This window comes from Vicugna pacos, chromosome 32 (assembly GCF_048564905.1).
Source record: "Vicugna pacos chromosome 32, VicPac4, whole genome shotgun sequence".
In the NCBI taxonomy this organism is placed as follows: Eukaryota; Metazoa; Chordata; class Mammalia; order Artiodactyla; family Camelidae; genus Vicugna; species Vicugna pacos.
Genome location: NC_133018.1, coordinates 2,031,156 through 2,276,119, shown reverse-complemented (window position 1 = coordinate 2,276,119; position 244,964 = coordinate 2,031,156). Strand labels below are relative to the sequence as shown.

The 244,964-nt window shown below is 56.0% G+C and overlaps 15 protein-coding genes and 2 long non-coding RNA genes across 26 annotated transcripts; 10 read left to right on the top strand and 7 right to left on the bottom strand.

Annotated features, from left to right (window-relative positions):
• Positions 1–6,750: 6,750 nt before the first annotated feature.
• Positions 6,751–34,975, top strand: CRKL (CRK like proto-oncogene, adaptor protein). The gene is made up of 3 exons (XM_006219083.4): positions 6,751–7,511; positions 16,136–16,601; positions 31,574–34,975. Exons 1-3 carry the CDS (start codon positions 7,201–7,203, stop codon positions 31,706–31,708), a joined length of 912 nt encoding a protein of 303 aa, XP_006219145.1. The 5' UTR covers positions 6,751–7,200; the 3' UTR covers positions 31,709–34,975.
• A 3,843-nt stretch (positions 34,976–38,818) lies between these two features.
• AIFM3 (AIF family member 3) lies at positions 38,819–52,605 on the top strand. Its single transcript, XM_072952817.1, has 21 exons — positions 38,819–38,952; positions 40,680–40,819; positions 41,148–41,324; positions 44,629–44,842; positions 45,029–45,138; positions 45,325–45,434; positions 45,531–45,575; positions 45,831–45,927; positions 46,003–46,115; positions 46,397–46,483; positions 46,850–46,941; positions 47,030–47,160; positions 47,250–47,365; positions 47,464–47,535; positions 47,616–47,679; positions 48,156–48,232; positions 48,337–48,454; positions 49,614–49,712; positions 49,966–50,041; positions 50,714–50,818; positions 51,660–52,605. Exons 1-21 carry the CDS (start codon positions 38,819–38,821, stop codon positions 51,697–51,699), a joined length of 2,217 nt encoding a protein of 738 aa, XP_072808918.1. The 3' UTR covers positions 51,700–52,605.
• Positions 52,606–52,833: 228 nt separating this feature from the next.
• On the top strand, positions 52,834–65,825 carry LZTR1 (leucine zipper like post translational regulator 1). The gene is made up of 21 exons (XM_006219077.4): positions 52,834–53,149; positions 53,713–53,775; positions 55,762–55,818; positions 57,269–57,348; positions 57,751–57,859; positions 58,338–58,421; positions 59,180–59,237; positions 59,605–59,744; positions 60,225–60,426; positions 60,867–61,022; positions 61,380–61,490; positions 61,903–61,995; positions 62,109–62,204; positions 62,294–62,474; positions 62,675–62,844; positions 62,950–63,106; positions 63,731–63,857; positions 63,937–64,086; positions 64,609–64,714; positions 64,801–64,881; positions 65,079–65,825. Exons 1-21 carry the CDS (start codon positions 52,950–52,952, stop codon positions 65,193–65,195), a joined length of 2,538 nt encoding a protein of 845 aa, XP_006219139.1. The 5' UTR covers positions 52,834–52,949; the 3' UTR covers positions 65,196–65,825.
• Positions 65,826–67,195: 1,370 nt separating this feature from the next.
• On the bottom strand, positions 67,196–69,519 carry THAP7 (THAP domain containing 7). Its single transcript, XM_015251910.3, has 5 exons — positions 69,444–69,519; positions 69,193–69,272; positions 68,664–68,819; positions 68,076–68,216; positions 67,196–67,877 (listed from the first exon to the last, which is right to left on the bottom strand). Exons 2-5 carry the CDS (start codon positions 69,270–69,272, stop codon positions 67,313–67,315), a joined length of 942 nt encoding a protein of 313 aa, XP_015107396.1. The 5' UTR covers positions 69,444–69,519; the 3' UTR covers positions 67,196–67,312.
• A 521-nt stretch (positions 69,520–70,040) lies between these two features.
• Positions 70,041–75,845, bottom strand: LOC140690961 (tubulin alpha-3 chain). Its single transcript, XM_072953287.1, has 5 exons — positions 75,550–75,845; positions 73,453–73,675; positions 72,967–73,115; positions 71,998–72,678; positions 70,041–70,419 (listed from the first exon to the last, which is right to left on the bottom strand). Exons 1-5 carry the CDS (start codon positions 75,550–75,552, stop codon positions 70,123–70,125), a joined length of 1,353 nt encoding a protein of 450 aa, XP_072809388.1. The 5' UTR covers positions 75,553–75,845; the 3' UTR covers positions 70,041–70,122.
• An 862-nt stretch (positions 75,846–76,707) lies between these two features.
• Positions 76,708–88,216, bottom strand: LRRC74B (leucine rich repeat containing 74B). The gene is made up of 9 exons (XM_072953288.1): positions 88,081–88,216; positions 87,359–87,501; positions 86,803–86,935; positions 85,815–86,021; positions 83,317–83,426; positions 82,294–82,409; positions 81,431–81,509; positions 79,747–79,842; positions 76,708–78,080 (listed from the first exon to the last, which is right to left on the bottom strand). The coding sequence occupies exons 1-9, from the start codon at positions 88,214–88,216 to the stop codon at positions 77,943–77,945; spliced, it is 1,158 nt and encodes a 385-aa protein (XP_072809389.1). The 3' UTR covers positions 76,708–77,942.
• Positions 88,217–89,089: 873 nt separating this feature from the next.
• On the top strand, positions 89,090–98,184 carry P2RX6 (purinergic receptor P2X 6). Of its 2 annotated transcripts, XM_072953290.1 has the most exons (12): positions 89,090–89,232; positions 89,747–89,897; positions 91,135–91,206; positions 93,409–93,484; positions 93,621–93,714; positions 93,807–93,887; positions 93,965–94,106; positions 94,197–94,306; positions 96,165–96,258; positions 96,336–96,401; positions 96,549–96,626; positions 96,715–98,184. In XM_072953290.1, exons 1-12 carry the CDS (start codon positions 89,099–89,101, stop codon positions 96,796–96,798), a joined length of 1,182 nt encoding a protein of 393 aa, XP_072809391.1. In that variant the 5' UTR covers positions 89,090–89,098; the 3' UTR covers positions 96,799–98,184. The 2 variants fall into 2 exon arrangements, with proteins under 2 accessions (XP_072809391.1, XP_072809390.1); XM_072953289.1 differs by lacking the exons at positions 89,090–89,232; positions 89,747–89,897; positions 91,135–91,206 and adding an exon at positions 92,710–92,821 and having other exon boundaries at positions 93,409–93,714.
• A 1,111-nt stretch (positions 98,185–99,295) lies between these two features.
• SLC7A4 (solute carrier family 7 member 4) lies at positions 99,296–110,921 on the bottom strand. Of its 2 annotated transcripts, none has more exons than XM_072953168.1 (5): positions 110,705–110,921; positions 100,946–101,976; positions 99,913–100,553; positions 99,573–99,681; positions 99,296–99,486 (listed from the first exon to the last, which is right to left on the bottom strand). In XM_072953168.1, exons 2-5 carry the CDS (start codon positions 101,925–101,927, stop codon positions 99,296–99,298), a joined length of 1,923 nt encoding a protein of 640 aa, XP_072809269.1. In that variant the 5' UTR covers positions 101,928–101,976; positions 110,705–110,921. The 2 variants fall into 2 exon arrangements, with proteins under 2 accessions (XP_072809269.1, XP_006219137.1); XM_006219075.4 differs by lacking the exon at positions 110,705–110,921 and adding an exon at positions 102,512–102,603.
• LOC140690932 (uncharacterized) lies at positions 102,537–108,023 on the top strand. 2 transcript variants are annotated; one of them, XR_012066316.1, is made up of 4 exons: positions 102,537–102,710; positions 106,532–106,613; positions 107,305–107,382; positions 107,497–108,023. It is a non-coding gene; the product is annotated as an uncharacterized lncRNA (long non-coding RNA). The 2 variants fall into 2 exon arrangements; XR_012066315.1 differs by having other exon boundaries at positions 107,305–108,023.
• Positions 110,922–111,118: 197 nt separating the features above from the next.
• LOC102535993 (tubulin alpha-3 chain) lies at positions 111,119–121,924 on the top strand. Its single transcript, XM_072952887.1, has 5 exons — positions 111,119–111,205; positions 118,293–118,515; positions 118,851–118,999; positions 119,287–119,967; positions 121,546–121,924. The coding sequence occupies exons 1-5, from the start codon at positions 111,203–111,205 to the stop codon at positions 121,840–121,842; spliced, it is 1,353 nt and encodes a 450-aa protein (XP_072808988.1). The 5' UTR covers positions 111,119–111,202; the 3' UTR covers positions 121,843–121,924.
• Positions 121,925–122,652: 728 nt separating this feature from the next.
• On the bottom strand, positions 122,653–128,339 carry MZT2B (mitotic spindle organizing protein 2B). Of its 3 annotated transcripts, none has more exons than XM_015251916.3 (4): positions 128,089–128,339; positions 127,855–128,003; positions 126,874–127,053; positions 122,653–122,903 (listed from the first exon to the last, which is right to left on the bottom strand). In XM_015251916.3, the coding sequence occupies exons 1-4, from the start codon at positions 128,250–128,252 to the stop codon at positions 122,746–122,748; spliced, it is 651 nt and encodes a 216-aa protein (XP_015107402.2). In that variant the 5' UTR covers positions 128,253–128,339; the 3' UTR covers positions 122,653–122,745. The 3 variants fall into 3 exon arrangements, with proteins under 3 accessions (XP_015107402.2, XP_031526133.1, XP_072809737.1); XM_072953636.1 differs by lacking the exon at positions 122,653–122,903 and adding an exon at positions 125,370–125,545; XM_031670273.2 differs by lacking the exon at positions 126,874–127,053.
• A 246-nt stretch (positions 128,340–128,585) lies between these two features.
• Positions 128,586–148,013, top strand: SMPD4 (sphingomyelin phosphodiesterase 4). Of its 2 annotated transcripts, XM_072953634.1 has the most exons (20): positions 128,586–128,829; positions 131,874–131,957; positions 133,184–133,270; positions 134,018–134,160; positions 134,297–134,372; positions 134,865–134,973; positions 135,080–135,132; positions 135,639–135,790; positions 137,477–137,609; positions 139,460–139,531; positions 141,896–141,982; positions 143,806–143,951; positions 144,365–144,455; positions 144,733–144,833; positions 145,197–145,365; positions 145,523–145,723; positions 145,928–146,161; positions 146,256–146,387; positions 146,471–146,599; positions 146,683–148,013. In XM_072953634.1, exons 1-20 carry the CDS (start codon positions 128,755–128,757, stop codon positions 147,010–147,012), a joined length of 2,604 nt encoding a protein of 867 aa, XP_072809735.1. In that variant the 5' UTR covers positions 128,586–128,754; the 3' UTR covers positions 147,013–148,013. The 2 variants fall into 2 exon arrangements, with proteins under 2 accessions (XP_072809735.1, XP_072809736.1); XM_072953635.1 differs by lacking the exon at positions 141,896–141,982.
• A 10,540-nt stretch (positions 148,014–158,553) lies between these two features.
• Positions 158,554–163,673, top strand: LOC102534739 (coiled-coil domain-containing protein 74B). 2 transcript variants are annotated; one of them, XM_072952909.1, is made up of 8 exons: positions 158,554–158,902; positions 159,992–160,036; positions 160,923–160,982; positions 161,763–161,925; positions 162,672–162,876; positions 162,951–163,030; positions 163,108–163,179; positions 163,269–163,673. In XM_072952909.1, the coding sequence occupies exons 1-8, from the start codon at positions 158,644–158,646 to the stop codon at positions 163,405–163,407; spliced, it is 1,023 nt and encodes a 340-aa protein (XP_072809010.1). In that variant the 5' UTR covers positions 158,554–158,643; the 3' UTR covers positions 163,408–163,673. The 2 variants fall into 2 exon arrangements, with proteins under 2 accessions (XP_072809010.1, XP_006219149.2); XM_006219087.4 differs by having other exon boundaries at positions 158,558–158,902; positions 162,687–162,876.
• A 551-nt stretch (positions 163,674–164,224) lies between these two features.
• Positions 164,225–200,207, bottom strand: MED15 (mediator complex subunit 15). Its single transcript, XM_072953697.1, has 17 exons — positions 200,044–200,207; positions 189,322–189,409; positions 182,882–182,933; positions 181,723–181,752; positions 180,474–180,686; positions 176,414–176,652; positions 175,166–175,495; positions 174,026–174,154; positions 168,322–168,458; positions 168,087–168,214; positions 167,872–168,006; positions 167,739–167,802; positions 166,907–166,973; positions 166,379–166,539; positions 166,115–166,281; positions 165,696–165,794; positions 164,225–165,141 (listed from the first exon to the last, which is right to left on the bottom strand). The coding sequence occupies exons 1-17, from the start codon at positions 200,109–200,111 to the stop codon at positions 165,005–165,007; spliced, it is 2,244 nt and encodes a 747-aa protein (XP_072809798.1). The 5' UTR covers positions 200,112–200,207; the 3' UTR covers positions 164,225–165,004.
• Positions 178,555–180,461, bottom strand: LOC140691031 (uncharacterized). Its single transcript, XR_012066485.1, has 2 exons — positions 179,182–180,461; positions 178,555–178,804 (listed from the first exon to the last, which is right to left on the bottom strand). It is a non-coding gene; the product is annotated as an uncharacterized lncRNA (long non-coding RNA).
• Positions 200,208–206,460: 6,253 nt separating the features above from the next.
• Positions 206,461–229,258, top strand: KLHL22 (kelch like family member 22). Of its 2 annotated transcripts, none has more exons than XM_072952839.1 (7): positions 206,461–206,519; positions 209,025–209,290; positions 216,086–216,251; positions 218,085–218,803; positions 221,133–221,325; positions 226,709–226,942; positions 228,364–229,258. In XM_072952839.1, the coding sequence occupies exons 2-7, from the start codon at positions 209,064–209,066 to the stop codon at positions 228,727–228,729; spliced, it is 1,905 nt and encodes a 634-aa protein (XP_072808940.1). In that variant the 5' UTR covers positions 206,461–206,519; positions 209,025–209,063; the 3' UTR covers positions 228,730–229,258. The 2 variants fall into 2 exon arrangements, with proteins under 2 accessions (XP_072808940.1, XP_006219132.2); XM_006219070.4 differs by lacking the exon at positions 206,461–206,519 and adding an exon at positions 206,878–208,345.
• A 2,728-nt stretch (positions 229,259–231,986) lies between these two features.
• Positions 231,987–243,329, top strand: SCARF2 (scavenger receptor class F member 2). 2 transcript variants are annotated; one of them, XM_072952947.1, is made up of 11 exons: positions 231,987–232,305; positions 236,722–236,780; positions 236,884–236,985; positions 237,218–237,737; positions 237,837–238,055; positions 238,193–238,321; positions 238,924–239,027; positions 239,105–239,222; positions 239,506–239,621; positions 240,733–240,885; positions 241,648–243,329. In XM_072952947.1, exons 1-11 carry the CDS (start codon positions 232,136–232,138, stop codon positions 242,532–242,534), a joined length of 2,577 nt encoding a protein of 858 aa, XP_072809048.1. In that variant the 5' UTR covers positions 231,987–232,135; the 3' UTR covers positions 242,535–243,329. The 2 variants fall into 2 exon arrangements, with proteins under 2 accessions (XP_072809048.1, XP_072809047.1); XM_072952946.1 differs by having other exon boundaries at positions 239,491–239,621.
• Positions 243,330–244,964: the final 1,635 nt, after the last annotated feature.

Below are 244,964 nucleotides of genomic sequence, written 5' to 3'. Positions count from 1 at the left end.
CCCCCACCGCCGAGCACATTGTGATTCTCTAAGCCCTTGGGAAAGGACAGCGTTAGGTTCAGAATGGAGTGTGCTGGCATTCTTGGCTATTTCATGGACAGAGGTCACCTCTTCTGCTCCCGGCCTCTGTCCTTGGCACATGCTTTATTTTAGCAGGAGGGGTGCAGACCTGCACTGGTCACTGTGATGTCTGGAAAGGTGGAGGGAGCTGGGTAAACTCTGCGGCCCCTACGCTCTCACCCAGGACTCTGTCCACGGTCCGGAACGGGCTTTCCCCTGGCCTGAGGCTGCCTGGCTGCCGACCAGGGACCAAGGACTGGGGACTGAGGACCAGGGCCTGCAGTGCATGGGGCTGGAGCATCACATGGACATGGTCCACCAAGCTCTCCACTCTCAGGTCACCGTGACCAGGCCCCCTGGTCTGGCAGCGTTTATTCAGTGCCTGGGGTTGGCCCCGTCCCGGACTCCCAACCACTCTCTCTCACACTTCTAGCAACAAGCTTTGACTCCCCACTCGGTTCTCTGGTACCCAGTTCTAGGGCTGGGACTCCACAAAAGATGCTGACTTTGCATAGGAGGATTTGGCTTTTTTTTTTTTTTTTCCAAAAAGCCCAGACCTTATCATTTCCACTGGCCCAGCTTGTTCTTTCCTCCCAATTTACAAAAAGAGAATCATTTAAAAGCACTAATTAAAATTGATTTCTGTACTTAAATGAATTTCTTTGCATTGGTACCACCAACTGTGTAGTTGAAGCCACAAGGCCCTAGTCTTTTTTAAAAGCAAATTAATATATTTTGCAGATGGTGAAAGCAAGACTGATTTTAATAAGACAGGTTAGGTTAGAAACTAAAGCCATGATGCCTTTCACCTTGAAACCTGGCACTGGCACTGTGGCCTTCACTGCTCTGGTTCAGTAGCATATAAACAAAGTCCCTTAACAGTGAAGCAAATACTTGAAAGGGCTGCAGGAATGCATCAGTGTGTATGTAGCAGCTCAGGTATAAAGTTCCATCCCACAGTGCATGAATGGCCTTCCTGTAAACACTGACGGCCTCCCCAGGCAGACACAGCTCTGTCAAGTTCTGGCCACTTCGGGGTCTGAGCCACATCCCTGAGACACGATGGAAGGTCACTGGAGCCCACATCCGCTAATCATGACCTTGTCCTGATAATTCCCTTAGTAACTAGAAGAAGGAAAACTTCCAGACACACGCCCAGCCCACACTAGAGTCCATGGGGCTTTCAGCAGAAAGGCTGCTCAGAAGGGTGAGGCCACACAGCCTGAGTTCTGTCTGACCTCCCTCCAGCATCAGCAGGTGTGGAGATTAGTCCATAGACCTCAGACCTGAGCTTATTTTCAGGTAAATACACAAAGTCCCCTTCCTCTTGCATGATGGGAGATGGGATCGGTGATTTAACTGACTTCAAGCAAAGTAACGCTGTATTTTCTGTACCTGCCCGTCCTTTGTTGGATTGATGGAGCCAGTCACTGCTCATTTTTTCCCCACGTGACCCTCACTTTTCTAGACACATCTCGGGCCTGTGACAGGGCCCCATATGCTTTGTTCTGTTCCTGCTCACGTCCCTTATCCTAAGGCCTGGGCAGGGGGCCTGTGTGAGCCTTGCACTGGGTCCTTGCCCTGCTCCCTCTCCCAGGGAGGGCCCCTTACAGATGCTTTTTCATGGAGAAGTTGCTCGCATCCTCAGAGAACAAAGGAACACCTGAGGACCCTCCAGAATCTGCCTGTGATGATCGTAGTCAGAGAAAACACTCTGCCCTCCAGATGCATGTCTCGGGGAGACCCCAAGGTGCCGGGGCTGGGTTTGGCTGTGGGACGGGCTCCCAGACAAGACAACACCAACAAACTTGGCCTTGCTATGTGGGGTCCTTAAGACATCAGTATTTCCACAGTCGAGCTGCAGACAAACCGTGCCTTCCAAAAAGTGACTTTTCTAACTCAAGGTTGTTTACATGTTATGCATGTTACTAACTTAAGTGCATTCTCCTTCGGAGGAAACATTCTGACATCGAGTAGTTTAACAGCAGTGGGTGGCCTCATGGGTGTCTTCTCTGCATTCTATGGGAAAGGATGCCTGAACTGAACTCAGGTGGCCAAAAAAGATGTACATAAGTGCATTTTAATTTCTCTTTCTCTAACTTCTTTTTGTGAATATGTGATTTTTAAGCTTACACTACACCAATTCAGTAAAATTCTTATACTTTGTCTAGATAGGGCTTTTCAGCAGAATTTTTCAAGTTACCAATGTCGTTAAGCATCTTCAGAGGGATAAGATGTCTTATGTACAAACTGACAAACTAGACGTTAAACATGGGCACAGGAGGGCTTTCTGTTCAGAGCCTGTGTCAGAACAATTCTTAGACTTCACGCCTTCAACTCCACAAGTGACCATATTCCATAAAATAAAATGTGAAGTTGTTTTTTAATCAAACTCTGCCCCTTGTGTGGTCATTTAAAAGGGGGGGAGGGTAAAGCGTAGTGGTAGAGGGCATGCCTAGCATATACGAGGTCGAGGTCCTGGGTTCAATCCCAGAACCTCCATTTAAAAAAAAAATAAACCTAATTACCTTCCCCCTGCCAAAAACAAAACAAAACAGAATCTGCAATGTAACAACAGCTAAAAGGCAAACATCAGAAGAATCTAACAGAATTCTACCTGCCATCCCACGATGGGTATACTCAAATTAAAATCTTGTTCGTGAAAGAGAACCTTCCTATTCTGTCAGTGGGACTGTAGTTTGGTGCGCCATTATGGAAAACAGTATGGCGATTCCTCAAAAAACTAAACATAGACTTACCCTATGACCCAGCAAACCCACTCCTGGGCGTGTATCTGGAAGGAACTCTAATTTGAAAAGATACACGCATCCCAGTGTTCACAGCAGCGCTATTTTGAAAAAAATGCAGGAAAAACATTTCCTCTTGTTAGATAAGTACTTACATGTTTCTTGATTTTTCACTTGTCCTATAAAGCCTAAAATATTTACTATCTGAACCTTTACAGAAAAATTTTGTGACCCCCCGTCTAGAGGGTTGCATAGTACTGACTTATCTGAGATAAGTGTAAGAGGGAACCAGTGTCCCCCGAGTGAAGGATCATCATACTCAGAATTTTACTAAAGGCATTCCAGAATGCTCTGAAATCCAGGGGAAACAAGGAAATTTGCTTTGCAGCCCAAGTGACAAGAAAGCAGCCATTTTACAAGAGAGGTGGCCAAGGAATGAAAACTACATTAGAAAATGTCACGAGGAAAGTGACCACACTTTAAAACACTGAGACACAGTGAGACAGAGTCGGCCAGCATTCTCCGCAGCCGTCACTAGAGCTTCTGGATACCAAAGTGGAGCCTGGTTCAGAGAGGTCACCCGATGACAGAAGTGAGTAGTTAAGTTGATATTTTAAAGAGTTTGGTATAGAAAATTATAATGGAGATGTGAACATTATTTTATTAGTATTGTAGTAGCAAACTAATAGGAGGGAAACAAAATCTTCAGTGAGCACCTTCTTTGTTTTAGGGAGATAAGTTGGAAATAGATGTAAAACATGGGGCGAGAGTGAGAAGTGTGGAGTGAGAGTGAAGTTAACTGCAGCAGAGGGAAAGGTCTCCGAGGATGGGGCTCGTAAATGTAGTAGAAACTGAACAGGTCAACCAGTCCCTGCGGAGGCAGCATCTGAGAACCTCTGACCCGATCAAGTCAGCAGGTAAGCTCACTTCCTGCTTCTCTACCTACACGGTCACCATGGCCACGCCTCTTCTCACCTCAGCATCCCTGCTGGAAGAGAAGCTGGCACAGGGGGAAGGGACAGACACTTGTGAGGCAGCATTCCAGGAAGACTGCCTGGCCTTCACCGTCACCTGCAGGGTTGGACCTGCCCAGGCAGAGGAGAATAAAAAGTCCATGATGGGTCCCCAGGTGGTGTCCTCAGGATCAGGGATAGCAAGTCGGGAGTCCTGGCAAGTTGCTCAGGAAGCCTTGTCGGCCCTTTGCATCCAGACTGCAAATCTCTTTCAAGGCGAATGTAGGGACAATGCCACCTGGAAGCCCCGGGAACGAGTGAGGAGCTAAGGCAGAACCCTAATCTTTTATGTTTTCCCCCCTTTTTTATGTTTCCTTGTTGCTTCTCCGTTCATTTCCATTTTGTTACCTCTTAGCATCTAGAACATTTTTTAGAAAAAGAATTTAAGCTTGTCTCAGCTGTGCTAAGGAAGAACAAAGGAAAACAGTTACAATTTTTATTGTGAAAAATTTGAACATCTACAAAAGTACAAAAATATAATTAACAGCCCCCACCCACAAGCACACATGTCACCTGGCTTCAACAATTATCAACACAAGGCCATTCTTGTTCCGCCTGTATCCAACCCACAACCTGTACCCCACTGAACAAATGTGAAGCAAAAAGAAAGATATTTTGATCCATCTTTAAGAGGAATTTTTAAAGAGGGAAGCATGACACATTGGCAGCAGAATGGTGGTGGCATCTCAAATCCAAGTGATAAGAATTTGGGCTGTGACCACAGAGTGTGCAGAGTAGTCAGAGGGTGCAGTCAGGGTTCATCTGCTTTTATTTTATTTATTTTGAGGGTAATCAGGTTTATTTATTTTAATGAGGTACCGGGGATTGAACCCAGAACCTTGTGCATGCTAAGCATGGCACTCTACCACTGAGCTATATCCCCCCAACCCATCTGCTTTTAGAATATATGTTTCCAACTCATCCATAGAGAGGTGACCCTCAAAGTCTTCATAGAGATTAGCCTACAAAAGGAGAAGGTGTGGAGAGGCTGTGACTAAGCTTCTACACTTCGAGGCTGGAGACAAAAGTGCTGTAGAACATACTGGGGAAAGTGCATTTGGAGAGATGGACGACATTATGTGAGTGTTTCAGGAGCTCAAAAAAAAAAAAAGTCTTTCCAGAAAGAGCATTTCAAACACCTTAGAGCCACATAGATCAAGGAACATGATGGGTTCAAGGAAGATAACTGATCTCCAAAGGCCAGTTCCAGGCGAGGGAAGGGTAGAGCCAAAGAGAAGCAGGCTGTGCAAGGAGTGGGTGATAAGGAAGTAAAGTTTGGCCATGAAAAGTAGTCAGAGTATAAAATGGAAGATTTTCCTCCCACCCTCACGCACCTACTGAGAGATCTGTATACTTTCACGCTTGGGGAGGTAGAAGCCCAGGGCCAGGCTGAATTATAACAAAAACTTCTCGTAAGATGCTTAATATGTACCAGGGACTATTTCAAGCACTTTACCCTTATTAACTCATTTAGTAATACAGAAGGCATGATGGTAAGACTTACCATGGTGAGCATTTTGAAATGCACAGAAATATCAAACCTCTCTGTTGTGTACCAGGAACTAACATAGTGTTGTAGGTTGATTATACATCAGAAACAACAAAGTCATAGAAAAAGAGATTAGATTTGTGGTTATTGGGGAGGGCAGTCAGGGAAGGGGAAATTGGATGGTACAAACTTTCAGTTATAAGATAACTATTGGTGATGTAATGTACAACATGGTAAATGTAGTGAACACTGCTGTAGGTTCTCTTTGAAAGAGAATAAATCCTAAGGGGCTCTCATCACAAAGGAAAAATACCTTTTTTCTATTTAATTTTGTATCTATGAGATATTCACTAAATATTTTTTCTATTTCTTTAGTTTTGTATCTATGTATATTCACTAAACTTGAGAAAATCATTTCACAATGTAAGTCAAATCATTATCCTGTCCACCTTAAACTTACACAGTACTGTATGTCTATTATATCTCAATAAAACTGGAAGAAAAGTAAATAAAACACATTCGAAAATGAAAAAACACATGGTGTGGGGAGGGTATAGCTCAATAGTAGAGCGTATGCTTAGCATGCACAAGGTCCTGGGGTTCAAGCCCCAGTACCTCCATTAAGGAAAAAAAAAAACTATATGAAAAAACACATAAGGCATGGAACGAATTCAGTCAGCTAGTCATTTGAGCTAGCAAGCCTTCAATTTCTGAGCTGCTCGAACACCAACATGAAAGTATGCGGGGGAGCTGAAAACCTGCTTATGCTGAGTCACAGAAGGCACTAGACCTTGACAGTTCCTCTCGAGTTTGCCCCAACAGACCTGCCCATCACCCTGCCCTTGCAGGGCAGGTTTACCCTAGAAGAGCGGGTGCAAACGGCCCCAAGGGGACTGCGCCGGCAGAGGGCTCCAGGCGTGGGTTCGTGCTGCCGCGTCCCCCTCGTCGGACGCGCTTCCCCCGGTCCAGCTCAGGGGCCGGAGGTTTATCTCCACAGCCGCCATCCGACGGACGCGGAACATCACTCGGGGCGGGACGCGCGCGGGGCCCAGAGGAGAACCGGGCAGAGCCGACCCCGCCCCTGAAGGGGCATTCCGCAGTGCAGGGCGAAAGGGCTCCGTCCACTCGCCGACCACTCTACCCCGGCCGTCCACTCGGGGCCCCGCCGCCCCGCCGCCCCGGGCCCGCACGTCCCGCTTTGTTCCCAGGGCGGGTTGTGGAAGGGCCGCTCGCGACCCGCCCTGCCGTTTCCCGGCAGCGCCCCCGGCGGCCCAAGGCACGAGCGCCTGCCGCGCCGCGCTCGGAGCGCGGAGTCGCGCACGATGTGGGGCGCGCACGAGAAGCGCCCGCCTGCGCTCCTGATTGGCCGCGCCGCGTGACGTCACGGGGAGCGCCCCGGCGGCCGCTGGGAGCCGGCGCCCGCGCGTGCGCAGACGCAGAGCGTTGAGCGGAGGGGGAGGTGGCCGGCCACTTCTCCCGCGTCCGCCATTTTGTTGCTGTGGCTTTCGGGAGCGGGCTGGGCGAAGCGGCCCCGGCGGCGCGGCGCTCCCGGAGGTCCGGTGCTCGGAATTGCCGCGGGGCTCGGTGCGGAGCGGCGGGAGCGCGGGACCGGCGCGCGGCGCGCCAGGAGTGACTGGAGCCTCCCCGGGCGGCCTCCGCCGCGCTCGGCTTCGCCGCCGCGACCCGGACAGGGCCCGCTCTGCCGAGCCGGCTCCGTTGGTGAGGCTGCCCCGGAGCAGGCGGGCGGCGTGGAGGATGCTGCGGGCCCGCCGCCGGGAGGAAGGCGCGGGCTCGGCCCTGTAGACGCGCGGTGACCCGGAGGCCCGGCCCGGCCCGCAGCCGACGTCGGGCGGAGCGTCCAGCGCAAGCAGAGCAGCCGCCCGGCCGCACCATGTCCTCCGCCAGGTTCGACTCCTCGGACCGCTCCGCCTGGTACATGGGGCCGGTGTCTCGCCAGGAAGCGCAGACCCGGCTCCAGGGCCAGCGCCATGGCATGTTTCTGGTCCGCGACTCGTCCACCTGCCCCGGCGACTACGTGCTGTCCGTGTCCGAGAACTCGCGGGTGTCCCATTACATCATCAACTCGCTGCCCAACCGTCGCTTCAAGATCGGGGATCAGGAGTTCGACCACCTGCCGGCCCTGCTGGAGTTCTACAAGATCCACTACCTGGACACCACTACCCTCATCGAGCCGGCGCCCAGGTACGCGTGCAGTGCGGGTGCGGGGCGGGCGTGGGACCGGTTCCCCCCGTCCTGAACCACATGATTTTCCAGAAGGCCTTCGGAACGTAAGGTCGTGTCGGGATCTGGGTCATGGAGTCGAGGGGTGCGTTTCAGACACATCGGGCTGCGGGTGCCTAGTGAAATTCCACGCCTTTTGCCTTTTGTCTTGCTCTCTGTTTAATTATGCGAGAGCAGGGTTTTGTTTTTGTTTTTTAAACCTTTTTGGGACCACAGACTTAGAGAACCTGCAGACAGCCGTGGCACCCACCCCCGTAAACGCACGCACACACAAGTTTGCACACCATTGAAGGTCTTGGACTCCCTGCAGGTCTCTGAACAACTGGAGTGCAGCCTTTGCAACACTCGATAGATGAAAATGCTTTAGCGTTTAGAAACAGATACCTGTAACTGTGACACATCATAAATACTGCCTGATGCCAAGTTTGAAATGTCAGGCACTTATTTTATAATACATTAACTACAAACATTTTTTAAAAAGGTGCTTTCGCTTCAACAAAGACTTTTTTTTTTTAACAGTTTTCCCTCAAGCCGCACCATTAATAGGCTGGAAATCCATTTGGTTAAATTCCAAGGAGGATTAGGCTAGAATGTTGCTAAAGGAAATTTCTGAATGACATTCAGTCTTAATTCCATCCTAGTTCAATTTCATTTGTGCTTTTTGTATTAAGTATTAATAATTTATTGCCTGTTTTAAAGTTAAGAACCCAGAGTGACGCTAAGCAGCAGGTATCTTCTTTTCGTTTGATTATTTGCCTTAATGTTTTTGTTAGAGGTTTCTTTTATTTAAATGATGCCAAACTTGAGCTGAAGAAATTGCCTAGAATTAAAAATAAAAAATATTTCACTGCCTAGTTTATTTCTTATACATTTATTTAACAAGGGCAGGGTGCTAATATAGATTCTTTGGGATAAGATGCTTCTGATTTTATAGATTGGCTGACAAGAGATTACTCTGAGTTTTACATGTTAAAAGCTATTATAATTAATTAAGGAGCCCACTGGATGCTTAAGTGTTGCTTCTGTGGGATAGAAGTAGAGAAGAAACAAAGGCATGACAGTGTAATGACTGTAAGATTAACTACCGAACTAAATGGACTTTTAAAATGGAGAGAAGGTGATTATAAATCAAATACTGTATAACAAAGACCTAGACATCAAGAATCTGATTGGTGAAGCGTCCAGGTCCTCAAAGATGCTGGTAACTGGATTTAGCTGGAGCACAATAGAACTCCAGCGTAAGGGGTTGGACGGGGTCTTAGAACCCACTGTAATGAGATTGGAAATATGTTTAAGTAAATGTTTCCTAGCTTGTGAAGGTGAAGTCGGTCGTTGATTTCAAGCATTTATGAAGCCACGCTCTGCACAATGCATCGTGTTTGCTTCGAGGTGGCAGGTACTATAATTCAGCTGTTTCAGAAAGTGTGGGTGAAGGACTCAGTCCCCTTCTAGAGGGAGAAAAAGGAACGTGCCTCAGTGGCTTCCTCTTCCCGCAGAACCGACTCCAGACTTTCCATGCATATGTGTCTTTAATGCGTGTCCTCACCCCCCACACTCCCCTTAGTGCAGCACCGCTGAGAGCCATCCCTGCACACCTGCTCACACCTTCCATACCTTTGCTCAGGTTGTGGGCAGCCCTGCCCCACCTGCTTCTCACCTGCTAAGATCTTCCTGGTTGTTCCAGGGCCTTCACCTGACCCTCCCCCTCCAGTTCAGCTTTAATTATTTCTCCTCCCCTGTGCCCTCTGCCCCAGGCATTTTGCTGTTACGTGGTTTCTCTTTTTCCCTGGTATCTTGGAGAACTGTCACAGTGCTGGCTGAATTCGGTTCTGACTGGGTTTACTTCGTTATATTGGGTCTGAATTGTCTCTCCTGTCCCCGAAATTGATGGATTTGGTTTGATACGTGACTGGCCTGCTGAGGGCAAGCCTTGATCAAATGCAGGAATCACTGTGATGCTTTTTCTTGCCCCAAACAGGATAAATTAAGTAGCTTAGTGTTTTAAGCATCAAAACAGCTCTTGCAGCCAGTTTCATGTCCCCTGGCTAATAGTTCTTTTTTGGGGGGTGGAGGGCAGTCTATTTTGCTTAGCAAAAGGCCACAACTGTATGATGCAGAATTTAAGGACTGGTGTTCTAGTTTGACCTTTTTTAATTGGAACATTCCTTAGCTTTTAATTAACTTTTAATTTTATATTTTCATTCAAATAATACTAGAGAATTCTTCCCCAAGGATAGGTAAAGATGGGTGGCAGTCGTGCTTTCTCCATCAAGGAACTTAGATTTCAGTGGAGGAGACAGATTCAAGTGGAAAAGTAAATGCAATCCTTAGAAGGTGTGTAAACACTCTGAAGGAAATAAACCTGGGCGGAGCAAGTAATAGAAGGTGGTGTGGTCAGAGGGTGTGCACCTGTGGGAGGGCAGAGAGGCCATTCCACAGAGCCCTGAGGTGAGAAAGACAGCAGTGTGCTGGGGGTGTGGTTCTTGAAGACTGGGGTTTAGGGATAGGATGGGCAAAGTAAGGAAACTGGATTTTACTTAAAGCACTGGGGATGCCAGGAAGAAGTTTGCAGCAGGGAGTGGCCTGGGGCTGTTACTGCAATCCAGGTCAGAGTGGTGGTGACTGATGGATTGGTGGAGGCCATGGGTCATAGTTCATGTAAGCATCACAGGGACTGGCTGACAGCTGTGGTTTCTGGGAGGTAGGTTGCTGGTGCGGAGGGGTGGTGAGGAAGAGAGAGGCAGAGACTCGGATGACCTGGTGTTTTTGTAGCTGTCTGTCCTCCTGATTTACCTTATTAATTGCCTTTTGAGTTTGTGATATTCATTCTTGTCTTAGATTTTAAATTTAACCCCATAAAGTATGTCAGTGGCTTTTGATTTTTGAATGACCCTAAGTGACTTGCTTTCTGCGTTTGGGTATAATTTCAATATTAAACATCATTTGATAAATTTGTTTTTGTCTCCATCTTATTTGAGTATAAACATTTTTAAGATTCTGTTTATTAAGTTGTAGTTAGCATTCAGGTGAGTGTTACTGTTTTTTTGCTTCTGCCTTAATAGAGGCTGTTTCCAGTTTAACAACAGAATGTTTCAGGTTTCTGAGTGAATTTAGTTTAGGTATGAAATACATTTTCCCATAGTTTAGAAACTTGAAAGTGTGTTTTGCGTAGTTTGCTTTGCTTATAAAATTTCCCAGCTCTCAGTTATGTGGCTGTATGGTGGCTAGTAGAGCAATCATGAGAAGTAAAAATTGAAAACTGAGGCAGGTTATCCTGTAGAGAAAATCTTGTGTTTTACTCGGCAGACATCACATGCTACGTGGACTGGTAACATGGACGTTGACTCAGCCGTGCCCTCTGTGCATCTGAGGGTCTTCCTGGTTATTGACACTTACTGCACCTGCTACAGTCTCGTAGCTGCGGGGGGATGCGCAGCCCTGAGGAGGGGCCAGCCCTGCGGAGACCAGAGGTGCCACAGGCAGCACGGTCACACCCCCCTGTCACAGCCCCTGCCTGGATGTTAAAGGAACTTAAGTCTGGACTGGTAGAGTGAGGAATCAGGGAGAAGGATTAACAGTAATTTTAGTTAGCGTAGAATTGGGCACCGTGGGTCAACCTGTGGGTTTCTTCTTAGCAGTAGCTTAAATCACCTAAATTCAGTGGAGGTGAGATACATAAACACTGGCATTATGCTGGAGGCTGTTCCCGGGGCACAGAAGGTACTGGAGCCATTTGATTTGTGGCTTTTCCTTTGTTTAAGACTCAAATTCAGAGAAGTTTTTATCTAAGAAAGAATTTTCCTTTTGATCTGAACAGTTGGACTGGATTATTTCTGTGGTTCCTTCAGGCTAAAATATCTTAGTTCTTTCTGATGAATAAAAGAGGCAGTGGTTTTTAGTGGGAATTCAGGTTACCCTGGAGTCTGGGCTGAGATCATAACAAGTGAGATGGGGCCACCAGGCATGTGGCAGCTAGTCTGGAACGACGGTGAGCGGTGGTGAGGTGGAGAGGCAGCCAGCGGACCCAGAGGCACACAGGGTCTCCCATCTGTAGAACAGATTTCTGCAGGGTCAGGGAATTGGAGTGGCAAGGCTTCTCTGTGTTTTCAGAAGGAACAAAAGGATGGAAACAAGAATGGCAACTGCTTCCCTGTGTCTTTGGCATTATAATTTTATTAGCTGGAATCTCAGTATATTTTGAGTTCTACCCTGTTTCAACACCTACTACTAGGCTCCTGGAAGAGGAGGTGCTCTGAACTGATTCTGGAGGGATGAGAACAGGTATACGAAGGAGAAGAGATGGGACAGTGCCAGCAGGAGGGCCCAGGTCTGATCACAGGGGACAGTCCGCGAGCTGGGCAGGGAGGAGGGTGCCCAGTTGTAAAGGGGCTGTCGAAACGTTTTCAGAAGAGAATTGTCATGAATGGTTTTCCTTCTCAGAAGCTGTGGAACTGGTGGGGAGAGTCTGGGCTGTGGAACTGCTGAAGGGCTGTCCCAGGAGGGCTGTGAGAAATTGAACTCAGGTCAGATGCACCTGGAATGTAAAGTGGAAGCTGACACCCTGCTGGGCAGTCCTATTTGGGGAAGGGTGAGGTGTGGCTCCAGGGATGATGGAATGGTGCCTCTGATAGAATGGAGGAGAAAGGAGAGGGGGATTGTCCTCAGCAGGAAGCCAGGTGGTGGTCAGCAGTGTGCTGAGTTTGTTGTCCAGAAGAGAGCTGGGTCTGAGCAGAGGCTGGGAGCTGGCGCAGAGGAAAGTCCTCGGGACAGAGTGGAGCCTGCGTGGGAGCGAGGGTCCTCGGTGTCCCATACCATTGAGTGGTAGAGAAGGATCAGCTACTTGAAGCACTATCAGTAGACGGGTGCTCAGCCATTCTTCTTGGAATTGATTCTTTTACCGTGTATTTTCCTCTCCAACTTTTTATTATGAAATCTTTCGTGCATACACGAGAGTACATGTGTATGTGTCTGTAATGAGGAAAACCTCTACGTCCATGTCCACATTACCCCCTTTAAAAAACTAGAACGTTACCAGCACCTTTGAAACTCTCCCACCAGAAGTTGGTTGTGTTGCTTTCTTAGCATGAACAGGAGATTGTGAGCTTAGAAGGTGTTAACACTGAAGTTTAAAGGAAATGTTTTGTCTGTGGTTTATACGTGAAGGTGAGAATGCTTTTAATCAGAAGACACCAAGAGCCAGTCACCAGTTAGTCATCCCAGGCTTGCTGTTCCAGAGTGCCTGGACGGAGGCAGAGATAGGGAGAGGCATAGGTCTGGGGGGGGTGTGTGTTCGCATGTGCGTCTGTGTGCTGGTGCTATTTACAATCTCAATCATGGAACAGATTGCGAAATGATTGAGAAACAATGAATTGTTCCAGCTTTATGTTTCCTATTTCTTTGGGCAGTGGGGTCAAACGAAAACGTTAAGTATATCTGACTTGCCATTATCATAGTTTCATCTCTGCAGTGGAACTGAGGTGTAATTTGCAGTGGATTTTGACGAATATAGGAGTGACAGAATGGGAGTGGAGGGCTTTAAAGTTATGTCAGGGATGTGGCCCGGAGATTTAGGGTATATTTGTGCATGTGCAGAGGCAGGAAAGGAGCCCCAAGGTCACTGGCAGTACAGAGTGGACAAACCGTAGGCTACCTTCCATCATTGTCAGGTTTGTGCACAGCCCTCACCAGTGAAGTGTTGAAATTGGAAGCGCGCCCTCTGCCTCCTCTGACTCAGTGATCTCAACCAGGAAGCAGCCAGCTTGCAGTGAAGAACTGGGCAGTAAACCCTTTAAGCTCTGTGGGCCATACAGTTGCTGTCACAACTGCTCAGCTCTGCCCTTGTAGTGCAGAAGCAGTCGCAGACGGTACTGTGATCTGATCAGATTTCATTCACAAAACCAGGTGGCAGGCCGAGTGGCCTACAGGCCGGAGTTTGTGGATCCCTGGGCCAGACTCACAGGTAGTTTTTGTACAGTGTACTGGAGCTGAGAATGGTTATTACCTCTTTTTAAGGGTTATATAAAAAGAAGACTGTCTGGCAAAGACCACATGTAGCCCCCCAGCCTACAGCATGTGGCAGCCCTTGACAGCAATCTGCTGCCGTCTGGAGGGCCCCACCAGCCTGGTCCTGCTCTGTGCCTACAGGAACCAGCCCCAAGCCCAGAGCTCTGGGGTGGCTTGTCAGGAGTGATGGAGCCCATGGCCTCTGGTCTTTTTCTGATGTGGAACCAGACTACGTACAGAAACCTGTCTTCCAGAGTCTTCCAGCCTCACAGAGGCTAGTCTTTGGCTTTTGTGCATCACCCCCGTGTCTGTTCTCCTGACCCTTCCACAGCTCACACCTTCCTCTGGACCCTGTTAGACTCTGTCAGGCTAACATGAATTACCCTCTGTGCTGACAGTTGCCTTCTAGTCTCTTGCAACTGCTAAGTCTGCAGTCTGGTGAACAGGAGCTTGGTGTGGATTCATGGTGTGTCCCAAGTTCTCAGTACACAGAGAGGCCAGTGGACACCTGGGTAAATGGATCTCACTAGTGTTTACCCTGTTGAAGCTGTCCTGGTGTCTTCACATCTGCGTAGAACTGACTGCTTTTCACTTCTCACTGCACACACAGTGAAATGACCGGCAGAGGAGGTCTGGGATGGAACCAACTGCACTGTTAGTAAAACACCTGAGATTTGTGTAGTATCACCCAAACTTTTTACAGAATCTCTCTGTGGCCTTTGAAATTGGAACAGGGGTATACTTTGGGGAAGTGAGGGTGCTGAGTCCCGGTGAGGACCTCTTGTGAACTTTCACACACATGGCATTAATTCTCCCACCCCAGAGAGACACAGGGGTGGCCCTGAGGCTGCCTAGTTCAGAGGTTGTCACCGAGGACTCCAGAGCCAGATTGCTGGTACAGACCCAACCCTGCTTGGGCTTCCACGTCTGTCAGGTGGGGAGTATGTTACCTCCAGGATTGCTGTGAGGATTCGATGCTTTACCATCTGCCAGGAGTGCAGCCAGAGCCTGACGTCCATGTGCGTGTCAGCTCTTCCCTCCTGTTGAGGCTTGTGGTCTCTCTCCTTAAAATACTGATGCTCAGCAGTTTGCCCCTTGGTTTGTCAGGTTGTTAATAAGTAACAAGACCTTTGAGGTTGTAAATCAGGGTCCTGTTCAGCAAGGTATCCTGACTGTGAAGCTGGTCATTTACATTAAAAAGACGTAAGTCTTGCCAAATTACAAAAACTGGCTTTTGGAGAGTAGCGTGGCACTATGTACCAAGGACCATGAAAATGTTCCTGGTCTACCTGGGAATGTAGGCGTTACAAAAATGTAACAGGGACCATCTGCTCAAAAGAGTGTGTGACACTGATGATGATATAGAGAGAAAACCTGGCTAGAAACAGGGCTGGTTGCAGCAGGCTTTCGGAGCAGCAGAGTGGGCAGACGCTGGACTGCCCCAGCAGAGCAAGACTAGGGCTGGGGGGGGAGGTGGGACTGTAGTTCAGTTAGGGCAGGTCTATGGGATTTTTTTTTCTCTTTTGTTTTCCTTTTTCTTGCTGAATGTTGTAACATGGTGACACTTCGAAAAGGAAACTTTTTTTTAAATTAAAATCCTTAAACGTAAGAGATTGCTTTGTTATCTGAAATAACTTTCTAGATCATTAACAGGGAGAAAGAAACTGGCCATGGTCTAATTGAAGATAAAACAACAGTGGTCAGTGGTTAAACAGGCATATATCCTGTGCTGGCACACCCCCTTGGGGGCTGTTCTAGACCCAGGCTCTGGTAACGGTCCCACAGGCCAAGTCACCCTGAAAGAGGTGAGGACTCTGGATGAAGCCCAGATGACTCTGATGTAGATTCTGTGCTTTCGAGAGGTAGGGAGGAATGCTAATAATGGTAATAGTTTTTCTCAAAACTTAATGTATTTGCAACTTTTCAGGACATTTCTTAGATGAAGAGAGACCTTCTTTTGCAGGAGTGTTAGAGATGGGGTGTTGGGAAGAGCAGGGACCCCAGAGAACGTTCACCAGCATGCTGGCTGGGTCACGCTGGACCTGTGAGCACAGCAGAGGGGGTGATGTGAGGCTTGGATGGTGATTCCTGTACCAGATGCAATATGGGTTTATTTTTAATTTGGCAAGCATGTAATTCCTTTCCCGGTTTTTGTATTTTGAGGGACATGGAGGCCGTTGTCTTGTCTCTGGGTGCTTGGGAAGGCGAGCAGGACATGTGTGGTAGATTGGGACCAGGAGGAAGAGTGTGTGGTCGTGACAGGGCCCAAAGGAAGGCAGCAGCTGATCTTGCTGGAGATTTAAAATAAATTCAGGTGTCTGTATGTGTAAACAAAAGTTTCATGTAAAATAGAGATGGGGGTGGTGTGCTGTCCCTTGGGTGATTTTTAAAAGTCTCATTCAGGATGTTAACTTCTCTGCATTACAAACTGCAGAGAGTAACAGTGTGACCCAGCCTCCTTGGTTACTGAGAACAGGAGAGGGGAGTAATCCATTCCAGAATTAAATGGCTTATTACAAGTTTGACCAGCACCCATGTAGAGGAAGATTTCTCTCTTAGAATAATTCTCTTTCTCTCTGAAGGTATCCGAGCCCGCCGATGGGGTCTGTCTCTGCACCTAACCTGCCTACAGCAGAAGAAAATCTGGAGTATGTGCGGACTCTCTATGATTTTCCCGGGAATGATGCCGAAGACCTGCCCTTTAAAAAGGGTGAGATCCTAGTGATCATAGAGAAGCCGGAAGAGCAGTGGTGGAGTGCCCGGAACAAGGACGGCCGGGTCGGGATGATCCCCGTCCCCTATGTTGAGAAGCTCGTGAGGCCCTCTCCGCACGGGAAGCAAGGAAACAGGAATTCCAGCAGCTATGGCATCCCGGAGCCTGCTCACGCGTACGCCCAGCCGCAGACCACGGCTCCTCTGCCTGCAGCTTCCAGCAGTCCTGGGGCCACCGTCAACCCTTTGCCATCCACACAGAATGGACCTGTCTTTGCAAAAGCAATCCAGAAACGAGTGCCCTGTGCTTATGACAAGACCGCCTTGGCCTTGGAGGTAAAGTCTGTGGAGGCTGGTTGTCGTCCTTTGACACTTAGCTTTCCCTCTTAGTTTTAATCTTGTTTTGCAAAGTAATAACTGCTCATTTAAGGTGAATTCATGGGATGAGCACTGGGTGATTTTGGAAGATGCACTGTGAGGTTTCCACGTAATTCATTATCCTTTCCTAGTCCTTGTTTCTCTCAAGTTAGCCTTCTTGCTGTTTTCTGCTCCCAAAGCCTTGGGCTTACTCTTAGAGTTGGTTTTCTTTCCAACAAGGAAAGGTGATGGTTGAGAAAGACCCATGACCTAAAGATGAAATCGAGCCACAGATGGACACACAGCCACTGTCGAGGTCCGTATTTCTAACCCTGTGGTCAGTGAGGAGAAATATGAATAGACGTCATAGAATTTCTCTTTAGCTGGATAGGGGTTGATTTCTAAATGTCTCAGACCTTACTTATGTGAGATTTTGTAAATTATAATAGCTTGAAATAGAACTTGAACAAGAAAGTCCTGAAGAGCAGTGTTGAGGAACCAGAGTGGGGTGTAAATCACAGAAGGTAGAAGTTTGATGAGACGTTCTTTAAGCCCAGAGTTACTGTGTATGAGCACAGACCTCATGCTGGGTCTTGGGACAGAAGGATCTTCCGAAAAATAAGTAGATTCTGAAAATTCAAATTTTTAGAAGCATAGTCCCATAGATTTTTTTGTGCTGTTATTTTTTACTGATGTATTAAGTACATGAAGTGAGGTGAGCCCTAAACATTATTGTATTAGAATACAGGATTTAGTGCCACAGTTCCCCAGCTCCTTCATTTATTAATAACTTCTGAAAATGCTCTGTGAACCACATGCTGCAGTGTAACCGTCTCTGTGACATGATTCCAGTTTCATGCTCTCCCTCAGTGCATGCTTGTTAGAGAGGCTGTTCCCTGCTCCCCCTGAGGTCAGCGTAGGGCCCCTGAGTTTGGGAGGCGCCAGGGGCCGTGCTAGAGCCCCTGGCTTCGGAGCAGCCCTCCCACAGACATACAGCTATAGTTTCCATGTGTTTCACTGGTTATCCTCAGTTTTCTTTGGCCCAGGAGAAATATCCAAGTGACTACACCTGAAGGTTTGTTTTAGCGACCGAGGTGACTTTACCCTCTCGTGTTGGCCCTGAGGAGGGAGTGAGGAACAGCTGAAGCCTATGGCGAGGGCCAGGGGCTGTTACACTTCCCAGGGGATGACCAGGATGAAACAGAGGAAGCTGCCTCCACAGATCTGATCCAGGCCTGGCTGAGTAGGTCTTCTGGCTTTTGGGTCCACGCCTCAGCACCCTAAAGTAACTTGGGGTGTTCTGGGCATTAAATACCTTCCAGTTTGCATAGTGGCTTCAGCCCTTGGGGGCGTTTCCACGTCTGTGGTCTCCCCCTGGAGTAGGTTGCTGGGATTCAGAGTTGGTGTGACTTGGCGTGTGTTAGGCAGCTGACCACTGGCACCACCAGGCTGAGGTCCTCAGGGGTTGAGGCTCCCAGTCCGAATTCCAAGCCCTGTAAAGGAAATCAGGAAGTGGGTTCTTACCCAAGCCAGGGTTTAAAGCCTCCCTCTGTTGATGACACCTGCCTGTTGACCTCTGGCTCTGACATGTGCGTTTAGAACCCCCCACCTCCCGCATCAGAGTGAGCACAGAAGGGTAGTGGGGGGCCTCTGAGAGCTTGGTGTGGTGAATGGTCCAGAGGTCAGGGTGTTAGACCCGGACGAGGAGAAAGAGCCCTGTGAGAGGAGTACATTTTAAGATAACCGGTGTGCTCTGCCATCACACAGCTCTTTAAGTCTCAGCTCTGAAGTTTGCCGTCTCTGGGTGAGGTCTCCACCCTGCACCTCCTCGCAACACCAGCCCCCCTGTAAGCTGGTGAAAGATTTCAGGGATTCACCGAGAGTGGAAGGGGACCCAAGAAATAGACCTTTGCCAAGTTCCACTTCACGCTGTTTCTTATTTTGTGTGTCTAACTGAGGCTTTGGGCTCTGCTGGAAGTATTTTTGTGAATTATGTTATCTTCTAAGGCTGTTGCCTGTCTGATCTTGTTAAAAACAACTCTCTTGGGCCTGTTGCAATTAGGTTACCAGGAGAAGTGTTGAAATGAGAAAGGAGACAAATGGGGCAGAATGTGCCAGTAACCAAAGCTTCGTTCTCCCCCTTGAGATCGTGTTCCGGAGAGCGAGGGTGGCTTAGCTGAACTTCAGTTCCTGAATCATTTCACAAGTGTTTTATTTGTAAAACTTGATTTTCGAAAGAACAATTCTGCAAGTAAAGAGAGACTCTCCTCTCTTGCTCACCTCTTTTCAGGAAGGAGCTGACCTTGGGGTTTGGGCTGCAGGGGAAGCTTTGGTGCCTGAAGCCTCAGCCGGCAGGGCTCCCCGGGCCCTGGGAAGCAGGTCACATCCTGCCGGGATGTTCTCAGGTGGAGGGCGCAACATGGCCTCTCCCGAGGCAGATCGGCAGGTGGGGGTGTTTGGAGCGAGGGCGCTGCTGTCGTGTGTTCTCTGACGCAGCAGGTGGGCAAGATGCAGATACGCAGTCCCATCCCCCTGGACAGCTGTCCTACATTCTCTGAGCCGAAAAGGCACCCTGGCTCTGAACTTTGATGTCTGTCTGTTCACTCATCATCCATTCATGCAACCAGCCTGTGAGGGTGCCTTGTAGGGTCCTGCTGTCAGGCTTTCCGTCCAACGACAGATGAGACACAGACACCGGCAGTGTGATTGGTAACACAGAAAAGGAGGGAGTGAGGGTGGTCTGGGAAGGGTTCCTGGAGGTGTTGACCCTTGAGCTGAATTTTGAAGGATGATTAGAAGTTAGCAAGGCGAAGCGAGGAAGGCATTCCTGGCAGAGGGAGGAGCTTGTATGGACAAGACTGATGCCACTGTCGCTGCAGGTTGGTGAGGGCCAAGCATGTTGGGCACAGAGTAGCAGTGACAAGAGACAGAAGCGTGGGCAGTGAGCTTTGAGGTATCACCAAAGGGCTCAGCTGAGGAGATTCGCAATTCTCTTGTGCATCCTTCACTGAGGCGTGAAATTGCCAGTTTCTCACAACTGGATGGAGGTTCTGAAGTTTGCGGGTGGGCGGTTTGTTGATTGGTTTTAGGTAATTTAGAGCAAGTGCTTGAGTCTCCCTGCAGTAATGTGGCTCTCAAGCACTTGTGTTCAGCACACTTTCCTGGCTAGACAAGGGGGGAGGAAACTTAGTGCCCTCAGAGCTGTTCTGGCACTAGGGTGTCTGCTGTGTCCAGGTTCTTAGTGGAGCGGTCCCCATGGTACGGTCCTGGGGCAGTTGGTGATACAAGGGAGGGTCTGTGGAGCAGATGCTGAGGAGGAGCAGTGTCCGTTTCTCAGGTGCAGGTGAGGCTTGGAGTGACCTGGGCAGGGCTGGTGGAAATCAGGGATGCCCTGCTCCTTTAGTCGTCTTTCTGGAGCTCAACTTGGTACCTCCAGAAACAGTCTCTCCTTCAGCAAATGTTTATTGAGTGCCTGTTGTCAGGCAGGCATTGTTGCAGGAGTCTGGGGTGCAGACAGGGACGGCCCCTAATCTGTCCTTATGGGTCTGGCACACGGCTCCTCCAGTGGGTGACTCTGGTAGCAAAGGCGTCGTTCCCTGCTGGCGGCCGGCCACCTCCATCCCCTCCTGTGTCTGCTGCACCGGTGTCTGGACCTCAGCGTGGCCCTGGTGGTGTCTCTCTCGAGCTTTCTTGTTTGCTTTTGTTTTGTTTTGTTTGGGGGGTTTTCCTGGTCTTATCCCATGTGTACACTCCTGGTCTTTTACAGTCCTGGTTGTGTCACATAGCATGCAGATCACCCTTCAGTCTCATGTGACTGCAGACTTCATAAAGGCGCCATCCTCACCCCACCGCAGCCTCTCCTGCCCCACGTCTCTACCTGAAACAAGACAATGAGGTTGATCTGGGTGACTCGACTTGGTTGAGCCCACGCTGCCTCCAGATAGCCACTTCCCATTCCAAATCCTCATAAGCCATCCTTCTGCTAATTGCATGCAGAATTTTGAAGTTTGATTTCAGGCTAACCTTTTACATTTTACAGAAATTGCTGTCATCCCTGTTAGAACAAAAACCATGAGACTTGACCCTTGGGTCTGCCAGTGTGCTGTGATGTAATGCTTTGTGGCAGGTGACCAGCACTGACTCTTACTCCTGCCGCCAGTGTGTTTGGTCAGTCCTTGGACACCTGTCCCCATCAGCATGAGGACATCCTTCATCTCTGCTCAGGGTCCTGCTCTAGAGACTTGCTGGTCCACCCCCACTGTGGGCGTCTGCAGTTGCATCATTGAGATTTCTCCTTGGGTTGTCCACTCCCCAGTCGTGCTGAGACCCCAGTCATTGGGTTGCATCTGATCTCAGAATCTTTTGAATTGGCTTCCCTAAGGCCCACAGAATTCCTTTACTGACTGGCCTAGAATTCCCAGATTTCTGCTTCCACCGGAAACTAACTTTGCTTCGTTGGTTAGAATTGAATTCACATCAGCAGTTTCTTCATCATTACTTCCACTTACTGAGAGGAAGCTGTCTGCCAAGCAGCCCGAGGTTTCCCTAGTGCTGCCTGTGTTTTTAAGCTCTCCAGGATCGTCTGCGAGTTCCTCTGACTGGAACTTTATGCTCCCAGTGACGTGGGGTCTGCACAGAGGTCTGTCCAGGGCCATAGAGCCTCCCAGCATAGGGGCCTACTCTGTCTCCCGCCCCTACTCCCCTTCTCACCAAGGCCTGTCAGAGAGACCCACAAGCTAACACTTACCTTCTTAAATGAAGGACTTTTCGTCAGGGCCGCTGGCTTCTTCCCCCTTCTGTCATGACAGGTCACTTGTCCCAAACAGCATCCAGTTTTAGGAATTTGATTTACCTACATCTTCTGTGCCAGAAGTAACGTTTTTTTTCCTTCTAGCATTCTTACTGGGTTTTCATTAGAGAAGATCATTCTTGAAAGAATTTTGTTCCTCTTTCTTAATATGTAAATTGGGTGGGAATACCATGAAATTGAGGACCTAGTGTGGTTCAGGCAAGGCTTGTCCCAATCTGGTCCTTACCCTGAACTCAGTCTTCTGTATGTGGTAATAGCTGGGGGTAAGAAGAGCTGGCAGCCGGGGGCTTCACAGAGTTTTATTTTATTTCTTCTTTTTTTTTTTTCAATTGAAGTACAGTTGATTTACAGTGTTGTGTTAGTTTCTGGTGTGCAGCAAAAAGTTATGCCTATATTTTTCGTATTTTTATTTTTCATATTTTTATTATAGGTTATTACAAGATATTGAATATAGTTCCTTGTGCTATGCAGTAGGAGCTTGTTTTTATCTATTCTGTCTATAGTAAGTAGTTTGTATCTGCTAATCCCAAACTCCTAGTTTATCCTTCCCCCCTTTCCCCCCCGTAACCATAAACTTATTTTCTATGTCTGAGTCTGTTTCTGTTTTGTAAATAAATTCATTTGTGTCGTATTTTAGATTTCACATGTAAGTAATATCATCCAGTGTTTGTCTTTCTGTCTGACTTAGTCCACTTAGTAGGATAATTTCCAGGTCTATCCATCTTGCTGCAAATGGCATTATTTCATCTTTTTTTTTCTACATAGCTAAGTAGTACTCCGCTGTATATATGTGTGTGTATGTATGTGTGTATATATATATATATATATATACCACATCTTCTCTATCCAGTCATCTGTTGATGGACACTTGGGTTGCTTACAGGTCTTGGCTATTGTAAATAGTGCTGCTGTGAACGCTGGGGTGCATGTATCTTTTCAAATTAGAATTTTCCCTGGCTCTAGGGAGTGGGATTGCTGGTTCATAGGGTAATCTGTTTTCAGTTTTTTAAGGAATCTCCATGCTGTTTTCCATAGTGACTGCACCAAACTACGTTCCCACCGAACAGTGTAGGGGGAGGTCCCTTTTCTCCACAGCCTCTCCAGCATTTATTGTTTGTGGACTTCATAATGATGGCCGTTTTGATGGATGTGAGGTGGTACTGTAGTTTTGATTTGCATTTCCACAGAGAGTACTTAGTTAATCCTCGCAACTGCATCATTTAATGCCCATAGAACTTGAGGTTTGTGTCACTTGCTGACAGTCTCACCGTCAGTGTGTGGCAGGACTAGGGCTCAGCCCACGGTCTTTCTTTAAGCAGCTTTATGAGATACAATTAACATACACAGTTTACACACTTAAGTGAACAACTCAGTGGTCTTTGGTGCGTTACATTATTCACTTTTTTAAAATTGTGATGAAATATGCACAACGGAATTTGCCGTTGTTAAGTGCGCAGTTCAGTGGCATTAATTGCATTCACAGTGTGGTGCAACCATTACCACTATGTGTTTCCAGAATTTTTTCATCACCGCAAACAGAAACTAAGCATGAAGCAGGGACACCTCAGTCCCTTCTCCTGGGGCCCCAGTGACTCTAGTTTACCTTCCCCTTGTGTGGCTCTCCCTGCCCTCGATGCCCCTGTAGATGGCATCATCCCACATCTGTCCTTTGGGTCTGGCTTGTTTCACTTCGCATAGCGTTTTAAGGTTCTTGCATGTTGGAGTGTGTATCTTCATTCTTTTCCCATCATATGTATATACCACATTTTGTTACCTGTTCATTTGGTAACAGTCACTAACCTCAATAAGCACCTTTTGGTTATTGAGGACTGTTACGAACATTTGTATACAGGTTTTTGTTTGAATACCTGTTTTAATTCTTTTCAGTATGTGGTAGCTGTCTGTTTAACTTGAGGTCAGCCAAACCGCTTTCCACCGTGGCTGCACCGTTTTACTGTCCCACACGCAGTGCACAGGGTTCCGGTTCTCCATACTGTCACCATCACCTGTTATTTGCCCTTTTTTTAAATTATAATCATCCTGCTGGCTATGAAGTGGAAGCTTGTGCGTTTAATTTGCATTTTCATAATTTCCTCTTGACCGTTTTATATTGTCTTTGGGAAAATGACTGGTGGCTGTCGTACATGGGATTTTGCTTTGTTTTATGTCTTTTTTGGGTTACGGACCTCTTTGAGAATCTGGAGAATGCCATAGTCTTTCTCTAGGAAAACAGCATACAGTAATGTAGTTACACCAGTTCTGCATGTGCTTTCAGGATGTTCTCCAGGATCTGAGACCCATTTGTGTCACCCAAGTTAGGACTTCTGGTTCCAGGGTTTCCCAGTGTGCTCCTGGCCTTGTTTGAGTGCATCTGAGAGTGTCAGTACGGGCACTGAAGATGGTTGGGGAGCAGGAAGCTGCGTGGCTCCCAGGACGTGGGCTGCTCCTTGACCCGGGTGCCAGAGGGTGGGCAATAGGTTATTTCCAGAGCCCCTGCCCACACGCTGGACGAGCAGAGCTGTAGGACACATTGCCAGCGCCAGGGAATGTCCCTCCTGCCCTTTACTCTTGTGTGCTCCTCACCAGACATGAAGAGTGGGACTGAGCAGTGCCTGCCAGTGTGTGCCTGATGGCAGTTACAGCATGCACACCTCAGCCTGTTGGCAGGCCTTACCGCGATGAGGACTGTCACGGGATGACAGTAAAGACAGGGCGTGAAGAATGTCCCTGACCGGTTGATAAGGTCAGCCACATCTTCCAGGCCTAGGGTGATCCTTGAACCCAGTTTATATGCAACCATTTCAAGATCAATCTGCCGTCCCAAGTGAGGGCTGCTCTGGGCACAGTCCTTCTCCCAGGAAGCCAGAGAAGGGGCCTAGGACCAGGATTGAGAGCCACATGGCTGCGAAGCTCCTGGCCTTTTAGGGTCTGAGTCCGGGTACTCTTCAGGAGAGCCATGGAATGAGCTGGGCCACAGCCAGGCCCAAAAGTGTGGGTGGCAGGAGGCATTACAGGGCTGGGGCATGCCCGTAGACATAGAAAACAGCATGAGGAGGGGTGGGCTGTGCTCTGACACTTGGGACTCCTGAAAGGCCAGGGAGGCCTTCCTGGTTAAGTAGCCACCTGGAGTCTCCCAGCCCTCCTCCCTCCAGGTTCTGCTGGTCAGTGTTCCCACAGGCGGAGCAGGAGTTCTCGCACTGTTTTTGTCCACTACAAAAACAGCCATTTGTGGAGTATCTGCCTTGTCTGGACGGTGGATTATTGACCGACTGTCTCACAGTGGAGACAGGCTTCGTTGAGGTTAGGACTGCAGTGGGTATGCAGCAAATCTTCCTGAACTGATCCAGGAGGATCATGCAGAGAGTGTGCCAGAAAAGACCGTCGGCGGGGGGGTTGATGTTTGGGCAGTTTCCAGCGTCAGCCCCCGTTCTCTGTGTCTTCCCACTTTCATCCCCATCTGCTCAGGACCGTCACAGTAAGTTAGGACCCCCGTTTCCAGGCTGCCCTCATCCTCTCTCCTGCAAGGCATCCTTCCCATCTCCTCGTCCTTGCTGAGAGGACCCTTACTCCTGACTCCTGCAAACCCCCGTTAGTACAGAGCTTCTCCCTGCTGATTCCACTACTTCCCCGAGGCCAGGGGCCAGCCTGGCGGGGGCAGGAGCGTGGGGCCGGGGTCTGGGTTCTGTCTGGGAACCTCAGCTCCAGTAACAGCTACCATTTACTTTGCTGGGTGTTCTCGTTAACAGTTCCACGTAGTACTTCCTTTAATTATTGCAAGAACCTTTCGGAGTCAGAAGGAAACTGAGACTTGGACAACCCCAGCAGTTTGTCACAGACACTGAAGGTGGCAGAAGCAGGCATCCATCCAGCCCTGCCCCGCTCCGAGGTCCCCAGCGTGCATCAGAACACCCCTCTTCTAAGCAGACAAATGAGATTGCTTACATCCTGCTGTGGTAGCTCTTAGCTCTTAGCTGTAGATCAGTCTGGTGTTCGAGTTGTGGCCAGTGCACAGCAGAGAACCTAGCTGTCTGCATGGCCACCACCTGGAGACCGTCCTGCTCATCGTCTGCACGTGCAGCTTTATGAGGGGCTTGTATGGGGTCTTGGGTTGTCCTTAAAGCTTGTTTGACCATGGTCAGGATTGCTTATGTTTCTTCAACTGAGAAACGAGCAGAGGTCGGGTTTCTTAGGACCAACTTGGCGATTCTGGGCAGTAGCCTGGAATGTGATTTCATTTTAAGATGTGCAGTGGTATAATTGGGTTTCCAGAACATCACGTCCTTGGATCTGTCATGTAGTCGGTAGCTGGGAGAAGGAAGCCATGTGATTGCAGGGGGGGCAGAGAAGCATGAAATGAGGTGGGAGCCCCGTGAGGCGGTGTTGGAGATAGAGTTTGGTTGCTGTTCCCATGCGGAGAGGAGGTGTTGGGCTGAAGAGCAGAGCGTGACCCAGTTCTGTGTGTGTTTTGAGGAGGTCTGTCTCTGCTGTCCTTGGGCCCTGGTGCTTGTCGCTTCTGTCCCCAGAACCTTGCTGCTCTGCTCTGCTCTGCCATCTGTCTCCAGGGACATCAGCCTGTAGCTTTTTCTCCTTTCCCTGATTCTGCAGACTTCTCTGAAAAGTCATTTACAAGAGACGTGTCACGAGGAGTGCAGAAAGAGCAAAGCACGCTCCCTCCCTCAGAGATGCTGTCAGGGTGTGGAGGGGGCTCCTGGCCTCCTGACCTCACAGAGCTTTGCTCTCCAAAGATGCCAGATGGGAAGTACCCATCTGGAAGTACCCATCCAGCAGGTGGTTTGCAGAATGTCACCCAAAAGAGGAGCAGGGAGCGAGAAGGAGGTGACATCTCGCATTGCGGATGCTGCTGAGCATCCAAGGTAGAGGACCGGACGGGCCATTGACATGGACCTCCAGAGTCTTTGGTGAAATGGTGGAGCAGGTGTCAGGACGGCAGTCAGGATCTGGCTGGGGGAGAGGAGGGCTTGGAGATTGGGCTGAAGGTCTGGGCTGGCAGAGCCAGGCAGTGAGAGGCTGCAGGGACCCAGAGGTGGGGGCCTTTGCAGGAGGTCAGGGCTTGTTCCTGGACCCCAGACAGGAGAGACTTACTCACCTAAGATGTGGGAAAGGCTGCCCATGACCATGTTCTCAAGAAGATTGTCACATGTCAGCCAAGGCTAAACATGTGAGGCAAAATTCATGCTCTCTGGGCCTCTGGTGTCCAGTTGAAAATAGAGAGGTCGCAGGGTAAAAGACAGTTCCCAAAGTATTTCCTGTAGGACATTAAATGAATGGGGTAAATAAGGACATTGATCTTGAGGAGAAGCCGTTGATCCTGACACTGTTGGCCCAAACTGCATCGCTTCTTTTAGTCTGTTATTCTTGCCTTAGTCTGGGGGAGGAGGGTAGTTTTTGTTCTGTTTTGTTTTTAAACATTGGTCAGAGTCGGATCTGGCTCTGACTGCAGGCCTGCCTAGGGCTGCCCAGGTACCCTCAGGCCGTTGCCCCCATGTAGATCCCACCTGGGTGTTAGCTCACCTGGTCCCTCCCGTCCTCAGCAGTCTCTATAGGAACACACCTACACACCCTCTTCCTGTCCTGGCCTTTTTGGGTGTTTATTTTAATACACTGATCATATTGTATTTTCTGTAAGTTAATTTGGAATGATGCCAGTAGTTTTATATCTGAGTTTTCATTTCTTTCCTACTTCATTGTTTTAAAAGTAAAGACGGATAGGGGAGGGTGTAGCTCAAGTGGTAGAGCGCGTGCTTAGCATCCACAAGGTCCTGGGTTCAATCCCCAGTACCTCCTCTACAAAAAATAATAAAAATAAATAAACCTAATTCTCATCCAAAAACAAAAAATTAATTTTTTAAAAATAAAATAAAGACAAGTAGTCATTGTCTTAGGTGAAAAGGAAATGAGGAAAGAATATGATCATATATTGGAAAGAGAGGCTGGTCAGTGACACAGCGCACATCAGTGGCCTCGTTGTGCTCCAAAACCAGACAGCAGGATCCAGTTTAGAGAGGCCGCGGGTCTCGGAGAGTTGTGGGGGTGGGGGTTGAGGGGTCCAGCTGCAGAGCCTGGGTTTGTAGCATCCCAGGAGCTCCTGCTTGCAGAGGATTCTCTCTGCTCCCTTAAGCCTGATCTTAATTTTGTGTTAAATGTTTCATTATCATGTCCTAAGTTTGGGCTTAAATTTTTTTTAACGGAATAAGACAATCAGATTAGGCACAAATCATGATTCCAGATTTCCATTGATTTCAGCTTCCAGCTTTGTGATTTCTGCAAAGTCTCCTGTAACTCAAGATTCTCATTTGCAGTAGAGCTTTCCTTATATCATACCTGAAAAATGTCTTCACTAGAAACAAATATGATTATAATTTGAGTTTTCCTGTTTTGTGACTTTTGTGTGGTAGATAAAGGAAATCCAAATTATAAAGTTAAATCCTTGGTGCACTAAAAGAATATGATTTTTTTCTTAATTATCAAACATTTGTGTGAATATCCTAGTTTTGAATAAGAGAGACATTTCTCTTTTTGCCATCTGTGAATAAAAACATTGTTACTCGGAGAAGGGAGTAGTGCTTGAACTCCAAGCACTAATTGTAAAACAGTGTGTATTTTAGAAGACTACTAATGACATTTTAAAACTTCATTCTTGTATTAAATCAATTTATTCTCTCCCCTAAACTTTTATTTCCTTTTAAGGCAAAACTAGAGAAAACTTGTCTTTTCAGTGGTAATTTTTTCCCCTGAAGTATTTTGTAACTTATTTTTTAATATAAGTCTTGAAGTAGAATTCTTAGTTGTTAACTTGCAGATTTTAATTGTTCAACCAACTTAGCTGTTTCAGTTGAGCAGTGACATAAGTTTGAAAATAATTATAATACTTTATAAATACACGCATTTGGCTTTTTACATCTTGTATTTCTCATATATCTGGTACATGCAAACAAAAATCTGAATACTCCAGTATGTTTATTTTTATCATAACTTTTCATTGTATAAAAATCTAATTTTTTGAAATTGAAATGTAGTTGATTTACAATGTTGTGTTTCTGGTGTACAGCATAGTGATTCAGTTATGTTTATGTATATATTCTTTTTCATTATAGGTCATTGGAAGATACTGAATGGGGAGGGAATAGCTCAGTGGTAGAGTGCGTGCTTAGCATGCACGAGGTCTCAGGTTCAATCCCCAGTACCTTCATTAAATAAATAAACCTAATTGCCTCCCCAAAAAATAGAAATAAAATACTGAATGTGGTTCCTTGTGCTATACAATAGGACCTTGTTTATTTATTTTATATATAGTAGTTGTATCTGCTAATCACACACTCCTAATTTGTCCCCTCCTTTCCCCTTCGGTGACCGTAGTTTGTTTTCTATGTCTGTGAGTCTGTTTCTGTTTTGTAAATAAGTTAATTTGTGTCATTTTTTTAGATTCCACATAGAAGTGATGTCAGATGATATTTGCCTTTGTCTGACTGACTTCACTCAGTATGATAATCTCTGGGTCCATCCATGTGGCAAATGGCATAAAATCTTAATTCTTAATTACCAGATTAGCTCTATAAGCCATCTTACAGTTAAATTGAATTGGTTAGTTTTCCTAAGTAAGAATAGTTTGATTCAGAAATCAGACTGGGAACTTAGTGCATGCGTGCTTGCTTGCTTCCTTCCTTCCTTCTTTCTCTCCCTTTCCTTCCTTTCTTTATTTCCTTCCTCTCTTTCCTTCCTTCCTTCCTTCCTTCCTTCCTTCCTTTCTTCCTTTCTTTCTTTCCTTAATTTATTCTGTGTTCTAACCAGAGAGCCTCAGGGGATAAAGTTCCTTTTCCCATTGTCATTTTGGCAAGGACTCCCAATAAGCCAGTTGCCACGAGGCAGTTCACATTGGGTAACAGCACTGTTTTCCATGTAAATATAGTGACTGCAGCCTGCTTTCTCAGTAGGTTTGGGGAATTACAAGTTTGATGAAGGGGAGGGTGTAGCTAGGTGGTAGAGTGTGAGCATGTATGAGGTCCTAGGTTTAATCCCCAGTCCCTCCATTAAAAATAAATCTAATTACCCCGATAAAAAAGAAATTATTTTAAAAAAAAGTTTGGTGGGCTGGGTCTGTACATCCCAGCAAGCCAGTAGAGTGATGAAATCAGGAGGAGGAGGGTGGGAGTCCACAGACAGGGCTTTCACAGACAGGACATCAGGGGCAGAGGGGGCAGGAGAGTGGCCCTTGACGTGGGTGGGCCGTGCTGCCCTGGCACTGTATGAGGGGCAGGGATGGGTGCAGGCTGGCTCTGGACCCCCGCTCCACGGTGACCAATCTGTGTCCTCGGGGAGGGTGCCAGCCTACCTTCAGGGGGTTGGTGTGTGGAGGACCCAGGGTGAAAGTGTGTCTGAAAGAGTCCTGCATGTGGGACCCTCTGAAAACACGGCCACACGGGCCGGTTCCTGCCTCTTGGTGTCCACCGAGTTAGAGACCTAGGGCCCACTGCTCCTCCACCCCGCTGGAGCCTGTCCCCCAGCTCTCCACAGCCTGAGCCCTCTCCACGAGGCACGTCAGGACCAACTCACCAGGTGTGCAGACTTGGTGGGCGGTGACACAACGTGAAGTTGTCTGCATCCCACCCACACGTCCATAGTGGTGCTCAGGGTCACGTCGGCCACATGTCTTCAAACCCCTATAAAGGGGATTATTCTGGTTTTCTTACAAATGGCTCATCTCGTGTTTGAGGTGTGTTAGAGTCTGGAGTTGGGTTCTCCATTTGTGGAGCTTTTCCTCATTTTAGACACCTTCAGTTTATTTAAACAAGATTACTGGGTTTGTGCGTTTCTGCTGAGCCCTAGACATCTTATGAAGTAATTCAAATGAGTGTTTCAGCGACAGCGTCCCTCGCCTGGGTCCGCTTCAGAAAACACTCCTCCTTTTCCTCAGAGTGCAGTGGTCCACCTGGTGACCAGGAGGGGCAAGTGTGACTGCCCCAGGCCCAGGAGCTCCGGGGAGTTGGAGGGTGGGGTGAGGGTGCTGTCTTCACAACAGTGGTATGTCCCTTGGGCTCAGTGCTGTGTGCCCTGGGCTCCTCAAGCCGCCCTGGTGGCTCTGGGATCCTGGGTCACTCAGGTCAGCTGTCACCTTGCTAGCCCAAGCTGTAGCAGGAAGTGCTTTTTCCAAATGAAATATTGCGTGGAACCCCAATGTATTTCAGATTAAAAGGTTTTCAATATAAAAGATATTTTTAAAGTTGAGATTTACAAGAATTACTTTAAAAGGCATGGGGGAGCAGTCAGCTGTTGTCATGGGAAGAAAATGTTGGAAATAACATAAGTGATAGATACAGTCTTGTGTTAACCCCCAGCATCCAGCTCATTTCTGAATGTACTTCGTTACAGGTGGTGAGAGGGGTCTCTTACCCTTTCCCTTGCCGTCAGGGAGCCTTCAGTCAGACGGGCTGGGCAGAAGGGTTATTCTGAGGAGAGTGGCCACAGAGGCTGCTCGCAGGGCAGCACGCTTGACTGTGCTTTCAATTAGAACTGTTGTACAAGTTTAATAAATTGGGGTCCCTGTCTGACATTTGTTGGACCCTTAAAACACCTCTTTAGAGTTCTGTTGGTCTCCAGGCAATTTGAAAACCACGCCCAAGTTAGAATCCCTGCCCCTCCTCGGTGAGTGGAGGCAGCCTTAACCAGTACCTGTCCTCTGGCAGCGGGTGAATTCCTACTACCTTGTGGTTCAGAGTCAGCCCAAAAAGATGCTCAGAACTGGGCTTCCTTCCCCCACGGACTGCCCTGCAGAGGGAACACCAGGCCAGGGAGGCGGCTGAATGTGTATGGCCATGCTGGCACTTTTCTGATGCACCTTTCTGTGTGAGTGAACTACTCCCGTGAGCCAGGTGTTCATTCTGTCCCATACAAGTCAGTAGCCAGTTCGGAAAAAGGAAGAGCTGCGCTCTGCTCAGAAGCTGAGCAGTACCTGGGCGTGTGGGTGGTGCTGTGTGTCTTTGGCATGGCCAGAGTCTAGGTTTGAGCACTGAGAAAAGTGAGTGAGTCCTAAGAACAAAAGGTGTCGGTTCCTCTGCGTGGGACAGTTTGTGTGATTTAGTTTTCGGAGAAATTGGTGACTTTGCCTTCTTCCTCCCCCTTCCAGGTTGGTGACATCGTCAAGGTCACGCGGATGAACATCAACGGCCAGTGGGAGGGCGAGGTGAATGGGCGCAAGGGGCTCTTCCCCTTCACGCACGTCAAGATCATCGACCCTCAGAACCCAGACGAGAACGAGTGATGGCTGCTGCCCTGTGCTTGCTGCTCGGTCGTCCTGCGCGGAGTGTCTCCTTCGACGTGGGAGAGCGTCCTCTGGGCAGGTCACACGCGCTGCCGACGTCCAGCTCCTGCAGTGGGCAGTCTCACACACATTGGAATGCTCTCAGTGGCTGCCCGGCATTTGTATCATAGTCGTGTTGTCAAAGAGTAGCCGACCTTAGAGTTCTTTGGATCATAAACTGGAAACCCTGGTGGAGGCACACACGTGGGGGACTTGGTGGGGCTGGGGCTTCCTTCTGGTCAGTGCCCTGCCTGTCCCAAGGCCTGACTGCGGGTCCCAGGGAGCTTGAGCCCACACAAGACGTTGCTGGCTGTGAGCGCAGAGCCAGGCCAGCCGCCAGTGTGGTTTTCCTGGAAGAGCAGAGGAAGTGAACCTTAAAGAAGAGGGAATTCTGCCCTAGACTCCCCAAATCTGGCTTTTCTTTTTTTCTTTCTTTCCTTTTTTCTTTGTTGCTTGGTTTGGTTTTGGAAGACTTAATTAATGAGACCTGTGTGTTCTGAGCAGGTTTTTAAGTAGCAGATTAGGTTTTTGTGATGTTATAAGGGGTGGCCTGTGCCTCTGAGCCTCTCACCTGGAGTCGCCACGACTAGAGCACGAGAGAAGCAGCCCTGAAGAGGGCCTGTACCGCCCAGATCACAGACGACAGCAACAGAGACCGGCTGTGTGCGCAGCTCTTGGATTGCGTTGTCCCCAGAGGCTCCAGGGCCAGGATGACTTGCCTTGTTGGCCAGTGACATGCGGAGCACGGGGCCGGCGCTCTGTCCAGCCTTTCAGTGAATGCAGCCCTTTGCAGTATAGGACCTCGGGTTCTTTGCATTGGAGGTAAAGTGAATCTTCCAGTTCCGCTTACTGAGGCCCAGTCCTCAGGCTCACCAGGTTCCCTTGGAGACACTGCTGCCACTGCTTCTGGTCCCTGAGCCCGCAGCTCTTGCAGGAAAAGGAAACTGGTTGACGCATTTGGTGTCTGTTGTTTTCCACGTCACGTGCATCATTAACCATTTACCAACATGGTGTTAACAGTTTCCCTGTTGGCTGAACGAGGCCTAATCACACCAGCCGGCTGGTGCAAGTGTGTGATCGGGCCTGCGTCCGCAGCACAGAGCAGACTAGAGTTCTGGAACTCCTCCCTCCTGGACACTGGTGAAGACAGGCCTCAGCTCAGAATGAGTGTAGCAGACCTAGACGTGTAGCAGCAACCTAATAATTAGTAACTGTCACTCAGCATTGGCTGTAACCGCGTTCTGGCTCCCAGGGGTCTTAGGGTTTAGGATTAGAGCAATTATTCTGGTGATAGAACCAGCAGGACAACCAGTTTTCAATTTCTCCCTTTATTTTAATTGAACTGTAATTGATTCCCAACGTTGTTTCAACGTTGAGTTTCTCTTTAATCAGATGTTCCATCACATAGGTCACCACATTAAAGAGCCTTGAGAGTGTTCTGTGACAAAGTCAGTGGTCAGTTGGAAAAAATATCCCTGTCCGTCTGCAGTTTTCCTGAAAGAGGCTCCTCCACAGGCTCTTCCTGACTAGTGAGAACCGTACCACCTCCTGTTGCAAGAGTGCCCCGCAACGAGGGGCACGTGTGTTGTGGGGCCACACCGTGCCTGGAAGCACCGCTCGCCCTGGTGCCTGTGGCCCACTACCCTAGGGCCCCTTGCGGCTGCGGAGCACGTCCCTGCCCAGAGTACCGACCCAGGCCTGAGAGCCACATCCAGCTGAGTGACTTGGGCCTTTCAAGGACAGCAGTCAGCTTTGAGTACGAGGGGTTTCTGGCTGTTTTGGAAAGCAGGGCTTCCTTTCAGCCACGTCTGCTCGACGGTCAGTAGCAGGACCTGGCCCACATGGGTCACTTCAGAATCAGACCTCCGCACATCCAGGCTGGCTCCGTGCAGCTCTGCACAGTGCCTCAGTCATGCACCCCTCGAGGACGCCCAGGAGATGAGATCGGAGCCTGGAGGAGGGGAGCCTCAACTCCCGAGTTCTCCAGACGTGTGCCAAAACTGGCACCTTTCTGACTCAGAACCTTACTAGTTTCTAATGAGGCGGGGAAGTTCTTCTTTTCACACTAAATATACAAAAAGCAGTACCCCGCCCCGGCTTGGGCCCGGACTCCCTGGCCGTCTGGGAAGCCTGCTTCAGGGAGTGCTTTGAAGCCCCAGGGGCACCACCTACCTGCCTGGGGGGCTGCCTCTCTGGGGCTGTTCATTACTACTTGCTCTGCTCACTGTGTCACTCAAGAGCATACATGGGTGTTAAATTAACTCGGGAAGAGAGCGGATCATGTACTGAAGGGCATTGATAGTCTAACGGGAAACTTACCTATGCTGGGAAGGATCTCTGACCCAGGAGTCTTCCTTGTCACCTCTGCCCGGGCAGGGCCACCTGACGAAAGTTACTCAAGAGGAGGATTCGTGGGCTGGCTGCCACCTGATGACTGTCACCCAGACAGATGCCTCCTGTGCTTGTGGTCGGGAGCCCGCAGGGAGGGCGGGGCAGCTGCCCACTGGGAGCCCGAGTGCCCAGCCCCACACTGGCTTCTCCTGCAGCTGTTTACAGGCAAGGCGGGCCAGGACCCACGGCCACTGCTCTTGTGGTGTTTGCTCAGAGGAACATGAACATTTTATTTTTGAAAAGGGATGATGTGTTTTTGTGCCAGGTGTTTATAATTTAATCTTTTAATAATATTATGTTCATTAACCTCTTAAACTGAGTGGAATCTCAATTGTTTTAACGCCGTACCTAAGACTGATGCTTTCTGTGGCCACCACTGAGCTCCCTCAGCCCCCACCCTCTGGGACTGGCGGCCCTTGGTCCCGTCACTGCTGTGGGTGTGCCCTACGGAGTAAGAGGACAGTCCTCTGAGGCGGGGTCCTTGTCTGCGGGGGAATGGTGGCCTTGCCTCTCAACGGTCTTCACTGTGTGTTTTAAGATGATAACAACACAACACAAAACTCCTTTGACCTGTAACTTAAAAATCATAAATTTCAGGCAATATTTTCTGTGTAAGCTTTTAAAATTATTTTTGGGGATCATAGCTTGTTTTATTTTGTGCTATAAAATTAACAGTATTAAATGACTTATATTCTTAGAATACATGGAGTGTCTTTTCTTGCCAGATCAGTGCCTTTTTATTTTTGTATTCCATTTTACGTTTCTGGTCCCGGCGTCAGACCCTTGTTCCCATGGCCTGTTTGTACGTTGTCTCAATAAAACTTGCATCAGCTGGTGGTGGCGCGGCTTGTGTTTCGGTGTCTCCTCAGTGCTGCCTGGAGGCGCCCAGCCCCACCAGCCCGCTGGCAGTTCAGCACCTGGTGGGGACACCTTTGAGATGGTGGGCCTTGGCACAGCCACCCCCTCCTCCAGGCCCAGGGAGAGCTTGCATGTCCCCACTGTGGGCTCCCTGTCTGGTGCTCGAGCCTGGGTGATGGGCAGCCTTATCCCAGGTCAGGGCGTGAGGCCTGTCTGGCTTTCTCAAGCCCTCCTCTGTTCCTACATGTCTGTGGCCCTCCTGACTACTCTGGGGACCTGGACAGCTGGAGGTGTAGGGGGACCCACTAGTTTCCCTGCCACCCCTTGGCCAGAGCCATCCCCATACCTGCTGGTGTGTCCAGAGTTCTGTGGTTAAGCCCAGGAAGTGGGACCAGCCTGCAGCATGCTTGCTCCTCCTCTCAGGACTCTGCACAACTCAAGAGACGCTCCTCCTGGAAGAAACAGGCCTCAGAGACACCTTTGAAGAGTATTTTCAGCCTGAAAAGGTAAACTTTGTCAGCCACTCTGGGCTGGATTCCTCCGTGGGAAGAGCTTCTGGGAAATGGGGCTGGGCAGGGGCTGCCTCCCGGCTGGGTGGGCATCAGAGTCCAGTCCTGACACCCCCACAGTGACTTTGCATAACTGGCCCCTCTCTTGGCTTCCCAGCAGGAGTTCAAGGCCTGTGTCTGAAGTTGGGGCTGCAGAGTGGGGGCAGAGCCCACGCATCCCCCACCCATGCCTACTGCCCCAGGAGCACCATTGGACTTGCCCCTTGAGGTAGCCTGTAACCCTGCAGCCCAGCACTGAAGTGGAGTAAGGGGATGCAGTGAACCCTCCTCCAGGCCAATATACTGAAGGCAGCCCCGGGGAGCCTACTGCACAGGCTCAGGGGTCCGAGGGCGGCCAGGAACTGGAGCCCTCAGGGTGGGTGCTCGAAACTGCCCAGCGGCCAAGTCCGGCACACGGGTGGGTCTGCCCAGTAGCTGTGTGGAGGGCAAGGCCAAGAGGAGGGGGACCAAGCCCCCTGCCTGCCCTCTGAGGGGCCCACCGACATAGTCCAAGGAGTTGGGGAATTAGGCTTTGACATCAGAGTTGAAGGAAAAACACCAATGTCCAGCGGAAGGTCTCCCCTACCCTGTCCACTCCATTCCCCAGCCTCCCTGTTGATTATGTGGCTTACTCTCCAAACTACAAGCAAATACTCTTCTTCAATGTGTTCTCTACAGAAAACTATTCACATATCAGAGCCTGGGGACAGACCAGAACTCAACACACCAGCCACTTGGGGAGGGTGGAGGCTGGGCTGAACAGCTTTGCGGGAGCTGGCTGTGCAGTGTTGGAGGACCCCAGAGAACCAGAGGTCGGGCTGTGTAGACTAGCCTGGGAGGCCAGGAGGCTGGGATGAGGTAACAAAAGCAGCCAGGGAGTCCTGCAACCTGAGGGCCCCCACTCTCTGCTTCCAGAAGAACAAACTGGTGTGGCTGAGGGAACCATCCCCGCCCATCTGGCCTCAGCTCAGACGTTGGCTGTGCCGTATCAGCGTCCCAACATTTCCTGGGGACCAGTTAGTCACACCGAGGGCTCCCCCTCTGAAAATCCACTTAAGTCTTCTGCCCCCAGAACCCAAAGCTCAGGGCGGGCCCTGCTGACCCTCAGACTGGCCTCCAAGGGGCGCCAATGTTGACCCCATGTTAGAGGTTGCTGCTCTCCCTTTCCCACCCAACCTGCCCGGCAGGCTTGGAGACCCCAGGCTAAGAAGAGAGGGAACGGGTAGATGACAGAAGAAAGGGACAGGCTTGCATGGTTGGGGGGCCCAGGGATCACCCCTGCTTCTCACCTCAGCCTTTGGGGTGTCTGTTGGGTCTGGGGGGGCCCTCAGCCACCCTTGCCAACTCACTGCATCTCAACCTGGGGCTCAATTTCCCCCTTTGCTTTTGCCCCACAGGGTCTGTCAGGGCCACTCTGTTGGGTGCCACTGCGTGGCCAGAATCAGGACCTCAGGCAGCCCAAGGCTCAGAGGCGTCCTAAATCTGTTTCCCTGGACCCCCGCATCCATGCGCACCACCCTGAGCCTGGCACCTCGTGAGGCCGCACACCCGGCTACCTTCATTTTAGCTTTTGCTCCACAAGGATTTTGTCACTTCTGTCCCCACCGTGGGGCAGCCAGAGCCTTGGGTCCACACCCAGGGTCCAGGCATCTCCCCCGGTCGTTGGCCTCCTCCCAGCCCCGACACTGACCTGTCCCCCCCAGAATCATCTCTAGCATCCCCCACCCCACACCCTGAGCACCCTGTGTCCTGTGCTGGCTCCACACCTATCAGGGTGCCCTGGGGGCAGCCCTGGCTGGAGGGCCCTGTAGTTACTCCCACGACTCCCGCAAAATTGGGCAGAAGCGGGTCACTGACCCAAAAAGATCACAGACCAGGACTGGAACTTTGCACTGGAGACCCTGCATCCTTGGCCAAGCCTGGCAGGCCTCTCCCCTCCCACTCCCCGCCCTCTGCTTCATAAGCACAGCATAGCCCAGCCGGCCAGGAGCCAAGTCTCCACTCTGCCACTCACCAGCAGTGTGGCCCTGGGGAGCTCCCCGCCTTGCTGAGCCCTCGTTTCCCCATCTGTAGAGGGAGGTGATGCAGGCTTTCGTGAAGAGTAAGGAAACAGATGCGTGCGAAGCGTGAGAAGCGTGTGAAGCCACAGCTGTGGCCATTGCTGAGGCACACCGTCTTCCTGGCTGGGGGGCCGGGGAGAGGGGTGGCTGCAAGGTCAGCACCTCTGTGGAGCAGGGGCGGCTTGTTGAAGGCCCGGGGCACCAGGCCTGAGCAACAGCATCTGCCCAGTGACAGGGCCTCTGCTGTAGAAGGGGCAGCAGCTGCACGGTGGAAACCAAGTGTGGCCACAGAGGGATGGACTGAGCAGAGCCGCCCATCCTCCAGGCCTGGGCCCCACACCTGCCTGCACGAGGGTGCCCCTGCAGGCCCTGCTCCTGTCCAGCCCTGGGTGCAGCCAGACTCCGTGAGCTCCCCCATCTGTAAAATCAAGGGAGTTGTGCCACCCCCAGGGATGCCACTGTCTTTGTCATCCTTACCGGAGGGGAGGGGAGCAAGGCCCAGAAAGGGAAGACAGCAAAAAAGAGGGCCCCGCCCCAGCCACCAAGGGAGAGATGGGACAGCAGTCAGGGGACCTGTGTGTTTAGTGACAGATGAGATACCGCTTCCCTGGACCGTGTCCTTCATTCATTTCCCACATAGTCACCGGGTTCCAGATTGCTGGAAGGACAAGTCCTCCCTGACCACAATGCAAAGATCTGGACGGTCAGCACAGCGAAACCCTGAGGGGCCAGGATCCAGAAACAGGCAGGGCCTGATCCAGTCCAGGCAGGCTGCTCAGGGAGGTTCCCTGGAGGAGGGCACGCAACAGGGGGATGCACCCTGATTTATGGAGACACAGGAAGCTCTCCTGATACAATGACAGGCAGAAAAAAGGAAACGCAATAAATGTAATTTAAGGTAGACCGTTCTGTGCATGGGGAGAGGAGGGGGGGGGGCTGAACGCCAAACTGGTCAAAGTGTCATGGGCAGTCTTTTGGGTTTTCTGTCTTGGGGATGTTTCTGCAGGTGATTCAACTTCCCCTACTTGCCGCACGGATGGTTCCAAGACTTAGGAAAGAAAAGATAAAAGGACCCAGAGCTGTTGGGCAGCTCAGGTTGGCGCCTGCGGGATGGCGAGGATGCCAGGACTGGACCCGCCTGGGACATCCACAGCCAGAGGGTCTCCCTGCCTCCCCGTGCACCACCCCACTTCCAGATTCTGGGTCTCCACGACATGCGCCGGCCGGCGGGCGGTGCTGGGAGCCTCGGGCTCCGGCCGCAGTGTCTCCGCAGCGCCAGCCCCGCCCCGCCCCGCCCGCCCCGCCGCGGCCCCCAGCGGCTCCAGAACGGAGGCCGCACAGAGCCCAGGTGAGCCCACGGATACAGCCCACCCCCCCGGCCCCGCCCTGGGCCAGCACATCGGGGACTGGGGGTCCACAGTGGGGAGGGGGCCAGGCCAGGGCTGGAACGCCCCTCCTCGTTGTGCCAGCCACTCTGCCAGGGACCCTACTGTGTGCCTGTCCCCTTCCCTGGCCGCGGGCTGGTGGGGGACCTGGACCAGGAAGGCGACTGGAAAGGGCTTCTCGGAGAGAGGGAACTGCTTATGCAAAGGCAGGAGGTTTTCTCCTGAGCTCTGCGGTGATGAGGCATGGGCCAGAGCCCCCAACACTTGCATGCAGGGCTGCAGGGCTCAGATGCTATCCCAGGAAGCTGGGGGCCGCTGAGAGCCCAAGCTGGGCAGGAACCTTGTGGAGGGTGGCCTACGGGAGCCCGGGGAAGAGTGGAACCAGCCGGTGTCCTGGGGCTGGTCTGTGGGACAGGCCCAGGCTCCTGGTAGGTAGTCAGCGCTCAGGCACTCTTACAACTTTTGGCATTGGGCAGCTTGTGGACAAGGGACAGCACTCTGCAAACACTTGAGGTGCCCTCTTGCCATAACCCTGGCAAGGACCTTTGCCCTCAGTGGGGTGTCTGGGCCTGCAGGAGGCACTTAAGCCAGCCTAGAGAAGGTTCCGTCCCCAACAAATCTCTCCAGGCCCAGTGCCCTGGAGGGTCTAGACACCTGGGCACCTGGGAAGGGAGGCAACAGCTTAGACAGGCTCCTGGTAGCAGAGTGAGGTCCCACGTTTTCTGGGCTCTGTGTCCCAGCAGGCGAGTCCTGAGGCCAGGCAGGAAAGAGATGGGCAGAGCTGAGCCAGAGGTAAAGCCAGGATCTGGGGAGGGGCACCCTTGTGCCCAGGTTGGGGGCAGGCGGGGCAGGCAGTGGCCCAGTTTTACAGACCTGCCTTGGCAATGAGAGGGTGGGAAGAGCATGGGTGCACCCAGGTGGCCTTCAGGTGCTACTGCCTCCTCACCTGTGATAGCCCTCTAAGGCAGGTGACACCAGGTGCCAGGTAAGTGGACAGTCCTTTCCCAAACTTTTCCTCTGATTCCTACTTCTGGCTTTCAGGCAGCCACCCAGGGCCCTCGCTGGGTTCTGGGCAAAACCAAGTGGAACTCAGCCCACTTAGAGGTAAACTCCAGGATAAGCTTCCAGGAGAAGCAGCAGGGATAACAATGGGGTGGACTGCGGGGAGGCCACTGTAAACAAGGCAGCTATGCTTTCGTCCTGGGCCTTCCAAAGTCCAGTCTGTAAGCCCCATCTTCCGGAAGGCGCACCCTGTGGCCTTGAGGGTCCCTGGGCTGCTGGGATCTTTTCATTGACAGAGCAACTCCTCCCCCAGCGCATGGCTTGCAGGGTGATCCAGGGGCTTCCTGGATCCCTGCCTCTCTTGGGACTAAGGTGGGAGGCCCTACGAGCTGCTTGAACTTGGCAAGCCCTTGGCCCTCAGTTTCTCCATCTGCTGTCCAGTGCAACCTCAGCACAGGGGCGTTTGTGAAGAGCGAGCCAGGGCTGTGTGCTCCGCCTTCCTTTCCCCCGAAGCCCATCAGGCCTGGGCTGGCCGCCCACTTCTGTTCACCATGGAGCTGGGTTTCCCTGGGGACCAGCAGACTGGCCCCGCCCCACCCCCAGCCCCTCCTGGCCACAGCTCACCCTGGGAGGAGGGGTGGAGGCTGGGCCACCTCCTGGACCCCTGCCCCCTTGCCCTGCCTTCCAGGGCCAGGCAGCCTCACTCCACTGCTGGGCTGGGAGCAAGAAGCAGTGGCCGCCCCTGGAGGAGGTGGGTAGCCAGGGCTGCCAGCCAGGGTGGGGGCCAGGGCCAGGGAGAACTAAGTGTCACCACTGTGGAGGAAGCAGGTACCCTGAGGACCAGGAAGGTTCTGATCTGCCAAGGTGACCCCGTTTGGCCCCAGACATGGTGGCCTCCCTGGAGAAGGGGGTGGTCCCAGGGCTCCGGGGCTGCAGGATTTCGAGGGGGCAGCAGAAATCAGGGAGGATTTCCTGGGCCTAAAGGGTGGCAGAGGGGTCCAGGCAAAGGGGGAGGGGGTGACGGTGATGATCCCAGGGGCCTGGGCAGGGAGGTGCCCTCCAGGGTGCGGTTCCTCTCTCAGAAGCGCCCACGGAATCTCTACCCACAGCCTTCATCAAAGCCCTGGTACCCACAGACGCCCCTGTCTCCCCCCAGGTCCTGGAGGCAGCTCCCGGTGGGATGGCAGGCCCAGCGTCTCTAAGGGCCACAGGGGGTCCAGCCCCACCAGGGGCTCCCTAGGCCTCCCACAGCCCGCCACCTGTGGGCCTGCTCTCCACCCGGCCGGCCGCGGGCCACTCACCATGGGCGGCTGCTTCTCCAAGCCCAAGCCAGGTACCTCCTCTCTCCTGGCCTCGTCCCTCCCCCCTCCCTCCCGCCTCCTGCCACCTTCCTCCACCCCCTCCCCCTCTGCCTCCGAAGTAGGTCAGCCTGGGCTGCAGCCGGCTCCCTCCGAATGTTAACGCCGCGGGCAGGAATGGGGGGGCTGGAGGCCTCTTTACTGGGGGCTTAGGATGCTGATGGGGGAGATAACAGCAGAAGGGGAGGGGAAGTTTCCTCCTGCTTCAGGGTTGGGAAGAGGAGCTGTGTCCCTCAGGGCTGGGGAAGGGGGCTCTGGGGACACTCTCATCCACTGTGTGACTTCTCTGAGCCTCAGCTTTCCCCCTACAAAAGAAGCCTGACCCCTGGAAGTTGCTGTGAGGTGGCGTGACAGGCCCTGGCCCTTTTCACCCTTTCCTTCTGACCCTCTGTGTGACCCTCAGCTACCTCGTTGGCCTCTCTGGGCGCACTTCCCTATTTGTAGAGGAAACTTCCACCCCGCCTGGCCCAAGTAGTTCCAGCAGGGAGGGAGCAGTGGTGCCCGGGGTGCTGGGAAATGCCCATGTCTGCTCTCCTTCCCCCCTCACTTCCCTCTTCTCTCCTCACAACACCCAGGAAAGCATGGGTGTGCTGGCACGGCACAGATGAAGAAACCAAGGCTCAGAGAGGCCTCTCTAGTGCCCAGTCAGTGCCCTGCCACCTGCCCAGGTCACCGGCCAGCTTGCCCCAGCTCCCCTTACCTGATACACATCGGCTCCATTACCTTGGAACCCATGAGCCTTTTCTCCTTTTCCTGGGTCTGAGGGAGAACTTGGGGGCCAGGGGAGACCTGTGACACCCTGCCAGGCAAAGGGACCCACCTGAGCCTGCGCCTCCCTCCCCTCATCCCCATGCCCTCAGGCAGATGATGTCCACTGTTTTGACCACAACTCTCTCCCATCAGAAGTGGGCAGGAGGATGCCAGCCAGCCTCCTCCTGGGCTCCTGTAGAAGTGCTAAGCTGGCAGGGCCCCTGGGCAGACTCTGCCACCTGAAGCTTTCTTTAAAGGACCTCAAAAGGCTGGCCTACCGGGACCCCTGGTCCCAGGACTCCCAGTAGAGAGGCTGGTCGCTCTTGCCACACCTAGGGCAGTCCTGGGATTCTTGAGCCCAAAGCCAGCCCTGCCTGTTCTGTTGTGTGGCCTTGAGCAGGTGACTTCCTTTCTCTGAGCCTCTGTGTTCTCATGTATGACATAGGACTCATAATTGTGCCCCTGTGCGGGCTGTTGTGCTCAGCACAGGGCAGGAATGTGATAAGCCCCTCTCTGGGGGGCTGGGCTCACTGTGGACTGTGACAGCGGGGCAGGAGCTCAGGCCCCAGGTGCCCACACTGGGCAGGTCACAGGGAATTTCAGGGTGTGGAAGTGAGAGTGTTCAGGCCAGGAGGGGCCACAAGGAGACCAGAAGAAGCAGAAGATCCTTGTGCAAATTCTTCACTTTCTGCTTGCTCACCCCTGTGGCTTGGAGCATGTTAGAACAGTCTTCCTAAGCTCCCTCCCTACTCACTGTGTTCCTAACAAGAAGTGTTCCAGGCTAGGCCTTTGCTAAGCTCAGAACTAGCCGGAAGCAGGTATCTTGGCCACAAGCGCTACCTAAAGGCTTTCCCTCTTTGCCATGGCCACCAGGAGGCTCAGAGTGAATCAATAAAACACTACTGCCCAACTTCATCTGTTGAGCTTCTACTCTGGGTTACATGTATTGTTTGCTTAGTGTTCACTATCATCAAAGAGATAGGCTCATGCTCTCTGTTTTATAATGAAGACATCTGCCCAAAGGGGCCCTTTCCACCGCTGCTCCTGACTTAGTGTCTTCCCTTTAGACCACATCAGTGAACACCCCAGGGCCTTCTGGAAGGAGGTAGAGGATGAAAACAGCCTGGCTGGGCTGTCATCTGGGCCCCTGCCAGGCTGTTCCTGTGAACTCCCACTCCACAGCTCACATAGCTGGTGTCAGCTGAGTCTAAAGTATTTTTCTTTTTAATTCTTCTGAAAACATTCTAACACCATTACATAAAGTGTGGAAAATGAAGGGAAAAAACTCACCCCACCAACAACCCCTCCACCTGTCCCAACCTCAGCGTGGTGGCCCTGCTGGAACCACGGAGCCCAGATTCACCCCTGCCCCATGCAGTGCCTGGTGGGGGAAGGTGCGGTGGGGAGGGCTAGGCCAGGGGGGTGAATGAGAGGCCAGGCCCGGGTGGGGGATTAACACAGCACGAGATGAGGGACAGGCAGGGGCTGTGTCTTGGTGGCCAGGCCGAGGGGAGCCAGGTAGGGCAGAGCAGGGCAGCAGCCCAGGCCCAGGAACTGCACGGCAAGGGCCCTGAGGTGTGACTCGGTTCTTTGTCCCTGTAGTGTCAGGTCTGGGGGACATGCCCTCAAAGGTGACTCCTGCCCAGACACCGGTCTCCATCACTCAGCCCCGCTCCTCACAGCTGCAGCCCAGGAGGCCGGATTATCACTGCTCAAAGTTCTGTTTATTGTTCCCTTCTAATTAGAAAAATACCCCAGGCAAGTTGTAGGGAATTCGGAAAATGCAGAGAAGCATAAAGAAGAAAATGACAATCTTAGTTAACTCCCCTCTTCCCTTGAGAGTACGCCCCACTGGAGGGTGGGGGATGGGGGCGCTGGGCCCTTCACCTGGGTGGGGTTCACCTCCAAGTCTCCTGAACACAAAGATGCTGAAACCCAACACCTGGTAAAAGATGAAGAATTCTCTAACTGGTGAGAATTTTAAAATTAATAAAAATTATTTTTTAATTTTTAAGAAGTTGAAATTATGTTGCCTACACTTTTTTTTAATTTTGCAAAAACTTCACGCCTATGGAATCCTCAATTTCCCGTCATTCAGATTCACAGAATGCATCTCGTTTTGGACACCCAGTTGTCACTGGAGTCGGACCTAACACATTGCCCCCGAGTCTTCAGGGATGTCGGTCATAGTCCTCCACGGAGGCCAGGCCTTCGGAGTCAGCAAGGCTCTGGGGCACCAGGTTCTCACCTCCACCTAAATTCCTAACAGAAGCACAGTTTCAGGGTTGAATGAGCCTCATGTGTGCCCCCTGACTAATTTTGTTAGTGAAGAAGGAAACACGCAGAAATTAATTCAAGTTGACCCAGGGCCACCCCTGCTCAGCCTCCAGTCTGTGGCTCACATGGTTTTCTGGAAAGGTCGAGGAGTGGGGAAAACCCGCGCTCAGAGCTGGTTGGGAGGGCGAGGGCTGGGTGGGCTGGGGACTCATCACCATCCCCCACCTACCCCGCACGTCTGTCTGTCCACAGTGGAGCTCAAGATCGAAGTGGTGCTGCCAGAGAAGGAGCGGGGCAAGGAGGAGCTGTCCGCCAGTGGGAAGGGCAGCCCCCGGGCCTACCAGGGTAACGGCACGGCCCGCCACTTCCATGCAGAGGAGCGCCTGGCTGCCCCCCACCCCTACCCCAGCACTCAGGACTGCGTGGAGGCCGCTGTCTGCCACATCAAGGACCTGGAGAATGGCCAGTGGGTGCTGGGCCTGGGAGGGGGTGAGAGGCTGTGGTGGGAGACAAGCAATGAGGCGTGGAAGGGGCACACGGCTACAACCGCTTTGGTGGCTCCTGCTGTTTGGGGGCTGCTCCCTGGAAGGCTGGGCATGGGGAGGAAGTGGTGCCTGGAGTGACCTGACTTCTCAGGGAAGACCCTCCCCAGGATGCGGGAAGTGGAGTTGGGCTGGGGAAAGGTTTTGCTGGTGAAGGACAACGGGGAGCTCCATGCACTGGGCCACAAGTGTCCCCACTATGGTGCGCCTCTGGTGAAAGGTGAGCTGTTCAGTGCATACGGGGGGGTAGGTGAAAGGGATGCTCCGCCCCTGCTCCACCGGGCCCCAGACCCCACCTGTCAGCGGGGCCCCTGGGCTGTGAGGAAAAGCCAGGGGTGCTGGGACACAGGGGTCCTTGGAGAGGGGCTCTTGCTGGTGGCCTCAGTCTAGCTCTGCCCCCTCCTAGGAGTGCTGTCCCGTGGCCATGTGCGCTGCCCCTGGCACGGGGCCTGTTTCAACATCAGCACCGGAGACCTGGAGGACTTCCCTGGGCTGGACAGTCTGCACAAGTTCCAGGTGGGGCCGGGTGTGCAGCAGGGTAGGAGCCTAGGGGTGCAGGGTTGGGGACTGGAGCACCCCAAAGCCTGGTCCTGAACAACACAGCCCTTGCAGGTGAAGATTGAGAAGGAGAAGGTGTATGTCCGGGCCAGCAAGCAGGTGAGGAGGTAGCTCTCATCTCAGGCCAATGAGAGAGGCCAGGAGGGCCTCTGGGCCCAGGGAATAGCATGCGCAAAGGCCCTGTGGTGGGCGGGACTCTAGCGAGTGTGGCTGGGGCGCAGAGGGAAGAGCTGCATGGTGAAGGTGAGACTGCACTGGAGCAGCAGGATCTGGCCTGTGGAGTTGAGGGGGTGATGGCATTGGGAGGACGGTGTCCCCAGCTCCCAGCTGCCCCCACTCTCTGGCCACCCCCAGGCCTTGCAGCTACAGCGGAGGACCAAGGTGATGGCCACATGCATCTCTCCAAGCGCTGGCCACAGTGGCAGCACCAATGTGCTCATTGTGGGTGCAGGTTGGTGGTGGTGTCACCAAGGGCAGGGTGGGGTCGGGGAGAGGTGGCTCCTGATCCCCAGTCCCCTCCCCTCAGGGGCAGCAGGCTTGGTGTGTGCAGAGACATTGCGGCAGGAGGGCTTCTCAGACAGGATTGTCCTGTGCACGCTGGACCGGCACCTTCCCTACGACCGGCCCAAGCTCAGCAAGGTGTGTAGTGGGTGAGGAATGAAGCCAGAGAGGGCCAGACCCATGTCCCCCAGGCAGTTAGGTCCACTGGGACCCTTGCTTGTTGCCCTTTGGGGGTCTCGCCAGCTGCCCTCTCTGCTCGTGCCAGGCCCCTCTATGCTGTCCCAGAGAGATCTGGTTTGTTGAGTTCTACCCTGCGGCCCCTGTGTGACCCAAGGCTGCCCCACCCTCCCTTGGTTCCTGTCCCTTGGCTGTAAAATGGGACAATGGTTGGCCCCATCTGAAGCTGGAGTCTCCTGCAGTCACTGGATGCACAGCCAGAGCAGCTGGCCCTGAGACCCAAGGAGTTCTTCCGAGCGCATGGCATCGAGGTGCTCACCGAAGCCCAGGTACAGGCAAGGCTGAGGAGCAGGTCCGGGGAAAGTTTAGTGGGAACTGTCAAGGGCATGAGGCCCCTGGAAGTGTGGGCACGCTCTGCCCTCCAGGCACCCATGGTGCTCCAGACCTGGCAGTCATGGGTACACGCAGAGCCCCAGTGTGGGGACACGGACTGTTAGCTTGGGGCTGGCACTTGGGAACATCAGGAGGGCTTTGAGTGGAAGGTGGTTACAGGGGACGAGAAGCTGCTAAGTGCAGGAGGGAGGTTCATCCAGGTGGTGGGAGCAGCCCCTGGGAGTGGCTCAGAGGGCCTGGTGGCTCTGGGCATGGTGCAGGCCCCTGAGGGCCCTGGCCACACTCCGACGGCGGGGTTGCAGGTGGTTACAGTGGATGTGAGAAACAAGAAGGCTGTGTTCAAGGACGGCTTCAAGCTGGAGTACAGCAAGCTGCTGCTGGCGCCCGGGAGCAGGTGGGCGGGGCCTCCCCCATGCCTCTGCTAGGCACTGGGGAGGGCTTGGGGTGCTGCAAGCCCCTCACTCACTCTGGTCACGTCCCAGCCCTAAGACCCTGAGCTGCAAAGGCAAAGATGTGGAGAACGTGTTCACGATCCGGACACCTGAGGATGCCAACCGCGTGGTGAGGCTGGCTCGGGGCCGCAACGCTGTGGTCGTGGGAGCTGGCTTCCTGGGTGAGCAGCTGGGGGTGTGGGGGGCGGTCAGGGGGCGTGGCCAGGCCTGGGAGGCACTGGTGCCAGCTGCCGCCCCATCCCGGCCCCAGGGATGGAGGTGGCAGCCTACCTGACGGAGAAGGCCCACTCGGTGTCGGTGGTGGAGCTGGAGGAGACGCCCTTTAGGAGGTTGCTCGGCGAGCGTGTGGGCCGTGCCCTGATGAAGGTGAGCCCAGCGGGCAGGGAGCTGGGCCCTTGGAACCTGATCTGGGCGCCCAGTGGTCAGACTCTCACCCCTGCCCACCTGCCCACCAACCGCGACAGATGTTTGAGAACAACTGGGTCAAGTTCTACATGCAGACGGAGGTGTCGGAGCTGCGGGCCCAGGAGGGAAAGGTGGGCCCTTCTCCCCGCCCCTGCCACTTCCTGTCCCCTCTCCTTGGGCCTGGGATCTGCTCACCACCCACTTTCCGCAGCTGAAGGAGGTCGTGCTGAAGAGCAGCAAGGTCGTGAGGGCTGATGTCTGTGTGGTGGGCATTGGTGAGTGAGGAGCAGGTGGCTGACAGTGAGCAGAGACTCCCGCGCACACACACGAGTGACTTTGGGCCTGGCCTAGAGGACGCTCCCAATGACCCCTGCCCAGTGATACTCGACTCCTTGCCTGCCCCGTGTGGGACACAGACAAGCCTCTAACGGGCCCTTGCTCTAGTTGAGGTGCCAGTTTGGGGAGGGACAAGCTGGGAGGTGGCAGCACAGGGTAGGGAGACACAGCCTGCCAACCCCCACCAGGGGCTTCCTGGAGGGCTTCTCAGAGGAGGTGATACCTGAGGCCTGATAGGAGACCCCAGGGTCTGTGGGGGTCCAGGCAGAAGGGACAGGACGGGAAGGCACAGGGTGGGCAGCCCACTGGGTGATCTGTCTGGGGCTGGATTATGGGAGTGAAGGGTGTTGGTCGTGGAGAGCAGTGAGGCAGGAGGAGGGTTGGGGATGGGACACGGTGGCCCCTGTCCCACCAGGCGCAGTGCCTGCTACAGGCTTCCTGAGGCAGAGTGGCATTGGCCTGGATTCCCGAGGCTTCATCCCTGTCAACAAGGTGGGACTGGGTGGGGTAGGTGGGCAGGGTGCTGGGCCGGGGTTGTTGGGGGGCTGGGTCAGGGCCCCCATCCCGCCCACCAGCCCTGGGCCCTCTCCCCACAGATGATGCAGACAAACATTCCGGGCGTGTTTGCAGCTGGCGATGCCGTCACCTTCCCCCTGGCCTGGAGGAACAACCGGAAAGTGAACATCCCACACTGGCAGATGGCCCACGCCCAGGGTACCGCCAGCCCCGAGGCAGGGTTGGGGTGGAAGGCTGTTCCAGAGTCCTGGCCTTGGGTCCTGGTCACTGGGTCAGCCATTCAAGGCTCTGAAGTGGCCTGTCTGGCCTACCTCATCCAGGTGATGGCACAGGCTCACAAAGACCTCCCAGCTGGAGACCTCCCTCCAGTGCCCTCAGGTCACCCCATTCCGCCAGTCACAGTGCCCCACCCTAGGTGTCCTTCCACCAGCCTCTCCTTTCCTTTTGTCCTCAAAGACATATGTTCTGCAGAATTTCTCACCAACCTGTGCAGTCACCTGGGGAGAGAGAAAGGGGTTTGGTAGGACACAGGCCAGCCCCTGATTCTGTCTCCCTTGGGCCACTTAACTGGCTCTGTGAACCCAGCTGCCGGGTGCAGGCCCCTGGGTGCTGGCCAGCTGGGCCTGGGTACCTGCTATGCTCTCTGGGGAACAGCCTCCCCCTCAAATGGGACAGTTACTGTGCACACCTTGTCTGGACCCCTCAGCTGCAGGTGCCTCCGAGGGCAACCACCTCCCCTTCCTCTGCCTGTGCATTGTCTAAACATCTGTGCATGAAACCCCAGTCCTAGTACCAATTTCTGTTCAGGTCCAAGGTCTAAAGCTGGTGTTAGGGTTTAGGAAAGAAAAAGCTACTCATCAGCTGAATATAATTGAGGTTTGCCTGGAAGGGTCCAGGGGACTCTCAGAGACATCCAGCTATGGGGGTTCCTCCAGCTACCAGGGCCTCATCCAGACTGGCTCTTCCACCTTGAGCCTTGAGTGTGGCTGTCACCTCTGCTTCCCTGGACCCCGTGCTCCATTCTCCTACCTCCCTCCTCAGACCTGCCCTGTCGGATTCGTTGTGTGTGCGCTCCTGAAATGGTGCCTGGCCTCCAACCTTCCAGGCCCAGGGCAGCCACTTCACTCAGATTCTGCTGAGAAGCATCTAAGTGGCCGGTTTGGGGCCCCATGTCCTCCTTTGCACCCCTCATCTGCAACCAGCGGTGGGCAGTGGGTTGAGCAGAGACGTGCCTCTTTACTTCTGGGGAGGCGAGGAGGAGTAACCTCTCATGTCTGGGGTCCCCAGAGAGCCCGGGCAGACAGTGGAGGGGTGGTGAGGGCTCAGATCAGGGCTCTCACCACCCTGGCACCCACAGGGCGCGTGGCGGCCCAGAACATGCTGGCACAGGAGGCAGAGATCAGCACGGTGCCCTACCTGTGGACCTCCATGTTCGGCAAGAGCCTGCGCTATGCAGGTAACCAGGGGCCTTGGACGCGGGCGGAGCCCAGGTGTGGCGGAGTGCGGAGGCGGGGCTTGGAGGTTAGGGCGGGGCTAGGAACATCCGCGGGCGGGGCCGTGACTGCTGCATGTGGAAGCCGGGAACTCGCTGGAGGCCAGGCCAGGACGTCCCCAATGGGCGGGGGGGCGGGGCCTGGGGGTCCAAGGCAGGGTTAGAGGGACACTGGGCACGGACCCGTGAAGCCCCGTCCCCTCCGCCTGGCCCGCAGGGTACGGAGAAGGCTTCGACGACGTCATCATCCAAGGGGACCTGGACGAGCTGAAGTTCGTGGCTTTTTACACCAAGTGAGAGCAACGGGGTGGAGCAGGGGCGCGAAGCAGCGGGCACTCAGTCGGGAAGGGGGCCGGTCCGAAGAAGCTCTGCTCCAGAGGAAGGGGCTTACCTGGTTCTCTGGACGGTGGGCGGTGGGCTGAGGGGCAAAGGGAGGCCGCTAGGCAGGAGCCCGCGGGGACAGGGTATGACAGCCGCCCCGCCCCATGTTGAAGGACACTTTATCTTCAGGACAGCTCTTGGAGGTGGGTGTCAACATCCCACTTTTATTTATTATTATTACTTTGTAATTTTTAGGGGGGGAGGTAATTAGGGTTTTTTTAATTTTTAACGGAGGTACTGGGGATTGAACCAGGACGTCGTGCATGCTAAGCATGCTCTCTACCACTGAGCTGTACTTTCCCCCAACGACAACCCACTTTTACACTGAGGAAAGTGACACAGGTAGAGAGCAGAGATCCCAGGACAGATCCCAGCCCAGACCCCAACTGGGGAGGAAGGCTGAATTCTCCGTGGGGTCCCGCAGAAGCAGAAAGCTGTGCTGGGCCGAGGGGTACAGTGTGCAGCAGGGGGTGCTGTCCGTGGTGAGAGACTCCCTGGGGCCCAGGTGGACGTGAGTGTGTCAGGGTCTCCGAGGATGGGGCCTGCTGCTGGGCAGTCCTCAGGCTTGGCACCTCTCCCTGCAGAGGCGACGAGGTGACCTCGGTGGCCAGCATGAACTATGATCCCATCGTGTCTAAGGTGGCTGAGGTGCTGGCCTCAGGCCGCACCATCCGGAAGCGGGAGGTGGAGTGAGTGTGGGCACTGGAGACCTTGGGGAGGGGGAAGAAGTCCCCCAAGGTCTTGGTAGCCAACTGCCCCCACAGCTCTGAAGGGCCCTCCCCCGCACCCCCCTCTCCTGGGTCTCCATAGGTCTGTGGCTTCCAGGGCTATAGCGGTATGGCATGGAACAGGGAAAGGGTTGTGGTTCGGGGGTGGGCTGGTTATTTGTGCTCCGGGGGGCTAGAAGGGACAGAAGCTGTGTTGCACAGCAGGGCCAGTGCTGTGGGGAAGGGTCCAGGCCCAGTACTTGGGCAATCATTGGGCCTGGACACCACACTGGACGTGATTGAAACAACCATGAGGAAAGGCAGCTAGTGGTGTCCCTGGGGACACCCTGCACAGAATCGTGGGGTGGTTGTTCAGGTCTGAGGGACACTGGACACCAGCCACTACCCTCATCCTGGCATGGAGCCAACGGGAAGCACCCTGTGGACTCGACCTGCCTACATAGAGACCCCAGGGCTGGGAAAGCCTGGAGGCCACAGGACAAGAGTGGGCCTCAGGCTGGGACATGATGAATGACAAGCTCTCTCCCTGGCCTTCTCTGTCTCTCCCTCTTGCCTTCGCAAAGGCTGTTTGTGATGCACAGCAAGTACGTGTCCTCTCCTTCCTGTTGACCGTTCTGAGCCTTTCCCACCTCAGCCCAGAGTCTGCACTGGGTGGTCTTTCCCTCTCTGCCCAAGTACACATCCCTGCTGGGCACCAGGGCCTCCAACAGCTCCCTCCTCGCTTTAAGGGCCAGTTGCTCATGCTGCCAAGCAGGGGAGCCTGCTCCCTCCAGTCCTCACTCCTCCTCCCTCATTCCTGCAGGACCGGAGACATGTCCTGGCTCACAGGAAAAGGATCCTGAGCTCGCATGCAGCAGACTTGGGCAGGCACGCTGGGGCGCCAGGGACAGAGCCCAAGCCCCGGGGGCAGGTGCCAATCTCCAGTTTCCCAGGATCCTCCAGGGCAGAACCTGAGCCCTCCCAGTGCTTGCCTTCGGCTGCCTGGCTCACCTCCAGAGAGGCCTCCGAGGCCTCCAGGAGATGCTCACCACCCAAGGCACCCAGTGCCACTGATGGCTGGCGGTGGAGCCGGGACCAGCCCTGCCTCTTCTCCCTCTATTGGGACTGGTCCCCTGTAGGACCCTGCAACATATTAGACATTATCTTAAAATTAAAACGCACACATTTGCAGTCTGTGTGACTTCCACTGTAACTGGGCAAACTCTCACCAGGGAGAAAGCAGACGATGGGGAGATACAGAACTCAGTGTCACACCTGTGAGTGCCCAGTAGCAACTGACTTTGCCCCCAGGGTTAGGGAAGGCCCTTCAGACCAATGTCTTGGATCTGGATTTTGAAGGAAGGGCACTCCAGGTAGAGGGGACAGCACGTGAGAAGGGCTTGAGACAGGAAGTGTTTCTTCAGAGGTCAGAGGCAGCTGTCGCTTGGCCGTTTGGGGGGGGGCATTGGCCCACTTAGGGCTGAGGAGCTGGGTCCGAGACAGACCCAGCCTGATGGCAGCCTGGGCTTCCTGAAAGCCCACTTCGCCAGTGAAGCAGCTGATGCGCTGCTAGAGTAGAACTGAGAATCCTGAGCCTCAACGCCACGCTGCCTCTGGGCGGAAAAGAAAGCCGAGAGGAAACGAAAGCCGAAGGGAGACCAGGCGCCAGCCCCGACGGGGGCACAGCAGGCAGGGGATGGTGGGGCGGCCGGTGGGGGCCACTGCGAGCCCGGAACCCTCCACCTGGGATCCCGGTGGCGGCGGACGATCGAAGCCGAGCCACATGCACAGAGCATGCCGGGAGCGGCGCCGCGGAAGTGCGAGCCGGGCGAGGCTGCGGACGGGGCGCCGGGCCCACCGAGTGGGGATCGCGCGCCCGCGCTTCGCGGAAAGTGCTCCTCGGAAGGCTACGCACTCGCCGCGCAGAGTGGTTCACGGGGTTTTCACGGCCACTAGGCTTGCCCGGAAGTGTGGGCATCCCAGAGTGCGGCGCCGGCCGGAAGTGCGGCGCCGTCGGCACAGGGATCGCCGGGAAATGTAGTCCCGCGGGGGCGGCCCGGGGCGGTGGCCGCACGTCCCACGGACCCGGTGGCCCATCGGCCGCGGACCCGGCATGGCTGGGCCAGGTGGCGCAGGGGTCCCGATCGGGGCCGGGGCCCTGGCTGGCGGCGCGCGGTCCAAGGTGGCCCCGAGTGTGGACTTTGACCACAGCTGCTCGGACAGTGTTGAGTACCTGACGCTAAACTTCGGGCCCTTTGAGACAGTGCATCGTTGGCGGCGCCTCCCGCCCTGCGACGAGTTCGTGGGGGCCCGGTACGGCGGGGCGCGGGGGTCCTAGGGGCCCTGGGGAGGGGGTGTCGGAGGGAGTCCCAGGAGGGGCTCAGGGAGGAGGCCGGGCCGCGGTGTCCTGGGGCAGGACCTGGTAGTGTGTGTGTGTGTGTGTGTGTGTGTGTGTGTGTAGGGCCTGGTAATGTGTGTGTGTGTGTGTGTGTGTGTGTGTGTAGGACCTGGTAATGTGTGTGTGTGTGTGTGTGTGTTGGCGGCGAGGGCGGGGGAGGGAGGTCCAGGTCGATGTCCAGGGCAGGAGAGGGACTTCCGAGGGAATCCCGGAGTGGGGTGGCCCAGGACAGGGTATGAGAGTTAAGTTCTGTTTGTGGGTCGGGAGCTGGGGTCCCAGGTGCTCTGCAGTGCGATGGGAGTGTCAGGGGTCCCCATATGCAGTCCTTTGGGGATACTGGTGGAATTTAGGGGTCTCCATTGACCTTGGCATTTGAGAGGTGTTATCCGACCTGTGTGGCAGCCCCAGTGCCAGTCTCATTCCTTGGGTGCCCGCAGGAGTGTCCTGGCCTCACTGCCACCCACCCCTCTCTTTCCAGGCGTAGCAAGCACACAGTGGTGGCCTATAAAGATGCCATCTATGTATTTGGTGGAGACAACGGGTGAGTGTGTCTGGATCAGGGAGGGAGAAGCATGGTGGCCTCTGCAGCTCCTCTAGTGTCTTTCCAGATGTTAGCTAAGCGCTCAGCCTCGGTTTCCCAGTCTGAGGTTCCCTGCGCTCGGGGTTCTCAGCACCACATCCAGGAGGTAACACATACTCAGGATGCAGAAATGTCCCTCTCATTCTGAGTGAAAGGACACAGGATTGACAGAAGCACATCCACACCCGCCCTGGCTGCTGCCCCTCCCCTCTAGGCCTCATACACATGTTCATGTTGTAGTTGAGAAAGTATGGGGGATACTGATTTATCTATTTCCCACATTTTTCACTTTCATAAGGGTTTTCCCGTGTTGCTGTAAATTCCTGGCTAATCACTTATCCTGGCAACGACCCAACTTTCGGTGGGTGGGCACATCTCCATTCCATGAATGGTTCCCAGTTAAACTGGCTGGTTTTCTTTGGTGGGAGCCTGCTGGTTGTGGGTCTGAAGCTTGGTCTCCTGGACAGACAAGGCTCAGTTCAGGTTACATCTTTGTGGTTTTGGGCAGGCGGCTTAATGGCACCAACCGCACCCTTGTCTCCTCTGTAGAGAGGGATGGTCCCATGTTCTGCTTTTACAGGGTGTTCCTGAGGGTCAGTGAGTGCAGGCTGAGGGGCTCAGGACAGGAGGGTCCCTGACCCTGAGGATGTGGTGTTTGCACATCACGCATCCTTCCCTTGAGTCCTGCTGGGCCACACCTCTGCCTAGCTGTGTTCAGATGTACCATGCATCCTTCCGGTCAGGCCCTTGTGCTGGCTGTTCCCTATTTCCCACTTTTCCTGGCCCTCTAAATCTGTGAGTGAGGCTTTCCCCCAACACCTGGACCAACTGGACCAGCCAGCAGCCCTCCCCTTCCCTTCTGCACCTCTTAGTGGCTCCATTGGTCCCCAGAGCCCACAGATGTTGTTTATTACCTATCTCCTCAGCCAGGGCTAGACCTGTATCCCAGCACCTAGACAATTCACTAAATGTTCGCCACTCTAAGGGAACAAATGAAATCAAGAAGAGGCATCTGCCCACAGATGTTTACCGCAGCCTTAGCCAGAATCCCCCAAACCAGAAAAGTCCTGGTGTCCAGCACAGGGCAGGAGGTGGGAACATCCCCAGGACTGTTCTGCAGCAGGTGGACTTGATATGGCAGCTGTGTAGCAAGAAGCAGAAACATTGCTTCTACAATGTGACACTAAGAAACAGGATGACAATTTGTCTCATTCTAGTTGCAACTTTGTAAAGACCAACTGGGTACAGAGAGAGATGGCCTCCTGCAGCTTGGCAGGGGTGGGGTGACGTGGGGGTGGGAGATGGGTGCAAATGGGAGAAGGGAGGACTACGGTCATACCTCTGCTTCTCAGGTCCCGGGTGCCTGGCTGTGTGGCCTTGGGTGGGCTCTTTTATCACCCAGGCTATTTCTTGGAGGCGGAGACTGAGTGAGGCCCAGGTGCAGGGGTGCTGGGCTCCTGTTGGGTCCATGCCCTTCTTCTGTCTTACTGACAAGGGCTGGGTGGTAACACGCGGGTCTTGTGCAGTGATGTGATGGCTGGTGCATTTGCTTTCCACTTTATTGTGTCTTTAATGTAGTGAATTCGTTGGCTTTGCCATAAAGAGGTGGCAGGAAGAGAGAGAGAGGGGCAGGGGCCTCCCCTAACACATGGACACAGCCTCAGAGAAGGGGGGTCGGGGCACACCAGCGGGAATGTGGGTGGGGATTCTGGAGCCTGAGGTGAGGTATGAGGTGCCTAGGATCATGCTTGTGTCCTGATCCCAGGCCTGCTGATCCTGCCTACATGGCAGGCCCAGGTTCCCCACCAGCTGGGGAGCTTCCTCTGGGGTCACCTCTGTGGTCCGTTGGGCATCAGCTGGTTGCCTGGTCCTGGCTGAGTCCCCCAAACAGCTGCCCGCACCCCTGGGCTGCAGCGTCCATCTCCCGGGTCCCTGGCTGTTTTTCAGGAAGACAATGCTCAATGACCTTCTTCGGTTCGACGTGAAGGACTGCTCCTGGTGCAGGTGGGTGTCCCTGGCTCCAGCCCCTCCTTCTGCAGGCTCAGGGCACCAGGCTGCGGCCTGACTGCCAGCTGAGTCCTGCTCTGGGAAAGCCAGAGGGGCTTCAAGGAGGAGATGATCACATCCGGGGGCCGCCTCTCCTAGAGCTGCTCAGCAAGTCCTTCTCTTTCTTGGCTTTCTTTTCCAGTCCACAGCTGAGAGTGGTTAGCCTGAGTCCTGTTATATAAGGGGATCTGTTTGATCTGGTTGTGAGTCCTTAGCTTCTGCCTCAGGAGAGCCCATCAGTCACCAGGCCTGCCTCACCAGCCAGGGCAGCCACCAGCTGCTGGGGCCTTCCAGGATGGAGTCTGCTGCTGCAGGGGGCTGTCCAGAGGCTGGCAGTAGTGCCTCCCCTTCCCTCCCTGCCCCGGGGAGCCCACCTTCTGCCAGGAGACCCCACATGGGCAGTGGGCAGCCTGCCAGTCCTGGCCACCCTCCCCAGCTGTGCAGCCTTGAGTGAGACGCCTGCTCTCGCTGAGCGTGGTGGATTTGTGCCCATCTGGTCCAGCCCAGCTCCCATCTGGGAGTGGCTCACAGCTGAGGGGAGATAAGTATCCCAGGATCCAAAGATGTTGGGCTTCCTCCTGAGCTGTTTTGGCTGCCCTTGCACCGGGCTCTGCCGCAGCTCTGGGTGCAGCCCCCTGGGGTGGGGACTCACTGCCCCTCTGTGATGGAGAAGGGTGCCCAGGTCCAGGACCCGCAGCTACCGAGCCTGGCCCGCTGCCCAGCGTCTGCCCCGACACCCGGGGGGTGCTGGGGTTGCTGTGGACGTTTATATGTTTTTCTCACATGTGATTTTACAGTATGGCCAAGAGTTGCAGATTAGTTTAAAAATCACTCACACTCAAGACTTTATAACTCTTTGTTAAAAATTGCTTATGTCTGGTGGGGGTGGGGTATAGGTCAGTATTAGAGTGCATATCACGCATGAGGTCCTGGGTACCTCCAATCCCCAGTACCTCGTTTACAAGAATTGCTTAAGTATAAAAGTCTGAAAGGAGCAGCCCTGGGAAAGCAGTATAAATGGGTTTTTAATTCCATAAATAAAACATGTGGAGCCCTGAGCCGCAGAACATGGAGCAGCTGTGGGGATCGGACGTGGACGATTCCAGAGCAGCAGAGACCCACAGAAAGAGCAGATTCCAAAATACCTACCGCGTGATTCCATTAAAAATTACTGAGAGGGGTAAACATTGCATGGGAGAATGAGGGCCTTCAAGGTGTGGATGGTGGTTTCTGCGAGGGGATTATATATGTTGTGCTGGTTGGTTTTCTCTTTTTTTTCCATATTGGCAATTTTTAAAGGGTTTCTGTGATGAAACAGGTATTACCTTCACAATGCAAAAGTAAAAGGAAGTTTGTGGGTGGTGGGGGCTGCCCTGCTGACAACCACTGCCCCTTGTCCCCCCACCAGGGCGTTCACTACCGGGACACCTCCCGCCCCCCGCTACCACCACTCGGCCGTCGTCCACGGCAGCAGCATGTTCGTCTTTGGTGAGCTGTTCCCTCCCGGCCTGAAGCTGCGCTGCCCCCCCTTCCACCCTTCCAGCCTTGGTCACTTGCTGTGCTTGTGCTGTCTGCACCGTCAGCTTGTTCTGCCTGAGTCCTCTGAGCTCCTGTGCTGGGTCTCCCTGACCAGCCTGATCTCCCTGGGGTGGAGCTGCCTGTCTCTAGCTGTGCTGGGAGGCGGTTCCCCTCCCAACCAGGAGCAAGGAACAGGGTTCTGCCCATCTGTCCCCAGAGCCTCGTGCAGAGGCAAGCAGGCACGAGGTGCTCCCCTAGCTTGGGGGGGCCCCAGAGTACATTGTAACCGAGGCCCGATTCTGCCCCCACCTCCTGGGCTTTGAAGCCTGAATTGCTGCTTTTGGGTGTGACGGCTTCTCACTCTCTTTACAGGGGGCTACACAGGGGACATTTATTCCAATTCTAACTTGAAGAATAAAAATGATCTCTTTGAATACAAGTTTGCAACTGGCCAGTGGACAGAATGGAAAATTGAAGGACGGTGAGAGATTTTGCTGAGACCTCTGGGGTTATGCCAGCAGCCCCTCTGGGTCCTGGGCGGCAGTGGGCCTGACTCAGCCCCTGGAGAATTACAGATGGAGAGCCTGAGGCCCAGAGGAGAGAGTCCTGGGCGCACAGCACAGTGGCCAGAGCTGGGAGCTGGTGGCAACTCCCACCTGCTCCAGTCTGAGCCTTCCCCCAGCTCTCAGATCCCTCCTTTCCCAGAGTAGAAGGGACCAAAGTTCCTGTTGATGGGCGTGTCTCTGGCCTGCTTTGCCAGCACCCCTTGATACTGGGTGGGAGCTGGGAGGGGGCTCTGTGCCCTTCAACGTGGGAATCCTCGTCCAGCTGCCCTGGCCTCTGGTGCTGTCCCTTATTCCCAGCGGGCTGGCCAGGCTGTGGCCCCTGCCCAGGCCTCCTGGGACTGTGAGCTCAGGTGTGTGCTGGGGGCTCACCACTCACCCCTCCTCATGCTCCAGGCTGCCGGTCGCTAGGTCGGCCCATGGTGCCACAGTGTACAGTGACAAGCTGTGGATCTTTGCTGGCTACGATGGCAACGCCAGGTAGGTGGTGGCCTGCGAGTGCACTGAGGCACAGACTGGCCATCCTACCACAGGGAGTGGGGCTTGGGCCAGGGGTTTCTTGGGAGGGTGGCTGTGTGCACAGGGCTGGGGGAACAGGAAGATGGTACGGCCCCTGCCAACTGACCCCTGCAGAGGTCAGAAGTCCTGGCATCCCTGAGGCATCTCCCCAGGGCGAGCCTGGCTCACATCTGTGTAGCTGTCTGAGGACATGCTGGGCCCCATAGCTGGGTGTCATCGGAGCTGGGGACCCAGAGTGGCAGGGTCAGTGGGTGGTGACCCTGAGGGGCTGAGTGGGCGGGATGTGGCAGCAGCAGGGCTCAGAGCTGGCCCCACCCCATGGAGGGTGGCACAGAGTTCCTGCCCTTATAGGCCTTCTCCTTGCTGTGGGAAATTGGCTTTGCTTTTCTGGTTACAAAAATAGTGTGTGCTCATTCCCCGAAGCTCAGAGCATAGGAGGCCCCCATGCTGCAGTGCCAGAGGTGGTTTCTATGAAGTCCTCCCCTGGCCTGGAGTCAGCTGAGCGAGCGGTCCCCACTGCTGCTCCCCACGTCATGGTGAGGCCACTCATCCACGCAGGCGATGTGAGGACCTGGCTCAGGAGGACTCAATGCAGTCCCCCACCGAAGCCCCACCTCCGTGGAGTGTGGTCCTCCTGGAGCCATCCCTCCTGGCTGGGCCCAGGGCCACCCTGACCGCCAGCCTGTCTGTGGGGTCCTGACCTCTCTGTCCTCACACAGGTTGAACGACATGTGGACAATTGGCCTCCAGGACCGGGAGCTCACGTGTTGGGAGGAGGTGAGGGGCGCGGGGCTGTGGAGGCGAGGGGGGCAGTTTTATTCCCTTGTCAAAGCCCAGCCTCAGCCTTGGCCAGGCTCTCCCGCTGACCGCCCGGGATGACACGGGTGACCGATGCAGCTGGGGGACCACCCCTGCCTCTGAACTGAGCAGGGCGGCTTGCTGTTCGTGTCCTGCCTGCTGCCGTCTCCGGGCGAGCTGCCCCACTGCTGCCCCATCTGCCCTGTAGTGAGGACTTCGGCCCCAACTGGTCAAAACTGGGCCCATTCAGGTGGGGCCTTAAGCCACTTAGCAAAAAAGGGCCTGTGAACCCTCACTCACAAAGGTTTCAGGAGTGAGAGCAGCCTCCACACCTTCCCTCCCGCAGGTGGCCCAGAGTGGCGAGATCCCCCCCTCCTGCTGCAACTTCCCGGCCGCTGTGTGCCGGGACCGGATGTTCGTCTTCTCAGGGCAGAGCGGGGCCAAGATAACCAACAACCTCTTCCAGTTTGAGTTCAAGGACAAAACGTGAGTGCCCTGGTGGAGCTCCCTGGTCAGCACCCCGTGCCTATGCCAGGAGCTGGCCAGGCAGCCCCGGCAGAGAGGTCTGGGAGAGGCCCTCATGCAGCCTGGGCGAGAGCCCCGAAGGCCCCTCAGGGGCGGCTGCAGCCCAGCATCTGGGGGCCTGGGCAGCCCCCTTGGCCCCAGTGTGGAGACAGCCAAACACCCCTTCAGGCAATTGCCTCACCGGTCAGATGTCACCCTCCCACCCTGCCACTGATGCCTGCTCTGTGGCTGGGGGGGGCAGGGGCTCAGGCAAGACCCTATGGTGGGCTTTGTGGAGCCCGGCAGAGCTGGTGCCAGAGTGGAATGGGGCGAGGGGCACAGAGCACTTCCAGCCGGGCCCACAGGGCCGCGGAGAGGGCTTAGAGCCCAGGTGGAGGCTGCAGGCAACCAGGAGCCCCTACTCTGGTGCTGGTTCACACGCAGCGTCCACACGCATCACAGGTGGACACGCATCCCCACTGAACACCTGCTCCGGGGCTCCCCACCGCCCCCACAGCGGCGCTATGGGCATACCATGGTGGCCTTCGATCGCCACCTCTACGTGTTTGGTGGTGCGGCTGACAACACGCTCCCCAACGAGCTGCATTGCTACGATGTGGACTTCCAGACCTGGGAGGTCATCCAACCCAGTTCGGACAGTGAGGTGAGTGTATTGGGGCACATGTGGGTGGGTCCAGGGCCAGGGGTCCAGACCTGCCTGCTCCTCCCACCCTCAGGCTCCTTACAGCCTCTGGGGGCTCCCAGGGCTCCTGACAGCCAGCAGGAGCAAGGCCAGAATGCCCGGAACTGTCAGCCCTGGATACCTGCCCTGGCTGGACCCTGGCCCGGGGCCCCTCTGGCATGTTCCCACCTTGCCACCTGCAGGCTCATACTCCACTGCCCATCCCGTGTGCACCGAGCACGGGACATTCTCCCAGGAGGCACACCTTGACCTCGGCCCAGCTCCCATCTCGGCCGTGCTGAGAGCACCCTCGTTGTGTGACTCCTCCCCCCACACTGTCCCCATAGCACCAGTCCCCATCTTGGGCAGGAACAGCCTCCTGCCCTGCCCTTGCTGAGGAAGGCTGCGTGTCTCCCCACCAGGTCAGCGGGGCCGAGGTGCCAGAGCGAGCATCTACTTCTGAGGAGGCGCCTGCTCTGGGCTCCGAGGAGCGAGGCAGCTGCAAAAAGTCCCGGGATGTCTTTGGCCTGGACTTTGGCAGCACCATCACCAGGCAGCCCACCCCACCAGCCTCCGAGGTGAGGGTCGGCTCCCTCCTGAGCGCCCCTCACCCCCTGAAGCCAGTCTTCTGATGGGGAGGTGGAGGCCCAACGGTCACACAGCAAGTGAGGCCAGGCCAGGAGCCTGAGCCCTGCTGGCTGGGCCACACAAGTGTAGCTCGTGACACCCAATACCCACTGTCACCCTGTGGGTCCACAGGCCCCACCTCCCCCACCCCCACTGTTCTGCCTGAGGTCCTGCCTTCTGGCCCCTCCTTCCAGGCCCTTGGGCCACGTCCTTGCTCACAGCCTGGCCAGCGCCAGGCCTCACCAGCCCCATGGCTGGAGACCCTGCCCACCCATCCCAGCCTCCCAACTTGTCCCGGCTCTCCGCAGCTGCCCAGTGGGAGGCTCTTCCACGCGGCGGCTGTGATCTCCGACGCCATGTACATCTTCGGGGGCACCGTGGACAACAACATCCGCAGCGGGGAGATGTACAGGTTCCAGGTGGGCTCGCAGGCCGGCCGGGGTTGGGGCGGAGACAGCCGGGTTGGGGCGGGGCCGGCCTGGGGTGGGGCGGAGACAGTGGGGATGCAGACGGGACACGGGGACGGGACGGCCCGGGGTGGGGGCGGGGCTCGCAGCGGGCAGATGTACAGGTTGCAGGAGGGCTCACAGGCCAGCGTGGACAGCGGGGATGGCCCGGGGTGGGTGGCAGAACAGCCTCTCCCAGGGGGCTGGGCTGGGCTGTGGGCCTCTTGGCCCAGGGCAGTTTGAGGAACCCGAGTGCTGGGCGGGGGAGGGCGGGCTCCCAGCGCTCAGTGGAGGGGGCTGGGCTGGGCGGCCACTGGTGCTTGGAGGGCACCTGCTCGCGGAGGAGAGGGCAGAGCTGGGCCGACAGTGGGGCGTCTGCCTGCAGTTCTCCTGTTACCCTAAGTGCACGCTGCACGAAGACTATGGGAGGCTGTGGGAGAGCCGCCAGTTTTGTGACGTGGAGTTTGTGCTGGGTGAGGTAGGTGCCCTTCCTGTGCCCGGTTGGCTGCCCACCAGTCCCTGGAGTCCCCGGGCCCCTGCACCCAGGATGAGGGTCCTGTACCCTCCACCGAGGTGTCGCCCTCACTGCAGAAGGAGGAGTGCGTGCAGGGCCACGTGGCTATTGTCACTGCACGGAGCCGCTGGCTCCGCAGGAAGATTGTGCAGGCTCGGGAGCGGCTGACTCAGGTGACCGGCCTCCCTCTCCCCACCCTCTCCCCCTACCCAGGCAGTAGCTTCTGTGAAGTGTCCTCAAGCACCCCTTCCTCTCCCCACAGAAGCTGGAGGAAGAGGCAGGCAGGGAGGGTCCCGGTGCTGTGCCCAGGGAGGGCCCCGGTGTGGCCGTGGGTGGGGTCCGGCCGCCCCTGCTGCGCGTGGCCATCCGTGAGGCCGAGGCCCGGCCCTTCGAGGTGCTCATGCAGTTCCTCTACACGGACAAGATCAAGTACCCGCGGAAAGGTCGGCCTCAGGCGGTGGGGGGTGGAGGAGGGGCAGGTGGGACAGGACTGGGCACTGGTAGCCCTACCTGGCAGGGGGCAGCCTGGGTCTCAGGCTACCACCACCCGCATGTGGCCCAGCCACTGCCTTTTTGTGGGGGGAGCTGGGGCCTGTGCCCCACACCGGCTACGGCCCGGAGGCTCAGGGGCTCTTGGACGCAGGCCACGTGGAGGACGTGCTGCTCATCATGGATGTGTACAAGCTGGCGCTAAGCTTCCAGCTGTGCCGCCTGGAGCAGCTGTGCCGCCAGTACATCGAGGCCTCCGTGGACCTGCAGAACGTGCTGGTTGTGTGTGAGAGCGCCGCCCGGCTGCAGCTCGGCCAGCTCAAGGTGCGTGGCAGGGTCATGCCGCAGCCTGCCCCCTGCTGCTGCCTGGTCTGGGTGTCGGGGGTTGGGGCGAGGCCTGACCCCAAGCCTGCCGCCCATCTGTCCCAGGAGCACTGCCTGAACTTCGTGGTGAAGGAGTCGCACTTCAACCAGGTGATCATGATGAAAGAATTCGAGCGCCTGTCGTCCCCTCTGATCGTGGAGATCGTGCGGCGGAAGCAGCAGCCACCTCCCCGCAGCCCCTCGGACCAGCCTGTGGACATCGGTAGGGAGCCCACCGTGTCCCTAGAGCACTGGGCCGGGGGCGGTCAGCTTGAGGGGAGGCTCTTGTCAGGCACAAGGCACAGGGTATGACAGTAGGCAGCTCAGCGCAGACAGGCAGGTCAGAGCTGTGTGCAGCAGGCTAAGCACTGAGGGCTGCATCTCCTGGGTGTGCAGCGAGCGAGCAGCTTCTGTTCCAGGTGGGCCCACGTTGGGGGCTTCATGAGGGGTGAGCGCAGCCCTCATTGCTTGGCACCTCCCTGTCCTGTCTGCCCAGCCCAGGAAGGGACCGCACGGCTTCCTTCAGCCCCTGGCTTCCGGCCAAGCACACAGGGCATACTGGCCTCAAGCTCCAGCACAAGCATGGGGGAGGGCTCAGGGGGCTGACTCCCGGAATGGTCAGACTCTGGGATGAGGGGGTGCAGGACTGAGGCCGTGTTTGGGGCTGAGGGGAGAACGGGGCCTGGCAGTGCTTCAAGGGCCAGAGGGGAGGTTGGTTCAGGGGCAACTCGGGCAGATATACAAGAGGCGGTGGCCTGGGGTCCCAGGTCCTGAGTCAGAAGCCATCCTTTGGCTCAGGGACCTCTGGGGGCGGAGGCATCTGCTCAGAGTCCCTCCACACCCCCAGGCACGTCTCTGATCCAGGATATGAAGGCGTACCTGGAGGGCGCGGGAGCGGACTTCTGTGACATCACGCTACTGCTGGATGGGCACCCGCGGCCAGCCCACAAGGCCATCCTGGCCGCCCGCTCCAGGTGGGTGGCCTGTGGCTGGTGGGCTGGTGGGTGGGTGGGCCGGGCGTGGGTACCTTGCTGAGGGCCAGCCCATCTGCAGCTACTTTGAGGCCATGTTCCGGTCCTTCATGCCCGAGGATGGCCAGGTGAACATCTCCATCGGGGAGATGGTGCCCAGCAGGCAGGCCTTCGAGTCCATGCTGCGCTACATCTACTACGGCGAGGTCAACATGCCGCCTGAGGACTCGCTGCATCCTCACCTCCGGGGCTCCTGGGTCACTCCTGGGGTGGCTTTGGGACCTCCCCAAAGGCATCAATTTCTAGAGGATTCTCTGGTGCCCAGTCTCTCCTGGGTTCCCTGAAGCATTTAGCTGGCTGGTACTGAGGGGTCTGCAGCCAGGAGGGACAGAGGTGTTCAGAGGAAGGGGTCAGTCACTGCTCTGAGCGAATGATTCCTGGACACGTCACTTCTGTGGGGTCTGAAACTCTGGGCTCTGCAAATGTGTGTGAGGGTGCTTTCCTGGGGAGAGGATTCTGTGGTTTTCTTTGGACCTTGAATGGGGCCTTGGACCCCTGCGTGGTTCCAAGCCCGTGTAGAGAGCAGCCAGGGTCCTGCATGGATCCGAGCCCCAGCCGTCCTGGTGGTGATGGGGGGGCAGGACAAGGCAGCTATGGCTCAGGTTTTCTCTGTCCCAGAGGTGTGGTTCTCCTGGGGGATGAGGGCAGGTGTGGGGAGGGCTCCCCTGGTGGCAGCTCCTTAACCAGCCCCCAGCTACCTGTTCGCGGCCCCCTACTATTACGGCTTCTACAACAACCGACTGCAGGCCTACTGCAAGCAGAACCTGGAGATGAATGTCACGGTGCAGAACGTGCTGCAGGTAGCTCGCTTGGCGCCTGGGCTGCCTGCAGCTGTGCTGGCTCAGGGGTAGGGGTGGGGAGCAGCACTCAGGGCCTGCTGTTCCAGATCCTGGAGGCAGCAGACAAGACGCAGGCGCTGGACATGAAGCGGCACTGCCTACACATCATCGTGCACCAGTTCACGAAGGTCAGGCCCCGCCCTGTCCCCTGGCCCGCCCCTCGTCTTAGGGCCCGCCCCCCGTGGCTGTGGCCATGGCAGCAGGGGGCCCTGGGGATACCTAAGCAGAGCTGTCCCCCACTGGCCACGCCCCACCCTGTCCTGGGAGCCAGCCCACCCTGGCATGAACCTGGCTCCATCCTTCTGGCCCCGGTTGCCTCCTGCAGGTCTCCAAGCTGCCCACACTGCGCTCACTGAGCCAGCAGCTGCTGCTGGACATCATTGACTCCCTGGCCTCCCACATCTCCGACAAGCAGTGTGCAGAGCTCGGTGCCGACATATGAGGGCCCACATGATGCTGGCCTCACCCACCCTACCCACGCCACTGCGGAGACTGCTGGCGACATTCAGGCCTGTGGGTGCCCAGGGCCCCCACAGAGAGCTGAGGGGTACATGAGACAGGGAGCTGCAAATGTCCCACCTTACTGCTGAAGACACTGATCCCACAGGAAGCAGAGAGGGAAGGAGGCCCCCAGAATGGCACCCTCTCTGGGGTGGGGGTGGGGAGTCAGGGCTCAGCAAAGAGGACCCAGCAGGACGGATCCTGGCCAGGGCCCGGTGGGGGAGAGATGAGCCCAACAGGGAGCCGGCTTTGTGTCCCCCACCTGGTAGGGACCCAAGGGGATCTCCTGCCACCTGGAACTTGTGCATGGGCAACACTGATGGGCAGATGGAGTCTGACTGAAGATGAATTTTGGGGTGAAGGGCCCTGAGGTCAGCTCCCCACCCACGAAGTGTCACTCAGGACTGGGCTGGGTATCTGCAGGCGCTGCGGGGATCCCACCTGCCTGTGTGTGCATCAGGGCCTCAGGCTACACCAGGAAGACAGAAGAGATGCAACCCCAGTCCCCGCCTGTCCCTAAGTATTTATTGTCACAGGCTTGCCTCTATTAAAGCCACAGCAGTGCTACCTACACAGAGCTCACCGTGCAGTCCCCACTGGTGGGCTGTGGCCCTCTGTCCTCCCAGAGCCGAGGCCTGGCTGGGGGCCTGGGTGCTGGGATCAGCAGTCTTGCCTGGTTCTCTGTGCCTATAGCCCCTCGCCCCCGCCCCTACCCAGGGTGGCCCAGTTATGCAGGAGAAGGGCTGGTGGGAACAAAACAGGCTGGCATGGTGCTGTTTCACTCCCGGGGGGCTCTCCTGGCCCCTCTGTGGTGGCCCTGCTCGCACACTCCACTGTGGTCTCCTGTCTGGGCTAGGACTCTTGAGGACAAGCCGACTCCTTCCCTGAACTGTTCGGGCCTGGCTGCCACAAAGCCACTTTGGGAAAACATGAACTCTCTTCTCGGCCTCCAGTCGTGCCTGCACAACCGTGGCACCTGCCACTTCTCATGCCTTGCTAAGAGCCCTGGGGACCATGAGCAGGTAGACCCTTGGGCAAGGGAAGCACGCCTGCAGGCTGCCAGAAAGCGAGGAAAGGGTGGGGCAAGATGTGCCTCCACGGGCTTGCAGGCTTGGGGACCACCTGGACCCTCTGCTATCCGCATCTGCCTCCTATTGAGTGCCGTTTGACTCTCCCAGGCACAATGTGAATAAAAGTTGCACTCCAAGGGCTAAGCAAATTTCATGACACAGTGGAAACACTTCCAGAACTGGAAAGAAATCAGCTGTGCTCTTGGGGCCGAGGCCCTGTAGCAGGGAACAGGTGTGGCTAAGCTATAGATCACAGGTGCAGGGAGGCTGTCCACGTTCCAGCTGAAGTGAAGGAAAGTGAGGACACAGGTTGAGGCCAGGACTGCTGCCCATGTGCCTATTCCTCTGCTCCCCACACGTTCACCCCAGACCTCCAGGGACCAGGAAGGTCACTGTGGAACCTGCACTACCTGCCCAGCACAGCAGCCCCAGGTCAGTGATCAATGTTCTCAGCCGTTTTTTGGATGAGACAGGCCTGGTTGTGAGTAGGGGGCTGCCCAGCAGCTGGGGCTCTGACTTCCAGGTCTGACTGCTGGGCATACTCGGTCTGGGGACAGAAGCCTGTTATGTCCCTGAAAAGGACCTGAGTCTAGCCTGGGTTTTATGAGTGTTTTCCAAGAGGCCAGCAGGCTGAGGCCAGGCTGTTTTGGAACCCAGGAAAAGGTGTTCGGCCTTGCCCTCGACCTCTATGCACAGCACATGTCTCTCAGAGAACCCTCTGTGGCACAGAAGTGCCTGGGGAGTTGTGGCCAAGAGCTGGGCTTCCTGCTCTTCACAGCCAAACCTGGACTCCAAGGTCTGATTCCTCTAGGGGAAAGGGCTTAGAACCAGTGAGAAGGGTTCTAGTCCCCAATAGAGCCAGAGAGCAGGGTCTCTTTCTAGAATCCACTTTATTATGGCATCTAGCAGGTCCAGTGGACAAGCTCAGATCAGGTCCCTCTCCAGGTGGATTCTGATGCAGAAGGAGGCCAGAGCCCTGGCGGCCAGCTCAAACCATGCTGCTGCTCAGCTGCATGGCGAAGTCCTGCACATGGTCCTTCAGAGTCTGACGGGCATCTGCCTGCGCCCGCTTCTCCCGTGCCCGCTCCTGCTGCAGCTTGGTCAGCCGCAGCCGCAGCCGCTGCTCCCGCCGCTTGCAGGCCTGCAGCTGGCGCTGGGCCTTGTCCAGGGCATCCAGAGCGGCCTCAGCCCGTCGCTTCCAGAGCAAGGCGCTGCCCACCTGGTAGCTGTGCTCACTCTGGATGTAGGCTCCAGCAGGTGGCGGGAGGCGCAGCATGTAGGCCGAGGGGGAGACGGGCCGTGGCTCTAGAGGGGATGGCTGCCGCTCTGGCTCCCGCTCGGGTGAGGGCTGAGTGCTGCAACCTGCTTCGTCTGCCTGGGCGCCCAGGGGTCCTAGTAGGTCTGAGAAGGGGCTGCTGAGGCCAGGCTCCAGCCTCCCAGAGGGGGAGGCAGGCAAAGCCGCAGGGGCCGAGGCCTCTTCCACCGGGAAGCAGGTGACGTCAGCAGGGGGAGGCGGAGAAAATGGAGTTGTGGGCCCTCGGCCCTCCAAGCAGCTGAGGGAAGACAGACAGACTGACATGCTGGGCCAGCTTAGGGAGTACATGACCCCACTCCACCAGCCCAGCTGACCCCCACCTCTGAAGCCATTCTATGTGCTCAGAACCCTGTCCAGCAAGGCTGCTGGCAGACCCCTTAAAGCCCATCCCTCAGACCTGAGGTGGGGTGGGGCAGACCCCAGGCAAAGCACATACCGTTTCCTGCATCGCCGGAGCCGGTTGACATCCGGGGGACCAGAGGAGTAACTGTGCCCCTTGGTCTTGGTCGTTCGACGCAACTTGGAAAAAGACTCGAATATGGTGGGAACTGCTCCCTCCTTCAGCCTGTGATACCCACTGTGGGGGAAAGCAGTCTGTATGAGATGGGAAAAAGTGCTGCTGCCCCAGGTCCACCTGCAGGGGTTTGGAGCCAACAGGGTCCTGAACCCATCCCCATCTAGCTCAGTGGGAGCTGGGGAGGCACAGGGTTAACAGTGAGTCTGGGGAATACCAAGTTAAGAGATACACCAATCTCTTCTCTGCAGGACTCATCAAGAGTGAGTGTATGCAAAGGCTCCACCAGAGCCAAGACACATGATTTCATTTGTGCACCTGCAGGGTTCTGGGGAGCACCCACTAGCACAGTGATCCTGAGGGGTGGAGCCCACTCCCCTCCTCTGTCGTGAGTGGACACTGAAGCTCCGAGCTGGGGAGAACCAGGGCTCCCGCTCCAGGAACCTCTCTATAGCCGGCAGCTGCCCCAGTGCCCGCCCCTCTCCTCACAGCCGGCTGCATGAGGCTCACCTGATTCCCACCAGCTCAAAGCAGTTCTCCTCGAAGTGTTTGGAGCAGAAATAGATGTACTCGGAGGCCGGGTCCCATAAGCCCTGTCCGCTGGGGTCCAGCCTCTGGCAGTTGGCCAACCACAAGCCTCGCCTCGGGTTGTCCTTCTTCGGAAGTCTGCGGGGCCAGAAGCCCGTCAGCTTCGGGGTACCTGAGACCCCGGGCTCGCGCCGCCCAAGGTCCTGGACCGGAAGGGCCGGCAATGCTCATGCCTCCCCTAGAAGACGCGCGTACCCTGCACGCGCATAGATGCGGAAACTGAGGCCTCAAGAGCGAAAGGGACTTGCTTGGCGACATCGGACAGGTAGGAGTCGGGACAGCGGGCCCGGGACCAGCTGACCGCCCCCAGCAAGCACCCGTCAAGCACCGCAACCCTCCCACTCAGTCTCGCTCGGCGTCTAGGCGCCTGCGCAGTCGTAGAGCCTCGCGGCGGTCCGGACAGACGCATGCGCACGTGACCCTGGGAGCGCCGGCGCGCAAGCGCGCTGACCTGTGGAAAGAGATGCCGCGGTTGCGCGTCTCGCGCGTGTCCCGTGTGCAGCACCCGGCGGCGGAGCAGTGACGCGGCATCTGGGGAAGAGGCGGGAGCTCGGTCGCGGGCGGCTGTCCGGGCCCAAAGGGCCCTCGCGCCCCCCGCCAACACCCCGCTCCAGGCGGCCCCGGCCTAGCGGATCTCCTCCGGCCCAGTCTCGCCCGAGCCCCGTCCCAGCACGTTCTCCCGACTCTATAAGCGACACTCACGGCCTCGCCATTGCTGCACGGCCGAAATCTCGCGAGGTGTGACTCGCGCCGGAAGTCGGGACCATAGAGACACGGAAGCGAGCTGAGCTCGCCGAAGGGGCGGGGCGCGCCCCGGAAGGAACGAGTCAGCGCTGCGCGGCGGCTGGACGCTCTCTGGCCGCCCGGAACGTAAGCGCCTGCGTCGGAAACGCGCCTGGCTCTGTGAGGCGGAGGCCCAGCGAAGCCCGCAAGCGTAACTTCAGCAAGGGTAGGTGCGCCGACTGGGGCGGGTGGGGAAGTGCCGGGAGGCCGACTTTGGGGCAGCGGCTCCGGAGCGGGTCGGGGCCGCCCGGCCTCCTTTGCGCTCCCCCAGACAGCGTGCACGCGGTGCCAACCCGGTCCAGACCAATTCGCGACTCCGAGGAGCACCGAGAACGTCAGACCTGACAGCTGCTCCGGTTCCCGGCCGAGCCATGCTCCGGGAGCGAGGCCGCAGCTCAACACGGACAAGCTTCGTTTTCTCTGCCGGCGGAAAAGTTTGTTTTCCCTAGAAACCGGCTCGGAGAAGGCTGGTATCGGGACGGGAGTAAGGGCGAAGTGCAGTACAGGACCAGACGATGCCAAACAAAAACTTTAATAGGTAAATACATTCTGTAACGTTATAGTCGCGGGGTACGGAGCCGCCAGCCACGCCTCACGGTCAGTACTCCTCTCCTTCCTCGGCCTCGGCCTCCACGGAGTCCACGCCGACTTCTTCGTAATCCTTCTCCAGAGCGGCCAGATCCTCCCGGGCCTCCGAGAACTCGCCCTCCTCCATGCCTTCCCCCACGTACCAGTGCACGAAGGCGCGCTTCGCGTACATGAGGTCGAACTTGTGGTCCAGGCGGGCCCAGGCCTCGGCGATGGCAGTGGTGTTGCTCAGCATGCACACGGCCCGCTGCACCTTGGCCAGGTCTCCGCCCGGGACCACCGTGGGGGGCTGGTAGTTGATGCCCACCTGCCAGAGAACGGGAAGAAAGCACCGCGTGAGGCTTTGTCAAAGCCAGAAATGGCGGCTGCGTTCATGGGAACAGACGGCACGAAGGTGCCCGCTGGCGACCTGGGGGAAGGCTGGGTTCGTCCTGCGCTCTCTAAGCCCTGCGCCATGCCAGGCACAGGGCCAGGAAAGCAGGGAAAGAGAAGCCCCAGAGCCTGCCACCTGACTCAGTCCCAAGCTGCCCGAGGGCCTGTGTCCCAGCACCTGTGACATGGGATAGGTGCCCAGGTGACAGAGCTGTCTTCATTCTGAGAAGGGACACTTCTTGGGGTTCTTCATTTGTCATTTCCTCCAGAGGCGTCAACAAGATGGGGATTAAGTTCTGTGGCTGAATCCGTTCCCACCAAGCAGTCAGCACAACTGGTGGATCACCAGGGAGGGTCGGAGCCCTGCTTTCCCACCAAACAGTGTGTGCACAGCAGTGACAGGCACACATCAGAAGTCCTAGGACACTGCCACCACTGCCACAGGACGTGGCCTCCATGAGTGCTACGTAGGAGAGAGGGAAATTCTGGTGCTGGGAGCAGGGGAAGATAGTCCAAACTTCAGACCAGGGATGATGTGACCAGAGGTTTTGGCAGGAGATACAGGGTCAGCAAACGGTCTGTAAAGGTACACGTTCTAGGCTGGTGGGCCGTGGGGTCTCTGTCCCAGCTACTCAACTGTGACTATCGCACAAGAAGAGCCACAACAACATGCCAGTGAACGGGTGTGGCTGTGATCCCATGAAACTTCATTTACTGACTCAGGTGATTGGCCCGCCAGCTGTGCTGACCCCTGGACCGGAGGAAGAGAAACCAGACACCAAATCTTGGTTAAGAACGCACCGCAGCAGGCCCACCAGCAGCAGCGAGGCTCTGAGCCAGGGGAGCGTGCAGAGCAAGGCTCGAGGAAGGATAGCTCCATCCTCAGAGGGAAGACAGGGTCTGGGAATCAAGGGTGGGAGGAAGGTTTCCATCTGGTATCTGGGTGGCGGAGCAAGCTGGGTCCAAGGCAACCCGGGCACCTGTCTGCTCTGCAAGGCGGCCATTTCTCCACAGAAGGATTCATGACAGCTCTTTCAATCAAACGCTCCGTAGGACATTTAAACTGGGTGTGATTTCTACACACCAGTGGAACCAAGTGGGATTCAGAGTTAGCAGTCAGTTTACAGTTAACACCCCAGGTTCAAATAGCCACGTGAATGATCAAGACACCCGCGAAATTGCTACATTTCTATTATAAGAAAAATTCTTACTGTAAGAAAAAAACACAGAAAAAATCTCTCATTTCTAAGTCCAACCTACATTTCCTACACTAATTCAACCACCCAAGAAACGCCTCCAGGTAATTTGTTTAAAAATACGCTCATCACGGATACATCGTGTGATGACTCAGGAAGGAAATTCAAGAGACACCAGGGAGTGACTTGTCCCTGGCTCACTCATCTACAACCCAGCGTGGCTGCCCTGGCACAGGGGACCCTCCGCAGAGGGGCAGCGTCCCATCCCAGGGTCTGCCGCGCACGGAAGGTGAACCCTCGCCACCTCCCGGTCCTACCTTGAATCCGGTCGGGCACCAGTCCACAAACTGGATGGTGCGCTTGGTCTTGATGGTGGCGATGGCCGCGTTGACGTCCTTGGGGACCACGTCCCCCCGGTACAGCATGCAGCAGGCCATGTACTTGCCGTGGCGGGGGTCACACTTGACCATCTGGTTGGCCGGCTCGAAGCAGGCGTTGGTGATCTCGGCCACAGACAGCTGCTCGTGGTAGGCCTTCTCGGCCGAGATGACCGGGGCGTACGTGGCCAGGGGGAAGTGGATGCGGGGGTAGGGCACCAGGTTGGTCTGGAACTCCGTCAGGTCCACGTTGAGGGCCCCGTCGAAGCGCAGGGAGGCCGTGATGGACGACACGATCTGTCCGATCAGGCGGTTGAGGTTGGTGTAGGTGGGCCGCTCGATGTCCAGGTTGCGCCGGCAGATGTCGTAGATGGCCTCGTTGTCCACCATGAAGGCGCAGTCCGAGTGCTCCAGCGTGGTGTGTGTGGTCAGGATGGAGTTGTAGGGCTCCACCACGGCCGTGGAGACCTGGGGGGCCGGGTAGATGGCGAACTCCAGCTTGGACTTCTTGCCGTAGTCCACGGAGAGCCGCTCCATGAGCAGAGAGGCAAACCCCGAGCCGGTGCCGCCCCCAAAGCTGTGGAAGATGAGGAAGCCCTGCAGCCCCGTGCACAGGTCCGCCTGAGGGGAGCAGAGCAGGGACGTGAGCCGCCGCCCACATAGCCGCACAGCCGCCCGCCCCCCCGCCAGCCGCGTCCTGCGCCCTTTTCCTCCACAGGTCTGCACGGACGGGTCCGACCCTTCCACGGTGAACACGCGGTACACCGAGGGGCCGGAGACCCGTGGAGGCCCTGCAGCCACGCTGGAAGGCAAGACCCTGGACTCACGGATCTGCGGGGCTCTGCCCAAGTGACATCCCCGGGGGACGTCCTAGGGCTACCTGGGAAGCCTTCCCAGGGCTGCTCTCACCAGTTTGCGGATCCGGTCCAGGACCAGGTCGACGATCTCCTTGCCGATGGTGTAGTGGCCTCGGGCGTAATTATTGGCCGCATCTTCCTTCCCGGTGATCAGCTGCTCTGGGTGGAACAGCTGCCTGTAGGTCCCCGTGCGCACTTCATCTGCAGAGAGGACATGTGTGAGTGTCGCAGGACACCTGCTAGGTCACAGGGATGGCAGGTGCGGGAACCCTGCTGTGACACAATCCCCCCTGCTCGGGGCTACGGCAGCCCATTTTACTGCTGGCAAAGCAGCTGCTTTCTGTACCAGGTCTTCCTTAATTCAGAGCCTGAGCCCCACTTTTCGAGCCCTAACCTTTCAGCCTCTCACCGAACACGGCCCTGGGCACATACCTATATGTGCGTCCTCTCTGCAGAGGGATTCACAGGAGCACACGGGCTCTCGGGAGGCTCTCCCACCCGCACAGGAGAGCTGCTGCCCCCAGCGCCCAGTACCTACCGACCACAGTGGGCTCCAGGTCCACGAACACCGCCCTGGGCACATGCTTGCCAGCCCCGGTCTCGCTGAAGAACGTGTTGAAGGAGTCGTCCCCACCGCCGATGGTCTTGTCACTTGGCATCTGGCCGTCGGGCTGAATGCCATGTTCAAGGCAGTACAGCTCCCAGCAGGCGTTGCCGATCTGCACGCCCGCCTGCCCCACGTGGATAGAGATGCACTCACGCTGGGAAGCAGAACATGTACATGAGGCCCCCTTCTCCCTGGCAGTTGTCACCATGGGGCGTGACAACATAATCGTTTTGATCTGTGCCTCAGGCTGTCCTTGGTGTTGGCAAACCATATTTCCCAGGAGCCTTAAGTGACTCCTTGTCCCTGTGAAACTCCTTGTTCTAAAGCTCTCTGGCTGATAATGGGGGCCACAGTTAGCTCCAAACCTAAGTGTTCGCTACTGTGCAAAAATTAGGTTATTTTAAAATTTGGAAGCCATGTAATGTCAATGGTAAACTCCACGTCACAGCTAGTTGGAGTAATTCTCTGCAGAATACAGCAGCTTTTGATTGTGAGCTGACTACAGGGTGCGGTAAGAGGTAGGAGAGTCGGGAAAAGGAGAGTGGCCTGGGACGGGGGACCATGGCCCACGCAGGGTGGTCACGGTGTGTGAGCTCCATCTCCAGCTGTAGGTCTGTCCTCTGTTCTCTGTCCAGCTCCGTGCTCTGAGAGACTGATCCAAGTGGACTTGCCTCCTGGCTTCTGGTTGCTTCAGCCTGCACCAGGCAGCAGCAAGAGTCAGGGAGTTTAGAGGAAGGTGTGGTCGGGGCGCTGCTCCCTGTGCCCTCTCTGCCAGACTGCCGTGGCTGCTTGAGTCCATTTACTCGGGCACAGACCTTTCATCAGTCAGGGTCTTGATAAAGCTACTCTTTCAACTTCTTGTAACTGCTCCCTCCCTCCTGCTTTCAAGCCTAGGAGTTAATGTTTCCCAGACACCGTAAGTACTGGGCTACTGAACTGTCCTTTGGTGGTTTTCTTAAACCCCACTGTACCTTCTACTTTTATCAGTAGTATCTTAAAGATTCTCCTCCAAGCATGTGTTTCGAATGTACCATCTTTTTCCTGCCAGGAACGTAACTCCACAGTCACTAGTCACTTGTTTGATTTTAGACACATAATCATTACAAATACATAGAGGAGATAAGTGATATCCCAGGTGTCCCACCCACCCTAAACTCTAACGTACAATCCTGAGAACTTGAAGTCTAGTTTTCTGTTACGCAAGCACCAACTCTCAGGGCATCAGAGCTCAGTCACCACACGTCATCCCAGAAAGAAGCCTCCAGTTCTAGCAGGACCTCCAGTGACAAGCATTTGGTCCTCAGCACTCTGGGAAGTCCTCTGGAATCCCCCCATCTGCACCGTTTTCAGGTCCTACTGCTCGTTTTGCCTCATGTGATCCAGATCTCCTGTTTTTCACCAGACCCCCTGCCTGACATTACTTGCTTAGGCCAGGTAGGATGAGAGCAAGTTCTGTGACCCAAGGAAATACCGCAGTTTCTTCGTTTACAAAATGGGGCTGGGAGTTGGTCTGTCAGGGCCACTTCCACCTGATGTTCTGTGGGATGGAACTGGTTGAAGACCTTGGCAAGGCCACTCACAGGTGTCTTCACGAAGCCAGGAGCCCGCTGCGACCTCGTCCGGGTCCTTGACGTGCACATTCCTTCGCCAGCTCTACCTCTCTCTGCAGGAACTACCTGAACCTTTCTCTGGACCCTACACCTGCCCTCTCGGCGCCCCGACCCCCCGCCTCTCCTACCGGTGCCCGGGGGCCCGGCCTCCCCGCGGTCCACGCATGGGGAGAAAGGGGGGAAAGGACAGCGTCATTCGGCACCAGCCCGCCTCCCGCCTCAAGCCCGGGGCCCACGTGCGGGACCCTCGCACTCCCTGGCGGAGCGGTGTGATGGGCCACCGGCTGACGTTCGTTATACCCGGCTCCTCTCCCCTCTCTGCCGAACCTGCGCGATCAGACGGGCGCCCACGGCAAGAGGGTTCCCTCGCCCGGACCCCAGCCCCCTGGCCCTCTGGTTCCCCGTCCGCCGGCCGTACCATGGTGAGCTCAGTCGCCGCCGCAGCTCCAACCTCAACCGCTGCTAACGCCTAACTGCCGCCGCCGCCGCCGGCTCGCCACGCGCTCCGCCCATCCGCCCACCCGCCCGTCGCCAGCGACCATTGGTCCCGGATGCCGTGGGGTGGGCCGAGGCCCAGAACCTCACTCCCGATTGGCCGACCCGCGACCCGCGGAGAGTGGCGCATTCTGATTGGATGTGGGCTTGGCGGGAAGGCTGCGAGGTCGTGGGTCGCGCAGAGTGGAGTGCAGCCGGGAGCTCCCGCGCAACCCCTGCCCTCAGGTCAGCGCGGCGGCAGGGCACTTACCACCTAGTGCTGCTGGCCCGGGACCCCGCTCCCTATAGGGTCTTCGCCAGCTCGGCCGCCTGGTTTACACCAACCGCTGCAGGGAGCTGGGTAGGGCGGAGCCCCAGCCCCATCCCAGGGCTGGGCCGCGCAGCGCCCACTGTGGAGGGCGGACCATCCCGTGAGGATGGCTGGGCTGGCTTTCCTTGGGTTCTGGGGGCGCGGGGAGGGGGTGCAGCAGCGGAAAGGGCTCTTCGAGGCTGGGACCCTGGTCTCTGAAGGTGACCGTCCCCTTGGAGGGTTGGCCCCTACCGGGTTCACTCGGCTGACCGAGTCTGCGCTTCCGTGAGCGCTAATCCTGTGGGGCCGGGGCCCCACCTTCAGGGCCTCTGCGACCCTGATTACATCCTGGCTTCCCGTGCGGTCACTGCGGCTGGGCCTCGTCGGAGAAGCACGATTCAGTCTGCAGCGCCCCCGTCCCTGCCAGGGCTGCGACCACCCCATGCCACCTGTTCCACCGTGTTCTTAAATACTGTATATCTTTCCGAGTATAAAAGCGACACATACTTAGAATAGGAAGTGTGAAAAATATAAAGGAATGAAAGTAAAAATCCATAAACCCACCTCCTAGAGATGGTCATTGTTAATATGTGTGTGGGGAGGGTGATCTTTTTTATTTTTTCCTAGTGTATACATTCATACATTTTTAAACACATGTTGAGCCAAACAATATGATTTTTTGATAACAGTTTTCTTGAGATATAATTCACGTATACATCACCCATTTAAAGTGGTGTACAATCCAGTGATTTTTTCCCCTATATTCACAGAGTTGTGCAACCACCACAACAGTCCATTTTAGAACATTTTTATCCACCAAAGAAACCCACAGCCTTTAGCTGTCAATCTCCAGCCCCTCCCATCTCCCAGCTGGAGGCAGTCTTTCACGGACACTTTGTCTCTGTATTTGCCAATTCTGAACATCTCGTGAACAGAATCGTACAGTATGTGGTCCTTTATGACTGGCTTCATTCACTGCTCACAGTGTTTCCAAGGTTCATTCCTGTGGTAGCACGTGTCAGAACTTCACCCCTATTTCTGTTAAACAACTTTACCATACAACTGTTTAAAGTATACAATTCAGTTACTCTTAGTATATTTGCAGAGTTGTGCAAGCATTACCATTATTGATTTTAAAACATTTCCATCACCTAATTCATTCCTTTTTATTGTCAAATACTATTCCATGGTTTGGATATACCTCATTCTATTTATCCATTCATCCCTTAGTAGGTATTTGCATTTTGTAGATAATATGAATAACGCTGCTATGGACATATGTGTACAAGTTTTTGTGTGGACACTTGATTTTGTTTCTCTAGGAGTGGACTTGCTGGATCATATGGTCAACTCCATGTTTAACCTTTTGAGGAACTGCCAGACAAATACGTAATTTTTTTATCCTGGTTTTCTCCTTTCACACCATAAATCGTGTGCATTTTTGCTAATTGCTGAATGTCCTTTGAACACTTGATCTTTAATGTTGGCAGAGTTTCAAATCTTAATCAATCCTCTGGGGCATTTGGTTATTTCCAGTTTTAATATTGTAAGCAGCATTTTCTCGTGCATCTTTGGACATCAATTTATTTTTGCATCTCTGCTGTAGAGAAGAATAATCAGAACTTTGCATCAAAGGACAGTCTGTTTTAGGGCTCTCAGTGCAGAATGACAAATTGCCTTCCATAAATAGTTGTATCAGTTTGCATTCTTTTTAGTTGACCTTGGGAGTGACAGTTGCACACCACCTTATATTTTAATTGTGTCCTGAGGTCTCCAGGGCAGGGAATTGACTGGGCATCTTTGACCCCGTGCCCGGCTCAACGTGCAGCATATAATACAAGTTTGTTTTACATGAATGAGTGAGAGCATAGGAAGGCCCGGATTAGCACAGGTGTGGAGTTACTATGCAGGCTGGCTCAGTAGGAATTCCCACCTGGTTGACATGGGTACTTGGTGCAGACTCAAGTGTTAAAAGACATCTTGAAGTTGAAGTGGCCACTGGGAGATGAGGAAACCACATTTCACAGTCATTTAGCGCTTCGGGAGACAGACAGCAGTTCTTTTTCATACTCCACTCTGCAGGCCACAGTCTTTATGCAAAGCCCTGGAAGAATTACCTTCAAGGAGCTGGCGAGGTCCTTAAATTCTCTGTTCACCTGGATATCCTGAGGAGAGATCCCATTACAAGGTGGTACATTATTACTTTCTGAGAACTGGACTATTTCATCAACACACACAAGGTCTCTTTAGGGTGGCTTCTCTCCTGTGCGTGGCAAAGTCACCACAACCTGAACTATTAAAACAGAGAAGGAGGGGGAGGGTATAGCTCAAGTGGTAGAGCACATGCTTAGCATGCACAAGGTCCTGGGTTCAATCCCCAGTACATCCTCCAAATATAAATAAACCTGATTACCTCCCTCCTCCACCAAAATAAAATAATTAATACAATAATAAATATAAAATAGTTTTTAAAAAACAGAAGGGGGAGTGTCAAGGGGGGCTGCTGGGGGCCTGTTCTAGTTCTTGATCTGGGGGCTGGTTACACAGACATATGCTGTTTGTGCAGATCCACCCTAAATCTGTGTGCGGTTTTCGGCATAAATGTTTCACAATTTAAAAAGTGAAAACAGAGTTTTGGGGAGAAGAGTCTTTTTCCCCGAGCACCAGTCTTTCCCTGCACAAGGATCTCCGTCGGATCTGTCACCTCATCCTAACTTCACAATGACCCTGGGCGGTAGATAGTAGCCCCGCTTCATGCAAAGATGCGGCTGCGTCCTGGGAAGGGCTTTCCATGAACTGGAAAGATTCTGAAGCGCCTCCCTTAAAACCAAGATAAAATCTACGCTACTCAGATTGGACTAACAATAGCAGTTAAGGAACAGGAATATAGAGCATTGCTGATAGACCAGTGTTGGGTCTCTAATTCAGAATCCAAGATCCCACATTGGTGGACTCAGGATTTGGCCCCAGGCCTCTCTATTTCCAAACACTATGGCAATTCCATGATACGAAAAGCTTCCGATAATAACCGCACATGATGTTGAATGAGCGTGTATTTTTGCTAGAAGACTTCTTGTATCATTATGTTTTTTTTTTAAAGTGGTAGAATCCAGTGCTGACCGGAATTCTCAGAGCAGAAGGAACATGGTTGAGGCAAGCTAGTCTCTGGCTTTGGAGTTGTAGAGACTAGGCAGGTAGAAGGCAACACTAAGGATGTCCGACATCAGTTGTCCCAAACCTGAAGGACTGGAACTGTGAAAATATTTCTGGAAAGGCTTTGACTCAAGCCTCGGCTGAAATAAATCAGGTAGAATGAGGCGTGATTCGTGATTAGAGTCGTCAAAGTTCGTATCTAGGGATTCTCTCCTTAATGTTTAACTGTTTAATGTTTAAGTGACTTTTTTCCATATCAAAAAGACAAAATTGAATGGAAAAGGGGTCCTAATCTCCCACCAGCCACCCAAGTGAACCTTCCAGCACTGGATATCTGCAGGCAGCACTGGCCAGGCGGGGAGGATGCCGCCTTGCACGGGCCAAACCTGCAAATCCAAACATCCGTGAACAGTGAGCATTGTGCCCTCTCAGCCAGTGAAGAACCCAAGCAGGGGTCCGAGGGGGACCACCGCGGCACCCCGCTTAGGGGTGGGAGTGTGGTTGGAGTGGCATCATGGACTACATTCAGGCCTGAGTTGAACTCGAACAAGGCCACACCAGGTATCCACGCTGGGCACTCTCTTTCTCTAATCCCCACTTTCTTCCTCTGAAATGGAGAAAAGGATACCTCCCAGGGCTGTGGGAGGATCAGAGATGAGGTTTCTGAGAAGCTCTTACAGAGAAATCCAGCAATTCTAGGGCAGAGAGGGGATTAGCCTGGACAGACTTGAGCACACCGAAGCAGCCTTCACTTCGCATGGGATTCCTGGACACCTAGGAAGCACACACAGGTGAGAAAGTCCGAGCCCAGAGAGGCAGGAGCAAATGGGAGAGGGAAGAGGGGGGCTGTTCCTCATCTCTGATGCTGTGCTGTAGAGGTGGTCCCGCGCTCGCAGCCCAGAAGGCCCCTCCCTTGGACGGATGCAGTGCCGTGGGTGAGGTTGCGAGCTGGGGAAGAGAGGAAAGGGGTGGACACTGGCTGAACCCTCACTCTGTGCCGGGAACCAGTGATCTGGACACACAAGACACACCCTATCCTTAGAGAGCTCACCATTGCAGGGAGGAGAGGAAAGGAAGTATAAAAGTGCAATATGAGAAGTGCACCAACTCTCCCTGGGAGGTAAAGGGTGGGCGGGGGCTAAAACACCTGCTCTGTGCTTTACAAGTGACGTGGGTGGAGCTGGGCATTTCAGCAAGGGGAGCTGCAGGAGCCAAGGAGGGCTGAGAAATTGCATGGTGAGGCGGGAGGATGGCGGGCAGCTGGGGCTGAAAGTGATGAGCTTCGAGGCGGCAGGGAGCGCAGGGCTGGCGGGGCCCAGAGCCCACGTGCTGGGAATGACACACTAAGCTTGGATTCATCCAGAGGGGAGCCGCCGATAGGTTTAAAGCAGGGGCACGTTTCTGGTTTAGAAAGATCACCTGTAGCAGGTGGGAAGACAGGATCAGAGAAGGGAAAGCAGCGTGTGGACAGAAAGTGAGGAGGAGCGGGCAGCCTGGGTGCTCTACAGGAGGTGAGATGAAGGAGGGAGAGCGTGGAGGGACAGGGAGGGGCAAACACAGGCCCCAGCTTCTGACTTGATGGGAAGGAGCCCCCATCTAGAGGCAGCCCTTGGAGGAGGAAGGTGTGTTCAGTTTCACCGCCCAGAATCCGAGGGCCTATTTCCATCTGGGGGACTCTTCAGCAGGTTGCTGGGGGACCCAGAGCTCAATAGAGGGGTCTGGGCTCTAGATAGGTGGGCAGGAGAGGAGTGAGCCTCAGGCTAGGGAAGGGGGTCCTGCAGGGGGCCCCTATGCTAGTTGAGGGCCAGGCAGGGCCAGATGCCCCCTGGAGCTGGTGGTACTGTCCGCTGAGCTCATGCTGCTGGCACAGGGCTCCACTCTCCCTTTTCTGTCTTCTGCTCTCAGGCTGCTCAGCTGCTTCCTCCCTACTGGCAGCCCTGGAGGAAGGGAACCCCTGCTGCACACACAGGGCCCCAGGTGGGTGTGAGCCTGGCCATCAGCACACCTGGGCCGTCTCTTCTTCCCAGCAGGGCCAGAGGAAGAGCAGGGGGATGGTGAAGGGAAGCCGAGTGGCCCTGGCCATCTTCAGCAGAGCATGGCTCCAGTGGGCTGAGCAGGAGGGATGGCCCAGAGGGTGGTGATGCCCTGGGAGGGAAGGATGGAGGGGAAGGAGTCTGAAGGAGGTCGTGGGCTAGGTCAGAGATGGGTGAGTGGATGACAAGGGGGAGAAGTAGTCACAAGAGGAAGCCAGGGACCCACTCCCCAATCTGGGCTCCAGAACCCATTCACCTGTAGCCACTGGGGTGAGGAGCCATGGTGTGGAAGGGATCTGTGGATGGGCACAGGTAGGCCTTGCACTCACCACAAGAATTCTCAACGTCTGGTTGACCCGCAGGCCCAGGCCCAGGCTCAGGGCTCCTGCTGCAGAGATGCGGTTGTTGCTGCAACAGACAGGCGTGTGCCTTGAGCCACACTGCGAGCAGCCCCGCAGATTGCTCCCACGTCCCATCACCCAGTTCCCTCCCCACCTCCTCCTCCTGCTTCTGCTTGGCCCAGACTCGTCTCCAGGGCCAGCCCCACTTCCCTCTAACTCCTTAGACCCCAGCTCAGCCCTGACTTGCAGCATCTATTGTGGCCTCCTCTGGCCGTGGCTCCTTACATGGGGAGGAAAAGTGGGCAGGACTGAGCAGATGTTCTCGCCCTGGTGGGCAGGCTCCGCTCACTGAGACAGCCCAGGCGTGGGGCTCAGCCATGGCAGCTTGTGACCTGCTTGGCCTCTACCGTTTTTCTTCCCTCTGGGCTTAGGGTCCCTGTTCCAGTTTCCCGCAGAGGCCTGGGCCTGGAGGGGCAGCTCACACATGGAGACCCCAACAGGTCACACAGGGCGGGCCCCCTTGCAGCCGTGTGCTGAGCAGGCAGACCATTCCCTCTGAAGGGAGGACCACTTGCGTGAAGCATCCATCCACACCAGGCTCCACTGAAGATGCTTTACAAGTTTGTACTTCCCAGCCCCCAGCCCACACGGCAGGAATTATGAGTCTCAATGTACAAACGACGAACTGGAGTGAGAAGGACAGAGCTGGGTATGCCCAGACCATGGCCGCAGCCCACCCTGAGCGCTCGGGGCAGGTCGGGGAGCCATGGCGGGGAGCAGCAGCGAGATGGGCACGGGTCCCTGGGTGGCCATGGGCCCAGAGGCTGGGGCGCGGGCCTCAGTGCTCTCACCTCATGTTGAGCTCCTCCAGCACATTGTTGTTCTTGAGAGCTCCCCCCAGCGCAGAGGCTCCAGCATCTCCGCAGCCATTGTATGAGATGTCCAGGACCCTCAGGAAGATGTTTGCCTGGGACACAAAGGAGCGAAGCTGTGGGACCACAGGTGATGGTGGAGGGAGTCAGGGCCACGGCCTCTGAGCCCAGGATGCTGGACGGGCCTGGGGAACACAGGGCTTGTGGAAATGCATGAGGAGCAAAGAGCGTGGGCTGAGAGCAGGAGAGGACAGAGGTTCCAGGGAAGAGCCCTGGGGCTTGGACGAGGGTAAGCGGTGGAGCTGAAAGGCCGGAAGCACAGCACAGAGGGAGGATGAGGATGTGAATGAGCCTTGGACTGGGTTCTCGGCCACGGGCCTCTTAAGGTCACAGACCTCGAGGCTGTTTGATTAACCTGTCTGGGGGACTGTGATGGGGAGAAGAGCAGAGCTTGTAGGTGCCCTGGGGAGACAGAGCCTGACCTGCCACCTCAGGGGCAAGACCCCAGGTCAGCCCTGTGGGAGAGCAAGGCAGCAGCTGCCATTCCCTGAGGAGGGTCCCACAGAGGCAGCTGTCACCGGAAGCATCTCAGACACCCCTCCCATCCACTCCTGAGGCCCACGAACCACAAGACCCAGGTGAGCAGGTGGGGGTTCGAGGGTGTGTGCTGGGATCCCGGGGTGCAGGGCTGTCATCTCAGGGAAGCAGCTGTGTATGCCCAGTAGCAAGTGTGCATCACCAGCCTGCGTGGTGTACCTCCAGTCGAGTGTCTGGGGAGCTGTGTGACATTAAGTGTGGACCCCTCACTGAGGATGTGAGGACAGGTACAGGATACCAGACGTTGTCATCATTAAATGGACCCAGGAAAATGAAAATCACCCAAGCTCTGCGGAAAAGATCCAAGGCTCATTTCTGAAAAGCTGCAAAGATGGGGGGCTGGCTCCTGGGAGACCTGCCCCCAAAGGACAGGGGGGAGGGGCTGACTGGGCAGGGGCCTCATACCTCCAGTCCCCTGGCGAAGGCTAAGGCTCCTGGACCTCTCAGGTGATTCCAGCTTACGTTAAGCTCAGTGAGTCCTGTGTTTTCTGCCAGGGCTGGTCCAAGCATCTCTCCTTAAGAAACACCAAGATTCAAAAAATGACGCCAATGTTTGCTGTGGGCCAGGGTCTCTGCTGTGCACGAGGGTCAGGGAGTTGAGCCCAACGTGGGCCTGCCCTGCTCACAAGGAAGTCACATTTAATGGAGAAGCAATAAATACAAATTAATGGGATGTGAGCTATTGTAGGCTGCAAACAGGGAGACGTGGGAACAGAGTTGGGGCTAACCCTGCCAGTAGAGGGGGTGGTCAGGAAAGTGTAGAGAACCTTGAAGACTGAGGGACTCACCATGCCCGTGTGCGAGCACCGTGGAGAGTGGGCCCAGGAAAGAGCGGATGGGGAACACAAGGCTTGAGAAAGTGCACAAGACCTGGTGCTGGCGCGGGTGGGGAAGGCTGGTGAAAAGAGGTAGGGTTGATGGGCACTCGAGAGATTCTTTAAGAGACAGAGTGGGTGGAGGGTGTAGCTCAGTGGAAGAGTTCATGCTTAGCATGCACAAGGTCCTGGCTTCAATCCCCAGTACCTCCATTTAAAACAAAACAAGAGAGAAGATTCAGATAGACAGGGCAGAGACAAGAGGCCAGGGGACTAGCTGGAAGGTTTATGCCACAGTCTAGGCAAGAGGTGATAAGGCCAGTGCAGAGGAAGTGGTGGTGAACAGGAAAGAGTGGGCTGTGTGGGTTAGAAACCCTGAGAGATGTTTTACCTTTAAGATAGGCAGAAGCCCCGCTCTCCACTCTCAACATTCAGGCCTGCTCCCGGTTCTCAGCCTCCAGCTGCCCCCCACCCCCACCCCGTGTGGGACAATTGACCCCCTTCACGTGGCTGAGAGCTCCTCACCCCCATCCAGGAAGCTTTGCTTGCCTGGCTGGGCTGGGTGGGACCTCCTTGGACCCCATGTCCACCGTTGCTTCCATCCTTCCAGGTTCTGGACATGAGACCTCCCTAGCTGGGAGTCTCTCTCGGGGATCTGAATCTGACCCCTCTCCGTGGTACCGGCACCGAGCACAGGCCTACCGAGGCTGGTCTGAAGACACGCACAGTGCACGGCAGTGTCAGCACCTTGGAGAGCTCCCCGCGGGGCAGTGAGGACTTGCTGGGACGCGGCTCCAGGCACTGGGTCTAACACCCGCCGGTTCTCAGACACTTTCAGAGCCCAGAGAAGAGGGTGGCAGTCCTCCACTTTGAAGGGAAGCCTCTCTGCTGAACAGCTCAGGGGTGAGAAGGTTCTACCCATGAATCCGGCTCTTGTAGCTTGTTCTTCGTAACTCTTGCGGCCAAACCATGAGGTAGGTGCTACCCTCACCTTGGGTCAGGTGGGGAGACTGAGACCCAAGCTCTTTCACCTCTAAGGGAGTCGGGCCCACCCACAGAGCACCCCTTGGGGAAACAAAATGGTCCTGCTGAGTCTGTCCTTTTCCAGGCCAAACCCCAAACCTACTGTGCAGCCTTCCAGCCCCCTGCATTCTCGCTGCCCCTGGAGCTGGCCCCCTGACCTAGTAATTAGTTGAAAGTCTGAAGTGAGCTTTCTTTTACTTTCATTGACTTCCCATAACGATTTTCTTACAAGGCAGACTGGTTCTCTGGCAGTTAAACTCCAGAGCTAATTCTCACAAGCTAAGGCTGGTGCCACCCCACTGCCCTAAGCAGAGAGAGCAGTGATTCCCAGACTTTCTGGATCAGACAAGTCTCCTGGGGCATCTGTGAAAATCCAGATACACAGGCACCCCCCAAGAGGATTCAGAGGTTCAGTAGGTCCAGGGCCGTGGAATTTGTATTCCTAACCCAGGATCCCAGGTGATTCTTATAATTGATTAGGGTAGTTGAGGACAGGCAGATAGAACTGCATGTTCCTGGTAAAGCAGACATCCCATGCAAAGGCCCTGGGGGCATAAGAGAAAGTGGTGAGATCAAGGAATCCCATTGATGTCCTCTACAGCACTTGGAATAAAATCTTCATGCCTTTTGCCATGATTTGTAGTCCTAAGGCCCCATTGCCTCTCCACCCCACAGCCTGGCCCATCTCTCAGTAGCACAGTCACACTGTCTGGGAAATCATTCCTCTGTTTGAAATGCTTTCCCTCTGGTCTTTTCATGGCTGATTCCTTCCCCTCTGCACATTCAGTTTAAATGTCACCTCCTCCCAGAGTCCTCCCCTGTCACCTCTGAAGCTGAGGGTTCCCATTCTTCTCTAGAATCATGCCCTATTTGTTTCTAGTGTAGCACCAATGATGATGGAGAGTTAGCTTGTTAATGTGTGTTCCTTGAGGTCAGGGAATTTGCTTTGTTCATGGCTGGATCCCTAGGGAGCAGAAGCCAGAGCACCAATGCTCTGAGTGGTCCTGCCAACCTCCACTCACGTAAGTGCCACCATCCTGGCCCTGGTCAGTGGCCAGATGTTACCTGCTTGGTCATTCAGCTGGTTGTAGCTCAGGTCCAGGGATTTCAGGCCTGTGTGGGCCACCAGGAGTTCAGCAAGGTACTGGGCCGCCTGCTCCTCCAGGTCGTTCCCTGCCAGCTGTACCTTCTGCATGGCTGGGTTCACCACCAGGGCGGAGCAGACAGCCTGGGCTCCCACCGCTCCCAGCTGGTTCTCTGACAGGTCCACATCTGGGGGCCGGCACCACTCCTCAGTGAGTGGGATACACAGCCAGGTGCCACCCTCCTCCATCCCCTGAGCCTTCCAGGCCCACAGCAGCAGAGAGAGCTTTGCCGCAGGACAGCTTTGCTGTCCTCAGCAGCATGGTGACTCTGCCTGCCACCCACTGGCTGGGTCCCCTCAGGCCCCAGGCAGCCTCCCAGACCCCCATGCCCACCCCATGTATCCACGAGCTTTGTCAAAGAGCTAAAACCACCTCGTCCTAGTGTCGTGGAGAATGTCTGTGACATACATACATGCAGCCCCCTGCTGATGAGTCTTGCCTGGCAGCAACATAACCCTCCCAGGGAAGCCCCCGCTGCCCCATTTCCAGAGACAGGCAGTGTCCCGGTGTCTGTGCAGGGAGCTTTTATGTGAGCAGACACTGCTGAGATGTGTCCCCCACATCCCCAAGGGCTAAGTGGCATTGATGACTGGGGTTATTTAACAGATTGGAAGCTGAGGCTCAGCGAGGTTGAGCTCCTTGCCCAGCGTCACCCGCGCTTCCATGGCAGAGGCGGCATTTAGGTCCAGCCCTTCCTCCTCTTTCACTGCCCAGCCCTGCCCCTCTGTGCAGGAGCACTCTCCCACCCTGCATTCAGGCACTGGGAGGCCACCGTCTGCGGGAGTCGGGGGTCCAGCACAGGGGGTGGGTCTAACTCCACCCCTCCCTCCCCACCCAGGGAGGAGGCACCCGGGTGAGAAGGCTCAATGTGGGGCAGCCTGCCCTCCTGTCCCAGGCTCAGCACCTACCGCAGATGCTGCTGCTTTTGCTCAGAGCACCTGCCAGGGCCTCTGCACCGGGCCCACAGAGCCCATTGTCCCGAAGGTCCAGCCGCTTGATGTAGGGGTTGGAGGTCAGTGCAGAAGCCAGAGCCCGGGCCCCCTGGGACAGAGAGGGGCCTGAGGAGCCCAGCTCTTCCCAGGGCTGAAGGCCCCAGACACAGCTGCCACTACCCTGGCTCTGTTTCCAGGGCTCGGCCCACTCAGGGCCCTCCAGATGGAAGGCCCTTCCCTTCCCACATGCCCAGTGACACCAGCTTTTTCTAGGCTTCACCCATATCTCACCTCCTGGAACCCTCCCTGACTCCCCAGAAGGTTAGAGTTTCCCTGCAGGCTCTCCAGCCCTTATACTGAACTGTCATGGCCCTGATACCACCTGTCACCCAGATATGGGGGCTGGGACATGCCTGGCACAGAGCAAACCCGGGGAGTGTGTGGGATGGGCTCAAGAAGGGACCATGCCCATGACTGCTGCCTCCTGAGTCCCTGTCCTCCAAGCCTGGCCCCAAGGTCCCTCTAGGGGTACCTGGGGCCCCAGGCCACGGTGCTGCAGGTTGAGCTCTGGGGCGCTCCCTTGGCGCAGAAAGCAGGAGGCAGGCACGACGCCGTGGGCCCGGCAAGACCTCAGATAGAGGGTGTCCTTGACCCGTTCTTGAAGCCCATGGGTGCCTGAAAGGAGAGAGGGGACCACTGTAGACTCCTCCCCAGCACAGCCACCTCCCCTGCCTCTGTCACTGCCCAGCCCGTGCTAGTAGGGACTGTTGCCCCCAAATACAGATGAGGACATCGAGCCTCAGAGAAGGCAGATCTTTCCCCCAATGTCACACAGCTTATAGTCACTAATCCTGGCTCTACCCTTCCTGTCCAACCCCAAAATGCGAACTGTCTTCTGTTGGACTGTAGAACACACATGGTTTGTGAACATTTTATGGGGGAGGAGACTGAAGTAATTCTAAGTTCTGTGCATTGCTTAGCTTAGTTTTTCCTGACGGTTGGGAAAACCCAGCCCTGATTCATTCCATTTTAGTGTGGGACAGCCCATCTTACACTGGCAAGATTTTTGCATCGTAACATTCTGGAATCCTGTTGTAATGGTGGAACTCTTGATGCCGCCAGGAGCATTGAGGGGAGGGCACGGGGCTGGAACGGCCACCGGCTGCCCCGAGGGTATCCAAAAGAGGGATGCGCTCCTGCTGGACCGGGTCTCCTGCCCACTCAGCCCCAGCCAGCCCCCCCGCCCGGAAGCACCTTCCGTCTCCAGGTCGGAGTCCAAATCCGAGTCCGAACCCTTCTGGGCCTCTGGCACCTCTTCAGGACGCCCAGTGTTTGCCACCGCCCCTTCCTCCTGCTCCTCCTCTCCAGGCCCCTCGCAGGGAGTCCTCATGGTTACTCCCACTTAGCAGTCGCGCACACCAAAGCGGGACTGCGCGGCGCTGCATGGAGAGCGTGGCGCCGGGAATGTGGGCGGACCCTCCGGCCCGTTGACCAATCGGAGGTGGCGTGCGGCGAACAGGCGCCCGCTGCGGCCAGTAGGACGCCTCCCACAGCAGTCGCCCTAGCAACTCCGAGTTGTTGGTTGCTGCGGATACCGCCGCCGGCCTGGGCTGACCTAGACCCGTGAGCAGCCAGGACCGACTGACTTGTCTCCTCGCCACCCCAGGAGGCTCCAGCATCGCCCCCTTTCCACTCCAGAGCCTGCAGGTGGAGCAGCTCGTCGAGGGCATAGCACAGAAGGCCTGGGGGCCATGCAGGGCCCCGCCCCCTCCTCTCGCGAGCTAGAGTCACGCTCTTACTCTGTGGGTCCCAGTTTTCTCTCATGCTCTAGCATCGCAAATGTTGCTCCCTCCATCAAGAACATTCCTCCCCAACTCTGCTCGTTGAACTTCAGGATCTGCAAAGTCAGCTCAGAGGTCACTTCTTCCTGAAGCTTTCCTTATCCTCTCCTGCTGGCCCCGTGCTGCCCACACAGTACCTATCCCACCTGTCATCACCCCAAGGAGTGAGGCCAGAGGGCAAGGGACAGAGACTGCTCCTCTCTGCGTGCCCAGGACCGGGTGGAGGGAGGCTGCAGTGGGTGGGAGGCCCAGAGCAGTTGGGGGTTGGGCCTGATCCCAGGGCTGGGAAGAGGAGGCCTGCCCTAGGTGGAAGTGTCCCTTTAATAGTGGCTGGCTTGACCTGGCTTGGCGCCTGCTTTACTGCCTGTTCAGCTGTGGCTGCAGCTGCTGTGCTGACTCATGCACCCCAGGCGCCAGCAGGAGCTGGGAGCATGGGCTTCGCTGGGACCGCAGTGGGCTGGGGGCTTCTGGATTATAAAACGGAGAAGTATGTGATGACCCGGAACTGGCGGGTGGGCGCCCTGCAGAGGCTGCTGCAGCTGGGGGTCGTGGTCTACGTGGTGGGGTAAGAGAACAGCTCCCAGCATGCTGGCCAGAGGGAGCATGCCGGTCCTGCTGGGCTGGGGTGAGGGTTTGATTCTTCAGGGGCTGGGCTGGTGGTAGTGGAGACTTGTTCCCAGCCCCTTGGTGGGCTTGGCACAGAGCAGGAGGCCCCAGATCGGGCAGGAGGTAGTCCCTGACTCTCATGAGAGCTGGAGCACCAAGGCCCGGGTAGAGACCACCAGTTCTAGCTTTAAGGAGGGAGCAGGATCTAGACAGGGAAGGAGGAGGAGGTTGGCTGGTGGAGGAGGTTGGCTGGTGAAAGAGGTGGTGGTGGACATCTCCAAGTCCATGGGCGCCTGACGGGAGACCCCCATGAGGTCTCCCTCCCCACTGGCTCTCCGAGGCATGGAGAGGAGGTGGAGCCCCTGATCACCAGGCTGGGAGCCTATAGGGTGTGGGGAGAGAGTCTGAGCAGGTGGGGACCAGATCTGCTATGTGCTGGGGACACACAGCACTGCCCATCACCTCCTTCCCAGGTGGGCCCTCCTCACGAAAAAAGGCTACCAGGAGCAGGACCTGGACCCCCAGACTTCTGTCATCACCAAGCTCAAAGGGGTTTCCGTGACCCAGATCAGGGAGCTGGGGAATCGGCTGTGGGACGTGGCTGATTTCGTGAAGCCACCACAGGTAAGTGCCTCGGTGAGGCTGCCACGTGCTGACACCTCTAATAGCACCCTTGCAGTGTGGGAGAGAGGTGTGTGAGGCCGGGGGAGGCGTGGTGCTGTCACAGGGCCAGGCTCGGGAAGGGCCTTACAGAGGAGTGGGGTCTGGACCAGGCTTTCAGGCATGTAAAAGGTTTCCAGGTGGATGAGAGGATGGGTCGGGAAGCCAGGCTAGAGGGATGTATTTACTAAGTCTGCTCTGGACATGAGAGAATCATCTCAAGGCTTGAGCTTGAGTAGGGGGTGGGAGGGGCATGGGGGCCGGCACCTAGAGCTTTTGGAGCTGGAACACTTCTGTCAGATGCTCCTTCTCTGGCCCTCCCACGCTGTATTTCCAACCCCTTCTCCCTCCACCCACACTGTCCGCAGCCTCAGTTTCCGCCTCTGTCATGCTGATGCCCAAATTGTAACCCTGGTGACCACTTGCCCTGAGCACAGCCACCTCCTGAGTGCACCCTATCACGTCCAGAGAGAAATCATGTCCCTCTCTCTACGTGGCCTCTTGTTATCCGATGGCATCCACCAGCGCTGAAGCCAGACCCAGCCTGACGCCCTCCTGTCCCTCCCTCCTGATCATTCCATTTCCTGACAATTTGCTCTTCTGCCCTCACTGTACCTGGATGAGGCTGTGGTCTTCTGGAGAGTCCCCAGGTGCCCTCCACAGGGCAGCCAGGCTGAGCCTGCCAGCCCCTGCCTTTGACACTTGGAAGGCTCCCTTTCCACGATGGGGACCACCTAGCCCCTTGAGATCCTTGCCACTGCCACCCCCACTGCCTTTGGCCCAGCCCTTGCCTCCTCTTCCTGGGTGTGCTTCCCTCAAGCTCACTGAGCTCTCATGCACACCACACAGACGCTCGCCATCCTTTGTCCAGACCATGCTCACCTCTGGCTCCCCTGGCCATGCGTACAGTGAGGGGTCCACCTCCCTACTAGCCTGGGTAGGTGCCCAGTCCAACTCGGCTCTGAACTTCAGTGGTGGAGTGAGTAAGAGTGAACGTGAGAAATAAGCTTTTCTCAAAGAGGCAGGCATGGGCTCAGAAATGGCCAGAAGCCCAGCCAGGCTCCTGTTTGTGCCTCCAATCCTCCTGGGGCACAGGGTTGATGACTCGAGGGGACCCTTCCCTCACAAGCCAACCTTCCAGCTTCAGGCCTCTCCCAGTTTGAGAGTGGAGCAGGGACCAACCCTGACACTTGCCTTCCAGGGAGAGAACGTGTTCTTCTTGGTGACTAATTTCCTTGTGACGCCGGAACAGGTTCAGGGCAGATGCCCAGAGGTAAGGCTGCCTGAGGGCTTCCCAGTGGGTCCCTAGTTCCTCTGCCAGCCCTGGGTCACTAGCCATATCCCCTCTTCTCCTTCCCAGGTGACTGAGGGCTTGTCAGTAAGTGCGACTTTATCCCAGGCTCTGGGAGAAAACCTTTCCGCGAATCATCTCACATAGTCATCCCAAGTACCCTGCCCAATAGGATCTACTTAAATGACCCCATTTAAGATGAGAAGACAGAGGCTCAGCAAGGGAGACTCACATGCCCAAAGCCGCCCAGCCTGTGAGTGACAGGACTCCGGATCTCTGAGCAGCCTTCTTCCAGAGTCTTCCACCACTGTCCCCAACAACATGTCTAGGTCCCTCCCCATCTAGGACCCCTCTGGGGTCTCTGCAGATTGTCAAAGTATCACCCAGAACTGGGCACAATGCTCAGGTCGGTTCTAGTAGCAGGAGGCAGGCTGGAAGATCACCTCCCTTCTCTACGCCCGGCCTCCATTCAGGCGTCCCGAGGCAGCTTCCGTTTTTGTGGGCAAAGAGCGCATCCGTGCTTGTGCTGAGTTCAGGGTCACTTACGATGTCTGGGTATTTTTCATGACAGCTGTGGTCAAGCCAGCATCCCCCACTATATCCTTGTCCATTTCTCATCCAGAAATGCAGATCCTCTCCCTGAAATCTCACCTTTCCCCCTTGTCTAGGAAAGTCCCAGGGATTCAGCATGGGTCACATTTTGATTGTGATAAAAAAACAAGTAACATAAAATTTCCCATCTTAACCATTAAGTGTATAGTTCCCTGGCTGTGAATTTTGTTTGAACATTTGGGACCCAGGACATAGTTTTGGAAGCCTTCCTCTCTGGTGGCATCTTTCTTTCATCAAGGCTAAAACATAATCACTTGCTGGGCTGGAGAGTAACAGTGTGGTCACCTACCCCTGATTCCTGGTCGCTGGTCCCACCAGTTACTGGGGGTTTCATGTCCCTCGTCTCCCCATCCTCAAAGGATCTGAGGCACGTGCACTCAGCAAACACACACAATGTCCTTCCCTTTCTAAATGCTCAGAAGACATCTACTTATTGTTCAGTTTCTGGACTGTCCCGCAATTTTGCTGGAGCCATGGTTCTGTACTTTTCTGGAATCTGTGTGGTTCCTCTTTTCCTGGTGTCCCAGCTTCTGGCTCTCCCCTCAAAACTTCAGGGCGGGGAAGTAATTCATCAGATCTGAAAACCCTTCTTCCCAAGACCAGCTCCTCTGGAGTCCTGGTCGTCTCCACCCTCTCGGCACGTGCACTGTGCTCCGTGTAGCATCACAGACTTCAGAGAACACTCGCCAAGCCTCCCCCAGGGCTGCAAAGCCACCCTCCACGCCGACAAGCTCCTGCACAGTCAGCCCGGCCACGGTGGCAGGTTCTGTGTTGGGGGCAGAGGCCACAGCTGGGAGCCCCAGGAATGGGCATCTGAAGGGTTTCCTGCTGGACTCCAGGCTCACTTGGGATCTTGAGGACATCCGGGCAGAGGCGGCTGTCTGGGCAGAGGCTCCGAGCTTATGGGATGAGGCACCTCCAGGGTCATCATTTGCGCCTCAGGAGGGACCATTCAGGCTGCTGGATGGAGGTGGATGAGGCAGAGGTGGGGCCCCATGGTGGTCACTGTGGGGTCTGGTTGAAGGAGATGGTGGCCCAGCCAGGGCAGAGAGGAGGGGCAGACTCAGGACACGGGTAGGGACAGCAAGGGAGAGCAGGTGACCCCACAGTGTCCTCTGCCCACTCACCACTTTTGGCTCAGAGTCCCTGAGCCCTTCTTAGCGCCGGACGCTGTGGTCTCCCTGCTGCCCCTGAGCCAGGGCAGCGGCGTCCATGTCAGCCCGGGACAGGACTATGGAACTGCGTCTGGGAGCCTGTACCTACCTCCTGGGGCATGGGACCCTTGGGAAGCTTAGCACCTTCCCCTTCTGGCTGATCCCAGAACAACGTGGCTGTGTGCAGGCACCAAGGTCCCTGTTTTACTAAAGAACAGGCAGGGAGGGGACGATGCTCGGCTTTGGAATATAGCACCTGCTCCCCCGTCCAGCCAGGGCTGCTCCCCTGCCCTATTTTATTTGTACCCTTCAACTTTCTCATGTGCCTCAAACTCAGCGATCCCTGGGGGGCCAAGGCGAGGAGGGTCGAGTCCCTGTGGACCACAGGGCCCTTGGCAACTCTGCTCTTTCATCGCAGCACCCCTCCATCCCGCTGGCCAGCTGCTGGGCCGACGAGGACTGTCCTGAAGGGGAGGCAGGGACGCACAGCCACGGTAACTGGGGCCCTGGGTGGCTCCCCATGTGGGCCTGTTGGTGCCTCTGTGCCTCTCCTTTTTGTCAACAGTCCCCTCCACCCCCTCCCCAGGCCCGGGGAGGTTTGGGGGCCTGGAGTTTGCCTGTGTTTTCAAGGCATAAAGACGGGCCAGTGCGTGGTGTTCAACGGGACCCACAGGACCTGTGAGATCCGGGGCTGGTGCCCAGTGGAGAGCGGCACTGTGCCCACGTAAGTCTCTCCCCTCCAACCCGCCACCCCCACCCCCAGGACGGGGCCCCAGGACCTCAGAGCCTGCCCCCCACCACCCTCCTTCCCTGCAGGAAGCCCCTACTGGTCCAGGCCGAGAACTTCACGCTGTTCATCAAAAACACCGTCACCTTCCGCAAATTTAACTTCTCCAAGTAAGGTGGGGGCGTCCGGACTGGCCAAAGACCCTCTTTGTCCCCTGCCTGGCCTGACCCCTGCCCACCTCTCTCAGGTCCAATGCCTTGGAGACCCAGGACCCCACTTATTTCAAGCGCTGCCGCTACGACCCAAGCTCCAGCCCCTCCTGCCCGGTGTTCCGCATCGGGGACCTTGTGGCCGCGGCTGGAGGGGTCTTTGAGGACCTGGCACTGCTGGTGGGTCCATGGGTCGGGACAGGGTTCCAGGAGGGCTGGGACAGTGTTCCGGGCCCGCGAGCTGGTGGAGCAATGCTGTGCTGTGTACAGGGTGGTGCCGTGGGCATCCAAGTCCGCTGGGATTGTGACCTGGACGCTTGGGGCTCTGACTGCCGGCCCCACTACTCCTTCCAGCTGCAAGAGAGGAGCTACAACTTCAGGTGCGGCCCCCACTGCCCACCTGCGCCTCAGCTGGTCCTCCTCCACCTGTCCTTCTGTGGCGGTCAGGACAGACCACCCTCCCAGAACTCCGGACGCCTCCTGTGTGTGGGTGGAGGGCCCAGGGGCAGGAGGGGATTTTCTCAGCTCCAGGTCCCCCAGCACAGGCTCCGCCCAGCCTCCCACCAGCGCCCCCCCCCCGACCCCGCACCTCTGGCTGCTCCTAGAACCACCCCCAGCCCCTCCTCCCTCCCCCTTCCACCACACAGAAGGCTTTCTTTTTTTAATTTTCCCTTAAAGCTTTATCAGAAAATTTTTAAAAATCTGTAGACAATGTCAGAGTTCAGTGTTGTGAACACCCGTACAGTGGCACCTGGGTTGAGTAGGGCTTGCTTTTGTTTTTACCACATTGCTGCGTTTGCTCTCTCTCTCCCTCTAGAGCGAGTGGGTGCATTTAGATAGATCTCACACTGAACCATTTGAAAGGAAATGGCAGACATCCGGTGGACACTCGCCCCTCTCAGGGCTGTCCTGAGAGTGGGGACCTTTCCCAAAGGACCGCTGTCCTATTGTCACGCTCAGGAAATGTAACATTGGAAAAATGAATCTAATGTTTAAATTTCCCTCCCCAGCTGTGCCCGTAATAGTCCTAAATCTTTTTATTTTCCAATCCAGGATTCACTCAAGGATCTTTTTTTCTAAGTGTAGTTGGTTTACAACATTGTGTCAGTTTCTGGAGTACAGCATCGTGATTCAGTTATACATATAAATATGTTATTATACACATTCTTTTTCATATTCTTTCCAGTATAGTTTATTATAGGATGTTGAATGTAGTTCCCTGTGCGACCCAGTAGGACTTCGTTGTTTGTCTGTTTTGTATACAGTAGTTTGCGTCTGCTAACCCCAGACTCCCACAGTTTGTTTTCTCTGTCTGTCTCTGTTTTGTAAGTAAGTTATTTGTCATATTTTAGATTCCCCATGTAAGTGAAATCATATGATATTTGTCTTTCTTTACCTGAGTTACTTCACTTAGGATCATCTCCAGGTCTATCCATGTTGCTGCAAATGGCATTATTTCATTCTTTTTAACGGCTGAGTAGTATTCCATTGTATACATGCAACACATCTTCTTTATCGTCATCTGTCACTGGACATGTAGGTTGCTGCTCAGGGATCTTGCATGGTGTTTCTTGTCATGTCTTTGAGTCTCCTAAGCAGACCCCCCCACCCCTGGAATCCTGTCCTTCTACCACCTCATGTCACCTTGTCACGTGTGTGTACACACAGGCACGCACACACCCACATGCACCTGTGCTCACACAGCCGCCAGGTCTGGAGATGATGCCTTTGACTTTTCTCCCTGGACCTGGCCTGGCCTGGCTTCCCTGACCTCCTGCCCTTTGTGATGATTAGGGACTGGCCCCCGACCCAGGGTCTGTTCCCCATACCCCTGTGTCCTTACCGGCTCTACTTTCTCTGTCAAGAGCACCTCCCTGACTGCTGGAAAACCATCCTGAGAGTCTCCCTTGCAGCAAACCTTCCCAGGTCCACGGGGGAGGAGTGAGATCCCTCCCCAGACCCTCACAGCCCTGGGTCTGCCCCCCACCTCCCCCACCCCCACGGCCAGTGTCTGTTTAGGGACCTTTCTGCCCCTGTCCCCTCCACAGGCAGGGAGCTCCTGAGAGGCGGGTCCCAGCTTGCTCCTTTGCTGTATCTGCAGTGACAACACAGGGCTGAGACCCAGGGATGGGGCTGAGGGGTTCATGGAGTCAGTGGATGAGTCAGATGGAGGCTTAGGAGGGCCAGCCTGGCCCCGGAGCAGGCAGAGCAGGCCACCAGGCTCTCTCCTATACCCAGGACAGCCACTCACTGGTGGGAGGCCTCGGGCGTGGAGGCCCGGAGTCTGCTCAAACTCTACGGGATCCGTTTCGACATCCTCGTCACAGGGCGGGTAGGTGGCAGGGGTGGACGGGGGTGGAGGGGAGGTGGTGGTGATGGTCCTGGCTGAGGCTCACCCAGATCTCTCAGGCAGGGAAGTTCGCGCTCATTCCTACGACCATCACTCTGGGCACAGGAGCAGCTTGGCTGGGTGTGGTGAGTCTGCCTAACGTGGGCTCCCTCTGGTTTGGTGAGCATGGGCCCCTGGTGCCTGAGGTCAGCCCTTGGGGTGAGGGCTGGGGATGTGGCAGGAGGGGTGGGCAGGTTGGGGGCCAGGACACAGGTCAGTCCTGCCTCTCCCAGATCACCTTCCTCTGTGACCTACTGCTGCTGTACGTGGATGGAGAAGCTCCTTTCTACTGGAAGACCAAGTATGAGGAGGTGAGCTGCGGGCCGACCTGGCCCCTGGGCTTCGCTACACTTCTGGAGGGTACAGGCTAGAGTTCCGATCTGCTGTTCTCACCTGCAGGCAAAGGCTCCAAAGGTGACCACCAGCCCTGAGCAGACAGAGCAGGCATCCACACCCCCGTGCCCGGCTGCCCAGAGGCCTTAGGGAGGACCCAGCATCTGTCCCGATGGCCACGGCTGCTACTGGGAGCTGGACACCGGGACCGTGGCCCTGCCTCCACTCACTGGCCCCCACTCGCCAGCCCTTCCTGAGGCTAGTAGCTGTTCCCTGCTGTTGGGGGTCTGGGCTGGGAAAGGTGGGGGCCTTGCCTGGGGAACCTCATGGATGGAGCCCCAGCACGGGGGGGCGAGGGGGAGGAGAATTCCATCCTTCAACTCCCAGGCGGACCATCCCTCCCCTGACTCAGGCCTCAGTAGGGTGCTGCCTGGGGAGATACAGAAGCCAGTTTTGCACAGGGACCTGCAGCAGAGCATGTCACAGGGCACTAGTCCCGAGGGGCTCCTGCTGTGTCTGTGTCTGGAGAACTCTCTCCCAGGCTCAGCCCACTCACCAGTGGTCAGAACAGACCCTCCCACTGTCTGTGCAGACCCCAGCCCTCTCCCCTGGCAGTGCCCCCGTCGCAGGTAGAGCCCCCACACTCTCAGCTGCGCTGCTCCAGAGTCCATGCTGCCCGGTCCAAGGCAGGGTAGACAGAGGCCTGATAAGAGGGTGCCTCCGCTGTGCTGGTGCTGGGCTGCCTGCGGCAGGGCCCCACCCAGCCTGGGGCCTCATCCATGGAATGCAAGTGGGGCCAGATGACCCAACCCCCTCGGGCCCCCAGGCAAGGGCACAGGCACCCACTCATTTTCTGTGTACCAGCCCCTTCTGGGGACAGCCCTTGGCCTGTGGAGGGCTGCGATTGGGAGGAGAGGATGGAGGAGCTAAGTTGGCAGTACTGGAGGCTCTAGGACCTTCTCTGGGCCCCCTGGGTGACACCCAGCCCAGCCTTCTGGAACATGTTGGGGTGGGGAGGATTGTGTCTGGAATTCACTGCTGCCCAAGGTCATACCTAAGAACCAGCCTGAGGCAACAGTTTGAAGGAGACCCTGTCCTTCACTTCAGGTGGAGTCCAGCCCTCTGGGCTGGAGGGAAAGTCCCAAACAAATCACAGAGGCCCCCAGAGGCTGGCCTGGTTCTGGCTCTGGAATCCTCATGGGGGTCTGAGTCCTGCCTGCTGGGAGCTCCCCACGCCGCAGGGGGTGCCCACAGTTGAGGGAGGGACAGGCTGTAGGGGTCTTGGCCCCGAGTCAGCAGCAGGGATTTGGGGGAGCCCCCTGGGAGGTGAGGGGCTGCTTTCTCATGGGCCCTGGTGAGCAGGCGTGCTGGCTGCTTGCTGGTGCAGTGACGTGGGCTGAATGGGGAGGGCCAGGCTGGGGCTCAGGCTGGGCTAGCATCTGGAACCATCTGGCACCTGGAGCCTCAGCAAAGCCTTGGGGTTTCTGCCGCCTCTGGATCCCTGCGTCCCTGCGGTGGGGTCACATGGACAGGGGCCCAGAGAAAGCTGATGTGATGGCTACACGATGAAGGAGTAAAGTCTGCCAAAGCCAGCAGCTTCCCGCATGGTCCTTTCGGGCAGGAACGCGAGCTGGAGGTGTCTGTGGTGGTGAAAGCATCACCGGGGGGACCAGCGGGGCGGGCCAGGGTGAGCCTGGGGACCCCCCCGGACCAGGTGGGCTGGAAGGAATTTGGAGCAGGCCCAGGCTCTTACGTACCCATCCCCACGCAGGTACCACTGGAGCCTTTACCCAAAGCCCTTGGGGATGGGGCAAAGACGGAGAGCTGGGAGCACCAGCCATGACCGCTGGAGAGCTGCCACAAATCTGAGTTTGGAAACAGCTGTTGACTCAGTCTACAAGTGGGTGTGCACCCCAGGGTGTGGGCCAGGTGGCCGCATGCCTGTGTGAGTGTCTCTCTGCCTCCCTGGGCAGGACTCGGGCACATAACACGCTTTCTGGGAGCCCCGGGGAAACCAAGGGGGCCCCAAAATTCCTCTGCCCTTTCTAGGCGGCATCCTGGGGGCCCAGGCTCAACTTTCTGGGTCCACCCGTCCTGTGGTGAGGAGCCTGGGGAGGGGAGTCTGACTCTGCCCCAGTCTTGGACCCCTCTGTGCCTGGTGCCTGCTGCTGGGAAGTGTAGCTTCCTCTGAGCTGGGCAGAGGGCACTGGCCTGAATGTCCCCGACTCAGGGCTGTCCCAGGGCTGCACACCCCCTCCACTGCCTTGCAGAGCTCTGTGTCTTTGCTGTGCACTGGGGACAAGTGGTTCCCGGAGGCAGGTGAGGGCTCGGCGCCACAAGGAACAATGGATGCTGGCAGGCTACGTGCAGTTATTACTGTAGATCCCTGAGGCTGGGGACTCTACCCCACCGGCCCACCCCACCTGCCCAGGTAGCTGGAGTTGGTCATAAACTGGAAAGCACTGGGCAAAGAGTCCACCGCACCAGCGCTGGCCACGCCCATTTCCAAAGATGTGAAGCTCAGTCCCTTCAGTCCAGAGGTCCCAAGGACCCCATTGGGTGGCCAGGCCCACAAACTGGAGCCACCCTGGAGAGAAGGCAGGCCTCCCGAGGAGGCGGGCAAGGGTGGGCAGGTCCCCAGCCTTCCTCACGGACTGGAGGGCTGCTCGGCGTGGCCGGGCTCCTGGGCTGGCGCCTCGCTGGGGAGCTGCACGGCTTGCACTGTCCCCTCCAGGCTGCCGCTGGGGAAAACCACGTAGCGTGTGGCGGTCAGCCCTGCCAGCTCCCGCCGGTTCTCCTTGCTGTGCCAGATGCCATAACAGAAATACACGGTGAGCCCTGCAATGGGCGGGGGAGCATGAGCGGCAGGTCCCGGGGCTCGCCCTCCTCCGGGCTGCCCAGCACCCAGCCCAGGCCCCACTCACCGATGAGCAGCCAGATGGAGAAGCGCACCCAGGTCAGGTAGCTCAGCTTCAGCATGAGGCAGACGTTGAGGAGGACGCTCAGCGCTGGAGTCAGTGGCACCAGGGGGATCTGAGGCACAAGGTCAGGGCTGGGCTGGGGCTTCTCCCGAGACCTCAGAGACTTTCTCTGCCTCTGGAGATCCTGGAGACCACGGCCCAGTTGCAGATGGAGGGGGCTGTGCCTGCTGCCTCCCAGAGACGGGAGCCATGGCTCGCTCAGCTGTGGCAGAGGACCAGGTGGGTGGGGGGGTGGGAGGATCTGGTGGGCTGACAGCAAGTGGGGGGTGGGGGTGGGGAGTACCTGGAAAGTGTCCTGCTGGCACTGCTGCTGGTAGGCCCCCAGGACAAGGACACTGAGCAGAAACATGACACTGCAGAGCAGGAGTAGCAGGATGTAGCCCCAGCGAGGGAGGTGCAGGGCTGAGTCCCCGAAGATCAGCAAGCTGCCCAGGGTGATGGCTGAGGCCACCAGGATGCAGATGGCCCAAGTCACGGCAGCTCCAGGGCCACACCTATCCAGGAAGCCCAGGTAGGGCCTCAGGACTGGCCGGAGCTGCCCAGGCTCAGGGGCCAGGGCCTGCTCAGTGCCCACCAGCTCTATACGGTCTGAGAAGGAGTTGTACTCCTTGGGTGCGGGACGAGGGCTGGCTGGGCTTGGGGAACTGGACAGAGAGACCTTCTGGAATCGTAGCACAATAACACTGATGGCCACGAAGGTGTAGGCCAGCAGTGTGCCGATAGACAGGAACTGGACCAACGCCTCAAGGTCCAGCAGCAGCGCCACAGAAGCCGTGAGAACCCCAAACACCAGGATGCCCACCAAGGGCACCTGCGTCCTGGGGTGGACATAGGCAAACGCCTGGAAGAAGAGCCCGTCGACGGCCATGGCGTAGATGATGCGCGGCAGGGAAAAAAGGTTACTGAGCAGGACTGTGTTCATGGCTGTGGCAGAGGGTGGGGGCTGGTTAGCATGGCAGACAGACCCCCGGGGCCACGCCCACCTTGGGAGTAGGGGCACGAGTTTGTCTGGGTTCTCAGAGTGAGCCTGAGTGACTGTGGAGTCGGGATTGTCACTCCCCCAACCCAGGAATGGGACCCCTCAGTTTAGGTCGCAGGCCACTGGGAATCTGGTGAGGGCTCAGTCATGCTGTCCAGGAGAGACCTGGACGCATATGCACAGAACGGACGATGAGGGTGGGGCGGCCAGGTCCCTCCCAACAAGCCTGGGGGGACAGTCTCATAATTAGCACCTTCCTGAACCCATTATACAACTCGTAAAACTAAGGCCCAGATGGAGGTGTGCTCCCTGGGGGCCAGGGCAGGGCTCCACTTACCGCAGATGGAGCCAGTCGCCACAACAAAGCCGGCCCACCGGTAGCCCCGCTGGTAGAAGGCGTCGGCTAGCGCAGAGTCAGGGTCCAGGCTGTGCCAGGGCATCATGAGGGTGAGCACAGTGGACACCAGGATGTAGGCGCTGGCTGCCAGGCCAAGCGAGATGGCGATGGCCAGGGGCACAGCACGCTTTGGGTTCCGGGCCTCCTCGCTGGAGGCAGAGATGACGTCAAAGCCCACGAAGGCATAGAAGCAGGTAGCAGTACCGGCCATGATGCCAGAGAAGCCGAAGGGCGCAAAGCCGCCCTCCTGCTCTCCCCAGTTGTGTGGGCGGGCCAGGATGAAGCCCAGGACGATGACAAAGAGGATGACGAGCATGCTGATGCCAGAGAAGGTGTGGTTGAGCCAGGAGGAGACTTGGGCTCCACAGGAGACGAAGATGGAGGCCAGGAGCAGGATGCTGGCAGCCAGGATGTCTGGGTATGTGGCCAGGAAGGGCACCTGCCAGACGCCTATGTGAGCCTCAGTGAAGTTGCGGATTTGGTGGTTGAACATGGCATCCAGGTAGCCACTCCAGGCACGGGCCACAGCGGCACCACCAATCACATACTCAAGCACCAAGTTCCAGCCGATGAGGAAGGCCCACAGCTCACCCATGGACACATAGGTGAACAGGTAGGCAGAGCCTGTGCGGGGCACGCGGGCCCCGAACTCCGCGTAGCACAGGGCCGCGAGCAGGGAGGCCACGGCTGCCACTCCGAAGGCCACGACTACCGCCGGGCCGGTTATCTCTTTGGCCACGGTGCCTGTGAGCACATAGAGGCCCGAGCCCACTGTGGCCCCCACTCCCAGCAGGGTCAGGTCCAGTGTGGACAGGCAGCGCCTCAGTGATGTCTCCATGGTGGTGTCCTCCAGCCGCTTCAGCCGATTCACCCTCTGGCAGAGGCGGGCCAGGCCAGCAGCGCTGGGCAGCCCCAAGGCCATGGTGAGCAGTTGGGAGGAGCACGGAGCCAGCTGCCAGCACCTACCAGGGCTGGAGGAGAGTGACAGTCTGGGTCACTGACCAGCTTCAGTCCTTCCTTGGACCCCACCCAGGGGACCTGAGCGCCCTTGAACGCTGGCATGCTGGAGGGCTGGGCTGGGACAGGGCTGGGCAGGAGGTCCCAGAGATGCTTTCAGGGCAGGGCAGGGAGCCTGGTGGAGCGAATTTGGGTGTGTTTGGTGGGGTAGCCCTGAAGGTGAGGAGGGGGCAGCCCCAGGGAGCGCGGCTGGGAACCCAGAGCCAGGTGGAAACCGGAGTCTTCCTGGGAGCTGGGCCAGGCCTCCAGGACCCGGAACAGGAGCGGAGCTGCGGCCCTGGGCGTAGCCCAGGCAGCCACCTGGCCTCAGACATCGTGGTCACCTTCCCCTCCCCCGCCCCGCAGGGCTGGAGTAACCGAGCACTGGCCGCAAGCGGGGGTACCCTCGGTCTGGCTCAGAAACCTCAGGCTCAGAGCTGTGCCCGCCCCCCCCCCTGTACGCCCCTGCTACCCCCGGAGCCAGTTTCACCGCGCCCCGTCCCCAGGTACCTGAGCTTTTGCCTCCTCCCGAGTCGTCTGCGCAGAACCCTGCGACCCACCTGCTGTCTAGCTGCTGCTGCTGCTCTGCGCGCTGAGCCCGCCCCGCCTGCCGCCTGCCTCCTGCTGGTGTCGTCTGCACGCAGAGCCCGCCCTACCCCCGGGCGCCAGACCCAGCGCGGGGCCCCACCTCGCTGTCAGGAACAACCAGGTAGCCCACTCACTCCTAACTCGCCAGGTTCTGGGGACGCCCTGTCCCTGTGCCCAGTTCACAGATGAGGAAGCCCAGGCCACTAGGGTGGCCTCCGAAGCTGGTGGAGGTTGAGGTGCAAGTTTGCGGGGATTGGTTTGGATCCCATCCGCATCCCATTGCTACAGACACCCTCGTTTATCCCTCACCAAGCGGGACACCATCCAGGAACCCCCAGCACTGAGGGTGTGGGGGCGCTGGAGTCAGGCAGGCCCTGGTAAGCTGAGAGTACAGATCTGCCTGAGTGGCCCTGGGCAATCCTGACATCCCCCACACAGTAAGACACCTCATAGGTTGGCGGGGGAGTGCACGACTCTCAGGAATGTCCTATGAATTGGCAGAACTCAGGCTGGCTGTTCCTAGCCTCTAGCTATGCACAGTTTCCTAAAAAGAGGAAGCAGTATCCTGGGACCAACCCACAGCCCACCAGCTCTGGGCACCCCTAGGGCCCCTCAGACCGTGGGGGACCTCACAGCAGCCCCCCAGTTCGTGGCTGTCAGTGAGAGGCACAGTGTACTGAGCACCACTCCATGCCAGTCCCGCACCACAGGCCATCCCTGTGGCCCATCACGTGACCAGGCTGATTTCTTCCTGGGACCGGGGCTCTTTGCCCAGCTCTTTCCACTGCTTTGAAAGTGAAAAGGTGTGTGTGATGGGGTGTGCCCTTGTCACGGCAAGATGATGACCATCCATCCAAGCAAAGCAAAATCAAAACAGGTATCCTCTTCCCCCAGAACTTCCCACCTGTTTTCAGGTTTATATGTGGTTTGTGGAATAGGATTTTAAGGGCACCCCCAGCCTGTCTGGTTCAGTGGGCTCATGGCAGGCTGGTGGACCACCCCCTGGCAAGAAGGTGCCGCTGGGAACACTGCCTTATCCAGCCCCCTCGATCCCTTCTGTTATTTGGCTGATACTGTCTCTTTTTTTCCACCCCGCTTTTATTCTCAACATAACATTGGATTAGGCAGGGAACCAGAGTCATCGAGCTTTTTTGATCCAGACATTTCCCAGAGTTTTCCTGGGCGATTTCTTCTATTCCCTTAAGGCAAAGAACATAAACTAGAAAACCATGATAGGCCTGAGAGGAAGCAAAAATCCAGCATTAAAAAGTGTTTTTCTTGTATAGACATGGTGACAGTTTTATCTTAAGTCATGTTATACTGAGAGGATTTTCAGCAGGTCCTGGGTATCCGGGAAGAGTTATAAGAGCGTATTAATCAGCCCCTGTATAGATGAGAAACATGTGACAGGGTACCAAGTAGAGAAGCAAAGCTTTGGAATTTCTTAAAATATTTTTAAAAATTTATTTATTTAAATGGAGGGACTGGGGCTTGAACCCAGGACCTCATGTGTGCTAAGCATGCGCTCTACGCTGAGCTATTCCCTCCCTGCTGGAATTTTAATAGCTGGTAATTATTTGGGACCTAGAACTCCCTAACTTTTATCTCTAATCTTCTACTGTGATTCTTGCTTTACCCTGGCACACAATAATTGAAGACATGGTTAACTTTTAAAGTTCTATTCTTATGTCAGGTTTTGAAGCCGGATTTGAGTTGTACCTGTTGTCTTGAGGAGATGCTCAGATGGGCTCTCACTTCCTGCAGGGAAGGCATCTTCCCCTGCTCTCGTGTGGCCTAAACATAACTAAGCAGATGTTTCCTTGTTCTGAAATGCCTACGCAGAAATCCAGAAAAATGCATTTCAAAGCAAGAGTCTTGGGCAGTTTTGTAACAGAATGTACTTCTCAGGCCTCACCAATGACCCCGTGAGAGCTGGTGTGCAGGGTTTCAGGGCACTGACTGTTTATCTACCCAGAGATGTGCTCTCATCACAGGCAGCAACACCCAAAGGATATTTGAGGCCAAGCATGATGGACATGGTGAACTGTAAGCTTCCAGGGGTAAGGCTGAGCTTCCCCCTCAACCCAAGCAAGGCTGTTCCACACAGCAGCACCACAAAGATGCAGGGAAGAGAAAGCATCAAAAAACAAAAGAAGAGGGGAGGGTATAGCTCAAGTGGTAGAGTGCACGCTTAGCATGCACAGGGTCCTGGGTTCAATCCCCAGTACCTCCATCAAATAAATAAATAAGTCAAAAAGAAGAAGGAGGAGGAGGAGAAGAAGGAGAAGGGGAAGGGGAAGGAGGAGGAGGAGGAGGAAGAGGAGAAGGAACTGTCCTCATCTCAGTAAAGACCATCTACGAAAACCTGTTGGCTGCTACACCAATGGGCATTCCCTTCTGATCGGGAAAGTAAGGATGCCCACTCTCACCACTTGCATTCAGCATTTTCCTGGAGGTTCTAGCCATGGCAAGTAAGTGAGAAAATGAAATAAAAGGAATCCAGACAGGAAGAAGTAAAATGAATTCTAGTAACGTGATCATATGTATAGAAAATCCTAAAGAATCCACACCAAAAAATATTAGAACTAATAAACAAGTTCTGCAATATAAGATTAATATACAAAAATGAATTGCATTTCTATACAATAGCAATGAACTATCTAGAAGTGAAATTAAGAAAACAGTTCTGCTTACATAGAATCAAAAAGAAGAAATTTATTTATAAACATACTTAGAATACATTTAACCAAAGAAATGCAAGACTTGTACACAGAACACTACCAAACATCATTGAAATAAATTCAGGAAAGACATCCCATGTTCATGGACTAGAATTCTTAATATGGTAAAGGTGGCAGTACTCCCTAAATTGCAGTTTCCATTCAGTCCTTATCAAAATCCCAACTGCCTGTTTTGCAGAAATTGTCAGTGGAATGCTAGGGACCCAGAATAGCCAAAAAAATTTTGGAAAAGAACAAAGCTGGAGGACTCACACATCCTGATGTCTAAATGACTACAAAGCTACAGAAATCAAGACAGTGTGTTACTGAAATAAGAACTTACAGATCAGTGAAACAGAGTTGAGAGTCCAAAAACATGGCCAATTAATTTTTAAAAATTTGTACCCAATGTAAATTTGTGACCAATTAAATTTATGGCCAATATTTTGCCAATTAATTTTTTAAAAAATAGATTTTGTTTTTTAGAGCAGTTTTAAGTTCACAGGAAAGTTAAACAAAAGGTGGAGTTCCCATATACCCCCACTCCCTACACAAGCACAGCCTCCTCCATTATCAACATCTGCCCAAGTGGTACATTTGCTATAGTTAATGAACCTGTATTGACACATCGTTATCACCTAAAATCATTTACATTAGGGTTCTCTCTTGGTGATGTACACACTATAGGTTTCGATGAATGTATAATGACAGACACCATTACAGTATCATGCAGAATTGTTTCACTGCCGTAAAAACCCTCTGTGCTTCACCTGTTCGTCCCTCCCTCTCCACTAACCTCTGGCAACCCCTGATCTTTTTACCGTCTCCACAGTATTGCCTTTTCCAGAATGTCATATAGTTGGAATCATACATTAGGTAGCCTTTTCAGATTGGCTTCTTTCACTTATTAATATGCGCTTAAGATTGTCTTATGTCTTCATGGTTTGATAGCTCATTTCTTTTTAGCGCTGAGTAATCTTTCTTGTCTGGACGTACAACAGTTTATTTATCCGTCCTACTGAAGGATGTCTTGGTTGCTTCCAAGTTTTGGCACTTATGAATAAAGCTGCTATAAACATCCATGTGCAGGTTTTTGTGTGGAGATAAATTTTCAATTCATTTGGGTAAATATCAGAGTGTGATTGCTGAATCATATGGTAAGAGAATGTTTAGTTTTGTAAAAAATTACCAAAGTGGCTGTACCATTTTGTGTTTCCATCAGCACTGAATGAGAGTTCCTGTTGCTCCACATCCTTACCAGCATTTGGTGGTGTCAGTGTATTGGATTTTTGCCATTCTAAGAGGTATGTAGTGGTAGCTAACTATTTTTCTAATCTGCATTTCCCTGATGACATATGATGTTGAGGATTTTTTGATATTCTTATTTGCCATCTGTATATCCTCTTTGGCGAGGTGTCTGTTCAAATATTTTGCCCATTTTTAATCAGTTTTTGGTTTTCTTAGTGTTGACTTTTAAGGGTTCTTTGTATATTTTGGATAATAATCCTTTATCAGATGTATCTTTTGCAGATATGCCTCCTAGTCTGTCTGTGGTTTGTCTTCTCATTGTGCTGATAGCAAATCGATTTTTGAGAAGAGTGCCAAAACAATTCAATGAGGGAAAGAATAGTCTTTTCAAGAAATCATGTTGAAACAGATGAATATCCTCATGCAAATAAATGAATGAAGTTGGACCCTTACATCATACCACAGACAAAAATTAGCTCCAAATGAATCAAAGACCTCAATGTAAGAGCTGGAGCTATAGAACCCTGTTGTGAGATGGTTGAATTAACATTTGTTAAGTGGAGCCCTGAGGGTATTGGATGGTGAGCCGCTCTTCAACAAGAGACCATGAAGGAATTGAAGTAGAGAAGTTTGTTATTCACAGATCCCAGAGGAGGTACACAGCACACCTTGAGGGGCCACACCAGGCGGTTAAGGCGTTGTGTGGGCAGAGAACATGACAGGACCTGGGAGACATGCCTTTTTTAGGGTCTGCAGGTGGAGTGCTTTGGGGTTCCCTGGCTGAGTCTGGATTGGTCAATTCAGAACAATGAGAATGGGGTTTTGGTAAGCTTATCTAAGGATCACTCAAGGGGCTGGTCTGGGAGGTCAAGGAGAATGCTTATCATAAGGGCAGTTGAGGGATTCATGTCAAGAACTTAAATTACCTGTGACCTGCAGGCTGTCATCTAGGGCATGCACTCTTGGGAGGAGTGAATTATCAGCTGAAGATCCCTGCAGGCTACTCGGCCACACAAAGTAGGTGCTGATATAGCAACATTATCAAGTAGTTTAAGTAAACTCTCAACAAACTCTTACAAGAAAACATAGGAGTAACTCTTTATGACTGTGCATTGGGCAATGGTTTTGTAGGCAGATAGTGTACAGGGTCCCCAAAGGAAGAGAACCAGACATAACTTTGTCGACATAACCAGACCAACTGGAATCCAAAGAATGCTAATGTGGACCTTTGCTGACTTCTATGACTTCAATCAACTAGAGTCTGGACTCTGTCAAACTATGCCCCAATTCTATGCTGAATTCTCCTCTGCTCTCAAGCTCCTTCACGGATATGCATACACCACCCAAGCTCCTCCATAAATATGCATACATCCTTAGCTTAAATCTTCCCCAATTTTGCTGTTCAGGGAGATATCCCTGGAGTTCTCCTTATTTGCTGTGAGTAATAAATCCTTTCTTCTCCTGCTCTTTGACTTCATTGTGTCTTTTGGTTAGATACCCACCAAGAGGCGAACCCAGTTTTTGGGTAACAGTTTCATAAATATGCTACCAAAATGTTCAAGCAAACTAAGAAATATATAGATGAATGTGAGTTCATTAAAATTAAAAACTTTTATGCTTCAAAGGATACCACCAAAAAAGTGAAAAGATAATCCAGAATGGAAAATTTTGCAAATCATGTACCTGCTAAGGGGATTGTATCCAGAATATATAAAGAGCTCTCACAACTCAATAACAAAAATGCACAAAGGATCTTGACAGTTCTTCAAAGAGGATATACAAATGTCCAGTAACCACATGGAAGGATTCTTAACATCACTAGTCATTAGGGAAATGCAAATCAAAAGCACAGTGCAATGCACCTCTAGGATAGCTATAGGCAAAAAGTCAGGTAACAACACGTGTTAAAGATAATGTGGAGTCATTGGAACTCCCTTACACTGCCGGTGGGTGCGGCTGCTTTGGAAAACCATTTGGCAGTTTCTTAAAATGTGAAACAGGAAGTTACTGTATGATCCAGCCATTCTGTTCCTAAGTATATACCTAAGAAATGAAAACATCTATCAAGACAAAAACTTGTACATGAATTATCACAGCAGCGTTACTCATAATGGCCAAAAAGCAGAAATAATCCAAATATTCACCAACTGAAGATGGGTTAAATATGAAATACCCATACAATGGACTATTATTTATCTATGAGAATAAATAAAGTGGTGAGAAACATAGATAAATCTTGACAATATTATGCTAGGTGAAAGAAACCAGTTACAGAAGATTACATATTGTATGATTTCAGGCACATCTATAGAGACAAAGAGCAGATTAATGGTTTCCAGGGGACTGGGGAGAGGGGAGGGCAATGGGAGGTGACTGCTAATGGGTGCAGGGATTCTTCCTGGGGTGATCAAAATGTTCTGAAGTTAAACAGTGGTGATGGTCGCACAATTCTTGGATATACCAAAAACCATGGAAGCATACATTTTAAGCTGGTGAATATTATGTTATATGAATAAAATTGTTATAAAAATAAAAGATAAAGCACCAAAGTGTTTGCAAGAAAGAACCCCAGGGACAGGAAGAGTTGAGTGGCCAGAGACAGGTGAAGCCTGCTAAATAGAGGAAGGTTAAGAAGTTGAGAGACCACTGTTTCTCCCCAGACAGGCCCCTTCTGCATTGCTGGACTCAAGTTAAGGCATTACTCCTCTGACTCCTCTCAGTCACTCAGACGACATGCCACATGTGATCCAGTTGGCCCTACATCCTTCTGCCTCCCGGAACTGTCATTTCTGTTAGCATCCAAACAACATTGCTCAGATCAGCTTATTTATTTCAGTTAGTCCAGGCCTTCCCCAGTTTCTGGGAGCTTTGTGGTGGGGGGAAGGAAGGCAAAAGAAATCTTACATTTCTCCCAAGTCATTGTGATCTTTCCCTACACTTTTGTCTGTCTCCTGCAGCTTCTGTCCTCTCTTGTCCCCTTGCTGGACACTCCCCTCCCCAATCTGCTCTTCTCCCCAGGGCCAAATTTAGCTCAGACTCCACCCTTCAAAGTCCACCAGCATCTTGCCCCATATTACCTCTCCCAAATTCCCCATCACTTGTCACCGTGGACCAGTTTCCCAGCTCTTCCTTCTCTTGTCCCCCAGCCCTGGCCATGGCAGTCACATCTGTCCCCACCTGCTCCAGCCCTTACCAGAGGTTCCCTCTCTCCCATTTCCCATCACCTTCTCTGCCCAAGGCTGGCCCTAGTTCCTTGCACCCATCGTGGTGGGCCTCCCTGGAAGAGGAGGGTTTCTGGTTTTCCAACATCACTCCCTGGAAACCCTAGTTAGCTGCTCGACCCTTCTAACTTCCTGACCACATTCTCTGAAATCTGCCCGAGCAAGGGAGGAGTGGGGAGCTGAAGAGTTAGCCCCATGGAATCCATGGCGGTGGTAGGGGGTGTTGCTCGAGCCCAGACCTTCTGAACTGCTGCTGTGAACACACCATCCCATGCCTCCGAGACCTAGCAGTGGTAGGCAGGGTAGGAAATCTGGATTTTGCATCTATGTTTTTAATTTTACTTTATAGTAATTCATAATTTATATTTATTTGTATTTTCTTTAATTAACTCCTCTTAGGTCCTGCCTTCTCCATGAAAATTCCAGTGTATTTGGGTTGTGCTTAGAACAGCCAAGAAAGGGCTCGTTTCTTGGGTCGGGTAAACACGACTCTCCCACGTACCAGCAGCAGGGATGGGGGGCATCCTGGGAGGGTGGTGAATTGAGGGTATCAGTCACCCTTCCAGGAACCTTGGAAATTCTATGTCCTTTCGCCAAGGTGTGTGAGCAGGTTGGTAATTCTCTGGCCTCCTGCAGTGACCACCTGTGGGATCTCCTGCCCCATCCTCCCCCTAAATAGCCGAGTCAGCCCACCTTGCTGCCGGTTGGCCCCACCCACCCGGGAAACCCAAGCCCCTGGTCCGGCCGCGGTCAACTGCCCTCCGCGCTGCAACCTCGCTGTACCCGGCCTGCCCTGCCCCATCCAGCCCACCCACCCAGCTTTGCTGCTTGGAAAACTCGCGATATTTTCGGACCCATGCAGAAGCCCCGCCCCCTGGAAGGCGGAACTTTCCCCAGTTTCGCAGCGCCTCCTTCCCGGAACCTACCTCGTGGCCGGTACCTCGTGCTCTGGCAGGAGGCGGGGTAATGACGTCAGCGCAGGTTGCTAACTGAGGAGCCCTTGCACGTGTCTGCTCCAGCCAAGTCTGCAAAGCCCTGTCAGTGATGAGCCCTGTCACTTCCTACACCCCGTGCAGCAACGCAAAGAGATCGCATTTTACAGATAAATTACCCGGCCTCCCTTTGTGGTTACTCAGCAGGCGCCAGCCCGCGGCTTCCTGCCACCGCAGTACGAGACCTTCCTGTCGCCACTTCCCGCCCAAAGTGACGACCAATCAAAAGAGAATTCGCTGGTCAAGGAACAGGCCAATTGCCATTAGGATCCTGGCCTGGGGCCCGCCCTCGAGGCTGTCGGGGCCAATGGCAGTTGCTCGGCCTGCGAACCAATCAGGACACGGCGTGCAGTGCGGCGGGCCGGCAGTTGGGCGCGTGGTGTCGGACAAAGAGGAGTTGGGCGCACAGCGAGCGGCTTAGCGGTGACCACCATGGTACGGGCGGTGGGGCCCAGAGGACCCGGCGGGACGGACACAGGGGACCAGGAGTCAGGCCTGGACGGGCGGTGGGACCCAGTGGACGGGACGGGATGGGATGGCACAGGGGCCTGGGGGTCAGGCCCGGGTGGCGAGTTCATGTCCAGAGCATGTGGGTCGGGGCAGGCGATGGACACACTCCACAGATTCTTCCTTCCGAAGGTAGCACCAAGGGTTGTACTTAAACTCCAGTTTGTCTTTGCTGTGAGCTCATGAGGGCACTTACAAGAATAGGCCTTGAAATAATAACGATATAAGACGGCATATGCCATAAAAACCTCGCTTCATCCATTAGAAGGGTTGTTTGTTTTTGTTTTTGTTTTTTTAAGCAAAACCAAGCACACAAGAGTAGGTATGTGTACGTCTCCCCTTTCTCTTGCCTTGTTTTTTCATTGTGCAAACAGCCCCCGTCCCTCTGCATCAGCGGCAAAGAGCTGATCCTTGTTTACTGCTGTGGAGTATTCCAGGGCGTGGCTGAGTTCGGCTTTCAGTCGCTGAATATGTGGATGTTCTCCAGCCACTCACACCTAGAGTGTCAGTGAGGAGTGTGCATGCACTGTTTCTCACTGGGGTGGGTGTATATGGGATGTCAAATTTCTTTCCATCAGCAACGTGTATATGAGAATTCCTGTTTTCCCACAGCAGGGTAGGCTTCTGGCTTTAATTTATTCATTTTAACGTTCTCAGTTCATAGGTATCTAGGTGATTGTTGAATTAATTATGTTACTGGTTTACATATGGATGAAATCCCACCAACACCTCTGTCATTATGCACGTCTAAAGCCAGTGGTGCCCAAGAATCCGCTTTACGTTGAGAGGCTGGAATAACCCCCGTCAGGACTTTGCATGGTCCAGTTCATGTCTCCCTTGTTCCCTGTTAACTGAGATTGATGTCCCCTCAGCTCCTGTGTCCTCTTCTGATCACCGTGGTAGCTTCCAGACTATGAATAAAGTAGGTGACGAAATAACTCACTAGCTGCTGCATTCTCCCTTTGCAGAAGTTGGTTTTGAGGCTTCTCTTACTGGTCATTGCACAGCATGAAATCAAACTGCTCAAAAGTTTTTTGTTTTTTTGTAAATGTGAATTATTCTAAGTATAAAGGAAAGGTGTCTTCTGTTACCTGACAGATAAAAGAAAACTTCAAGATTAGGAGAAACTTGTGCATTTCATCATTTGTAGGAGCTGTTATTTTTAGCAAAGGCTTTGTCTTAAGTATGAAAAATATCATGATTAATACTTTCAGAAGAGCTGTGCAGCCATTGTTTGCTGGTGTGCCAGGGTCTTCTCAAGTTGAATGCTGAAATTCACAATACTTAGTTTAACCAAATAATTAGGAAACACCTGTTGAGGGGGTGATGAGTTGGTGTGAATATAACCAAAGAGAAATGACTCTGGCCTCTGAGAGACTGTTGGCCATTACAAATGCTTTCCCTTTGTTGGAAGGGTTTGTGTCTCAAGATGAAGTTAATGGGAATCCCAGCAGCAGAAATTTTGTTTAAATCCTGGTTTGTGCATCCTAGAGCCTCATCACAAAGCTAAGCACCTTCTGCAGAATTTGTCCCTGCCTTGCAGGGTAATTTTTTCTGGCTCAGTACTAAAGTTTGGCTGGAATAAGAATTAGAGAATCAGCTATGACTTGGCCCTTGTCTGTCATTTACTAGAAACACAACCAGAAGCTGAATTTCTGGGCTTCTAGACCATCACTAGGAGAATCACAAATCTGGGTTAGGAAATTAGAAACAATTTGAAGCAGTTTGAGCTTTCTGAACTGTAATGTGATGGTAATTTTATGATGGGGAAATAATACCCATGCTTAAAATTATGTGTCTCATGATGTGGCCATTTTGATGGCCTGTTTTGTCTTCATTCTGGTTAACTTTTCTTGAGTGAGCGTCAGCAGTGTGTGTCAGGAATCTGTCCGTTTCATCTGTGTTGTTGAATTTACTGGCATAGTTGTTCATAATATTCCTTTATCCTTTCAATACCTTAGTGTCGGCCGTGATACCCTCTCTTTTCATTCCTGCTGTTGGTCATTTGTGTCTCTTTTTCTGGACTAGTTTGGCCAGGGGCTTATCAATTTGATTGTTCAGCTTAAAGAACTAGTTTTGGCTTCACTGATTTTTGTTTTTCTGTTTAGTTTATTTCTGTTCTTCATTATTTCCTTTTTTCCTGTATAATTTGGATATTTGCTTTTTTTCTAGTTTCTTAAGGTAGAAGCTTAGGTGTCATTGATTTTGAAATTTTTTAACAAATTCTTGTGCCTGTGCCTGTGCCTGTGTTGGTCTGTAGTTTCCTCATGACTGTCTTTGGTTTTGCTATCAGGGTAATGCTGGCCTCATGGATGAGTTAGGAAGTGTTCCTGTCTTTTCTGTTTTCTAGAAGAATTTGTAGGGGAGGAAAAATTTTTCTCTACTCTTCTAGGTTCTTTTTGTTGGTCTAATAATCAAATTGACAGAAGACAGGTTAACATGAGAAAAACAAATTTACTTCTGTACGAACGGAGGCCGTGTAGGTATAGGACCTAAGAAGTGACCAGAGTAGGCTGTTTATAAACCTTTTTCGACAAAGAATCACTTACTTGTGTAGATTTGACAAAAGAAAGAGGTTTTTGCTTGGGTCAGCAAGTTAAAGAAGTAACACAGTTTGTTTATGCAGCTTTCTCAGCCTTGAGCCCCAGTCTCAGGGACCATGGTGCCCCCCTCCCACCCCCCACGTAGGGAGGGTGCTTCCCTGCAGCTTTGTTTCCTGCTTCCAGGGGAGCAAAGGGGGGTCAGAGTGTTCTTGTACCAGCTGTTTCTCATGTAACTTTAATTCAGAGTAATCAATATGTCACCTTGGCATATCTGGGGCGGCTTACCCTGAGCCCTGTCTGGTTTTACAGGTCACTGACTTTAGACCTTTATATACAGATACACATGTATTTTCCTCTGAGGGCTGTTCCAGCTGCATCCCACAGATTTTGCTATGTCATGCTTTCATTTTCCTTCCATTCTTTACTTCCTAATTTGCCTTGTTATTAGTTCCCAAATATTGGGGGGGGGTTCAGATATCTTTGTGTTACTGATGTTTAATGTCATTCCAACATTCAGAAAACATTTTGCATCATTTGAACTTTTTTTATTAAGACCTTTATTAACAGGTGCTTGCTGTCTGTTGAGTTTTTGAAAATATCAAGGTGTAAACTTTTATTACAAATTAAAAATGAGATTCTTAAAAACTAAACCGTCCCAGATATGAAACAGTTAAAAAACCTTTAAATGTATGTTGAGAAAAGCCAGGCTTTTGGAAAAACCCCAGGTTTGTCATTACCGAAAAGAGATGTCTTCAGGTAAAAACAATAAAACCCCAGGCTGCACAGATAGCTCAGGTGCTTCCAGTTTATCCAGTCCCTGAAGGTCTTCAGCATCAATCTGTTGTTCGTTTCTCATTGCTGGGATTTACTTTTGCTGGACTACCACTCCGGAGACGGTAGAGATGGTCAGCCCACCCTGCTCGGCCTCAGGAGCGGACAGGCTGCTTCTGTCTTTGCCGTCTTGTGGGTTGGGGTTTTCAGGGAGTCTCTGTCTGTAATTGAGGTTGTGGCGGTGCTGACGTTGCCGTGGCTTCTTACATTAGGTCATCTTAGTTTTCCTTGTCTTTGTGGCGAGGAGGGCCCCTGCGGAACTGAGGTCTATAACCCAATACAGGTTCTGCCTCATGGGTCTGCCTTGTTATCTGCACCCTGGGCATCGGCCCCTCCATCCTTCCCCTGCCCAGGAACACTGAATACTGTGGTCACCCCGTGTGCTGAGCTGGGCACCGTGGCCTGCGGCAGGGCCCCCAACCCCTCGTTCTTCGCCACTGTCCCATTGCGGTAATTCTGCTGGTCATTGCATGGCAGACCCTGGCGACATGGATAGTGCCGCAGCGGTCACGGTCTGCCACGTACTCCCTGTCCTGCACTGGGGCTCAGCAGGGCCTGTCACACTTGCTGCCTCCGCAGCCTTTTTGCTTCAGCACCAGACTGCAGGCCTCTCCATCTCCTGTGCTGCCAAGTGCTCCTCGGGGCTGTTCCACTCTGTGGCAGTCGGGCACACAGGGACATCTTCCTTGTGTCCTGCCTGTTGGTGAAACCACATCCGTTTCTCACATCAGTGACCTTTGTCTGCCTGCACCCTGGTTGGCAGTGCTGTGGGCGGGGGTGGCGGAGGGTCTTTGCCTTGCTGCTCTGGGGTGTGGTGACAGTGGCTGGGGCTGGTGGCAGCGGCAGGGCTGCTCTGGGCTCTCTGGGGTCCACTCTCCCAGCTTTTATTGGAATTGTTTGAAGTGGCCTGAGACCTGTCATGTGGTAGGTGGGGAGTATGGTCCATTTTGGCAGATGCTCCCTGCGCCCAGGAGGTGTGTTCAGTGAGGGTGGGGTGTCTGATGCCAGTGGTTGATGTGGCTGGTCGTGCTGTTTGTGTCTTCTGGACCCTTACTGGCTTCTGTCTAGCTGTTCAGGCAACTGTCAAGCGTGTTGAAGTCTTTGATTGTGGATTGTCTATTTCTTCTTTCAGTTCTGTGTTTTTTTAAACATATTTTGAAGCTCTGTGTCTAGAAGCTATGACTAATGACACATAATCATCAAAGATTATTATGCCTGAGGAATTGGCCCCTTCATCATTCTGAAATGGCCCTCTTTTCCTGGCAAAATGCTTTGCTTTGAAAGCAACACTGATGATCCTGGCCTGTGGTCTCTGGCTCGATGCGGGCGACGTGCTGAGGCCAGGTGTGGCCAGGACTGCCCCCGGCCAGCAGAGTGACCAAAGCCGAGACCCCGGGCTCCCATTGGTGCAACTGCCAGGTTGCTCCCGCAGAAGCACGAGGTGCGTGGGGAGCGGGTGGGCATGCTCTTTTTTTCTGACAGTCAGCCTTTTAATTAGGTGTTTACAGTTGATTTGTAACGACATTTAATGTGAATATTGCTGTGGTTGGGTTTAAATCTGCCACGTTGCCATTTGTTCCTATTTATCCCATCTGTCTGTTCCCTTTCCCCTTTTTTCCTGCTGTCTTTGGGTTACCTTTATGATTCCGTGTTGTCTCCCATATTAGGTTCTTGGCTACACCACTTTATTTACCTTTGTGTGATGGCTTGGGGACTATAGCAGACATCTTCCGTCTGCCCTGTCCCCCTCAGCTGTGACTCACCTCTTCACGGAGGCACACTTCCATCCCGTCTTGACCTTTGTGCTGTTGTTTGTCACATTTTACTTCCATATGAGGCCTAGACCCCGCAGTAAATCTCTATTTGTGCTTTAACATTCAACTCTATTTTAAAGATACGGTATGAAGACTTTCACGTTTGCGCACACGTGGTGGTGGTTTGTTGCTGTTCATTCCTTTGTGTGGTTCCGGTTTTCCATCTGGTGCTGGTCTCCGTCCTGCTGCAGGGATCCTGCAGCGTTTCCTGTTGTGGAGATGACTGGTCTCAGCTAGCGATGAATTCTCTCAGCTTTTGAATGCCTGAGAAGGTCTTCATTTTGCCTTTATTTTACAGTTTTATTGAAGTATCATTGACTTTTTTGTACTTTCTAGAATTTTATATAAATGGGATCATTGAGTTAATTTTTCGTTGTTACTTGAAATCTTTCACTCACTGTAATTATTTTGAGATTCACCCATGTTGTTGCAACACAGCTCCCTTATGTGCTGAGTATCACCTTTGTGTGTGCGCTGAAATATATGACACAAAGTTTGCCATTTTAACCATTTATAAGCATATAATTCAGTAGCATTAAGTACGTTCAAATGTTGTATAACTGTCACCACTGTGTCCAGAACTTTTTCATCATTTTCAGACCTCTTCTTCTTCCTATATACTCTGCTGTTCATCCCATCCAGTGTATTTCATTGCAGACATTGTCTTTTTTATCATTAGAAATTTGATGTAAGTCTTTTAAATGTCAAACAAGTCTCATAATGCTTATTTTTTCCTACACCTTCCTCAGCATATGGACATATAATAGTTATTTTAATGTCCTTGTCTACTAATTCTCTCAGAGGTCATTTCTGGGTCTGTTTTTATCAATTGCTTTTCCTCTTATGGTCATATTTTCTGTGTTTATTTTTGTTTTTAACTTTTCTGGGGTACTTGGGGAGTTTACATTGGATGCCAGCCATTATGAATTATACATGGTTGGGTGTTAGATTTGGGGATGTTCTTTCAACTCTTGCTAGGGGTTTTCTGGGATGCTATTACTAGCCCTGGGAACAGTTTGATCCTTTGAGGCTTGCCTTTGAGCTTTCTTGGGTGGGTTCAGAACAGCCTGTACAGGGTTGGCCTCGCTGGGCCCCACTGAGAACTCCACCCGGTGTGTTGTGAGTTGGGACGCCTTTCTGCCTCGGCAGATGTGAGCTCAGGATCCCACCATGCATGCTGCGCAGCCCGGCATGGACTGGGGTGGGCTTCCCTGATGACCCCACAGAGCTCGCACAGCTGTCTCTCGGTACCAGCACCAGGCTTTCCGGCTGCCTTGGCCTCTCTGCACACTAGATTTGCTCAACTCAGAGAGGTCCGTGGCCTTAGTGTAGATTTCTCCTCCCTTGACGGCTGCCTGGAAGCCCCAGCAGTCCCTGGGGCACCTGTAGGCCTTGCTCTGCTTCCTGCTCTGAGAACCCATCACGGGCTCGTGCTGCCTGCTGTTCAGTGACTGAAAACTATTGTTTCACATATTTTGTCTGATTGTCTGAGCCATTGCTTACATCAAGGTGGTAAATCCAACCTTGGGTGGAAACAAAATGGCATAATTGCTAATTTTGTATAAAAGTTTAACATTTTCTATTGGTTGTTTGGAAGATGTCTCTAGTGACTGTATTCCGACTCCTAGTTCAAGTGTGCCTCCATCCACACCAGATGGGCAGGTGTTTCGACATTGAATGATCATGGTGCTCACAGGCTGTGATGTCTGAGAAGCGCTAAAAGAAACCACACGGCTTGACAAGTGTTAGATTCTGGTGTCAGGTCTCATCTGTAGGCCCCATGCTGACGACTGTCAGGGAGCCTCACGCGCATGTTCTGCTTCCCAGCGCGAGTGCATCTCTATCCATGTGGGGCAGGCGGGCGTGCAGATCGGCAATGCCTGCTGGGAGCTGTACTGCCTTGAACATGGCATTCAGCCCGACGGCCAGATGCCAAGTGACAAGACCATTGGCGGCGGGGACGACTCCTTCAACACGTTCTTCAGCGAGACCGGGGCTGGCAAGCATGTGCCCAGGGCAGTGTTTGTGGATCTGGAGCCCACTGTGGTCGGTAGGCACTGGGCGCTGGGGGCAGCAGCTCTCCTGTGCGGGTGGGAGAGCCTCCCAAGAGCCCGTGTGCTCCTGTGAATCCCTCTGCAGAGAGGACGCACATATAGGTATGTGCCCAGGGCCGTGTTCGGTGAGAGGCTGAAAGGTTAGGGCTCGAAAAGTGGGGCTCAGGCTCTGAATTAAGGAAGACCTGGTACAGAAAGCAGCTGCTCTGCCAGCAGTAAAATGGGCTGCCGCAGCCCCGAGCAGGAGGTTATGTCATAGCAGGGACCCTGCACCCGCCATCCCTGTGACCTAGCAGGTGTCCTGAGACGCGCACATGTGTTCTCTCTGCAGATGAAGTGCGCACGGGGACCTACAGGCAGCTGTTCCACCCAGAGCAGCTGATCACCGGGAAGGAAGATGCGGCCAATAATTACGCCCGAGGCCACTACACCATCGGCAAGGAGATCGTCGACCTGGTCCTGGACCGGATCCGCAAACTGGTGAGAGCAGCCCTGGGAAGGCTTCTCAGGTAGCCCTAGGACGTCCCCCGGGGATGTCACTTGGGCAGAGCCCCGCAGATCCGTGAGTCCAGGGTCTTGCCTTCCAGCGTGGCTGCAGGGCCTCCACGGGTCTCCGGCCCCTCGGTGTACCGCGTGTTCACCGTGGACGGGTCGGACCCGTCCGTGCAGACCTGTGGAGGAAAAGGGCGCAGGACGCGGCTGGCGGGGGGCGGGCGGCTGTGCGGCTATGTGGGCGGCGGCTCACGTCCCTGCTCTGCTCCCCTCAGGCGGACCTGTGCACGGGGCTGCAGGGCTTCCTCATCTTCCACAGCTTTGGGGGCGGCACCGGCTCGGGGTTTGCCTCTCTGCTCATGGAGCGGCTCTCCGTGGACTACGGCAAGAAGTCCAAGCTGGAGTTCGCCATCTACCCGGCCCCCCAGGTCTCCACGGCCGTGGTGGAGCCCTACAACTCCATCCTGACCACACACACCACGCTGGAGCACTCGGACTGCGCCTTCATGGTGGACAACGAGGCCATCTACGACATCTGCCGGCGCAACCTGGACATCGAGCGGCCCACCTACACCAACCTCAACCGCCTGATCGGGCAGATCGTGTCGTCCATCACGGCCTCCCTGCGCTTCGACGGGGCCCTCAACGTGGACCTGACGGAGTTCCAGACCAACCTGGTGCCCTACCCCCGCATCCACTTCCCCCTGGCCACGTACGCCCCGGTCATCTCGGCCGAGAAGGCCTACCACGAGCAGCTGTCTGTGGCCGAGATCACCAACGCCTGCTTCGAGCCGGCCAACCAGATGGTCAAGTGTGACCCCCGCCACGGCAAGTACATGGCCTGCTGCATGCTGTACCGGGGGGACGTGGTCCCCAAGGACGTCAACGCGGCCATCGCCACCATCAAGACCAAGCGCACCATCCAGTTTGTGGACTGGTGCCCGACTGGATTCAAGGTAGGACCGGGAGGTGGCGAGGGTTCACCTTCCGTGCGCGGCAGACCCTGGGATGGGACGCTGCCCCTCTGCGGAGGGTCCCCTGTGCCAGGGCAGCCATGCTGGGTTGTAGATGAGTGAGCCAGGGACAAGTCACTCCCTGGTGTCTCTTGAATTTCCTTCCTGAGTCATCACACGATGTATCCGTGATGAGCGTATTTTTAAACAAATTACCTGGAGGCGTTTCTTGGGTGGTTGAATTAGTGTAGGAAATGTAGGTTGGACTTAGAAATGAGAGATTTTTTCTGTGTTTTTTTCTTACAGTAAGAATTTTTCTTATAATAGAAATGTAGCAATTTCGCGGGTGTCTTGATCATTCACGTGGCTATTTGAACCTGGGGTGTTAACTGTAAACTGACTGCTAACTCTGAATCCCACTTGGTTCCACTGGTGTGTAGAAATCACACCCAGTTTAAATGTCCTACGGAGCGTTTGATTGAAAGAGCTGTCATGAATCCTTCTGTGGAGAAATGGCCGCCTTGCAGAGCAGACAGGTGCCCGGGTTGCCTTGGACCCAGCTTGCTCCGCCACCCAGATACCAGATGGAAACCTTCCTCCCACCCTTGATTCCCAGACCCTGTCTTCCCTCTGAGGATGGAGCTATCCTTCCTCGAGCCTTGCTCTGCACGCTCCCCTGGCTCAGAGCCTCGCTGCTGCTGGTGGGCCTGCTGCAGTGGGTTCTTAACCAAGATTTGGTGTCTGGTTTCTCTTCCTCCGGTCCAGGGGTCAGCACAGCTGGCGGGCCAATCACCTGAGTCAGTAAATGAAGTTTCATGGGATCACAGCCACACCCGTTCACTGGCATGTTGTTGTGGCTCTTCTTGTGCGATAGTCACAGTTGAGTAGCTGGGACAGAGACCCCACGGCCCACCAGCCTAGAACGTGTACCTTTACAGACCGTTTGCTGACCCTGTATCTCCTGCCAAAACCTCTGGTCACATCATCCCTGGTCTGAAGTTTGGACTATCTTCCCCTGCTCCCAGCACCAGAATTTCCCTCTCTCCTATGTAGCACTCATGGAGGCCACGTCCTGTGGCAGTGGTGGCAGTGTCCTAGGACTTCTGATGTGTGCCTGTCACTGCTGTGCACACACTGTTTGGTGGGAAAGCAGGGCTCCGACCCTCCCTGGTGATCCACCAGTTGTGCTGACTGCTTGGTGGGAACGGATTCAGCCACAGAACTTAATCCCCATCTTGTTGACGCCTCTGGAGGAAATGACAAATGAAGAACCCCAAGAAGTGTCCCTTCTCAGAATGAAGACAGCTCTGTCACCTGGGCATCTATCCCATGTCACAGGTGCTGGGACACAGGGCCTCGGGCAGCTTGGGACTGAGTCAGGTGGCAGGCTCTGGGGCTTCTCTTTCCCTGCTTTCCTGGCCCTGTGCCTGGCATGGCGCAGGGCTTAGAGAGCGCAGGACGAACCCAGCCTTCCCCCAGGTCGCCAGCGGGCACCTTCGTGCCGTCTGTTCCCATGAACGCAGCCGCCATTTCTGGCTTTGACAAAGCCTCACGCGGTGCTTTCTTCCCGTTCTCTGGCAGGTGGGCATCAACTACCAGCCCCCCACGGTGGTCCCGGGCGGAGACCTGGCCAAGGTGCAGCGGGCCGTGTGCATGCTGAGCAACACCACTGCCATCGCCGAGGCCTGGGCCCGCCTGGACCACAAGTTCGACCTCATGTACGCGAAGCGCGCCTTCGTGCACTGGTACGTGGGGGAAGGCATGGAGGAGGGCGAGTTCTCGGAGGCCCGGGAGGATCTGGCCGCTCTGGAGAAGGATTACGAAGAAGTCGGCGTGGACTCCGTGGAGGCCGAGGCCGAGGAAGGAGAGGAGTACTGACCGTGAGGCATGGCTGGCGGCCCTGTACCCCGTGACTGTAACGTTACAGGATATATTTACCTATTAAAGTTTGTGAATTAAACCTGTCTGTTGTGCTCAGCTGGGACTCTCACCCGCCCGCAGGAGCGGGAGGACCACAGCCGCGTGGACATCTGTCCAGCTGTGCTGCTGGAGTAGGTGGCCCATCTGTCTGTGAGGAGCCACTGCTTCCGTGACGTGACCTGGGGGCAAAGAGTCAATATTTCTAATCCAAAGTTTAAAAGCATAAAGATTTACTAAATTGTAGGAAAACTGTTAGGTTTTTGTATTGAATTTGCCATTTTGCAGGCTTCTCTATTGATGGAACATGTGGACTAAAGCATAAAAGCTTAGAGCTGGTGTTTGAAAGTTTGAGGCCCATGGAAGGGGGTCCACATAACCTGTAAACTGGGTCAGATTTGCAGGGTCAGGCCGTTTTGGGGAAGGGGTTTTACTGGACTCTGCGTGGCATGCCGGCTGTATGATGGGCTGAAGCTCTAGGTGGGGCCCCTCTGGGTGCCCAGCCCTGCAGCACCTGAGCGCCCTGGGGGCGGCTCCTTTGCAAACACCCAACCTTTCCTTGAAGCAAGACGTTCTGACGTCTGTAAGGACTTGGTAATACAGACGTTTTCTCTCTGGCCCCAGAATGCGGTCCAGGAAGTTGGGGTCATTGGTCAAAGTCACTTGGTTGGTTTGAAGCGTGACTTGGACCAGCATACAGAACTAAGTCTAAATCTTTGTGCCTTAATATATTCAGAAGGTGACAGAAAACGTCTCAAACAGTCCCTCAGTTTTTCAGTTTATTACCAACTGGAGGAAACAACAGGTAAGTCCATGCAAGAGGCCAGCAGGCCCACGGTGGGGGCGTGAGACATCCCCCTGAGCTCAGGTGCTGCTCCGTGTCGGGCTCTTCCCCGGCCCGCCTGCCTTGGGCAACCTGGTGGCGCTGGGCTGGCGGGGCATCCTCTGGCTGGATCCTTCCCGGGCACTACGTTCTGCCCGCGTGGGGCCTCCGCCGAGTGCTCCGCTGCCCTTGCTCCTCCCTGAGCAGACAGAGCACCGTCATCAGCTACCGGGGCAGAGGACACTGTTGCAGCCTCCAGTGTCTGTGTCGGAGGCTCCAGGTGGCCTGGGCCGGGAGCAGCGTAGGGAAGCTCAGCGTGCCGACCCCGCCAAGGCTGTCCCCCGACACCTCCTCCTCCTGGCCATCCTGTCCCCATCTGACCTGTCACACTAATGACACAAAGCACATCAGGAAGGCTCCTGGATTTGGAGTTTGGGAGCTCCTATTTTCCTCCCTCTTCCCTCAGTTTTCTGCAGATGCTCAGCAAGAGGGCCTCTTGTCCAGGGGCCGGATGCCTGGGCGCCTGCTGAGGCTCAGCTGCTGGGACATGCCCTGCCCAGGGCGTGTCACCTCAGGTACAGAACACAGCCTCCACTGCCAATTTGCCACTTCTGGTCTCCCTGCGTTGTGAAGGCAGCTAGATGCACAGCCACACCAGGGCGGGAGCTCACTGTAAAGCAGTGGCTTCCTGGGCTCAGGGTGTTGACGCATCGCAGTGAGATGGACAGGAACCCCAGGGGACAAATGTGCCTGGGTCATGGTCCATCCACGCCGGGCCTGCCTCAGCCTGGGCTGTCCTCCTCCGTTCCCATGGCTGACCAGGCTGTGTGCCCCCTGCCGGACCCCCCACCGCCCAGTTCTTAGTCAAGAGCTACAACGGAACCACGAGTTCTTGGAGAGAAGACGTGATGGGGCTTCCTAGGGGCCTGTTAAGTCATCTGTTTCACTGTCCATCACCTTGTGGGCCAAGGGAGAGCTCTGCAACAGAGATGCAGGTTCCTCACAGAATCCACCCCCCCGACTCCTGCAGGGCCAGGATGGCCCTTAGGAGACTCTGCAGGCTCTTCCTCGGCAAGCAGGGGGCCTGTGCTGTGGTGGACTGGGGAGCCCTGCCTTGCCTCCCTGGGCTTCCCCTGGAGAGCCCGTGTGTACTGGGTTCTATGCAGATGCAGTAACGATGTGGTAATGGGTTACCCAGAGCCAAGGGGGCGCAGACAGGAGCAGGTGGGGAGAAGCCAGGCCAGCTCTGCCCTTCAGTGACTCCCAAAACAGAGTGGACTGCCACCCCACATGGCCCCTGGTACAACTGCCAGTATTCTGGTCCCCACTGCCTGGTCCTGTGAGTGCCCCGGCCCCACTGCCCCACAGTGAATCCCAACACAGGAGTTCCCTCCTCAGGCGGGCTGGGACAATCAGGTCTGTGGTAGCCCAGCGCCCAACCCTGGGTGCCCGGGTGCCCCAAAGCACAGCTCAGGCCAAGACCCCACATACTGGCAGGGCGGGTCCCAGCCCTGGCCTCACTCTGCAGCCAGCTGTGCCTCAGCCCGCACACCTGTCAGCTCCCCTCCCCTCGCTGTAACGACCAGGACACCTCTGGTCACTCAAAGACGAGAATAATGTTCATCTTTAAATCTGACAAGGGTAATAAACCCTGGAAGTAAGAAACCAACGGACTCTGAGTCATAGAGGGTGCCAAGAAAACCACCTAACCATGGGAGTAGACCATTTGTCCAGCTGATTCCTGGAACCCTTCAGGAATTGTGTGCTTCTGGGGCTGCTGGGGAGACCCACTCAGGCTCCTCGTGTCACCTGTGTGGGGTTACTGGGGTCACATGGACTGGACTGGAGAGGCTGGGCCAAAGGTGACTGCAGGCCGGGGTGGGGGTGTGGGTGGCATGCTCCCAGGCCTGACTCCGGAGGGGCCCTCTTAAGGGTCAAAGACAGACAAGGGTCACTGAACGTTAAAGACAGTCCGGTTTACCCTCCTACCCCTGAAACCAGCCGTGGGCACTGTGTTCTACGACCCCAGTGAAGCCGAATCCCCAAACACCAGCCATCCATGACTCGGGGGGGTCTACTCTGCCATTTACATTTGGAGTGGCCTCAGGGCCCCTGCTCACTCCGCTGTAGGGCTGGGCAGAATGAGCATGATAAAACCCTTTCTCCCACCAGGGCACCTTTCTCCTGTGGTGGGTGCTCCCTCTGGTGCAGTCACAGGCCAGCAGGCTGCCCAGTGACTTGGACACGAGGCATGTTGTGTGGGAGGGCCAGGGGGGCGTGTCAGTGAGGAATGAGCCCCCTCTGGGCACCGCAGTCTGGAAGGCTGACTGGCAGGGTCTGGTGCCAGGGCAGGTAGACAGGCCAGGCTTTGGAAAGCACATAGCAGGGGCTTAATCAGTGTCTCCAGAACATGTACAGAAGACAACAAAGACTGACGCACAAGGCAGACTGCACACGTGCACATTAACCCTTAGCTCAGCTCTCACTTCTGGGGAGGTGATCCCCATGTGGATGTGCCCTGCGACCCCGCCAGGCACACGCCCAGCGACGCGGAAGTGGGGAGCAGCCTGTCCTGAGTGCCCTGCAGTGGTGCTGCACCTAGAGATGGGCTGTGAGGCCTTCGACTTCCTAGGAGCCATGTTAATAAGCAAAGGAAACAGAAAACTAACTTAAATATTTTAATTAACCTCAAACACCCAATATATCACTTTAGCACGTAATCAGAATAAAAATCATTCAAGAGGTGTTCCAGTTCCTTCTGGTGCAACTGTCCTCGGGCTCCGCCCACCAAACTCCACCTTCCACTTTCTGGGGCACCTCTTTTTAAAACACATGGTTTCCCTAAATGTTAAGAGAGAACACTCAGTTGAACCTATCTTTCCTTAGTGACTCTATACCCACCCCAAGACAAGCATTACTCCTCTGTGCTCTAGGGGTCCTCTGTGCCCCCCTTCTCTGCCAGGAAAGGGCAGAAATGAGTGAACTTGATAAAAAAAAAATTAAAAAGAAATGAGTGAGCTTGACAGCCCCCACAGGCCACATGGAGGCCAGGGACAGGGATCCAGAGACCCAAGCCCCTGAATGCGGCTCTGGCCCTTGGTGTGGAGCGACCCTACCCCACTTTTGTAGAGACCTGAAGGCCAATGGCCCCAACATTCCTAAATGTCCACCATCATCCTAGGCCACCAACATCCCCCATTGCTCTCTGACAGCGCTCCATACGTTCTCCACCCCGGGTCCTGCCATTAGCAGGTGACCAGAGCTCTGGGTGGACAGGTGCTGTGACATGCAGCCTCGGGGATCTCGGCCTCATTGGTGGCCTCTGCCTCTCGGCCTCTGCACCCTCATCTGTCCTCTGCCCCCACTGGGCCTCTCCATCCAGGACCCAAGGCCTGAGTGCTCAAGAACGAGCCCGTGGGGCCCAGCACTCCACACCTCTCTTGACCCTGGCCTGGGCTTCCTCCCCACCTCCCAGCCTGGCACCCCAACACACGTGTTGCCCACACCCTCCTCTCTCCCTCTCCCCAGGCTGCAGCTCAGGCCCAGCTCCTGCTGGCGGCCTGGACCACCTGCCCCTTGGCTCCTTCATCCCCTGGCCCAAGCTCCAAGCAAACCTGGAATGGTAAGGTGGGTGACACCTGGGAGGGGGCAGCTGGAGCACTCCTGGGCTCTCACACCTTCACATGCTCCTGGCTCTGGGGCCCCAGTTTCACTGTACCTGGCAGTGCCTAGAAGGCACCCCTGCTCAGGAAGCAGGTAGGAGAGGGGACCCACGGTCTGACCCTCCAGGCTGCCAGTCTAGGGAGGGTGACAGCATCTAAGAGGCCAAAGAGTCTCTCCCCCCTCAGCACACTACGCTGCCTCTTCCCCGCTCCTCTCGTGTCATCATCCTCCCCAGCCAGGGTGGCGGGGCACCTCTGCAGAGCCCAAGTCTCAGCAGCAGCATTAGCCTCTGGGGAGAGGGGCGGTCAGCCCTCCTGGGAGCATGGCAGCTGTCTCTAATAAGCTGAGCTGTGAAATCATGCCCTCGGTCTCCAAGCTGCACAGCAGGGTGGCCCCCCAGGTCCTGCCCCCGCAGCTCCAAGCTGCTCTGGTTCTCTGAGGCCATAGCAGTTTCCATGGAAACTGGAGAGATCACCAACCCCCAGAGATAAACTAATAAACGCAACCTGCAAAAGGAGAGAACAGGCAGCAAGAGAACCGGAGGGAACCGGGGGGCCCCGGAGAGAGAGGTGAGTGCGTGGCAGCTGGGCCGCGGAGCAGGACCGGAGAGGCCGCAGGCTGTGGGGCCGAGGAAAAGGAGGGCCTTGCAGGGGGGGTACAGTTCTTGGCAGAGAGAAAGGAGGCCTCTAGAATTCAGAGAGAGACACAAAGAGAGGAGACAGTGTCCATCAGTGAGGAGGCCTGTGCTCCAGGGCCCACGGCCTTTCAGGACTCCCACCCACAGGGCCAGGCTGCCCTCCGCCCCAGCGTCAAGGCCTTCTCAGAACGCTTCTGGCCAAGGGGCCGGCCTGGAGGTTCTGCTGCATTTCAGACGGTTTCTGAAACTGGGAGCAGAAGCGACACATGGGGAGGATAAGTGCTCCATCACGACACGCTGGTCAGCAGCACCTGCGCATCCCTAGCCATGACCCCCAGACTGAAAAGGCCCCTCAGGCCTCTGCCCCCTGCCAGCCAGAGGCGTCCAGGCTGAGCCCATCCTGCAGACTCCTGGGCAGGACCTGGGCCGCGGAGGGGTATGGACGAGGGGGCAGAAGGAAGGTCTCTGCTACCCTGTTCCCTGAGGACTTCGGCAGAGGCTGTACATGCCGCAAGGACAGAAACCAAAGCTGCCTTGTTCCCACGTTTGCGAGATGAAGACATTAGTGTGGAGGTGCAAAGGGGCTGGGGTCGCCAAAGTCCCAGTCAAGGCCTAGACTGCTTGGGCCACCCTGGGGCACCCACCCTGCACCCTGATCTGGACGTGCACCCTCAGGGATCATAGCGATGTCAGAACTGAGGTACAAGGGGCCAGCCCTTGGATGGGCCCAGCGGGACCTGTCAGAAGACCAACAGAAAAGGCCTGGACACTCAGGGTCAAGCCCGCGCTGTGCAGGGCGCTGCCCACCTCCCGTCTCCATCCCTCCCAGCCGCCCGGGCCTATCTCTGACCTCGGGTCTCAGGCATGCTGGACGCGGACAGGGGCACGGCCGCGGGGTCCTGGGGCTCACTCGTCAGCCTCTGCCCGGCGCACATGGACTTGAGCATCTGGAAGACGGCGAGGGGCGCCACGTTCAGCTTGAGCAGGTCCACCAGGATCCTGGCGAGAACAGACGCAGCCCGGTGAGCCCCCCTCGCCTGGGCCGGCCGCCCCCCGGGGCCTCGGCTCCGCCTGGCGCGCTCACTTGAACACGTCGGGGTCCATGGCACCGCCCGCCGCCTGCGCCAGCTCGAACAACTCCATCTCCTCGGCACTCAGCACCTTCTTCCGCCGCAGCGCCAGCTTCTGCAGAACCGCCTCCAGCCCCGGGGGCGCCCCCGGCCCCGGCCCCGCGCCCGGCGCCGCCATCTGAGCGGCTGCGGAGAGTGCACGCCGCCCGGTCCCCGCGCCCGGTCCGGTCCCCGCCTCGCCGCGCCCTCTACCGGCCCGCCGCGTGCTTGCCTCCCCGCAGCGGCCCCGCCATTCGGCGCTCAGAACCGGGCCCGGGCAGTGGTGGAGACCTGCTCCTCGGCGACAGGGCGCCCCTGCGTGCCCTCTGAGGTGGCGCCCCCAGCGCAGCTCCTGGCATATACTGACGCTTAATAAGTACCGGTCTGGCCCAGCCTGTGACGGTTCCGCGCCGGCTCCCGGTAGGGGGCGCGCCTCGCGGCCGTAACGCACGGCGCCTCTTAGGCGCACGCGAGCTCCCGGACCTGGCTGCCTCCACTGCGCACGCGCGCCCCGAGGTTGTTGGGTAGGTCCATAATTCCGCGGGGCTTCGCTTTGCGCACGCGCCTTTTAAGGTAGCCTCCGGAAGAAGTGGCGGGGCATTTCCCGCCTGGCCAGGGGACGTGACGCCACGCGCAGCTTGATGACGACATTTCGGCGCTGGGTAGCCGAATGGCGGCCTCCACTCCTGAGTCGAGCAGCGCTATGGGTCCCTCAGGTGAGTGGCGGGAGTCGCGCGCGGTCGGGCCCCTCGTTCCGGCGGCCACCCCGGACCTCCGCCGAAGCCTTCCCCGTTACTACGCGAGCCCCGGGCCTTGGGCCAGCCGGCGGAGGAGCCAAGGGCCGGCCTGCGCCTTCCTGCCGCCTTCCCGCGCGCCTCGCCGCCCCGGTGGGCGCTCGGTTAACGTTCGCTGAACGAGGTGGAGGAGAGAGATCTCGGGGCTCAACAAGCGGCGTGGGGGAGATCGGGAGTGGGTCCCCGCCCGACGCTTTCTCCCCGTGCGGGCCGGCTTTGCGGAGGCTAAGTTAACTCGTCTGGGACTTGCGGGCCCGGTGCGCACTTCACGGGGCGGACGGGAGCGCACCCTGCTTCCAGCGCGCGTCCAGAGGAAGGTCTTGCAAAGAATGGCGCCGACGGGGCGGAGGCTCCCGCGGACGAACCGCGACACCCGGTCGGAAGCCGCTCCTGAAGGCGGTGGGTGTTGACATGGCGGGAGGAAGCGAGGGCTTGGTGCACAGCGCAGAGGGGCGCGCGGAGAGCAAGGGCGGAGAGGTGCTGCTCTCTCCCCGAAACCCCCCTGGTTTGGCGTCCTTCAGCCGATGCCTCTGCAAAGCTTCCTTTGAACGGGAACAGTTTTCACCTCATCATCTCTAAAGCTCTGCCCTTACGCCAACAGGTTAGGATTTTATGCTGCTTTGATCGTTTTGGAGTATTCCCTTGACCACTTGGTTCAGGACTGAAGCGGCTTTTTTTTTTAATGTCTTAAAACCGAAACTGATGATTTAATTAAGAGTTGAACAAAGTTAGTTTTACTGAGCTCAGGTTCGCCTGCTCATCACAGAAAGGCCAGTACTCCAGAGGCATGTGTGGGAAGAAAAGAAAAGTTGCTTAATCTGAAGACAGGCAATCTGGGGAGAAGGCCAACTTGTGTTCCAGAACCAGCTTCAAAGATTCTGCTCAGCCCTGAGAGTTTTTAAAGGGAAAAAGAGGAAGGAATCTCAGCAAATCAAGGCAGGGGGTTAGGTTGTGTGTCATTTTCCACCGCGTGCAGACTGGCTGACTCCTGGTGATCCTTCCCCAGATGTTACCTAGCCCGTGTGGTCCGCCTGCAGAACTGCTGAGGGGAAAGCTGCAGGTGGAGAGCCAGTCATCCTTTTAACTACTGAAGTTTTCATTCCTGTCTCTTCTAATCTAGGAAAGTAATCGACAGGTTGGGTGAGGCATTGTGTGCATTCACTAGAGCAGAAGTCAGGAGTGGTCTCGTTTCTATAATTAGGGTTTTAGGGGAACAGAAATAGACAAACAGGAAAGGGGCAAAATAGCCGCTTACAAAGCCCCACTGTCAGACACCATTCTGTTCCTGTGGGGTCAGGAGCGAAAGTCTGTCTCCTGGAACTCCTTCATGCTTCATTCACAGGGCGCTGGGTTCTCAGAGTGGTGGACGTCCACGTGGGTCTGTTGCATCTCTGCCAACAGTGTTAGCTGCCTGCTCGTGTGTCCGGGCAGAGCAAACCGCAGTGGTTCTACTGCATACAGAGATACAGGTTATTATGAGCAATAGTGTCAGCCCCATTCACTTGAGGCCAGTTCTTTGAATTGTGCCAGCCACAGATGGAGCATCTCCTGTCACGGCTGCAGTCTGGTTGTCATGCAGTTATATATGTACTGCACCAACTCTGGTGGCAGTCGTGGTGTCTGTGAAACAACTCGGAAATGTGCATCAGACACTAGAAGATTCTGTGACTCTACTGTCCTGATCACTCAGTGCTTGAGCCTACTTTTCTGTGGCTCAGGGAGGCCTGGGAGACTTCAGCTATTCTACAAACAAGGCAGGGGACGTGGAGGGGCCTTTGTACTAGGCAGGGGGCACAGGGTTCTGCTCAGTCTCATCAGGAGGTGTTCGTGGTGCCAAGTGGCTAACATGCGTGTCTCCTGTTAGCCTCTCAGCTGACTGCACAGCTCCCCTGAACTCTCCATCCCCGTAGCCACCTCAGTTCCCGGGCCTGGGCGGTGGACAGAGATGTGCCCAGAAGGCCGTAGGCAGCCCACTGGTGGGACTTACATGCTTCCTCTCGCTCAGTCCGAGTCTGGGTATTTTCAGTTTCTGACCTGGGGCCGCAGAGGTAGGATTCTGGAGAGGTCCTCTGGCTTTCTGATGGCCCCTTCAGAGGCTCATTGGTGAAGCTTGCTCATCCCCTCCCTTCATTCTCCGAGGGCACAGGTGGTATGGAGATATGTCCACCTGTGTCTGAGAGATCTGTGGGGGCATCGTGCAGCTGAACCTTGGCTCTGCCACTTACCAGCTGGCTGAGGGCAAGTTACTTACCTTCTCTCTGCCCACATTTCCTTACCTGGACTGACTTTCTAGGGTTGTTGTGAGGATGCATTTTCTTTTTTCGCTTAACATATTTTGCCACTTAAAGCTGCATCCATCTGTCATCTTGTGGTTATGTTTCGGAAATGCAGGCTCAGCTGGGTTCTCTGCTTAGGGTCTCACAAAGCTGAAGTCAGGGTGTTGGCGGGCTTTGCTCTTACTTGGAGGCTCTTGAGAAGAATCTGCTTTCAAGCTTATTCAGGTTGCTGGCCAGAGTCAGTTCTTTGGAATTGTAGAACTCAGGTCCTCGTCTCCTTTCTGGCAATCAGCCAGGATGGCTCTGTGTCTTATGGTTCCCTGACTTGAGACTTTAATCGCATCTGCAAATCCCTTTACAGCCGTACCTAGAGGAGTGTTTGAATAACCAGGACAGGAGTCTTTAGAATTCTGCCTACCGCTGTGGATTAAATGACAAACACATTGAGAGCCCTTGGAACCAGGCTGGGCATGTGGCAAGTGCTGTAGAAGTGTCCCCGAGTGTCCCCCAGGGCTCATCCCCGCAGACGTGGCTCTGGAGCTGGCCACTTGTGAACAGCATCTCTGTAAAGCACGGGGCTTGGCAGCACAGTGTGTGTTAGGTTGTGTACATGTTCTCTCCATGTGAAGCGATGCGGTCTCCCGCTCTGTGGCAGATGCTGAGGTTTTGTCTTTGTCTTTCTTTCCACAGTGGTTTTATAAGTCGGACGCTTTCAACGCTCCCCAGGAGGCTGCCATGGCGTTCCCTCACCCGCAGCAACCCAGCTTCCTGCTGGTAAGAATTCACTGAAGAACTCACCAGTGCTTGTTTTTGGGGCATGTGGTGGAAATAGCACTGGACATGGATTAGAGTCATGGGCTTGGCACTGCCTTCTGTGGTGCAGGACCTCGGGTTTACTCAGCCGCTGAGCCCTGGCTTTCTCACCTACAGGCTGAGTCGATTCAAGTGCCCTTTCCTGTTTCCAGGGTGTAGAGTGGGACAAGTGACAGGATGTACAGCTGAGTCTTCATGTAAATCCTCACACGGAAGTGAGGCATCCTGATGACCATAACTGTTGTCAGTGCAAAGTGGAAGGCCCACTGAGCCAGGACGGCCAGAGTTGCGCTGGTGTTAAACTTGCCTTGAGGCACAGTGAGGCACGTCTCAGTGATGAACATTTCCAGTTTCAGTTCCCAGAACATACATTTTGTGGACATTCTTCCTCGGTGCTCCCTCTAGAGCCAACAGATCTGACCCAGGCCTACACAGCCCGGTCTCTGCCTCTCACTGAGGCACTGCAGACCCCACCCTCTTTTGGAGAGGGACAGGGCCGTAGGTATCCTTGGGCAAAGCTCTCTTGGGTAAAAATCTGGCATTTCCTGCTGATATTCATCTGTTTGCACAGAGGCTTCTTTGTGTAGTCACAATACATGTTGTCCCCCATGCCCCTGACCTGGGCTAGATTTCCCTATTTCTTGTCCTGAATGTTTCCTGGCTTCTCCATCACCTTCGTGATCAGCGTCAGCACTTGGCTGAAGCCACCTGTAGTTTTTATCCCACCCTGTCTCTGAAGGTAACGGATACAGGACATCTGGGGTAAGAGGGCCAGTGACAGCAAGCATCCCCTGTCTGGGCTGGACACTACGGCTCACGATCACCATGCTGTAAATCGTGGGCAGTCAGTCCTGGGGGAAATTTCTAATTGATGTGAGCACCCTGGATTGAGAAGGGGGCCAGCCCCTTGCTGGGGGATTGGGTGGAGGTGAGTTCCGCTCTGATGATGTACAGTGTTCTGGGGTAACTGCAGAGGCTGGGCAGGGGTGTTGGGAGCAAGCCAGGACCCGGCCTCCCCTGGCCGCCTCCCTTAGGCACAGCTAACATGGGAGGTGCTGGGTGGTCAGGCAGTGGTGTGTGTCTCACTCCTGCCCATCACTTGGATTTCAGTTTTGAGTCGAGCCAGAATATCAGCAAAAGCTGCAAGACAAGCACACTCACTTTGGGGGGTTTCTCCTGTCTTCCAGGCCAGCCTGAAAGCTGACTCTATCAATAAGCCCTTTGCACAGCGGTGCCAAGACTTGGTTAAAGTCATTGAGGACTTTCCAGCAAAGGTACAGTCCTGCTGCCGTCTCTTTGGGGTGTGTCTCAGCCACTCCCTGAAGACCTTATTACAGTCCCTGATTTCCATTTCTGAGCATTGCCCCACAGAGAGGCCTGACCCCGTATTGTGACTGTCACATTTGTGACACATTCAGCCACATGATCATCTTGACCAGAGTCTCTTAAGCATGGGTGCTTCTGTCCCATGTGGACACTCGGCAGTGTCTGCAGGCATTTTTAGTTGTCACACGGGGGTGGTACTACTGTCATCGAGTTGGTAGAGGCCAGGCATGCCAGTAACCATCCCCCAGTGCACAGCACAGCCCCCACAACAGAGACATGATCAGCCCAAAATGTCGGCAGTGCCATGGTCGAGGAACCCTGATGTAAGTGCAGAAATCGCGTGTTTACGTCACACCCAGAATCGTCAGAGAGTAAGTGCCAGTAAGTCCAGGAGGCCGGCCTGGATGAGGATGGCCAGAAGTCCAGGGCTTGCTCTGAGGAAGAATGGTGCCATCCTTTTCCATAAAGCTCTCTTAAGAGCAGAAGTTTCCGGCATTGAAAAAAAACCCTTTTAATCACTGCTTGGTTTATTGTAAGGAGTGCTGCTTAGTGAGGCGCGTAACTACGGCAGAAGAATCCAGAGCTGGTCCTGTGGGTGCCGTGGGTGGGTCTGCAGACCAGGGCCAGTGAGGGAGGTGGGTGGTGGGCACCGGTGCTTGGGGAACCTGCCCGAGCCTCACTGCCCACTATTTCAGGAGTTGCACGCCGTGTTCCCGTGGCTGGTGGAGAGCATTTTTGGCAGCTTGGACGGTGTTCTGGTCGGGTGGAACCTCCGCTGCCTGCAGGGCCGGGTGAACCCTGTGGAGCACAGCATCGCCATGGAGTTTCTAGACCCCAGGTAGGGAGGCTCAGCCATGTGGGGCCAGATGCTCCCTCAGGAGGACCTCACTTTTATTTGCTGTTTCTCCAAGCTAAGGAACAGTCAAAGCAAGATGGTTTGTGGTTCATTTGCCTGTTTTTGTTTTCACATTCAGTGGCCCAATGATGAAGCTGGTCTATAAACTTCAAGCTGAGGACTATAAGTTTGACTTCCCCGTCTCCTACCTGCCTGTGAGTCAGCCATGCGGTGAGAGCCGGGCTTGGGCGGAGCACCCTCCATGGGGGCAGCTGCAGCAGTGGTGGGTGGGCAGGGGCTCAAAGGGGCCGTGACAGTGGGTCATTCAGACTCGGCCAGCGGGAGGGCCCACTTGGCTTCTGGCTGAGTGGCAGGGCCATGTGACCGATTGCTTTGTTTTTGCAAGTCCCCAGTCCCGTGGGGGCAGATTAAGGGGTGGGAGGCGGGGTGGGTATGAGAACCAAAGGAGATGGGGTCGCCATGTGCATGTTGGGCTAGGGGGTCGGCTGCTGCCCCACCAGGCGGGTCTGTGAGGATGGAAGCAGGGGTTCGGGGTAAAGGCTTCTCCTCTTGAGTGCAATACAGAGGACAGCGCGGCTCCCATGGGCAGGGTCCGCGTGCTGGTTTCCTCGGCAGCCTCCCTTGGGCCGCCCTGCATGTGGGGTGCCATGCGGAGCCCGCCTCCAGCCCCCTCCCTCTCTCTGCAGGGCCCCGTGAAGGCGTCCATCCAGGAACGCGTGCTCCCCGACAGCCCTCTGTACCACAACAAGGTGCAGTTCCCCCCGGCCGGGGGCCTTGGCCTGCACCTGGCCCTCAGTATCCTTTGTCGGCCCTGCGGGTGGGGAGGCCAGGTGGCCAGCACGATAGCGCCAGGTGGGGCGGCCCAACGGCCCTGCCGTTTGCCTCCTGACTCAGCCCTCAGACCCGTTCGAGTATTACATGTTCTTCTTTGCTTTGAGCCTCATCACTCAGAAGGTATGAGAGGGGCGCCTCAGCGTAGTGCGGGCCCCTGGCCCACAGCTCCTGTTTTCACACAGGGCAAGGGAGCAGGGGAGGGGCCCACGCCAGCTGTCAGCCTGCCTCCCTCTTCCGTCTCCTTCCACCGCCTCCTTTATCTGCGTCCCCACTGCCCCTCCAGCCTTTGCCCTTCAGGCATCCTCACTTACTGAGGACAGGCTGGGGGCAGACTTGGCGGGCGATGTGGGGTGTCTGAGCACCCTGAGTGGCGGTCAGGGAGGCTTCCTGCAGGAGGTGCTCTCTGGGCATGGGGCGAGGTGGGGGTCCAGGGGTGGGGGCACAGGCTGGCCAGGACTAGGGGGTCCACTCAGGCCCTTTGTGTTGGAGACTCCCTCCTAATACTGCCCTGGGTGCTTGATCCGGCCTTGGGGACACATTCTGTATCCTCTGTGCATTAGGAGTTGAGCCTTGTAGTTGCTGGGACAGCGCCCAGGGCCGCACACTAACACAAGTTCTTTCCCCAGCCGCTGCCCGGGGCCCTCCATGTCCGCACTTCAGACTGCGCCTATTTCATCCTGGTGGACAGGTACCTGTCATGGTTCCTGCCCACGGAAGGCAGCGTGCTCCCCCCACTCTCCTCCAGCCCGGGGGGGCCCAGACCCTCACCAGCTCCCAGGTAAGGCTCCCCGGCTCCCCTGGCCCTGGGCCAGCACCTGAGATGGCCTGTCCCACAGCTGGTTAAGGCCTGGTCCTTCCACTGGGGCGTGGCTGGGTCGGAGGGCGTTCGTGGGGACAGCGGTGCCACTCTATCCAGAGCTCTCCAGTTTTTCTTCTGCCTGCGGTTCCCCAGCTCCTCCTGCCCTAGCACGGGCATGTTTTGGTTTTCAGCGGTCATCCCAGAAGCGGCAGGTCCTGTGGCCACCTCGAGGGCCTGGCTCTGTGTTCTGCTCATGACAGCCCTGCCCACACCCAGGGCTGACGGTTTGGAGAGAAAGGCCTTGCGAGCAGGCCCCAGAGGGTCAACCTGCTTGGGAATAAGACTAGTAGGAACCCAGGCCCAGGTCTTTGCTGAGCCAGGGGCCCCGGGATCAGGAGCCTTCTGTGCCTCTGAACAGGAGGGGAGCACGGCCTGCCTCGGTCTGAGCATGAGCTCTTGGCCGACTCACCCCAGGAGACCTTTGTGCCCCGGCAGCTGCTGCCTGTGCTCCCCTGACCTCCAGCCTCGCTAGCCCGCCTCCTTCCTGCCTGCGAGGCTATAGGCAGGCTCTTCTGCAAGTGCCGGCCCACCCACACCTGCTGGCACATGGCCTGCCACTGCCCCAAACTCTAGTGGACAGATGCCCCTGAGGGAAGGGGCTTGCAAGGAGGAGAGTGGAGAGGGCACGGAAGGGGAGAGGCTGCGGCCGAGGGCTCAGGCAGGCAGATCACACGCCCTCAGGCAGAATTCAGCTGCCAGAGGTTTTCTGGGCCTGATCTGGTTTGCTTGTTTTAACATGTAATTTCAGATTTTGAAAGTTGCTACGTGTGACAAAGAACATTCACAGGCCCTTCACCCAGTTGGTTTCCGAGTTGTTTTATTCTCTCTTTATCTGTATGTCTTTTTTCTGGGCCTTTTGAGTTACAGACACGGTGCCCATTGCCTCTTAACGTCTGAGTGTTTTCTGAAAGCGCTTGCATTCTCCTGACCTCCTCACTTTTGCCCAAATCAGCGAGGTGGGTTGCTGCCGGGCCACCATCTAGTCCCCAGACCCCACTCAAGTTTCGACTACTTGGGTCTGTTATGCAGCCGGGATCCAGGCAGGGCTGCTCCCTGCATGCGGCTGTCCCTCTGGTCCCCTTTGGTCTGAAAGGGACCTGGGGCTTTTCCTGACTTTGACAGCTGGGTATGTGCAGAATACCCTCAACCTGGGGTCCCGGGTGTTTGCTCGTGGTGAGGCCCAGGTTGTGTGTTGGGCGGGGAGCCTAGCAGTGGCATCCGTGAGCCCCATTACTGCCGTCACTGGGGCCAAGGAGGTAACGGCCAGGTTTTCCTACCGTAAAGTTAGATAAACACTTTGGCTCTCAGTTAATTAGCCAGGGCGATTCAGTGGGAAGACATGAGCCCATGCCACTGTCACAGTGCCGGCGGCCCCCGGTGGTCCTCGGCCAAATCAGCTGTGAGTAGGGGTGGGTTCCTAGTTTCATGACTGCTGCGTGTGGTCACAGGCACTTTGGAAGAAAGGCTCTTCTCTTCTGGCTGTTCATTCACACGTATCCATGGGGGCTTAGGGGTCACCGGAGGGCCCCACGGGGTGTGCTTGTCAGTGCAGCCGGGGCTGAGGTCCAGGTCACCCCGTTACACCCATTCCTCGGTCTCCCTCAGGACGCCAGCCGTGCCTTTTGCCTCCTACGGCCTGCATCACACCAGTCTCCTGAAGCGACACATCTCTCACCAGACGTCCGTGAACGCAGACCCCGCCTCCCACGAGATCTGGAGGTCAGAGACGCTGCTCCAGGTGAGCCACGGCGGCCCTTCTTTGCTTCTGATTCACATAAACTGCTCAGCTGCCGCCCACGTGGGGGCAGCGGCCTGGAGACCCCCCTCAGTCAAGGCGGCTCTCAGTCGTTAGTGTCTCTGCTGTGACATTGGAAGCAGACGAGGAGGAGCTTGCCACCTGTCTCACGCATGTGTCACTTGCAATGTCTTCACCCCGGAGCCTCTCCACAGAGCCCTGTTTTGTTTTCCTCATGATGTGATTGCTGCTCTTTCTGGCCAGTGGCTCCTGTGAACCTCTCCCCAGCGCACCTCGCCTCTCTGAGCACTCCGGTGTGGTTGGGGAGGTTTCCCGTGATCACCGTCTTGTGGGTGCTAAGTTCTGCGGCAGCAGCATCTTTAGGACATGCCTGGGGAGGGCCTCCCCTAGTTGGCAGGCCGCGTCCCCTCCGCTCACGGGCTCCCAGCGGAGGCAGCAGGCCCGTGTCCGCCCTCCTGCGGCTCCAGGCTCTCCTGCGGCGCCAGGAGAGACTCCACTAGTTCTGGCACCAGCTTCTGAGGCTGAGTGTGTAGCCACCAGCATTGTTGAGAGCCTGGGGTGGGGGTAAGATGGGGTCCTAGTTTTCTTTTTTTGAATTATGATAAAATAACATGTTAAATTTAAGCCTTAACTATTTAAAAGCGTGTGGTTGTACTTGGGTTGTCTTGATGGATCTAGGGAACTATGCCTGTCAAGCAGTGGCTCCTCACTCCCCTCCCGCCAGCCCCCAGCAGCCACCATCTATGTCCCTGTGCACCTGGCTCCTCAGGGAACCTGTGTGAGTGGGATCATGCTTTGCTCCTGACGAGTGATCGATGTCACTTAGCCTGGTGTCTCCAAGGTTCCTCCACGGCGTGGCATGTTCAGCTTCCTTCCCTGGTGGAGCTGTGTGTTTGTATAGAGCATTTTGTTTATCTGTGCATGTGGTGGACACTGGGGTTGCTTCCACCTCTTGGCTGTTGTGAATAGTGCTGCTGTGAACACGGGTGTACAGATACCTCTTTAAGACCCTGCTTTCAGTTCTTTTGAGTGTACTTGAGAAGTGGAGTTGCTGGACTGGGTGATAATTCTGCTAAATTTTTTGAGGATCCCCATGCTGTCCCATTTTGGATGTCCCACCAGCCAGTGCTCAGGGGTCCAATTTCCCCACCTCCTCACCACACCCATTATTTTCTGGTTTTTGACAGTAGCCGTCCTGATGGGCGGGAGGTTGGATGTGGTTGTGGTCAGGACTCGCTCTGCCCTAGTGGTGTGCCATGTTGAGCAGCGTTTCCCGTCCTTATGGGCCTCGTGTCCACGTGTGTATCTGCTTGGAGAGATGTCTCTTTGAGCCCTTCGCCCATTTTCGAATTGGATTGGTTTTTTGTTGTTAGAGTTCAGACCTTATCTACATTCTGGATATTAACCTTTTGTCAGATACTTGAGTTGCAAATGTTTTCCCCCAGTGTGTGATCTGCCTTCTTATTACGTATATAGTGTCTTTTGAAGCACAAAGGTTTTAATTTTCATGAAGTCCAACTTGTCAATTTTCTCCTTTGTTGCCTGTGCTTTCAGAGTCATATCTGAGAAATCATTGCCAAATCCAGTGTTGTGAAGCATTGTCCCATGCTTTTGTTTGAAAGTTTTATAGTTTTGGCGCTTTTATTTAGGTGTCTGATCTATTTTGAGTTGTTCCTTGTTTACGATGCGAGGTGAGGGCCCGCCTGCCCTCACTGGAGCGGGGAGGTCCTGCTTTCCCAGCAGCATGTGTTCAGAAGACTGTTCTTTTCCCCCGCGGTGTGGTCTTGACGCCCTGCTCAGAGATCCTTTGACCCACTAATGCTCTTCTGCAGGTTTTTGTTGAGATGTGGCTTCATCATTACTCCTTGGAGATGTACCAGAAGATGCAGTCCCCGCACGCCAAGGTAGGTTCCCCGCCTTTCCCTCTTGCCTCCTGCTCCGGCCCCCGTGGTCCTCACGCTCCCCTTGGATGCTGCGCCGCCAGGGCTGGTGCTGGGCGCTGGGCTTGCACCCTGGCAGCTGGAGGCCTGGCCTCTAGGGGGCCTCCCCGGGCTACTTGCAGAGCCCCTCCCTGGCAGCAGGAACCGGTGAGGTTGTGTTCGTGCTCCGGGATGTGGGAGCCTTAGAGGCCTCTAGGAGTCATGTCCGGGGCTGTCCCCTCTGCCATCACAGTGCCTCTGCTTTCCTGTCGAGGTGGTGCCTGGCGGCCCCCTTGATGGTGGGTTGGGTCTGACACCCTGCTGCACGTGGCCTGGCCTATCTCCTCCTCCTTGCCTTCCCCCGTTCCTTTCTGGGCTGCTTCCCTGTGTGCAGAGGTGTGGAGTCCCTGGCACCCTCCCGAGTTGCTGTCCCCGGGCCCCCAGGCCCCTGGACCCGTCTGGGTGGAGCAGTTCTATCAGTGAGAGGCAGCGGCGCCCAGACCCACACCCCGTGAGACTTCGGTCCACACTTTCTGTGCGTCAGTTGGCTCTTTAGACTGCTTTCTCCACCACCAGATGGAGTTCTCAAGAGCTTCCTCAAGAGTTAAAGGATCTGTGGGTTCAAACTGAGAGCAGTGGCCTGTAACCTTCCCTCTGATTCCGGGGGAGGTGGTGGTTCTCCCGCAGCAGCCAGGCCCGCAGCCCCAGCGCTCTGCCCAGCCACGTGGAGGGTAGGGCACGGCCCCCAGTGCTGCTGTCCCAGTGTGGGGTGCCCCAGTCTCCTTCAGGGGGAGCCTGGACTCCACCCGGGCCTCTCCGGTCACAAAGCGCCTGCCCTGCCTGCTTCCAAAGTGGTCTTGCTGCGTGTTCCTGCAGGGGCGCCGCGGCCGGGGCTGCCTTCCCCGCGGGGTCCAGGGGGCTCACTCGGCCCCCGTGTGTGGCTTGGTCTCATGGAGGCTGAAGCCACTGAGCCCCAGGAAGCTCACCGCTTCAGTCTTCAGCAGTAGACCTGCCAGCCAGAGGCCTTCCGGGCTGCATGTCCTGGGGGATCCGCGTCCACACGTGAGGGTCTGTCCCCTGCTTCCCCTGGTCTCTGAGAGCTGCTCAGAGTGACTGGCGGGGCTGGGGTACCACGACGGCTCTGCCAGGCACCCAGCTGCCCTTTGCCTCCTGTTGAGACAGAAAAACAAAACCTGAGAGAGTGGGGTGTGTGGGAAGCCGGGAGCAGCACCCATGGGGCCTGCTTGGTCCGAGGCCCCTGCTGTCTCTCCAGGCCTGCCCTGGGCCTCGTGGAAATCCAGAAACCCTTGCCAGCTGGGTGTCACCCTGGGGCCACTGCTTCCCTGGTTTTCCAGTTGCAGGGATACAGCTCGTCCTCAGTGCGTCCGTGGCTGGGCTGGGTCCCGGGCATGTGCTATATCCTGAGGGGGGCTCCTGGAGGGGCTGGTGGGCAGGAAGGATGGCCACAGGCCAGGGCTGGGACCCAAGGGGGACCATGGTCTCCCCAGTTCCTTGCTGAGAGTAGGGCTGAGCCCCGGGTCTGGCCCAGAGGAAGGCATGAAGGGCCAGCACCTCCTGGCCATGCCCCTCCCGCCCTGGCCCTGCGTGTCTCTGGCTGTGCCTGTCTCTCCAGCCTCTCCCGGGGAAGCATGGCACCCAGGCGGGGAGGCCTGGCCCTCGCGGGGAGGGCTGTGTGCTGGGGACGGCTCTGGCTGCGCTTGGCTGAGGGGGCTGCTTCCGTAGGCTGTGGTGCTGTGGGGGGGGGTGGAGGGTCCCAGCCTCAGGCCTCTGGATGTGTGTGGCCAGCGTCTCAGGGGCTCCCGCCCTGGGGACTGAGGAGAGGCTCTGCATATGAGGACGAGGCTGGTCTCCCTAGACTCAGGACCAGTGAGTGTTGGCGCCACCTTTAACCATTTCTGGGAAGTGGGGCACTGAGCCTGTGCAGAGAGTCTTTCAGGAGGGGGCACTGTTGGGTCTCAGAATTGATCACGTCACGTGTTGATAAATTTCCTCTCTGGACAACCCAAGAAGTCCAATAATTGACATTTTTCTCTTCTGAACAGAGGCCTCCGTCTAGAACTGGCCTCTCAAAGTCCAAGCCATGGGCCTTGGTGACCGGCAGCATGGCCCAGGGAGGTGCCCTGTGGGCTGCCGTAGGGACCCTGAGGGTCCGGAGGGGAGAGCCTTGGGGGCCTGAGGCTGCAGGGCTGTGCTGGTTTGGATTTTCACTGATGTGCTTTTGTTTTTGTTTTTTGTTTTTTTCTCCCTACCTCTGGGCTCCCTCTCACTTGTTTCTTTCTCTCCCCTCCTCCTTCCCCCTCCCGTCCTCTCCTCTGCTGCGTCTCTCAGCTGGAGGTTCTGCACTACCGACTCAGTGTCTGCAGCGCCCTCCACAGCCCTGCCCAACCCAGCCTCCAGGCCCTCCACGCCCACCAAGTACTGGCCACTCTGGTTTTGTTCCCTTTGACCCCTGCCCTGCGGTATAAGCCCTAGAGCACACGTCCGTGCCGTGGTAATGCGAGGAGCTGGCTGGGGTGCTGCAGAGCCAGGCCCGCATGCGGAGGGGTGATCTGGGTATGGGGTGCGCGGCCAAGTGACAGAGTAAGGCAGGACCCACCTGGCTATATGGGGTCACCGAAGCTGCCTGGCCCAACCCCAAGCCAGCCAAGGTGTCGCAATGCCTCAGTGCCGGACTCCATGCTTGGCCCTGGTTCAAGGGGGCAAAATAGTGTGGCCTTTGCAGCGGCCCGGCTCTCCCCGCAGACAGGCCTGGACATGGAAACTGGCCGAGGACGGGAGGCCCAGGGGTGCATGGGTGGCACAGCCCTAGCCTCTAGTGGACCTGTGCTCGGTGACCTCATGGAGGTTGCAGTCTGTTTAGGCAGAAGTGACAAGTGACAGATTTGAGGTCAGCAAGTTGGAGTTCAGAACTGCAGGGTGTTTAGGGCCAGCGGGATCTGGAAGTTTGCTGCTCCAGGCCGTGACCGCTGGGAAGTCTGGGTGGAAACCTGTCTGGAGCTGTGCGCACGGCCAGGGCTCTGTCTGGTTCCCCCTACTTGAGAACAGATGACAAATCATGCTCCATTCCTGCGCAGAAGCTGCAGCGAGGGGAGGGAACGTTCCAGAAGGGTCCACGTGGGCAGGCCTCTTGCAAAATGGGGTGCCACTCCAGGCTCTGCTGGGGACGTCCTCACCCAGCTAAGAGTGAGTTCCCTGCCTTCACCTCCGCAGCCGGAGGCCGGCCCGTGAGAAGGGCCTGGGAAAGTGCCTGTGGCAGAGGCATGTGCAGCTGTGGCCAGAGGCTCCTGGGGGCACAGGTCTCAGGAGGGTGAGCTAGACGCACAGTGTTTTGACCTGATAGCGTGGAGAGAAAACAGTCCAGCAGGGCTTCATTGTGGTTGCTGGGCCGTGCAGCAGGGAGCCTGGCCCCTGGAAACCTGGAAGAGAGGGGTGCGGGGCCAGGAGTGGAGCTGCATTCTGCCTGGCACCGAAGCCTGGTGGTCTTTTATTACTACTGAAGTGTCTTCCCCAAAACACTGCAGACTCATTGTGTAGACTTAACTTTCAGAAGAAAGTTATCTCCTGCCCTTGGGTTGTGGAGGCATTTCTGTGACAGGGAGGCCACGTGGACGGGGCCCTGGAGCTTGGAGCAAGGCTTCCTGGGCTGGAGGCCAGGCCTGCACCAGTCCCAGCTATGCTTACATGGGGGTGAGGCTGCCAAGAGCTCCTACAAGTCTGTCAAAGCCCCTTGGGGGCAACGAGTGCGGAGAGAGTGTCTGGACGCCGGGAGCCGGCAGCCACGGGTCCTGCCTTCCCACGAGTCCTCCGTTGGGGCCAGGTCTCAAAAGTCCTACTGGACTCATGGATCCAGAGTTCTGCTCACAGGATTGAGGTGGTTGTGTTGACCCCAGGTCCACAAGGGGCGAGGTGGGCAGATGGGAGGGTTCACCTGGAAAGGGGAAGCCGGGGGGCTGGGAGCCCTCTGCACTACACCTGGGCGGTGGGTGGGGACCCTGGGTCCAGGTCCGGGTGAAACGCGGGTGAAACCCTTGCTGCTGGTCCTCGCGGACCTGGGCGGCAGCAGTGGCCCAAGCCGCCCTCGGAAGCACTACGAAGGGGTGTGCAGGGCTCCGAGAGGAACTTGGCAGAGCTTCAGCTCTAGTGGCCGGGTAAGGGGCACCTTGTGGCTCTCAGGTCCTATGGGGGGAGAGGCTGGCCGGGGTGGCGGGCCCGGTGCTAATGCCCCCCTGCCCCCCCAGGAGTCCTTCATGCCTACGGAGGAGCACGTGCTGGTGGTGCGGCTGCTGCTGAAACACCTGCATGCCTTCGCCAACAGCCTGCGGCCTGAGCAGGTCTCCCCCTCCGCCCACTCTCATGCCACTAGCCCTCTGGAGGAGTTTAAACGGTGCGTCCCCTTGCCCTCCCGGCTGCCCCTCAGGCTGCTTTGCCTCCAGGCTGGCCTGGGAGAGGCTCTGTCTCTTCGCCCTCTTTCCCCTTCCTCCCCTGTGGAAAGAAGGCAGGCTCAGCTCTGCACTGCTCCCTCCCCAGGCGGGTGAGGACAGGGGCCTGAATCCCAAGCCACCAGGGTCCAGCAGAGCGGGCAACTGGTGTGGCTGAGCCCGGCTCAGGGGCTCACTGGGTCAGCCACATGCATGTTGTGTGTCCTCGAGACACACTCCAACCTTCTGAACCTCGGATTCTTTCTCTGAGGAATGGGGCTAGAACAGAGGTCCTTGACCCCAGGGTTGCCTGGCACTCCCCTTGCATGGCCGGGCTCCCCTGTGAGGTGACCCTGCCCACCGCTCCCTTCCCCTGCAGGGCCGCCATCCCCAGGTTTGTCCAGCAGAAGCTCTACCTCTTCCTGCAGCACTGCTTCGGCCACTGGCCCCTGGACGCATCCTTCCGAGCTGTGAGTTGTCGGCCCCTTGCCTCTGCCCTCTGTGTGCCCTGGTGAGGGAGGTCCGGTACAGATGAGGGAGGGAGGCCTTGGTGGGTGCACTGTTCTGTCCGTTTGGGGGTCCTGCCAGCCCCGACCTTGAACTCAGCTGTCCATGCAGGGCAGGTTCCCTCCCTCTGGTGGGGGAACCGTGCTGGGTGATCTATTCTGAAGGGCCAGGTGTCCTGAGGGTACACAGGTCCTCCCATATCCACCTGGGCACCACCTACCAGCCCACGCATTTCCCCAGGTCTTGGAGATGTGGCTAAGCTACCTGCAGCCCTGGAGGTACGCGCCTGAGAAGCAGGTTCAGAGCAGCGACAGCCAGGCCCGGAGCGTGTCGGAGCGATGGTGAGCCCAGCACCCATCCCCCGCCCCTGGGGGTACCTGCATCGGGCCTCCTGGGGCTCCTCCCTGAGGTTCTGCCGGTGGGGGCGTCTTGCCTGGGCCCCAGGATGGATCTCCTAGGGGAGCAGCGGGAGTTTCTGTCCTTCTGTCCCTTTGCCACGTCACCTGAGGCAAACTGCCCCTCAGCCCTTCCTTGCCAGCTCTGCGTTGCACCCCCCACCGACTCCCCTGTGCACCCTCAGGGCCCTGGCTAACCTTCAACACTCAGCCTTGGTCCTCAGAAAGGGCCTCATCCTGGGGAGGGTTCTGTCCTCGGGGTCTCTGTCTCTCCTCAGCCCCTATTTGTGATGCCCACCTGGCCCCCAGGGCACCCTTCGTGCAGGACAACCTGCTCCTGTACACCAAGCTCTTCCTGGGCTTCCTGAGCCGTGCGCTGCGCACCGACCTAGTCAGCCCCAAGAACGCGCTCATGGTTTTCCGAGTGGCCAAGGTCTTCGCTCAGCCCAGCCTGGCCGAGATGATCCAGCGAGGTGAGGTGCCACCAGCAGGGGGGGTGGGAGGGGGGCACACCGCACGGTCTCCGCCCCTCAGGACCCTAGTTCTAGTGCGCACTCTGCTCAGAAGCTGCGGGGGGGCCGCGTGCTCTGTGCCCTTGGAGTGGAAGCCAGACTCCATCCCGCCATCCAGGTGAGCAGCTGTTCCTGGAGCCTGAGCTTGGCATCCCCCACCGCCAGCACCGCCTCTTCACGGCACCTGCGCTCACCGGCAGCTTCCTGTCCTCGTGGCCACCGGCCATCAGTGACACCTCCTTGAAGGTGAAGAGCCATGTGTACAGCCTGGAGGGCCAGGACTGCAAGTACACCCCAATGTTCGGGCCCGAGGTCCGGACGCTGGTGAGTGCACTGGGCCCAGCTGGGCTCTGGGACTGTGAGCCCAGGAGGCACAGGCATTTCAGAAAAGAGGGACGATGGGGGCTGGGGTGGGCACTTGAATTGTCTTCTCATAGAGGTAACATCTGTTAGAAAGTGCACCTTAGTCTTTAAATTTCATCCTGTGGTCACTGGGGGCCGGGTGCCTGAATGCCCGCCCGCCTGCAGGTGCTGCGCCTGGCCCAGCTCATCACGCAGGCCAAGCAGACCGCCAAGTCCCTCTCCGACCAGTACGGGGAGAGCACAGCCAGCCGCTCCTTCCTGTCCTGGCTGGGCTTCAGCCCCGCAGACCCCTACGGTGCCTACCCAGCCAACGACCTGGACGAGATGGGGCAGGACAGCGTCCGCAAGACAGATGAGTACCTGGAGAAGGCCCTGGAGTACCTGTGCCAGGTGTTCCGGGTACGCCCTGGGCCCGCCCGTGTTTGAGGCCCAGTGGTGGGCGGGGGCGGTGCACTCCCTCCCGTGGAAACTGAGAGCAGGTTTCTCCCGACAGCTCAGTGAGGCCCAGCTGGCTCAGCTCACGCTCGCCCTGGGGACGGCCCAGGATGAGAGCGGCAAGAAGCAGCTGCCAGACTGCATTGTGGGTGAGGACGGGCTCATCCTGACGCCGCTGGGCCGGTACCAGGTGAGGCCACGTCCTGCGCCCCCCCCGCCCAAGGCAGAGGCTGCAGCACCAGGCAGTCCTGGGCTCACGTCTGCTGCTTTCAGATCATCAACGGCCTGAGGCGCTTCGAGGTCGAGTACCAGGGGGACTCGGAGCTGCAGCCCATCCGCAGCTATGAGGTCGCCGGCCTGGTCCGCCTGCTGTTCCGGCTCTCCTCCGCCATCAACCGCAGGGTGAGTGGGGCCGCCCACACCCCAGCCCACCCGCCAGCCCGCCCACCCGGGGAGCGCCCGCCAGCGTAGCCGTCTCTTTCTAGTTCGCAGGCCAGATGGCAGCCCTATGCTCACGGGCTGACTTCCTCGGCAGCTTCTGTCGCTACCACCTCCTGGAGCCCGGGCTGTCGGACAGGCACCTGCTGAGCCCCGTGGGGCGGGGGCGGGCAGCCAGCCGTGCCCGGGGCCCCCGGCTCAGCCTGCGCTTCCTGGGCAGCTACCGGACGCTGCTGTCCCTGCTGCTGGCCTTCTTCGTGGCCTCTCTGTTCTGCGTCGGGCCCCTGCTCTGCACCCTGCTCCTCACACTCGGCTACGTCCTCTATGCCCTGGCCATGACGCTGCTGACCGAGCGCGGCAAGCTGCACCAGCCCTGACTGCTGCCCAGCTGCTGTCCCCGGGCACCCCTAGGCTGCTGGAGCCCCAGACCTGTCACCTTCACCCCAGGGGCACTTCCTGCAGCCTCAGAACCATCTGGAAGAGCCTGGAAGGCTGGGCAGGGAGGGAGCTGTGTCCACAGGCCGTGAGCCCTGCAGGGCGGGCAGCGTTGGGCAGACAGCCCGCTGGCTGTGGGCCTTCTCTGGAGGCCCCGCCGTGAGCGGCCTTTCTCCTTTCACTCGTGACGCCGAGGAACTCAGGGTGTCCAGGGGGCCTTTGGCCTCAGCCCTCACCGACCTCAAGTGGGCAGTGCGACACCAGGACAGGAGCCCACCTCTGGCTCCAGAGGAGAACCAGCCCTAAAAGAGACGCCTAAGAAAACATAGTGGTTCTCTTCTGATTCTGGGTTTTAAAGCTCATTTTGTCGCATTTGGCAAAGCAAGGGCCACCCTCCACCACGTGCTCCCAGCAGCTCCAAGTCTGGGCCACACATCTGCTTTTCTGGGGAAGAGACCCTCCCGGAGCACAGATGCTCCGTGGGTGAGGGCCTGCCTGCACCTCCCTTCCGGCCCTGAGCCATCAAGCGGGTCATCGCCTTGTCTGTGTGGACCCTGGTCCTGTGGGCAGGCGGAAGGAGCGTGGCAGGGTGCTGGCTTCCGGCCTACAACCAGAGGATCAGAGATAAAGTCAAGTGGTTACAGACACAGCAACCTTTTGGTAGCATGTAAATATTCGAAGTGCACGACAGTTACCTGTTCACTGTGAGTTATCCTCACAGCAAGTCAGCGCACCTTTCACTGTACAGACAACTGGGGGACAACAGTTCAACTGTCATTTTTAAAAGCCTTTGTTTTTGGTGGGTGGTTTTTTAAGTTTTAAAACCGTAAATGTTGGGCTTTGTATTTTGATGTAAACCCTGATGGCATTTGGGGCCTGTGACCAAAAACCAACCAAACTTGTAACCAACCACCGATCTGAATAAACCCATTCTTGGTCCCAAGTCGTGTGGTGCCTGGGCTCCACCCTGGGGTGGCATCCTACACGGGTCCCTGCTCACTCTGGGCAGCAGGGGTGGCCGCTGGGCACCCCCAGTGGGTGTGACCTGGAAGCACTGTGGTGGGAAGGGGCAGCCCCGCAGGGTCCCGGCCCCTGGTGGGGTCTGAGCCGTGAGAAGCTTGCCTTCCACTGGACAGGTCAGATGGGGTCAGCACGAGGAGCTGGGATGCCGGGATGAGCAACACCCTTCCTATGGTTCTGGAGGGTCACGTGGGAGCCGGGACCTGAGCCACGGGGGCATCTGGCCTGAACATTAGAGACCCCTTTTCCCTGGACAGGCCAGTTGCTTTGGTAGAATTTGATGGAGATAGGAAGTAAGGTGGCATTTCTACAAGTTCACACAGACAGTACCAGCTTTTGTTACCAGACTGAGGTGAGGGTCTGGGGTCTGACATCAGGGCACTGTTTGCTGACGGCACCCAACGATGAGGCCTCTGCAGGGCTCTGCTCGTCCCCACAACCCCCTGCCAGTTTCCCTGGTGCTCTTCCTTCACCTGGAAACATTCATGAACACTCTCAAAAGTGCCCCCTTCACCCACACAGCTGACATCTGTGAAACAGCCACCCAGTGTGTGCCACCCTCTGTGCTGGGGGTATGGGGGCTCATGGGCAGAGTCCAAAAGTCACAATGGAGCAGGGCGCAAAGGGCGAGTAGGGGACAGGGTTCTGGTAGTCGTGCCCAGGGATCCGGGGGCAGGGTGGCAGCTGGGACGCCAGTGGCTTCCCAGTGAGGGTGGTGGGGGTGTTGGGGACTCTACCTTCACAACAGTCCCAAGTTCCTCTGCACAGGACTCTGGCTGCAGAGTTGAGACAGACTGGGGATGGCAGACTTGGAAGTGTCACCAGGCCAAACGCTGCAGAGATGCTGAGGTTTGCAGCAGTGAAAGGGTTTATCCATGAGGCCACCAAGCCAGGCGCTGAACCTCGACCTGCGTCCCCGAAGGCATTTATGGGATGAAACAGGGTGGGGGCGTCGTGTGCGTCTCCACGGGAGCAGCCAGGCTCCGGGCCTCATCACCCGTGGGAACCTAAGTCCGTGACTAGTCCAACTAGAACTGCCCAGTTCTGCTCTGCTGCTCCCAGTTCATCCTGGCCCGCACCTGTCTGATCACATCCGCCTCATCAGTAAGGAGGGGTGATGGCCACTGCCTGGAGCTGCAGCTTTCGAGAAACATCGTGTTTCCAGGCTGCTCCATGTTCCCTTCCAACCTAGGATGCCTCGACAGACTCTGTGGTCCAGACCCCTGGGCTGCAGACCCCCTGCACAGACCGCAGACCATTAAGGCGATGAGGTCAGCTCCTCGGTCTTCCCGGTTGAACCCGCTAACCCGAGACCAAGCTGGGGGGGTCTGAGGCCTCCCCCCTTTCTTTGCTGCCAACACCCACTGTCAGAGCCTGGCTTCCTGCCAGGCGGGCACGTGAGCCCTGTGCTGGGTTTCAGCTGGGGGTGGGCGGTTCTCATCACACTTAATCAGATCCAGCGCAAACCGGACACAGCTGATGCCAAGTCCCTGCAGAACCAACCCAGGCAAACCTACTCTTTAGCCCCCGTGCGTGCTGGAGGTCACCCAAGTTTTGTAAAAACAATTACAGCAGCTTGAGGGGTGAAGACAGTACAGGTGTAGCGGGTCACTGATGCTGGCAGGGAGGCTCTCGGGGGACACGAGCCACGGAGACGGCCTCACAGAGGGGCCAGCCAGGCTGGGGCACCTGGAGGGAGACATACAAAGGGGAGGCTCCTGGAGGTGAGGCTGGAGATGGGGGTTCTCCCTCCCGGAGGCTACAGTGGGGGGATCGTGCCAACTGCCCACCCCTCAACTCCTCCACACCCCGACTCACCGTCTGGGTGCCTGTCAGACCCCCAGCCCAGAGCATACGCTGGACCCACTGTCTTTCATGACCTGTTTCCCACGAGGCACTTAGAAACATCCCAGCATCTGTGTCCTCTGGAAAGCCCTGGGTCTGGGCATCTGAAGTCTCCAATAAGCCCCTAGGCAGCCAGCCAAGTGGGAGATGCCCGCTCTCCGAATCCCTGGGCCCCACCACCCGAAAATGCCCTCCCTGCCCGCCTGTCTTCCGGGAGCCCAGGTGTTCCTGCTGAGTCCTCCTCCCCTCAACAGCAGACTGCCCCACTCGGCCCTCACCTCCCTCCGCCTCCCGGGCTCAACCACAGGTAAAAGCAGAGGCACAACTTTGTCACCTGCTTGGCGTTGGACGTTTCAAGATGCTGAATAAGTAAATACTTGTGACTGAATCTCCAATGAGTGTGTCTGTTCCTTAAGGACAAGTATTAGACTTTCTCTCTCCAGCGCTAAGCAAGCACACAGTAGCCGCCTGGTAAATACAGCCGTTTGACAAATAACTTATTGTACTGACTGTACCACATTCAGCTCCTCATCTCAGGAACTAAAGTATGAACTACTTGGACAAATTTGTTCATGAGCAGAAAATGACTAGGGTAGGGGAAGGGGCTCTTCCGTCTCATGTTGAACCAGAAACACGCGGCGTCCGCATTGGGAGGGACCCGTCCAATATCAGACCGCAGACCTGGGTCTCAGAGCGAACGCTAGAACTGTTAGGAGAAAACACACGGGAAAATCTTCAAAACCCAACAAATGACAAGAGCAATCCAGAGAGATGAAAACACGCACAATATGTGTTTTCCCATCAGATTATTTTTTTAAGTCCTTTCCTGCACACGGCTTCCCCTGCCCAGTCAGCTGCAAATGTAAGAACACGTGCCTTGAGGAATTTATTTCAAGGATGAAATGTGATTAACGCACAGGAACTCCAGGCTCTTCTACGAACACAGCGGGTGGAAGACAGGACATGTGCCTCCACGGTGCAGCCTCAGGCGTGGCTGAAAAGATGGTGATCGGCTCCCATTTGACATTCTTTTATGTAAATCAGCTTGGAATTTCAATTAGAAAACATTCTTCTGAGATTCATTTCCACTCTCATGGTGGTTCCTCAGCTACAGGGTGATCTGTCTCTGTGTTTCCAAGGACCCCTGTCTGTCTGTGGATATAGCTTGCTGACAGTGACCATGGGGGAGAAGACAATATTCTAAGGCTATTAGAAAACCTGCGTTGACAGTTGACATACAAGGATTTCGCAGCCACTGGGGAGGGCACTTCCCGACCTATCCGCCCCGAACCCACAGTGTCTGTTTCATCCTGAGGGCAGATGTCTGTTGTCTGTCACTCGGTCCAGGCAGAGGCTGCCCCGCTGCTCTAAGGTCACACTCATGATACATAGCGTTGCCACCAGGAGGCGGTGTTGCCCTTTCTAGACGCAGCGCCCCTGCCCCGGGAACCGCACAGGCCTCCGATTGATTCCGCACTGAACTGTTTCACGAATGGTCTGTAGATGAATCACTCAGTTTGTACCCTTTCAAGGTGGACTTTCTCCCACTCAGCACCATTTCCCAGAAGATCCTCCAGGCCGTCCTACACATTAAGTGTCCACCCTCTTCACTGCCCGGGGTGTCCCGGGGCAGAGCTGTACCACGTGTGCGGGACACACCCGCGACCCTTCACCTGCTCAAGGCCACCAGCGTAGGTTCCAGCTTGGGGTCTTTACAAGGGAAGCTGCTGTGACCATTTCTGTATCTATTTCCTCATGAGTTTCCACTGTATCCTCAGTCTCCAAAAGCCCTTTCTTACTCTTGTGCTGTTTCCTTTCTCCAGTACCTTCTTTTAGTGCGATGGTCCAGGATCATCTCTTTGAAGATACTAATCACCGCTGTAGGACACACATTCTCCTCTGATCCTGGCGTCCTCTCTGTTCCATTTGCATCCCTCTACTGTTTTTCCCTGTGAATGCGTGGTCCCTCATATGGCTTGGTTACACACTCCTGTTTAAAAGGAAGAGACTTTCAATGAGTTGGCTTCACTGAGGAGGAATCTGGTTTACCAGTCAGGATAAATTGGCCTGGGTCGTGGTAACAAACCACCCTAGATCCCAGTGGCTTAGCTCAATAAATGTTTACTCCTTGCCAATGCCACAGTCCAGTGTGGTCTTCGGGGAGGTGGGGGAAGGAGGGTGCAGGTCTGGGTCAGTCTGGGGAAAGGCTCGGAGCCAGGGGACAGGTGGAAGCAGGGCTGCTGGGGGCAGCTGCACCCGTGACATCATCAGGGTAGCAATTGGGATGATGCCCAAATGCAACTGGGCAGGACCCCAGGGGGCCTTCCTGGGACAGACCCCTGTGTCCTCCGCCTGCCTCTTGTCTATAGAAAACCTTTAGCCTCCTAAGCTTCCCCAAGTTTCAAAGAATACAGTCAATCAGAGAAGTAAGAAAAAGCAGAAACAAAGGAAAACAGTCAAGCAAGACAAAATAATCATAGTTTAGCCATGAAACAAAGTCAAGGACCGTTAGTTTAGCCATAAAACAAAGTCAAGTTCCTCCTCAAGGGCTGTAGATGATATTCTGAGCCTTGTCCTCTGAGCTGTTTTGCAGATACTGAACCCTTACCAGGTGGAAGGAGTTAACTGTGTGTTGCCCACAAGCACATGGACCACAAGCTCCCCAGACCAGCTTGAAACAGGTTGATGATGTTGACTTCCGATGACCCCACCACCAGCCAATCAGAAGAAAGTCAGTGAGCGTTCACACACCCACAGCCCCTCTCCCTCACCTTGACTTTAAAAACCTTTCCCTGAAAGCCTTTGAGAGTTCAGCCTTGAGAGCACCAGCTGCCTGGACTCCTTGCTTGGAGCCTGCAGTAAACATAGCACTTTCCTTCACCTCAACCCGGGTCAGGAGGTTGGCTTCACTGTGTGGGCGAGTGGACCCAGAGTTGGTTCCGTGACACATATTTCTGTCTGGGTTTGGACAGTTCTCCTGGCAGGCAGTGGGTTTCCATGCCGGGGCTGTGGCATCTTCAGATCACACTTTGTAGTTTCACATCAGTCAGGCATCGTTTCCAGACGGCTGCGCGTAAGAACAGGGAGTTCTGAGAAGTCTGCCTTTGGCTCCTGGCCACCTACTTGTTAATTTCTTCTTGCCTGTGAACGGACACCCAGGAATGACCAGGCATCTGTGGAATGTCTGCAACATGAAAAAGAGACACTGTGGTAAATAAGACGAGAAAAGGACCCTGGAGGAAATCTGGCTAAAATAGCACACTCTAGTATCACCAGAAAGATCGAAGATTACAGATACTAACAAACCATCAATATGGTCTAAGTAAAACCACAGATGCAAAAAAAAAAAAAACCCAGCTTTTGAAAGTTCGGAAAATATAATTGTAAGTAGGGAAACTGGAAGAAAATATTTGGAGTAAATATCCCAGAAAGAAAAGAAAAAGCACAAAGAAATGGAAATATAAACACAGGTGTGTCACTCAGCCTGGGAGGCACAGCATTTGGCCAGGAGGGATTCCTACTAGGATGGGAGAAATTTTCAAAGAGATGATGGGGGTAATTTTCCAGAGCTGGAACACTTCAATCTCCAGGCTGAGTCATCCCAAGGAGTGCTGGCACCATGAACAAAGAAGAAAGGCAGATAGGAACATCACTGTGAAATCTTAGAACCCAAAGACAAAGAAAGATCAGACCAGCCTCACGGAGAAGGAAACACCAACTTACCCACGAAGCAACCAGCATCTGACAGGCATCAGACCAGAATAGACAAATGATCCTGAATAGACTTCAAATGCTGAGGGAAAAGTATTTTAAATCCAGGCTTTCATACACAAAATTATTAGAGGAGTTTCAGGGCAAAGCAGACTTTTTCAGGCACAAAAAATCTCAGAAGATCAACCTGCTCACACATCCTTTCTTGAGAATTTGATTGAGGATGTGCTCCAGAAACACCAGAGTGTAAGTACAAGAAAGGAACAAGGCAAGGGATCCAGAAAAGAGTAGATTTTTATCCAGAGAGGCGAGGAAGGAAGTCCTCTCATGATGGCTGTGTCTGGAGAGCTGGTGTAGATGGTGGTATAGATGCAGGGTTCTACGAGGGACACGGCCAGGAAACAAGAGACTGGAGAGGCTGACTGTGCCCTGGAGAATCACTTCAGGCAACGAGGAGATGAGATAATTCAAGTCCTGACACGGCAAATGGAAATTCTAAGAAAACAGAAGTATAACATGTTGATTGACTTTAACCTTTTAGAATCAACATATAGAAACAGTACAATATATTTCATTATTGTCATAGAATGGTGTAACATTATCAACCTTGATGATGGAAAAAAGAAAATGAGATAGAAGTTGTGATCTAGGAATGAGAAGGGTTGAAAAGGCAAAAGAGAGGAACTTACATCCTTACTTCACAGATAGTGGAGCCAAGAGACAAGGAAACAGGGATAGATGTGGGAGTTTGAGATTTGCAAATATTAACCATATATATAAAAACAGATAAAAAACACATTTCTTCTGGACAGCATAGGGAGCTGTATTCAATATCTTGTACTAACCTTTAATGTAACAGAATATGAAAACGAGCATATGTATGTGTGTGCATGACTGGGGCATTGTGCTGTGCACCAGAAATTGACACATTGTAACTGACTGTACTTCAGTTAAACAAAAAAAGTCAAGGAAGCAAAAAAATGAAGGAGTGAAGATTACAAATATAAATAATAGGGAAGATAATGATAATATTAAGACTGTATTAGAAGGTAGGGTTGGCGATATTTGTGAGTTCAAGCCTCATCTGTCAGCACAGGAGCCCAGAGAAAGTGGTTCTTTTTCATAAATCAAGACAGAAAAGCAAAAGCCTCTCATTGAAAGCTATGGCGGAAACAAGGAGGAGAAGCCCTGAATACAGAGTGCTCGTGTGAAGAGGGGCAGGGAAGACGGAAGCTTTCCTGGCCTGGTAGATTTTTGAAAATCTTGATTATGTGTTAACTTCATTGGGGAATATCGCGTCAATTTTATTGAGGAATACATACATTTAAAATAAGCAAAGGATAAAACACGTGTCTGTCTGACTTGCCTGTCTCAGGAAAAGCTCTGTTGAAGATGTCGTCCATCATATTCAATAAATCAGTGTTTCATATCCAAACCACCAAACGCAAAATCCCTCCGATTTGGTGCCTGAGAAATCTGTGTGTCTTCCTTTGCCAGCCAATGAAAATTCCATTCCACAACGACTTTTCCTTTTGCCTTAATTGTTGGAAACTAAAATGTTAAAGGAGTGGTTGGCCGTGAGAAATGACTTTTCTCAGGTGCCTGGTAACTCTCCTTTCCTCAGCCTCTCCCCTGCATAATCTCATTCACTTGTTCCTCAGCCATTTCACTCTACGTGGTGTCACTGTACCTGTTACCGTATTGTCTCTTAATGTGTAGGAACTGGCAACGCAATCTAGATACTTCTCTTTTCTCTGTTACGTGTGTTCTAGGTATTTTCTCCAGGCCTGTTATTTATTTGTCTTCTTAATTTGGAAGCACAGGAAATTTTTTATAGAGTCAGAATTATCAGCCTTTTTTTTTTTTTGTCCCGGTTCCAGCGTTCTGTGCCTTATTAAAGAAGCTCTTCCTAACTCAAGGTTAAAAACAACTTTAAAAATATTTTCTCTTAGTACAGGACTAATTTTTATAAATTAGATTTTTACATTTAGCTCTTAATCCACTTGGAATTTATTGCTGTGCATGGTGGGGTATAGAAATATAACTTTACTTGTTTTTAAATGGAAGTATAGTTGATTTACAGTGTTCTGTCGGTTTCAGGTGTATAGCACAGTGGTTCAGTTATACATGTACGTATATTCTTTTTCAGATTATTTTCCATTATAGGTTATTACAAGATACTGAATATATCCCTGTGCTATACAGTGGGTCCTTGTTGTTTATCTATTTTTTATTTAGTAGAAATCTAACTTTACTTTTGACATGTGGGTAACACTGTGAACAACTGAGCCAGCCTTTCACCACCAGTTTATCATACACCACATGCCTGCACACCTGCAAATGTGGGGGTTTTTTTAATGCTTTTTTTTGGAGGTGAAGGAGGTAATTAGGCTTACTTATTATTATTATTATTTTCAATTTAACTGGGGACCAAACCCATGACCTTGTACGTGCTAAACATGAGCCCCACTGCTGAGCTCTACCCTCCCCACTTCGCCAGTGTGTTTCTATCCTCTTCTAATCCATGGAGCCCCCTCTTTCCTTGGCCCAGTAGCATCCTGTTTGAAAGTGTGCTAAAGAGGCATGAAAATTAATGATATGATTCAAATTTGTGGTAACATTAAAATATTCATAACATCCCACTTTGCAAGGGAGTAAAGAGATGGATATCCTCTCTGATGCTTCGTCACAGTGTGAATTTGGAACAGGAACACTATTACTTAGCCCAGGAGAGCAGAAGGAGGAACAGCCGGGAGAATACTATGGAATAAAAAACAAAGACAGGAACTCTTGAACTCGCTGGAATGTTCTCTAGGACGTGCTATTAAGACATAAACCAAGTTGCAAAATGGATGCCAGGGTCCTGTTAAACAGAAACAGTTAAAAACCACAGCAGATGGGGGGAGGGTATAGCTCAGTGGTAGAGCACATGCTTAGCACGCACGAGGTCCTGGGTTCAATCTCAGTACCTCTGTTAAAAATAAACATAACAAATAAATAAATAAACCTAGTTACCACCTGCCCCCCAAAACCCAAAACCACAGCAGACAAACCTGAGTCCTACCCATAAGTGTCTGAGTATAAGTAGGCAAACACAGAGAAAGCTCAGGTACTACCCTTTCCTTTCTCGGGATGGGGGTGTAGGATGGACTTTGGGTTTATCGTCCGTGTTTGAGTCACTTCTACCACGGTGGATGGATTTTTTTGAGTGCCTGTGGCCCACCTGCACCCGCTCTTCCCTGTAGGAAGCTGGTAGGACCACAGGGGCAGGAGAGAGCTTAAGATTGGACTCCCTGGGTTTTTTAACTTGCCCACACTGAGCCAGATCAGCAAGACAGCAATTACAGTTTACATTCTCCGGTCCTGGTACCGGATGCTGTGGAGGTCTCTGCATCCTACGCAGTAAGTTGTGACTCTTTGTACCGAGCTGTCTGTCTCTCCAGTTTGGGGCAGTGGTTTGCCCTGTGATCTCAGTGCTCTGGTGAGTCTCATAAGAGTCACTGATTTTCAGTTTGTTCAGCTCTTTTATTTTTGTGTTGGTGGGAACGATGATGTCCAAGTTCCTTGCATGTCGGACCAGGAAACCAGAAGTTCAGATATGGTTTTAGTTCTAGGATTTCCTTTCTAAAATATGTTTTTACAATTGTTTTAAAAATTCTCCATGGTTTCAATCACCATAGCCATCTTTTTCTGCAGATTCTAACATTTCTTATAACATTTATTTAACATATTTATTATAAATTCAACATATTCAGTACTTTTATGTTACTTCTATTGTCTAGAATTATTTGTGGATCTGTTTCTGTTGACTGAACCTGGACTTTTGTTGAATCGATCACATTTGTTTGTTCCTTTCCATGTCTGGTTCTCATGATTGTGTTTCTGATATCGTGGATAATGTGTCACTGAGACTCTGGGCTCTGTTACCATTCTCTGGAGCGTGTTGAAGTTTGTTGTCTAGGCAGTTGAATTACTGGAAGAGCACCATGAACCTCTACATTTCATTAGGATGCATATATTTTGATTTTGTCCTTATTCTTAACGCAGATCCCTTATTTCTAGAACACAGTCTTTATTCCCAAGCTGTAGCCCTGTGGGGGTTTAAATGGGAAACGGAGGCATTACCAAGCTTCTCTTGTCAGTTTCCATGCTCGATCCCCTTGGGAGCCGGCAGCAGCTACTCTGTTATTTTGGTGTCTCGTTATTTGTCTTGCCCTGGGATCTTTGGAATCTTGCCCACATCTGGCATCTCAGGCCAGCCTCGTATTGAAAGGAGTTTATAGCTCCAAACTTCCCAGCATCCCTCTCGTTTGCAGCTGCAGCGGGGCCCCCCAAGCTCCATCCTCCGCCCTCTCCAGCCAATAAGCCTGTGGCTTCCTGTTCGGGTCTGGATGACGAGAGAGAGCTCTCAAGCAAAATCAGCCCTCTTTCAAGAGCTAACTTCCTCCAGTTTCCGCCTGCTTTTTGTTCTACCCCAGTGCCTGCCGACAGCTGTTTCATGTATTTAGTTCACATTTCATAAAGCGCTAGGGCTCTGCAATTATTAGAAGTGGAATTCCTTTGATTTTTGAGCTTGTAATCGTACCGTCTATTCAAAAAGTAAAATATTAAAACACAACCAGTGAACAAAATTAAATATTAAGACCTACTGTAAAGGCAGACAATTCTCTGGTTTAAGAAGATGCCTGTTAAGTCAGGTGTACTCACTGCGCCCTGCCCCACCCCCTCCACAGCCCCGCCCCGGGCACTCTGGACCCGCCCCATCGCAACCCCGCCCCGCCCCAGGCCCCACCGCATCGCAGCCCCGCCTTAGCACCCAGGCCCCGCCCCATCACAATCTCGTCCCACAGCCCAGGCCGCGGCCCCGCCCCAGCGCTCAGGCCCCGCCCCGTCGCACGCAGGCCTCCATCGGGGGCGCCCGTTTCCATGGCGACGCGGCGCCAAGCCGCGGCAGTCCGGCCGCAGAGTAGGCGTGCAGCAGCGGCGGAGGCAGCTACATGAGCACCTTGTGGGTGGCGGCCGGGCAGCGGCCCCCCAGCTCCGGGGTCCCGGGCTCCCGGGGCGCCTCGCGCCCGCGCGCCCGCCTGCCCGCGGTCCCCCCGCACTCCGGGCAGTACGGCGCGCCGCTCGGGCTCAGCGAGGCGCAGAAGCGGGTGCTGGACCTGGAGAAGAGCCTGCAGTTCCTGCAGCAGCAGCACTCGGAGACGCTGGTCAAGCTCCACGAGGAGATCGAGCACCTGAAGCGGGAGAACAAGGGTGAGTCCGGGCTGCGGGCCGGGGCCTTCGGCACCGAGAAGCGCACGCAGGCCGAGGAAGACGCAGACCCTGAAGCCCCACCCCCCCGCCCCAGGCCCAAACCCTGGTCGTCGTGGGCGATCTGCCCATCTGGCAGGGGCCGGTGTGGCCACAATATTACTGACCCTGGCCCAGATAACCCGGCCCGCCTCTCCTCTCGAGGTAGAGTCAGGCTTGCCTCGTTTTAAAAATGTGTAGAAGTGAAACATACCCCTAAAGTTCGCTTAGTGAATTTTCACAACCTAAGCACACCCAGATCAGGGGCCCCAGAAGGATTCCTGACACCTTGGGCCCTGTGCACACGCGACTTCTCAGGGCAGGGTCTTCCTAACCTCACACCCCTGGGGGCTCCTCACTCCATGGGCCAGGCCCAAAGCAGACGTACAGGCCTTCCTGGATGGGACTCTGCCCCTCCGCCCACATTTCTAGTCCTGCCTTGGTCAACGTTCCCCTGGCTTCTCCTTGGGCCTTTCCCTGGGGTGCCAAGTCCACCACCGAGTATCCATTAAGTCAGGACTCTCCCCTCCCCGCCGTCTTCTTCTTAAGAAAGAAATGGATAATTTTATTCAAGACACATTTGAGGATTATAAGCCGGGAAGAGCACCTCAGAAAGCTCTGAGAACTGTCCTCCCTTGTCTTGTTGACTGTCATCCCAGTTCCTCCCTGATGCCCAGGCTGGATGTGGCCGGCCCCTGTCCAGGGCATCACTTGATGGTTGCACATTTGCTCATCCCGAGCTAGGGGCCCCTGGAGGGCTGGGCCGTCCTGATTCGCTCCTGTTCCCCCAGCGCCTGAGCCCTGCTTGGCAGAGGGTGCCCTGTAGACGTCATGATGGAGGGGTGGGCTTGGGGGCAAGTGCTCACGCAGGATCTCTGGCTCAGGGAATAGCCAGAGGCATTCCTGACCTTGGGGCCCTGGGGCAAAGGCTCAGCCCATGGGGCAGAGTCTCTTAGGGGCTCAACAGGGACAGCGGTCAGGGCAAGCCAAGCCTCTTCTCTCAAAGTGGCCGTGGCTTCGGAGATGACAAGGAGAGCCTGTGCTTGTTTTCAGATCTCCACTATAAGCTAATCATGAATCAGAAGCCGCAGAAGAAAGGTAAGACTGAGGCTCACAGGAGCCTGGGGGAAAGTTACTGCCTTCAAGAGCAGCCCTCCAGACTGCCTGGGCCCACGCGAGCTATCCTGGAGGGGGGTGGGCTAGGCACAGACTCACTGCTGCCAGCTGTGGTCTGGGTGATGTCATGCACCCAGGCATGGCAGGTCCCCCCTTGGGGTGCCCAAAGCCTGAGGTCTGTGTGGCAGGGGCAGAGCGGCTGGGAGTAGGGGGTGCTACCCAGGACCCACCACCTGTCCTGGCCTCACTCTCCTGAGATTGCTGCTGTGGCTGGCCCCAGCCCCGTACCTCTGGTCCGTCATGCCCTGGGCACACTCCTTCCTGGACCCTCCCTGTCACCTCTGCAGTGACATGGGGGCACATCCTCATCTGTGGCCCACCCACCTTGCCTGTCCCCCCGCCCAGCCCAGGGACACCCAGGCCGAATCTTGGGCTCCCTCTCTGCCCTTACCTTTGGAGCCAGGTCTGACACTGGGAGGTGGTCTGAGTGGTCAGTGGTGCCAGCCTGGAATGCCCCAGTCTGGGGTGTGCCCAGGGCTCTTCCTGGGAGACACAGAGGGAATGGGGTGGTGGGGGCCTTTCTCTGGTGGGGCGGCACAGCTAGCAGTCCCAGTCCTGTAGTGTGAGGGTCCCCTATGCACCCATTCAGGGCCCGCTGCTTCTTGCATCCCAAGCCCCATGGGCCTCCACTCCCTCCAGCACTGGCAGGGTTCAGGGCTGCCTCATCGGACTGTGGGGGAGGGCTGGGTCCTGGCCAGGCCAGGAGGTGGGCACAGGTGGGCCTGGCCCTTTGCTCACAGCACTGAGGAAGCTAGGACAGGAGTCTTGCTGCTGCCACCTCGGGCTGACCCCTGTGTGTCCCCCACAGGCAGCATCTCCAGTTCCAGCTTTCAGTGCAACAAGTCCATCTCAAACACGACGGTGTCAGGTGAGCGTGCCAGCACCTTTGCACTCAGAGTCAGGGAAAACCAAGTACCCACCGGCGCCCCCAGGCCTGAAATGGCCAGAGCGGGGCACTGACCAGGAAGCTGAAAGGGCACAGCAGTTCTCTTTGGGGCAGACCGTGGAGGAGCACCTCTGCCAGGCCCTGTGGACTCTGGGGTTAAGGAGTAGCTGAAGGACCAAGGAGGGTCCCCAGGTGCCTTGTGAGTTGAAACCTCCAAGAGGGAGCTGAGGCTGGGGACAGTCAGGCCCACTGACAGGAGACCTGAGTGGTCCTGCTGCTCGCGTGTCCCCCAGAGCCAGCAGGACGCGAGTGGCTTGGCCCTGCCCGCAGAGCCTGGACTTACAGCATCTTTGCACTGAGGGCCGTCGAGGGCCTCCCTTCTACTCTGCCTCTGGGACATGGGGCTTCCTTTCCAGGAAGGGCCTTCCCTTTTGTAAGAGGGACCCACGTGGCGAGGGGCCTTGTCCTTGGAAAGCAGACCTGAAAATGGGGTTCAGAATCAGGGAACAGTGGCTGGCCACCCTGCCCTGGCCTCTACTGAGGTCTGCGAGGAGACCGCCCAGTGAGATGTGTGGGGCTGTCCCCACCCACAGTAGCTGCTTCTGACCAGTGGGCAGGGTCCCCAAGGGCTTGGCCCCCATTCCCTCATCTGTGCCTCTGGGAGGGGTCTGTTACCATCTCTGCTTTACAGAGAGGAAACCAAAGCAGGGGCGGGAACCCTTGGGCGCCCAGTGACTGACCCCATCTGGGTCTGACTCGCAGCCAACTCTCAGAGCAAGGCCAGGCCCCAGCCCAGCTTCTCCAAGAAGCAAGACTCGAAAGCTGACATGCCCCAGAAGTTGGACCTGGAGGAGGAGCTGTCGGTTGCTGCCCTGCTTCACAGCAGCAAGCTGGACAAAGCCCTCGGGGTGCAGGGACTGGCCAAGTAAGGCTCCCAGCACTCCACGGGACACCCTGGAACCAGCCCATTGTATTGCCCTCCCAATGGGCAGGTCTCCAGCGTGAAGCAAGCTGTGAAAGCATACTCTGGGCTCCCCCATCTGGTGGGCACTGAAGTCTCTGCTGCCCAGGGGGTCCTGCAGGGTCCCTGCACTGACCTGAGCCCACCAGAGGGCAGCAGCCCTTAAACCATTTTCTCAAAGAACAGAAACAAAGTATCTTGGCCTCCAAATCAGCTTGCTTTTCACCAAGAGAACCCTGAATCCAGCGCCCTGTCCCATCCCGTGAACTGTGCTGGGTGCGCTACAGGAGGGCACGGGGCCTGCAGACCAGAGCAGGACCAGGCTCCAGTGATGCTCAAGTTCCTGAGACTTGCTGGAAAGAGCAGTGAGCCTGGACTTCACATTCGAGGAGGGGACTCTGTTGTCCCCTGGGTAGGGTGACCAGCAGGCCAGGCTCCTGCTTCTCAGCCTTTTAAATCCCACCCCCCACAACCACCGCCCCTCCAGGTCTGGGGTCCGGATCCAGGGAACCAGGCAGCTTGAACCACACCTGACTCTTCGGTGTACCTAGAGGGGAGGGACGTGCCCGGGTCACAGCTACCCCAGAGCGCCCCACCTGCTACCTGGAGCATCCTGGTCAGCAGGAGGGAGCCAGGCCCCCAGGAGGCTGGGTGCTGCCCTGAGAGGCGGTGTGGCCAGACCCTCCTGGCCAGCCACCTCTGGGCTGCAGTAATGCCTGTTTCAGAGACGAAGAAGTGGAGATTTCTAATCCAGGGGCCACCTTGGCGGCAGGCAGTCAGCACAGGGGCAAGCAGGTACCAGGAGCCCCACCCTCCACGAGCCTGCCCCCACACCTGCGCAAGCCCGCCACGCTGCAGCAGTGCGAAGTGGTCATCCGCCAGCTGTGGAACGCCAACCTGCTGCAGGCCCAAGAGGTGAGGCTTGGCCTGCAAGGTGCCCTGGCCCCTCTGCAGCCCCGCCCACCTGGCCTCTCCTCCCTACCTTTCAGCTGCAGCACCTGAAGGCCCTCCTGGAAGGGAGCCAGGGGCCCAAGGCGGCCCCCGAGGAGGCTGGACTGAGTTCTTCCAAGTAAGTGCCCCATGTGGCCCGTCCTGTCGCCACAGGGCCGACCCGTCTGGGGGTCACTGGGACTCTTCCTTCCCCAGGGACCAGGAGGCCCTGCACCCAGGGACCACGCAGCTCCCCAGGGTCTCCACCAAGGGCATCTCCAAGAAATGGTGAGTTCCACTGGCAGAGGAGGTGGGCAGACCGAGCCCAGTGCCTGTGGGGATGGAGGGGCCTCACCTGACTCACCCTCTGCCCCCAGCCTGCTCCTGAGCCCGGTGCCTGTGGCAGAGTGTGCCATCTTGCCTGCGCTCAAGCAGAGCCTGAGGAGTAACTTTGCTGAGCGGCAGAGGAGGCTGCAGGTGGTGCAGAGCCGGCGCCTGCACCGCTCTGTGCTCTGAGCACCCGGTGCCTGTGCGTTGGGCTGGGGCCAGGCCCGCACCGGCAGCTGCAGATGCTCACCCTCTAGTTAGCACGTTAGCAGGATTCTAGTACGTTCATTCCAGATACACAAACTTGTGGCAGATAAAGCACTTGGTCTCAGAATTGAGGAATGGTTTATTTTCTTGCCCAGTATTTTGCTATTCTGCATTTACACAAACTCATTATTTTAAAGTAAGTGTGACCCTACCTGTTGAAGACGGGAAATAAAGCTCGTTTCTCTCAATCGTGTCTCTCCCCTCACTGGCTATGCAGCCCTGTGTGCCCCCAGCTCCGCTCCCTGCAGTGAGAGGGGCCTGCCAGGCGGCCCCCTTGCTCATCCAGGGCACAGCCCACACAGCATCCTAGACACAGGGGTGACACACCATCCTGCTTCTACGGACAAACACAGCTGGTAAGCGGCCCTACCCAACCTGCCTTCCTCTGTGAAGGGCCAGGGCCATGGCCACGGGGGGATCGGTGGGTCCAGGACGCTAGGGCGCCACCCCGTGATGGGTGCACACCACCCCCCTCAATTGTCAGAACAGCTGCTTCGGTGCTGACCCTTGCCCAGCAGGACAGTCTTCCCGGCCCCACCAGCCACATCCTCGGTGCTGATCTCACATTGTCCCGCTTTGGGGAGCAGGGAGCCTGGGGGTGAACCAAGATGAGGAATGTCTGGGCCTCCATGGCCGTCTCCAAGGTTCAGTGCAGCTGAGCCCTGACAGGGCCCAGCATTGGACAGAAAGGGCCTCTGACTTGCGGGTATGCGGACACAGTGATGAATCCAAGACAAGACACGGGAAGAATAAATTTATTGTAAGAACCACAGACAACACAATAACACACATAGAAAGGGGGAACTCACTGCCAGGAGCCCTCACTCTCTGCAGGCGGAGGACGACATACCGCCCTGAGCACGGGCCCCAGCGCTTCACCAGTGGGCCTGGGGCCAGACACAGGACCCACCCTGCTCCCCGGGCATCCCCACAGAGCTGAATGGCCCCGTGGGGTATGAGGCCCAACCACTGGCTGGGGACTCACAGCCCAGCCCGACCTCCCCTCCAGCAGATTCTGGAGCTGCCCTGTGGTGTGCCCCACATGCCGACGGTGGCACGGACTGAACCCAAAACTCATCAGAGGATCCTGTGTGTGTTTTAAGGATTTCCTATGTTTGGCGTGTTCCCCCACAGAAACGTAGAAGGGTTTTCTGGTGCACACAGAGGCTCCAACAAGACCTCAGTCTCCACTCTGTGCTGCTGAGGGGGGACACGGGCCCTGCAGAGGCCACGGGGACAGCAGGCCGAGGAGCACAGGGCCTGGGCCATGTCCGACTCCTGGGGGCCCCGCCCCACACCTCCACAATCACCCGCCTGTCCTGTTCTGTCCAAGTGTGGGAAATGCCCGGCAGGTCCCCAAGGCAGAAGATAAAAGCAGGAAAGCTAACCTAAGCCCAGGCTCTCTAAGGAAGCCAGTATCTAGAAACGTCCGACACGTGGCCCTGACAAGGCTGCCGGCCGCCCTGATGTCCCTGGTGGGTGGGTGGGTGGGCAGCCCGAGATGCGGCAGTGGTGGTGGCTAGGCAGCTGAGAGGCAGGCCTGGTGGATACTCTGGGCCCAGGTGTTGAGCAGGGCCGTAACCGAGTGCTTGTCAGGGAGCTGCAGCAGCCTGGAGGTCATGCACCGGTGCACCGACTGCAGGAAGGGGTTGGCGTCTGCAACAGAGCAGGGGCTGTGAGCACTGTGCTCCCTGCCAGGACCCTGGCCTGCCCCCAGCCCTGGGGACCAGGGACACCATCTCCCAGATGCCGTGGGGTGGTGGCTGGCTTCCCCACAAGACTGCACACCAACAGAGAATGGAACTATGAATGGTCTGGAGCCCAGGGCTTTCCCTTTGGGACAGCCTAGGGGTCCCTGCCCTGGTTCTCCACATGCCAGCTAAGCCTCAGGGGGACTGCCCCCATCAACAGGGCTCTCTCTGGGCCTTGGGGCTATGTCACACATCTGGGCCCCAACGTCAGCTTTGCAGAGGCCCAGAGGGACCGCTGGGCCTGCTCAACACCCACCCACTGGACACAGCTGCCCCAGAACTGCAGGACAACAGGCAACGGGACACCACAGGGGCAGAGACCCTGCTCTCTCAACTGTAGGGCGACTGCTCCTGTCCATCACGGAGGAGCCAGGATGGGCCTCAGCAGAGCTGGGGCTCAGGGAGGGAAGCCTGGAGCCGCCTGCCCTGGCCCCACCGCTGCCACCTTGGCTCACTCACCATACTGCCACTGTCGGTCAACCCAAAGTGGGCTCTGGGCGGGGTAGTCAGCAGGCACACTGAGCTCCAGCGGCGGCACGCTGGGGAGGTCCTTGTCATCTGCAACACAGGAAGTCACACCTGTGACCCGGCCTGCCTCACCTCACAGTCCTGCTCCCGACCAGCACCCCTAATGCCCTGGTAGATTCTAGGGAGGCTGCAAAGCTGAAGTCCCTGACTCGAGGCTTCCAGGTTACCCCAGAGCCTCTCAGGCCAGCAGAACCACCACTGCACGAGTGGAAGAGGTAAGAATGTGGGGGCTCAGGGCCCAGCCCTCAGTGCAGGTGGGCCAGGTAGGTGGGGACCAAGGAGGACAGTGGGCAGGCTCTGGAGGGCCTGGTGTTGGGGTGTGAGCAAGTGGCCCCCCGCCCAGCACTCACCCAGCTTGCATATCAGGTGGACGGTGCCGTTGTTACTGCAGTGAGAAGGGTCCAAGTTCACCAGGAACCTGGGGTCTAGCCTGGCCACCTCCCCCTGGAGCACATTGGGGATGCTCTGCCGCTCGTCCTCCTCAAACCTCCGCTTCCGGGAGCACGTCGCCGGGGCCCTGGAGGAGGTAGCCCTGGTGACCGCACCGGGCCAGGCTGCGGCCCAGGACTTGCTGCCTGCCACCCACCGTGAGCCAAGCCCCGGGCTGTACGCACGTGATGGGCGGGCCGTGGATGGCCGTCATGGCTGGCACAAACGTGCGGTACAGGGAATGGTTGAAGACGGGCGAGCGGATGTTGGCCAGGACAGCGTCCAGGAGTGGCTGGCACAGGTACTGCTGCTTGGTCGGCGGCACCGGGGGCGGAGGGGGCGTGGGCTAGGACAGGACAGTGGGGTCAGCAGCCTGCTCCGGGGGGGTGCTTTGCAGACCCCAAGGTGCTCATCCTCAGGCATGACCAGACTCCCTGTGCTCCCCCCACCTCCACCACCCCCTGCAAGGACGGCCCATCATGTTCACCCTCCCCTGGTCCCAGCCCCGGGGCTCGCTCTCTCTTGTGCGTGAGAACCTATGCTCTGTAGGGCCATAGCCAGAGGCCAATTTCTCCCCCATTCCTGCCCCACTGGACCTGGTAGAGGACTCTGGGGCAGGGCTCTCTGGCCCTCCTCTGACTGGAGGCTCCTCCAACCTCCTCAGAGACGCCTGTGGCCCTACAAGCACCACCAGGCTGCAGCACCCCACTCACCACTGCCATGTCATTCTTGAGCTTCTCCAGAGCGATCTCACACTTCTGCAGTGTTTTCAGGGGGCACCTATGGGTGAGAGGATGTGGCTGACCCTCTGCATGGGAGGACAGGGGAGCCGGCAGCTCTCACGTTCTCATTCCAATCACTGATCATCTGGCCTCCTCTGGATGGATTGAGCCAGGGGCCTTGGACATAGGAGCCCTCCTCAGGAACCCCAGCCACTCCACCTGCTGTTCCTAAACCCAGAGTCTAAGGCAAGGGGCCCAGGCCCCTGTCCCCCAACCCCATGACCCCAGTGAGGGCCTGGCCAGCTGTCCAGTTCCAACAGGCCCATTCCTCAGTATCCAGCATTCTACCCAGATAAGTAGAACAGGGAAGATGTTCCAGAGAGGGGGCCTGGCCTGAGCCAAGGCCGAGGGAGTAACCCAAAGGCCAGTCCACGTGCAGGCAGTGGCGCTGGCCGAGGGAAGGGACATGTGTGTGCCCACTGTTTTCCAAGTGCTTCTCAAGACCCCATCTCGGTTCACCCACAGCCAGTGTGAGCTGCAGTGTCCTTTTGCAGATGGGGCAACAGAAGCAGCCCAAGACCACCAGCAAGTCCAAGACAGGGCTGATGGTCAGACTGAGGCCCGTCAAGGTCAGCGGCGGCCTGGAGCTAGGCAGAGGTGAGGTGCTGGCAAAGGCAGGGGCTGGGCGCTTAGAGCCCCAGGACCCCCTCTCCAAACTCACTGTCACCCAGCATGTGCCCTAGGCTGGGCCGACCAAGCAACCGGGGACCCTCTGTGAGCGGCAGGTGCCCCATCCTCCCCATGGCCCTGGGGAAGAGCTCACCTCTTGGATGGGTCTGTCAGGATGTCCAGAAGGCTCTTCATCTTACTCAGGTCCTTCTTCCTGTCTGGAACGGAAGGGGGCACTGAGACCTGGCCTGGCGCCCACCAGTCCCCCACCGCCGCACCGGCCTTACCTTCGTTCTTGTCGATCTTGTTGATCATGCGGCGCAGCGGCTCGATGTACTTGGAGAGCTGCCGCAGCTTGTCCAGGTACTGCTGCTCCTCCGCCTGGCTGGGGCCCGCGGGGCTCATGACAGCGCTGGGGTTCACTGCAGGGCACGGCCCGTGAGCGCGGCCCAGACCGCCAGCCCTTGCCTCGAGGGCCGTACCCGGCCCAGGCCTGACTTACCAGGGGTGTTCAAAGGTCCCGGGGAGGGGACGCTGAAGTTCTGCGGGGTGCGCGCCGTCACTGGGCTCTGGGAGGGCTGCGGCGAGGGGCTGGGCAGGAAGCTGCTGGGGGATGGGGCGGGGCCGGAGCTGCGGTGGGCAAAGAAAGGAAGTGCTGTGAGCTGGGGCATCGGGCAGGCACTGCGCACCAGCAGGCGTCCGGGAGCCAGGTGAGGAGGGGCACAAGGCAGGCCTACCTGACATTGGAGTTGGGCTGCGAGCTGGGCGGGCCGGGCTGCGGGGATGGTTGTGGGGGAGGGGGCATCGACTGCGGGGTCTGCACCTGCTGGCCCGGCGATGGCGAGGACAGCATGGTGAGGCTGCTCTGGCTGACCTGCAGGGGGAGGGGCTCAGCCTACTCACCGGCCTCCCTCCGCCCCGCCCACCCTTGCCTTTCTCCGACACCCCACCTCTCAAAGACACAGGCACATGCCCCGACCCATGGGTGCCAGTGGGCACACAGTGAACAAGGTGCTGGCAGAAGGGGACTTTGGGCTGGGAAAGGACATCCCTGGGCCCTCCATCCAGAGTGTGGGAGCCTGTGGAGGGGAGGCTCTGTGACAGGCAGGACTGTTTCCCACAAGCCTGCATGAGACCCCACAGGCCACCGGTGACCCCAGCTCTGATGGCACCAAGGAGAAGCCCAGCTACAGGGCCGTGGGAAGACCATGTCTTACTATGTCCCACCTGGGCCTGCCTAACGGGAGCAGAGCTACCCCGCGGTGCCCTCGCTGGCACACCTGGCCTGGCAGCTGAGCAGATTCTGCAGGGCAGGCAGACCTTGCTGGGGACGTGAGGCTAGACATCACCCTAGAGGCATTTCCTCATCTGTGGAGCCATTCACTCTGCTCCCTGCGGTCCTCGTGGGGGGTGCGGGGAGATGGGGGACCCCACTCCACTGCTGCCACTAGAACAAGGTCTGTGAACACCGGGGGAGGAGACCACACGCCCAGGACTCAGGGACGAGGATGTGTGAAATCACTACTTTCCACCAGAGACACAAGATGCTTGTGGGGATGTCATCTGACTCTCATGCTGGGCCCCGTGCCAGGCACAGAATCCTGCTTGGTCACAGCTGTCTGGGCCTGGGAGGCAGCCCCACCCCAACACAAAGGTACAGCCACAGGACGTCGTAGGAGAAGAGGGACATGGTTGGAGGAGAGGCTGAGACAGACGAGACAGCCACATGTCAACACAGGCTGATTAGGAGGGCCCACTTTCTGTCCTGTCTTCTTGGACCCAATTTATTACAAGGAAGGAGCAATACCAGGCAGGCACAGTGGCTGCTGAGCACGTCCCTGAGGACTGCGTAGGCGGCAACCACAGGACATGCCATGCGGACGCGCCACGGTCCGGGGGAGCCAGCAGCAGGGAGCTCAGGTGGGACACTGTGGGGTGGCTATGTTTTCATGATGCGTCCTGGAATCAGCTCTCTTTTCTAGGGAGGGACTGGATTAGAAACACAGACGCAAGAGCAGCTGCATATGACTCTGGAGCCAGCTCCATGGTCAGCTGAGTAACCAGCATGCCTGGCCTGGAGGGGCTGGGGAAGAAGCAGGCCTGATCCCTGGCAACCAGGCCCCCGCCAACAGGCCGAGGCAGGAAGGCTGCAGCGCGAAGCCCACCTGAGAGTTTACTTTGAGTGTCCTGGTCTGGTGGCGCCCCTGGTGGTGCCTCTGGCCTCAGGGGCTGCTGGGGGACCAGTGGATGCTCACCACCACACAGGGGCCATGAGGAAGGGCACCCCTAAATGCTCCAGCCTGACCCACTGCGCTGAGGACAAACAAGAGTCTGTGCACAAAAAACTGAGCGCAAGGCCTGTATCACATAGGTAGAATGTTGAGGGGTTTATTGTTTTGTAAAAATGAGCCCTATGTGCTGATGCTAAAGTCATTCCCCAACACCCACCAACACAGCTTGATGGTCACCCTAGCCAGATGGACGCGGAGCCAGAGATGGCAAGAAAGGAAATGCAACAGCTGGAGGTGACAGAGCTGAGACCCCAGAGGGACGGGGCAAGGGTACAGCACCGGGGACAGAAGGGGTGGCGGGGCCGGGGCACCTGAGGCCCGAGCCCAATCTCGCGTCATGCTGTAGCCCTGGCAGCACCCTGCCCTCAGCTTCCACTCCTCCAGAGACCTGCCACTTAGCCTTCCTACCAGCAGATTCCCACCACCACCTCTTCCCACAACCTACACCCACTCAAAAGGACGTTGATTCCAAAGAGTCAGCCGCTGTCTGTGATAAACTATGTCAATTCGCATTTGGGGGGAACCCTGGAGTTGGGCGGCAGGGACGGTGAAAACTCAACATGCCCCAATGGCAAGGCCTCACCCGGGGACAGCCATGCTCGGGCAGGTGGTGGTGCCCACATGCATGCTGTCGGGGAGGTAGGGCTACTGCCTCCTGGGATGACAGATGCATTGCCCCACAACAGAAACTGGATTTTAACGTTTTGGCAAATCTGAGGTTTTCACAGAAAACCCATGAAAATGGAAAGCCTATAAGATGAGGGCGCCGTGTTACCATTTCTTTGTCGGAATCTTAGAATGGTGCCTGGCCCGTGAACACACGTGACAGTATTTGTGAAACAACCGAATACGCCATGGAAGAATTCTAGGTTCCATGTGAAAACCAGGAATTTGCATCCCTGAGAAAGCGCAATGTATACAGGAGCCTGCACCTACCTAGAAAGGGAGGCACAGGAAGTAAATTCTACACTCTCCACTGGAAACAGCACAACCCGAAGGAACGTGGCCATGATGGACCAACTTGTTCTACGATCTAAGCCAGCCAGCCTGGCGGACACTAGCTGTGTCGCAGGCCTACTGGGCGCTGGAAATGGAACTGAATGAAACTTGAGAAGCTGAACTTTCAGTGTTGCTTCATTTTAATTACTTAAAAAGCCACATACAGCCAGTGGCTACAGTACTAGACATCACGGCCCTCAAAAGCAAAACTACTCACTTAGCTTTTGTTTGATTTGACCCCAAAGACGACAGCAGCACGACCATCTAAACACTAAAAACTATAAACGACACTCAGCTCCGCCTTCATCAGAACACCAACATGCTGGGACCAGCTGTCCCGCCCGGTAAGATGAAGACAAGCCCAGCCATGCACTCACATCCCCTCGGGCCACAAGCTGGGGGAGACCGCGCACAAGCCCGGCCAGACCCTCTGGGAGCCACTGTGAAGGTGGCTGCTGACCAGTTCCGGGCCTCGTGAAGGCGCTGGGGACCCGAGCTGCCGGGGGCCCTAGACATTGCCCTGGGATTACTTGTGCAGACAGCTGTGTGCCCAGAGGAGTGGCACTCAACTGGATGGCAGACGGTGGGCGGGAACCGGGATCTTACTGGCGATCATCTTGAGAACAGAGGGACAACAGACCAGGCAATCACGATGAAGAAATGCGGCAGGGGTGCCGTGGGCAAGAGGTCTTGACTGGGAGGCACGCCGGCCTCCACGTTCAAGCCCACGGCGTCCAGGCCATTCGAGGTTTCGAAATCTGGAGGAGCTGCCGGGAATGCTGCATCCAGAACTTCCTGCTCCTTCAACAAACTTCCAACCCTGGATGGGCACACAGAGCCGGCAGGGCCAGACCCAAGCGGCTGGGGTGGTGCTTCTGGGAGACCAGGCTCCAGGGTGGGCCGGGGCAGAGTGGCTGGATCGTTGTTATAACCCTCCCCCCAGAGGCGGACACCTCCCCTCTAGGAGCGCGTGCCTGACAAGGACGCCCGGGGCCTGAACTCCAACTCTCCTCCCCTCCTTTGAGCATATACAGGGCCCGGCGTTTCTTTCGAAGTGCAACCCGGGAGAGGGGCTCTGCCTGAGGCCCTGCCCTTGTGAGGAGGTGCACTGCCCACAAGGACATGGGTCAGGGCTGCCCCTGGATGGACAAGATGCCCGCGGGCTCCAGAATCCCAGCATGCGCTAAGACCGCTGTCCTTGGCCACTTACACTCTGTAAGCATTTAGGCTGGCCTGGCGTGCACTGGCGGGAACCCTCACTCTAGGGTGTGAAATGGGGGCTGGTCCTTGAAGAGCAGGGCCTGCATGTGCTCAAACTGTTAGGATGGAACTAAGTGAAAACCACACAGCAGGTTCCGAAAGGAAGCAGGACTGATTGGTGGAAAAACAAAACACCTACCCCAGGAGGCTGAGCTGGTTTGTGAGGCGGGGCAGCCCTCATGCAGGGGCAAGGGAGGCATCCTCCCTGCATCTGTCAGACCCGAGCCCTGCCTGCAGAACCCAGCACCACACACCAGACACAAACTGGGGCATCGGTGGGTGGAGCGCTCACACTGCCCTGGGGCTCCAGGTGGGGGGCCTGTTGCCCACTCCCACACACTTCAATCACGGCAGAATGTTCCACACCTGCTGTAATGCCAACGGGAAAAAGGCCACATGAGAGACCCCGGGAACTGGAAAGAGGCGGTGGAGAGTAGCACATGGCTCTGAAGGGTCTTCCATGTGCCTCTCCGCCTCCCGTCAGAACAGCTGCAGCCTTTTCTCGTCCACTGCACCAACCCAGGCTGCAAAGGAAGGCGAATCCAGAGACCCCCACCCTGGGGTCTCTTGCAGCCCAGGGACCACGCTGCTGCTAGAGCCATGCAGCGAGGCCAGCTTCCCTGAGCTGGAAGCCATGAACAACCAGCAGGACGGCCTGGACCATCAGAAGATGTCAACTCCAGGGCTGCTCGCTTGCCCAACGCCGAGAAATGGGGTGAGAAGAGAGGTTTCGCTTCAGGACGGATGCTGCAAGGTCAAGGGCAAAGAGGGCCAAGACTTCCCCCTCCTACCTCCTGAGACGTGGCAAGGGCCTTGGCTCCTGCAGGGTGGGAGGTCACTCTGTGGCCACCGTCCCCGCTCTTACCACACACCACCCCCTACAGGGGACACCCAGGGCAGCCAACCCCCACCCGCTCCAGCTACAGATGCGACGTCCGTGGCGTGTTTCACACATCCAGGTTAGCTGGTAACCAAGTGCAGTGATCACAGAGTGACCCTCAAACACTGCAGGGCCCTCAGCCAGCACACTTCCCCTCAGGCAGCTTCCCACAGACTCGAGCAATGTGGCCGGGATCAGGAAGGACCATTTCTGAGCCTCCACCCTGAAGCTCATGGAACTCGCGGCATCCAGAGGGTGCTCAACACGCAGCCCTGTGCACCAGCAGGGTAGTTCGGCAGACACCAGTTGTGAGCGGGGCAGGGCAACGCTGGGGCAGACAGGCCAGCTGAAGGCTTCTCACCACGTCAACTGGCACATCTGCTCTGTCTACAGCCTACACTCTGCTGAGCCAGACTACTGGCGTCCCCACCGCTGGGCAGAGACAGGAAGTACAAGGCCTGGGCCTGGACACAGACACGAGCGGGAGGGGGCCGCGGAGAAGGCACGAGGCCCATCCTCCAACTCTAGACACCGAGGAGGATGTCACCTCCACTAGGCCATGAGGTCAGGAGGCCTCCTCCATTCCATTGACACCCAATATGCAGGGGATGGGCCTGGGCCACACATGTCAGCCAAGCCTGAGTGACCACCAGAGCCAGATGCCACTATCTCTGTGCCCTTCCCAGGTTCCTCAAGAGCTACTATCTGCCCACCAAGCCCTGTGTTCAGAGCTGATGCGAGAAAGAGACAGCGACGCTCTCCTCTCCAATGTGTTCTTGGAGAAGACGGGAGAGGAAGACGCAGGGCGGCGGGGGAGAGGTGGGAACCGCAGGAGCACAGTGCAGCTGGGGCCCAGACATAGCCGAGCAGGACCAGGGCGGCCACCCGAGGACTCCAAGGACCAGCCCGATCCAACCAGGACCCTCGCTGTAGAGCGTCTGAGACCCAGCTCTGTGCACAGGGGACATGTACCTGCCGGCGCTTATGGGAGCCTGGGCTCGGGGCTCTCACCTGGACTCCGGACCCCACCATCTGGGAGGCCTGAGCTGTCGGCACTGCTGTCTGCGGCTGCACCTGGGGCTGCACCTGCTGCACCTGGGGCTGCACCTGCGGCTGCTGCACCACCATTGGAGCTCGGACCTGAGGGAGGAAGGGAGCACACGATCTGGGGACACCCAGGGCAGAGGGCAGAGCGCCCCCCACTGCTTTGGGAGCCTCGAGTCTCCAAGCCTTCCCTGACAAGGTGAGTGGGATTGCCACGACTTCACTGGCTGATGTCCTGTGACTGGCCGTCCCTTACCTGGGGCTCCTCTCAGGACTGTACCACACCAGCTGGCTCTGAATCAGCATGGCTGGGCCCACCTCCCCCAACTTTAGCAAGAAGTTAGCCCCAACAGGATGTCACCACACAGCTGTATCCACCAGCTACCTCAGCAAGCAAAGCGATGGCCCCCAAGGCCACATGCACAGCCCAGACTGCTCGGCCAAGCACACTGACAGCTCACTTGGAGCTCCTCACAACCCCTTCCAGCCTGTACCGGGGGCCTCCTATCCACCCGCCATTTGGTTCAGGTGTGACCCTGTCCCCACTCTGCTCAATGAACTGCAAATAGAAAAGGCTAAGAAAACCAAGGAAGTGAGCTGAAAAAAATCTTAAAACGGCCCCTGGATACAGCTACCCCCAATCTGGTGACAATATCTTGTCTTCCATGTAAATATCACTCTACTGGACTTTCTTTTACAGAACTGTAGGAGACTAAAAATTACAGTATTTTATATTAAACCCTTTCAAAGATACACCGATCTCTGCTCAGAGCAGAACCCCAAGCGGTCAGCAGACCTGTGGATGCTCAGTGGAGGCACAGGCCCTCCCCCACAGTGAGAAAGCCGGCGCTGCCACCCAACTAACTGTCCATGGTCTTACACGTCCCAGCCTCTGCCAGGGTCAGCGTGTTGCTTGGGAGACGAGCTGCTGGCCCAGCAGCAGGGGCGCCCCGCACAGGGTGCACGCTCCACTGCCAGGCAGGACGTGGGGGCCGGGGTCAGGGAGAGCACCTGAGTCCCAGGGCGTGAAGAAGATGTGCTGTCTATGGCCAAGGAGCCTGAGACATCGCGGCAGTGCATAAAGGCACGAGGGCCCCGGGCACTCACCAGCTTCAGCTGCGGCTGGGTGTACAGCATCTGCCCAGGGAGCGCCGGCGCCTGTGACACCAGAGGCTGCGTCTGGGACTGTGGTGGGAGCTGCGACGGCTGGTTCTGGGCCACCGGCGGCTGGGGCTGTGGTGGTGGCTGGTGGTGCTGTGGGTGGTGCAGCTGCTGCAGCTGCTGAGGCAGGGCCTGTGAGGGGGCGGGCTGGGGCTGCTGCATGGGTGGCTGCTGCATGGGTGGTGGCGCCTGCAAAGCCTGCTGCTGCTGCTGCTGTTGCTGCAGCTGCAGCTGTGCCATCCGCTGCAGCTGCTGTTGCTGCTGCTGCTGCTGCATCTAGGGCGAAAACAAGCAGCACTGCTCACCCTGCTGGCCCCCGGACCCCATGCCGGCCTTGCCCCTGGGAAGTCTGCCTGGGCTGCTCTCACAGAGGTGGAGGGAGCACCTCCCAGAACGACACTGGGGACGCCCAGGGTGCACCTGCGCCTTGGCTGCCAGATGCCAGCCCACCCCTAGGCCTAAGAAATGAAAGAGGGTCAAGGGAAGTGTCTGGAGGGCTGAGCAAGGGGTCACCTAGAGATGCAGCCCCAGAGAGGCTGGGATCAAGGCTCGACTGACTGCACATCTCTGCAGCCTCTCCAGGGACACGTTTGGTCCCTATGAGGTCATGGTACGAGCCTCAGGACGAGGAGGAAAAGTGGGACTGAAGGTTCACTGTCAGCCCTGAGAGAGGGGCTTCAAGGTCCAGGAGGGAGACTGATGGGAAAAGGAGGCAGCAAACTGAGGCCTGGGGCAGGTGGGAAAGTGGAGGGGGTCTCTCAGCTTCCCTCCCTCGACCAAGAGCAGACTGAAAGAAGACACGTAACACGTCTGGGCACTGACTACAAATCACAGGAGGGAGAAAAGGTTTTCTTGTAAGCAGGGCATCTAATGTGACATTGCCACTCCCCTGTGGGACACTAGATGGGGTTTGATTAGTGCTGCGTCCAGACACCTGAACACTCAGGTGCAAAAACAGGAGGCATGCCGTGCTCCAAGGAAACGCACGCCCACGGGGTGGCCCAGAAACGCCTGAGCGGTGGTGTCTGCCTCCTCTTTGCCTCTGTTACCTCCCACATGAGTCATTCGCACCCAGGGGCCTCGGCTGGCCCAGGTCCCTGGCACACAGCAGGCCCGTGGGAGATGCCCTCCTCGTGGGGTCCCGGGCCCTGGGAGGAGGCGGCGGCCCAGGTGCAGGAGGAGGGGCACCGATACCTGCTGCTGGTTTTGATGGTGCAGCTTAATCAGGTGCTGCTGCTGCTGCTGCTGGAGCTGCTGCTGCTGCTGCACTGCCGCCTGGAACTGCTGCTGCATGGCGCTCTGCTGCGCCTGGAACTGCTGCTGCTGCTGCTGCTGCTGCTGCTGTTGCTGCTGCTGCTGCTGCAGCGCCACCTGCTGCTGCTGGAACTGCTGCTGCTGCTGCTGCAGCGCCACCTGCTGGAGCTGCAGCTGGGCTGGAGAGAGCGCGCGTCAGGGGACAGGGGATTGGGGGGGCAGAGGGGGCGGGGTGACACCTCAATGCCCCTGAGACCAACTGCCCTGAGCCACTTGTAACAGGTCCTGTGGTGGCGAGGAGGCCCGGCCCCCAGCAAACCCTTGTCTGCCCTCTGCCTGCACGGGGGGCCTCCACGGGACCCTGGGTGCCCATGGAGCCCCATGCCTGGGCTCCTTGGACTCAGCACAGTGGTGACAAGGTTCACCGCACCGTCCCTTTCTTTCTACGGCCGAGTGACACCCCACTGAATGGATTTCCCAAGTTCCAAGTAGCCACCCATCAGTTGACAGACATGTGGGTCGCTCCCACTTCTTGGTGGTTAGGGATAACACGGATATAAACAATCATTCACAACATTTTCTGCGGTTTCTTTTCAGAAGATGAAAATGTGTTAGGACTGACTGTGACGGCTGAATGACCGTGAGTGCACTGAAAACCACCGCCCGGTGCAGGTGAACCACACAAATGGAGCTGTCACCTGAGGTCAAAAAGAGGACCACAGAGAGACTGCACACTTCGCTCGGTTCCCGCAATGGGACCATTGTGGAAAATCAGAACATCGTAACACAATCAGCACATGCGCTCACCTGCCTGAGTTCTACACGTTTTCTCACCTGGGTAGATTCAGCAGCTGTCACAATCAAAACACTGAACGGTCCCAACACCACAGGGAGCCCTTGTGGTGCCACCCCCTTCAGCAACTACTCCAGTGACTTCCAGTTCTCACATTTTAAAAATGCCATAGAAGGGGAACCCTACAGCCGGCCCAGCTTTCTCCTTCAGCACACCCTCTGTAGACAGGCCGGGTGAGGAGCCTCTCCCAGCAGCACCTGCCGTAAGCATACGTGTCCCAACCACGGGCTTAGACAAAGCTCTTCTCTACATTTATCACCTTCTGTGCTTAACTACCAGTAACGGAGACAAAACTGCCCACATGCCTTCCATTTCCAGGTATTGCTGCATCGTCTTCTGAACTGTATTTCTGTTGGACTGCTAGGTTGAATTTTGTATGCTGTTTGGTCTTGTGGTTTGTTGTTTCTGTCTATCTCCACGTTTCCTATTGGTTTGGAATTTACAAACTACTTCTATTATTTCAGCAACGACCTCTTCAGTTTTATCACACGTATTTAACTTTATGTGCACACGACGGACCTGAAATCCTTGACATGTCCGCTTCCTGACTTCCATTTAGCAGGGTGCCTGTTTATCTTCTCACGCCCATATGGCAGACTTATGTTAAGAGGCAGGACAGGATGAAGACCAGGGGTACAGCCTCTGACCCCAGTGCCTGGCTTCAAACCCCAACTCCGACACTGCTCTGCACCCCAGTTTCCTTAGCTGGAGAAAAGAGACAATAATAGTACCTCCCACACACACTGGACTAAGAACTAATCTATTACTGACTCAAAATTCCAGTGCTTGCAAAGAGAGGAGGTGAGCTCTGAGGATTATCTTAAGATAATTTTTGTTCATACGAGGATTTACAACCTCCTGACACTTCGTGCCAGACAGCTATTCCCTGTGGGGGGGGCATCCATGCACGGAAGAGCTCAATGGCACCTCTGGCCTCTGCCCGCTGGCTGCCAGCAGCACCCCTGCTGTGATGCCAAAATGTCCCCAAACATTGCCAAATCCCCTACAGGGTGCAGAATCGCTGAGAATCACTGCTTTAGATTTATGCGTGTTTACTCCCTTATGTGGGAAATGTTTCTCCTTCCATTTACACCTGCTATCTTGGGAAGGATGGCCTGAGAGGTCAGAGGAAATGGTGAAGAAAAAAATAAAAAAGAGTATGTCCTTAAAAAACTATCTAGCGAAGGTCCCAGGCTTTATATCTAAGTGGCTATTGATTCATCCACACTTTTCTTCTTTCAATAACTTTATTTCTCATTTCTGCAAGTTCTACTTGGTTACTTTTCAGGTCTGCATGGTCATGCATGATGCGGGCTCACTGACTTGGAATTCCAGGCTTTATTTGGTTAAGCACCCCAAGGCCATGTCTAACAACGGCTATGTCAGGAGGAGGATGGTCCTCAGCCCCTAGTCTATCAAATAGCCAGAAATAGGGCTTATTTTAAAGTTGGTTTTACACACACGATGTTAAAATTCATCTAGAAACAAACACGCATAGAGGTTAAAAGTGTGGCTTCCAACCCTGTACCCCAACCCCAGCCTCTCCAACAGTTGCAGTGTGCCTCCTGTGACTAACCCAGGTCATCTGAGATGCACAGTGGGTTCTGGACTGCCCTTCAAGAGCCCTGGCCACCTCTGACCCAGGACTTGCCCTCTAGGGGCATGACACTAAGGCCTGAAGCAGCCTTCATCACACAGCAGTGTGTGGAGGTGTCAGAAAGGGGTAGCAAGCACCCAATGGGCCACTACATCTGTTTCAGGTAGACCAGGTGGCAAGCGGTCACAGGCAGGGCAGGAGGGTGTCTGGTAGAAGCGGCAGCGGGACATGAAAGCAGAGACCCACTGCAACCCCCACCTCAGAAGCTGAAAACAGGATGTGGTCCAAGGTCAAACCAGGGAGGATGCAGGCAGCTGACCAAAGCTTCGCCCTGAACTGACAAAGTCCTAGGGGAGAGACTGCAAGACAAACCATGGGAGCATCGGAAACTAATACGTTCTAAACTATTTTTATTACAAAAGCTACATCTGTGATGAAAAGAAATTCAACCAGTGCACCAGAGTGTAACGGAAGAAGGAGCCAGAGCGGACACTTCTGAGCATCCCGCCCCATGTGTGCGTGTATGTGTGTGCCCTGACAAGACAAGACGGACACCAGAGCTCAGATACAGAAGCAAGTGATGGGCGAGTGGTCAGATGGCAAGACGTCCACAGGGAGAAGGCATGAGGGGCGGCTGGGGCGCGAGGACAGAGCAAGGCACAAGGCAGCGCCGGCACACCAGGACACCCGGCACAGCACTCGTGCTCAGGCCAGGCGGCGGGCAGCCACTGTCCTTTTCCCTGGGCTCCCGCAAGGGGTGGCCAACAGGAGCGTGGGAGAAAGCACAAGTACATGAGTGGCCACAGAGGCTTTACTTGTCACAGCTGAGCAACCCAAGTGCCCTTCAAGGGAGAGTGGACAGGGAAACGCAAAACAGCCAGTCCAGGGGGCCCACTCAGCAGCGAACAGAAACCAATTCCAACACAACCCGGAGACGTCAAGAGTGGTTACACCAAATGAAAGCAGCCAATCTCAGAAAGTCAAATACTGTATGTTTCCACGGATGTAACATCAGCAAAGTGACAATCACAGAGGCAGAGAGCAGACCAGTGGCAGCCAGGCTTAGGGCTGGAGGGAAGGCACCATGACAGCCCATGGTGGTGGCGGATGGGTGCCTCGTGCCTGCCAACTGTGGGGAGGGCTACCCCATGTGTCGGTGACGTCTAAGATGCCACCTACCACTGGGGAAGAGAAGCACAAGGATGGCCAGGTGCCTCCTGCAGAAAGGGAATCTGGCAGCAAGCCACAGCCATGCAGGCAGGGGCCAGGGGAGCACGGGAAGGGACAGTTCCCAGGTTGGGGCAGGCTGGAGTCCAGGGGTGCTGACAAGACTGTGGTTGCAAACACCCTGAGACAGAACTGTTTCTATTTTGACTACAGAGCACAGCCCCTACAAAGGGGTCCCGGGCCAACCGTCTGAGCACACTGCTGTGCCCAGGGCCAGCGGGCCTCGGTGCCCCAACCCCTTTGGGACTCTTCTCCCCATTCTCCTCACCCACACCTTACTAAGCAAAGGAATATGATGCCTCTCTGAGCAGTGTGGTACTTACTCTGTGGAGCTGCTGTGGACACGACCGCCAGGCCATGGGGCGCCATCCCTGAGGTGCCTGGAGGTGGCTGCCCCGAGAGGGGCATTGGCTGCCCCAGGGCGCTGAGGCCCCCCATCCCGCCCAGCGGCTGTCCTGGGCCCCGAGAAGGCAGGCCGATTCCAGCAGCTCCCGCAGCGGGCCCACCCGTCAGGCTCTGGAGCGCGTTCATTGGGTCTGCAGGAGACAGGGCACAGTGTCCCAGGCTCCGCCGGCCGGCAGCCTCCCCGAGCCACACCACCTCTGCCTCCAGGCTCCACTCCCTCCGCGCCCCAGGCGGGGAGAGGCTGGAGCTCTGGGAGTCCCCCAAACCCTGGCCCAACTGCCTGGCCCAGGGGCCAGGACACTGGAGTCTCTGTCTCTCTCCTGGACCCGGAGCCCTGCCCTCCAGCTGGGTGACACACAGCTGGGAATTTCAAAGAAAACGCGGGACAAGGGTCTTTCTTCACAGGGGCAGGGGCAGATCTTCTCCCAGGGAGGTTACAAGTCCCCTTGTACCTCAGAAGCCCACCTCTGCTAAGTCTGGGCAGGACCCCGCAGAGAAGCAGTTTTCAGGTAAGAACCCCAAGAACCAGAGAAAGTGAGCAGGAGGGGTCTCCCTGGCCACCTTGGGCCAGCTGGCTGACAATCACTGCCCGTGCCCCCAGGCCCCTGGGCACCCGGCCCCTGTGGCTCCGCCGCCTATGGAGAGACAGCAGGCCAGGCAGCTCCCTGCCCGACAGGTTGCAGTTTAGCTGGCTGTTTGGATCTGCTAAACCCCTTCACTGGCTGCTCACTTGGCAAGACCAGGGCTACAGAAACAGGGCTGTCATATGATAAACGCTTGAAATTAAAAACTGAATAATAATTTTTAACTTACAAAGAAACTCTGTAACATGAGAAAGTGAATTCATAGCTATTCTCTGAGAATTATCACCACAGACCATTACACTGAATATACCATAACAGTTCTCCAGAGAGCCCATAATTCTGGACAGTATCTCAGCAATCATGAGACTTCATCCTCTTTGCTGGGTGGAGGGGGAGGGGTGGTGCTGGGAGGAAGGTGGGCGGAGGGCCAGGAGCTCTTGGTTCCCACGAAACCAGGGTCTTTCCAGAAACTTTTTCCTCTACAGACAGCTCAACCCCAGGCACACACAGCATCCACCTTGTCACTCCTGCCACCCCAGATCCAAAGTTGGGAAAAACTTTCATTCAAAAAGGAAAAACTTACCACTGACAGAAGCTTGAGATTTCTTGTTATCTATATTTTAAAAAAAAGAAAGAAACCAAAGTAAACAAAGTTTTAAATAACCACATACTTCCATGCTAAGTCAATTCTGAAGGCATTCGCCCAGACGTCATTTGCTAAAACTAAGCTGACTGTCTAGAAACTAGACAAAACATACCTCAGAGCTTCAGAATGTGTGTGCACATGTGTATGAACACATGTGTGCGTGTGTCCCACCCCCTGCAGCGTGGACACACAAGGAGGCCTGGGGAAGAGGGTCCAGAAGCACCCACAGTCAGCCCAACCCTTGCAGCCTTGCCCCAGGCAGAGGCTCGCTCTGGGCTCCATCCCTCCCAGGTCCCAGCTTCAACCCAGTAAAAAGTCAGTGTGGAAAGAAGCAACAGCCCGCAGGGACGCAAGGACTCTCTCCCTCCATGGGAGATGACTGACACTCAGGCCGCAGCTGCCTCTACAGCCACAGGAGCAGCAGCTCCAAGGACTGGCTGCGTGGGGAGCGGGGCAGAGCTGTCTCCCGTGGCCACACAACTGCAGGCAGGTGGGAGGAGCCAGGGTGGAAACCCCACAGTGCCCAGGAGGCTGGTGTCCTTGAGAGACTGCGGTCACTCAGGAACAGTGTCCACACAGATAGGCCCAACACAAAAGACCACTGAGCCCCCGACCCCGGCTGCAGTGACACAGGAGCTCTGAAGAGCCACAGGGCTGCAGGCTGGCGGACAGGAGCACAGTGGCCCTGGGCATCTCACGGGGCAGGAAGCGAGGGACAGACCTGGAGAAGCTGGCCCCAGAAACTTCCAGCCTGACAGTAACACATGTTTATGTCCAGGCTCCCCCAGTCAAAAAAAACAATTAGGGAAGAAAGTGTCTGTTCAGGGTGGACTCTGCTTACTTAAGGATGGCCTAGGTTTGAAAGCAGCAGTCCATCGAAAAGGGAGAATAAACGGACAGGTGGGAAGAGCAATCCGGTTTAGACCGCTTGGACACCAAAATCAGCATGTCTGAGGCTGATGCTCTGGGAGGATGGCAGACGTGGAATACAATGCAAAGCAATGAAGAGCCTCCCAGAAGCAGGCGCTGCTCACAGATATCCCACCTCGGGCCCAGCGGCCGAACACCACCACCCAGAGACGTGAAGTTTACTTACGAATGTCTCGAAAATGGATAATAAGCCTGGCCACGAGGGAAAGATATTCGTCCTAAAAGTAAAAACAGGAAGCAGTTTAATCCCAGATGGCGAAGACACACTCTGCTCTGCCCCCAGCAGAGGCCCTTCCCCAGGGCGATGCCTGGCCCCCTCCCAGGATGGAGACAGGCCTCCGTGCGAGGCTCCTGCGGGACAACAGAAGGCACAAACAGAAAACCAAGAAGGTACAAGGCCCTAGGAGCTGCTGCTTCCCCGCAAGCTGGGAACCCCAGCCAGGGCCGTGTGGGGCTCAGGACTCCACTCCTCAGAGGGGCCTGAGGGCACACGCATTGCAGCGTCTTTGCTCTAATTGTACCAAAGCACTTTCGCTTTTAAGGCCGGCCTGTTGCTTTTCACTGCTGAGGTCGCGCTCGCATGCAAATCTGGACAAGCGCCAGGCTGCGCTAAAAGCCCTGTGCTGATTCAAATTTACTGCGTAGCTGAGGGGAGGGCACAACGCCATTCAGAGGAGGCAGGTGAAGGCCACCACCGAGGGCCCTCTGGGCTCTGGCAGTCACATCTCTGGAACAGCCTACAAGGCCTGCCTTCCACGAACTGTCTTTGCTGTAACCAAGGACATCTACTTCAGGGAAATCACTACTTTGAGTTTGTCCTGAGGTCAACGAAGGGATGTTTATAAATCAAGTCTTATTTCAGAGACGCAGGGCTGTCCTGGCAAAGTAGGCAGAGGGCAAGGCCTTCAGCCCCGCCTGCTCACACGCCCCTCCTAAGTCACTGCGACCCTGAGTCCAAGGGACAGCTGGCGGGACAACCAGCTGCAGCTCCTGTGCTAGGATACTGGGCAGCCTGCAAGCCCAGGGACAGAGTGAACCATCGTGAGAACACCTTGAGGGGAGCTATAGGAGAGAGGGAAGCACGCTCTCTCATCCTCCAGCCCTGATTCATCTCTGGCAGATACAGGCCTGGGGCGGCCGCAGGGCAGGTACAGAGGAAGGACAGGGAGGCTCTGCTGCAGCAAAGGGACCCAGGGGAGGAAGGCCAACATGCCCAACCCTCTATGGCCCCCACCCATTCCTGGGAGAGGGACCCCCCGGTCAGCTGATGAGGTTGGTCTCTGGAGAGCAGGGTGGCAAGTGGGGCAAGAAAAGCAGGGGATAGCGGGAGCCCAGAAACAAGGGATCAAGGACAAGGTGGCCAAGGACAGGGGGTCGAGGACAAGGGGCTGGCCAGCTCAATGTCTGATGTCTTGTTAAGGCCTTGGGCCATCTTTGAGGTCAGAGAAACCGTAGGAGAATTTGCGGAGCTCTGTCCGCTCTCATAAAAGGTGAAACAGGAGGACGCAGGTTTAAAAAGCAGCCAGACACGGTTACTCCAACACAAGGTACAATGAATGGGGCTCAGGGCCATGTTCCCAAAGCCCCTGGCACAGAACCAGGACTGAGCTCTGAGCCGGGTGCCCAGGAGTGATCAGCTGACAGAAGTGGGCATGGGGAGTCACACTGCCACTGAGGGTGTTCTTGAGGGTTAAATACATCTCCAAAATCCTTGCCAAGGCCGTAGGTCTGCATTGAGGGCGAATCTGACCCCCAGGGCCAGCTGCTTTCCTCCCGGCCTGACTGACCTCCCCTGGCATGGGACTTGTCAGTTTCTACAAAGTTTTAAGTTTTCCCCACATATTGAAAAATATACCAAGTCCCAGGGCAGGCACTCCAGAGTCCATGTTCTCAGCAACACAGGAACTTTGATAAGCACTGTGCTGTGATTCACATATTTTAACATTTTATTTTTATACATTATTTTAGACATACAAAAATGAATAATAAAAAAATGACAATGGGCTCCTTACCCAGTTTCAATTAAAAAATTAGATGGCAAGGAGAAAGCAATCCAGCACCCCGTGCCCCCACAGACTTGCCCTACACCTCACTGGTCAACTGGAGAAAGTCATGAGGACTAGACAGCATGCTGATAAAGGACGCTCAGTATGTGCTCCTAAAAACAGAGCTACTGAAAACCAAAGGGTCAGCATGTACAAGGCAGCTTCCGAGCAAGCACGCTGACCAGAGCTGGGGGGTGCAGGAGGAGTCCCGGAGGTCATCCTTCAGACAGAGCAGGGGCAGGAAAAGGGCCCCTGGACCTGTCAGGAACTGGCTGCATCCAGGCCTTTCCAGCAGATTCCAGCAGCTGTCAAGAAAATGCTAGTCGGGGGGTAGTGTATAGCTCGGTGGTAGAGCGTATGCTTAGCATGCATGAGGTCCTGGTTCAATTCCCAGTACCTCCACTAAAAAATAAATAAATAAATTTAATGACCTCCCCCACCAAAGAAAAGAAAATGTAGCCTTTTCAGGTATTCACATTTTTCAATGGATATAACTGCTTTTCTCTTCCAATATCTGGCTCCAATTAAGTGCGGACAGCAGAAGATGTATTCAGATTCAGTCAAAAGCCTGACCCGGGGCTCACGAAGTCCTTAAGAAAGACTGAAGGGAGGACAGCGTCTTCTGTACCAGACGGGCATAGCCTCCTCCTCCATTCCTAGGCAGTGCTCCTGCCCTTTGACTCCCGCCGGCTGCTGGGCAGCTCAGGTCCTCCTCTTTATTAGCCTCTAGGCAGCTTCCCATTTCTGATGCTCTCAACCTCCCTGGACCAAGTTTCACCTTGGGCCCCCCACCCCGCCCCCCACTGCAGGGACTCAGGTATACGTGTCACATCTACACTGTAAACCAGAGACGTGCACAACTTTCATATGATACCATGTTATGTGCAAAAGAGTTGGCATGTGTACAAGGTAAGTTTCATTTAAAAACAACAAAGCGATGAGCCAACACCGTGAGAAGCCTCTCCCCGCGCTGCTGCCGTGCCCACGCAGGTCCCAGGTCCTCAGATGCTCCCTTCCGGTGGAGGCCAAATCTCCCCGACTCCTCAGGAGGCTGGTGCGAGGGCCTAGCGTGGCTGTTATCGCAACCCCCCCACCGAGAACACTTGATTTTGCTTCCCTCTGTCTCCTTCAGGCAGAGAGGAGTCCCACCTGCAAGAACTAAAGTGGGTGTCTGTCACCTTGCCAGACGGGAGGAAGAGAGGGACGGGGCTGAGAGTGCAGGCGCTGAGCCGAGACTACCCAGGGACCCCAGCTTCACCTGCCCCTGGCTGTGTGACCTCCTGGGCGAGTCACCTGGCATCTGTGTGCCTGAGCCTCCCCCTCTGCAAACTAGGGAGAGTGGTACTGTGCCTGCTTCATGGGACCCTGCAAGGGGACATCACTTTACAGGGGGGCCCAGGCCCTAGGTGTGGAGCCAGCCAGTGACAGGATGGACAGGGCTCTGCCTGCAGTGCCAGCACACCGGGCAGCGGACTCAGCGAGTTCTTCTACACAAGAGCACTCCAGGCCTTCCTCGCCCTGGGGTCTACATCAGGCAGCCTGACATGCCCATTAGAGCCACAGGTTCCCTCAGGGTGGACACCTCTGGATCCACCAGCTCGCCAGGATTCCTCCCAGCCCCTCCCCAGGTCCAGAGACAGAGAAATCACTCTTCCTGACCATTTCCCTTGCTCCAGGTTCCACCTCTGAAGTCCTTTCACAGTCACTCTGAAGGGGTCTCAGGTAGGAGAGGCTGGTGACAAGCATGTCCAGGCTGCCACCTGCCTGCAGAGTCCCTCCAGAGTCTTGCCCTAGAGGAAGGGCCTCCTGCACGGGGCTCGAGCAGGACCAAGGAGCTGGACATCAGACAAGAGTGCCCACGCAGTAGTATGTCTGTCTCTCCAAAAATGACCCAGGACATCCCCACACCTTTCTAGAAATACCTCTCTTCCCAACAGTAAGGGCCTCCTCTTGAAGGGAAGGATTCAGAACCAGCCTGACTCAAGGAAATGAGAATGCAGTTATGAAGGTGAGCTGTAGGGGCTGCAGAAGGTCCCAGGTGAAGGCTCTAGGGGGCTGCTGAGCTGCTAGGTGCCCCCTAGGAGAGGAGTTTACCTCCTACTGCCAAGAGGGTCTCTGTGGTGGCCTGTCTCCAAGACGGCGGCCAATGACCATTTGCCTCCCTGTACACAGGCCGCAGCGCATCAAAGGTGAGACCATTCCCACCCAGTGATGCTCGAGGACACTGGGGACTGACATCTTCCACTCCCCCTACTTGGAAGCCAGCCGCCAGGCCATGCGGAAGTCCTGGTTCTACTGCCAGAGACACTGAGTGGCGGCCACATCGAGAAAGCCAATGTTCAGACACGTGAGTGAGGCCTTTCTGGACCTCCCGCCCAGCGCAGCTCCCAGCTGGATGCAGCTGTCTGAGACTCACTGGTGAGACCAGCAGAGTGGCCAGTGGGACAATTCCCAGCATCTTAACCCTGGCCCACAGGATCTGGAGAAACAGCAACTCATTTCTGTAGCCACTACATCTGGGGTAGTTCCCTATAAAGCCACAGATAACAAACAATACTGAACAACAAGCTGCGCATTTCAAAAGCTGAAATAATTCAATAAACCCTCAAAGTTCTTATCTCATCCCTCCAAATATTTGCAAATCATATATCTAATAAGAGACTTGAATCCAAAATTTATAAAGAGTTCTAACAATGTAACAATAAGACAACCAACAACCCAATTTTAAAATGGGCAAAGGATCTGAATAAATATTTCTCCAGAGAACACATACAAATGACAAATAAACACAATGAGTCATCAGAGAATGCAAATCAATGCCACAATCAGATACCACTTCACAACGATTACAACGGCTCTGATACAAAAGACAGTAACAAGTACCAATGAGGAGTGGAGGGACTACCCCCTCGTCACTCCACGTGCGAATGGGAAATGGTGCCGCTGCTCTGCAAACGGTCTGGCAGTTCCTCTGAAGGTTAAACACAGAGTCACCACATGATCCAGAATTCCTTTTTCCAGGTACAGACCCAAGAGAAATGGATGTGTCACCGGGAAAGCTGGTGCACACATGTTCATGGCAGCATTACTGTAACAGCCAAAAAGTGGGAACACTCAAGATGTCCATCAACTGAGGAATGGATAAATAAAATGTGGTATAATCCATACGATAGAATGCTATTTGCTAATAAAAAGGAATAAATGAAGTACACAGTTCATGATGAACACTGGAAATATTATGTTAAATGAAAGAAGCCAATCACAAAAACATATACTGAACGATTATATTTACGCAAAAAGTTTAGAACAGGCAAATCCATAGCAACAAAAAGCAGATAAGTGGCTGCCCAGGGCTAAGGGCAGATGCGGGGTGAGGGCTATCGGGTCTCGGTTTCTTCTAGACAAGGTTCTAAGATGCTCTAATGCTCTAAGACTGCTTGTGGTGATGGCTGTACTAAGGACCCCTGGACTGCACACTTTAAATGGGTGAATCATACAGTATACGAATTAGATCTCAGTAAAGTCATTACAGAAAGAAGACAATGCTGATCTACATCCCCAGCACAGAGCTGCCCACCTCGGTCCACATGCTCCTGTAGCTCTTCCTGGCACCCACCCGGACTCACGTGAACTCTGACCCCAAGCCCAGACCGCACAGAAGGCTTGTTTTGGACTCTGCTTTCTCTGGCCAGAAATCCCTACCTTTCCATTTCAAAAAATGTTCACCTCATCCACACGCTCAGAGCATGCTCAGATTTCCCCAGCTGACCTCTCTCTGACTTGACAGTTCATTTACCTAAACCAGTAGCCAAGGGCCACAAAGAGAATGTGCTTTTAACTCTGGACACACAGTGAGTCCCAGAGCCCCAACCCTGCACTTGGGCACTAGGTGCACAGTGCTGACCCGATGAGCGGCAGGGTGGGTGCAGAACACAGGCTGGGTCATCTGACAGGCCACATGGCATCTCCAGGCCTGTTCTGCTTCACTTCCACCAGCTCACCCCCGGCGAGCGCACGGATGGAGGGAGTGGCCACGTGAAGCCCGCCCAGTTCACAAGAGAGCTCACATGGGAACCCTCCGCCACCTCTCCACCTGCGACGCTCCCCCGTCTGGGTCCTCACTCAAGCCCTCACCCGCCATGAGGATCACCCTCATCATTTAACAAAAGGGGGCATGAACCCTGTCAGGGCTCCGTGGGGCTTAGGTGAGACCCCCCCCAGGAGGGAGGGTTGAGCCTGAGGCCAGAGCCCACTCTTACTCAGGGCACTCGGCACCCCCAACAGGAGCAGCTGGGGCAGGAGAGCACCCAGCCATGAAGGAGGGTGCCAGCAGGGGTCAGAGGCTGGGCCTGCATCCTAAGTGCCCACCCCATCCCTCCCATACCCACATCCACATGGTGGACCCAAAGGAGGACCCACAGAGGGCCGCAGAGGATGCTGACGGTGTGCGCTCTGACAGTGTGCAGCCCCCAGCCTCACTGCCCGGGTGGAGGCTTCCAGAGCCTACCTCGCACCCTGTCCCCACCAGCAACCCTGCAGGCAGACTGCCCCAGGGCCTTACCCGGGTCTTGGCCTTCAGGAACACGTGGCTCTCCATGTCCTTGCTGGATTTACTGTGGGCCACACCAGCTTTCCTCATGGCGTCCTCACTGGAACACAAAGGAGAAGACAGGTTGACATACACGGACTTCCTGGCCAGTAGGCCTTCACAGCAGCTGCCCCAGGCTGGCTCCCTAGCCTGGCTGAGGTCCAGGAGGGGCATGAGGGAGAGGCCCTCAGGATAGCGATGAAAGGCCACAAAGCAAAGGAGAGCAGGGCCGGGCCATGAAGGTGGGGACCAGGAATGGCGGCCTCCCCAGCTCCAGCGGGCAGGGGGCCAGGCCCAGGGACCGCTCACAACCAGCACAGAGGCAGATGAATGGCCTGCTGGCCTATCTCCTGCCCTGAGTGACCTGGGTCCCCACCCAACTCTGGCATCAAGAGCAGGGGGACCCATGCTCCGACTTTTCCTCTGTAAGATGGAGGGGCCACGCGAGTCATCTCTCAGCCCCTCCCAAGGCAAAGGTCCCAGTGTTGGACACGCAGATTCTCCAAGTCTGACCTCAGCAACTTTCACCTGGGGCAGGAGAAACAGCACACTGATGCCAACACGCTACAGTAAGAGATGGAATCTGAGCACTCTGCAGGGAGAGAGCTGTGCACACAGCTAACTGGGTAGCACATCCCCACACGAAGACAAGGACAGGCGTGCGTTTGTTAGAAAGGGGAGGGGCATCCCAGGCTCGGGTTCCAGGGTCTGGCTGATCTACTTACACCCCCAGGATGGGTCTCCCTGCCTGTCTTCCCAGCGCCTCACCCCAGGAAATTCCAGTCCAGCTGCTGCCAGAAAGCTTTCTGATGGTTCCATACATACGCACACCCCGGGTACTGGAGGAGTGTGAGCACGGGCTGCAGGACCACATCTGTGATCCTGAAAGAAATCCCAAAAAGGAGGCCAAGTGCTAAGAGATGGGCCAATCTGTACTGACATATGAGAAACAAAGCGGTGCTGCCCGCCACAGTGCTACAGAACTCATTCAACACGAGCTTGGAACCCCTGCCTCCTGGCTGGAGGAAGAGACAGCCCAAGACCTACGTCCCGCCCAGAGGAAACCAGCCGTGATTTGGGAAGCACAACACCCATCAACCCACTGAACTCTCATGAGTGAGAGGTTTTGCCAGCTCTGCCCGACCCCAGGGGCCACTTCCTGGTAAGGTGCTGCCAAGTGTGCAGTCTGCTCACCCACCTGGGGCAGGAGCCTGCAGCGGGTGCGGGTGTGGGCTCCCAAGTCACAACAGCACCAGATTACATGTCCAATGCTGGGAGGAGGAAGCTTTCCCAAGCCCGTCACCGAAAGCAGACACCTTGGCCAGATTTTTTACCAGATTTAAAAAAGACTCCTAACTACATGTTTATCAGCCACCAACCAGAGAAATAAGGAAATGGTGTCTGCCCCTTGGTGGCACACCCTCTGCCCCTCTCCCCTAACCCCAGGGCCTGTGCCACGTCCTGGCGAGCTCCCATGGTGGTGGCACAGCCTGGGGTGCTGTCTGTTTGGTAAAGTACAGCTCAGGCCAGCCCAAGAGAGAACTGTTCCCATCTCCCCAGGTGCCAGCTGGACCCAGGCAGCCCATGGATGAGGCCAGCCTAAAGCTTCAGCTTGCCCCAGCATCAAGGAATCCCATGAGCCCGCCTAGGATGGGCCAGGAAGTGAAGGCAGACCAGGAGAGCAAATCGCCACATCGGCCCTGGGAGGGAAACACCACTTTGACTGATTCTTATCATGTCTACGGGTCTCATATCTCCAATTCAGGAAGGACCTAAATTTCACTCTGTAATTTTGGTTTATTATAGTCTCTTAGGAGAGGAGGATGATAAGGGATCAGTTGAAACAAAAAACACACAGGTTCCAACATAAGATGGGTGTCCTCTTTGAGGACACCCACCTGCAGAAGAACAGAAACACAAGACGGGTGAGGTACTCACTTAAGTCACAATCCAAGTAAATACGCTCCCTGTAACAACTTCATTTTAAAAATACAATTAAATGAGATATGAACCTCCAGTTTGGAAGGAGGGACTGAACCTGCATGTCTGATCCCACTTGTCTTCAATCAGTGCCCCCTAACATGGCAGACAAAGACCCCAGAGAAAAGAGTCATCTGGAGCCAAAAGAAACTCTGCAGAAGGAAGAAAACATCAAGAAACTATCTTTATTATCCAAACAGATAAGACACTGCATCCATTTAACAAGAACAAGATGCTATAAAACCAGAAAAGTCAGATTACCCCCCCAAAAAAGTTCTTACAAATAAAAGCATATTAAATGTTAGAAGTGAAAGGTCCGAGGTAAAACTGAAGAACTGTCCCAGAGAGCAGAGCTAGAAGGCAGACACAGGTGACAGGATGTACAAGATGAAGAAAAGGAGACGAGGGCCAGAGGGGGTCAGCTTCCAAGGCGGGGAGGGGGAGCCAGAACAGGGCTGGAGGGGCTGAGACTCCCGTGAAACGACTGAGGAACTTTCCCTGGACCATCATGTGCCTGCGGGAGTGAGGGAAGCCGCCCTGAAACTCCAAGAGGAGAAGCACCAGAGAAGCACCGGCGTCCCCACAGCAGCAGGGGAAGGGGACTGGGGTGGGGTGGTGACAGGCTTCTCATGGAGGGAGCACCTCCCACCTAGAGGTCCACATGTATCCAAGGCCATGCAGCCTCCAGAAACTATAGACTCCCTCGAGCCCCTTTCCTGGAAGCTGGCAGAACGAAGAAATGAACTACAAAGCAAGCTGAGGGTATGGGAAACAAGAGCCCCCACAGCTCAGCAACTCTGGAGACCAGCATGGAGAGGGGCCCCACCAGGCCTGCCAAAGCCCCTGAGGCCCCAGATGGGAGGTCAGCCAGGGGGGCAGCACGGAGTGCGAGATAACCCAAGTCAGGGGAAGACCCAGCCACAGGCACACAGAAAAGTAGGTCCATTTTTAAGAAGGCAGTTTTTTCTTAGGAGTAAAAAGCATCACAGAACGCCCTATGCTCAGCTGTGAACATCGTCCGTGCAGGCTGAAAACACAGGCTTCCTCGTCAATTCACCCAGAAGGTACCCCACTGGCGGAAGGTGGGAGAAGCAGAGAGAACAGCTGTGTCACCAGAAGCCCGAACTCCTCACCGATGACTCGGGAGCTAGGCAGAGGAGAGCCCAGGGCCACTGGGAGGATGCGCCGCCCAGGGAATCACCACAACCCCTGGTCCGTTTCTTTATTTCCTGACTTCTAAAACCTCTGTGCAAATGTTAATCTGACAGAGTAAAAATGAAATGACAAAATGCACCTCCAGACTGTGCACAGACCCCCTGGAAGACCACAGCACGAAGGCCGGACCCTCCGACCCCATCAGCCTGGGGACCAAAGCTGGCGGCCCCCACCGACGTTGACCACAAGGGTCCCACAGCTCCCCAGGCACCCGTCCTCCCCAGCTCGCCTGCCTTCCCATCTCGGTGGTCTGCTCCCCACCCCGCCCCAGCGTCCAGGGGGCTTCACCTCTGAGGCGGGAAGTACTGAGGCCTGGACAGCTCAGCCACCAGCTCAGCTCAGCTGCCTCGGCCTTGCGGCAGCTGGAAACACATTTCCTAACACATATATCCCAGACCCCAAACTCCCTCTGTTCTGCATCAGCACACCTCTGCATCCCATTCCTTGACTTTTTAAAAGCACACAAAAGTGATTTTTTAACAAGATAAAAATACGTATTTCAGTGTTTAACTATCCACCCACACGTAGGAGACGTATTTTAGTCTTGCAGGAAGATACTTCAATCGTACAAACACAAGAGACTTAAAATGGCTGCTCCTCACACTCCTGTTGGTTTAAGTAAGCTCCATGTTCAATATTTCTCAATTCCTAGATCAGTGCAAGAACCACGCCCAGAGAAGACCCTGCTGCCGGTAGAAGGGCATGCCATCAGAAAGGGAAAGAAAAATGCCATGTGATATCACTTATATGTGGAGTATTAAAAAAAAAAGAAGGCACTAATGAACTCATCTATAAAACAGAAATAGACTCGAAGACATAGTAAACAATCTTATGATTACGGAGGGAAAGGGGGTGGGAAGGGATAAATTTTGGAGTTCGAGATTTGCAATCAACCACTACATATAAAAACAGATAAACAAATTTCTTTTGTATAGCACAAGGAACTATATTCAATATCTTGTAATAACCTTTAATGAAAAAGAATATGAAAACAAATATATGTATGTATATGCATGACTGGGGCATTGTGCTGTACACCAGAAATTGACACATTGTCATTGACTGTACGTCAATTAAATAGAGAAAACAAAGTAAGACCATTGTCTTTGTTCTCTGTAAATCATTATGCTTAATTATATCAGAGGACTTTTAAAAACATGATCCTGATGGGTAGCTGTTGGATAATTATTTCCCACATTTTCGTGTATTTGAAATATTTTATAATTAAAAATAAAATATTTGGGAGGTGGGAAGAGACAGACTGGGATTTCAAAATTTGTAGATACTGACAAGCATATGCAGAATAAATAAACAAGATTATACTGTATCGCACAGGGAAACATATACAAGATCTTGTGGTAGCTCACAGTGAAAAAAAATATGACAACGAATATATATATTTTATGTGTAACTGAAAAATTGTGCTGTATCTGGAATTTGACACAACATCATAAAATGACTATAATCAATAAAAATGTTAAAAAATAATAATAATAAATAAATAAAATAAGATATTTAGCAGAAAAAAAAACAAACAAAAAAAAGAAGGGCATGTCATCATTTGACCTACAAAAGACTACACAAGCTTCTTCATTTTCTCTGATCTGCTGGTTTGGCCACAACAAAACCAGGGTGCTAGAGCGACCTCACAACCCCTGTCCAGGCTGGGCTCCAGGCTCCAGGCTCCAGGCATAGGACCGCTGTGGCTGGCCCTGTTCCAATCCTGAGTGTGTCCCAACCCAAGAGCATATTAAAATGCTTACCTCCCATGATTTCATGAAATATCTGAGGGGAGGAAAGCCCTATCTTCCAGAGATCTGCACTCAAGTGCTGACAGTCAAAGTCATTTGGTATCCGGGAAGTGGTTGAAAACAGTCCAGGAGGAGCAGGGAAGGATGGGTGAAACATTGGCCATGTGATGCTAACTTTCCCAGTACCTGGGAAACCACACTTTCCCATTACTTGGACCTCGGTGAATGTCTGGAAAAGGCCACAATGGAACTTTTAACAAGAGGAAATAAAACGCTCACCTCAAGCACGAGATGACTGTGTAGAGGTGCCTGGAGAATGCATCCACAGGTGGTGGACAGCGGCGCGAACATTCTGAGTATTAGAGTAGCTGGGGGCAGAGGGTGGAGCTCACAAAGCAAGAGTGTCGCTTGAAGCTGAGTGGTGAACACACAGGCATGGGATCTCTAAACTGTACTACTTGGTTTCATGATTCAAACTTCCTATTTGGAATTTTTAAAAATCCATCAGAATTCCTTCAAAAAGGTCCCCTCTGGGAATGTAATCAAGATCACTGCCCTGAGGAACACTTTCCAGGGGGCAGGTACCATCAGCTCTTCACAACAGTGGCAAGAGAATCATCACGTGGTTGCAGTCCTTCCCACCCGGAAGGCCCAATAGGGTCCTGGACCAGCCACGGCTGCCTGGTCAGGAATGGCAGTAACAGCTGGAAGACTTCCGGCCAGGAAGGGAGATGCAAGGGTAGCAGCTGTGGGTGGGTGGGTGGAGTCACCTACGAAAGGATGCTGGTGGGGCCATCTGGGGCCTGTGCAAAGGCCAAAGATCAGCAGGGACTTGGCAGCTGGCCAGCCACTCTTTGGGGCCCAGTGACCTGCAAGGAGTTGCTAACATAGCAGCAGGCTCCTCCCACTGGTGCTCTCAGCGCACTTGGCGCAGGTTAACTTCCAGCGGCTGCCTTCTCCCTTCCCCTAAAGAGGTGTGATGGCTCTTTCTGATTAAAAGGCGCTGGCCTCTCTGGCGGGGCTCCGGTCAGCAAGGACTGCTCTGTAACGTGCAGTGTAACTGTCAGTAGCGGGGCCTGTTTCCTCCTCTCATATGGGAGTAACAAATGCACCCACAGGCAGGGTGAGCTCTGAGTCACCTTCCGCAGGAGGGCTCAGCCCAGCCGCCCCCACATGTCAGCTGCCGTGGACAAAGCTGGATGACTGAGGGCTCGCGTCCCCTCAGGTCACGTTAACGTCTGGCCCAGAGGCAGTAGAGCGAAGGGTCTATGTCTAACCCATCACTTCCCAGTTGCTCCACCACGGCTTGGCGGTAACCAACAGGACCCTGAGCCCCCGACACTCGAGGTGGGGGGAAGGCGGGGGGGAGCTATACACAGTAATCAGCCCAGTGTGGACGGACGACAGGTGGCTCAGGAGGGAGTAGCGTGCTCTCAGCAGCTTCCCCACTGGAACCAAGGTCCAGAATCCCACTGGAGGCACAGGGCCTTGGGGGCCTGGGCCCCAGAGAAGGGTGGGCCGAGGCTCACGGCTTCTGCCTGTGGGAGGGCCCACAAACCACCCACAGGATCTAGACATGACGTCCTTCTGAAGACCTCTCCAGACCCCTGAGGCTGCTGTTTGGTTGTTTGTTCCCTGCTGCTTTTCTGCTTTGCTTTATTCTGTTTCTGGCTAAATAGCACTGACTTCTCCTTCAGGTCTAGGCCAAAGTCTCGGCATCTCCTCTGTGCCCAACCTGGAGTTCACACCTCCCCTGGTGGCTTAGCCCAAAGAGGAGGCTGACCTCTGCCCCACTCAGCGCCAGGCTCCCTCGGCCCTCCTGGCCCTGACTAGAACTCTGCTCTGGGGCTGCCCTCTCCCAGGTCTCCTCCCCTGTTCAGTCCAATAGACATTTCTTCACATTGCCTAAACGTGCAATCTGCTCTTTTGAGGGGTGGGAGGTTTAAGAGCCTCAAGAATGAGATGGCAGAAAACCTGTGAAGAACTGGGGAGGAATGACTAGGGGTCCTTTTGCTCGTTCACTGCTCAACTCGTCTCCGTCAGGTGCAAGGCTGGTTCTCCAGGAGCCAACCGACCAGACGTGCCCAACACTGACCCGACCATCCCAGGAGGTGGGCCCAAGGGCCCCAGAGACCAGCTCAGGGGCCCTAAGGGGGGCACTCCTGGGTCCTTCTGGGAGACTGGATGTTCAACAAAGAGCCCATCTGAACCCAACAACAGTTTTACAAGGACCCTCCCCAGAGGCTCCTGTGTCATCAATCCCCCTAACCAGACTCAGTGGTTCCCCCCTCCACTCCCCAAGGCTCCCACTCCTGCAAGGGCCCCGAAGGGGGCAGGAGAGCGTCAGGGGACGCATCACTGAATCCCAAGTCCTCTGCTGGGGATAGGGTGGAGGTCTCTTCCTTTTCCCTCCCACCATCCCTGTGAGACAGACGACCCCTGCCTTTGCATTGATGAGGGAGATGACCCAGAAGGGCTAAGTATCCAAGGTCATCAGCTAACAAGTGGAGAGAGTGGGGGCTCCAGTTGCACAGGGCACATGGGTACAGGCAAAGCAGGCCACTGTCGTGTGAGGGCGGCATCCCCCCCAAGAAAACACCCTTGCACTCCTCAGTACGGGTTTTATACGCCAGGCACCATGCTTCATAGGATGGGGGTCCTACAGGAATCCCAACGGGGCTGGCAGACAAGATACCAGCAAGGGTGACCCCCATTAGGCAGAGGGGCAGAAAAAGCTCTTGAGTATTTGATAAAAGAAGAAAAGGAGCTAGTCGTGAATACAGCGGGGGGACTTCTCACTGCTGAATACCTTAAATACTTGATTGTAAACTGTTTAAGGGGAGAGAACAAAGAAAGAATTTGGAATGCTCAAGAAGCTGAAAGATCTGAGAGGTGGGTAGGAGGAGAGGCTGGCCTTGGTGAGGCGTGGGGGGTGTGGAGTGGGACACCTGGAGTTTTGCTCTCCTGTTAAGGAGAGTTACTGCGGTTTTCAGCCAGGCAGTGGAAGGCCCTCAGACCAGCCCCATTCAAAACTGCTTTTGCTCAGTGGGGGCCGGGAGCCGGTCCGTAGCCCTGCTCTCTCAGTAGGCCAGGTGAAGATGGAGCTGGTGACCAGCGCTGACCCTCCCGCTGAAACCTCCTGATGCTTCACTATGCTCTCCTTCTTCCCTCAGTCAACCGCAAATTCTTGGGTTCAAAACATTTCCCAAGATGGCCAACTTTAAACAACAGCATAAACACTGGAAGAAGTCAGAATTAACAACATGTCAGGTGCCTTAACCCAGATCTGCTTTTCTAACCCTGTGAAAGCAATATATCAAGGCACCGAGAATCACGACTTTGAAAGTGAACCCTGGAGAGAAAACAGATGAATCTGAGAACTGAGAACACCCACACGATGCTAGGCAGACAGCCTTTCAAACTGCTCATCCAGTGGAGGTGGGCAGAAGGGCTCCCCAAAGCACCCGGGCCCTAATCCCAGGAACCTGGGAATATGCCACATGATACAGCAGAAGGGAATTCCCAAATGTCATTAAGGTTACAGACTTCAAAATAGGGACATCATCCAGCTTTTTCAAGTGGGCCCGATCTAATCTGAACCCTTGGTAGAGAATTATTTTTTCTGGCTGAAGTCAGAGATGCTGCAGAAGAAGCCACCTGTGTTGGAGGGGCCGCTTCGGAAGTGCCAGAGGGAAATGGAGGCAGCCTCTGAGAATGAGGAAAGGCTGACCCTGGGCTGACAAAGAGCTGGTAAGGAACAAGAACACCTCAGTCCCACAACTGTACGGAAGTGAATCTGGCCAGTGACCTGAATGAGCTTGAAAGCCAATTCTACGCCAGAGCCTCCGGGAAGAAATGCACTCTTGCCAATATCTTGATTGCAGCCCTCTAAGACCCTAAGCAGACCCTAGACCTCTGATCTAAAGAAACTGTCAAATAAACATGTGCTGTTTTAAGCAACACAATTCATCGGCAGCCATAGAAAACTAATACATGAGCAGCAATCTGAACCCAGTTTCTCTAGACACAGAAGGAGGCTAAACTAACAAGCGCTCACTCAGTTCTCCCAGTCCACTCAGAGACTCTTCAATGATTCTCCCAGCCCTCTGACACCCTTCCCATTTCCTTGGGTGGCAACTCATTCTTCCCATCCTTAAGTTCTGAGCTTCCTCAAAGAGGAATCTTTGCCCTGGGGGCTTTTCTCACAGGAGCCTTGAAGCGAGCCAATCCTCAAGATTTTATTTATCAATACCTGAGTGCATCAAAAAAAACAACATGCACTGATTCTACAGCCTCCGCAGAATTGTTCCTGGACTGTTCCACAGCAGTGCCCAGAGCCACAAGCGCTAAGGCCCCCACTCCCTGCAGTGCACGGAGAGGTTCCCGGCCCTCCGCCCCACTTCCTTCCTTCCACGCTGCCGCACCCCACCCCCGCCATCCAGTTAGTCATCAAGGACTGTCTCTGCTCACTCTCCCCTTTCTCTGGAATCATCTTCCTCTTTCAGTTCCTACCGCCAACTAACAGGTCCTTCTCATCTTTTGGGAGCAACGTGGCAGTGCTCTAGAAGTAGGAATACAGGCAGGAAAAATGACAGGTCCCCAGACCACAAGATCTCAAAATGCTGCTAATGGCCTAACTGGCCTCTCTCCTCTGTTCTTGATCTGTCTCCGGGGACTGGGGGATGTCCCAACTCTCGCTACCTCAAAGCAGGCCCTAGGCCAAATACTCATCGTAGCACTCCCACCACTGACGTGTCAGCACTTGCTCGTTCTCATCCCGTTATCATCTCCTGAGCCTCCTCACTCCTCAAACCCCAGAGCTCTCAGACTTGCACGACGGCCCCCAAGCAGTGGGCACTCACACTTCCCCCGTCCTCAGCTTGCAATTATGGCCCTTCACCCCCCTCCTTGTCTTCCGAGGACTCAGTTTATTCGTCGCCTGCCCCCACCCCCAAGGCTGCTCCTGGCCTGCTCAAGCAAACTGTCAATTCAGGTGGCAGAAAGACCGCATTGTAACTCCGCCTTCGCTGCGGTGCGTTCCCTGAGGGCAGGGGTGTTTCGGGCTAATCCCCGCTCGCACAGCCCGCCAGTCCCATAAGACCAGAAGACTGTAAACTAACGAGCAGCCGGTGCGCAGCAGCGGGAGTTCCGCACGTGAAGCCGAGGGCGCACGGCAGTCGCGGCATCGAGGGCTTCAACAGCTGAGACTGGGCAGAAGGCACTAACCTCGGCTTCTCACTCCCCCTCCCGACCGAAGGTCGCTTCCTGACAGCCTCTTCCTGCCACCCTCCGGCGAAGTCCACATCTGGGGCGGGGTCACCCAAGGTTCTCGTCCCCACCGCCCCTCGCTCCTCGTCCCTCGCCCCTTCCATCCGCCCCCTCCACCCGCCCTCACCCTGGGGCGCTTCTCTGGAGGAGGAATCGCAAAGCACCCAGACCTGTGAAAGCCAGCACGGGCGGCCCGGTCCTCGTCCGTCCGCAGTGGGACGCAGAGCCGCGCCAAGTCTCCCTCCCAAGCACACAAATGACGATGACTCACAAACCAGGGCTCCCCGGCCGGCAGAGTTCGGCCCAGGAACGCTAACAAATGGCCGGGAAGGCCGAGAACCGAGCGGACAGCGGGTAGGGCCGCGCCTGGGTCCCCAACGGTCCGGCGCCCGGTCCCCCGCGGGTCCGGCCGCGCCTCCCCCACCGCGAGGAGGGCTGAGGGAAGGCCGGGGGTCGCGCCGCCTCCCTGGCCCCTACTCACATTTGGCTGACCAACTTCTGCCGGAAGGTGGTGCTCCGCCAGTCGGTTTCCTGCCCCGAAACGTCCATGCCGGTGCCCCGCTCCCACCGCCCGCGCCCCACTCGGACGCCGCCGCCGCCGCCGCCGCCTCAACCGCAGCGCCAGGCCCAAACCCGGAAACCGTCGGCGGCGACTCGGCCGCGCCGGAAGCGGGCAGGGATTGTGGGAAATGAAATCGCGCGCGGGCCTCTGGGAAATGGAGTCCGCGGGCGCCCGGAAATCAAAGCCCCCGCCGCTCTGCTGGACGCCAGGGGGTCGGGAGATGCACCTGGTGCCTGTACGGCCTGCGACCCTGCTTTGTGCCGGCCCCCCAAGTCCAGGGGACCCGTACCCCTCGGGGAGGCCGCGCGCGGCCCCAGCTGTCTAAGCAGATGCCGTGGACAGTGTTTATCAGAGCGTTATCGAACATGCTGTGCGCATCTACTGTGCCCCCTCGATCCGGGCCCTGCCTCCCGGAGGCTGCCTTCCAGCGCCGCATCCCAAAAGGGACCAGAGACACTTCCATCAATGCTTCTCCCCGTTAGACTTTTGTAATCTCGTATCCCACCAATGGCTGTTTTTTGTAGGGGTTAGGGATGTAAGGAACCCAAACCACATTTGTTACCTTTTAGACATGGGCTCCTGTTTGGCCCCACAATCGTGCGGGTTCACCGAGAACACAGCCTAGATGCTCGCGGAGGGCGCACGGGCTTGCTGGGTGGAGGAGGCAAGGGAGCTGAAGGCCAGCAGGATGGCCGTGGCGGCGGGAAAAGCACGGGGCAGGGGGCCTAAGGATACTTTTAGGAGGATAAAAGTTCTGCCAGATTGAACTATGGGGCCTGATCTGTGCCCCGGGGGAGGGAAGGCAGGTGACAAAAATCCTAAGCTCAAATGGCCCGCAAATGCTGAATGGACAATCACCAAGATGGGCCTCACAGAGCGTGAACTGCACCTACTGATGCCAATAAATACCAGGCCCAGGAAGGGCTGTGTCCACCCCTTGTTCCCAAGCCCCAGGCAGGAGTTTGGCGGGAGGGCGAATTGGGAGAGGAGGGAGTAAGCTCATTCCCCAAAGGGGCCCCTCCTGCCCTCAGATTTCCAGTCTTGCATTGACAAGAGAGCTATTCACATCTTGAAACCTTTTTGCTTTCATTCTCCCAAAAATACATTTTGGGGGCTTTTTTTGGGAGGGAGAGGTAATTAGGTTTTTATTCATCTATTTATCTTTTAATGGAGGTGCTGGACCTCATGTATGCTAAGCATGCACTCTACCACTGAGCTATATACTCTCTGCTCCAGAAATAATTAAAAAAAACCTCCGTACCTAGGGTGATCAGCTTGTTCTGGTTTGCCCAGGACTCCCGCATTTTGGGCTCTGAAGGTCTGTGTCTTGGCAACCCCCTTAGTCCACGCCCATCAGAAGGGCCCTGTCTATATCCCTCTCACACATTTAATAAAATTAAGATGTAATGCACATACCATATAACTTACCCTTTTAAAGTGTATAATTCAGTGTTTTTCAGTATATTCATATTATCATAAGGTTGTGCAACCGTCATGAATATTTTTAAGTTGAGCTCTAAATGTTTCTCTGAATCATCGGAAAGGTATGACTGCGATTTATCCTATATCGTATTTGTATATGCAGATTCCGTTCACTGATTTTTGAAAAACATTGGTCTCATAACTTCATTGGCACAGCCAGTCCTCACTGTCAAATCCTCTGGCAAATTAGACCTCTGGGGTTTTTGGACAAAAAGCGGGGACATTGCATCCAACTCAAGTGAGCATGTTAATAGGGGCCCCAGGTCAACTCTCCACCTTCTGCACTGTGGTTCTAGAAAGGCCAACAGAGCATGGCACGTAGATTCACAGACAGACAGGCAGGCAGGCAGAGGCCCTGCTATGATGTGATTTCTTTTAAGAATCTCATGCTCTACCAAGTGAGCTAGCTGGGTGGGTTTGATTTCTGTTATGATTCGTACTTACCTTGTATGAAACTTACAGGATTTACGGTATATTAAGCTGTGTTTAGTAGTTCAAAGAGGAGTCAAGGTAAAATTTCTCATTCTTTTAAAATGTTGCTGTAGGACTGTGAGTGTCTTAGATAAACTAAGATTATAACTTTAGTTTTTTAATAGTTGGGAACTCTTTTTTGTCTCTTTTCGACCTTTTATGGTCAGCCTAGGAACAGTTGTGGCGCCTGTGGGAGTGTCACTTACCATGCTAATCTATCACAATGAGTTTATCATGAAGCTCAAGGCCTACTGGGAGTTGAATCTTCTGCCATCTTGGTGTTAATTGCTGTGTCATTCCTTGGATGGCTGTGCCCTGCCCCCTTCCCTCTTGTCTCACTGGGACCCACTTTCCAGGCATTAGTTATCTCATGCTGCTGCATAACAAGTTACACCACAGCCCAGCAGCTTAAGACAACAACAAAAAACATTTATCATCTTTCCCCACTTCTGTGGGTCTGGAATTCAGGAGAGGATGAGCCAGGTTCTGGCTCAGTCTCTCTTGAAGTTCCAGGCAGATGTTGGATTCCAAGGACTATAGCCATCCCACGGCCTAGGTAGGGGTCTAATTCCAGGGCAGCCCGCTCCTGGCTGGTCAGTTGGTTATGGTTGTGAGAGAGGTCTCAGTTTCATGCAGGCCCCTCCTCAGGGCGGCTTGAGTATCTCCACTATACGGTGGCTCACTTCCTGCAGACTCAGCAAGATGGAAACTGCAATGACTTTTATGACCACACACTTTTATTTTTGCCTCATTTTGTTCCTTAGAAGCCCACATTCAAGGGGAGGAAGATTGGGCTTTACCTTTGTAAGGGAGGAGAGTCAAAGAATTGGCAGGCATGTTTTTAAACCAGCTCCAAATTGGCTGTTCCAGTTTACATTCTCATCAGCAATATTTGTACATTCGCACCCTCAGCAACCAAAGCTGGACCTCACCCTATTTTACATTTTGCCATGTTGACAGTGGCAAGGACTCTCTCGTTTTGTTTTGTTTTTTAATTTTTTATTGAAATGTAGTTGAGGTACAATGTTAGTTGCAGGTGTACAGCAAAGTGATTCAATTATACAGTTACACACACATATATATTTTCTGTTAAGACTCTTTTCCAGCATATGTTACTCCAAGAAACTGAGTATAGTTCCCTGTGCTCTACAGTAGGTCTTTGTTTTTTTAAATCTATTTTAATTTATTTTTATTGGATTATAGTCAGTTTACAATGTTGTGTCACTTTCTGGTGTACAGCATGTTTCAGTCATACATATACATGCATACATTAGTTTTCACATTCTTTCTTTATCTTATGTATAGTCATGTGAAAGACTTTCTCCTTGACCAAACTTTTGTCAGGCTCCTCTGAGCTCTCTTCTCAACTCGACCTTGACTGGGGCACCTGTCCTGTTTCTGGCCTACTTACCCTGGTCTAAGCAAAGAATTCTGCCAGATCAGTTCAGAGAGAATCCTCCACCCTTGCTATCTGATCAACTTCCCCATCTCCAACCTTGGATAATCCTATTAGGCCACTTTAGCAAGATTCCCCCTACCCTCGGTGTCTTATTTTTGTAATTTTACATCCACTGACAGTCTACTTACCTTTAAATCCCCAGCTGTCTTTGCTGTGTTCAGAGTTGAGCCTGGTCTCTCCTCTGCTGACAAACTCATTGCAATAGACTCCTGAACAGTCTTTCTTACTGTTTGAATAAGTGTCAGAACAATTCTTTCTTTAACAGAGTGTGAAAATGTGGGGGCAGTACTGCACTTCTTAATTATTAATGCACTTGAACTCTATTTCCTTTGTTTATACCCACTGGGACTTCCTCTTCTGTGAGTTTCCAATAAAGAACCTTTACCATTCTTCTGGCTGGTTCTTCCTGATTTTTTTTTTAATTGAAGTATTGTTGATTTGCAATATTGTGTTCATTTCTGATGTACAGATTCAGTTATATGTCTATGTAGATATATAATTTTTTGTATTCTGTTATAATAAGATATTGAATATAGTTCCCTGTGCTGTACAGTAGGACCTTGTTGTTTGACTTTTTAATTATTGATTCTTAAAAGTTTCTTATTTCTTCTGCATAATAATTTTTGGTCAGTTATATTGCAAATATATTAAGCGATACATGTTGTCGTTTCTATTTTATTTTTTACTTTAACTGATATTGATGCTTCTCTCTCATCAATTAAGTTACGTGTTCTCTTCTGAGTGTTAACTATGCATCTTCATTTCCATTTAACTATTGGAATCTTAACATCTTTTACTGTGTTGTAGGACTTTTTTTATTTTAATAATGACTACTTGCCATTTTCTGCCAATTTCCTTGCAAGAGTTTCCTAATTGTTTTCTGTTTGTTTAGGACGGCTGTGGTCCAGCTGTTCTGCACACAAGAGCATTGGTCTTTTCCTGTGAGATACTTTCCACTGGGTTGAGACTTCAAGTCTTCCATCATACCAGCCCTTTAACCAGCCTCTCTGTTCTTCCTTTCTCTTCAGTCCAGTTCTCTCAATTTATATTTACTTGGCACCTACTGAATGCCAGCCCTGTTCTAGGTGCTGGGAATACAGCCAGGAAGGAACAGAAAAAGCTTGTACCCTCAGGGAACAGAGGATTTTCGAGGAAGCAAACACATCCCCGGGAGGACCCTGGATTATCCTGCACAGCACAGCTTCTGTGCCTCTCCCTCCAGGGGAATTTCCAATGGGGGAACCACTGACTTGACCTGGAGGTATTTTGAGATGGTGGTCCCTCTAGCTTGGAGAAGACTGGGGCATGTCTTGTCCTCTCAGTCCTGGCCAGTGCCACACACTCCTCTCCTCCCTGAAGATGCTCCTTCAGTCTCTCCCTGCACTCTGTGGTTCCCACTGTCCACATTTCAGAGGCCAGGCCTCTGAGGCCTGTGTTCCTGTCCTCACTTCCTTTCTTTCCTTTTCTTTTTAAAATATAGTCAATTCTCACCTCTTTTTACATCTTAGTCACCACAGACTGGCTTCTGCCACTCCAAAGAAAGGCCTCCCCTCTCCCCCACTCCATTGGGCCTTTGAGATTACTCCCCCCATCCCCCACCCCCAGAACCCATGTGCTCTGCACGTACTGTACCCAGCTCTCTCCCCGCATATCACCTCCATCCGAAGTGCATGATATGCCCAGGACCTCCTCCAGCCTGACCCCCCACCCTGAACGATCCTAAGCTGGACACCTGCAGCCTCCTTACCTCCCTGGGGCCATGGTGGGCCTTGTCTTTCCCCAAACCTTCTCTTGCTCCAGTCTCCTTAAGACTAGGGTAACCCCACTGTGCCCTACAATCTCTTGGGCTCACCCTTCCTCTGCCATCACTCACCCTTACTGCGGAACCTGCCTTCTACCCAGGTTTCCAGCCAGCACTGCCCTTTGTCCTCACCCTCTGCCCACCTGAGGCCACAGCTTCCCTGCTGCCCTCTCCAGTCCAGCCTCTGCAATCCCGGCTGGAATCTGCTGGCCTAGACCAAAGAGTACCCTCAGGGCCACATCCATCTTCAGATGGCCAGGTCTTAACTTTAACTCTCCCTTCAGGCTCAGAGACTCCTGACGGCCTGCTGACTTCTCGCTTGGCTGGATCTGGCTTCCATGCCTTTGCTGACAAGTGTCCTGGAATGCTTTTCCCGCTCCCCAAAAGTCCTCATCAGTTATGCTACTGGCGGGGAGCGGGGGTCACCACTTCCAGAAAGTCTCCTGGAAGGCCTCTCCCATTGGGAACCTCCCCTCCCAGTGGCAGGTCCTATCTCCTAGTCCTGTCTGGAGCCTCACGAAGCTGTCTGAGCTCAGGCAGGACAATGCTTCTTTTGCATTTACTTTCTCCCTCTTTCACGTTCCCCTACCTTTTTTTTTTTTTAAACCAAGAGCTTTCTCCAGTTACATCCTCCCCCCCAGCTCCCCACCCTCCGGACGCGGCCGTCACGTATGAGCCTCGGAGGATGGGGTCCTCTTAGGGTCAGGCGGAGAAAAATGAACGCAAGAGCTTCCTGGACCGCTGGGACCCAGCTGCGGGCTGGCAAGCGGATTTACTCCAAAACCTCGATGAGCAGGAAAACACCTGTTCACACAGGCCATGTTTACGTCCCTGCCAGCAGGGGTCGGGAGACGCCTGAGGCCGCGAGGGAGGGACCGAGGGGAGGAAGGAGGAAAGGGATTTATAGGGCGCGACCCTCGCCAGAAGGCATTCCTTCACGTCTTCACTATTTATCGGTTCAGCTGCGCGGGCTTGGGAGCCAAGAACAGCTGGGAGGCAGAGCCGCGCCGCGCCGCGCCGTCCCGCTCAGACCACGCCTACCGCCCGTCCCGCCCTCCGCCTGGGCCCCGCCCCCGCTCGCGTCCCCGCGCCTGCGCGGCGCTCCCACGTGACGCGCCGAGGGCCCGCCCCGCGCGCCCGCCCCGCCCACGGGAGTGCGGCCTCCGCTTGCCGCGGCGCGAGGTGAGCGACGAGCGCGGGCCGGCGGAGATTCCCGCGCGGGGCGGGGGCAGGGGCCGGGCCGGGCGGGCGCGCGGGGCAGGCGTGGGGGTGGCTTGGGGCGCCGTCCGGCCGCAGGCGGGGCGGGGCGGGGACGGCGGCCTGGGGCTCTCCTGCGGCCTGACGTGGCGGCGGGCGGCGGGCGGGACCCCCGGGCGCGACTGGGCGGGAGCTGCGCGGCCGTGGGAACGCCGGCGTCCTGGCCCTGGACGGACGTGTCGCCTGCAGTCCGCGCGCGTCCTTCGGGGCCGCGACCCCAGCGCCGCGCGGGCGGCCCTGCAACAGGCGGTGGGTCGAGAGGCCGTCCCCCTGGCGCGACCTTGGACCTCGGCCCGCCCGGCTGGGCCCCTGCGCGCCGCCGGGACGGACCTGGACGGACCCCGAGGCCGCGCTGTCAGTGCGACGACTCGTCCCGGAGCGCCCGCTGCCGGTCCGCCTGCTCCCAATCCCGGCCCCGCCGCGGGGCGCCTCCTAGCCCTGCTCCGGCCTGCGAGCCCAGATGCTCCGGGGCGCATCCCAGCCCGCACTGGCGTAGGCCGCCCTCTGGGAAGTGGGACCCCCGTTCCCTTTGTTGCGGACCTGCTTGCTTCGTGCTGCCAAGGATTGGGCTTCGTGGAGGGCAGACAGTGTTTGGGGCTTTGCAGAGGACGGGGATGCCTACTCAGTAGATAGCGTTGAGTTGAACGTTCTGCAGAAATGTGTCCGGCTTTGTCATCCATGAGTTAAGGAAAATTCATTTTATGTCCTTCCCTTTGTACCTACTTGGGACCAGATGCCTTCCTGCTCCCTCTAAGGCTCTGAGCAGCACTGAACACAGACTTGCTTGTGAAGACCAGAATCAGGAATGTCATGGGGCCGGAGGGAGCTTAATCTATGGAAGGGCTTCATGGTAGAGCAACCCGTGGAAAATGAATAGGTGGTCGAGGGTGCCAGGGAGGCATAGGCAGGGATTACAAAGGATCTGCAGCATTTCACTTAACTTTTCATATTTTGAAAATTTGTCAATTACCAAAAGGAAGTTACACTGTGAAAGGCTGTTCTTTGTGTGTGAAGTCAGCAAAGATTGAAAAGGGAGCTATTGGTGTGCTAGACAGTGGTTGGAATCCAGTCTCACACTTTGCTGGTAGGAGAATAAATTGGTACAACCTCTAAGGAGGGTGACTTGGCAATAGCTGTTAAAATGTCAGCTATACATTCAGATTGAAATGATCCAGCAGCCTGTGTCTAGGAAATTTTCCTTAGATAACTGCTGCATATATGGCAAAGCTAAATGACTTTAAGTGCAAAAATGTTGGCAATAGCAAACAATTAGAGGAAACCCAGCTGTCTCTCTGAAAAGAACTGGTTAAATAAAATAGTTATCTATACCTTCGACTGAGGGGAGGATGTGAAATTATCATGTACAAAAGTTAATAAGGAGGGGAATGTAGTTTTAGAGATTTGCCTGCAAAAGCGTAGATGCCACCTGGAACAGCAGTGGGAAAGTAGTTTTTTCTGGGACAGGATCTGGTCGGGGGTCATAAGTGGGAGGCAAAGCTAAGTTTCATAATACAGTTTTTGTTTTACAGTAGAATCTGTTTTTCATATTTTTCCCCGTAATGGTTCAGTAGGAATTGAAGAACACATTGACAGGGGGATAATGGAGGGACATGAGTTGGGGAGGGCAGACGTTCACAGCCTGTGGCAGGTGCCTCGCTGGCAGGTGGTGCTGTGGCCAGGAGAGGGAGCAGCCGGGCCCCGCAGCTTGGTGCCCCCGACCCCGAGCAGCCAGCTGTCCACTGTCATTTCTGGTTGGTTCTAAGATGTGTTTGCAATAGTTGGTTTTACTAACTGGGTTTCTGAGGCCCCTTTTCAAATCTGTTTGCCTTTTTTGAACATACTGACTCAATCATTAGAAAGTATGCTTGAGTTTAAAGCACGATGCAGACAATCTCAAATGTACTTGACTCAGAATCTTGGTCAGAGAAGGCAGGGCTTAAAACCCTCCCCTCCACGGCCCCTTGGACCTGCTGTCAATTTTTGCATCCTTTCCTGTGTAGGGGAACGCAGTGTTCTCTCCCAGTAGCAGAGGGAGCACTAGTCTGTGCTGGTGCTTCTCTCTGGTCCTTTAGGAATTCTAGGATGTCCCAAGGGGCTGGGGGCTTGTATTTCGCTTTTCCCAGCTGAGCCTGATGACATGCGGGTTAGGCATGCAGTGAGTCTCTGCTGGGTAGGGGACCAACCGCAGGCGGTCTGTCTCCAGAACCCTTCTGTTCACGGGATGTGGAAGGAGATAAAATGGAGAGAAGAATCTTGGCAATGAAGGGACACCCATCAGGACGAAGAGGCCCCTGATTTGGACAGTGGTGGGAGGGGAGAGGGACTTAGCAGATTCGGGACCACAGGTGAGCGGAGAGAGGGACAGGAGCGAGCACGGTGACCTGCCGGTGCTGCCTCCCAGGCTCAGTCCCCTGCCATGTGCCCTGCCAGCTGACAGCCGCGGTGCTGAGGTCCGGAGTTGCGGTCAGGATGGCGGAGGAGCAGGAGTTCGCCCAGCTCTGCAAGTTGCCCACGCAGCCCTCCCACCCGCACTGCGTCAGCAACACCTACCGGAGCGCACAGCACTCACAGGCCCTGCTCCGGGGGCTGCTGGCTCTCCGGGACAGCGGCATCCTCTTCGACGTCGTCCTGGTGGTGGAGGGGAGACACATCGAGGCCCATCGCATCCTGCTGGCTGCGTCCTGTGATTACTTCCGGTGAGTCCGCACAATAAGGCCGTGAGTGGTGCCAGCTCTGCTAGGTGGACCTGTCAGCACTGACCTCCACCGGCCGGTGGGCTCACCCTGGGCTCCTCCCGCTGCTCACTGTGACAGGGGTCTCAGGGTATGTTTTTCTATCAGCTGTCCTAGCTCTAGGGCATGTCGTCTTTTCCCCTTTTCTTTCAAAGACAATGTGTTCAGCTTTACTTGTAATACTGCATTTTAGGAAATTAATTTTCTGCTGTAAGTTCAGTATGTCAGTGTGAAACAGATTTTCTTTCTACTTTGTTTCAGTCTGTTTAAGGCAGGATTATCTCTCTGCAACCCTGCAGATAAATCCTGGTGTTTCAGCTATAGGAAAGTTTTAAGAAGTCGAGTACATACGGAAACCAATTTTTAAAAATCCTTTTCTTAGAAGTATTGTAAGGGCTTTTGGAGCATTATGTAAATCCTTAAAATTCTTATCACCCACATCTTAAGAAATAAATCTACACTTTAATAAGACACTCTAAAGATATAAAACAATTTTTTTTGGTGGGGGAGATGTAATTAGGTTTAGTGGAGGGACTGGGGATTGAACCCAGGACCTGTGTATGTTAAGCACGCTCTCTACCAGTGAGCATACCCTCCCACTCCTGGTATAAAACAGCTTTGATAGCAGTTGCATTCTGTGCTAGGCCTACCCCATTGCTTTGCCACAGGAACAGAGTGGACAGACTTCATGAACCTAGTCAGTCTGTGCGCCGGCACAAACACGCAGCTTCATTTTATCAGTGAGGTTTTCCCATCTACTGATGAGAGAGTTACACTAACAGAACTGCCCACATTTAATGGGGAAACTTAAAAACAATACCTTCCCTTTTCTGGAAATGCTTACTTTGGTCCCAGAACAGTGACTTCTCTTGGCTCCTGCCCACTGAGGAGAACAGAGCGGAAGAGAACCAGTGACTGCCCCATCCTGTAGCTTTACTGCTGGGACAGAAGTGGAAAGGAACCTCACTTTTAAATGACGACCTAATAATGACAAATAACCTGACATTTTAACTCTGAGATTTTCTTCTACTGTACTCTGGTTTCCCATCATTTCATTAAAAAGCATTTCAAATCCACGGCAACGTTGAAAGAACAGTATCGTGACCACCTGGACACCACTTGTCACCATTTGGCCACATTTGCTTTCTCTGCCTTTGTAGCACACACCTTTTTTGGAAGACATTGTGACAGTTTATGCCTTAGTCGCCCCCCTACAGCATTTCTGTAATGGGCAGTAAGCCCACACAGCCCAGGGCACCTCTTGGGACCTCTGTGAGCGAGGCGGTGCTCAGTACCAAACATGTGCCGTCTCCGCAGCCTCGCGATGTGCACGGTTGCCCCTGTTTGCTCCCTTTCTTGGCCACCCATGTCCTAGTCACATCGTCTCACCCCTCGGAGTCCCGGCTTCCCACCCTCCTTGAGGGGCCCTTCTCCTGTGTGACTCAGCCCAGCATGGGGCACCTTGGGCAGAGCTGGTGGCACGAGTCCCCCCAGCGGCTGCTGGCAGGGCTGAGCAGAGCTCCGAGCCCGAGACCCTCTGTTTCAGCTCCCGTTCTGTTTGGTTGTTTTGTCTTCAAGTCTTGGTTGTACTTCTCACTTTTTTGTTCTAGGAACTGTTGAGCAAAACATTTCTTTATGGTTTAAGTGCTTCCTGTTCCCCAGGAGTTCATGGGGTGTGTGACCCAGTGGTCAGTGCCACCTTGGGGCAGACGTGTGCAGGGACAGCAGTGTCCCTTCCATGTGTGGGGGTTTCTGCCTGTACAGGCTTTGGGAAACAGGCAGGCCCGTGGGTGGGACAGGGCTGTGGGGAGGACTTGGGGCCAGAAGGTTCAGCACTGGGGTCCTCCCCACTCAGGGCCTCCTGGACGCACCCTTGAAGCCCTCGGGGGTCTCCTCTCCCCGCAGGCCATCCTGACACTGTCACACTGCCATTCCTCAGGGGCAGTGCGGGTGCCGCCTTTCCCTCGCTAATGTGGACAAGGGTGAAGGGGGCTGTGGGGGGTGCGCGGCCAGGCCCTGCAGTGGAGTCCTGAGCGGCCCGGTGCAGGGTCGGGTGGCAGCCCTCGTCTGCTGTGCAGGGTGCGGCCAGCACACAGGAGGCTGCAGCTCGTTGTGGGTGACAGGGTGAGGTGCTCAGGGGGACCCCCGCCTGCTGGGCCTTGTTCTTGGAAGGATGGCTGGTTCCAAGTTAGGAACCCTTTCTCTGATGTGAGGCATCTGTCAGCGCTCGGCAACCTGGCAGGTGGCCATCCAGACACATGGTGGGCGTGTGATAATGTCCAGTGTCATTCCTGCAGCTGAAGCCCTTTCTAAATAAGAAGAAATCTGAAAGCACCTCTGTACCCCTGCCCGCCCCACCTGCTGCGCCCGCGGTAGCTGGTCAGCCCTCTTCATCCGTTCTGTCTCCTGGTTTGGAATTCTCACACCCTCAAAGCTGAGACTCAGGGTGGTTTTGTTTTGTTCCCTGTGTTGCTAAAACCTCCAGAGTGTCCTCCTAGAACTGTTTTGTTTGTGGATGGCTGTCCAGTGTGTCCAGTCGTTTTATCTTTGAGGTGGGGGCTGAGGGGGTAGGAGTTAGGTTCTCCAATGTCGCCAGGTTTTGGGGGTTTTTTTAAATAAGCTTTGTTTACTTACTTACTGTTTGAATGGAGGTGCTGGGGGTTGAACCCAGGACCTTGTGCCTGCTAAGCACACACTCTATCACTGATCTATACCCTCCCAACCCTGGTTTTTTATTTTTTTAAGTTTTGGAGGTACTGGGGATTGAACCCAGGACCTTGTGCATGTTAAGTACACACTCTACTGCTGAGGTATACCCGCTGCCCTCCCCCCGCCCATTTTTTAAAAATATAAGTTTGGCGCAAATTGATCAAGCCATGAAACCCACCCTGAACTGATAATGAGACTGCTTTTCTTTTTTCCACCGTGCTGTGTGGGTCTTTATACATTTGGCTTTGGAAATATCATGGTGTTGGGACTTCGGGTCCTGACCTAGGCCCGGTGTGGGGACAGAACATCACAGAAGGCACAGACACAGTCTTTCTCCAGTTGGATGAGACACCTGGCCTCAGGCTTTGGGCGGGGGTTTGAGGGCTGGAACAAGCTGACACAGGAAATGCTGTCCCCACCTTAAGTCAGAGGCTGCTTGCTTGCTTTTGTGACATGTGGCTGTGACATCCTGGCGGTAGAGGGGGCCTTGTGCTCTGTGGTCAGTGTGCCTTCCCCTCACACGGTTGTTGCCCTGCTGGTGGGCACTTGGTGAACATCCTTTTTTTTTTAATTAATTTTGATTTTAAAAAACATAAAATTTATCCTCAACCATTTTTAAGTGTATGGCTCAGTAGTGTTAATTATGTTCACATTCTTGAGCATCCAATCTTCAGAACTTTCTCATCGTGTAAAACTGAAATGGTACCCACTAAGCATCCCCCACCCCCTCCTCCCCGCCCCTGGCAGCCCCCATTCCCCTCTGTCTCTATGAACTTGACTGCGCCAGGGGCCTCATATAAGTGGGGTCATGCAAAATTTGTCCTTTGGTGACTGCCTTCTTTCGGTTAGCACAGTGTCCCCAAGGTTCATCCGTGTTGTTGCCTCAGAATCCCCGTCCTTTGTAAGGCTCAGTGATACTCCGTTGTTTGTATGCGCTGCATTCTGCTTTTCCTTCATTGGTTGGTGGACTCTGGTTCTTCCCCCTCTTGGCTGTTGTGAATAATGCTGCCATGAATGTGGGTGTACAAATATCTCTTCGAGACCCTGCTTTCAGTTCTTGTGAGTATATACTTAGAAGTGGAATTATTGCATCATATGGCAATTCTGTTTTTAATTTTTTGAGAAATCTCCATACTATTTTCCAGAATAGCTGCAACAAATTCCATTCCCACCAGCAGCGCACAAAGGTTCCGTTTCTCCACATCCCACCAACACTTGCTGTTTTCTGCTTTTCTGATACTGGCCATCTTAATGGGTGTTGAGGTATGAACATTACTAAAAATCTTTTTCCAGCTTATGTTTTTATTTTGGCGTAATTTCAGAATTATCGAAAAGTGGTAAAAATATCATAAAATATTAAACATCCACTTTGGGTTAAGAGCAAAAAAAAAAAGAGGAATGGATATATGTTTTATTTTTCTTCTGGCCTTTTTTTCCTCCCTAACTGACTTTGAAAGATGTCAGTCCTACAGAAGAGATGAAAGACGGGTCCCCCTGTGCCTTGCGCCCAGGTCATCCGCTGTTTCCATTTTGCCATGTGTGTTCACTTCCGAGTAAGTTGTGAAATACGACAGTTTATCTTGAAATACGTCAGTGCACCTCTGAGAATAAGGATCTTCTCCAGAATATCTACGATACCATTATCAGTCTTAAGAAAATTTATAGTCATTCCATAATTTTTTCTGATATTAAGTTCATACTTGGATATTCTTAATTATCCGCAAAATGTCTTACATCTCCTCACTCCCCCCTCACTCAGGATCTGGTTAAGGTCTTCAAGATGTGTGGGTCCTTTCTTAAGATGATTAAACGCAGCTGAGTTGATCTGTCACCCGCTTCCTGCTCGGGGGTGATCAGCATGCCAGCATTGCGGTCCCCCCCTCTGCTGTCGGTGTGGTCGGGTCACACCCTGCAGGCACAGCACCACCAGCAGAGTGCAGGAGAGCCATCTGGACCTGGGAAAGCTCCCCGAGGGGCTGAGTGTGGAGTGACGTGCCTGCCCGAGTAGGTCTGTGGGGAGTTGGCCCTGCAAGACCGCCAGGAGACCCAGAGGCTGGCTTGGCCACAGGAAGGCCCACCACGCCCACGACACAGGTACCAGCTCTCCACCCCAGTCTAGGTGTGCAATGTGGTCCCAGTGAAAATGCCAAGAGGGTTCCCTGCACATAGTGGTTCTGAAGTCTAGACTTTAAAAGGCAAGCAAGGGCGAGGAGCTTGTTGAGCACCAGGTAACAAAAGTGGACTGGCTGCCCACACCATGAAGCTGCGGCGGCTGAAACGGCTGCGGTGCTCAGAGCCCAGAGCATTCTGGGAAAGGACGGGAAGCCTGGAAGCAGACACAGACTGTCCGGAACTTTGGAGTGAAGGTGCGTCCCCGGGCGCCATCTGGAAACAGGCAAAGCTGGACCCCTGCTTCACACCTGCCCCAAGATGAATTTCAGGTGGATTGACAATTTTAGTTGTGAAAGATGAAATGAAAAAACGAGAGGAAATGTTTTTAAGGACATCTCGGAAGGAGAGAGCCTTTCTAGGTTTGACACAAAATTCACAGGCAAAAAAGAAAACGGTAAGTTCTTATTCAAAGTCTGCAAACTTCTGCATGGCTGACAGCATCATAAACTCACAAGATTCAAGCTAAAGAAAGAAATTCAACTCATCCAGGAGGAAACAAGCTTCTTTAAATTGATGAGACAGAGTCCGACAGAAAACGGGCACAGCGTCTGGACTGTTTAGAAAAGAATGTCCAGACGGCTCCTAAGCCTGTGACAACAGACAGGTCCTGTCCAGTTGGTCACGCAGCTTCTCCCTCTCCTCGGGGTGGCTGGGCTGGAGTCTCTGGGTTCTGAGGGTGTGGAGCAGGCACCCGCCCCCAACCCCGGGGGCATCCGTGACTGCGGCGGCAGTGCTGTCCCAGCGTGAGTGTACAGACCCCTTCGTCCAGCACGTTCCATCCTGGAATGAATCCTTCCGTTCATACCAACAGAGTTCACAGGGCAGGACCGTCCATTGGGCAGATGATGGGAGGTGATGGTAACCCAGGTGGACCCCAGCATGAGGGGCTGAATCAGTGCGGTCACCTTGACAGAAGGGGGCGCTGTGTGTCCTGATTACAGCCCCTGCTAGGGTGTACTGTGGAGTCAAAGCCACAAGCAGAACTAGGCATGTGCCTGCCTCCCAGGATGGTGCCTCCCTGGGGAGGGGGACTGGTGGCCAGAGCAGAGGAAGAAGTGAGACTTTCACCCTTTCCTGTGTTTCATGTGTGTGTGTGTGTGACCTAGCCAGAATATAAACAATATAAAAATAGCCACTCTCCCATCATCTCCGTGTTGCTGTCTCATTTCAGCCCCGATGCCTCCCATAGCCGCCAGCCTCTTCCCTGCAGACACCTGACTAAGGTCACCATCTCCGCTGGGTGTCCCCTGGCACCCCGCACTGGCGGTGCCAGGATGGGACGCCTGCTGCCCTCTTGCACCCACTGCTCCCAAGTCTGGTCCGCACAGCTGCTGCACCACCCTCCAGCCGAGGGCCTGGATCCTCCGGTGCCCTCTCAGGTCCTTGCTGTGGGCCCGCCCTACCATCACTCTCCCCCTGCTCCCCTCCCCAGCCGGGCCCCCCTCAACCAGATTGCCCTGCCGCTGTCCTTCCCAGCATTTCCACAGCCTGAAATGCCTGTTTCCGCGTCTGCTGTCCTGTCTGGCATTAAGCTCCATGTACGTAGGAATCTCGTCACCTCCTTAGCTGCGGCTACACCAGCTCTGTGAGCGGTTCTGGCCCTTCAGTCCGTGCTGAGCTCGTGCGTTTCACTGTTTCCCGCTCATTCCCCCTTTCACAGCGTGCCCTGGGCTGCGATGGTCCAGGAGTCATGCTAATGGGTGCAGCGGGGAGCCAGCCTGATGTGGTCCCTGCCCCCAGCAGCTTGTGGGCATCTCCCGAGGGCTGACCCAGAGCACAAACCAGCGTCCGGTCCTCCCGCTCCTGCCCTGTGGGCCGCTGCTCTGTGGCAGGGCTGGTGTCCCCGTGGGTGTAACTCCACCTGTCCTGTCTTTGCAGGGGCATGTTTGCTGGGGGCTTGAAGGAGATGGAGCAGGAAGAGGTTCTGATCCATGGCGTGTCCTACAATGCCATGTGTCAGATCTTGCATTTCATATACACATCCGAGCTGGAGCTCAGCCTGAGCAACGTCCAGGAGACGCTGGTCGCCGCCTGCCAGCTTCAGGTGAGGCTCCCAGACTGAGCTGGCAAACCCAGGCCCAGGCGGGTCTCCCCGGTGCCGCTGGGCAGTGGTGCCAGGGCCTCTTTGTCACTGAACTTTGAGTGCTAGTTTTCCTACAGAATTAGGGAGCTTTCTGAGGCTCTGACAGTGTGACTTAGATTTCAGAAGATAGGGTGACTCTGGGGGGCCCCGCAGCCCCCTATGCCGTCACAGCGGCAAGTGGGCAGGTGGAGCTGAGCCAGGGTGGCCCTCATAGCTCAGAGCCCTGCTGTCTCCCGCGTAGCTCGCGGCAGCAGTGCTCTTAGGACACACGGGAGGGAGGTGAACTCTGTTCACCTCCAGCAGCCCGGCTGTGTTTTGGTTTATTTTGAACACACTGGGCTTCTATGCAATGTTGTTTTTAAAGCAGGTTTCACTTGGCATGTCAGCTCCAAGCCCGCAGGCCTGCCAGGTCATGTTTGTTCATATAGCCAATGCCTGTTGGTGGCCTGCCCCCAATGTGCTGTGCCTTTCATGCTGTCCCCAGGGCGTGGGTCTGAATCTTGGCCCCTGGGTCACCCCAAGTGAATGAGTTCCTTTCTCTGAGCCTCCACCGGAGGCCCTGCTGCTCAGACAACAGGGGCAAGACTCTGGACAGGACAGCCCCAGGGAGCAGGAGCTGCTCCAGGGCCCATTCAGGGCTGCTGGCTCTCACCTGCGGCCAGGGCCGGTGTTCAGGATCCTGGCCCATGAGAGATCGGGGTGGTATTTTAGGCAGAGGAGGCCAAGCAGAAGCACTGCTAAGGGAGGAGTGGATGGTCAGGTGAGACTTCCAGGACCTAAAAGAGCAGCGCGATAGGGACATTCCTGGCGGGGCAGACACACACCTAGCACTTTGAAGGCCTCCATCAGCCCTCATTGTCACCTGGCAAGCACCAAATGTCTTGAATCAGGAAAAATAAAAAGATTTTAAGCATTTATTAATAAGCTTGAAGTTCAGCTGACTTACTCTACACGTGATGATTTGTTTGTTGGTGGTCCTGGGTAGGGGAGGGAGTCCCATTGTGAAAAATTCTAAAATCCTGCAGAACTTAGCAATCCTGGGCAGCCTGCCCGGACCCTTCCCTGGCTTCCCTGTGCCTTGCTTTGGTCACCTAATCCCAGGCTGTGCTGACCCTGCGGCCCAGTCCTCAGCTCTCACCTGTGTGTGGTCCTTGCACCACCCTGCCCAGCCCTTCTGCATGCAGAGAAGGCCAGCTGGGTGCCCCACACTCTGGGGAGTCCAGTGGGCCTCCACCCAGGCAGGATGCCCTCCAGCTGCTCAGGAGGTCTGGGTCAGGTGCAGGGTGGGTGCCGGGTGTGGTCTCGGAGCACGCTGCAGGCAGTTCTGAGCGGGAGGTGGGTCAGGGCCTTCTCCTGGGGTGCCTGGTGGTTCGCTGGGCGTGCAGTTGTGGGGGTCGTGGCAGGAAAAAGGAGCTAGGTGTCTTCTAGAGGCCCCGGGAGAGCTTCGGGAGGGGCGGATGCGGTCCAGGTGCTGCTTCCTGTTGGGTTCCAGTGCTTTGGATCTAAAGGCGGCTGACGCTCGTCGGGGGTCCGCCCTGGGCCAGGTGGTTCCTCTCCACTTTATCCCTGTTTTGTGGATGAGAAAACTAAAGCTTGGAGCTGGGATTTAAGCCTTGTCAGGGTGTGGTGAGCCCCGGGTGTCCCCTGTGTGTCAGGGAGAAGGCAGCCAGCCTCCAGGGCAGAGAAGGGAAGGGTTGGGTGTGAGCTGGGCCAGTGGCAGAGGATGCCAGCCTGTGAGCACCGGGCCCGCCTCCGTGCTCTGCCTCAGGTCTGATGGGTCTTTTCTGTCCACAGATCCCGGAAATCATCCACTTCTGCTGTGACTTCCTCACACCCTGGGTGGATGAGGACAACATCCTGGACGTCTACCGGCTGGCCGAGCTCTTTGACCTGAGCCGCCTGACAGAGCAGCTGGATGCCTACATCCTCAAAAACTTCGTCGCCTTCTCACGGACTGACAAGTACCGCCAGCTGCCCCTGGAGAAGGTGTACTCGCTGCTGAGCAGCAACCGCCTGGAGGTGTCCTGCGAGACAGAGGTGTACGAGGGCGCACTGCTCTACCACTACCCGCCCGAGCAGGTGCAGGCTGACCGGCTCCCGCTGCATGAGCCCCCAAAGCTCCTGGAGACCGTGCGCTTCCCCCTCATGGAGGCCGAAGTCCTGCAGCGCCTGCATGACAGGCTGGACCCCAGCCCGCTGCGGGACACGGTGGCCGCTGCCCTCACCTACCACCGCAACGAGAGCCTACAGCCCAGCCTGCAGGGCCCACAGACTGAGCTGCGGTCAGACTTCCAGTGTGTCGTGGGCTTCGGGGGCATCCATTCCACACCGTCCACTGTCCTCAGTGACCAGGCCAAGTATCTGAACCCGCTGCTGGGCGAGTGGAAGCACTTCACTGCCTCCCTGGCACCCCGCATGTCCAACCAGGGCATCGCTGTGCTCAACAACTTTGTGTACCTGATCGGAGGCGACAACAACGTCCAGGGCTTCCGCGCTGAGTCCCGGTGCTGGAGGTAGGGCCCCTTCAGCCGGGCAGCACGGGCCCAGGTAGCAACCTGGGGAGCAGCTCCGGCCAGACATGGTCCCGTGGGCCGGGCAGTCAGCCTCTTGAATCAGCTGCAGCTGTTGTGTGGACCGAGGCCCTGGAAGGCGCAGCAGTGTGGTGCAGACGGCCCGAGCACCTACCCTGCTCCTGTCCCCTCCCCTCAGACCTGCTCACTGCAGCTCACCCCGGGGCTGGGTGGGGGCTGCTCTAGCCTGGGAAGGAGGGGACGGGCCCAGATCTCTCCACCTCACCCAGCCTCTACCCCCACACCCTCCTCCTGGCTTCCCTTCGCCTGTCTGCCTGACTCTGCTCTCCTGGCTCCAGAGGACCAGGACAGCGGCGGCCTGTGGGCCTGCTCCTCCAGCGCAGAGCAGAAGAGGTCTGCAGGCAGTACTGAGCCTCCTACTGAATTTCCCCCAGGCCCCCTGGGCCTGTCGTCAGCCGTGTGCTGAGCACGAGGTCCTGGGGGGGAGGCCGTGATCCCATAAATCCATTTCTCTGCCTAGAGCAAGGGAGGTAGGGCAGACCCCTCACTGCTTGGGTTTCTTAGGATTTGGCTCCTGTGGGAAGTTTCCAACCCCTATAAGCTGAAAGGTGGCAGCACAGAGAGAGATTGCCACCTGCTTCCGGCAGCTGTGAGCCAGGTGCCCACTGCCTTCACGTCCCTATCACATCTTGGGGCCAGGATTGGGTCCTGCGGTGGGGGTTGGTGAGACTTGGCCAGGTGGACTAGGGTGCAGAGCAACTGACAAGATGGTGGGCAGGCCCCAGGTCTTGTCTCTGTAGAGGGAAAGGTTCATCCATCTCCCAGTGGACTCAACACTGCCAGGTGGACCTTACTTTTATTTAAGAGTCTGGTCCTCTGCCCTTCCCTTTTCACAGGTAGGGTCAGGTTCTGTTTCAAGGCAGGCGGCATCACTCCAGTGCCCAAGGTCCTGTGTTCCTGGCCTGCAGTGGGTGCTGCGTGGGAATTAGCGGTGGTTGAGGGTGTCTCACTTGTGTTTGGGACAAAAGCTAAAGAAATCTTTTTTGGAGTTGATCTCTGTGGAAATAGAGCCCTGACCAGGAGGCTGCCGTTGTGCATGGCTGTTGAGCAGGCATGCCCAGCAGCTGATGCATGGGTGGAAGCTGGGCAGGGCGCCAGACAGATGCAGTTGGGGAGTGGGCTGTGGGCCTTGGGCTCATGAATCCTGGCCCCTTGGGGCTTGTGGTCACCTGTGTCCACTCAGCACCCCTGCCTTGTACCCAGCAGAGTGGCAACCTGGGGCCTGGAGAGTCGGGGAAGGGCAGTGGGAGGCCCCCAGGGAGGGCCCAGCTGAGGCAGGTGCTGGCTGCTGGAAGGTGGGGCTGGCCCTGGGCTTTCAGGAGCCTTGGCTGCGAGGCTCAGGTGTGAGGGTCCTGGTGTGAGCAGGGGCGTGGCTGGTGAGGGTGGGTGGGATGGGCGCTGTCCCGTGTAGTCCCGGGCAGGGTAGGTGAACAGCCATGGTGGGTGGGCAGCACCAGCAGTGTGAAAAGAGCATGCGCGAGGTGGTGGCTGGGCGCCCTGCAGCGGCTGAGGTTACCTGGGTTGAGAAGGTGAAGCCTTGTGAAGGCAGAAGGGGGCAGGGCTGGGGGGCATCTCCATGCCAGGTGCTTGGGCGTGAGGTTTTGTCACGCAGGTTGACAGGGAGAGGAGACTGCAGGGCTCTGATTTGGGACAGCTGTGTCCCCTTGAGAGGGGTGTGGAGGTTGCCCTGCCCCCGCCCCCGCCCCTGCCGCCCCTTAGCCCGGCGGGTTGTTCCTCCAGCCAGCCAGCCCCCTTCCTGGAGGCACCCACAGCCAGGAGGAGCTGCTGGGGAGCTGGGGGATGGGCCAGGACACTTAGGGGATGCCTTTGAAATGCCAGTGTGGGCAGGGCTGTGGCCTGGCCTGGCCTGGACCACACGTGAGGAAGTACCGGCTGGAGACGACTCTGTCCGTCCAGCCAAGAGGCCATAAACAGGGACACCATTGATGGAGGGCGGGGCTTTGGGGTCCTTAAGGTGAGACAGGTGAGACATGGCTGTAGGGACAGCCATGGGGCAGCTTGGAAGATAGACAGTTGGGGGCCTGGAAACTGCCCACGAAGTTACCCCTGGAAGAGCCTGGCGCCCTGGGCAGAACCCAGAAGGCTGCGTGCAGGGGACACACTTGCGCTTGAGCTCCAGCATCAGGAGCAGCTGGGGAGGGAGGGGCCGGGTTCCTGGGCACAGCAGGAGGTACGGGCCCGCTGAGCTAGCGCTTGCGTCCGTGATATGCTGGCCCCCTGTCCCCACCAGGTACGATCCAAGGCACAACCGCTGGTTCCAGATCCAGCCCCTGCAGCAGGAGCACGCCGACCTGTGTGTGTGTGTCGTGGGCAAGCACATCTACGCTGTGGCCGGCCGCGACTACCACAATGACCTGAGTGCCGTGGAGCGCTACGACCCTGCCACCAACTCCTGGGCTTATGTGGCCCCGCTCAAGAGGGAGGTGAGGGAGCCCCTCCCAGAGGCCTTCTCCACCCACATTCCGTTCCTCACCGAGCTGTGCAGGGCAAGCGGGAGGCCGGGAACCGGGCCCAGCGTCAGTCCACAGCCCTCCACATGTTCCATCCTGAGATTGGGGCGGGGGCTCCTGAGGTTAACCCAGCACCTGGGGAGAGACCCCATCCCCCAGGTTCCACCCCTTCTGGCTTTGCCACCTGGGCCCCAGGCAGCTGCTTTAAGCCTGCAGTGTCCCCCGTCTGTCCCTCAGCACGTGAGGTGAGCTGGGACGCGTCCAGAGATGTTAAACCAGAGGGACGCCGAGAGGCCTCCGACCTCCCCCACAGGCCCCTGGAGGGTGGGGCCTTCGAGAAGCCAGAAACACTTCAGAGGTTGTATTTTTCAGGTTTTTAAGAAGGAATTATGTGCCTCGTGCATAATACTTTGGCTTGTTCCAGTTTGAAGATGTTTAAAATGTGCTCACCGCACCCAGTCAGTGCTCTGGGGAGGCGCCCTCTCACCTTCTGGACTCAGGGTGCGGGTCCCTGGCCCCCAGACCAAACCAGACACGAGATCCCAGGGCATGAGGGGGTCTCGCGGGTTCCCATGTGCATCCCAGGCCTCAGCCTCAGCCAGGGGCTGGAGCACTGCTGGGCATCCTGAGCGCCCCAGGCTCTACCACGCTGGCCTGGCCAGGGACCTGGTCAGGAGCTCCTGCCTTGTCTCTCACCTGAACTCCTGTCTCTCTCCCCTCCCCTCCCCCCAACCTTCCCCCCTCCTCTCCCGCCCCTCCCCCAGCCTGGGGGCCTCTGACAGGCCAACTCCTCCCTACACCCACAGGGTTTACCAGGCCAGGGGTTCCCACTGCCAGTCCTCCCAGCCAGGGAAGGCCCACCTGCCCCTTGGTCCTCAGCCTCTGGGGAGGAAGCCCCTCTGGAGGATAATTCCAACCCATTCTTGGGCAAGGGGCAGGTTTTTCTTGGAGAAAACGGGGGTCCTTGAGACCTGGTGGCTGTGGGCTCCATCCAGGCAGGGAGGGGGGCGGGGTGGGGCTCAGGGGCTCTTTGTCCAGGGTTGAGGGCGAGGTGGGGAGGCTGCACTGCTCAGAGTGGCCACAGAGGGGCAGCCTCGGCCTGCAGCTGGCTGCTCCCTGGTGTCCAGGTTCCTTTCTGTCCGTCCTTGGTGCAGCAGCCCTGTGTTAAGCACCTACCATGTACCAAGTCCTAGGGATCCAGTGGTGATAAAAAGTGGCTCAGGTCCCCCCATGCTCTTTACAGCCTAGCAGAGAGACCATTCAGCCACTAAACAGATCAGTGCAGGGGGTGCCGTTGAGGGACTTGCAGGCTGAGCTGAGTGGTGCTTGGGGAGCAGCTAGGGCCAGATGGATTGGACGGACTGACTGGGGACAATTGTCAAGGAGCTGCCAGTGAAACCGTTCCACAGGGCACCGCAGCCGTTGGGAGAGCAAGGACAGACCTTCCAGGCCAGGAGAGGCTTCCAGTTTATCCTGAGGAAGGGGAAATATGGCGGGAGTGGGTGCTCATGAAGAGAAGGGGTTTCAGGAAACAGGCCCCAGGCCCTCGGGTGGTCCAGGCAGAGGTGATGAGGGCCTGTGCTGTGGCGGGGGGCTGTCAGGAGAAGGGCGGGGTCAACCTGCAGCCTGGGGTCAGCCGCCCCAGAGCTCCACTTGCAGGACACACGAAAGTGCTTGGGACTCCAACGATGAGGGGGGCAATGGAGGCTCAATCAGAAGGCAGGTTAAGTGGATGTTTGAGGATCATGGAGGAAAACTTAACATGACACGGCCTGGCTCAGGACCGGCAGCCAGGGACGCCAGGCCAGGGAGAAGTGACAGGCAGCCCCAGGAGGAGAGGCACAGGCCAAGACAGGACGAAATGGAGACAGGCTCTCAGCCACCAAGGTAGGGTGCAGGGAGGGGAGGGATGTGGTGCCACCCGGCCCGAGTCAGAGGCCCCAGGGTGGGCGGGAGGAGCACGGTGAGTTCGAGTCCGACCACGAACCTGGGAGCCACGCCCGAGGGACATGAAGCCCCGGTCAGCCCGCCGAGGGGGTTGGGCCGGGCACAGAGGACACAGGAAGGCACGAGGCAGCGGGGCCACAGCAGGCACAGGCCCACTGGACAGTCCCGACAGCCGGGTCCCCGTGGCCTGCTGAGAACACCAGGCAGTGCCCTGGGCTCCGAGATGCTGACTGGGGACACTCACCACAGCGATCACCGGGATGAGGACGCCCAGGTTCCCCGCGCTGCTGGAGGCCTGGAAGAGAGCAGGACAGGGTCACAGGCGGGCGTGTGCGTCCGCACGAGAAGGCCGCCCGGCGCACAGTTACGAGAACTGGACGCCTTCCTCTGAAAGAAACGACGAGCCGGGCGTGTAGCGGCAGGGACAGAACGCCCAGCAGCGGGTGACGGCACAGACCCGGCACCTCTGCGTGGACGCCGCATGCGTCTCCTGGGAAGGCGCCCACCGCCGGCGGTAAGCGGAAGAAGACGGCCTGAGCGTCCGCTCCCACACAGAACCCACCACGCGAAACAGAGACGTTTACGCTAAACGTCTAGGAGGAAGTCTGCAAAGATGTTAACGATGATCATACCTGAGGGGAGCGATTTGGGTGCTTTTCACTTTATCGTTTATACGTTTCTGTACCTTTCCTACAACATACACAGATGTTTTCCAAGTTTAGGGAAATCTGATGGCTACTTAAAAATCGCTAAGTAAACCGTAGTCCAGACACACAGATGTGGCCACGCAGGGCTGAGATGGGATGGGAGGTACAGAGAGTGGCAGAGGGAGTGGCCCTGGGGCCCAGAGGTGTCCTTGACCCAGCTCCATGTTAATAGGTGGGAAGATTTGAAGATGTACATTTTTCTCAAATGGATATGTTTGACTCAGTTGCTATCCCAGTAAGAGTTTTTGGAGACGGAGGAGGGATTCTAGAATTTATGCAGAAAAGCAGAGGATCTAGAACACCTCAGATACTTCTGGAAAACCATAGAGTAGGAGGGCTCCGTCTACCTGGTTTTAAGACTTGCTGGATACAGTCATTATGACCATGGTCTTGCGGGGGACAGACAGGGAGGTCAGTGGACCAGAGTGGAGAGCCCATAATCAGACCCGTGCAACTCACCCACTGACTTTTGACAGAGACACAAAAGCAATTGAACGGAGGACGGTCTTCCCACAGACAGTACCCGAGCAGCTGGACGTCTGCAGGCAAGAAAGTGAACGTCCACCCAAGTCTGACGCGTTGTACAAAAAAGTAACTCACTGTAGCTTTCAGACTTCATGTAAAGCTAACTAGCGTTTAGGGGAAAAAAGAGGGAATTGCCTGCATCCAGGGCTCGGCAGTGTGTGCTTCAGCTTGACCCCCAGAGCTCAAGCCATAAAGAGAAGAAATGGTAAGTTGGACTTCATCAAAACTGCACACCAAAGAAGCCTCAAAACTCGTCAGTAAACACACACCTAGAAAAGGCAGCAAAAGACTTGCGGAGACATTTCCACGGTGAGGGTGCAGCCACGGCCCGGATACTCAGGGATGTGCGCCGTCACTGGCCAAATGAAAAAGCCACAGTGTGGACACCACCCGTTGGAACGACTGAACTGAGAAACGTGACGGTGTCCACTGCTGGTGGGGACACAGAGGGACCAGACGGCGGACACAGTGCTGGTGTGGGCATGAGTGGTGCAGCCTCGCCGGGAGAGAGCCTGGCAGCAACTCTAAAAAGTTTACTTTCACAGACAGCAAGGACTTTGCACAGTGCAGGGAACTCTACAACAGCTCATAATAACCTAGAATGAAAAAGAATGTGAGAAAGAATATACGTATGTATAACTGGATCGCTGTGCTCCACACCAGAACAAACACGACACTAAATCAGCTCCACTTTGATAAAAATAAGGAAGGAAATAAAAAGCTAACTTTCAGCTACCACGTGACTCAGCCGTCCTGGGCATTTACCCCCAAGAGACAAAACTCTCTGTGCACAAACACAGCGGATTTACTGGGAACAGCCAGAAACCAGGAACTCCTCAGCTGTCCTCCCACAGTGAGGGGCTGACCAGGCTGGCAGGGACACAGGTGGGGACCACCGGTCACAGTAAGGAACCCAGGATGCACATGTCCACGTGGACGAGCCTGGGTGGTGCAGACACCTGTCTCCAAAGGTCACGCAGCACGTGAGTCTGTCTGTGTAACACTCGAGGACGACATGGAAGACGGCTGGCGGTGGCCAGGGACGAGGGCAGGGGTGATGGCAAATGGCAACATGGAGGCTTCTCATGGAGACAGGTGTCCTGTGCCCTGACTGGGTCGAGGTCAGCTGAGGTGACACTGTGCTGAATTACACACGCTCTTACCGCTGGGCTGGGGAGTCGAGGTGAAGGACACATGGGGTCTGTTACTTCTTCCTGCTACTTGTGAACCTACACTCACCGCAGGATGAAAACTTTAAGTAGAAAAGCAGCCGCAGGGAGAGGGTATATAGCTCAGTGGCAAAGTGCATGCCTAGCATGCATGAGGTCTTGGGTTCGAAACCCCAGTCCCTCTGATAAATAAATAAACCCAATTACCTCCCTCCACCCCCAAATTCTTTTTTTCAAAAAAATTGAAACAAAAATTTAAAAAGCCTCCCCAGATCCCCAGCCCTGATGGGAGAAGACTAACATTCCCCTGGTGTGTGTCCTGCCCCCTGCTCTGTCCCCTGCCCTCCACCCTTTCCCCTCTCCAGCCCCTGGCTGTGCCACCCTCTGCCTGGGTAACAGGCCTGGAGCCTCCACGCCCCTAGCACCCGGCCACAGCGGGAGGGCCTGGCTGGCTGTGAGTGAGTGGCTCTGAGAGAGGAGGGCTAGGGTGGTAGGGGCTGACTGGGCAGCCAGGAGGTGCTCCCTGTCCCCGTGCAGTGAGTGGAGGATCCAGATCCCTCCCATCCCCACTCCACATACCCGTAACTAAAGATCCTTCTTCCGTTTTACATCTCCCTTTGTGCTCACCAAGTCATTGGGAGTTACGTGCAAACAAGAAAAGATTTTGGAAGTGGGGTCAGCAGGCTTGGAGGACTGGCTGGCCTTCGGGAGCTGGGGAGAGGTGGTGGCCCCTGGGCGTGGGTCCAGGGTTGGACTCCCTGAAGACGATGCTTTGATTTTCTTTGGGTACCCCAAGCAGATGTCTCCTTCGGGAGCAGAGAAGAGTCAGATTCTGTTCTTCCCCTTGTGGGAGCTCAGTGTCATCTCCGGGTGCTGGAGTTGTCCCCCACTGGGCAGAGGTGGGGTGGGTGGCCGTCACTGCCCGTCTGGTGAGGGTCCAGGGAGCGTTCCTGTCAGGATGTGGGGGGTGGTGGGTGCAGTGGCCTGGGCGCCGTCCTCTCCCCGCAGGTGTACGCCCACGCAGGTGCTGCTCTGGCCGGGAAGATGTACATCACCTGCGGTCGCCGCGGGGAGGACTACCTGAGAGAGACGCACTGCTACGACCCGGGCAGCGACACCTGGTGCAGCCTGGCCGATGGGCCGGTGCGGAGGGCATGGCATGGCATGGCTACTCTCCTGGACAAGCTGTACGTGGTCGGGGGCAGCAACAATGACGCGGGCTACAGGAGGGACGTTCATCAGGTGAGCAGCACCGCCCACCCGGCTGCGCTCCCATCCCGTCCACTGGCTCCTGGCCAACAAGTAACTGCCACATGGGTTTTTCCTTCAGTAGACTTTATTTCTCAGAGCAGTTTCAGGTTCACAGCCAGACTGAGCAGGAAGTGCCAAGATTTCCCGTATGCCCGCCCCCCAGCACCCCCACCAGATGGTGTAAGCATTGTGATGGATGAACCTACCTTGGCACATGGTCCCCCAGAGTCCAGAGCTCACGTTAGGGTCTCCCCCGGCAGCACAGGCTAAATGGACGTGTCCACCATCAGCGCCACGCAGAGCAGCTCTGCTTGCCTGTATTATTATTAGACTAATTGTCAAGTTACTGTAACCCAAGGCAGAGCTTTCACAAGTGGAGACGGGTGAAGAAAACCACCTGTAATCTGGCCGTGTGCCACAGGTTCCATTCCTCCTCCCTGTGCATGGTTCCCCCTGTTGTCTCAGCGTCATTCTGTTCTTGTGGGGTGTGTTGTCCAGTTTAACACTGTCTCCATAGCCACCCCACCTGGATTTCAGTTTCTTGTGGTTGTGGGACTCAGCCCCGAGTCCCTTCTCAGCTTCTGGAAGCCTCCACGTTCCCTGGCTCAGGGCCCTTCCTCTGCTGAGCCGGCAGCGGCAGCTTGTCCTCCCTGCCCCACCCCGGCACACCTTCCCTTTTGTTTCAGGGGCTTGTGCAGCCAGTGGGTCCACCCCCTACCACCCATGCTGACTCCCCCACCCCACGTGCACCCCCTGCTCAGTCTGCAGGGCCCCTTTTCTGCATAAAGTAGAAGGTCCCAGGGAGCCGGGCACAGGCACCTCCCTCCGTAGCCAGAAAGCCAGGGGTGGTAGCCTCCGAGTTGACAGCCGGCCTCCATGTGGCTCTTGGGAATCTTGCATGTTGCGATCCTGGCTGGGCAGCCAAACGCACGGTCTTAGACGCCTCGGTGCGCCTCCGCCAGCGTGGGGCCTGTGCTTTGTCCCCTGCCTCCCTGTTGCTGCTGGTTAACGGCTGACAGTTTGTCTCTGACATTTTATTTTGCATTTCTTGGCTTATTAGTAGGTTGGACGTTTCTCGTGTATTTGTTCACTGTATGGGGTCAATTTGAAGACAGGAAAATGTGGATGGTCATCATTAGTCAGCAAGCACCTGTTTACCATTTTACCTGCACCTCCCTTCGTGGGGTGCAAATCTTCAACTTCATTGGGGGTGGGGCGGGAGGAATGAGCCGGGTCCCCCAGCAGAAGAGATACCTGCATGCCTGACAGGCCACAGGCTGGTGGAGGGGCTGGGCCCAAGCCTTTCCTCCTTCCTCCAGGGGTGCATTTGCCCACGGCCCCACTGTGTCTCTCAGCCTCCTGGGAACCCAGTGCCTGGCTTGAGCAGGCTTCACTCCCGCCTTGCTTTGCAGGTGGCCTGCTACAGCTGCACGTCCGGACAGTGGTCATCCGTCTGCCCGCTCCCGGCGGGGCACGGGGAGCCCGGCATCGCTGTTCTGGACAACAGGATCTACGTGCTGGGCGGCCGCTCGCACAACCGGGGCAGCCGCACGGGCTACGTGCACATCTACGATGTGGAGAAGGACTGCTGGGAGGAGGGGCCCCAGCTGGACAACTCCATCTCGGGCCTGGCGGCCTGCGTGCTCACCCTGCCCCGGTCCCTGCTCCTTGAGCCACCCCGAGGGACCCCTGACCGCAGCCAGGCCGACCCGGACTTCGCCTCCGAGGTGATGAGTGTGTCTGACTGGGAGGAGTTCGACAACTCCAGCGAGGATTAGGGTCCCGGGCTGGTGTCGGGGGGAAGGGTGATGGGAGCCCCCAGGGGGCAGTGGGGCCTGGCTGAGCACTTGACCCCAGGGTGGCGCTCACCCCAACCCCAGGCTCCATGGGCTCGAGGCTCCTGCCACCCTTCCTTCTTACTGCCCATCAGCAGGTATTTTTGGGGCTCTGCAGGTCTGGGGCTGTGGATTACCCTAGGGTGGGGCCCTCTCCTCACCAGGAAGGGGCGTGCTGCCTCCAGCTGTTCTGGCCTCCCCGCTCCCTGGTCCTGGTCCCTGCTGGGCTGAGAAGGCACTCTTCTCCCAAGGGACCTAGGGACTGGCCCCTGGCAAGGGGCCTGAGGCACATCTCACCCCTCCTGTAGTCAGGAGGCAGCAGCTGGGGGCTGGAGGGATGGCACGTTCCCAGGGACCTGAGGGGGCAGAGAAAAGTCACTTTGCCAAAATTTGGTTTTAGTGAGAAGATCCCCTCTGGCTGGGCTTTTCTGACCCTGTGTTGTTGATAAATGAAATAAATCATCTGACCCCAGGTGTGCACTGCTTTCCTTTGGCCCCGGCCTCACTTCCTTTCACAGCCTGTTCCAGGCTACAGCCTCAGGAGCCTGGTTTCCAGTCAGAGCTGCTGGAAGCAGTGGGAGGCTGAGAGCTGGCCCCCAGGCTAGAGGCATCCCCAGGACACCCACCCGCCCTGGTGACAGGGTAAGCCCTTTCACTGGTGAAGATCTCTCTGAACTTTGGGGATGGAGAGAGAGACACTTCCTGATAGCCCCACCTGGGCCCGGGCCTGCCCACCTCCTGGATCTGAGTGCATGGTGGGTAGGGGGACCTGCATTTCCTTCAGGTGACTCTCAAGGCCCTTGCTCCTGCAGTGGGTGGGATCCTCGGGCAGGTAGGCTGGGGTCCTGCACAGCCCAGCCTCCACCTGAACACTCTCCCTTCCTGTTGGCCACAGTCCTGCAGACAGTTGTGACCCTGCAGGCTCATGGACTGTGCATAGGGTGAACCCCCAGGGCTCTGTCCTCTCCTGGTGCCTGGGATGATGGGGTCTTCTCTGTCCGTGTTCTTGCCCAGAGCCTGCTGTGCTGGCACCTTGTAGTGGAGTGGGGGGCAGGGGGGTGACGTGTGCTCTCATGGGAGGAAGGGCACAGGGGTGCAGACAGCTGGCTGCTCTGGGCTCTTGTGGGGGCACCCCAAAGTCTGGGGTGTGGGGGTGGGGCAGTTGCTATCTCAGGGCCCAGTTACCCCCAAGGAAACAGCCCTGCTCCCAATCGCCATGTGACATCGTACACTTCCCTCCGGAAGGCCATCCTGGCCAGAAATGGCCCAGGCTCCTGGCTCCCACGGTTGGCCCGCATGCCGGTCACTCGTACGGATGCCCAAGAACCCTCAGCTCCCCCATCCCGGTGTTCACCTGGCACCAGGCCAGGCACACGGATGATCATTCACTCCACCTGTACTTCTCCAGCTCCTGGTTGGTGTTACATGGCGGCAGGTACAGACGTGGGCACTGCCCTCAACACCCAAACTCGCCATCAAGTACAAGGTGTCTGGGATGGGACATGTGCAGGGAGCTGTGGGTCTGAAACAAGGCTGGGGACGGTCCTGTCAGTCTTGCGGGCAGTGGGGCAGCCAGACATGGGTGGTACACGGATCGGGGTAGAAGGGCTTTGAGACATTCTGGAAGTCCAGGTGCCACCCTTCACAGAGATGGCACTTTGGGGGCAGGAAGCAGTTCTGGGGGAAGGGGAGGAAGGTGATGGAGTTTTAGGTGCCTCTTCCTCAACCCAGTCCATCTGGGCTGCAACCCTCAAGCTGGGAGGTGGGCAGACTGCAGTCACATGGATCTCTGTCGGTGGCAGCCAACAGGGTTCTGTGGAAGGGGCCCCAGTGCTGGGAGGGCACTGCTGAGGTCAGGGCCATGCCCAGGCACGGCTGCCCGGAAGTGGTTGGCCTGTTTCCTGGTCCCAGAGGAGTGTGTGCAGTCACAACCACATGGGTGCCCTTCCCCTGCCAAGCCCAACCCTGACAGTTGGCTCCCTCCTGCACTGCATGGCTGAGTGAGGGGCTCCAACCTCCGCAGCTCCCAGCCTGCTCCTTCCCAGCTAGCCTTCCACCAGCCTGTTGATGCCCATGGCCTTGGTTCTTTCACTGGCCCTTATCCCAAGTCCCCTCCTCCAGTCCCACCTTCCCTGACCCCTACCCCTGCATAACTGAGAGGGCCTGGGCTCTCCCCTCTTCAGGGAGGTGTGTGCAGCCTGCTCCCCAGGAGAAGCCGGATGTCTTCTCTGCTTAGGCCCTTCTGCCAGCTCTCAAGTCCTTAGAAGAGCAGTATCTTGGCCAAGACCTGGCCACCCCCTTTTTGTTCCATCTCTAGGCCTGCCCCTCTCCCTGCTCCAAGGGGATTGGGTCGGCTCCCTCCACTTCCCAAGCCCAGGGTTCCTCTTCCTCCCTGTCCCCCAGGCCCTGCTCCTCTCAGTCCCACTCCCCTTTCTCTGCTGTCCCTGCTGTGCTCTGGGCTGTCACCCTACCCCTCCTGAGGCAGTAGCTCCCATGCCTCCAGCCCTGACTCCACCTTCTGGACTTTTCCCTTGGTAACCTTCTCAAGCAGAATCTCTCTCCCAGGCCCCAGCCCACCTTCACGCCTTGACAAGGGCTGCAGAGTCTCTGTCCTGGATCTGTCCCGCTGCCTCACGCTGCCTGCTCCACCTGCCTTTACCACCACATTCTCTCGGGGCCGCGCGGGGCCATTCTACTCCTGGCATCTCTCCGGTTGGTCCCTATGGGGCCCCCTTCTCCCAGGCCTCTGGTGCAGACCGAGTCTACCCACAGGCCTCAAGCATCCGGCTGGGCCGTCGCTGCAGGCTTTGACTGCGCCCCGCGCGCGGGAGGAGCTGACCGCACAGACGGGCACTCCGAGGGCCTCGCGGTGGGAGCGGAGGCCAGCCTGCGGCCTTGACCTGGCCGGTGCCGAGGCGCTGCTGGCCGGGGGGCTCCGGTGCGTCGCGCCTTGGCCCCACCCCCCTTCCCGCCGCGGGCCTGGCCACGCAGTGAGCGCGCAGGGGCGGCTTCTCTGGCGGGTGTCTGGGGAGGGGAGGGAAAGGCGCGGCGACCGGGATTCCCCGGGCGGGCCCCCTCCAGTTAGCCCCCAAGTTTGCGCGCGGCCGCGTGGGGGCGGGGGCCGCGCCGAGGGGCGGTGGCGCGGCCGGAGGGTGGGGTCTGGCGCGCGGGGCGGGCGCTGCCGCCTGGCCGGCCGCGGCTGGCCCGGGATCAGGGAGCCGATGTGGAATTTCCTGCCCGGCCCGGCGCCCCTCCTGCCGCCCCCCGCCCGGCCGCGCACTCCGCTTCCGGCCGCTCTCGCTGCGGCCGCACCCGCGCCCGCGCCAGCCCCGCGCCTGCCCCGCGCCGCATGGAGGGCGCAGGGCCCCGGGGGGCCGGGCCGGCGCGGCGCCGGGGAGCCGGGGGGCCGCCGCCACCGCTGCTGCTGCCGCTGCTGCTGCTGCTTTTCTGGCTGCTGCCCGGCCCCGCGGCGCCCCAGGAGCTGAGCCCGCGCGGTCGCAACGTGTGCCGCGCGCCCGGGTAGGAGCCGGCCGGGCTGGGGGAGGGGGCCGAAGGGGACACCCGGGGCCCGGGGGAGGGGGCGCCCGAGACCTCCCTGCGTCAGACTCGCGGGCTCCTCGGGCAGCCCTCAACGACGCCGGCTCCGCTCCAGGCCGAGCCCGGGCGTCGGGCCACGACGGTGCGTCCGAGGCTACCCCGGACGAGGAGTCAGGGAGGGGAGCGCGGAGGCAGCGGGCGCCCGGAGGGCTGAAACACGGTGTCCGAGATTTCAGATCCAGAGAAAGGGACCCTTGGGCCGGGGTGGGAAGGCTGTAGGAAGTAGGGAAGGGCATTCCAAGCCCGTGGCACGGCGTAGCATGTGCAAGAGCCCAGGCACATGAGCGTGGCTAGAGCCAGGATAGAGAGAGGCTGAGGGTCCAGGGGCGATGGAGCCGGCTCCTGAGAGGAGGGAGCCGGAGATGTCTGGAGGCCAGCCAGACTCACAGATTTGTGTCTTAGAAAGTGCGGACGCGGGTGGAAAGAGGGTGGTGATGGAGGTGGGCGCCGAGGAGCCTACACTCAGAGTGGACCAGAAGCGGGAATCGAAAGGACAATGACGTGCGCCGGCATCAAGATGATGTAGAATTCCCGGGTGCGGATACGCGGTGCGCAGAGGGGCGGCGCAGAGATGGGGCCCTGCGAGGAGCCGGCTGGGGGAGCCAGTGTGGGACAGGAGGGAACAGGCCCTGCCGGAGGGCAGCGGGCCCAGACCTTGTGCAGAGGCAGAAGAGCGCAGGCCAGGACCTAGGAGTGGTGGCTGGAGTCCGAGGACCTGGTCGGCCTGTCAGAGGCCAGTGCGAGGTCAAGGGCATCTCCGCGCGGGGGCAAGGAGGCGGCCTGTGGGGGTGTCCTGGCGCGGAGAGGCGGCCACCGGCTCCCGCGGGTGCGGTCGGGTCGCCCTTGGCCGCAGGGCCTAGGGAGGCCGCGTCCGGGGGCAGGGCGGTCGCCGCAGACAAGGGGCTGTGAGGGGCCGCGCGGGGTTTCCGAGCTCGAATCCCGAGGCGCGCAGACCCCTCCCCGCTGCGAGCCCCGCCTCTGGGGCGGGGGGCCGGCCTGGCCCGCCATCTGCTTCACATCGACGCCGCCGCCGCCGCCTCCCGGGCCTCCCCGGCCCCAGGAATGCAGCGGCGGTGGCAGGCGGGGCCGCCTGGAGAAGGGGAGGGCACGATCGCCGCCGGCCCAGGCCATCCGCCTCAGCCCTTCTTCCCCGTGGGGGTCCGGGCTTGGGGAATCCCAAGGCGAGCTGGAGCTGTCAGGCTCCTGCTCCCATTCCCTCTTGCCGGGAGACCTCCCCAGGAGGCAGCCTGTTCCAGTAGCCAGGGGCTTGGCCTGGATTGAATTTCAGATCCTGGTGCCACCTCTCCCCATCTTGAGTGGTCCCCGCTTAATCTCTCTGGGACTGCTCCTGCCCCTGTCTCATGGGGTTGGTGATGGTACCCACATCCTGAAGGGGAGAGGGGACGACTACTCCTGTGTGGAGCTGGTTAATGGGAAGGACAGCCACTCTGGGCACTGCCTCCCACACCCAGGGTCTGGGCCATTTCTTTCATTACCAGTTGTCTCCCCTGGAGACAGGAGGACCAGGGAGCAGAGATGCTCTCATCAGTAAAATCCCATGTGCAGGCCTGTTGTTGGTGCAGGGCAGCAGCTGTCCCTGTCTGGAGGAGCCTTAGAACGAGTCACCTGACATCTAGCAAGGGCTGGGAGGAGGTGCTTAGCTGGGGAGTGCTGTTTCCTTTGGGTGATATGGGGAGACCCAGTGGGAGGGGATGGGCCTCCCTCGTCCGTGGGAGAGGACGCAGAGCCCTACAGCAGATGTACTGGGGGTGGGAGGGCAGAAGGTGGGAGAGAACCAGGGAGAGTGAGGGCAGCTCTCACAGGGCTGGGGCAGGGGAGGGGGAAGTAGCCTGCCCCATCCTAGACCCCACTGGGAGGTCGAGCTTGCGTGTTTCTCGATGGATCTGCTCTGTGAGAGAGAAGAGTCCCAGTCTCCCAGCCTGGAATGACACAGCTTACCCTGAGAGGGGGAAGACTCAGGGTAGGGGAAGGTAGTGGGGAGAAGGGCCCCCCAGAGGGCTCCGAGGCATTGTCAGTGTCTTGATAGAAACTGGGGAGCTTCCCTAAGGAGGGAGGAGGACAGAGGAGGGGAGCCCAGCGGGGCAGGAGGAGAGTGGGATAGGCATGGGGTCCCAGGTGGCGGCAGAGGAGCCTCCTGGCTGGCGGGGGAGAGAATGCAGACGGACACTAGCACAGAGCGGGCAGTGCTCATGGGGAGCTTTGCCCAGGTGGGCAGGTTCAAGATCACAGCTTAAATCACAGCATCTTCAGTGGCAGTAACAGTGTCTGTGGAGAGGACAGCCTGCAGCAGCATGGCTAGCCCTTCCAGGAAGGAAAGATCCCACAGACTCCACCTCCAGTTCTCAGTGAACCCATGTGGGCTCTGTCCTGTGGGGGAGGGTCAGGGGTGTTAGCTCTGTTGGGGTGAGGCCTGGGTGCCAGCCATGCTCAGGGGACCAAATGAACTCAGGGGCTTCCTGGAGCCTACTCAGCAGGAGCTGGAGAGCCCACTACAGCCTTCGCTGAGTTCTTAGTTTGTGCCAAACACTGGACACATCTGGGCTCCTTAATTCCCCTGCCAAACCTATGGGCCCCATTCTACAGATAAAGAGGCTGGAGCTCAGACAGGTTAAGTTCTGTGCCCAAGGTCACACACAGACCCAGGCATCAAACTCAGCTTAGTTGGGCCCTAAAACCAGACTCCCAACCTGGTTACAGAGCTGTACCGCCAGGTCATCCAGGAGGGAGGGTGGTCAGTGCTCCCAGGGCCATCCCAGCAGGCTGTCTGGTGAGGCTGCTTGCAGGAGGGCCAGCCACAGAAGCTCTCCATCCAGAGACCTCGGTTCAGACTGGCAGAGGAGGGAGGAGGGTGATGGGCCCTCAGACCTGGGTCCCCCTAAAGATGGGCACCTCAGAGCCCCAGGGCAGGGCTGGGTGGGTGGAGACATTGGGGGCCAGGGAAAGCCAGGCCAAATTAGTGTTCCCATCTCTAGTTTCCAGTTTTATTTGTGGAAAAGAAGCTGGCCCATTCCTGGAAGTCCGGGATTCCACGGGTCCCATTCCCCAGGTCCCAAATCTTTGGCCCGAAGGAGAATCAAGCCCTTTCTGGGGGAGAGGGCCTCTCTTGGGTTCCAGGGCCCCATCCAGGGTGGGGCAATCATCTCGAGCTGGGAATGGTTGGGGGGTATCTTCTGAGGGGCATGATGTGGAACAGCTGCCCCCTTTCCCTTCCCAGGACCTCTAGGGTCCTCAGGCCCCTCCCCACCTCCTCCCACCACCACATCCCCATTCCAGATTTGCATCCTTCCTGAGAGGCCCTCTCCTTCTCTCTAAAGTGTGAATGGTTTCTTTGTGCCTTTAGGACTTGCCTGAAGTTCTAGGTCTGATGGGACTCTGCAGACTTACAGCCTGAGGGTCTGGCCCTTCTCAGCCTCCTTTGCCCACAGTGTAGACACACCCCACCTCAGCCCTCAAGGCCCCTCCGATGGTTGTGGGTTCACTTGGCCTCCGAACCTCTGTGCCCACACACCCCATCAGCCTAGTGCTTAGGAGGCTGCACCACCCCGAGATGGGACAGTTATAAACTTTTTACCTGCTTCTGAGGTAACATCATGTACCTTGTAAAGCCAAATAAAATTAAACAAGATTTTGTAAAAGTATAAACAGATGTTCTAATATCGCCTTCCTCCAGCCCAAGCCCTGGCGCTCTGCAGCCCTCGGGTTTACTTTCCTTCCTCTGGTGGCTGACTCCCCGGTGTACCCTGCCCTCCCCAAGTGGGTACCTTCCTGTGTCCACACTCACCTCTCTAGGAGGCTGCTCATCTGCCTTAGTGCTTAGCCTCATCTGGGCATCCAGATGTGCCTGTCTGGCCCAACCAGTCCTGGCGCTGTCCAGGCCATGTTGCAGACGGATCCCTGACACCCATCTGGCCGAGCCCCTACCCCTAGGGAGGCCCCAGACCTCCATGCATGAGCAGGTCCTGCAGGCCCAAGGACCTCTCCCCTGTCCCACTTCACTGCTGCCTCTCTCAGGACAGGTGGGGTCTTTTTTCTTGGGCCTAGTGGATGAGGGAGGAAGGCACAGACAGGGGGATCAGGAGGAGTGTCAAGACCTCTTGCAGAGGGGACTGGGAAGTTCTTGGAGGAGGTCTGCCTTCTGCTGCCTTCCAGTGTCCCCTCTCAAGGGCTGGAATTTGCCTCTTACTTGCTTGAGTCTCTGAAACCCCCGTACACAGCAGGGCCTTGAGAACCACCTCCCTGGGGCAAGGTGGAGGTTGCTGGGGTCCCAGCAGGACGAAGGTTGGGGCTGGGGCTCAGGCCCTCTCTCTCTGCCTGCAGCTCCCAGGAGCTCACTTGCTGCACCGGCTGGAGGCAGCAGGGGGAGGAGTGTGGGATCGGTGAGTGGGGCACCCTGGGACCTGGGCAGGCGGCGGCGCCCACAGGGAGGAGGGGGTATAGTGTGGGCTGGACACGCGGCAGCTCGGCCCCTCTCGTCCGCAGCGGTGTGCGAAGGCAACTCCACGTGCTCGGAGAACGAGGTGTGCGTGCGGCCGGGCGAGTGCCGCTGCCGCCATGGCTACTTCGGTGCCAACTGCGACACCAGTGAGCTCGGATCCGGATCCGGGAGGGCGCGAGGCAGTGGGGCCGGATCCCAGAGATGGGCCAGGCCTGAGCGGGAGGCGGGGCCTGCGAGTGGGCAGGGTCTGGTTCGGGAGCAGGATCCGGCTTGGGGGCGGGTCCCCAGAGTTGGGTGGGTGGGACGCGGGCAGCTGCCGCTGAGTCCCGGGCCTCTCGCGAGCGCCTGGGCCTCCCACCCTCTCCAATTGCCCTGCAGAATGTCCGCGCCAGTTCTGGGGCCCCGACTGCAAGGAGCTGTGTGTCTGCCACCCGCACGGGCAGTGCGAGGACGTGACGGGCCAGTGTACGTGTCACGCGCGGCGCTGGGGCTCACGCTGCGAGCATGCGTGCCAGTGCCAGCACGGCGCGTGCCACCCGCGGAGCGGCGCGTGTCGCTGCGAGCCTGGCTGGTGGGGCGCGCAGTGCGCCAGCGCGTGCTACTGCAGCGCCACCTCGCGCTGCGACCCACAGACGGGCGCGTGCCTGTGCCACTCAGGCTGGTGGGGCCGCAGCTGCAACAATCAGTGCTCCTGCAACACGTCGCCGTGCGAGCAACAGAGCGGCCGCTGCCAGTGCCGGGAGCGCACATTCGGCGCGCGCTGCGAGCGCTATTGCCAGTGTTTCCGCGGCCGCTGCCACCCGGTGGATGGCACGTGCGCGTGCGAGCCCGGCTACCGGGGCAAGTACTGCCGCGAGCCGTGCCCTGCCGGCTTCTACGGTCTGGGCTGCCGCCGTCGGTAAGTGTAGGCCCAGCCTGGGGAGGAGGAGGGGTGGGCCGCCAAGGGGGCGGAGGTGAGGAGGCCCGGGCCCCGCCTAGCCTCCCGCCCCTTCCCCAGATGCGGCCAATGCAAAGGCCAGCAGCCATGCACGGTGGCCGAGGGCCGCTGCCTGACGTGTGAGCCCGGCTGGAATGGCACCAAGTGCGACCAGCCGTGCGCCTCGGGCTTCTACGGCGAGGGCTGCGGCCACCGCTGCCCGCCGTGTCGCGACGGGCACTCCTGCAACCATGTCACCGGCAAGTGCACGCGCTGCAACGCGGGCTGGATCGGTGACCGGTGAGCAACCCGTGTCTACATCGGCCCCAGACATGCAGCCTCCTGCTGGCCTCCCCCGATTGCCCTCCGCGGAGGGCTCTGTGGGCTTAGGGTTCTTTTGTCCCGTTTCCACTGACACCGCCTCCCCGCGTTCCGAGGTGCGAGACCAAGTGCAGCAACGGCACTTACGGCGAGGACTGCGCTTTCGTGTGCGCCGACTGCGGCAGCGGCCACTGCGACTTCCAGTCTGGGCGCTGCCTCTGCAGCCCGGGCGTCCACGGGGCCCAGTGAGTGCCTGGGGACCCAAAGGGGTGAGCGGGCCCATATCCTGCACGGGGCTCCAGCCAAACGCCAGATGCTGCTGGGGCTGGCCAACCAGGTGGGACCCAGGCTTGGCCCTTGGCCCCCTAACTTCAGCTAGGAAGTAACAACAGGCTCTTTGGGGCAGTTTCCTGCCCTGGGATGCAGCCGGCGCCCAAACAAGAACTAGCGACCAGGTCAGCCTGTGGTCAGTGGGCTTCTGAGGGCTGCAGGGTCGAGGTGACTGCGAGATGCCGTGGAGAGAGGAGGGACCTCCACGTACAGCCAAGGGTCTAGCCTGCATCCCTCTTACCCCCACACGGGAATCAGTCCCAGAATGGGCACTGCGGCCGGGGTGGCTGCAGCAAGTCCCCAGACCCCCTCCCTCTGGAGTGCACACATTCGTTTCCAATGCATGGATCGCCCAGGATGTGCTAGAGGTTGAGGGTGGGCTGCAGTCCCTAGAGAACGGAGCCAGAGAACCTGGGACTGGGGCTGGCTGGACGCGCTGTCAAGGGCAGAAGGCATCACCAATGGCCTCGTGGCCCTCCCAGACCCCGCGCCCCTCCCTCATCTCGCACTCCCGCAGCTGTAACCTGACGTGCCCTCCCGGGCTTCACGGCGTGGACTGCGCCCAGGCCTGCAGCTGCCACGAGGACTCGTGCGACCCGGTCACCGGTGCCTGCCGCCTGGGTGAGTGGGTGGGACGACCCGGAGAGGGCTCGGGGGCTGCTGGCACTCCTCTGACCCTGTGCACCATCCCTCAACAGAGACCAACCAGCGCAAGGGCGTGATGGGCGCGGGCGCGCTGCTCGCCCTGCTCCTCGGCCTGCTGCTTTCGCTACTCGGCTGCTGCTGCGCCTGCCGCGGCAAGGACCCCGCGCGCGGGTGAGATTTCTGGATCCCGCCCTTTCCCGGGTCCCGGCAGCGCAGGATCTGCGGCCCTACCCGCCCTTCCACGCCCAGCTCCTGGGGAGCCCCGCCCTCCCCGCAGTTGGGTTCCCGCCGAGATCACCCCCGCCGGGCCCGCCCCTCCACTCAGGCCCGCCCCTCCACTCAGGCCCCGCCCATTATCAACTCAGGCCCCGCCCCTGCCGTTGTTTGGCTCCCAAGGGCTCACCCCGCCCCTCTGGCCACGCCCCGTCCCTTCACTCAGGCCACGCCCCCGCAGGGAGCTCTCGCTCGGGAGGAAGAAGGCGCCGCAGCGCTTGTGCGGGCGCTTCAGCCGCATCAGTATGAAACTGCCCCGCATCCCGCTCCGCAGGCAGAAGCTGCCCAAGGTCGTAGGTAAGGATGACGGCCCGGAGTCTCTGGGGCATACCCCCGACGCAGGAGGCTGCTGGGAGATGGTTGTGATGGGGTCGGTGTACGAAATGCGGCTTCTTGAGCGTCAACGTGGATGGGCATGGGGAGATGCCACCTGGGGAAGGAAAGGGGGAAAGCCTCAGGAGGAAGGCAGGAGGCAGGAGTCCTGGGCATGCAGCAGGTGTGGGCCCTGTCTGTGAGTGTGAGTGGTTGCATCCTGGGTGCGGTGGGGCTGCAGCAGGCCCCCCGCCGTCTGTGGAAGGGAACACACTGTCAGTCCTGGTGCCGAGCTGCAGGCGACCGCGGGCACCTGTGCATTAGAATGCCTTACCACAAGGAGACCCGCCCCCCGGCCTGGATCTCCAGCATTGCCCTGGATCTTTCCTGGAAAGTGGGCAGACTGGTCCCTCAGCCCCCCACCCTACATCAGGCTTCTCTCCATCCGTCTGCACTGACACGCACCAGAGGTGGACTCTGTCTTTCTCACTTGTTTCTGAAGATGAGGGGACAGAGCGATGAAGTCTCCTGGGAGGTAGATGGGGACAACCAAGTAAGCCCCTGGGAGCCACTCAGCAGAGTGGGCTCTCTGGCCCCCACACCCCATTTGTGAGAGAGGGACAGGTCAGCGAGCCTCTGGGACTTCCCCATTGTAGGGTCCACATCTGCATAAGCCATGCTGGGGGTACAGCCTGTTGAGATGGGCCAAGCCAAAGGGTGGCCCAGCCACTGCACATTTGGGCTTAAAAAAAAAAACAAAAACAAAAAAACAAAAACAACTCCAAGGCAGGGTCTGCAGCATGGCTTGGGGGCCTCTCCCAGCAGCTGTTCTGTTTTCCCAAAGCTTCCGCCCGACCTCAGCCAGCTTCCTGGCCTTGCACTTTTGAGTACGTTGTTCCCTCTTCTCTCTCTTTACTGGGTCCACCTCCAGCGACTCTCCTGTCCTGGCCTGGTGTGTCTGCCTGTTGGATTGCCTGTCCCACCCCTCGTCTTAGGAAGGGCTGGTGGGGGTCACTCCATCCTTTGTGGCAGGAGGGTATAGGTGAGGGCAGGACAGGGCAGGGCTCCTGGCATTGGTGCTTCCCTCCCTCCCCAGTGGCCCATCACGACCTGGACAACACACTCAACTGCAGCTTCCTGGAGCCACCCTCGGGGCTGGAGCAGCCCTCACCGTCGTGGTCCTCCCGGGCCTCCTTCTCCTCCTTTGACACCACGGACGAAGGCCCCGTGTACTGCGTACCCCACGAGGGTGAGTACCCCTCTGCTCGGGCCTCACTCCAACCCAGTGAAAGGTTCCAGTTGAGAAGATGTCTGTGCGCCAAGCAGCAGGCTGTATGGGGAGGACGGCGTGGTGATGCGTTTACTGGGGGTGGGACACACAGTGGAGGCTGCAGCCTTCCAGAGCAGGTGGCCTTTCCTGTCTGCAGCCACCACCCAGGTTCTCATGTGGGGACACCATGCAGAAAGGAGGTTCTGGGCTTGGGTAGCAGTGGGCAGAGGAGGCAAGAAGTGGGGTCTTCAGGATCTAGGGGCACACTTCCACCTTAAACACACTAACATCAGGAAGGGACCTGAGTAGCTGGGATTCTGGCCTTGCTCCTCCCCTGAGCATCCATCCCCATGGGAGACCTTGGGCAGGTAACTAACCTTTGAGCCTTTGAAGGCCTTTCTCTTGAAGGGTAGTGAGTCCCCTGGGAGGTGTTGAAGGGGCAAATGTGATGATGGTGGCCCCGCAGGCTGGGGATGTGGTGGGGAAGGGGTGTGAGGCCGGGCCGAAGCTGGGGCTCCAGCCCAGAAACGTGTCCCTCTCCGCCAGCCCTCCGCCCTCGGGCTCTGAGCTCAGTTTGTGGTTTGTGCTCTGAATGTGCCAGGCATGTCTGGAAGCCAGGGCGGCTGAGCGCCAGCTGGGCGGGGAAGAGGAGGGGTGGGGGAGGGCAGTCGAGGGTTTGCACCTGGAGGCTGGAGGACATTCTTTCTGGAGGCGGTGACCGTCCTTCTCTTGCCTTATCAGAGGCGGCAACAGACAGTCGGGACGCGGAGGCCCCCACCGCCCCTACCGAGGCTCTGGCGCTGTCCCCTGCGCCCGTGACCACCCCGGTGCCCGCGGAGGAGGCGACGCCCCTCCCCGCGTCCTCCGACAGCGAGCGGTCAGCGTCGAGCGGGGACGGGCCCAGCGGGGCCCTCTATGCGCGCGTGGCCCGGCGGGAGGCCCGGCCGGCCCGGGTCCGGGGCGAGGCCCGAGGCCTGTCGCTTTCACCATCGCCCGAGCGCAGGAAGCCGCCGCCACCCGACCCCGCCACCAAGCCCAAAGTGTCCTGGATCCACGGCAAGCACGGCGCCGCCGCCGCCCGCGCACCCTCGCCGCCGCCCGCGGCTCCCGAGGCGGCGCCCAGCCCCAGCAAGAGGAAACGGACGCCCAGCGACACGTCGGCGCAGCCAGAAGAGCCCGGCAGCCCCAGGGCCCGGGATTCGACGCCGCGGCACCCCGGGCTGGCCGAAGAGGGGCCAGCCCTAGCCGCCCCCTCGCCGCCCCGGGCTCGGGCGCGGGGCCGTGGCCCAGGCCTCTCCGAGCCCACGGACGCTGGCGGTCCCCCGCGCAGCGCGCCCGAGGCTGCCTCCATGTTGGCCGCCGAGCTGCGTGACAAGACTCGCAGTCTGGGCCGCGCCGAGGGTCTCCTGGGCCCCCGAGAGAAGCCGGTGCCGCCACAGAAGGCCAAGCGCTCGGTGCCTCCCGCCTCGCCGGCCCGCGCGCCCGAGGCCGTAGGGCCTGAAAAGGTGGCCGGCGGCGCGCCTGGAGTCGACACCCCCCGAAAGAAGACCCCCATCCAGAAGCCGCCGCGCAAGAAGGGCCGGGAGTTGGCGGGCGAGCCGGGCCGGGCAGGGGCGCCCACCCTGTAGTAGGGCGGTCCGGCCGGCCGTGCCTGCAGCTTCCCCGGCTTAGCAGCGCTGCTTGCCACCCCGCGTCTCCGTGCGCCCAGCCTCTCCCGCGGGGCCTTGGCCCCAGCAGCCTGGCGGGAGGCTGCATCTCACTGGCTTGGGCCCAGCAGCCCTCCTGGATGGGGCCCTGCGCTCAGGCGCGAAGCCCCATCCTACTGGCCAAGGCCTGACAGGCGCTTAGCTGGCCCCCTCTTCCAATGGCCTCACAATGGAGGGTTCCCACAGGCCTGGGTCTCAAAGGCCAAGGGCAGGAGAGCTCTGCCTGGAAACCACTCCTTAACTGGCCAAGAGTGCCTTGGCTGGGGCCACCCTCTCCTTGGCTGAGGCCAGAAGCACTTCTGCCCTGGTTGCCTCTCATTGGCCAGGGCCTGGTGCCTCTGGCTGGAGGCTCCCTTCCCTGACCCTAGCCAAAGTCTGCTCCCACTGGCCAAGCCCCAGGGCATCTGGTTGACCAGAGCCTGGGGAGGAGGGCTGGTCTCTGCTCCTCAGGGGGCTTGGCAGCACCCCACTTCCAGCTGCCCCTGCCCCAGCCTCCCCCCGCGCTGGCCCCTCAGCTGTCGAGCTGGTTTTGATGGCCTCCCACTACTCCATACGCCTGGGAATACAAGGGAAGGGGCGACGGCTCCACTGGCCTGAGGAGATGTATTTATAGCCCCCGGCAGGGCTGCTCCCACCCCATCTGGGTGCCCCAGGATGGGCTCCTCCCGGTAGGGGCTTGGCCAAAGCTTTCTTAATAAAGTGCCTTTTTCTCCCCTGTGCCTTGGGTGCTTCCTACATGCTGGGCCTCTGACAAGGCTGGGCCCTGAAAAAAATTATGTGTGACTTCCAGCCTGCACACACACCCCCAGAACCCCTCGAAGGAAGTGGAACCTGGGAGCCCGGGTGTGGGTCTTCCAGGACAACGTTGGAAATGGATCTTGTCCATCTGTACATCCTTCATGTGTTCATCCAGTTACTGGGCACCCAGCTTGGCCTGCCTTATCAGGGCTGGTGCCTGGGATGAAGGGTTGGCTGGCACAGATAGGGTGGAGCCCTTGGCTGCAAGGAAGGGGCCCGCGCGTAGGGCTGCTTCTGACCTGTGCTCTCCCCGCTGGCCACTGCTGTTACACATGGGGCTCTGAGCTCTTTGGTGTGGCTGGGGCAGGTCAAAGGCTGGGGCCAGGGGGCAGTGGGCCATGGGCACAGCCTCCAGCCAGGCCGTGTCTGGCACAAACAAGACAGTCTGGCACTGCACAGAGCCCCGCTGTCCGTCTCAATGGGCTCCCTGTCCTCAGCCGGAAACTCTGGCCTGCTCACCCCACCCGTCCTGGGGAGGAGTGGGGAGAGGGAGGGGAGCACTCCTGGCCCAGAGCCCTAGCTTGCCTCACAGGCAGCCCCCCCCACCCCGCCTAGCCTCGACCCACCCTCCAGTCATCTCCCCACCCCCACGCTGCAGCCCCCAGCACCACAGGAGCCTGAGCCATGCTGGCAGCTCAGGATCATCTGGCACATCTCTTGCCCTCTGGCTGGATGCCACGTGGAGGTCAATGTCAGCAACCCGGATAGGGGCTGAGCCACCTGAGTGGAGATGGCCTCATGCCAGGGGCGGGACAGCTGGCAAGGCTTATGTGGCCGTAGTCCCTACATCTGGCCCAGTCAGGCAGCACGTGGGATGCAGGCTCTCCATCCCTGGGCACACAGCTTCCCTCGAACCAGCCGGGCATCTTCCCCACTGTGGCCCAGATCCCTTCCGGAACCAGCCATGCCGGCTGCTGGGGTTGAGAACACAGGCTTAAAGTCAGCCAGGAGGAGCCATCTGGGCCCAGCAAGGGATCAGCACAGTGGGGGGTGACCAGAGTGGGGACATCGGCCCCTTTCCTGGGGCCCCTCCTCCCACTGCCCTGGGAGTCTCACAGAGCAGGGGCACCCTGTGGGCCAGATGCTGTGGCCTGGAGACCAGGCAGGACCCAGGATGATCTAGGTAGTCACTTGGGGAGGAGGCCATGGGGACCCCCTCCCCACCCCCTGCCCGACACTTGCTCCCTCCCCACCCCCTGGGGCCTACAGCGGTGCCAGCTCCTGGGGCAGGCGCCACAGAAGGGAACCGCGGCTGCTGGAACCTCCGTTGCCATGGGGACGGGGACCACAGGACCCACATCTGGTAGCGATTGAGGAGGAAAAATTATGAGTCGTGGAAAACGCAAATATTTTCTGTAGCACAGAACACAAAGGAGCGGGAGGAATGTGGAGAAGGCCTGAGCCTCGCTGGGTTTCAGATGGGGATGGAACACACATCACATGGAGACAGAGCTACACGTACACATGCACATGGATGCACACAGACACACACAAACGGAAAAGTACTCACACCTACAGCCAGATCCAAAGAAGGATGGAGAGATACTCACGGCC

Coding starts and splice junctions, on each gene's coding strand:
- THAP7 (XM_015251910.3), bottom strand. CDS start 69,272: ATGCCGCGTCACTGCTCCGCCGCCGGGTGCTGCACACGGGACACGCGC. Junction 68,820..69,192: donor CGCGGCATCTCTTTCCACAG/GTCAGCGCGCTT, acceptor CTGGCCCCGCAG/ACTTCCGAAGAAGGACAACC. Junction 68,217..68,663: donor TTTGAGCTGGTGGGAATCAG/GTGAGCCTCATG, acceptor TTTCCCCCACAG/TGGGTATCACAGGCTGAAGG.
- LZTR1 (XM_006219077.4), top strand. CDS start 52,950: ATGGCTGGGCCAGGTGGCGCAGGGGTCCCGATCGGGGCCGGGGCCCTG. Junction 58,422..59,179: donor GGCTACGATGGCAACGCCAG/GTAGGTGGTGGC, acceptor GTCCTCACACAG/GTTGAACGACATGTGGACAA. Junction 59,238..59,604: donor AGCTCACGTGTTGGGAGGAG/GTGAGGGGCGCG, acceptor TCCCTCCCGCAG/GTGGCCCAGAGTGGCGAGAT.
- MED15 (XM_072953697.1), bottom strand. CDS start 200,111: ATGGACGTTTCGGGGCAGGAAACCGACTGGCGGAGCACCACCTTCCGG. Junction 166,282..166,378: donor ATCCACGGCCCGCCCATCAC/GTGCGTACAGCC, acceptor TACCTCCTCCAG/GGCCCCGGCGACGTGCTCCC. Junction 165,142..165,695: donor TGACCGACAGTGGCAGTATG/GTGAGTGAGCCA, acceptor GCTCTGTTGCAG/ACGCCAACCCCTTCCTGCAG.
- AIFM3 (XM_072952817.1), top strand. CDS start 38,819: ATGCGCCGGCCGGCGGGCGGTGCTGGGAGCCTCGGGCTCCGGCCGCAG. Junction 46,116..46,396: donor ACCGGCCCAAGCTCAGCAAG/GTGTGTAGTGGG, acceptor AGTCTCCTGCAG/TCACTGGATGCACAGCCAGA. Junction 49,713..49,965: donor CAAGAGCCTGCGCTATGCAG/GTAACCAGGGGC, acceptor CCTGGCCCGCAG/GGTACGGAGAAGGCTTCGAC.
- LOC140690961 (XM_072953287.1), bottom strand. Junction 73,116..73,452: donor CCTGGAGCCCACTGTGGTCG/GTAGGTACTGGG, acceptor TCCTCTCTGCAG/ATGAAGTGCGCACGGGGACC. Junction 72,679..72,966: donor TGGACCGGATCCGCAAACTG/GTGAGAGCAGCC, acceptor TGCTCCCCTCAG/GCGGACCTGTGCACGGGGCT.
- SLC7A4 (XM_072953168.1), bottom strand. CDS start 101,927: ATGGCCTTGGGGCTGCCCAGCGCTGCTGGCCTGGCCCGCCTCTGCCAG. Junction 100,554..100,945: donor GGCGACTGGCTCCATCTGCG/GTAAGTGGAGCC, acceptor CCTCTGCCACAG/CCATGAACACAGTCCTGCTC. Junction 99,682..99,912: donor GCCAGCAGGACACTTTCCAG/GTACTCCCCACC, acceptor CTTGTGCCTCAG/ATCCCCCTGGTGCCACTGAC.
- SCARF2 (XM_072952946.1), top strand. CDS start 232,136: ATGGAGGGCGCAGGGCCCCGGGGGGCCGGGCCGGCGCGGCGCCGGGGA. Junction 236,781..236,883: donor GGGGGAGGAGTGTGGGATCG/GTGAGTGGGGCA, acceptor TCTCGTCCGCAG/CGGTGTGCGAAGGCAACTCC. Junction 239,028..239,104: donor CACCGGTGCCTGCCGCCTGG/GTGAGTGGGTGG, acceptor ATCCCTCAACAG/AGACCAACCAGCGCAAGGGC.
- LOC102535993 (XM_072952887.1), top strand. Junction 118,516..118,850: donor TCTGGAGCCCACTGTGGTCG/GTAGGCACTGGG, acceptor TTCTCTCTGCAG/ATGAAGTGCGCACGGGGACC. Junction 119,968..121,545: donor GGTGCCCGACTGGATTCAAG/GTAGGACCGGGA, acceptor GTTCTCTGGCAG/GTGGGCATCAACTACCAGCC.
- P2RX6 (XM_072953290.1), top strand. CDS start 89,099: ATGGGCTTCGCTGGGACCGCAGTGGGCTGGGGGCTTCTGGATTATAAA. Junction 91,207..93,408: donor TTCAGGGCAGATGCCCAGAG/GTAAGGCTGCCT, acceptor CTTTCATCGCAG/CACCCCTCCATCCCGCTGGC. Junction 93,888..93,964: donor CGCAAATTTAACTTCTCCAA/GTAAGGTGGGGG, acceptor CACCTCTCTCAG/GTCCAATGCCTTGGAGACCC.
- LRRC74B (XM_072953288.1), bottom strand. CDS start 88,216: ATGAGGACTCCCTGCGAGGGGCCTGGAGAGGAGGAGCAGGAGGAAGGG. Junction 86,936..87,358: donor ACCGTGGCCTGGGGCCCCAG/GTACCCCTAGAG, acceptor TCTCTGTCCCAG/GGGGCCCGGGCTCTGGCTTC. Junction 82,410..83,316: donor CCTTCGCCAGGGGACTGGAG/GTATGAGGCCCC, acceptor TTTGTGTCCCAG/GCAAACATCTTCCTGAGGGT.
- SMPD4 (XM_072953634.1), top strand. CDS start 128,755: ATGACGACATTTCGGCGCTGGGTAGCCGAATGGCGGCCTCCACTCCTG. Junction 146,162..146,255: donor ACCTGTGCCAGGTGTTCCGG/GTACGCCCTGGG, acceptor TTCTCCCGACAG/CTCAGTGAGGCCCAGCTGGC. Junction 146,388..146,470: donor CGCCGCTGGGCCGGTACCAG/GTGAGGCCACGT, acceptor TGCTGCTTTCAG/ATCATCAACGGCCTGAGGCG.
- LOC102534739 (XM_072952909.1), top strand. CDS start 158,644: ATGAGCACCTTGTGGGTGGCGGCCGGGCAGCGGCCCCCCAGCTCCGGG. Junction 160,037..160,922: donor TCAGAAGCCGCAGAAGAAAG/GTAAGACTGAGG, acceptor TGTCCCCCACAG/GCAGCATCTCCAGTTCCAGC. Junction 161,926..162,671: donor GGGGTGCAGGGACTGGCCAA/GTAAGGCTCCCA, acceptor TCTGGGCTGCAG/TAATGCCTGTTTCAGAGACG.
- MZT2B (XM_015251916.3), bottom strand. CDS start 128,252: ATGGCGGCGCCGGGCGCGGGGCCGGGGCCGGGGGCGCCCCCGGGGCTG. Junction 127,054..127,854: donor CAGCATGCCTGAGACCCGAG/GTCAGAGATAGG, acceptor TCTGAATTCTAG/AGGCCTCCTTTCTCTCTGCC. Junction 122,904..126,873: donor CCTGTTCTCTCCTTTTGCAG/GTTGCGTTTATT, acceptor CTGTCTGCTCAG/GGAGGAGCAAGGGCAGCGGA.
- KLHL22 (XM_006219070.4), top strand. CDS start 208,205: ATGAGTTGGGGAGGGCAGACGTTCACAGCCTGTGGCAGGTGCCTCGCT. Junction 218,804..221,132: donor GCTGAGTCCCGGTGCTGGAG/GTAGGGCCCCTT, acceptor TGTCCCCACCAG/GTACGATCCAAGGCACAACC. Junction 221,326..226,708: donor TGGCCCCGCTCAAGAGGGAG/GTGAGGGAGCCC, acceptor CTCTCCCCGCAG/GTGTACGCCCACGCAGGTGC.
- CRKL (XM_006219083.4), top strand. CDS start 7,201: ATGTCCTCCGCCAGGTTCGACTCCTCGGACCGCTCCGCCTGGTACATG. Junction 7,512..16,135: donor CTCATCGAGCCGGCGCCCAG/GTACGCGTGCAG, acceptor TTCTCTCTGAAG/GTATCCGAGCCCGCCGATGG. Junction 16,602..31,573: donor AGACCGCCTTGGCCTTGGAG/GTAAAGTCTGTG, acceptor TCCCCCTTCCAG/GTTGGTGACATCGTCAAGGT.